Source organism: Maylandia zebra, linkage group LG16, assembly GCF_041146795.1.
Source record: "Maylandia zebra isolate NMK-2024a linkage group LG16, Mzebra_GT3a, whole genome shotgun sequence".
In the NCBI taxonomy this organism is placed as follows: Eukaryota; Metazoa; Chordata; class Actinopteri; order Cichliformes; family Cichlidae; genus Maylandia; species Maylandia zebra.
The window spans coordinates 11,011,391-11,288,721 of NC_135182.1; the positions used below are offsets into that span (position 1 = coordinate 11,011,391).

A 277,331-nucleotide genomic window follows, 5' to 3' on the forward strand; every position below is an offset into this window, starting at 1 on the left:
TTGTTGATCTGCACAGCTGTTGCCACGAATATCGCACTCGCTTAGTCATTGTCATGAGACACTGTCGCAAAAAAAAATCACGGTTTTAGTAACGCAGTAATGCAGCGTGCTTACGGGAAAGTAACAGTAATCTAATTACCTTTTTTGCAATAGTAATCCCTTACTTTTCTCGTTACTTGAAAAAGTAATCGGATTACAGTAACGCGTTACTTGTAACGTTACTTTTAACGCGTTACTGCCCATCTCTGTTCAGCACTGATGGCAGTATTCCAGATGTGCTAATGCAAGATTCAGGATTTTGAACTGGGCGCTGATAAGAAGCCAGATGGTCCCTCTCCTCTTCAGGCCATAGGATACTCTATCCACCTTTTAGAAAAAAAACAAAAACAAATTTTGGCTCTTCAGATCACTGAACAGTTTTTCACTTTGGCTGAGTGCATTTTAGTTTTGGTTGAGAGAAAGCAGCAGTGTTTTTGGGATCAGGAAAACTCTCATTTATGGATGATACGGTGAACAGTGTTCAGAGATTTCTAGATGTTTTGATGAGCCCATGTAGCAATTTGCATAACAGAATGTGTTTAATGCAGTGCCACCTGAGTGAAAATCACAGGCATTAAATATTAATTTTTGTCCCTTGAGTAGAGCAACTTCTCTACCCAAGGGACAATATCATCTATATCATTATGTAGCTGATGACATGTTCAAAGTCTTTACAATTTTATGTTGAGGAACATTATTCTGAAATTGTTCCGGGATTTTTCTTTTTGCAGCTGGTGAACCTCTGTCCAGCTTTTCTTCTGAGAAACCATGTCTCTCTTAGATGATGTTTTTTTTTACCCAGTTATGTTACTGCCCAGTTATCTTAACCACTAACTTTTCCGGCCTTTTGTTGCCCCATCCTAAAAGTCCAACAACTAATCTCCCCAGTTCTCAATTTCAGCTGTGATCAACAACCTCAATGCCATTCACCCATCTTAAGTGAACTTTTGTACACTTGCCACATTCTAGTCAACTAAAACCTTCCTTCAGCTACTTTCCTCAGGCAGAAGAAAACACAAAGAGGTTAATAAAAAAATGTATTATGAGTGCTGTTAGAAACTATACTCATATATACACATGATATCAGGCAGGGGAACCTCCCTGGAGCTCACTAAAAGGCCTTTCATAGCATTCAAAGGCACTCTGCTCTCTCAATCAATGAAAAGTAGCACCAGGCTATGCGAGTGGAGGCCAGAGCTCGGCTTTTATACTCCGTGGTTTGATAAGGCTCTGACTCATCACCACGCAGAGTGCTGCTGGCCATCGAAACAAAGTCTGAGTCTAAAGCTTCACAGATACTATCGGATATATACTTGAATTTGAGAAAAGTTGCAGTTTAACCCATTAACCATATTATAAGTCAGACACTGTAGAAATACAGGCTAGCAGTTCCCTCGTGGTCCTGGCCATTGATGCAGCTTTTTGAGATTAGACTGTGAAGCCCTGTTTATTATGAAATATTATCTCTTTGATTTGTATTTTGCTTTGTTTTTCGTCTTCCTGTGTTCCCTTGGTCACATCCTCTTTTTGGTCTTAGTTCCAGTTTGGATTTGTTTTATTCCCTCAGTGTTCCCCGTCTTGCCTTCTTGTGTCAGTTTTCCTAGGATAAGTCCATTTAGATCTCTGCCTTTCTCCATTAGTTATAATTCTCACATCCTGTTTTATTTTCATAGTCATGTATCTCTTCTCTTTCCTTTCGTTTCTTGTATTTAATTTTAATTCCTCTTGTCTTTACATTGCTTGTTTTTTTCTGGAACTGTCGCATTCCTCTGCTTAGCCCTCAGGGCGTTTGTGTATATTATCAGAATCAGAATCAGAATCAGAATACTTTATTGGTCCCTGGGGGAAATTATTTTTTGTTACAGTGCTCCATTTTAAACCAACATTAAGACAAGACAGACAATACGCTAACTAAGAATAGTACAATATATACATATATATACATACATACATACATAAGTCACTTATAAATAAATATTTGGAAAAGAAACATGTGTAGTTGTAGCAGCAAACAGTGTGTTAAGTGGATGCGTTGTACAGGGAGATGGCCACAGACAGGAATGATTTCCTGTGTCGTTCAGTGGTGCTTTTCGGTAATCTCAGTCTCTCAGTGAACGAGCTCCTGTGACTGACCAGCATGTCATGGAGTGGGTGGGAGGTGTTATCCAACATTGTCTTTATCTTGGACAGCATCCGCCTCTCCGACACCACCTTGAGGGAGTCCAGCTCCATCCCCACAACATTGCTGGCCTTACGGATCAGTTTATTAAGTCTGTTGGCATCTGCGACCCTCAGCCTGCTCCCCCAGCATGCAACAGCATAGAGGATCGCACTGGCCATATTATGGCGTGCTCTTTGTTACCTTCCCTTGTCTGTTCAGTTTTGCCTTGCTTTTTGGACTTTGTAAACAGCCTGAATGAACAGGTTCACATTTTCAAAAATTCAGTCTGCCTCCCAAGTCTACATTTGGGTCAAAAAAATCATAATACTACTACGCTTTGACTATAGTTGAACCCCACAGATTTGGAACTTCATGAATAACAGCAATTGATCCTTTTTTCCTTTTCCTTTTCGTTTTAAAGGACGGTGACTCATCTTCAGAGGAACTTGCCGTGAGGGCTCCCACTGCGTGGTCCAGGAGAAGCCTCACCTCCCTGGTCACTGGTTCTCAGCTCCATATTTAACGGTTAAATATGCAGCAGCTAGCCACCTGCCTGAGCCAGATTCCACCATTTTTCCATCTTCAAAGAGGAAGCATGTTCTTGTTGCAACTGCCACAAACCTGAGCCAAAGTAAATTATGCTTCTTAAAGACCATGCCAGCTCCTCTCCACTCCCAGTGCTGAGAACGAGAAATGCCAGATCCATATCAGGTCTTCTACCTGGGCCAATGGAGACTGGGCACCTGCATGTTCCTCTGTCTCTACCTGGGTCGGCTGAGGTTGGGTCCATGCAAGTCCCTGCTCTAAAGAGGAAGGAGGTCTATATATGTGCTTCAACACCACTGCACCCAATACTTTGGATTGCAATTGGTGATGGTTGATGCAGCTGCTGGAAACCCATTCCAGGACGATCTCTATCCACTGTTCTTGAGCTAAACTGAAGGCCACATGAAGTTTGAAGGTCTGTAGCGATTGACTCTGCACAAAGTTGGCAACCCCTGCGTACAAGCAACTCAGTATCCACTCACCCCGCTCTGTAATTTCATGTGACCTACTACTTTGCGACTGAGTTGCTGTTGTTCCCGATTGCTTCCACTTTAAAGACGATTAACAGTTGACTGTGGAATATTTAGTGGCAAGGTGCACAGGTGGCACCTTATCACAGTACCACAAGATCAATAAAGCCTGGAGTCCACCACACAAGGTAAGATCCAAGGTGTAGGCTGTGCAAAGATGCCCCTGAGACAATCCAGCACATAATGGCAGGGTCCAAAATGATAGCAGGAAGAGCATATGTGGAATATGTGGGATATATGTGGTCTGCATAGTATACAATAATAGCCATGCTGAGCATGGCCTGGAAATCTGAGTCCATCTGACAGACATGAAAAGGTCTGGAGAAGCTGTTGAGAATATTATGCTGGCTGTGATGTAGTTCAGTGTGACTGGTTTGGTAGTGATCAGTGATGATCTAGGGGGAAATCTCCGTAGAGGGATGCAAGGAACTCTACAGGCTAGCCAACAGAAGCCTGACTACCATCAGGTATCTGGATGGATTTCTCGTGGTACAAGACAATGCCTGGCCTTTTGTGGTGAGAGTATGTAGGCAGTTCCAGGAGGATGAAAGAATTGATACCACTTTCCTGAACTAAGTTCAATAGAAAACCTCTGGAAGGAGTTCTACAGGCTGCACCTCAGATAGTCCAGGAGCTCAGTGATGCCCAACTCCAGATTAAGAGTGTGCACCAATGTTGTCAGGGATGCATACAAGCACCTGCGGGCCAGAAACTACTCAATACCATTTTTAAGACTAGCCTGCCGCATAATTTTTCAGTGATTTTCTATATTTATTTTCTATAAAAAGATGTGGCATCCTTCTGTCCATCTGTCCATTTATTTACTTTTGCTTATCTGAGGCCAGGTGGGAGCAGCAGCCTAAGCAGACCACCCTCTCCCCTGCCACCTCCTTCATCTTATTTTGGGGAATACATAGACATTCCCAGGCCAGCCGAGAGATAATATCTCTCCAGCGTGTCCTTGCCTGCTCCAGAGCCCTCATCTCACCTCCCTCATCATATGTATAAGGGAGAAGCCAGTCACCTTTCGCAGAAAGCTCATTTCTGACATTTCTATCACAATCTCATTTGTTTAGTCACTACCCAAAGGGTAGGGATGTAGATTGGCCAGTAAATAGACAGCTTCACTTTTACGCTCAGCTCTCTGTTCACCACAATGGACTGGTACAGCAGTCACATCACTGTAAGTAAGTAAGTAAGTAAAATTGTATTTATATAGCACATCTCTAGATAAAAAAAAATCACAAAATGCTTCACAAGGTATAAAACAAAAACAGACAAAAGTTAACAATGCAATTCTAAAAAGTTGTTATTTAAAAGTGATCACTGAGTCCGCAGATCTTAAGTTCTGAGGAAGAGAGTTCCACAGTCTGGCGGCCACAGTGGCAAAAGCTCTATCTCCCTTGGTTTTCAGCCTTGTATGCTGAACAACAAGTAGGCCCTGATCACAAGACCTCAGGGACCTACTAGGGACATAGGGCTGTAAAAGTTCAATGATGTAGGCTGGTGCTTGTCCTTGAAGAGCTTTAAATGTCAGAACCAGTATCTTAAAATGGACTCTGAATTCAACGGGGAGCCAATGCAGCTGTATAAGCAACGGTGTTACATGAGAGTACCTTGCTGCAGCATTTTGGACAATCTGCAGACGCTCCAGGGAGTTTTTGTTTAGACATGTAAACAGTGAATTACAGTAGTCCAATCGTGATGAAATGAATGCATGAATAACAATCTGTAGTCTGTCAATCTCTCAATCCCTTCTCCCCTCACTTGTGAACAACACCCTGAAGTGCATAAACTCCTTCACTTGGGGCCAGATCTCATCCCTGACCCAGAGTGGACCTGCCACCTTTTTCTGGCTTTTCTGGCTGTGGACACTCAGATTTGGAGGTGCTGATTCTCATTCCTCGCCGCTGTGAATGACTCCAGTGTGATTTGGATGCCACCACCTGATGAACCCTATAGAACCACATCATCTGGAAAAAGCAGAGATGGAAATCTGAGGCCACCAAAGTGGAAAATTTCTGCTACCGGGCTATGCCTAGAAAGTCTGTCTATAAAAATTATGAGCCATAGACCTTCTCAGGGACGCTGAAGAGTGTGATCCCCTGTAGCTGGAGCACACCCTCCAAACCCCCTTCTTAAAGATGGAAACTACCATCCCACACTGCCAATCTAGAGACAGTGTATTTGTAACTTTGAAAAAATGTGTAACACTGTTACGCTCACAGTATGACGGTAAATTAATAGTAATTCTTATATACTGTAGTGCGTTTCCAAATGAACACTCAAAGTGCAACATGCTTCATTTACCCGTTCACACAAGCACTTTTTTCCATTCATAAGTGCTCTCTGCCTAACATTCACAGACATCCAGATTCTGATGGAGCAACTTGGGGTTAGTATCTTTCCCAAGGATATTTGTCATGCAGACTGGAGCAGTCAGCGACTGAACATCCAACCTTACAATTAATCAATGGCCTGCTCTTCCTCCTGACCTACAGCCGTCTAGGACCCCAGGTCCTAGGTTGAGTCAATCAGCCAATGTTAATGTTAATCAGCCAATTGATTCCCTCCCACAGTCCCGAGTCATGGATGTTAGGTTAACTGGTGATTCTCAACTTAAGTGCCGAATGAGAACCTATACATTTTTATTAGCACAAACAGGACAATTGTTTAAACTAGCGATGCGGACACAGGTTAAACTGCAGATTAAATAAACTTCATGCAGACTTGTCTGAATTCTCAAGTTGTACTGTATGTTTTTTGTACACAGGTCTCAATGGACTAAATATTTAACAAATTGAATAACAGATTACCAAAAATGTTCAAAAGCCTTAACCTGAAATATAGCATTGAAAAAAAAAAAAAATGCATGTATAGCTTTGTCTCCTTTTTTCATTGCTCAAAGCACATTTGGATTAAGCAAGTAATCATTTACCAAGAAATGCAGCAGAAAGAGTCAGGAGAGGCATGTGACTCACACATCAGCCAGGTCAAGCAGTGACTGCCAGACCACCACAGCCAGTCAGCTGACTGGCTCATTGCAAGTAGGAGTAGGAGTGGGTGGATGGAAGGAGAAGGGAAAAAAGAAGAAACACACCACAAGTGCAGGCAGTGAAGCATTAAGGACTGTTTATTGTACCCAGTACAGATTATCAGAAAGCCAGCAGTGTAAGAAACACATCGTGAGGGGGGGGGAGCTGAAGCCTGTACAAGTGCAGACAAACCCTGTGCCTGAGTTGCATTACGTGATAGAACACGTGTTCACTTTGGCCTTTGCTGGTACTCTGGCCTTTATACGCATACATTTTACAGGCAAGATAATATCTCAGCCTTTCTCCAACCCAACACAAAAAAAAAAAAAAGAGTAGTTGTAGTCTGCAGTAGTTGCATCACAAGAAAAGATTTTTTTGTTTTGTTTTTGTAAAAAAAAGGTACATTTCTATTAGAGCCAAAACTATACAGCTTATACATTAAAATCAAAACAAACGCAGCCTTATAGCAAAAATATATACTTTATATAAGTTTGTCTTTGCCCCCATTCAGAAACAGATAAACACAAAAAACTGCAGAGAATATCACAAATATCTTCTTTGTCCAATGACAGTAAAGCAATATGTTAGTGGACACAGTCTTGAACAGATTACACCATGCAAAGAGAAACAGGTCTCCTGCTGACAGCTTGTGATTGGCAGAGGTGTCAAATGTCCAAGTTTCACCTCTTTTCTTTCTTTTTTTTTTTTTTTTTTTGCATGCAGCATCCTGATGCTCCTGCCATACTGGTGCATCAGAGGAACTAGTACACTGCCAAGGAAACATTAAGCACCCAGACAGAAATACAAAAAACAATGAGCAATGTGACCATTTATCATACAACTTCTTAGGCTTAAAAAAAGAACAGAAAAAAAGGAGATGGGAGTTCTATGCTAAAGTTTGAGCAATACAGACCCAGCAGTGATGAACGGACATGAGGAGTGTACTGTATAGACCGTAGGCTCTTACTGTGGGGTGCAGTCTTTAAAGGGAAGCGGATACAATCTCTTACACGGGCAGAACAGTTAAAGAACATTTACACGAGAGAGCAGCCCAACCAACTGACTAGCCTGAAATACAGCAACGCCTCAGAAAGGACCTGAGAGTTCTGGGTCTCTGAAGTCTTAACAGAATCATAAAACAGCTGGCACAAAAACAAACAAGGTTGTCCTATCTACAGAAATGTTTTCAACATATGCTGTGTGTTTTGTCAATCAGTTTTAATGCATTTAAAGCCCTTTCACGGATCTCATGGTTCAAATGTGGTGACATGAATAACTTGGGGACCATAAAGGCAACTATTAAGAAGTTTAGAATATCTCATTAGATTCGTCATGTTTATACTGATTGTTTTAAGAAGAGCAGATTGTCACAAAATCAAAAGTGTAACAATTTTTTTTCTCCAATCTCTTACAAAAGGAGGGGTGGGAGATCTATCAGTCCACCTAAAGTTGGCTGCCTGTGGCCACAATTCATTTGGTCTCCACAGCAACAGCAGCCTATCTTGCTGAGTAACCTAGTCCAGTTCACCATCACTGGTTTTACAACCCTCTCTTCTCTTGTTCTCTGATGGTGCAAGTAGGGGAGCCTCGCAGGCCCCCTCCCGCCCTCTCCCTTCATTCTCAGCTGAGGAGCCAACAGAGTTCTATTTTCCAGCGAGCAGGAGAGGGAACCAAGAAGGAGCAGAGTGCCAGGATGTTGATCCAAGTAGCTCTGCAGCTCCAGCTCTGGATTCTAAAGACTGGGCGCCGACAGACTTATTGGGAGTGTTTGCATGTACATGTGTGTTTGTGAGTTGGGGAACCCCCACTGCTCATTTAGTAGCCGTAACCATCTGGAAAGGGCAGGCCTGCCACACACTGCTCCCCGCCGTCCAGCAGGTAGGGAGCAGTTTCGTCATAGTGAGTGAGGGGCACGGTGTCATCGTCGAGCCCCGGCAGGCTGTCTGGGTCAGCCTTAAGACTGGGCCTCTGTTTGTCGGGGAAGGCCATGGAAAACAGAGCCTCGGGGTCACACACAAACTTGTACACGTACCGCTCACCAGCCACCTGAGCAATGAGACAAAACACACTGAGATCAAATAAAGAGCTTTAGATCTACAAACGTGTCATTTTATTTGTACAAAACCTCTGCGCTACTGAGTAACCTGATTTAAAAAACTAATTCAGCATTATTCTGTGTTTTTCAAATTAAAATATAAATGATTTCTGTTCATTTTAATGCACTAATTCAAACTGAGTCAGACAACATCAAACAAACACACACGAGAGCCTATTTACCAGTGGTTAAGATCAGAGGATGGCTCATGGTTGTATTTAAATATCAACGTCACTATATTAGCCTCATTTAGCACGCAGCTGCTGAGGGAAGAAAAAAAAAACTGAACGTGCCTTTACCTTCTGCATGATGCCCTTCTCATAGTAATAACGCAGTGAGCGGCTCAGCTTGTCGTAGTTCATGGCAGGTCTGTTCTTTTGGATGCCCCAGCGACGAGCCACCTACAGACGGCAAGAGACAAATAAAGACTGTAGATTACAAACGTCACAAAGGATGTTAGTAATGCTGCACAAAGGCGAGGACTGACCTCCTCGGGCTCAATGAGCTTGAATTCCATCCCACGACCAGTCCAGGCTATGAAGTGGCCGTTGGCTGGGTCGTCCAGTAAGGTGACCAGGAACTGCCAAAGCTGCAGGGAGCCGCGGCGCTGATAAGGAGGCCCATCACGATAGACTGAAGGCTCCTGTTTTACTTTACCTGTGAGCAGGAGAGGATGGAATTGAAAGAGGCCGAAGGGGAACCAAGCAGGAGGGAAAAAAAGAGAAAGGCTCAATCAGTAATGTTCTCCAGCACAGCCACAGTGTGGTGAGACATTCCTGCCAGATGGTGAAGCGCGCTTGTTTATTAGGCAGCGTGTAGAAAATTCCCACTGCTTTAAGGGCGTATAATACTGCTTTTGTTTTTCTCCTTACCTTCTAATCTTTCAGGAACCACGCATGTATCATCAAAGTACAGCTGAGCATCTCTGTCAAAGGAGAAGCCTGGAACAGAAGAGAAAAGAAGAAATCCAGCAGATGAGAGTGAGTATATTTTTGATCTGATATGAAGGCCAGTGACCATGGTCAGTCCAGACATCCAAGCTTAATGCAAAGCAACAGAACTGAGCTGCTTGTATGGATGTAGCGCACTAAGGCCTTGGTGATATTAGAAATGTACTGTGCATGTGCATCTGGATTGACTGATAGATTCACTTCCCCATGAATGCTGCTGACCGCTCTTTCCACCTCATGCTGCGCTTTCAGTGGCTCAGTAAGTCGTGAGGGTGAGGGTCACAGGAGAAACTTCACATGTGAAACGATTCAAAAGCAGAGAAGAAGCTGAACTTACTGTCATGGTTATTTTGGTAGAAGCTTCCAGCTCTCCCGAACGATGACTGACAGTTAGGCACTTCTGTAGACAAAGAAAATACAAGACTAAATTTAGACCAGAAGCACCCTCGTTCTCACATCAAACATCAAAATCCACCTAACAACTGATGGATATATTCAGGCCACTGTGCACAAAGACACACGGCTTTGATGCTGTACTTCAGCAGAGTTGTGGTTACATTAATTTTGTCCAGGCTAAATTAATGTATTACTGTATTTTCGCTCCACTTCACACATGGCCTATGTTCATCTAGAGGTCCAACAGCTGTGCAGAAAAATGCATAGTCTGCTTACACATTTGAGTGGGCTAAAGCCCAGATCAGAGCACACTGCACCGCACTCAACATCCCCTGCATGTCCTCCAAGCCTTTAAATAGGATTAGCACCATGGTGGCTGTATTAAATCTCAATGACAATCAAGTTACGCCAGTTCCTCCCCCTGAGGGGTCAAAGCCTGCCTTCCGTTTTCAGCATCTCTGCAGAGTGTACTAACCATCCACACCACAACCTCCATTGCTCTGTCTCCTGTCTGCTGATAAGAAAACCAGACATCAATCTTAAACAAGTGTTTCTTAAAGGAGCTCTGCAGCTGCTGTTATTAATAACATACATAATCTTTAAGTAAACTGAAGGTGTGCTTGCAACGTGTGAAAGCTAGCATCAGTCAAAAGTGATGCATGACACCGTCCACCCGTGAGACTCGGGCACATGCAAGTATTAATATAAGTGACCTGGACACGAACCAGCCCCTACCAGATACCTGTACCTGTCGTAGTCAACTAGCATTTCTACTCAAATGCGATTTTCCTGTTCATAACATTAACTCATTCACTGCCAGCCATTGGCAGTGAATGAGTTAAACCCATTGACTCATTCACTGCAATTGACGGCTATAGACGTCAATGGCAGTGAATGAGTTAACAAGCAATGTGACTATAGCCAGCTAGTTGCATAAATCTTGGGATTTATGCAATGGCTAGTACCATTATTATCAGTTGGCTGATAATAATCTGGACATGACCAGCTAAGGTTCCAGATGACTTCAAGAGTTTGGATTAATTAACGGAATTTATCCACTCAAGACAGTAGTTTGCTGTGTGAGAGTCCCAAATGTGGCATATTAAAAGTTACTTATCCCATTGTAGAAAGCCACTAATTTCTACTTGCAAACAGGCAAGCCAGAGTTGGCTAACATTTCTCAGAAGAAAATAGCACTAAGCTCAATTTTGATCCCAAAAACAAAATAACTCCATGCACTGAATGTCCTTTTGCCTTTCTGACCACTGCTTTCCCTCGACATTCATGTGATCAAATTCTTGTTTGGCCTGATGAGCTTCAATACATAAAACTAGCTTTCTCCTGGATAAACATTATGTGCCAAAGGAGACAAACTGCTCAATACCAATGTACCAGCTAGCTAGCTTAGCTCAAAAGCCAGCAAAATACTATCTGACACTATATTCACTTACATATTTATGTATGTTGTTTAGTGGAGGAACACAGCTCATCTGAGGAAAATCTATCCTTGACATAGAAGCGACTCTAAAGCATGTTGAAGGCAATTGAAAGAGTTGGTCTCCTCTCTCGAAAAGACTGGAGTCTTTCTATGGTTTGCAAACGCTCAGAAGAGAATAAATTATATGTAGATATGCCCAACATGAACATGTCCCCTCCATCTAGAGATATGAGGGGACTGTGACGTAGGTATTTAAAGGCTATAAGAACCTAAGAGGATTTGTCATTACATCACAGTCCAGCCAGCCAGTGATGTGCCCGCACACAGAAAAGGAATACAAAGTGAGTGACGGGGTAAAGATAAAAAAAATAAATAAAGAGTTGCCGAATTTCAGGAAACAGGGATGTTAATGCAACAGAGCAGGGATAACAGCTGGCTGTGTGGGCGTGGGGTCGCTCTGGTTTGTTTGAATTAAACCATGTGAGCAAGCAGCCTCTGTGCCCTCACTCATAGCGATACTTTTTTAAAGAGGAGCAGCATCATTTGGCCTCAAGCTGACAATTTCAAAGCCCTTAGAGCCAACTTTGCTGTCCGTTTTGGGCACTGGCCCAGATCCTTTCCAGGTAGGCTCAGTGAAGACAAGGTTCTCTGCACCTGGCTGAGTGACCCACTTATTTCTCTCCCTCCCTTGGAAGCTAATGTTGAGCTAGAAGAGCCACTTTTACTGGCACGACTCTGGCTTTGAGGATAATTGTGTGTTTAAAATGAGCAGCCGTGTCCAGACCTCTGCTGCATACTAAAACTAACAAGCATGTGCTGATGCCCAGAACAAACATGGCCAGGCACATTCCTCGCTCTCAGTTGGCCCTACTTGCAGTCCTGAACAACTGCTTTCACACAGCTTGCAAATGATGCGCAGAGAAAGGTACCCAGAGAACTCGACAAGGAAAGGTGATGAGCGCTTCACATATTTTATAAGTGCTGCCCTTTGACTCACCGGAATCGAAGCAGAAGTCTCTAGGCTCCTGTTTGATAGCCATGGGGTGGAAAGCTGCCTGACGTGGAGGGCCCGGGGGTCCCATGGCGGGGACACCCTGCTCTGTGTATCGTGGGTCAACGAGCTCCTGCTTGAAACCCTGGGGAGGCACAGCCACCAATGGCTCTGACATCTGCCTGTGGTATGGCGGCCGGCCATCGCGTGGCAGGCTGTTGGAGCTGCTGCTGGGGGGCTGAGGCAAGAACTGGGGGCGCCCTTGACTCTCAGATGGGGGGAAAAGTAAACATGGTTCTGACATCTGCCTCTGGAATCTACACACGGAAGAAGAAGTAGAGAGACGATGTAATAAGTAAAGCAAAAAATAAATAAATCAAAATCACAGAATGCAACAGCAAAGTTCATCTGTGGAGGCTCACCTGTGCTCAGGTGTGAAGCTGTTGGCATCCTGGCTGACAGGGGCACAGGGCACGGCAAAGGGTGGGCTGTGGTTGTTGACTGGAAGGCCCTGCGCGTTGGGAGGGGCTGTGCTCGCTGTTATAGACTGCTGGATGTGCACTGGACGAGCGCCTGGGGTTGGGTTAGCTACATGGGAGTGCAGAGGGGGGGTCTGTTCACTCAGTGGGTGGGTTACTGCTGTGCTGGTGGGGCCACAAGGAGAGACTGGTGTGGAGGGGGGAGTTAGTGGCTTGAACCCGGGAGTGGGCTTCCTGTCGCAGGCACTGGGGATCAAGAGAAGGGACGGAGGTCAACATAAAACTGGCTAGAAATCCTTCATTTAGAGAGGGATGTGGAACGTAATGACACAACATACCTGTAGCTATAAAGGCACTTCTCTCCGTAGGGCATGGGACTCCTGTCCTGGTGACAAGGAGAAAGCTCTTTGGAAGGAGTCAGCTCTCGTTTGATCTTGGCTGGTGGCGGGCCATGAAACATCACTAGACAGGAGGAGACACAGAGACAAGGAACACGACTGAGTGCATTAGATAAACTCCAGATATGACCTAATTGAAGCCATAAGCATAAGTGCAGCAGTTCTCTTAACCAGATTTGGAAGTGAGGGATAAATGGATGCATGGACAATGTCTGTATTCCCCCGACTGACAGAGCCACTTAGCAGCTATTTATCATCTGCCCTAATGACGTTTGACTGAAAACAACCATCTATCCACCATCACTAGGTAGCATGATACTAACTGCGCTGTACACACAAAAGCTATCAAACCTCTCGTCTGATTCCCATTACAGCTGTCAATACCCATACTGATGAATCAGTGGAGCTGTAATGTAATGGCTGTGAATGATTTTCATTCTCCTGTGCTGTAACCATTAGACACTAGCTGCAGCTTTCTGCCGATCGGCCGCCGTTTCCGGGGCGCCACATAATAGCCAGGCAGAAACTAGATCCCCAGGCACAGGGGAGCACAAGCCAAATAAATCACTCGGCGTGCTGATGGACCTGTGTGGAGATAACAATGGGCACGTGAGCTCCCCCGAGTGCACTCTGAAACCTAATGGCTCAAGTTAGACTGCTCACACAGAGAAAAGTAACTAATGGGGAGATTATGCATCTTTTCTCATTGCAGACCAAAGCAGAAGTAGGTCAGGCTTGAGCAAGCGAAGGAGCGGCTCACTGTGTGATGTCCTGCCGACTTTGGAAAGGCTGGTTTCGCTGAACTTGTGCGAGAGAACAAGCTGCAGCCTGGCAACAACAACAAGTGCCCCTCTCTCTCTCTCACACACACACACGGCATACTGACAGCACAAGGTCAAAGACTACGTCACAGCGGCATTTTACAGCGCTTACAACACTGGATGGAGCCTTCTATGAAAACTCATCAATGCATCGACCTCCATTTTCTCCACCTCTGCAGGCTGGTGGACCACAGAGGCCAAAACTGAGAAAGGCAGCCCTGACAATGAGACATTAACCACACCCTGTCTACACCTCCCACACGCTGGACCAAAACATAAACTCAGAGATAGGAGAACTGGAGGGGGTACTCCACTTGGACATATATACACTGCCTCAGTCCTCTGCAGCTTTAAAATGACCTATGAAGACAGTTTGAAAGACATGATTTGTGGAGAGCAGGACTGTAACAGGCAGCTCTATCCACTGGAATCTAGCCCACTTCAGCAGCAGGGCCTGAGTGCGGGAAAGTGTGAAATCAGATTAGGAGCTTGGCTCATGTGATGCCCCATGCCAATCGGCTGATTAAACTCAAAATGGAGGAGCGGGAGAGAGGGAGGGAGGAGAGAGCAGCTTTTCCCCAGAGCTGTGTTTTTGAAGACAAAGAGCGATGTTAGTGAAGACGTTCTGACAAAAGACAGAGACATGAACCAGCAAGAGGGGAAAAAAGACAGTAGGAGGAATAAGACAGATCTTTAAGACGCAAACATTGCAGTTTCAGTTGGGTTTTTAAGCCTGAAGTGCCACCGCTGCAGGACTCTGTGCACAGGTTTGCCCAGGCTCACTAGTTAGAGCCAGGACGAATACAAGACTGTCGACAACAGTAGGACTCAGAGATAAACAACAAATATCAGGTACTCACAGTTATCTGACTGGAAATCTGGGACAAACTGTTCGTCATCAGGCACCTGGGCTGTAAAAGCACAGGAAAAATGTAGCATGTTTTAGAAGAATACACACATCACACAGTAAGTGTCCTACTCTCCAACAAACATGAAAAAAAAGCCCCATGAAAAAAGGGTCTGAGTCAGCAGTTTGCACAAGTCGTACTTTGCTCTGAAGGTTAACTCGGAAACAGTTAATCTTTGATGTTATAACTTTACCAATTTCATCCTGTTAACTATTTGGAAACAAAGTGGCACATAACACATGACTCTACTGATGTAACTTCTACCAGAAGAATTGAGGGTTTCTGAGCAAAAACAAATGGAGAACAAACCTTCTGCGATCCAGATCTCCTGGAGCTGACTGAGGTCTTGGAAGAGTTCTTAAAAAAAGAAAAAGAAAAAAGATATTAATCATAAAGTACAGTAGCTTCTATCTCGAAATGCTGATCGACACCAATGCTGTTACCTTCCGTGTCCTGGGCGAGTTCCGTGTCAATAAATTTCCTTTTCCTATCGTTTAGAGGCCTGCTGTGAGCTGCTTCCTCCAAATGGGATTTGTGCTGTTGGAGAGGACAGAGACAAAGAAATGCGAAATGTCACGCAGCACCAGAAGATAGGCGATGGACAATGCAGATGATCTACTATCAGGGCAGGTGCGTGTGGCGGGGGTGGGGTCCAATCATGATGTCGAGATAATGTTTGAAAGTGTGATGAGGCTGTGTGTGTCCACTTACACTGGGTGGGACCATAAATGGGACTTGCTGGTCATAGAATCCGTCCATGTTATCTGCGTCGATTAGGTGGGGGCTCACAAAATTAAGGGGAGGGGGAGGTATTCGCTTTAAAGCGACAGCGTTGAGCGACTTTCTGGGTCACTGGAAAACAAACAGCATGTGTCACAAACCTGCTCGGATAGCCCCGTTCTCAGAAGCACTGACTGTTACGGTCAAATTTTACAATCTGGTACACCTTGTTGTCATTTCTGAGCTCTGACTTCATCTCACAGGAATGTATACGTGTACTTGCACTATATTCTTGTGCCCTTTATCTGAACTACAAAACAGCTCTTTGAACCACAGAGGCCCAATGTAAACACAATCATTAAAGAACACATGTAACATGGTTATATAAGCCACACTCATTGACCATCTGTGGGCACTACTTTCCACTATAATCAGCTTGGAGATCTTGAGTAAAAGACTTGGAGAGATGTCTGTGGCATGCTTTAAATCTCAAAGCTTCCTGAATGAGATAGGAAAATGGGCCAGTCACAGAGCTGATTAGTGTCTTACAGAAGCTTGGAGCTATTGTTGGGTGACAATGGTGGTGTTCCAATTGGCAGAAGCAGAGCTCCTCGCTCCCCTGCGTCCAGTATCATCCCGTTAGTGACACTAGTTCCCTTTAAACAATAACACTGGGCAGGAGCGCTGCCCTCTGTTCTCCCTCGGCACACAGACATGACTCACTCCTCTTATCTCCCGTTAATGGATGACGAATAAAAGGATAGCTGCTGGGCAATAATTACAGGCGCCCAGCACAAATAGTACCTTTAACATTAGAACTCACTGTACAGCATGTCACGTGGGACTTTTGTTCAACTTTAAGCTAAGTTGGCGCATTTGTTTTCTCCATTTTGCCTCCGCATTCACACTGATTTGTTAGACGAAGTGAGAATTTAGTTGTACGCACGAAGCAGGCGTTTCAAATATTTTTATTCAGACAGTATACTTGAATATTTCTTTGTCTTTATAGTAAGCGCGCTGTGTCGAAATTAATACATACAGCGTTTATTACCATCGTTAAGTACAGCGGCATACCGCAGTCGGTTTTGGCACAAGGCTGGTGCTCAGAAACGAAATACGATGTGCGACATAAACATGCCAAAACCAGACAAATTTAAGCAGCTTTAGCAGAACTGAAAAAAAAAACTTAAACTCTCATTCGGCGCATTCCAGACCTTTCCCTAAAAGAAGAAAACATATTTTGGAAAACTTTTTGCACTTCAGCCTTGACCGGGGACTGGGGGGCTACGCTCACCCGACACCCCCCTGCTGCCGCCTCCTACCCGCCCTTCCCCCACCCACCAAGCCCTCCCTTGTTTTTCTCAATGGTGTGAAACTCGATCCGTGTGGAAAAAAAGCGGCCAGTCCATTCATAAAAATCACAAACAGTCGCCTGAGCGTGCTGATAAGCCAAAGCTAACATCCACGCAGATAAACCAGGGGTCAAATCCAACACATGCTGGGTTAAAACAACACGCACAGCGACTCTATTTCATTCGGATATAAGTTGATATAAAATGGTTAAGATGGCGTTGCGCTCGTTCGTAGTCTAAAAAGAGCATTAGAAAAACATGTACCCATACGAGGGATTCGCAAAAGCAAGTTTTTTTTTTTGCCAAAATAAAAATTGTAGCCTACCTTGTTTGTCTATATATATATATACGTCCCCTTTTTCGAAACAGTAAGATAAAATATCCAGAAATAAGAAACAGCGTGTCGAGAATCCTGTATTCGCCTGCGTACAGACAGACTGATGTGTCCCCTTCGACTCGCAAAACTTGACTGAGCTTTTTTTCTTTAATGGCCCGGTCGATTCTCCCCTAGGCTCGAGCAGCACGCAAGAGACGCACTCTGATTGGTGGAATTAATCTGTCCGTTAAGTAAAGAGCCAATGGTTTCTCCGGAGCCATGACTTATACATGAAGCTCGGCTTGGCCAATCACAGCGCAGTGATGGCCTATTTTTATGAATGGCTGGATTTCATTCACATTTTTTCAACCATCAATGCCAAGAGGTGTTTGTTAAAGGGCCAGCTGCAGTGGAAATATACAAAAAATCGAAACCTACACAGAGGGTGCCGGAGCGACGTCAGCGTGACCTTTTCCTGTGCTATATAATGATAGATCATTATGCTGTCAGAACAAATTGGATATTAGCTGTGCTTTTTGAGACACAGAGCATTTAAAGTTAAATTTAACACCGTAGTAATGTAACAGATTAGTTTTTCAGGAGAATGACGCAAATGACAGAGGATTAATATGGATAATGAATAAGAAAATGTTTCGTGGCAGCGAATACATTTTAAAAATGAAATGAAAAGCTGCAACACTGTTGCACCATGGCTGTGTGCACATGACACTGTGTGTATAGTTTGCGTCTGGTGAGCCTACAGAATTATCTCACAAAAAATAGGATCAGCAGCATTATTTACATATTATATATCAATCTCAATAACCATTTGGCAATGCAAATGTGCAGCACCGTCAGAGCGCTGAAGTTAAGTGCAGCTGAAATAGGCAAAACATGCTAGTGTAAAATGTAACTGGTGCAAGAAGCTTTGATGAACACACAGCCTATATAGACAAATGCTTTCTAAGCATTTAGTTTGTAACTCTGTTGCATCTTGTAGATTCTTGTTATTAATATTGTGTATTTATTTTTTACATTGTAAGTATTTTTTGGTTACGAAGCTTTTCTTTCTGAAAAATCTTATCCTATTAGCAACATACAAACATTTACCCCTCACAACCACTCTGTTCCCCGTCATTTCCGTTTCTGTCCTAAAAGGAAAAAGAAAAGTCTTTGCTATTATCATTTATAATTACTAATTACTAATAATTTAAATTAATACATAATAATGTAATTATGTATTATTACATATAAGTTCATTTTTTTCACATTTTTAACCATTTGTTGTCCTTTGGTTTTCTTTCTCGTGAGGCATTTCCTTGAAAGTCGCTCTGTCCTACAGTTTGATAACAGAATAATAATCTCTATGATGTTTATTGCAGTGACTTTAAAGAGAACCAACTATGCTAATTTCTAATACCGTTTGTTTTTTGGTTTTGGACTAGCTTTGCATGTTTCTTGAACACACACTAATCTTATCATTTGAAATTTTGTCCATTTTCTTTTCCCATGACATCCAAAAATATCACAGTATGTAATTGAAAATAAGGACAAGCAGAATGGGGCGACTTTTTTGACACATCAGCAGTGTTGGGGCGTAACGGAATACATGTACCGCCGTTACGTATTTAAAATACAAAATATGAGTAACTGTATTCCGTTACAGTTACCGTTTAAAAAGGTGGTATTCAGAATACAGTTACTTTGTTGAAATAAATGGATTACACGGCAGTACTTCCCTGTTTCATATTGTCGCGGGTCAGGACTGTTTGGGTTTTGTTTGACAGCTACGTTCTGTTGTTCCAGGCGGCAGCGTTACGGTTGCCATGGTTACAGGGTGACGCTCTCTGTCTGCGTGTTTCCTGGGTGAGAGAGCGCCTTTTTGTTGTTGTTGTGCTAAGCTAATAGGCAGAATGCTACAGGTATAGCTCTAAAGAATGTAGCATCATAGGCAAGCAAAGTTGACCCAGACAACAAAGTAAAGCTATTTTTCGGCTACGAGCCCGACACAGAACCCGCCGTATTAGCCAGAGGTCCCTTTACTAGGGTTCGGAGCCGCGGACCTTCAGTAACAGAAATAAATCACAGCAATAGTACATTCACGTAGTTGTAAACAGCATGATAATATATTAAGTAATCCAAAGTATTCAGAATACGTTACTCTCATTGAGTAAGGTAACGGAATACGTTACAGAATACATTTTGGGGCATGTATTCTGTAATCTGTAATGGAATACATTTTAAAAGTAACCTTCCCAACACTGCACATCAGGATTATTCCCTAAGACAATTTTTATTTAGGCTTTTCAAACTGCACCTTCTTATGAGAGGTCTTTAAAGCTTTTAATAAATATAGCCTCATAAATGATTTTGAAATATCTGTATGAAGGACTGGTTATTTAAACCCAGAGGTTGTAAATAAATCACCATTGACACCATCATTTCCTTCACCAAATTAGGAATCCCTCAAATAAACTATCCCAACGTGAACGTCACTCAGTGTTAAAACAAATTTCAGCAGCTGGTATGAAAACTATAATCCCCAGCAAATCCCTGGAGCCATGAAAGAGAGATTAAGAAGCTGCTGCATAAGCAATAATAGTAACAAGACAAACACATGTAGTCGACAGGGCCCTATCTTCACTGGCCAGTCCAGAAGTCCCAAGCCAAAGGCAAAAAGGTTGTCTTTCATCACATGGGTTCATTTTGGAAATGTCACGCTGAATAATGTGGAGGTGAGAGGGTTTAAAAATATCCACTGCCAGACTTAATTGTACATGTGTGCGAAGCATTAAATAGCAGAGGACATATTTCAAAGGCAGTAGCCTGCAGGTCCGCTGTATGGTGCACCTCTTTGCTGGTGAGGATGTGGTGGGTGGTCACTTGGAGGCGTGTGGAGAGCAAGCACATTGTGTTGCTGTTCTTACTCTTTCCTTAAATAAATGTGCCATATGTAAAAGGGTGACACACTGCTTGTGTACATACGTCTCTCTCTGGATGACTGCCAGTGTGGCAGTGGGTGTCATGAAAATGGGGCAAGATTCAGCATCCCTGCTTTCTGTTTCCCATCAGTAACTGTATGTTAGTGGTACACTGGCATAGCAGCCAGGTCAGTGGCTCTGCCTGGGTGCTAATCCTGATCCTCACCACACCAGGTGAAGACTGTCGAGGAACAGTGTCCCCGCAACCTCTGATCATTCATCATCATTCATCCAGCATTTGTTTGTTCTGTTGTCTCTGAATTTGACTTACCAGAATTAGTTTGTCTTTAGTACTTAAATGAATTTTGTCCATTTTGTTGGTTATTTTTATTTAGATTTTCAGCTAAAAACATCTCCACATTTACTCAGTAAGAGCTTCACAGCTATGAAGCCAAAATGAGATTAAATACAATACAATCAGACCAGAGCAAGATCTAAAGAAAATAAAAGTGTACCCAAGCTAATAGACTGTATATAAGAGAGAGACAGAGTTAGTGTGACATATCACATAGTATAGTCAAGAAAATCTTGGTGTTTTGACACCGGATGTGAAAAGCAAGACATGACCTCGCTGAGAAACCAAGAAAAATGTTCAGTAGCTAGTCAGGTAGGAGCAGAGATGGGCAGTAACGCGTTACTTGTAATGCATTACTGATTGTGGGAGAGAGTATGAGCGTGCAGCGTTTAAAGCGTTATTTTGACCTTATTTTGAGTTTGATTCCATAAAAAGTGACAAAAACATTAGCGTCCGTTGTGCGTGGGAAGAAAACTTTTTACAGCGAAAAAAACCCCCTAAACTTCCAAGCAAGCACCGAGTGCGCAACGACGTAATGGGAAATTCACAGAGAAACTCGCGGATTCTTCAACTGACCGCGGCACACCTGCACCAGGGTAAACCTCCGCCTACCGCAGTCCTGCTTTACAGGCGAAAATAGAGCAACAGGACCGCTGAGTCTTTGACTTTATTTATTTTCTGCTGTGTTTTACTTGCATCTATTTGCAAGACTGAGTGTAAACACAAAATTTTTTTTATTTTATGTGCTGGAATGTGCAGAAAATAGGTTTAAATGTTAAACTAATTTATTCAACTCAGAGAATGTTGCATATAATTAAATTTTTGCTTGATGTATAAAGTTAAAAGATTAAAACTGATAAAACAAGTTAAAAAAAAGAGACTTTTCCATTTGATTACATTTTGTATGATGGATTATGCAGAAAAAGTAGAATTGGGCTGAAAGATCTATCGCTTTATCACCTCTTCAGGTTGTAAATCGTGTTTTTAAAAAGTAACTAAGTAACTAAGTAATTAATTACTTTTGAAAATAAGTAATCAGTAAAGTAACGGGATTGCTTTTTTGGGGAAGTAATCGGTAATTAGTTACTGATTACTTTTTTCAAGTAACTTGACCAACACTGGGTAGGAGTGGCTTAAAGCTTAGTTTGCTGTTGGGCATTGTTCTTGGCCGGGGACTGGGAGGCCAGTCCCCCCAGTCCTGATTACTTGTAAGCAAAAAAATAAATAAATAAAAAAGGTATAGTTTGCTGTATTGCCCTTTGAATTATGTGGGAGTACAAAAGGATCATCATGTTCTAATGAAATACAGTCTCATCAGAAAAGTATTTACTGGGTCATCAGTAAACATATCTGATCTATTGCACAAAAAGACAAGAGCACAATGGTAAGGTGCAAACTGTGTCTAGGATAGAAACAACTAGGGCTGGGTATCGTCACTGATTCCTAGAATCGATTTGATTCCGATTCACAAGGTCCCGAATCGATTTGATCCACGATTCGTTTCGATTCAATTCAATTTGAATCTGGGAAATTTTGCCTCAGACAGTCAGAAATATTATAATTCAGATCAGTACATTAACATATTTTTGTATCTATAAAAAGGAAGCTGATACTCGCAAGACTTTATCAAAGGTGTGAGCATCACAGCAGATGCCTTTGTGTCAAAATAGCTGAAGATAAAACACAGAAAAACATAAAGGTGGTTTTCCTGGGATTTTATAAAAATATTCTGCAGTACATCAAAAACGAAAGAAAACCATTAATCAACATATGAACATTACCTCTGACGTTACAGCTGTTTTATTAGAGACACAGCTGAGCGTTTTGCATTTTGCATAATTTTAAAAAGTTGACATTTGTTCAGAAGCCTGTTGAACGGCAGAAATTAGGTTTTCTTTTCAGAAGTAAGAAAAAGGAAAAAAAAACAGCGGCCGACAGCGCAGTAAACAACCATAGACTTGTGCGTAACAAGCAAGCGAATAATGTAGAAAACAGATTTTTAGACGGGAAACTGTTCTTGAAGTATACAGAGAGAGAGAGAGCTGTGCATGAAGTGTGATTTTATCACGGTGGAAGCAAAACAGTAAAAGTCAGAGGGAATTCATGACGGTGTTTATGTGAAGCATAGTTTGGATCTTCTTTTGCTGCTGGTTCAGTCAGTATTGTTTGGAGAGATCAAACTAACAGCTCTAGAATCAGCGTAAAAAGGGCGTAAACACAAAGCGTGGACCTGCCAAAACATCAGAATCAGCGAGCTGTCGGCTTTCAGCCCCGACCGTGTCCGTGCCGTCGGGTGAGAAAGGCGAAATTATTACAAATAAATTATTACAAAATATTAATAAAAACTATATAAATGGAGGCAACTTTGCCTGTGGTAGAATGTAAACCATGTATGAAAAATTTTTTTATTGCAGATACTAATTTTACTAATTTAATAATAATAATAATAATTTTGTGTTGTAAGATTTATGACTTTCATGCATTCATAGTGGTACTTAAGAGAGCTTGACATTTTTATCAGGTGGTACACACTGTAAAAAGTTTGAGAAACACTGATAAGTGTATGTGTGCTTTTGGAAAACATTTAAAGCTGCTGTACAGAATCTTTGAAACAAGCTTAAAACATGTTTAGAATATAACAGAGCGTTCTCACTCCCGAGGCGTAACATGTCGACGTTTTGTCACGTCCCGCGGCGTTCCTGAGGAACGCGAAAGGAGACCTTCGGCGTTCTTATGGTACGCGGCGGGTTATGGCTGGGATCCAGTGCAATGACGCTTCCGCGGTAATAGATGTTCCAGCCCTGTATTCCAGCCCTAAACCTAACCTTATCCCTAGCCCTGACCATAACCTTATTCCTGACCTTAACTAGGACTTTAATGAAGTTAAATAGCGTGTTTCTAAGCGATTTGAATAAAAAGAGCGAACATGTGTAGATTCAGTCCAGACGGTTCTCATATTTCCTCTTTTTTCCGAGGTCGTCATTTAGGAACGTGGTGGGTAGCCGAAAACGTAATATGGTGACGATTTGTCACCTAGCGTAAAATGTTACGCTTTGGGAGTGAGAACGGGTTGAATATAAACAGAGCATCTGCTTCTCTTTACAGCTCCTCACTCCACCAGGGCACGTTTGGCACTTTCTGATAGTGTGCAAATGTGATGTATGTACTGCACCAGTCATACAGACAACTGGACGGTCCAAAAGTTGGCCTACCTATTACTGACTGAGGTTTTAGTAGAGTTGTGGCTGAACCACATAAAAATATATCATTAATTGTAATCTCCCCAATGATAATGTTATGTTGGAATGTTGTTAAAGAGGGTCAAAAATGTTTCAAACCAGTTTGTTTTGCAGATTCTGTATAGCAGCTTTAATATAGGGAGAACACAGCTTCCAGATTATATGAGTTTTTTTCTCTTTGTCAGTTTAACAGTTTGTGTTGTGCCTGTCACTGTTCCCTGTCTGTTTTCTTACCTGGTTCTTCCTGACCGTGCCTTTTCTCCTCACGTTCCCCTCTTTCCTCTCTCCCTCTTCGGACTGACAATCATACACAAATAGATTGTATTCAATTAGATGAAAAATTACATTAATATGAAAAAAATTCTATTAAGATCACTAACAAAAAGTCCTCTCTCAGTCTACTTTCAACCAAAAGGCAAATAACCAAATCACATGAACATCTAATACAAGATATAAACATTGAAACACTGATCCAACATTATTCTTGATTGATGGATCATTTGATTTTACACTTTTACCTGAATGTGGCTCCTTTTTTTGAAAAAATTTCAAAAAGTGTTGAAAAACACGTTTTCAACACTGCATGTTACCTGGGTGTAATGCTTTTCAGCTAAAAAGAAACTTGGCCTGACTCCTACCTAATTATATAAAGAGTAACTGAAGGTTAAATGCAGCTAATATGTCCTGTTTTAAACCAGGCACTTACACCTCCGCTTCGTTGCTCTCAGCCACCATCGCTCTGGCAGCAAGAGCACTAGAGCCAGAGCAGGGGAGAGGCGAGCTGGAACAAACCATTTTGGGAGGGGGGGTTATCTATACTTTTGTTGTTAAAATGTTACGTCTCAAACAAGTACAGTACTGTATGCTTTTTATATTTTTAGTAGTGTGTCACACAAACAGGAAATATTGTCAAAAAAAAAGTAAGAAATCTTTGGGGGTGCTTTGATTCATTTTGGGGGTGCTGAGGCACCCCCAAAAATGGGCTAAAATCGCCCCTGATCTGCACAGACAGCATGCTAGTACAGAGCTAGCCACCAGATGTGATGTTAAAGCTCAGTGAAATGCCAACAGCAGCCCAGCAGCCAGAGCCTATACTTGAACAACAAAGGCAGTCAGGCCTGCAGCCTCTGTTTCTACACCTCGTGTTTCTACAGTAGAATCGCTGTCTTTGAGCTGGATTTCATCTTTAATTTGTGTTGTTTGCTTTGTATACATAAATGCCAAAGAGAAAAAAAACCCATTGTGTGTGTCTGCATTAATATATAAATTTGTGTAGCTGTGTGGGACTGTAAGTATTGTAAAGTATTGTAATGAGTAGTATAATGGATTACTTTATCAGGCAAATAATTAAGTAATGTATTGCATTACTTTTAAGAAAAGTAACACGTAATGTATAATACATTACTTTTTCTGAGTAATCAGGTCAAAACTGTGAAAAACCTTCAAAACCACTACCTTGATCATTGAACCTCTTCATGATAAACAAACCATACATACACCTTAGAGTTCTTTCCCATTGTTGTCTTTATTCTGTTTGTGAACCTGACCTTTATTCCATTTGGAGGTACAATAACAACCATAGTGTTGAAACACAAGTGGCTGAGAGCCTTATAAATGAGAGTCTTATCAGTCTGCCCTGGCTTGCAAATGTCTGTCAAAATGCACATTTCAAAAAGAGTTAAAATGGGAAAGTAGTGCCTCTGGGCGCAGGATGCTCTCTCACTGAGGGACAAGATGTGACTTGCCTGCTATTAATAGCACTTTGGGAGATAATTCCTGACTTGTTATCTCTGCAGCCGTACTCAAGAAGCCTTGCCAAAGGCAGACTCTTCTAAGGCTCTGAGTTGTATAACCATGCTATCTTTTATTGTCTCTCTCTCTCTCAGTCTAAATTCAATGCATACTTCTTCACTCTCTGTCTGCTTTAGCTTGAAGCTACTGGGCCACAACTCAGGGCCAAAAGGGCAACATGACTCAAGCCCTAACAATGATGATTAGCTGCAAACAATGACCTTTGTTCTGTTGTAATTATCTTATTATTGTCTCAGAAATAAGGTCTATTTATGTAACTGCATATACAATCTACATGAATGCTAAAAAATGAAAAGCTAAATGTTCTCAAAGAGTGTTTCTTCTGGATTTTAAGGTGCAAAACATTCCAACACCTGTAGTTCACATAGATTTTTTTCAGTTTAACTGGTGATTCTGAGTTTAAAAGGCTGCACATAAATATTTATATATAAAAATATATTACATTCATTCATGTGTACTCATATACCCAGTTTTGCGCAGTTTCTTTGAAATAAGTCAATTTTATAGTGATTGTTACTATGAATGGTCTCTATAAGCGACAAACCACAAGGTGCAAATTGTACTCCATGTCAGGGAGCATTAACTTAGAGGGTACTGCTCAAGTGACAAACTACTGTAACACTTGAGGTACATTTTAAGAGATTTTTTTTTTGAGAGTGTACCTTGACATGTTACCATCTGTGGCAGTAGTACAATGTTAAATGTATTCAACACTAAACAGAAAGTATTGTTAAAAGTAACAGTTAGTGTCTCAGGTTTTTCATTAAAACAGTGTCCAGCAAATGTATGCATGAAATATAAAGGCATTCAATCTTACATGTTTCTCCATTGTTTACCTAAAAGCCAAAGTCAAACTTACAGTCTGACACTGGTCAGTGACTCACAGCTGTTATTGGATACGTTTCTCTTCAAATCATCCGTGACCATCAAAAACAATCAGCTCCCTGTCTTTGTCAGTCTTCAAGTGTGACTTGAACTCCAATCTCCTGATAGAATGACGTGTATTTTTATTTTAATGTAGACTTTGTTGCTCTTTGTTTATCTGTAGCTGGAGTCATTTTGGTATCTATTTTGTCCGAGTAGCTTAAACCATTAAACCATTAAACTGTTTTTTGAAATTTCTGCCTGAATCCTGTCCAGCTAATTTTATTCCACAACTGCAGGTTCAAAATTAAAATGTCCTTAACTCCATGAATAAGAGACACTGGAGACAATTCATGAGATACAGTCTCTGTTGCCAGGCTACGTATCTGGAAATTCTCCAGGAAAAGGGTGCAAATCTTTGTTTTTACATAATAAAAACTGTGAGTTAGAGAGAAGTAATACAGATGCACTGATGTCATTCTCAGCTATAACTCTTTCAATACTTCCAGAGTGTTACATGAACCATTGTAATTATGTAACTTGATTAAAATGCTAATACTAATCACAGTATTAGCAGGTGGCCACACTCTTACTCTTAAAAATATACAATAAAATTTGTTGAGTATATAGATGTATAACTTAAGGTCCTGTGCAAAAGTCTTATGCAACCCTCATTACCTCCATGAAGGAGGTTAAGTTTTTGTTTGTGTGTGTTTGTACGCCAGGGCTGGACTGGGACAAAAAAATTGGCCCAGGCATTTTGACTAGAGACCGGCCCATGATTTATAGGTTGATGATTAATGATTTATAGGTTGAAAATGGGCAAAAAGTCAAAAAGTCTTATAATTTAGAAACTATAACTCTCACAACTGTGATGTCTATTGTCAGCAAAGTACTGTATAAGGATCTCTGACTTCTCCTTCAAGCTCAATAGATTTATCTGAAGGTTAGTGACAATAATGGTATAGAGACTATACTTTTTGACTGTAGTTGATTCATTTCCTTAGAACTTTGTTATGTACATAACAGGTTTGAAAGAAACAGTAACCTTGGAAATACATCATAATTTGAGTACATGTAGGATGTTCCCGAAGTTTTTGAAAACAAAACTTTTACTTACTGCTTATTTAGTACTTATTATGAAACATTAAAGAAATGTTATTAAACAATGAAATGAGTACTACAATGTAATATATCCACATAAATAAAGAAATTATTATACCCAAACGATGTCAAGTATTTTAAAATAGGTTAGAACAGCACAAATAACAAACGCCTGCACTTGCTTTTACTGTAATAGAAACTTCTTCAAATTTCTTAGAAAGAACAAAGAAGACAAAACAAATATTATTCCATTAAAAATGAATAAACACTTGTCTCTTGGTCTCTTTTTTTTGTTTCTATACAATTTGCTTCCAAGGAGCCAGACCTTCTTGTAACTTTTAAAGTGGTCTTGAGAAAAAGTTTTTCTTCTGGCAGATTTTCACTCGTTTTCTGTCCAGTCCTTGTTCATGGCTATTTTCAAAGGGATGTTTTTTGTTTGTTAAGTCATTTAACATTGACTTATGAATCATTCAAGCATTAAAGAGAAGAGGGAGAAACCAGTATTTTATCTGCACATGACAGACAACTTGGCAAAGAAACCATTTTAAATGGTATCTTTGGGCACTTTATTATGGACAGGCTGTCAAATAAAACCTATCAAATCTTCCAATTTCTTTGGTTGAATTTACTGAAGGAGCCAGCTATAAAACACCAGGGAGGTTCTGTAATGGCTTGGGACTGCATTTCGCCCAATGATGTTCAGGATCTTGTCAAAATTGATGGAATTATGAAAACCACTGCCAGATTTTGATCCACCAACAACACTATCAGTCATGGAGTGGCTTCCCCAAAGCCCAGAACTCAACATTACTGCAGGTTTTAGATGTGTCCTTGATCGGCACAGTTTATTTAAATGGTTAAATGACCTCCTCAACTTGTCTTGAAGTTCTCCAGAGGCCTGGTCATGAACTAATCATTTGATTCAGGTGTGTAGACCCAGGGGGAGATCTTAAACCTGTAGGACACCGGCCCTCGAGTCCTGGGGTTGGCCAAGCCTGACTTAAAGAAATGACGAAAAAGCTTGCTGATGAAGCTTCCGGTTGCTCTGAAGAATAAAGGAAATCATAGCAATTACTGACTTTCAAGCTCAGTGGAATTGTACAAACCATTTTATCTTATATTCTCTGGAGTTTTCCAATTTCCCATCGCACAGTATAAAGAAATCAGGGGTCTCTGAAGAATTTTGCATGGTACTGTACAGTAAATGGCAATAAACACACCGTGTGTCAATTTTGTCCTGAATATTTTCTGTGTAAAACGACTCGGTGTCTTCCTGCCCTCTGCTACCAATTGCTGACGGTAACTAAAAATAATCATAAAAATGCAACAATGCTGATGCTGTAGTCTGGATTGGTGCTGCAAGATCAGCTCTCTGGCAGAAAAGCATGCTTTCAGTTAATGTTTTACTGATAAGTTCCATGTTAGACATGCTAATCAGCAACTTGTTCTAATTGCAATGACAGAAACACAATTCTGTCACAACTGTGTAAAGTGATTGCTGGTGTCACTTAGTCACATACAAATAAAGACAGAGTCAATGCAGCAAAATTAACAAAACACTGTGAGTTAGATTAGTTGAATAAAACACGTCATTGTCTCCACTTGCCTTCAGAACCAGCCTCCACTTTCTCCCCCTTTCGTAAACCAACTGTGTGTGTAACTGTGTGTGTAACTGTTTGTGTGTGAATAAGGTTTCTCTGAAGTTGTGAGGACATATGAGAGGTATGCACTACCAGTTCCAGCTGGATCTGGCTGACACACCTGCTCCACCTCAGTAATCACTCACCTGGAGTACTTAAAGAGAAGTTCATTTATTTTTCCTTTGTCGGGTTTCTACAGTAGTACAAGCAGCAGCATGTTGGGCTCACTGTTTTTGAGCTTACCTTTGGGTGTCCTTGTGTTCTGTATCCCTCCTGTACATCAGCCAAACTTGTCCTTGGAACTCCACTCACCTGAAAACCTGCATCTGTATCCTGGATCTCCAGAAATCAGCTCCTAGGAAAATCTACCTAGCACTGTTGTCTGTGTCATCGTTTCACCCCTTTAACCCCTATTTTTTGTGGCAATAAGCTATAATGCATACAGTACATAAACAAAACAGTCATTTACATGTAACAAAAGATTAGCTACTCATTTCTATATATGATTTGGCCTCCTGCAGATGTTTTTTGAAGATGAACCTCTTGTCCTGGAACACCCTGTATTATAATAACTAGCTTGTAGAATTGCTGAGCTCTATTTCTGTTGCATCAAACTTGGATGCTTCGAAGATATATCAGGTTAAATGACATCATTGTCACTGTCGCTGTGTTTTATTTGTTCTTTAAAGTTTGTAATGTAAAATGTACTAACATTTACTTCCAGTATAGCTTAATGATGCCGCAGTAGTGGACCAGGGGAGTGGTTGTTACCAACAAAGATCTATCCAGTATAAATCAGAATCATATTCACGACCAAGTTACTGTATTATGTCTAAGTCACATACAACCATGTGATTTAACGTAATTTAAGAAAAGGCTTCAAGTAAAATCAACCAAGCCAAACTAAAACTGACTTCATGGTTTAAACAAATTATGCGGTTTTCTTGGTTTGAACTTTGTTGGAAACATATGAGAGAATGCAAGCAGAAGCTATGTTAACAGCTAGCACACAGTGAGGGTGACATAGTGTAAGGATAGACCGGACTCACTGCAGAGACTGGTCATACGGATTCTTCAGCCTCTTTTAATTCAGTCAAGATCCTCAGTCATGACCCCGAGGCAGGAGAGAGGGTTCATATCACAGACAGTTTATTCTGTAATTTGACAGACTCAAATTACTGTTGTTATGTATGTAATAACTGTTGTTATTACATGATAATCTTGTCCTTTGTATAACGTACAACCGATGATGCCAGAAGTTCCCTAGTCTGTGATACTGTCATCATTTTCTTACAGTATGTCTTAGCTGTAACTCTCTAAGCTCTTATCTTAATCAGGGTTAGGTAAATATGGAGTCCACTGTGTTGATGCATGTCTGTTGTAGCCTGTCACATGCAAACACACACAACCTCACATGCCAGCACAGCACAGAAAGGTTTACAGTAAACAGTGAGTGATCATCAAGGTGCTTCACCCAGCTATACTCTGTACTGAGTATTACTTCATGCTGTATGTATATCTGAGTTCTGATGTCTGTTTAGTTTCTGTGAAGTTTTGTATACCCTGTAGAGCACGGTACTGTTCTAGTGGTCATTTTGATTTCTTGGTTTTTATTAAATTTCAGTTTCTATTTTCAGCTCCTTCTTTCTGGTGTGTCTAATTCCCTCAGTGTTTGTGTGGCTTCATCTCCCTCTGTCTCATCTTTCTGCTTATTCCTCTGTTACTGATGTCTAGGATGAGTCTTCTTGTTTCTCTGCATTGGCCTTTTTGTTGCTTTCTGCAAAATTTAAGGCTAATTTTCTTTTTGTGAATGTTCTCACCTATTTTATTCATGTTCACTTGTGTGCTGCTCCCCTCTGTTTCTTGAATTTTTTTTTTTTAAAGTGTTCAGAGAGTGAATATATTTATATATAGCTCAAAAAAAGTTGAAATAAGTTGAAATAATTTTGCCTCCAGTCTTTGGAGCCTTACCTCTATACTCTACAATAAGGGTAAACATGAACTGATACTATTTGCCCAGCATCAGCTGGGCAAGGTTCCAGCCCCTATAACCAACATGACGCTGGTGCAGAACCTGTTTCATCGAGAACCAGCTACAATTCCACATATTTGAGAGGCGATAATAAGTAGAATTACTAGCACAAGCAGCTAAATTCCATGAGGAGCAAGTCACGATGGACAGAATCTGTGAATTCTGTAGTACTGCCTGCTGCTGCATAAAAGTCCAGTAAAAGATAAATGAGAACTATTCTGATCTGTCTGTTGTGCAAAGCTAAGCAGGTAGGATCCAAGGATAGAAATATTTATAAATATGTATAAAATATATTTGACTTTTCTCAAGGTTTTGTATTTTGCAAAAAGTCCAAGTCTAAAAAGTGGGAAAACAGTGATATTAGATTATATATATATATAAACAAATTCCACAAGAAGATCTTTACATTTCCCTTGTATACATGCATTTAAATGTGAGCGTGTGCGAACTGAGAGATAGACAGTACAAAAATATTATTCACTCATAAAACTCACATGGAAAAACAAAACTTTCAAGAGATTACTAACTAAAGGAATCAAATAAACCCATGTGCCCAGATATTTAATGATATCACTAAATTTTTTAAAAATGTAAACGTCAATATTCAGTGAGAACAAACCTGTGCTGACTACGATAACCATGATAGCAACAGCATTTTAGACCTTTTTCAGTCGTTTTGCAGGCATATCTCTAGATATTAATTGCTTCAGGAAAATCAATCAGCAGCTAACATTAGACAGTACTGTATCACATCCCCTGTTTGCCAGTAAAGGTCAGCCGAGTGAAATTACGTTAGACTACAATGTTAACCATGCTCAAAATGAATTTGCTGGATTGTAAAAACGGAATTAGCTGTTGCTGGTTGTTGCTAAAGCAAATTGTCGATTTCAGAACAATATCCTGCTGAAAGAAATATTCATTCTGTATGTGACGCGGTGATTTTCTCCGACTCCTGTGAGGCCGGTGCAAAGCTGTGAGAAAAGAGCGAGTCCATTTATTTGTTAAGGCAATTGATTTCTCCAAAGAACAAGAATAGATATGAGTGGTGACACACACTGAGAAATCACTCAGGCTCTCTATGAGGGCATTCATGTTGTCTGCCCTTTGCTTTGGTGAAAAATCCCAAATGGGTATTTAAGCTTCACGTGGGAATTCGGTTTCTTTCTTTATTTCTAACATAACTAGACTGCCTGGAGAAAAATGAAGACGCACGACAAACAAATCTGTGCTATGCTTTTTTAATGCAGAGAAATAAGTCTGATTAGTCTGATCCACACTCTCCTTTTTGTTCACTCTCAGTTTGTTTCAGCAGGCATGCGGTGATGTAAGTTAACTTCAGATAAAATATTGTAAACAAATATGTACACATGGTAATATAGCTGTCTAAAACCATTCTTTCAATAAATGTAAAGTTACTGTAAACATGCACTCTTTCATCACTGAGCTCTCTCTGCACCCAGGCTCCACTCGCTCCGATTAAAGGATAACGATATGCTGTTGTGACATCTCCACAGTATTGTACTATTTACCAGTTAGGCTAAATGGCTTTATATTTGAATGAAATGATGAACCTGAACTCCACCCAGCGTCCTGAATGATGCTGATCACGTTTGGGTGGGGTTTGGCTGGACATCTTGTGTGTTTTTATGGGGCCTGGGTGCGAGAGGGAAGACTCGGCATGCTTTTAAAGGGAACCAGAGTACAAAGGCATGAATGCCTGACCCTACGGCGGAGCTCAGTTTGCACCATCAGAGCGTCTCTGCAGTCATATCTGTGGGACAGTTTTCCACAAACTCACATCTTGTTTAGTTGTAATACATACACATTTAGACTCTCTGAGAGGTGTACATTACTTGTTTGGGATTACATTTTTAGTCATTTTCTTGAGATTTAGATCAGTATTTTAAACAGAATGATCTCATTTAAGGTCCACATGTCACCTTTATATGCTGGATTTTTGTGGTCGATCCCTATTTTTCAAAAAAAAAAGAAAAGAAAAGAAAAGCACGAAGTAATTGGAATAATTTACACATTCATAAATTTGGTATTAGTCAACACTCAAATGTCTCCAAGAGTATTTGAGCCACTGCCCTTACAATTTCAGTTGACGGTTGCCCACTTTTCTGTCTATTTGCTATGTTATCAGTAACCAGCATGGACACTGCTTTCTAGGCTAAATTTGGTCCGACAGTCAAAGACTTTGAAACAATGTATCTTTAAATTTGGGTGAAAAGTGAAAAGACTTTTGAAGACTACATAAAAATCCTTGTTGGCTGCAACTAGGTCCAGGTTAAAGACCAAAGGTTACTGTGCTTTCCAGATTGTTTATTTTAATTTGGTGTATACCTGTTTCTGTATTGTGAAGCACTTTGTGAAGCACTATATAAATAAACCTTATTTATTTCTTACTAAAAAAAAAAGGAAATTCAATTCAATTTTAGTTCACTTCAGTTTTGTTTATATAGCACCATTTCCCATTAAGAGTCATCTGAGTAAGTGAAGTCCCTAGAATATCAGAGAGAGAACCACAACAATCAGCTTATCGAATAAGAGCAAGCGCCTGGTGACAAGTAGACACAGGCTCAGGGAGAGGCTGGTATCTGCCTCACCTGGTTGGGTGGAGAGAGCAAAGGGAAGAGGGGAAAATGAGTATAGAGAGAGCACTAAAAGCAAACAGGATAAAACACAAACCTCAGAGGGTACACAGAAAGCTAATGACATGCCATGGTTGCATATAAACACACAGAGAAGGACAAGATGGAGAGAAGGAGATGGGAAGTCACCAAGCAGGCTAAGCGTCAAAGGTCTGCATTAAAGACCCAAAGCCATGTGTGATTTCTTTCTCCAATACAATATTCATTTGAGATTTGATTTGATTGTGAAATGATTTTAATCCCACAGGTACACAGACTCTTATTATTCATGAGTCGCAACTTTTTAAATGTAAAATGTTTTTGCCGTTTATAGATGTCTACACGAGAATTATGTTATTGTTGAATTTTGTGTTGCACGGTGAGCTTCTTTCTACCAGCTTTCACACAATCAAAAGTTATTGTTTCCATTGCTAGTCTGACAGCGTGAAAGTTGTGGGTTTGAAGATAATTCGTTTATTTTTTGACCACATTTATTAGCAAGGAGGCTTTTTATATGCTGTTTTCACCTTTCAACCAAATCTCAACATTGTTTAGACTTCTAGCAAAGACTTCTTTTCAGTGTCTTGTTAATGAGTAACTTGCTGGATGATTCTGATTTGGGAATTGCTTATTGACTGGATTCCCATAGAAGTTTTGGTTTCCCATCTAGGGGCCCTTTCTAGGCTGAAAAGAAGTATCTACTCTGTTGTATTTATTTCTGACAACCCTAAAAACTGTTGGCTGTGGCTCAATATGGTTGCTCAGCAGAATTGCTCACAGACCCTGGCTGACAAACCCAGACAGAGCAGCTATCCCTACATTGCTGTTTTGGCACACTGGCAAGTCAAGTCAAAGCTGGTGCAAAATGATTCACTCACTTTTAAGTTGTGTCGATCCTTGACCACAATGGAAACAGACTGGCTGAAAGTACCATTGGTTGGCTGTTCAGGTAAGCATTTGCACCACTTGCTTATTGCTCTGAGCTTCTGCAGCTGATATGTAGCTGCTAGCATGACTACAGACATGTTTGTAGCATAGGCTGTGTATAAAAGATGCTCATGTCAGCCATTAGTTACTAAAGTGAGCTTTTTAATCTTGTGGTTTTGAATCAGGAAGTGAAGGCAAAGGGTGGATCTGAACGAGCAGCCGAGCTGCAATCCAATTTGTTATTCACATGTTCTTTTTTACTCTAATGAGAAACAAATTACAAAATGAACATCATGATGTATTTAAAAAGACTTTTGTCTGTCAACTGTGACCATAACGTCATCAGGAAAAGGTTATCTCTTGTCACAAATCACGGGGACTGAGGGCAGTTTTCTCATAGACTTCTTCCAGAAGTCTTTTTAAGCCAGAGGAGTCGCCCCCTGCTGGACACCATACCAAATTCAGGTTTAAGGCACTTCGGCATTGACTTCACTTGTCAGACCCAGAGGCTACATTCATCTTCTATATACTACAGTTTCTTTTGATTTATTTGCTTCTGTCAATATATCGGCCATAAGCTCACATTATTCATTTAGATTTATTGATCTATAGTATCTTATTGATATCTTATTCCAGTGTTTTTCTCTATTTTTTCTATGTAACTTTGCACTGTCCACTGCTGTAACAAAACAAATTTCCCATGCGTGGGACTAATAAAGGTTATCTTATCTTACTCTGATATGCAATCAGCTTTCATTGCACGGCTGTTGATATAAGATTATTGTAAAAGCTCTGCAAACTAAGTATTTGAACCATGAGATCGTTTTGCCATGAATGGTGCAAAATCGAAATTTTTCCCTGTTCCTTACTCACTGTGTACAAGACCACCTAGGAAGTGAAGGCGACAGGACAGTAGATTCAAATGTAACGGTCTGCATCAGTGTAGAAAACTGTCTTCAGAGAACAACTGCAGCAGCTCTGCATGGTGAAGAACACTGATCTGAGCCCCTCTAAGCTAAAAATTCCACATTATTAACAGTGATATATTAAAAACACATTTGTGTGTATAGTATACATGACCTACACCTACTTTCCAGAAATATACATATAGTTTGTCTGCACATAAATTATAATATACTTTGCCGTATTTGTTGGAACAGTAATATGGTTACATTCTTTAAACAATGAACTCCATCGTCTCAGGCACACGGCCTTCTGTTTTGACAAATGATGAATCGCACCACATGGCACCTTGCAGTAGTGCCCTACTGGCACTGGGATATGCACTCTGACAGCTCACTTGACATTGTGAATTGATGTTTGACATGTTATTAAGGGTAAGGTTTCAGTGAAGGAGAGATAGACACTCCCTGAAATAGAAGGATAAATTTAGTCCTCTTGTCAATGCTCTGGTAAATAAAAACCCCAGGGGCCCTGCTCTTATGCCCTTGAGGGGATTTATCCCAGTCCTCTAGAAGCATGCACAGTGGCTGCTGTTGATTTGATCTTTATCGTAGTGATGGTGTGCAGCCACAGATGACAAATGAGCTCTCTGAGAAAGCAAAGATGAACTAGAGTGTCTCTAAGCTCTACTTTTAGTCTAGTCTCTAGTTGGTTTATATGGAGACAGCCTGAAGTCTACTTCCAGATCGTCTGCACATCTGCGAATACTGTGGGGTTTTTGTTTGTAGGCCAGTCATGCTAAGAGGCTGAGCTCCCTGCATGTTTCCACCTATTCCAGACCACTGTTACGCCTCAATGCGAACAATCCACAAACAAAATAAGTCAATAATGAATGAGGCTTTCCACTCCTCTCCTTTCCTTGGCTGTACTGTGTTGCTAGTCTGTGGGGACATCCTGGAGTGCGAGCTCTTACAAGCAACCGCTGTTTCATTATTCATAACAAAGAGGTGGATCTTACTCTATTTACTCACTGACCTTGTAAACAGCCACAGCTACTGCCATACCATTCTCACTTTAACCCTGTTTTTCACTGTAGTAGTTTTTCTCATCATACCAGCTGGTTCCTTTACACCCTCCATCCCCACACAATTACTTCCTTTATTTCTTTTCTGAGCTGTGCAGAAATCCCAGCAGCCAAAGTTGTGTTTAGGAGGCAGTGCAGTACTGGTATATGGCTGAGTTTGTTGAGCAGGGGGTGGTTTAGACTGAGAGTCTTAGAAATTGTAAAAGTGGCTGAGACTAAACCCATATTTAAAAGTTTGAGACAAGACTTGGAGGATGATTGTTACACAGGAGTAGGTCGGTACTATATACTGAGAGTCCTCTTGTTTTGTTAGCCATCAGTACAGGTTACTTTGGGAATCAATTGTCTGTAGGCATCCCAACATGAGGAATTTTCCACTTGTCCGTATTTTATTCCTGTGTTCAAACTGTGTGCAGTGTACCAGTTGGCCCATTTTGCTGCCTGTACAGTGGGCGTGTGTGTATATATGTACTGTATATGTGTGTGTGTGTCTGTTTTTTTCATTTGTGTAAATGCCTATGTTCTAATCACGGCTCCGGTTGCGTTTCTTGAAGAAGAAGAAAGGCGTCTTTTGAGGTGGGCCCAGTAAAATGGGCACCTGGTTCTTGTGCGTGATCCTGACCTGCAAAAATCACAGAGAAAGAAATTATAATCTATACGGAGGTGAATGTCTTTGATTTGTTTACCAGGATTTATCTGGTTTGACAGACAAATTACTGTGACCTTGCAAATAACTCATATAACACAACAAAGCTCTGTATTTTTCCCTTCTCTGAAGGTCTGCTAAGAAATAAAATGAAAATGTTTGAAATGCTGAGAGAATGAATTGACAGTAATTTACTTCCTCTTGCTGGGATGTTTGATGGCACGACAGTGGTGGAGATTGGGTGTAAGCAGAGGAGGAAGTGGACAGAACTGTTACACGGCAAGTTTACTTTATCAGTTTTAGGGATAAATGCCTGCTCACTGAGATACCAGAGAATCTTTAAAAGACCCTAAACTACATCCAGAGAAACACAGTGAAAGTCAAATCTGGTGTAGTGTTTAGTGTGAACATGATAAAGTCAGTTCAACCAACACATTCTCACCTGGAATTTTGGAATTGCAGTCAGAAGTTCAGAAAGACAGAATTATACACTCAGATAGTTTAATTAGTGGTTCTGCAGTATGTTTTAACTTGATTCTGTTTGGCCACAGCATAAGAAAGATTTGGATTTGACCAATCAATGGGACGATGGGAAACTCCAAGGAACTCAGTGAAGATGGAAGAACTATTGTAGAATTCCACAAGTTAGAAAGCTCTCTTGGAGCCATTTATTACCAACTCCAGATTTGATTAACATCAGATCAAATTGTATTTAAGTACAAGTTATTTAGAATTGTCACCACTTTGATTGAACCGTCACCCTCAGATGATCTAGAGGAACAAGCCAGGAAACACCGAGGCTCAAAAATGCCATGACCTGAAAGCTGCTGGAACACTTGCATCACCGTCCACAGTGAAGCGACTTTTACGTCAGACGAGACAAAGATTTAGCCATTTGGCCACATTGATGAGGTAAATTTGAATAAGTAATGGTGAAGGTGGTTTGGAACGGTTTTGCTGCCAGTGGTACTAGTACATTGCACAAAGTAATGAAGAAGGAGGACTACCTCCAAATTCTTCAAATCCACCTCAGTTCAGCAGCTTGGCAGCTGAAACTTGGACACAACTGGGTGTTTCGACAGAACAATGATTTCAAACACACATTTAAACTGGTTTTATCACCTCACTAGAACGTGGGCTGGTTCACCAACCACACTTGCTCTAACTTCATTCCCACCACAGCAGTTAGGTTATTGTCATGCTTTGTGTCTTTGCGGGTCACCTGACTGGCACGAGGCCCGACCAGAACAGTCACAGATCCACAAAATAACTGCGCTATGCCTGCTGCGCCTGCCAGGTACAAACTCTGTCATTGGGGGCTGGGCTGTGTTTCTCCCTCCAGAAAGCACCAAGGCTCAGGCCTGCCATGAACTGGAAACTGCTGGGACACTAGCATCACTGTCCACAGTGAACCGTGTTTTACATCAGATAAGACAAAGATTTAGCCATATGTGTATTTGGAGAACTAAAGATGAGGCTTTCAAACCTTGGAACACTGTACCAGTTGTCAACCATGGACCCACATATTGAAGGTGGTATGTACTCTATTGCTGTTGTTGTTTGATTTAGTTTGACACATGCACAAGTCTACACAACAGCAAAATAGACCAAAAATAATATTGTCTTTGCTAGATTGTTGTGAAAATTTTGTGAATGGCTGATTTGTTCCTTACCCGTCTCATTGAAGCCTGTGAGGAAATTCTCAGGTGGGCTCATTTACAAATATAGAATATTACTGTACTATTAGCAAATTAGTAATGAAGTGTATAAGAGCAGTCATTTAAACCAGACAGTTGTCTGAACAAATCTGAGCAATGACTTTTCTAAAAAATGAAATTTGACGAAGAATAAAGCAACAGTCTTCCATCAAGGCATCATTCATGCCTATAGTACTTTACGTCATATGGAACGTGGGCCTGAGCAAGTGCAGTTTAAATCTTAATTCTAGTGATTGATTTAAACTGTAGTGCTGGCACACTGTGGTGTAGTGGTGTTCAGTCTCACCGTGCAGGGAGGCTGCATCCAGGGCTCACCATCAATCTGCATTGGTAGCCGTCGGGACGTCCTGTGAAGAGACATCAGAGGGATGAAGAACAAGAAAGAGTGGGCAGAGGGCAGAGACAGTGAGAGTGGAAGACGAGAGGGCAGGGTGGGGTTGGGGGTTATGAGGGTCACACACACCTCTGAGGCCTGTTAACACTGTCCTAGGACAGGGTGAGACACTGCACCCTCTGTTCCCATGAGACCCTTTCCCAGACAAACTCCCACTCTTTAAACTCACACAACTACTGTACACACACACACACACACACACACACACACACACACACACACACACACACACACACACACACACACACACACAGAGTTGGTTTAGGACTTTCAGGCATGCCTCTGTGACTGGAGAAACACAGTGTGGGAGAATGACTGGGATGAATGCCCCTTTAATTCTGGTCTAGGAAAATATTAGTGGTGGTTTATTGAACAAGTGAGAGAACAACTTGTAATGTCACTTCTTTGCTGCAGTAACTGGCACACTAGGCATGTTAAATGGGCCAAGCGACGAGATCATTCTTTGGATAAAATAAAGTGTAAAACCAAAAAGCAATCCACAATACAATTTCAGTAAATGGACTCACATTTATGGCACTTTTACCCTCTCACTGAACACTCACAGCACTGAGTGCTGTGTAGACTACTAAGTGTATTTGAATTTGCACCGAATCATATCCAGTTAATTCTTTACTGCACTGACTTCTAACAGTTATTGAACAGTAAGTTAGGTGCATTTACATCTTTTTTTTGGAATAATTTTTTTAAATGACATATTTTGATATGTAATGATAGGTTAAGGCCTTCACTGATGATGACTTTGACATCAGAGGGTTAATAAGAATGACAAACTGTGTTTTTTGTGCAGCAACAGTGCATCAAAGATTGTTTGCACAAACAAATAATGTTTTTGTTTGCGGGAAAAATCAGCTCGATCATTAATTATAGGCCACACATGACATGAGTCTGCACAGACTCACATGGATATGGGCAGATGGCATTTACATAATTCAGAACCACAATTAACATTCATCAGTCTGAGATAATATCTTCCCCACCATGAGACATCAGCTGAACAGCCTCAAGGTTCTCTATAAATACACAAAGAAGAATAAGGGTTCACTAGTGTAGCATCTTCATTTTTCTGCGTAATTGGAAAACCTGCAAGGAAACCCAAATCTAGCTATGAGAACTCCAAACTACAGCCCATTTGTCAGCCTGCAAGTCAGCCCAGAGCTCCAACAACACTCTTAGCACGACATGCATTTGGAATATATTATTTATTAGCTGCAGGCATGTTATTGTTTGGACACTGCAGGGATTTTAAAATGCACAAAAACACTCGCAAGGAATACATTTTTTATCCTGCATGTATAGGAGATGGATGCAATTGGTGCACCAAGTACAGCTTCCAGTTGGTTGATCAGAAGGAAGATAAAGACAGGCAGGGGTAGTGACACGAGACAAAGGCAGGATGGAGAACGGAGTACAGAAGGTGACAGAAGGGAAGAGGATCGTTCAAAGTGGGCAAGAAGATGTGAGGAACAGCAGGGAGATGGGGGTGCTGACCTGATGGTGACATTGGTGCACTGAGCCAGCCTGCGTCCTGCGCTCTTCAGCCCAGTGTAGATCTGCCCCATCTCTATAGCCCCCTCCAAGCCAACCACCTCCAGCAGTTGGTCACTAAAGTCTGAATGGTCACAGAGAGAGTATTAGAGACATGGAAACTGTGGCATGATTTTGGAATTTACAAAGAAAATACACATTTTTTGCCGCTTTGGAATACAAATGTGTTCCATTTGAGGCCAAGGTCAAATTTCTCAAGTGACTCAAGGTAACTGCTTGGGGTGCCACAGTAGTGAGAAAAAGCAATTGTTCTTCACTGCAAAGACCTGGATTTAATCTCTGGAAATGATGCTTCCTACTTGGTCCCATCAAACACAAATGGTAGTGTCAGATATATTTGTATCTTTTAAAGACTTTTAGCAGGATTTTTTGATTAAATGTGAAATTTTATTTTTTAATCCAATTTTCAATATATTTACTTCTTCAGGACTTTAAGAACGACTTTTTCCACCTACTGTGACTGAATGAAGACCTTCGCTTCCAGCCAATCTTAATGCTACAACTAGGACTCCAGGCAGCATGTATGATATTATAGTTGAAGGTGTCCAATGACTAAACTTTGCTTTACTGTGTTTTTTGACATAACAGTGAGTATCACCTCACAACTGCTTGTTTTCAAGGGAACTAAGGAAGAGAAGACATAGCTATGATTAGCATAATATAAACACATTAACACAGTGAAGCTGGAGGATGAACGCTAACTTTTTTCCACTTGATAACAGTTAATGTGAGGGTTCCCGGTGGTCAGGGACAAATGCAATCGCATAGCAGGACGCTGTAAACAGACCAAACTTCAGTCAGAAGAACAACTGAAATAATCCATCCACAATACGTCATTAATTTACTGCTGCATGGGCTGGGCTGTAGTTACATCGTAAGGTTTTAAAAACTGAGCTTTACAATGAACAGTGGTAATAAAACCAAGAGAGGCCGACGGTGATCACTGCAAGATACAAAGCATTAAAACACGTTAAAAACAAAACAGCCTTAATAAACACAAAATAGTTTGGACCTGGAAGCAGGGTTCATCACGTCATCACTTAAAGACCGGATAGCAACTTTCATACACAGCTATGCTACCACCTAGCATGCTTCCAGCTCACCCTGGCCAGATATAACTGAAGTTATTTGTTCTAATAAAACAGACAGCGCTAGTAAAGTTACATGTACAGTTTCTATGGCAGCAGGGATTTTGCCATTTAATTTATCATGAAATGACTTCAAACTAGAAAAAAAAAACAAAAAAACAAAACGGTCCCCACAACTTTGGGTTGGAAGAATAAGAAACAAAAATTCTTGCCTTACTCAAACCTTAAAGAAGAAGCACTTGGAGCCCAAACCTCAGCTCACTCTCTGGGCAGTATTGACTTTTATGGCAGAGGTATTGTATTTCCTATAGAGTCATCTTGTTTTCTTTGATCTTTTTAAGCACAATTTAAGACATTTGTAGTGCAGTAAGAACCAAAGGGCAGGCTTTTGTTATTTGCCCTGTTGAAATCGATTTGAATATACTGGACATCATTTTGAGAAGAGTTATTTTTTAATTAGATGGAGAAATAAAGACAAAGGCAGTTGTGAAATGGAACAGTGTTACTAGAGATCAAATGCAAACTATAATGTGATATTTAGAATCCTCATACATCGTTCCCTGGCTGGTATTAAGACACATAGTTTTAAATACCTTTGTGTGGCTTTATTATCACTTTGACCAGATTGATCTACAGACCTTAAAGGGGAGTTCAGAGGTCAAATGATATTTTAAATCCTTAGATGGCACTTTTTATATGTTGACAATGTACAAAGCACAGTTGAAAGGATCATAGTTTCTAGGTTATAAGCAAATATATCATTACGTTGACCTTGAAGACCTTTGTTGATGTAAGCCAAATTTTAATGGGTTGTTAACATGAGCACACTCTACACCCCTACAAAGTTTTATCAGAATTCATTCAAATCTTTTCAAGCTATATTTGGTAACATTGGCATGTCTTTTCAAGACAGTAGTCATAGCAGCACTAAGGCTGTTTATGCAGGCTATTTAAACTTCAAAAAACTTCAAAAACGGGCAAGCAGCTGATTAAATTAGAACATTAATGCTGCTGCTGCACAGTTGGTGTGGTTGGTATGTTTTTTTGGGCTGGTGGGAACAAAAAAGCCCCCAGAAAAATAGCCAAGAGTAGTTAGCAGCGTGTGAATCCACTGAAAGGGAAGTTTCCACAGTATCTTTCCTGTAATGCTGCACAGGATACTGCCCGTTTGTTATTATTCATAACAGTAAATTATTCATAACATCCAGTGAAGTTGCAGCCTAGCTAGTGCGATAACCCTTGTAATCATTTATGTCTATAAGCTTTTTATGATACCAGAAAAAAATAAATACACATTAAAGGCATTAGAGGCACCGGGAACTGGTGTCCATCACTGGACTTACATTGCTCCTGATGACGTGGGAGACTCTCAGTGGTAAAATACATCCTGTAAGAGTTGAGTCACATGATGGAAATGCTCTGCACCAGCACTTCTTTGTAGTCTTTTTCTTGTGTATTTATTGTTTTGATATCTAAAGTAAATGGACTGATTCTTATATAGCACTTTTCGTAGTACTCAAAGTGCTCTTTACAACATGCCACATTCACCCAAGCACGTTCTCTATAAATAGTGCTTTCGAAGTACATTCACACTCCAATGGATGCATTGGAGAGCAACTTGGGGTTAGCACCTTGCCCAAGGATACTTGATATGAAGACTGGAGGAGCCAGGGATCAAACCACCAACCTTCAGATCAGTAGATGACCTGCTCTACCTTCTGAGCTACAGTCATGTCAGTTTTAGAAAACAAATGTGTTGTTCCTATCTACTGTGGATTAAAATGAACCTGTATGGCTAATACAGACATGCATTGTGAGTGTAAGTGTTAATGTATATAAAATAAACATAAACATGAGAATCCAGGGATTGACTCAGATTTGGTCTCAAGGGTAGCTCGAGGAACCTCAGTCATCATCTCTGATCAGTTCATCGTTGTTCACAGTTTGACAAAATCGTCACTACAGTAGGGTCAGAGCTGGCACACGCAATTAACAGTCCACACACTCTTATCCTTGCTTACAGTACTCTGTTTATAGTAACCATTGTCCTTAATGTAAATATGTAAGAAAAAAATGGTGTATGTGTCTGTTCTGTGTCCTGTTTGTTTGTATATGTGTCTTTCTGGCTGCTGTTACAACCAAATTTCCCCTTGTGGGACAATTAAAGGATTATTCTATTCCTTTCACTGTGTCTCTCCCAAACATTAGACACGTGACAGCAAAAACAAGCAGACCTGGTTAAATAATGCACTACACAAAGTGCGCCCTGTCACTTCTGAGACTGTGAACGCTTTAGCAGGCCGTGGCTCTTCATCAAACCTTCTGCCGGGCTTTTCCCTTTTCTGTTCTCACTGTGCTCGACAGGTGCGAGGCCTTACAGTCAATATTTACAGACATGATCTTAAAGGTCATTGATGGTCATTGATGATGTCATTTGACATTTCACTTTCACTTCACATAGCTTTTAAAGGATCCACTGGGATTGGGGGAATTATGCATCCGAGTGGCCCGGCAGCAATTTTGCATGTTTTACAAATTGTTGTGAAATGAATGATTTGTGTTCACAGTCAGTGTGATAATTTGTGAGGCGCTACAGCAGAATTTGTGCTGGTGGCAATTTTGTCTGCACTAATAAACTGAGGCGGCTTACAGATCACAGAGGAACAAGAACCAAGCTGAAGAACTTTGACTTTTATTTATTTTGTGTTTATACTTAATAACAATAATAATAATAATGATAATGGAAAGTGGATAGTGTGGTTTGGGCACAAAAAATAGACTCTGCATTGAGTCATATCCCACCTTCTGTAACCTCCGTGGCTAATCATGCAGGCTAGTGTGGTGCGCTCAGAGTTGATTAACTTTATTCAGGCAGGCAGGCAGGTGCCTGAGCACGCTGCAGTCATTGCTCATGCATACAAAAGGCACTGGGTTTCTCCTGAGTGCCTTTATGCTGTTGCACTGACTCAACAGCTTAATGTCAGTCGAAGCCTCCGCTAAATATCTGCAAAGGTTGAATATTCCAAATGTTAATGGTGGGGAAAAGGTACAAAAAATCAAAGTACAAAGAGAGTAGATAAATAATGTTTGATGTGAAGGCTCCAGCAAAGTTTGCTTCTGTGCACGAGTGAAGAACAAATGTCTGCCAACAGCACCCACAGAGCGCGTCGAACCGTTCTCCGAGCATCTCACTCCTGCAGCCAGCCTACAAAGCTGAAACTGTTAGGGCTCTGTCTGTCTGATACGGTCTGAACAATGTTGAATAATTTCCTAATTTCGTCAGACCCTGCTGGTTTTATTTCAAAATACAAACAGGAAGTGCTCGTGTTTCTTCTTTGCTCTGAAGAGGAAATGGGCTTGGCAAAAGGCCACAGGACCCAAAACAAGTCTCATAAAATTTCATGTGTGGAAGATTTTACGAAAGAAGGTGGTGCAGTATGTAACCTGTCTACTGATGACTTCATTTGAATTGTCATGTTGACTGAAGGATTTTGGAGTCACTAGTTCATCATCTAAAACTTAGGTTTCTAGCAGTATTGAAAATAAATCATTTTGTAGAAATAACATAAAAATTGTCTAATGAAATTTTCTTTGTATCATTTTTGATTTTCATTAACCTGTCAGTAATGACATTAGATCATGAATATATCACAGATGAAGGAAAAGACCTGATAAGTCATTAAAAATATTCTAGTAACAAATCTTATGGATCTTATTAATTGCTAATATAGATTTACAGTTTGAGGGTAAAAAGCTCCACTGTGGACTGGAACTGGTTTTGCAACATTTCTCATCTTGCTTTTTGCATCTACTTAAAAAAAAGAATAGTTACCAGTTCTTTGGTGAAATTAGAATACCTGCTGAGTAATGCAAGCACTCCCATGTGTTGGTGCATGTGTGGTATTTGCAAAGTGCTCCAAAGACGACGACGACGACGATGATTATAAGAGTTTATCGGGGAAAACGTCTGTGCTGACTCACTGGTACTCTTTAATATTTAAGAGGACAATTCAAAAGAAAATGTCAGAGCAGAGTAAAGAGTGCACATTTAGAAATCACTCAAAGACTGTATTTCAGTTTTGTGAGTCCCGGTAAGGATTAAAAGCCTGCCTGTAAATGCATTTGTGAAATTCATGTGAGGAAAAGAAGTGAGTCTTTCATTATGTTCATTACGTGCAAATATGTGTGTTAATATAAAAATTTAAAAGATATTTATGTTAAAATTAGGAAATTTCGGCTGCAAAGTGTCTGTGTGTGTCTGTGGAGGGGGGGGGGGGGGGGGGGGGGGAGGAATTTTGTGCTTAATTTGAGGGTTTTATTAGTCTGTTACTGGCACTAATTAGCAAACAAAATGTGTCTGCTTGCTACATCAACATCTTTAAGAACGAAACTAGCTCGCCGGTGCATTAGTGGTTCTCTGTGTCGGGCCCCTTCCAGGGTGTGGAGGGCACTTGGATCTCGTGTCTCAGGGCCGGGGGCTCAGTCCGCTCTGTTGTAGTCGGAAGCCGGAGGATCCTGGGGGCTTGTGGCTGCGGCCCCCTGTGGCTTCTGCACTGTGGCTGCTGGTTGAACCAACCCCCCCACCACCAGGCCCCTGGTGGGCCTCTAGATCTCCTCCATGCCTGCTTCATGTCCTGGAGGGCAGGGCTATGGCTCCCCACACCCACTATTAGACACTTACATGGAGAAACCTTACGAATACAAGTCTGCTCACACACACTGGCGTGTGACAAGACAGAGACAGAACATCAGTCAGTATCAGTCTGCGATTGAATGGAGTCCAGTTGGCAATTACATGCCATCTGAGATAATACGGCGATGGGTTTGAAACAGAAATTCGTAAATTCCTCCATAAATAGTGGAATTGACTGAAAGTCCAGAGGCAGAGAGTGTTGAATGCTAAACTTCTGTGTGAGCAGATGGTTGCCTCAACTACTTGCTGAATATGAAAAAATACTTGTTTTGTTTTGCTTTTTTTTTTTTTTTTTTTTTTTTTTTTACCTCTTTGCATCCGGTTGTTCAGTCTGACGTCACTAGCCGTGTCTGGGTCTAAACTCCGCTGCAGGTCCACATATCAAACGATCACTATGGCATTACTGAGAGTTGAAAAACTGTCTAAAGTCTTTCATCTTTAATAAAATGATCAGCGTTCTGCTCTACCAGGTGTAACAATTGAGTTTAACATCCAGGCATCCATGAAAACGGAATTTATGACATTTAACGGAGTTAGAAGTTAGCAGGAAGTTAGCTCGCTAGCTTCTATCTAAATACAATATAGCATGTCCTGACTGCGGGGTTTTGGAAACAAATTAAAACGTACAGCTCTGCTATCACTTCCAGCATAAATGAAGACAGAAAACTAAACAGCAGTGACGTTTGTAGGGTTACTGAAGTTGGGCTAGCTGGTATATAATGATGTGCTACGTGACCGCTAGCGACACAGCTATGTTAGCATAATATAAACAAGCTAACTTTTTTTCCACTCGATAAAAGTTAACGTGAGTGTTCTCGGTGGTCAGGAACAAATGTAATCGCATGGCAGGATGCTGTAAAAGGACCAAACTTCAGCCAGTAGAACAACTGAGATAATCCATCCACAATACGAGGTTAGTCATTCATATACTGCTGCATGGGCTGGGCTGTAGTTACATCCTAAGGTTTTAAAAACTGAGCTTAAATAAATGATTAGTGGTAATAAAAGCCGAGGGAGGTCAACAGGGATCACTGACTGTTTTAGGAGCTTTTTGAGATCAAATAGAAGAAAATACATAACATTAAACATGTTAACAACACAAAAGCCATATTAAATGCAGACTACTTTAGACCCGGAAGTAGGATTCGTCGCGTCATCACTGAACAACCGGATAGAAGTTACTATCCCATTTTTACTCTGATGTGACTGAACTATCAGAAACCTCCACTCATAGCTGCATCCTTAAACTGTATGGGTACAGTGCACAGACACACATATTGGCTAATTAGTGGAAAATAACACCAAAACAACTGGAGGCAGTGGACCACACAGCAGTCCATGTTATTTGTCAGATAATTACATTAAAATGCTCCAAAAGTTACTGAACTGGTCAAGGGATTCAGTTCAGTGACTGCACTGTTAATGAGGTCTCGCAGATACAGTTGCCTGTTTTGCTATGTTTATTCAAAAAGCAATCTAACAAGAAGTAAACAGATCAGTTTACAAACAAAAAGCATACTGAAAGGGCCAGCCGTCTCATTGACTTCATGAGTCTGAGCGTAGCTGTGGCTTTGGGGGATATTACACAGCTTTGGTGTTGGCTTTGACACATACATGGGTGTAATACCAAGTACATGCAGTGATTGAAAGTGTGGTGATGGCTAACTGTTTTTATTGATGCTAGAGTGCATAGAATAGAAGTTCTGCAGAGTTAGCTAGTACACTAATACAGCTGGAACATCTATGGTGACAAATACAGATTTAGATGCAGAAAAAGAACGAGTAGTAGACACATATAAGCCACGTCAGCTGTCACCACCACACATCTCTCTTTAAACAATATCAATAAATACATGACAAAGTCTCAAATTATCATCTCGAAGTTGTAGCAGAGCAGGCAGGGGTTTATTTCTTTAGCCGCCCAAAGCAGAAAAACTGTATTTGAAGGAAAAATCTGTTCACCTGATACGTTTTGTGTGTTTGCCCTTTACAAACCTTTATGGAAGCTAAGCGGTACTTGGCTACTGAATGTTCCAAGCTGTAAAAAAGTGAGAGATTATCATTGCAATCAACCCTCTTAACATCTCTGAATGTACTTACTTCCTAATAAATACATTGTTAAATTCTAGATATTTCTTAAATATGTCTATAAAATGTCTACAGTTAATGGCAATATTAACTTCTACTACAATCTGCACTGTGTGAAATTGAGTTGTCCTTCTCACTGCTTCATTGCAAATGCAATTATATGATGTTACACAATGTTAAATATAGAAACAGTTGGAAAAATGGACTCCCCTCATGTCTCACAGTGGTTTGGTCTTCAGCCTGTCATTCTTTACTAAGCTCACCTTTTGCAAGCATGTAAAGGTTTTGGTATAACACGTTGGACATATAATACATTCTTCTTTATTTTACCACTTACAAAAAAAATTATTTACAGTTCAAATCCAGTACAAATTTATCTGTCTCACTACAGAACGCTTAGTTCCCAGAAAACATTCTCAGGACAAAATCCCAGTACTCTAAATGACAGCTGTGGCCCCGACCACATGTTCGTGATCCTACATCATCCTGTGACTACATGCTGCTACACAGGCCCAGACACATGCTCGCTGCATACATCGCTCTGCTTCTGCAAAGCTTTCCTGGAAATAATTATAATAGGATTCGACATCCATCGAGAAAAAATGGCACAGTTGGAGACTAGGGGATCAAGAAGCAGGGGCTGGTGAAACAGTGGCCGCACAGCAGATGGGAATTAACTAGAAGTCTGGATGTAAACATGAACATATTGTAGTGTATATTTGGTTTGTGAGGAAAGTTGCAGCCTAGATGTCTCCTGCTAGATTTGAAGAGCTAGAAATTGTCAATGTGACGTGTCCTATTTTTAAAACAGCACTATTTATACATCTCTTTCCTGTTCTAGTATTAAAAATAAAATCCGCTCGCTCGTATGCCCACCTCTACACCTCTACTTCCTCCAAATACCAAAAATGGGCATGCCGTCCTGCCAGTGTCCCAGTGTGAGAGCCTGATGGCAAAATAGCCCACTGTGCTGGTTCTCACCTCACTGATGATTCCCGCCTCATCAGATCTCTATGCGCTTTTGACTCTCAGGCAACCAGCACTGTTACTTTCTCAGTGAGGTAGAGCTAAGAATAGACTAGAACAGCCTCTTACATAACACAGCTACAGTGCATTCTGGGATGGGATGGCATTGCTTTGCCAAGAAACGGGCAGTGAGAATTGTTGCTGCTGTGCTGCACTATTTTCTCTGCTGTGCAGTCAGTACGAAGCCACAGAAAAGTCATTTTAAACAACGACGCATGTGAAATGCTGATTCTGGGGAATTTTTGAGAAAACCTTATTTTTTCTCTAATGACATGAAAACATCTAAACTGAAAAGATGAGAAAAAAGGAGAAAAAAAGGACAACTATCACACATATTACCCGCTTCATATTTGTATTCTTGGAATCTATTAGAGGAGCTTTGCAAAATATATCTTATATTGGGACTTGATGCAGTCCTACAGTTTACTCTCTCTTTGAAAATAGCTGGTTTAGTTCCCTTCCTCCTAACTTTACGATAGCTCTCTTCTGATTTGCTGCTCTCAATAGCAGAAAGGTCTAAACAGCAAGAGGTTGGGGCCTTAGACAGGGCGAGCTATCGCACAGACATACAAGTCCAGAGGAAAGATCTGTCTGATGTGGAGGATTTAGCATTTGGCACTTTTGGCTCACAGGTACAGGTGCCCAGTATAAATTTGCACATGTTTATCAGCATCCACTATTGTAACTCTGTATAAATATATGGAAATGAATATAAAATATCCTGTAATTGAAGCCTAAATTACATTTTAAGTAGAAAGACTGACATGAAAACTAAAATAAATCTAGCTGTAGTCCACATTTTACAAATAAATGTCACTTTGAGCATTTCTGCAAGGATCAGGTCAGGATATGTTCTACAGTTGTCTTTTCTCACATGTAGTAGCAAACAACCAAATTTGGTTACATTCTCACTAGCGAGTGTGGGGATCCTGGCATTGTAAAGAGCGGCTAATGATGCATGAGCAAAGAAAACTTCATACGCTTGTGTGAATTTGGATGCAGCTTTATTGTGATTTGCTTGATTGGGGAGAATTTTTGAGGGAATTTTTTAGTCCCTGCAATTGGCCTGGTGATAAGGACAAGTGGACTTATTGTTCTTCAGAAAGTGTTTTTAACCATGTAGCCTGAAGCTGTTCAGCTGTAGAGCTGTTACTGAAAGAATCTGGGATGTTTTCCAGGTAGGGGTTTGAAAAAATAGCCAAGAGGTTGAGCCATTTAAAAGCGAAAAAAACCGAATTGCCCAAGTATCTTGATTTTTCCAGGAGATTACTGTTTCAAAAGGGCTGCTATTACACTGAACCAGACTTTTACATAATCACAACATTGGATATTTGAATGAGGAGAGTACTGCTGGAAGCTAGAGTTATATTGGCAGTGTCTTTCAGAGTCAATCAGGCCTTAAAATGTTTAAAAAACCCACAAAAACTCCACAAGTGTCTGATGGCTGAGGTCTCTTTTGATACCACGAGTCCACAGCATCTACCAGCATCTTTTCAGCAATCACTTTGGGGGACCAAAAGAAAACTGAGACAATCCTCCTTTGTTATTGTTTTCTTGGTAAAGCAGAGAGGAAAACAGAGCAGTGTGAGATTGCATAACTCCATCAAGAAGTCAAATTCCCTCCACGCACGAGTCGAACCTGATATCTCAACTAGTTTGTGATATGTTCTTAAAAATGTCAAGATGGTGTTTCCCAATCTGTTTATTTTAGCTTGAAACTATTCAAAATACATCCAAAACATCAATGCCGAACCTTACTGGTGGTAAAACCTCACACACAATCATTTCTGAATGGTTTTGCTGACTTTAAGAAGCTCGTCATTTTTGTTCTCATCTGAGTAATGAGCTATTTATACCAAGAGATTATTTACAGTTTCCTTTCTGAAATAGCTGCAGCTTTCGTTTTGCATCAGCTAGAGGTGTGGGACTATAATTATAAGCAAACATATTTGTGTATCCTTCCTCCACCCACTTTCTCTCCTTCTCTCCTTCCTTCAACTGCCGGCCTGTTATTGTCTGAGGGTGGTCGGAGTTATGGCAGATGGTCAAGAGGAACTGCGGCTCACCTCGCCAGACCCAGCAGAGGTAAAGGTACAGGGGAGAGCACTTGGCCGTTTGACAAAGAACACTATGTTACTATGATCCAGTACAAAAATACATACACGCAGCCTGCTACTGAATCCTTGCCTGGACGTGTCAGGACCCAGATGGTAAAATTTCATATTTCGGTCCCAGCATTGTCCAGATACAAACAGCCATGAGAATTTTTCAAGACGGGAGAAAAACAAGCGTGGGAAAGAACACTTTATATTCCTCTTCAATTTTAATAAGCTTATAGAAATGTGTCATGTTTTCCATTCCCAGGAGAACGACAGTGATCGCCTCTTGTACAAGTTGTCATTCATTAACTTTGAGTAAATGTATCACTGAAAGGTCATCCGCTCTCCACCATACACTGAGCAGCTCTCCAACTTCATACAGGAACTATTTCCAGCCACACAGACTGGTGGGGGTGATCAGAGTAATTATACTCTGCTGTTTCTGTTATGTGAGAACACAACAGTATGCAGTGTGGATGCAATTCTCCTAAAAATAGAGTCCTTTGTGGTGTGTCACAGCTGGACTCCTGTTGCGCAGAGTGGGCGGGAGATGTGGCGGTGGAATTGTGGGTCTTGGGAAGCAGGGAAAGAAGAACGAAGAGGTAAGGGGAGGGAGAGAACTCCGATGTGAAGGGTGGATGAGGAGAGGCACAGTGTCGGACAAATGGGGAAAGAAAACAAATGAGTCATGAATGGAGGCCAGCATATACCTGAACTAGCAGCTTTCAGCAGTGACTACATCCTGTCATTGTCAAGCTAATTGTGTGTGTCACTGAATAAGGATTTATATTACATGACTCATACGACGGAGTAGTTTCCAACACTACTACAGCCACAAGCCACATTTTCTGTGACGTGGGGTTTAATCTTGAGCAAACAGTCTATAGTTTTAAGGTAAATAGAGAATGCCAACAGCTACTTTAGCCCCTGTAGCGACTAGGAACACAGACTTTGATTATTTTAATCAATAAGCTGACGGCAGTTTAAGACTACTTTATTAAACCGTTCTCAGTCTCAAGCTCTCAAATGCTGCTCTTTCGTGAGAAGCTGTTGTGGGTGCTGTAGCTTTGATGCACCTGCTATGGCAATACTAGATCAACAAAAGCAAATAGTTGAATTTGAAACACTGACAGAGGTGCAGACATTACAACACTGGCAACTGTTGGAAGTTTACTTTTATGTTGTTAAACCCACTGTTAATTTCCCTTTCCCTTTCTGTTCTGCTAGTTGTAGGCACGGAAATTTCTTTGGTTCAGGGTTAGAGTTATGCTCATAACATAAACTCTGCACCGATATAAAGGTATAACTTCTACATGTACTCTTGAAAAAATGTACCATTAGAAGACTGGAATGAAGACAAGCACTGCTTAGATTACTTATTTACTTGTGTCACCTTATAAAGAATGAGATGGTTCTCTCAGTTTCACCTGACATGCATAGATGTGAAGTTGTGTTTTCATCTGAGTTGAAGGGTGTGTACATTGGTGGTCATGTGGTCACGCTCTTTCACGGGTAGCATGGGGAGCAGCATTTTTTAATTGTGTTTTTGGTACTGAAATTTTGTAATCCATCAGAGCCAAATACTTCAAAGTCCACTAAATACTCCACTTCAAACACTTTTTTTTCCTATTCATGGCTCTTATTTATAGTCAATTTCGTTAATTTGATCATCTCAGACACACAGAGAAATCTGCCTGCATGTGCCAGTCAGTCAGGAAAAAGGCACAGAAATATGCATTATCAGAATACATGTAAATGTGCCACAGGTGGAATGCTGCTAAACATACTCAAACCTGTGATTTCATTTTGGATTGTGGCATCAATTATACATGTTGGTCACTGATGAATCATAGCTCATGTGCGATCTGTGCGACGCTACAGAAAAGATGAAATCTGGAACTGACAGAAACAAAATAAAAACAGTCGGTCTGTTCAACTGACTGGCTTAAAAAACACAAAAGACTAGAACCATTTGAGGGTCACAGCACAGTGTTTACATCTGCACTCCAGTTGGCCTCATGTGATGCAAGAAAAAGTTTTAAAAACGTCGGGCGATCCAATATCATGTGTGCATTTCACACGGGCTTCGTGCCACCAAACAGTCATTAAGGTTTGCTCCCGTACTTTCCGACTTTCCTGCACGTCACATCTTTCTGTTCCTTATTTCCTGTCTGCCTGTATTATTCCGCTCTACTATAATAAAAGGATTTTTTATCTTTTTACTGGATGTCACGAGTGTCACAGTTACACTATTAGTTGATCACACAGTATGTATTTGGCTGTTCCACTGTTCTCTAAACAGAGCAAATTAATCAGTAAAATAAAGTATTTTAGTTGTTTGTTTGTTTGTTTTTTCATCAAGCATCCGTCCACCTTCCAGCAAGCAAACAAGCCGATATTCTCCAAGGACTGTTTTATCTAACTGGATTTACTAGTAATGGTAAAATAATTGCATTAACGTGCTGCTACTGATTAATGTTGCCCATTACCCAGCACATTCAGTGTTCATAGTTTCAGTTCCTTTCACGAGAAGCTTGCGTGTCATATGCACATTGTGTTTATGCATCCTTTCCAGTGCAATTGGCAGCAGGAAGCTAAGGAAACTTGATCCAGGAGCATAAAGGAAATAAACAGGGGAGGGGGAAGATGGTGCGGAGATAAAAGTGGAGGAGGAGCGTGGTGATGTCCTTCCTACATGAATCCTGTTTCTGTCAGCAGCTCCAGCCCTCACTGTCTTCTCTCACTCAGCTGAATTTATCTCTCCACCTCACACAAAACTTGAATGCTTTATGTCCTCTTTAAATCAGTGAAATTTACACATTCATGTCAGAACAGCAGCCAGACGAGGTAAGGACAGAAGGAGGCACGTTACAAGATTACCGCTGTAATCCCCTAATTACACTTGGTCCTTATTTTATTTGGGTTAGTCGTGTTGCACGAGGGTGGTGCTACAGTTCTTCCAAAAGTGTAAACTAACTCAACCTGATTTTGTCAATGGGTACCTCACCTGGGGCTGAATTTTTGAGGTGTATCTGAGTGTGAAGTGCTTTATTAGACAGTAAGAGCAGAGAGGTTGTCAGAAGCAAAGGGAGAAAGAGGCTGGCACTGGCATGCAATAAAGGTCTCAGCTGGATGTGAGGTAGGGGCCGCATGCCTCACAGTCGATGCCTTAACCATAAACACATTTTTAACAGTTCTCAGAGCTGCAGGAAAAGTCACTACAGAAGTGTGAAATCTGTGCTGGGCAGTCAGAAACAAAAAGCCATATTCTAATCTATCTCAAGCAAAATGTTTGCTTCTTAAGGCTTCATCATTCCCGTTCATGAGCTAAAAGGAGAAGGCTATCACAGACATAAGCTAGTTACAACTTATGTCTGTTTCGAACAAGTGGTACAAGAACTGGAGAAATATCGATCACGCACTCCAAGAGTTACATTTTTGCAAACAGAATAATGTTTTCATTTTAATCATTAATAGCAGAACTGTTCAGTATTAACAGAGTATGTCCCCTTTAGGTAATGCTTAAAGAGGACCTACTCTTCCTGCATTTTTCCTCTTGCACTCTGCAAGGGCTTTGAATGATTCATGGTTCAGGTTGTCATCTCTTATACTGGGCCTCCGTGCAGGTATTCAGTTCATCCACCCTGTGAATGCCTTTTCCCTCCATTTACACTTACAACATTTAAACAGTAGATGGATTAGCAGAAATGACTTTCTTAGTGTTTAGTGTTTTGGCTTGTGGGGATGACTTATACACACACTAAATATGTTTCTTTGTTATTTTGTTTTTTGTTATAATATCTTGTTATTCTTGAAAGCAGTGTTTTTGTGGCCAAATTTACAGGTTTAAATACAACACTATGGAGTTAGCAGGAGGCTAGTCTGCCACATGTGTGGTGAATATTCACAGAGATGTGAGAGCAGAAAAAGTGTCTTGAACAGCAACTTGTAACCTGATCTGTTGGCTCGCAGAGAATATTAAAACACTGACCGTGTATAATATGAACAAGGACATCCACCGTTGTAACATAATATATATGACAGAGAATAAAGAAAAGTATGGGTCCCCTTTCAATTAAACAACTCAAGTGACTATTATTTATTATTGTTGTATTATTTAGTATGAAATCATAGAACGTAGACCAGAGTAGCAAAGGTGGTGAATCACAGGACTGAAGTTTCATCACTGGGGTTACAAGCACCCACCCTCTCTCTGGGTGACCCTGGCTGATTGCATTATCTACAGCAAATTGATTTAAAAGCTTTAGTTTATTGTGCCACAGAAGGCAACTGCCATAAACAGTTAATAGTATGATAAACAAGCAGCATAGACAGCGACAGAGGTCACACACACACACACACACACACACACACACACACACACACACACACACACACACACACACACACACACACACACACACACACACACACACACACACACTCACAGAGAAAGAGAAAATGCAGAGCCAGCACACAGTTTCTCTCTGGAGCTCAAGCACTCCTGTTTCTAAACCGCATTAGCAAGAGAGTGTAATTCAATAAAGGTTAAATCCCCAGAGACTGCTCTGGAGAACAGAGATTCCATCAGAAAGGTGCCAGCATGCACAATGTGAATGAAGTCACAAAGAAATAAACATATTCTGCTATAAACTACAATGGTGGGTGAAGCTAGTTAAAGGTACACACTTTTTTCCCACTGAACACCTGGAATAGAAACACATGGACGTATGTGCATGTTTATCTAACCTAAATAAAAGCACAACCCATGTCCATGTTTGTACATTGCAATGCAGTCAAAAAGAACCCTAAAAGGTTATGTTATTTATGATCTTGATGAACATGACAGATTTACATATTGTTAACTCTTCTCTGTCAGAGAAGTGCTGACTCAGCTCTTATTACATTTTTAGCTTTTTTATTTTGGTTAAACTGGATCATCCAGTCTACAACAACAGAGAATGGCACCAAAATCCCATGTTGGAAAGGATTAAAGTTAGCAATCACTGATTCTTCTATTATTAATCCTTTATAAATAGTAATCTTGATTTCACATCATACATCGCTTCTCACTCCAGCAACAACTAAAAGGAGCAGGCTTTGTTTCTGGTCAGTCTGTGTAATGAGATAAGGAAAATCACTTCAAGCGAGGACAGCTACCTCTTTGGTAAGAGGCCGGTGTTGTGGATTTGGGTCAGGAGTTCAAACCCTGGGTGAAGATTAACAACATAAGCTGAGTGCTCTTGCATTTACAGCGGTCTAAATAGTTATAGAGAGTAAAAGTCTAATATTTGGACATGTGGACTGAGCAGTGCCCTGCAGCCCCAACGTTTGGGCTAAAGACTGCAAACTCAGCAAACAATCTTAGCATCTTACACCGTACTGGACTTAAAATGCAGACGAGAGTGAAGACTGCAATAACAAACTCTGAATGCATAAAAGTGACTATTCATCATTTCTTCCTCCTTCAGTTTCTAGCTTTTCTCCTGTATTTTTGAACTCTCTGCTTCAGTGTAGCACTGAGATCTCCATGGAAACAAGGTTTAGTTCAGTCAGCAGAGATGTGCAGACTTATGTGAAAGAAACGAAAGTGGGATGGATGCAGAAAACCTTGGTGAAAGCACAGAGTGGGTTATTTTCTATTGTTTGTGGCCACTGAGGGGAGGCTCTGACTGCAGTCTTCGTGCAGACTGACCACATGCAAAGTTATACTGAAAGAACAGAACAGTAAAAAGAAACCAATCTCACACAGATTGTCACATTTAAAGCGTAACTTTATGTACTGGCCATTAAGCTTGAGGCACTTTTTTCCCTACCCGAACATTATCATCAAATTCAGTCAGTAACAGCTCCACAGCTGTGAGTGGGTGTACACATCCCTAATGACATGATGTGAATATTAATGTGGTCTGAACATTATGAGTGAAACACTTGTTGGGTGTTATGCAGTCTGTGATTGCCTATTAAGGAAAAAATAGTGAAGATTATGTTGGGTAGTTGCTTAGTAGCTACTGTACACAGTTCACTTTACATGAGGGAACATAAATGGTGAGTTACGGTTAGGTAATCATGAAGTCACGAGGGGTTATTGAGTAACTTCTCTGTGTGAGGAGTTGCTACATGATGATGCATAAAAAAGTGTAACTAATTATGAATGCCTCAGTAATGAAGGACCAGAGTTAACCAGAAATACTTATGAACAACTTAGGATGTTTCATGGATTTAATAATTACATTTTCAAACTAACAATAATGCCAGTATCACTGGAACAGTATTTCCCAGTCAGTTCTCTATAACTAATCATTATCTGCTCGGGTTAAGATGTATTTAGGAATTATATTTACAACTAAATTTGATTATTCTAACTCCAAATTATAATGCAAGATATTTAAGGCCACTTTAGATACTAAGTGCCCCAAGAGTATTTTAAAAAATACTCCACTAATATTAAGATTGTAACGCTGCTGCTGTATTTTAGTGACTCTACTGTGAATCTGAAAAATAAAACTCATTCAGATGTGAATTAGTCTTTTATTGTGGCACAAGGTTTCATTACAACACTTGTGTTTTCTTTCAGCAGCATTTGCAGGAGCTTTTAGTTCCCAGTAAGGATCACACCGTCACATTTCATAAGCTGGTTTGCATTAAACAAATGCATAAAGATGTTACTGGTCTTAGCCATATTGCAGCAGCCCTGGAGCCACTGGCAGTTAGAAGTGTAATGCTGGTAGTCAGTCACCGTCACACATTTCAAAAGCTGCCATGTCGTTACAGTCAAGATAACTGTCACATCTAATGTGTGTAACATAGCAACAGCCCTAAAACATGTAATTACAACAGTCAAATCCATTGTAACAAAAACTTACCCATCTTTTTAACCTCCCCAAACTGGGCACTTGCAAAGATGATACTGTATATAGTTCTTACAAAGGGATCAACCTTCTGTAGATTTCAAAACCTTCTTTTTTTGTTCCAGGCCAAAAAAAGCTGGGTGTTAAAATTGACGTCTATAGGGCGTGTTCAGTTGGCTTCACTCTGTTAGCTGCAGAGGTTACTGCTTGTAAATCTTACACACTTATTTCATAACAATTTAAATAGAAATATATTTCAATAAATTATAGAACAGGTAAAGGTCCTCCAGACCCAAATAAGTTATTATGATGTTTTTAAATCTTCAAAGGCTTCGATGTGGTGCAGCAGAAAAAAAAAACCTCTTCTCAGGAAACACTCAATGCAAGCTGAAGTGTCATTATCCAGACGGTCTAATAGCCACAGCTTCAACTATGAAAGCATTACTGAATAAACTGTTCTTTCTTAGGAAGAAGATGATGTGTAGTTACATGGACAGCAGTGTCAAATAAAAGAAAGAAAAAAAACAAACACTATCCAAAATTCCAGCTCAGGTACTTTCATACATCCTTGTTTTGCTCTTAATATAACTGTAACTTGCTGATTTAACAAAACAAAACAAAAATAGTAAGAACTCTTAATTATATCCAAAAGTTGCAACTTAGTCAGATTAATATTACTGTTTGGTGTTTAGAGAAGATTACACTTTAAATCACTTGAAATGCCAACACACAGTTTTTTTTAAGCCACTAAAGGGGGGTAATCACACACACTGTTACGCCCACTCACATCCATTAAGGAGCTCAGTCGGTCACAGTCACAGTGAGGTTACAAAAGCTTCTGGTGAACACAATTACCCCAACCACACACACATGCACAGGAAGGCAAAATGAAGGCAATGTGGAAGAGTGCTTCTGTCATGGCTGTGTGAAGGCAGACAGGGATGGTGGACCCAAGAGCAGGACTCACGGAGGCAGACGTAAACTCAAAACACTCAGCTTTATTGCTGCATTGCATCGGAACAGAAAACTAACTGAACTGAGAATGCAAAACAAAGTGAACAGGCAGGCGAGCTAGCAAACGGAACACACAGTGTAAGATGAGGGACGACGCGATGACGAGCAGGGGAAGAGGTGAACAGGACTAAGGGGAAACAGCTGGGAGACGCGGCTGACACTGATTACACAGATGAGACAGAGGACCACACAAAACTGAAAACACTGACATAAGACACAGACCTTCAAAGTAAAGCAGGGAGCTCAACGCACACGCAGAGACACAGACTCGAAACTGACAGAACAGGAATAGAGGGAGTAACGAACCGAAAACTAACAAATGGCAAATCTTAACAAAAGACCAGAATAAACAAGAACATAAGATAATGTTAACAAACACAAAACACTGAGTCATTAGACTCAGGACCGTGACAGCTTCTATTTTAAACAATCACATTCTAGTTTTTCAATAGTCTACTATAAAACCAGCAGATAGTTTTATAATCTCTATGCTCACCTTTTGTCAGTTGCTTTATCATTTTGGACAAGCCAGAAGGAGAGGACATCATTTTCTCAATAAATCTAAAAACCAAGTAAATTGTGAGCCAGTGGTTTGATGTGTTGTTATTTTGATGACTAATCTACAGAGAACACTGTACTTGTTTTTATTCAGCTTCATTAATTAAGAAGAACTTTGTTCCTAAAATGAATCATTCAGATAGTGACCACTCACCACCTGGACGTATCAATGTCAGAAAACTTGTGTTAATTGCATCACTGTCTCAGATCCAACAGTCACCATCCAAAGCACCCAGAGGCTGAAAGGTAACATGGATCTGAGGACACAGTCTGAAAAAATGTGTCTGCATGTATCGTCTCTCTTATATAATTCTCTTTATTTATTTACTCAGCTTTCTCTGACGTATTGTTGGGGTCATTCTGAAGCAGTCATCTATAACAGATGTTTGATGGTTGTCACTGTCCTTAAATGCCAGCACTTCCTGACTCCAGGAGCCACTAAATAAATAGAATGAATCTATTTTACATTTACTGTCCTGAGAAATACTTTACAGCATCTTTATTTCCTGGCAACTACACAGTGCCTCCATCTGTCTGACTAGCCTAGTGACAGTATTGTTACAGTAGCATAGTTTGCAAAGCACATTGAGAGATTATGCGTCAGTATCTATACAGAACCTATACACAGCACATCTATTTCTAAGTATTTTCTGTCTTAATAAAGACAGAAAACATAAGGGGATGACGGTGAGCAATTGTGCTGATGCTATTTGGAGATTTTCAGTTAAACTAGCTGATTCATTATAGAAACTATTCAGTCCTTTCTCTCTACAGGCGAATGCATTAGTAAAGGTGCTACATAGATGATGTGCCTATAAAATAAAAAGCTTATGCCTGTAATAACGACAGATGGCTAGGAAGCTGTGCTTCAAGAACAATGAAAGGTTACACTCAATCCTTCTTATTAAAAGCAGAACATTCTTAAATTTTCTATTGAGAACCTGTTATATTTCCTCTTTGAAAAAAGGTTTTGGATCTAAAGTACTCGAGCTCTGAACAGACAGTGTGTTGTTGGGTGATACAGAGGTGTAAGAACCACACAAGCATTTAAGAAAGACCTTCTAAAGGCAAATCTCAAAATTTGGTAGCCATCTTGGAACGAATCTGGGCAAATATTTGGAGGTAACACATTTAATACCAATGTGCCAGCAGCACATAAAAACTGTATCTGATGAAAAGAGAAAAATGCTTTACAGTTTCATAAGTTTGCCCAAAACAGTTGTAAAAAGTATTTCCTACAAGTTATAATTCTACTATGTAAAGTTTTAAGACCTTTTTCCTAAAAGGCTCAGTCCACTGTATGAAGCCTATGCTAACTCAAACTCTGATTCAGTAACCCAAGAAGACACTGTACTCTGGGGTTGAGCAGATGACCATATGCTACATGGTCACTATAGCAGCATGGGTTTGAGTCTGGCCCAAGGCCCTTTACAGTGTTTTTCTTCCTCTGTGCTCTGTCTCCTATTTGCTGCTGTCCAATGATGGTGAAAAGAACCTTAAAAAGCTGTGCTCTTATTTTGGTTGCTGTGTAGTTTAGTAGAAAGGAAAATAGTTCAGATCGGCTGATCTGTATGGCAGCCCACATCAACTATTGCCTTGGCTGATATTCTTTGTGTCAAAAAGGAAACTCATTATAGGTTGTGCTGCTCAAGCTGCTTTAACCTACAAGTCCTTCAAATCTGCAAGCCGCTTTGCAACCCAGCTCCAGCCCAGCTCCTCATTTCTTGCTGTTTGCGACTTAATCAGTGTCACACCTGTTGTCTTTGATGCCTGCTCTGATCTGCCTGCTGATTTCCTCTCTCCGGTTTCAAATATATCAATGTCACTGTCAAATAAATATACATATAAAATATATATATATAAATTATATTATATATAATTTATATAAATTATATATAATTAAGTCACACATGTGTTTTGGAGTGCTTTTCCCATTTAAGCCCCCACTTATCTTTAAATTTGCACACGGAAAATAAATCCAAAATTAAGTCCACAGCACCTCCACAACTGTGAGCCCAAAAGTAACAACTTTAAGATACTCAAGAGATCTTTTGAAGTACAGCAAATCGTGTCCTAATTAGTTAGTTAAAAACCCACTGACTCTTTTTTACTATTCATGTAAAAACAGTAAAAAACAAAAAAACCCATAAACAACAGCCTTAACTGTGAGTTGGTGGCATCATTGAATCTGTTTGAAAAACACTTAATGCAAACAAAATGTATACACCAGAATGGAAGCACAACAACTACTCCATCCACTTCACTCATAGTAGTGTCAGCCTTGGAGCAAATGGTTGTGGTGATGTTAGTGAGGGAATCTGAAGATGTTTTGCAGGTGAATCATACACAGTTGCACACATTTCAATCTCAGGGCCAGCTCGAAGAAGCTGGCTAAACATTTTGCCATAGCGTTTTTGTCCTTGTTCTTTGATGCTGCCTGCTTCTATGTTGAAGTTTCTGAAATCTGAATCTTTTAAATTATTTATCTTGAGCGTAGAAAGCATATCACCACTTGCTTTCAACAGCTTCTGGCTTCTTGCATCCTCCTTCACCTTTGACTCACCTTGCATGCAAAACTTGAGCTCTTTGGCATCTGTGACTGTGCTGGCCGGCATCCTGTCAGGAACCTTCTTGCTCATGCGGTTATAGTTCCTCCTCTTCTTGGTCTCCCCCCACAGGTTGGAGCCGCCATGCATACTGGGAATGTTGAGCACAGCGATGCCTTCTAAGGACGTGTTGCTGAGGTCTAAAATGATCCCATCACACTGAGGAGGCAACAAAGGACGTAATCGGTTTAAAAACAGATGAAAAGATTTCATGGCATGCTTATGACAGACACGTAAGGACACAAAAGTCTAACTATTCAGCTTTGTTCTTCTGTATTTCATTTAAGCTGTAGAATGACTAACACCAGGGTATTTATTAATATGCAATGCAGCCTTATCCCAACAGCCATCCATAATGCATGGAGTTCATCTGTGCAGAGATATAGTAATGATGCTACAACTGGAAATATGCATTTGAAATGTTTTCAGTGTGTTTTACTGTCAAAAGGCCTTCTCCATACCTTTTCAATGTGCACAGTAATTATCAGGACATAGTCAGGCCCCTCCATATCCTAAAGACCTTATAGTACCTTATTACCCCAACAGAGCACTTGGCTCCCAGACTGCAGGCTGATTCATGGTTCCTAGACTGCCTCAAAGTAGAATGAGAGGCGGAGCCTTCAGCTTCTGCTGAGTTCCCTCTCCTGTGGATCTAGTTCCAAGTTTGGATTCAGGAAACAGACAACATCTCTACTTTTAAGATCAGACTTAAAACATTCCTTTTTAAAAAGCTTATAGTAAGAGTTGGATCAGGCAACTGCTGTTTCCTTCAGGCAATATGCCTTCAGCTTATTCAGCTCTGGCTCTCTTTCACAGTATTCCACAGTTTCTTCCTTTTAAAAGGGAGGTTTTTCTTCCCACTGTCATCAAGTGCTTGGTCATAGGGACTTGTCTGAATTTTGGGGTTTCTGTACTGTGATATTTGAGATGACTGTTATTGTGAATTGCTACTATACATATGTATACTGATATATATATATGTACTGAATAAATCAATAACGTGTTTTATTTGAAACTTGTTAACATGTTAAGCTGATCTACACTGAGTTAAAAGGTCACAGATGCTTTAAATTGCCAGCCTCAGCGTGTAAAAGAATAAGAGAGTGATAAATAGAGTGGGTTGTTATGACTACGAGATTTATTCTGTCCTGATTCATCACGTGGACAGCGGCCAAGTGTACTGTTGTGTGATGTAACAATAAAACACAATAAGTTGGCCTACTGTCTATACATATTGAGAGGAATTAACTGATAGAAAGCCATTCCATTTGGCACTCCTGAGCCTCACTCTAATTTATGTATCTAACATCATCTAGATTCAGCAAATAATTCACCCTATGTCAACAACACATTGCTGTGACTCAGCAAGCACGGCTGAGCAGTGCTGAGTCAAAGCAGCCACACATGTTGGACTTCACTGTGTGCCTAAGGCATGCAAAGACAACACAGACGTGCTATCACCTAGCGTGTGAGTGTAAAACTGTGGAGCACATGTGGAACCTGATACAAGTGTACATACACACTGATGAGTGCAGAAACAACATAGCTGACTGCAAAACTCTTCACTCCTCTCATTATGAGTAACATTCACATCTTAAAAAGTTATAATCACCCTAAATGGCTTTACCAGTGAGTATGAGTGCATCTCTTTAAAGGTGACCTACTCTGTTCATCTCCAGCTCTATATTTTTATTCCTGGACTCTACTAAAGTAGCTATGCATGACTCACAGTTCAATTAACTATATTGATTGAAGTACTCCATTTAGTAATCATTTATGTATTTCTGTTGTAGGATACATAATATTCTACTACTTGTCTTTTACACTTTTGAATCAGTGGCAATGACATTGACCAAACAACCCAGCAAGTTTTATCCCAGTCTTTGGCTGTTTCCAAAATATGTCATCATAGACAGCTGTAGATCTGCAATTCAGTTCAATTCAATGTAATTTTATAGCGCCAAAATACAGCAACAGTTGCCTCAAAGTGCTTTATATTGTAAGGTAAAGATGCTACAATAATACAGGGAAAACAGAGAAAACCAACTGTGAGCAAGCGTTTTGGTGACAGCAGGATGGAAAAACTCCCTTTTAACATGATGAAACTTCTGGCTTAACCCTTTTCCGATTGAGGACCATGGCCACAGAGTTGGACATGCTGATTCTCGTTCCTGCTGCTTCACACTCAGCTATGAACTGTTCCAGTGTGAGCTGGAGGGCACCACCTAATGAAGCCATCAGAACCACATCATCTACATGAGCCAAGATTCTGAGACCGCTCAAGTGGAAGCCTTACATCATTAGGCAATGCCTAGAATTACTGTTGCTAGAAATTCTGAACAGAATCAGTGATAAAGGGCAGCATTGGTAGAGTCCAACACCCACCAGGAATAAGCCTGACTTATTGCTGCCTATACAGACCAAGCTTTTGCAATGGTTGTATAAGGATCGAATGGATTGTAGCAACGGACCATAGCGCGGCTGAACTGCTCCGCTATACAGCCGCTCCCGTCGCCGGCGGAGCTCCACTACCACCCAGGCATCACTTTCCAGCCTCGCCGGAGATACATCCATCGCGGGTCCCGCAGGATTTTCCAGACCAGAAACTAAATCGTTCTGGTCTGCTGCTCGCTGCCCTCGCAGGAACCCTGATCGGGCTGTCAACCATCGATCTCTAGCCCACCTGCCCAGGGCGCCCACCGCGATTAGCAAAAAAGAAGATACTCCACTCAACTTCGGTCTTCTAAACATTCGTTCATTGACAAGTAAGGGACCTCTCATCCAAGACCTCCTATCTGACCGTAAGTTTGACTTTTTCTGCTTAACTGAAACCTGGCAACAACCTGATGACTTTTCTCAGCTAAACGAATCTGCTCCTCTGGGGTTTGTTTACTTTTCTAAACCCCGCTGCTCAGGTCGTGGGGGTGGTCTCGCGATCCTTTTTTGCCAGCACTTGAAAGTCCTGCCAGTTAAGGTTGATACCTTTAGTTCTCTAGAGGTCCTTGCATGTGAGCTGACTGGACCCATTCCCACCATCATAGCTACTGTATACCGCCCTCCCAAACCTAACCCTGTCTTCCTCAGTGACTTTGCTAATCTACTAACCCATCTTTCATCTCTCTCCCCAAATGTGATCTTGGTGGGAGATTTCAACATTCACATGGACAATAACGACCTTCTGCTCACCAGAGACTTTTCCTCCTGTCTCGAAGGCTCTGAATTTAAACAATTTATCGACTTTCCTACTCACTCTAAAGGACACACCCTGGACTTGGTCTGCTGTTCTGGTCTTACTCCCTCGAATCTTTCTGCTACTGAAATCCCCATAACTGACCACTTCCTCCTTTCATTTAATCTCACTCTCTGCTGCTCTTCTACCAAGCCAACCCGTCTCATCTCGTTCCGCAACATCAAGAACATTGATATGGACATTCTCACTACCAGTTTACGGACAATGTTCAGATTCCGGACTTCTATTCTACTCCTGATGATTTGTTGTTATATTATAATAATTGTCTATGCACTGTCTTTAATTCTCTGGCTCCTGTAAAAACCCACTCTGTTTCCTTCGCTCGCTCTGCTCCCTGGTTTACCTCTGACCTCCGAGCTCTGAAGGCCAAAGCTCGGCAGCTAGAGCGTAAATATAAGAAATCTGGTTTAACTATTGATTCAGAAATCTATAAATACCACCTACTTCAGTATAAAGACTCCATTAACAAGGCCAAACAAAGCTTCTACTCTGGTATTATCAGTTCTTATGAGAGTAATGCAAGGACTCTGTTTTCAGTTCTCAACAAACTAATTCAACCCCCCAATGCTTTACCACCGCACTTCTATTCCTCTGAAACCTGCAACTCCTTGATGCTGTTCTGGACTACAAAAATCAATAACATCCACCAGCAACTCAGATCAAATGCTGTGTCTACGCCCTCTCCAGAACCTTTTCTCCTTTTTGAGCCATTTTCCACTTTTCATCTTCCTGATTTATCTGATATTTCCGAGTTCATATGTAAATCAAAGCCTGCCACATGTCATCTTGACCCCATGCCCACGGGGCTTGTGAAATCCTGCCTCTCTTCTTTACTCCCACTCATTTCTGCTATCATTCACTCTTCTCTCACCACCGGTATCGTTCCTTCCTTATTGAAGACTGCTCTAGTCACTCCTATACTGAAAAAACCTTCTTTAGATCCTAACAACTTTAACAACCTCCGTCCGATTTCCAATCTACCCTTCATTTCTAAGATACTCGAAAAAGTGGTTGCAGCTCAACTTCATTTACACCTGGTTAATAATAACATCTACGAGAGATTTCAATCTGGTTTTCGCTCATGTCACAGTACCGAAACTGCTCTACTTAAAGTCACTAACGATCTTCTAATCGGAGCTGACTCTGGTCTTCTCACCATTCTCGTCCTTTTAGATCTGAGCTCAGCCTTTGACACCATTTCTCACTCTGTACTTCTAAGCAGACTTTCTTCTCTCAGCATCTCTGACACACCCCTCGCCTGGTTTCAATCATATCTCCTCGACCGTTCCCAGTTTATTCAACTAAGATCATTCCGCTCTTGTCTATTCCCTGTCACCTCTGGTGTACCCCAAGGCTCGGTTTTAGGCCCTCTTCTCTTTATAATATACATCCTCCCTCTAGGTACCATCTTCCGCAAATTTCAAATTCAAATTCAAATTCAAATTTTATTTGTCACGTACACAGTCATACACAGTACGATATGTAGTGAAATGCTTGGACAACTGCTCGTGACCTAAAGAAAACAAAAAAGGAAAAGGCTATGAATAAGATAGGAAATAAATATGAAAAATTAAAAAGGGTAAATTTAACTAGGAAGGAATAAAATATAAATTAAGGTTAAAAATGAAATAACTGTACAACACAAATTAGAATGAAGGGTAAATTTAACTGGGAAAGAATAAGATAAAATATATAAATTAAAGTTGAAAATAAAATAACTGTACAACAAAATACACAATATAGAACTATATAAGAATGTATGAAGAAATATAAATAAATATATACACAATAACAGCAGCGTGATTTAAGTAATGAAGTGAAACAATGTCCAGAATGTCCAGTGTGTGTAAGAACTGTATGTGTGGGTCAGTACTGTGTGGTGGTGTGATTGAGAGACCGTATCGCCTGCGGGAAGAAGCTCCTCCTCAGTCTCTCTGTGTTGGTCTTCAGAGAGCGGAATCGCTTTCCTGACCTCAACAGAGAGAACAGTCTGTTGTTGGGATGGCTGAGGTCCTTCACGATCTTCCTGGCCTTGGTCCAGCACCGCCTGCTGTAGATTGAGTGCAGGTCAGGGAGCTCGGAGCGGATGGTGCGCTCAGCTGACCGCACAACCCTCTGTAGAGCTCGTCTGTCCTGCATGGTGCTGTTCCCGAACCAGGTTAAGATGTTTCCTGTCAGTATGCTCTCTATGGTGCAGGAGTAAAAGTTCCTGAGCACCTTGGAGGGCAGTTGGAAGTCTCTCAGGCGTCTGAGGTGGTAGAGACGCTGACGGGCCTTTTTCACCACGGTGTTGATGTGACAGGACCATGACAGGTCCTGCGTGATGTGAACTCCGAGGTATTTGAAGCTGTCCACTCTCTCCACTGGGCACTCGTTGATGACAGGGGTCTGGTAGTTCCTCTCCTGCTTAGTGCTGAAGTCCACTATCAGCTCCTTTGTCTTACTGACGTTTAGAAGGAGGTTGTTCCTCTGATCTTCAGTTTCACTGTTTTGCTGATGACACCCAGTTATATCTCTCTTGCAACCCTGATTCCTCCCTCCCACCTTCTTCCCTTACAGAATGTCTATCCGAGTTAAAATCCTGGTTTACCTCAAATTTTCTAAAGCTCAATGAGGATAAAACTGAGATCCTCCTTATTGGCACCAAATCCAACCTTTTGAAGGCAAACCATTTCTCACTCACCATCGATAACTCCACAGTTTTCCCCTCTCCTCAGGTTAAGAGCCTTGGTGTCATCCTAGACAGTTCACTGTCCTATAAATCTCACATCAATAATCTCACCCGTTCTGCCTACTTCCATCTACGTAACATGAACAGATTGCTTCCTTCTCTTTCCACCCAGTCTACGTCCATTCTTGTCCACAGTCTTGTTACCTCCCGTATTGACTACTGCAATTCTCTTTTGCATGGTCTCCCCCAAAAATCCCCCCATAAGCTTCAACTGGTTCAGAACTCTGCTGATCGCATTATCACCAGAACCCCCTCCTACCAGCACATCACCCCTGTTCTTCAGGAACTTCCTTGGCTCCCTGTGAAATTCCAGATAATTTTCAAACTTCTTCTGCTCACCTTCAAGGCCATTCATAACCTCGCTCCTCCTTACCTTTCTGACCTGTTAACCACCACCTGTTCTGCCCGTTCACTTCGTTCTTCTTCTTCTACCCAGCTTACTGTACCTTCCTTCCGCCTCACCACCATGGGAAGCAGAGCTTTCAGCTGCTCTGCTCCCAGGCTGTGGAGTGGAACTCTCTGCCCCCAGAAATAAGAAACATTGGTTCTCTCCCCCAGTTTAAATCCCAACTCAAAACTCATCTGTTCAAATCTGCATATTCACTGTGAATCCACTGTTTGTTAATTTTATCTTGTGCTTTTATTTTATTGTTCTTATTCTGCCATTGTTGTACTAAGTGTTTTATCATATTGTAAAGTGTCCTTGGGTGACTTGAAAGGCGCTCATAAATAAAATTTATTATTATTATTATTATTACCTCCTACAGAGCAGCCCGCGGGACACGGTCAAATGCGTTCGTCAAGTTCACATAACGCTGGTTGGGTAAACTCCCATGCACCCTTTAGTATCTTTGAGAGGACGAAGAGCTGGTCCAGGGTTCTACGACCGGGACGATAACCGCATTGTTCCTCCTGTATCTGAGGTTTGATTAACGAACAGCATCCTGACATAGACATTCCCGGGGAGGCTGAGGAGCGTGATGCCCCTATAGTTTGAGCACATCCTCCGGTACCCCTTCTAAAAGATGGGAACCACCACCTCAGTCTGCCAATCCAGAGGTACCATCCATGATCTCCAATCAAAATTATAGAGACTTGTCAACCAAGAAACCCTGCAACATCCAGAGCCTTCAGGAACTCAGGGTGAACTTCATCTACCCCAGGGGCCCTACCACCAAGTTTTAACTACTTCAGTGACCTCGCCAAAGGTGATCGGCGAGTTGTCCCCCTCATCCCCAGACTCTGCATCCTCTATGGAAGATGTACTACTGGGATTAAGAAAGTCCTCGAAGTTTTCCTTCCATCGCCTGACATCTTCAGTCAAAGTGAGCAGCGCTCCACCCACACTATACACAGTTCAGGTAGAGCACCGCTTTCCCCTCCTGAGTTCTAACAGTTTTCCAGAATCTCTTCAAGGGAGTCCGAAAGTCTTTTTCCATGGCCTCCCCGAATTCCTCCCACACCTGTGTTTTTGCTTCAGCCACTGTCTGAGCCATTTTTCACTTTGTGGACGGGTGGCTCTGCCAGTTGTCCCCAGCGCACTTTCACTATACATTTACGTGCCCCAGGTTAATCCAGCATCCTCCCCTGCCACCTCATCCAATTTACCATCAGTTGGTCATCAGTTGAAAGCTCAGCACCTCTATTCACATGTGTGTCTAGAACAGTAGTTCCCAAACTACCGTACGCGTACCCTCGGGGGTACGCAAGTGGCTGTAGGGGGTACGCGTGGGTTGGGGTTGGAGTGGGGATCAAAAGTTTTAAAAGCCGAAATTTGCGCTAATGCAGTTTTTTTTGCCTGTCAAATACATGACTATATACCACCCTCTGGTGTTCAGCAAAAAAATAGCTCTGACAAAATACATGGGCGTGATTTGCCCAAATGACTGACACCTAACAGTTGAAGTTGCCTCCAAGCATTCAGTGCAGCGCGAAAATGGACAAGTGGTTAACAAGAAAAAAAGGCCCTACCACAGAGACACCGGCCACAACAACCAATAAGCTCATATCTGAAGATGCATTTTCCAGTGACCGCACAGGTGATTGTTCAACAACAATGTGTTCGTCAGATTTGGATGCTAGCAGTGCTAGCAGGGATGTATCTGTGGTTACTAGCCAAGTGGCTAGCATAGCTGGAGCCAGCCATGTGGAAAGTGATGAAGTGTCTGATGCGGAGCGTCAAAGTGGGAGAAAGCATGACAGCACGGACTGTAACACAACCTCATCAAAGAAGCGCAAATATGATGACAATTATATTTCGCTGGGGTTTACGTGTATAAATATTGGTGGATTTCCCCGGCCACAGTGTGTTATTTGTGCAAAAGTATTGTCTCAGAACTCAATGAAACCTTCACTTTTGCGCAGACATTTAGAGACAAATCATCCCCATTTGAAAAATAAACCAAGGGAATATTTTGAGCGACAGCTAAAATCACTTTCAACAAGTAAAACCTGCATTCAGGTGCCAGATCTTATGAATAAAAACAGACTACAAGCATCTTACATGGTCAGTTACAGAGTGGCTAAAAACAACAAACCCCACACTATTGTGGAGGACCTCATTCTCCCTGCTGCTTTAGATATGGTAGGGACAATGTTGGGGGAAAAGGCAAAAAAGACGATACAGTCCATTCCATCATCAAACAATACTGTCTTACGGCGCATCAATGCAATGTCAGAAAATGTTTTACAGCAGCTACTTCTGCGCATACGCCACAGTGAATGTTATGCAATACAGCTAGATGAGTCCACGGATGTGGCTGGCCTGGCGCATCTTCTCGTATATGTGCGCTACATTCATGAAGGAACCATCAAGGAGGACATGCTGTTCTGTAAACCGCTGGAACAAAGGACAACTGCCGCAGATATTTTTCAAAAGCTGGACACATTCATGAACACACATGGACTCGTGTGGGACAGATGTGTTGGCATCTGTACTGATGGCGCACGGGCCATGACTGGGAGACACGGAGGTGTGGTTTCGCGTGTGCAAGCAGTCGCGCCAGATGCCTCCTGGGTACACTGCAGCATCCACCGAGAGGCTCTTGCTGCAAAGGGAATACCTGTCCGTTTGAAACATGTTTTGGACACGAGTGTAAAAATGGTTAACTTTGTGAAAGCCAGGCCGCTGAACTCCCGCTTATTTGCTGCGTTGTGCAATGAGATGGGCAGCGAGCATGAGACATTATTACTCCACACAGAGGTTCGCTGGCTATCTAGAGGGAAAGTGCTGACCCGTTTCTTTGAGTTGAGGGATGAACTTAAAGTTTTCTTCAGTAACCATCCCTATGAGCTGTCTGAACATTTGCATGATGAAGAGTACCTTACCTGCCTGGCTTATCTGTGTGATATATTTTCTCGTCTGAACGAGCTCAATCTCGGATTACAAGGCGTTTCTGCAACTATATTCAATGTTCAAGATAAAGTTGAGGCCATGATAAAGAAGTTAAACCTTTGGAAGAACTGCTTGGATACAAACAACACTGAAGTCTTTCCTGTGCTGCATGATTTTCTGTGCTCTAATGATCTCACACTATCTAAAAGTGTAAAGCGCGAATGTAACGTGCACCTTGAGGAGCTGGCGGTGCAGTTACGCCGATACTTCCCAGAGACGGACGGCTCAAATGATTGGATACGTCACCCGTTCACCGCCGTGCCTACTTCGTTATCACCGTCTGACCAGGAGAGCCTAATTGAAATCGCCACAGATGGATCTCTAAAAGTTGAACACGCTCAAAAGAACCTGGCGGATTTCTGGATAGGGCTGCGCACTGAACAGCCCGCGCTGGCTAAGCGCGCTGTCAAGACTCTGATGCCTTTCGCCACCACATACTTATGCGAAAAGGGATTTTCTGCTTTAACAAACATGAAAACAAAATACAGAGCAAGACTTTGTGTGGAAAACGATTTAAGACTCAGCCTTTCCCAAATTGAGCCAAACATTGAAGAGCTGTGTGCCTCTGCTCAAGCACATCCATCACATTAAATAAAGTTCTGTTTAATGAAAGTTCATGGCCTTTATGCTCTCGACAAAAAAGTGAATTCTAATAAATCCTTTGATACACTGCTAGTATTAAGTAGTAAAGTTTGTTATTAAAACTCTGTCATTACTAAAAAATATTGATAAATTCATTTGGTGGTGAGAAATAATCGACTGTGCAGTATTTATCTTTATGCATGCGATATTGCAATTTATTTATAGACACTAATTAAGAGTCGTTCGTAGTAGGGGGTATGCGGCTGAGGGTGACATGTCTCAAGGGGTACGTGGCTGGAAAAAGTTTGGGAAGCACTGGTCTAGAAGATATAGCTGCAGAGGTGAATACATGATCACTAAACTGATCATCGACTTGTGGCCTAGGGTGTCCTGGTTCCACATGCACACCTGTGAAATGTGGCTTTATCTGTCCATTCTTGCCTTTGACTCTCCCTGCCTGTACATGTGTCTGCTGTTTACTCTACCCTGAGGGAATGCTCACATGTGAGAAGCTTCTACTGTGTGTTTACATGAAAGGCCTGCTTTGTAACTTGCACAGACAATCTCAGGAAGCACTTTGAGCGCTGGCTGCTGAAGGCTAAGGAGAAGAATATATTATGTGATCATTTCTGAGAGGCTACGGTACAAGAACAAGCTTTGAATGTGTTAAACAAATCTATTGTTTGGGTTTTTTCATCAAACTATCCACAGACTTGATGATTATGTTTTGAAGTCCTCGATGTGCAACTGTGCTGAATAATTCTGCTTTTAAACAGGAGCAGGGGGTATATAAAAAGTCATATTAAGCTTACATGAAAAAGGTCACGAGATCTACCAGCTCAGGTTTATTTGTTTCTCAGTTGGCTTGAATGTTTGATTAAATAACAGCTTGATATCCAGCTAGGACCACAGCTATAGGAAATTCTAACAAACACTCAGAGAGGAGATATATTTGACTTTTAAAAGAACATGTAGTACTGCAGTTACTGTTACAAGTTACAAGATTTGAGATTCATTTAACTGATTACGTTTTCACTAGAAATGTATTGCCTTGAGGTCAGGGTGACCTGTATCATTTGTTATTGTGTAATAATCTCATCAGGGTACCAGCAGTCTCAACTACTCTCATTTGTTGTTCTACTGGAATGAATTCCTTTAATTATTGCTAAATGTTCCTGAATTTGCCCACCACATCTACCAATTTAAATGTCAAAGGCAAATTCATTGTCATCACATTGGTTGTGTTGCGATCCAACTGTGATATTGCCACAGCCCCGTCACCATTTATACCACTACTAAATCTTTTCAAGTTTTTGCAGCATTTCCTTTTTATAAGCTTTCAATTTCTTAGGTTCTGCAGCAATATATCACTGAAACAGTGGAAAAACCTGGACAACTATCTTTAACCCAGCCGCTGAAAAACTGAGAGGTGCACAATCAGCTGAAACACCAAAGGGCAGCTCATAGCAGTGGATGCTACAATGGCATCAATGACATTTTGTTCCTAAACCTAAACTAAACTGGACACTAGGAAACACAGGCTCAAAACATGACGAGAGAAACACAAGACAAAGATGCGACGACGAGCAGGGGATGACAGAGGACTAAAATACATGACGGGGTAATCAGGAAACAGGAGACAGAAGGGAAACACAGCTGGTACTAATTACACAGACGAGACGGGGAACAGAGGCTGAACACAGAGCAGGACTGTCAAAATAAAACAGGAAGTACATAACAGACCAGAGACCTAGACTAGACACTGAACAGAGGGAACGCTGAGTACAGGGACATGAGCGACATGAGACACGACTGACTGGGGAACAAGAAGGCAAACACGAAGACATAACTAAACCTACACTAAACATGGGGGCACCAGAACGAAACCTAAGAACTGGAATTAAGAGAGCAAAGAAGGACTAGAGCGTTGGAAATACAAAACAGAAACCATGATGAAATCACAGATTAATAATAATAATAAAACAAATCAAAACATTTGGTTACTGACCCAGGACTGTGACAGTGTTTTACAGATAGCTGTAGACACTCGCTAGCTATGTCCCAATTCATAGGCCGCATCCTTCGGAGGCTGCATTTGAAGGCCGATCACGTCACAGCCAGGCGATGAAGGATGTCCCAATTCGAAGGCTGCTTCAAATGCAGCCGACAAATGTGTCCTTCATTTCCCAGAATTTGAAGGATGGGTCGGGTATATCCTTCGTGGACCAACCTATCCCAGAATTCATAGCGCGGCCCAGCCAATTCCAGTTTCCAACAATGGCGGCAGCTAGTTGGTTTTAGTATTACTCTTATTACTCTTTTTGGGTCACAAAATAAACTTTTCACATATTTTCAGGCGAGAATGGTAAACTTTGTGTGTAAACTTCAAATATCTGCTCTATTTATTAAGACATCACATATTTGCAAAAGTGCTTTGATGTCTGTTACCGATAGCTCGATAGCTAACCGGGTGGTCAAGGCTCATTAGAGCCAGCGAGAATAGTGAACTCTCGGCACATCGTTTTCAGACCCCGTGCTGTCTTTCACTACTCAGGTTAAACATGATATATACGTCACTTAGATAACTTAAAAATGTTACTGTTTGGCTTTTTTCAATGTTTTATTTATTCCTAAGTAAATCGGTTTGACTGAGATTAAAGTTATAGTTTTCACACAGCTGAATGAATATCAAACTGAAAACTGATTAAACAGAAGTGTGAGATGGTCGAGAATTTACTCCAGTGTCCTGTTATATTTTAGATAGCAAGGAGCAGACGGCTGAGTTTATTAAACTCCACCGAGACAGTGGCGATGCAAATCTGAAGGCTAGACTGTCCCATTTCACAGCTTCCGGCCTTCTCGGTCTTCAAGGGACCTGACCCATGAAGACTGCGAAGGCCGGGTCCTCCGACGGATTCGGCCTATGAATTGGGACAAAACTACTGTTACAACTCTCCCCTGACTTCCTCCTTACATACTGATGATCTTCACTCCTCAGACTTTTGTTCCTGTTTCACTTCCTTAAGAATGGCTTGGTGATCAGCCAACTTTCCACTGAGACACTTTTCTGATGAAACTTCAGTGAACAGTAGATGGATCACCTGAAGGCCTAGATGCATTTCTCGGGTCGGCTGTCGGGTCTTTCTTTTGGTGTTGCTTAAGGACATAACTTTCATATTTCAGTTCATCTGCTGTAATTTTTTAAGCGTGACATTTCTTTCAGCCTCCACTTGTCCGGTTTCCTCAAATTGTTTAAGGACACAGTACACACTATGTTGAGATAGGCAGAGTTTTCAGCTAATAGCTATTTGGGACTCACCTTCTTGGTGCATAAAAATGAAAACTATTTTATGCCTATTAAACTGTTACCTTTCATATTTTTCAAAGATTGAACTAAAGAATTGGGAACAAATGTGCTAAGTTATTCTTTGAGTTATGTGTCTTTCTATTGTTGAATGATTCTTAGGTCAGTGTTAAAAGGCTTAACAAATCATCAAACAAACAAAAAAATCAGGTACAAGAAAAGAAAATGAGTGACAAAACAGTCAATGTCAAAAGAAACACTTCTGAAAGACCTCTAGAAACCCCACAGAAATTTGAAATTTGCTCAAGACCACTTAAAAAATTACAAGAAAGTCTAGGAAGCAAAATATAAAGAAATGAGGGGTGGCTCAAATGTTTAGCACAATACTCTAGATAGTGGAATGACGTTTGATCTCAATATCTCATAACATGATGTAAACATGAGGTGTTTTTGAGTTGTGGAGGGAGGCAGTGGAATGTGAACCTTGTGGGCTACAGAGCTCGTTTGCATTTCTCGTCAGTGCCTTCTGATAAGGTATGTTTCTCATGTGTTTTCTCAGAGTCTTGCTGTGCTTTAAGCACCCAGGTGACAGATTATTCAGCGCTGTATGACAGAATGAGGCAATCAGTGACTTTATGGAGCATTAATCTGATGATGTGCTATGAATAGCCTGCCTCATTAATACGAGCAAACTACTTTGTTGTAAACTTCTGACACACTTTTTTTCTTTTTTGGAAAAACATTAAGTATCAGCTCTATAAAGAGTTCCACAGAAAGCCAAAGTTGTTGGTATCTATTGTAACAGGATGTTTCATATTTATCTTTTTTGATGCATCAAATATAGCATGTCTTCAGTATTTAAAAACAATATTCCAGTGTTTTTGTCATCTAACCAGCCAGTCACTTTCAGCCATTACTCATCAATTCTGCATCAGAGATAGCAGCTTTGATAAGACTGTGACTCACCTCCACTTCTATGCATTCGTTTAGTTTCTTGCAGGTGGCTGAAATGGTCTCAGTGGTGCCAAACTCAAAGTACCACAGCTTGTTCTTCATTCTGAGGAGTCAGAGGGGACACAGAGGACAGACATTTTCTTTTGGCAAACATATCAGATAATACTCCCACTTCACAAGTACTGTGTTTTGAGCCTACAGCACGATTTGTTCGGGTGCAGTGGACACATATTGAAGCTGTCTGCTGCCTTGAGTCATCTCACATTTTCTGACAGTTCAGGACAGCTTGTGGTCATGTGACCTTAGAGTTCAAAACTCCATCAATGCACCCTGAAGCTAGAATGGGGACAGTAGCATTGCCAGCATTTAATGCACAGAAAGTTGACCCCGCCATCTGTCAAACAGGCGTTCTGCTGTTCTCATCGAAACCATCCTGTGAGCTGCAACGTGAGCGTTGCCTCCGGAGGGGACATGGGGTGAAACATTGCTGGTGGTGGCTATAGTATCAGGGCAACCATTACTGTGATTCACAACATTCAAAGCAAACCTGACTGGGCCTGACTGAGCAAAGGTTCATTTCTGCCCTGCAGACGGATTTGTCAGAGGTGACCTGATGGATTTATTTATGTTCATATCTTCGTGTCATTCATTGCTGTTCTGTGACTGCATAGTGGCTGAATGATACGGTTTTCAGTCAAGGTGAAATATCTGCTTGATCAGTCTGGAAAGATGACCTCAAGTGCCCTTCACTGGTCCACAGGCAAAAACATCCTAATTTCATTCATTATTTCCTCTGGGGGTTTAATATGATCTGGTTACAAGGTGTGCTGTACAGGCGAGTCTGGTTCACCTTGCATAACATACCGTGAAATTAAAGGTAGCAAGAAGTTAGTTGCCTTCGTGATCACTGGGCAGTGTGGATCTTCTTCATACATGCTGTAGACGATCCACAGTATTACGGCACTAAATAGTCTGAAGAACTTTCAACCCTGTGAGTTCTAACAGTGTATTTATACTACTGAGTTAAATCTACAACATAGGTCTGTGCTAAACCCCAACCCCCCTGAAACCCTATACTGTTACCTAACATGTACTTCCCTAGAAATGTAACTACACATTGTGTCGACACAGCCCACAACTATTACGATTGGCCTGTTTAGTACTGTTGATTACTCCTGTACATTTGTAGATACTTTGTCTCTGCAGTTTTTCAATGGATTAGTGACAGAAGAATATATAATATAAGGATTCACAGATGTCAGCAAATTTCTGCAGGGAGATTGTCAAAACTATTGGAGTTGACCTGAGGGACTTTGCAAAGAGATGGAACAACTATGGTTGCCTCTGAAATAAAAATAAAGAAATTAACAGCAACAAACAGTAGAGACCCGAGAAGGGAAAAGTCTCAGCATTTTATTTGTTTCTATCATGGCTGGTACTGTATATAAAACATATACACCGGGATACCACCACAAGCATAAATGCTGGCAACAGCATCAAACACACACACAAGTTATATTTTAGCTCAGCTGAGATTCATGGCAGGAGTCTAAATCAGCAACCAGTCATCTGTGTTGACACTAAACCTACGCCATTAGAATACGTCATTTTGTTCTTTTTAAATTGTTCTTCATACTCAGGTGACCAACAAAAAATAATAATTCTGACAAACACAATCCCCCCCGCCAAAAAAAAGTGGGGATACTGTTAAGGATTGGGGCCTATCACTGGTCATGACTTGTCACGATCACTACGCGTGAAGTACTAAACAAGGGGTTCCTAGAGCTTCTAGCTTTAACATAGATGGAAGATAAAGGATGACCCTGCATATTTATGCAATCACTAAAAGTGGTGCATGTTTAATGAAATCACAGTAGGTACACTGGTATGTGGAAATATTGCTTATACTAATAACATAGTTATTGACGCAACAGCGTTGTATAATGGAGGTATGACAGCACCAAGGTTAGGTGCAATCCTAGCCCAACAAAATAGGACATTTCAAGCAGAAGCTCTTTAGAAAAGTCTCAAAATTTAACAGAGCAAAATAAGAGACAGAACAATACTGAACAGACTTCAGACACAGCATTAAAATCTGTAATTACTCTTCATGTTCTTTAAAAGGTAGCACGATTGTCTTCAGCTGATACACTTGTTCACATGTTTTTCTTGCTGCTAATTGTCTTTCTGTGTCTCGCTCTTTCTCTTTCACCTTAATTCCTCCCCAGAAACCTCTGCTGCTGTCAAATCAGGGGATTATGAGCATATTTGAGATCACAATTAGGAACAGTTGTGATTCTCAACGAGGCGAGCTGCCTAACCTCATTAAGCTGCTTCCACTTGAGACAGCCTGTAAAAAAATGCAATTAACTCATGTCCCCCTCCCCCCTTATGGACAGCGAGTGCAACAGGGAGGCAGACTACTTCCTTAAGCCTTTCCACCATTATTCCCATGTTTCTGCACTAAACCTAATGCAAAACTACAACAAAGGGGATCGTAAATAGTCTAAAAAATCTAACACTTTAATCTCTCATTATTAGTCTCCAGTTCAGCGTGTGCTGAGCCCTCAGTTGGCTTTCACAGCGTACTTGCAAAAAAGAGAAGTACTTATTAATTCTATTCAACTTTAACAAGTACTGTCTGGTTTTTAAGATGACACATCTCCTTCAGAGAAACCAAAAGATTCAAAGAGAGTGTGGCGAACAGAGATTGGTGGTGTAGTAAGGTACAAGGTGAAACTGTGCTGTTATGAAAACACAGTTCAGGTGCTTCACTACTTCAGTACTGCTCGGGGGCTCCAAAACCCTCACCAGTATACTGTGCCTTGGAGTTTCTTGCCCTTCCTGTCAGATAAACATCTCTTTAAATCACTAATATGAAAAATGACTTTATGACCCCACCACGTCTTTTCAATCCCTCCTCCTCTCTCATACCGGTTGTGAAATCAGAAGGATACGAGGTCAGGGAGTAAAACTAATTAGCAGAGAATGTGTCCTGACTTTGAAAATCAGTGCAGACAAAGCCCAGTGCAGTCAGTGGTATACAGACATATAGATACTCCAATTTCTATATAAAATGGAGTATCTATATACTAAATTGGTTTTCTGCAAGCAGAAATTAAACCCTGTTGGTCTTAAACAGTGTGAAAAATAGAATAGAATAGGCCTTTATTATCATTGTATATGTCTGAACAGAGAAAATGCAAAACAATGGAAAGACAATACTCGAGCTTGATAAAGTAAAGAACTGGGGCCTGTTCTTCGTACCTCGCTAAGTAAGTTAGCTGGATTAGATTGTTGACGATTTCGCGTGATCTTTGATCGTTCGGTTCCCCGAAGCTCATCCGGGACTTGCTGTCATAGCAACAGAGCCGTAAGCGTAAACCTGCTCGGGAGCAGGTTTACTTTATGTAAACAGGATTAGATCGCGGCCACGCAGGTATGTCCGCTTCATTTATACAAAAGCAACAGCGATATTTTACCACTGTTTCACCATAAATAAATAACATCAATGTAACTAAAGATAATGCAGCACTTGATCCTTTTATTGATGTCACACAGATACATACAGGTCATTTCCTAAAAAAGGGAAATGAACTATTAACATTCTATTACATGTATGTGATTATTACAGATGTAATTCATATTTCAGAGTAGTAATTGTAAATTACTTCGTGTAATCAAGATGAGAGACCACGGCTATAAAAGCGAAGGTGGATTTGGGAAGCCTGTCGCAGCCATGTCCTGTCCGTATACGCGAGCCACCCTTTGCGGAAGGTGCAAGATTGATAAGGAGAGTCCTCAGAATTCAGCGTATATTGCGGGACAGACAGGATCCTTTAGCTCAGCGCGACAGTGTGCTCATAGAGAGATATCGATATTCCCGTGAGGGTATTATTTACTTAACCAACTTGTTGACGAGGGGGTGCAGGACCACCACCTGTCTTTTTTTCCTCTGCCCTTTTCTTGGTTGCTGTTATGAACAAACTAACAGAGTATTACAGGCCAGTATTACCTTGCCAAGAGACGCAAAGCAATCTAAGAGATAAATATTACCATTCTGTAGAATACTCCTGTATTCCACTTTTACTTGTTCCCATGTTCTTGTGGGTCCTGTTGTGGCTCTAATGTGAAAGGGGATATAATATAACATATTATAATATAATATAATGCCATATGATATTGGACAATATAGTGTCATATGATAGATCTACCCTACCGCCTACTGGTGTTGGCCAGAGGGGCCGATGGCGCGATATGGCAGCCTGGCTACAACCGTAGCTGCCTCCACCAGTGTGTGAATGTGGGAGTGAATGAATAGTGGTATCGTAAAGCGCTTTGGGTGCCTTGGAAAGCGCTATATAAATCCAATCCATTATTATTATTATTATTAAATTACCTACGAGTTTGATTTGTCAGCAACTTTCTGCCAGCCCTCTCTCCTTGCTTTTGCAGCCTTTGCAGTGTTCTCTTGCGTTTTAATTAAACTCTGAAACTCCTGAAATCCCTCACTCAAGAGTTCTTGCTCTGCTGCCGGAAAATACCGAGCACGCCCCTTCGACATTTTCGCCGACCAATCAGCGGGTTGCCGATCAATGTTTCTACTATCGATGCGTAGCCCCTTTTACGACACCCAGTGATGTCACATTCCTGCGTCCAGCTGTACTAATCGTCAACAGCAGGTGTGTTCGGGGAACCGGATTAGCGAGCTCACAGTTAGCGCGATGGTTTGGTCTTGGATGTGTCATTTGATCTTGGATGTAGTAAGCGACGTACGAAGAACAGGCCCCTGAAGGCTAACACAATGCTGGCTGCAGTGTTTTTAGACAGCTGGTAAGAAGTTGCTGATATCTGATCTCTGATAATCCAATCAGGCGATCGGTGACCTAAAGCTTCATTGACCCATTCTTTTAGCTCGACAAAGCAGCTTATGAAGAGAGCTAATTATAGCTACATATACAAGCATATCAGGTGAGAAAATAGGTATATTTTTGGTGAGATATACACTTACACTCATCATGGACATGAATGTCAAGTCAAGTGGCTTTTATTGTCATTTCAACCATGTACAGTGTGAAACGAGACACCGTTCCTCTGAGACCCTGGTGCTACATATGACATATAACAGACAAACACAGGACTACATAAAGTGCAATGTGCAAAGAATGCAAAAAACCCCAAAACAAGACAAGACAGTGCAACACTAGACAGAACAGGACGATACAGACACAAGACAGTGCAATGGAAATGTGCAAAATACTGAGTATTATGCAAAAAGTAACTTGTCATGTTTCTCATCATTTCTTTGAACCTTTCTTTTTCAACAGTGCATTGATTTTACAATACACATTTTTAATAACCTTAGAAATGTATTTCTTTTCATCAGAGAGTGACAGTTTGCATCTTCTTCCAGACCGTGGTCAGGTGATGACACATTCGAATAACTTGTACTTACATACAATTAATGATGAACTTATACTGTTGGAATCTGCAACTGTTTAGAAATGTCTCCAACTTGTGTTCTCCTTCTTAGATTTTCACTTGGACTTTCCGGTTGTTCAGACTGTTGCTCAATCTAAGTGGTGCTCTCAAACAGAAACTGAAACTACCAGTTGGAGCCAATCATGATCACTAACAAGAGGTTAACAGGTCTTGGCCTCATCAAATTAAAAGACACTGAGAACCCTCAGCATCACTTATTAAATGATTTAAGTGAGTGTATCTATCTGTTTGAGTCTACATACTTTTAAACCTATGTGGATTAGAGAAAGTCAAAAATAAATTCAAACTAGTGCACTCAATAAAAACGTATTCTGTACAGTCATTCCAACCTCAAAAAAAATCATTAAAATCCAGATATTACAACAAGTGCATGTAAACTACTCACCATAATATAGCAACAGTATTATTTAGACTTAGAAGAATGTCTTGTGTTGTATTATAAAACACACCGTTACTAAAAGGACTCTTACTATCACTGAAGTTAATTTAATATAGTGAAAAGAGAAGGTGGAAAAAGATCATATCAGTGAACATTTGTATCGATGTGGTTTTTAAAAAGAGAAAAACTTCCCCAGTGTGTTGTGAACCTTTGCTTGCGTACATGTATATCCTTGTCTGCACAACAGGAAGAGAGTGGATTTTCCCTCTGAACCAGGGAAAAAAAGAGGGGAGAGTGTAATAATAACTCAAAATAATTCAAAATTCACAAGTGGCGCATAAAAGGTTGGTAATTTGGAAGAAACAGGACAGATGGGAGCTTATTAGAGATGATAATATCATTCTGAATTGAAAGGATAAATCAAAGTGTTGCTCAGCAGCTGAAAGGGATCCTTTCTGCTTTTCCTTATTTCCCATCGTATATTTTGAACTGTGAATCATGCAAAGCTACTCCAGTGCGGTCCAAAAATAAATACATGAAGCTGAAAATGAGGAGAATTGGTGAAGTAGTATGCTTTTTTTGACTAAAGTGCAGCTAATAATGAGACTCTTTCTAAAATACATCAGAAACATATGCAAGCTTTCCCTAGTCCAGTTTCTGTATATTAATGTGCACGTTTGCACATTAAATATATTCATAATTTACTGGTGGTCATAATGCTTAACATGGTTATAATAATGTATATAATTTAGATACTATTGTTTCATCTCAAACTGTGAGGTAATTCTGAGGCTTTTTTCCCAATAAGAATAAAACATAACATTAACTGCTGAGCTGGTATTATTCAAAGAGGCCATAATGACAGTCAGCTAATACCAACTATACAGTGGTTTTGAAAGAAAGATGATTTATACTAATCCCTGAGATTTCCTTTCTGGATCTACACTGGCCAGATGTTCAAACTGGTAAAGCGCACAACCTTTGTGATCTTCTCATCATCAGAGGCGGGGGGGAGGGGGGGGGGGATTTCTGTATGAGATTCTCCGTCTCATGCAGACTTTCACTTCAAAAAGCCCTCAGCCCCCCAGGGCTAATGCCTCACATAATAAAGCCTGAACCATGACATAACTCTTAATACTAATACTTTTTGTTAAAGGAATGTTAATTGAACTTTATGACATTAACTATGTCACATCAAATCAGTGATTTTTTCCCCCTTTTTAAAGGTGTCACTGGAGCAAAACATTCCCAAAATTTACTGATGCCAGCTGTGCACCTGCGTAAATGAATGCCAAGCCAGGCAAAAACAGTTTCTGCAGTTCTATCGGGCTTGCGAGTCAATATCTAGAAGGACCACATTTATTCTTTGACTTAGCCTGAAATCTTGTTGGCAAGCTTTCTTGTAATTCACTAAATAGTACACAGAAATAGTTCTCCAGGCTGCTTGAAGGATATTCTACAGTTCTTATTTTTCTTCACTGTCAAGAAGAATCTGCGCTATTTCAGAAACGTTGACGTCTGGGCTCTGGGCAGAGTAATCCATCACTGATAGTGTTCCATTTGTGTTTTTCTATTCAGGTATGACTGCGACTGAGAGTTTCTTATCATGCTGAAAGTCTTTTCCATTCAGATATATTTCAAGATGTCTGTACTTGTCTGCATTCATAATTCCATCAGTTTGACAGGATCTCCAACACAGCTGACTGCAGCCCTAAACCATGACATGATGACAGAGCCTTCACCATGCTTTACAGGCTGCAGACATTCACTGTTGTACCTCTCTGCCGGCCTCATCTGTGCACACTGACAACAGTTTAAACCGAAAATGTGAAATTTCTGCCATGCCTATAATAATTTGGCATGCTTCAGCCTTTTCTCCCTGTTTCAGCCACCCTTCCACTGACACCGTTTCTGATCAGGCAACTGAATCAGCTTTAGCTTTTCTCTGTTATAATCAGTGTTGGTCAAGTTACTTGAAAAAAGTAATCAGTAACTAATTACTGATTACTTCCCCAAAAAAGTAATCCCGTTACTTTACTGATTACTTATTTTCAAAAGTAATTAATTACTTAGTTACTTAGTTACTTTTTAAAAACACGATTTACAACCTGAAGAGGTGATAAAGTGATAGATCTTTCAGCCCAATTCTACTTTTTCTACATAATCCATCATACAAAATGTAATCAAATGGAGAAGTCCCTTTTTAAAACTTGTTTTATTAGTTTTAATCTTTTAACTTTATGCATCAAGCAAAAATTTTATTATATGCAACATTCACTGACTGGAAGAAATTTGTTTAATATTTAAACCTATTTTCTGCACATTCCAGCACATAAATTTTTTTTTTTTGTGTTTACACTCAGTCTTTCAAATAGATGCAAGTAAAACACAGCAGAACATAAATAAAGTCAAAGACTCAGCGGTCCTGTTGCTCTATTTTCACCTGTAAAGCAGGAGCAGGGTAGGCGGAGGTTTACCCTGGTGCAGGTGTGCCGCAGCGGTCAGTGGAAGGATACGGCAGTTTCTCTGTGAATTTCCCATTACGTGGTAGCGCACTCGGTGCTTGCTTGGAAGTTTAGGGGGTTTTTTTTCACTGTAAAAAGAAGTTTTCTTCCCACGCACAATGGACACTAATGTTTTTGTCACTTTTTATGGAATCAAACTTAAAGTAAGGTCAGTACTTCCACGCTTTAAACTCTGCATGCTCATACTCTCTCCAGTACTCGATATATGATCCACTGTTGATCTGCACACAGCTGTTGTCACAAACGTCGCACTTGCTTACGTCACTGTCATGAGACATTCTCGCAAAAAAAATCACGGTTTTAGTAACGCAGTAACGCAGCGTTCCTACGGGAAAGTAAAGGTAATCTAATTAACGTTTTTGCAATAGTAATCCCTTACTTTACTCGTTACTCGAAAAAAGTAATCGGATTACAGTAACGCGTTACTGCCCATCTCTGGTTATAATCTTACAATATTTTGTCGAGCAAAATTTTAAACATTTGGATTATGACTAGAACTAAATGACAATTTATTCAAAAGACAATGACTAAAACTCTAGATTTGCTGCAAATTTACCACTGCTTTTTATGGAACCAGTTCAAAATCAGCTCTGAACAAGTCTGCCTTAGTCACAAAAGGGGAGCACACATATAACTGATCTGAGGGGTCCACACGAATAAATATGAAAACGGCGTATACGTCTGAAAACGCTCCGCGTCCACACTATCGTTTTCATTCGTTTTCACAGACTCGTTCATTTACATTGAACGCTTACGTTCCAGTACTGCGAATGCGTGAAACGCAAGACGATTCGACCTGCCTCATTTTCGTCTGCCGTTTATTCACTTTCCGACTCTTTGAAACATCGCGACAAAATGTTGAGGAAAACTTTTTTTAAATGGACTAACAATGAGTTGGAGTTGTTGCTGCGAGTAACACAAAAGTACAAAGTTGCAAAAGCGAGTGAGAAATAAAGAATTTGAAGAAAAGCTATCTGGAGCATGTACACACTGATATTAATCGTTAATAGGGCTGTCAGAACTGAGAGCAAACAAAACAACTGCTGTATAATGCCCTCCACTCTCTTAGTTTAATTGGTCACATGACTGAATCCCATGATAAAATGTTTCATTGTTTTCGAAAATGCTCCGGGTTCGCTGTCCACACTGCGACGCGAAAACGTCGCTTTCAAATGTATCCGCTTTGGAGAGTGTTTTCACAATGCTCCGTGTTCCTTGAGCGAACACGCCGTCTCAGTGTGGACGGGAGGCCAAAACGGAGACAAAAGGATGCGTTTTCAAATGAAAATGTAACAGTGTGGACATGGCCTGAGTAAGAGCAGTTAGGATAGATGATTTATACTGCTTAAGTATTTTAAAAAAAATTCTTAACATATTATTTCCTCTCCTCCCTGAAAATGTTCCAGAATGGATAACACACATTTTTGCACACACGCAAAGACTGCATTGTCCACAGCATGAGAAATGATTCGCACCTGGGCTTCAGGCTCCTGGAGGTCTGGCTACTGTGACCATCAGATGCTGAGATGTCAGGAATCACACATCCCCCTTGTCCCAGTAGGCCTGAGATAGTGGGGGATGGTTTGTGGTGCAAGTGTGTGAGAGAAACACATGCAGACAATGTGGGATTGTGACTGACAGGAAGTACAATAAAGCACTGAGCTAAGTGCTACATGTGGCTATGGGCCTCTCTCGCCAGGTCAAAGGTGATTTTATCATGCGCTTACCCACAGAGAAAGAAATAGCTGGGTCTCAACATTGACTCCTTTCAGTTTTAACTGCTGTAAACATGGAGGGGTGTTTACCCTGCCAAAACTTCAGTCACGCAACAATAGAACAGTTGCAGCTGTCCATCAACTGTCTTGTGCTCTGCTGCAGTACTGAAAAAGAAAATTCAAAGAAGAACAATAACCTCCAGCACCAGGCTTACTGTAAATATTGTACAGTAAGCTGCCGGAGCGTCACGGCACTCTCGCTTGGAGCTACAGTTTGATCTTTGCCACAAGAGGCTCTCAGAGCAATGGAGACAGTCAAAAGCAACATCCAAGAAGATTTTGTAGAAAAGCAAAGAGCTTTAAAGGTTACTGTGTTTAACCTCTGGGTTTATGTGGGCTAAATATGTCCCGCTGTCCACATAAATGCTTTACATCTTCTAAGTCTGCCTAATGGATCAAAGAGAGGGTCCGCTGAGAACGGCGGTATCTTTCTTTTATGATGCTGGAAACAGATATGGGACCAAGGATGGAAACTTCAGCATTAATTATTGAATTTCAAAGAGTAAACAAGCCATCTCTCTAGTACCCCTTCATACTCTCTCCGCTCCTCTATTTTTTTTCATTTTCCACAGTATGTCAGCTAATTAGCTGTGGAGTGAACCAGTGGAATACATGTTGTTGCCATCATGCAAACAACATGAAACACAGCCTGGTTCCCAAGTGACTGAGAGGCATTCAAAACAAGCTCCTACACTGAACTGAGTATTCAAAGTACAACTGCACATTGCGACGAAGGACGGCCGCTTTTACTCTCTAATTAACTTGTGATTTCAAACCTTCAGAGCAGCGCGTTCAGGGATTGTGCTTTTCGGCGCACTTTAGCACAATCACACATGGTCAACAGTAAACAAAGAACGGCTTTTAAGCAAACAATAGGTGCAGATCTTCATGCAGCCACACTGGGGACATTTTGCATAATTTGCTTTGAGAAACTTGAGAACGTTCTCACATTCATACACATCAGGCTACAGTAAAGACAACAAGCAAAGCAGGATTTCATCAACAGTCATTCCCCTCAGGGCAGCAGTTTATGTCTACAGAGGCTGATGCAGTCTGCTGCTGTTTGACTGTTCTTCTGAACGATTGCTTCACAAGTGTAGTAAAGGGTGCTGGACTGAAAAGGAAGCAGCTTTTTAAACATTTTGTTGCTTTTCGTGGGTCCATGAACACTTACTCTTTTGTGTGTGTAATTTCAATTGCCACGGATATAAAAATTAAATGCAAAATGTTCCTAAAGTGGCATTCGGTTTATGTTTAATTCCATGATATCACAATGAGTCCAATCAACCTCCAGGGCTAAAAAATGAAGCCAGTGCGAGGTACCAAAAACTAGAGTTCCTCTAATGGCCACACGGGCCTGGCTATAAAAGCAAGTCAGTCCCCACAGCTTTAAAAAAGATCAACTTCATAGCATCAAAAATTTATTACATTTATAACCTGATGCAATGAAATGTAATCTAGCTGACAGCAACCATCAGAAGATTGGTCGTAAAGGGATAGACGACAACATCAGTAAGATAAAGTCAGTCAGGGTGTGGAGTTTAAACAATGCTCACTTGCTACTAAAGTTTCCAAAGTGTGCAGAGAAGATATCTCACATACTATTACACCACCAACTGCAGCCTGGACCATTGATACGAAGCAGGATAGATCCATGCTTTTAAGTCGTTTACGTGGATCCTGAATGTTGCATTAGAAATGGAGACCAGGCAACCAATCTTCTGTCCAGTGTTAGTGACCACATGCTGCCCAAGTTTTCATTCTTAGTTTACAGGAGCAGCTTTCAGGTGTGATTTTCTCCTGCTGTCTTCCTCAAGGTTTGATGTTTCCTGCCAGGTAAATGACGCTCCGCAACGTGGTGACGTCATTCGGGGCGACTGGAATCGATAAGGGAATCGTTTGCAAAAATGGCAAACAATTCCAAGGAATTGAAACAGTGGGAACCGGTTCTCAACAAGAACCGGTTTTCGATACCCATCCCTACCAGCGACTGTAAATGTGTCCACAGAGTTTATGTATACAGCTTGTGAATCAAGATTTCAAGTGTTCGCTGATAAATTAGCACTGTGGCCCCCAAAAACAAGGATGGCAGCAGCAATGACACAACTGAGACTTCAAAATGCAGAGTTGATGTTATGGGGGCTATGTCCATCTTTTATATACAGTCTATGTTTAAAAAGAGATAGATCAAATTTGTGAGTAGCCTGTAGTTTGAGGCAGAGGGTATTTTACAAGGGAATAACTTCATTTTTCTAATTGTCTACTGTTTGTCTTCTTTATTCTGTGTTTGACCAGATGAAACTTTACAATGGGTCACAAAGGCCACTAACACAAACATTTTCTTTATCTCAACAGAAATTGTTCTAAGATAGAGAAGTCAGACAATCCAGTGGCACTCTGGTTTTAAATGTGCTATACAAATAAAGTTGCATTGTATTGTATGTAATGCTATTTAATTGTCTGATGGTGGATGCTGGTGTAGTGTTGATACTACAAAATTCCAAACAGAGCCTGTCAGAAGGCCTTTTGCATCGCTACACTTATGTTAAGAAAACAGTAGTTTTTTTGAGATGGTCACACAGTCTGTGTGGTTGAGACCTGTGATATTTACACAGTGCCTTATTGTTATGGAAAACAGAAAAGTGCGCCCCACAATAATTTCACACATGGGGCTAAGGTTAAGAATTTTTTTCTCAACATGCATAAAAGTTTGATATATAAATTCTGATGACGTCCTCAAGCTGCTCTCAGACTCCAATCCTGACTTTGTCTCATTTACATGTCTTCCTGGTGTGGTGAGATTGAATTCATCCATCTGAACCAGGCGATGGTATTTCATCAACTCTGGATCATCGTGACTCTCTCTTCTGACGTCTCCCTCTCTCTCATCAGGCTGAGGCGGCCACCCAGATGATGTAACTATTAATTAGGCAGCTGAGCTTTTGTTGTCCTGGCCTGCCATTTTAAAGGTGTCTTCTCTACCATGAGAATGATTCAACTCCCATTTACGTCATCACAGTCTCCCTCACTCATTTCTCCTGCTGGATGTCTAGATCATTTCATAATTAGTTGTGTGCTCGAACGAGTAAACATTAGAAAATAAAATGAAGAAATTAAAAGGATAGATCCTGGAGTACTCTACGCAGAGTTTATGCAACTCTTCTAGCTCAGTCCCTTTTAACTCAAATAAGGCCAACACCGCCAATATATCGACCCCTCTCTGCAGCAGGTTTTGGTCTGTTATCGATCGGTGACAATTATGGAGTACGAAACTGGGTTTCCAGATTAAAGTGCTAGGTCACTCGTTATTTATGAGGGTTTTTTATCAATTCATGGTATGAGGTTGGGTGCAGGTAAACTAATTTTTGCAGTAGCAAAATATTATGCTAAATCCCACTAAATATCTCACTAACCTGCTGTTAAACTTCTCAGGGTGCTTCTCACGCATCAGATGAAAGCGATGGGCGATTGAGGCATCCTGGAGGAGAAAACAGAAAAGACATTGTGAATTTAACCTCACGTGTTATTACAGCTGGATAAAGGTCAAATGCAAACTTAGCTTTGTGCCAGCATAAAAAAAGGTGTCATACATCAGTCATTGTTTGTTTTTAGAATAGGCATGAGAACAGAAATGCTACTGGTTCAGTCAGTAAAAACTGAGACGGAGAGTGTACCGCTACACTCATCAGCCAATTACTGTACTCACTCCACTCTGTTCTACCAAATATACAACCATGTCATAAAAGGATTTCATAACTTAACCTTCATTGTAGTTGCATATTTACTGCTTTACCTATACATGTCAATTACCTGCACCTGACAAAAAAACTGCATGTTTGATTTGGCCTTTTTACCCCAGATACCCTCCATGATGCAACTCCAAAGGGGGATTTCCAGCTGGAATTAATCCAGCAACCGTTACCAAGCAAATGTGTTAACCACTACATCACCGAGCCACAACACTGATACAAAATACAGCTTTTAAATGATTTCATTTATGAAGGGGAAAGGATCTAAACCTACCTGGTCCTTCATATAGCTCTAGAGAAATTTTATCCCACCTCTCTTTGAAGAATTTTGAAAATTCAGTTTTGTTTTTTCTTTTGTTATTGTTGTTGTTGTTGTTGTTTTTTAGCATTAACAGTCTGTTTGAGGTCATGCCAGGTCTGTTTAAATTTGTTGTTTCAGAGCAGAATTTGCTGGTTTGTTTCAGTTCAGTTTCAGTTCTGCTGAATAAGCCAGAAAAACACAAACCGATATTCTCGGATATTCTCGTTCAGCATTTTCTGATAGAGAGCAGACTTCATGGTTGCATCAGTCATGGAAAGTCATCCAGATCCTGAAGCAGGAAAGCAGCCCCAGACGAACACCATACCATCACCATGTTTGTTTCCGCCAGACACGACGAGACTCCAGACTGCTCCAGAAATGTCAACTTTTGTAACTCCACAGAATATTTTCCCCAAAGTCTTGGGGATCGTCAAGATGTTTTTGTGGCAAAGGTGAGATGAATGTTTGTATTCTTTGTGGTCAGCAGCCGTTTTTGCCTTTAAACTCTCCCATAGGTGCCATTTGTGCCCAGTCTCCTTCTTATTGCTGAATCATGAATACCTAACCTGAGACATCTGAGATCTGCAGTCTAGATGTTGCTCTTTGTTCTTTTGTGCCGTTGTGGATGAGTCATCAATGCATTCTTGGAGTCATTTTGCTAGGCCAATGTTAGAGCCGTATTCAACAGAAAACTAGCTAGTTTAATCAAAAGTTTCCAAGCAAGCTAAACTTCTTCTCTTTACTTTTTTCATTTCATTTTCTATATTTTAAATAGGAAGCAATTAATTGACTGAAAGAGGAAAATAAGTGGCAAAGTAATTAGTAATAGAAATAATAGTTATTTACATCTATTTACATACCAATTTCTCCCCACTTGAAATTGCTGTGCATGAAGACAGTGTTTTGATCAAACAATAATTTGATCCAACCTACCACAATAACCCTTCCTATTTCCTGCTGTAATTCAGTCTACAGAGCACAAAGACACTGAGGAGTATAAAGCTAAGGCTAATGACACATTACAGCACTGATCTGAGGGTCACAAGTTTACTGAAGCTGGTCTTAGACCGGACCCCACCTTCCTGCCCCGTGTATTTAACCCCTCACCTCTGGGCCAAACCCCTGATCAGTCACAAGAGCAGCCTCAGTATGACCCCTTTAAATAGGCAAACAAACAACAGCAGCCGCCAGCAGAGACATAATTGATGTTTGCCATGTGAAACTAAGAAGAAATGATATTGTCCTCTGCTCATTTTGATTCATTTTTCACAGCCTGACAGTCACAAGAGCCCCTGATAGTGCTTTATGTTAAAGTACACAGTTTTGTTTCTTTTTACCTCTTAAAACAACTCAAATACGTCCATCATATTAACTCTACAAGCCAGATAAATAACAACAATGGCAAGTTCAATTAGCACTAAGACTGCAGACGCTCAAAAATACCATAAACATGCATGGAGACCCGCAGCACGCACAGAACACGCACAGATTTGATTGCATGAGATCTGTGACACAGAGCAGTCCTGATCTGAACTTTGAGCTTGACCAGAGCTTCTTCTGCTCCACTAAAGCCTGAGGATCGTCTTATTTTATTAACAAAACCTTATATGGGACTGTTTGGATAGCAGGATGTGTCGCCTTTACAGATGTTAAAGTAATACATACGATGTTTAATAATTGACTATCTTTCGATTGACATAGCATTTAGCCTTGAGGATGCTACACTGATGTTAAAAAGAAGAAAAAGAACAACACGCTGGTTTGATATATACCGTTGGAGTTACAGTAAGAGCAAGATAAAAATAATCTGCAGTATTTACTCAGACACAATGTTCATCCTCTAGTTCACATGTAAATATAATCCCTTTACAGCTTATTTGCATGTTATTTTCATGCTGCCAGGCTTCTCATTTAAAGCAGTCTTTCCACTTAAATATTGTAAATAACAGTTCAGCACAACACACATGTAAATGAAAAGTTAATACTCTCAATGCCCTGCAGCTAGAGAAGATGCAAATGAGGGGAAAAAAGTCCCTGACAGAAGTAATGACCAGTTTTACCGACCAAAACGTGGCAGTAATGATGCACTGCTACATTAAACATGTTACCTTTACCAAAGGACAGAGAGAGAGCGAGAACAGATCAAGAACAAAAACAACGCAAATTCTTTTACAACAGATACGGTGACGCTCAGTGAGTAAATATACCAAAACGATGCATCTACATGGGTTTGCATGAAGGAGTGTGTGCGTGCCTGCAGGGGTCCTTTGCTTGCTGCCTTTCTCTGAGTATAGTTGTAGTACATTTCTACATGGTCTGAGTTTGTGCCTTTGATTATGTGAAGATGGTGTGCAGTGGAAGACCTAAACTGCTCACCCAATTAGAAGTTAGAAACAGTCGTACTGCTGCTTTTCCACAGGCTCAACAAAATTAATGATTTGTCTTTACCTTTGATTGGGCCATGACCACTACTGTTAACAACTAGAACTAACCCAAACCCTCCAATTATTCATCACTCACTAATAATAATAATGATAAAGTTTTTGGACATTTCATGCAATATTGTAGGCTACCGCACAGAATCATAACCTCATCTTCTAAGGGTGTCATTTACTCATTTTTATCTTATCCACTAACATCACTTAGATAAGCTGTGAGAATAATTGTGAGCATGCATCTTATAATTTAGCAAAAATGTAGGTTTTGGAAGGTCAAGCTGTACTTTCCACGGTACACCTTTACACGAAAAGTGAAAAACAGGAAACTGGATATTTGTAAATTCTTGTCTAATAAACTCAACTCATTTTAGATGCTTGGTAATAAGGAAGGACAACCCAATATCACAACAGAGTGTGTAATAGACACGGCGGTCCACCGTCTTCCCAAAACGTTGCGGTAATCTGCAGTAACAGAAAAGCGAGGTATTTTGTTTCAAACCAACATGCAAATAATCACATGAAAGCCTTTAAACAGACTATTTTTAACACATTTACATCTATATACATATAATCATCCAAGCTTAATAGAATCTGGTGATTAAGGACCCTGGAATGTACTTAACACATTTTTTGCTCACTAGCGACTTTGTGGGTTTAAATATATCATCGCCCCCTGCTGGTCATGCAATTTGTGCATGGAGTTAGGCAACTTCTGCATGCATGCCCATTTCACGTGGTTAGAGAGGCAAAGTGGGAAATGGACACGGTGGACTGGCCTGTCTATCCGGTTGTTCAGTCTGACGTCACTAGCCATGTCTGGACCTAAACTCCGCTGCAGGTCCATATATCAAACGATCACTATGGCATTACTGAGAGTTGAAAAACTGTCTAAAGTCTTTCATCTTTAATAAAATGATCAGCGTTCTGCTCTACCAGGTGTAACAATTGAGTTTAACATCCAGGCATCCATGAAAACGGAATTTATGACATTTAACGGAGTTAGAAGTTAGCAGGGAGTTAGCTCGCTAGCTTCTATCTAAATACAATATAGCATGTCCTGACTGCGGGGTTTTGGAAACAAATTAAAACGTACAGCTCTGCTATCACTTCCAGCATAAATGAAGACAGAAAACTAAACAGCAGTGACGTTTGTAGGGTTACTGAAGTTTGGCTAGCTGGTATATAATGATGTGCTACGTGACCGCTAGCGACACAGCTATGTTAGCATAATATCCGGTTGTTCAGTGATGACGCGACGAATCCTACTTCCGGGTCTAAAGTAGTCTGCGTTTAATATGGCTTTTGTGTTGTTAACATGTTTAATGTTATGTATTTTCTTATATTTAATCTCAAAAAGCTCCTAAAACAGTCAGTGATCACTGTTGACCTCCCTCGGCTTTTATTACCGCTAATCATTTATTTAAGCTCAGTTTTTAAAACCTTAGGATGTAACTACAGCCCAGCCCATGCAGCAGTATATGAATGACTAACCTCGTATTGTGGCTGCATTATCTCAGTTGTTCTCCTGGCTGAAGTTTGGTCCTTTTACAGCATCCTGCCATGCGATTACATTTGTTCCTGACCACCGAAAACACTCATGTTAACTTTTATCGAGTGGAAAAAAAGTTAGCTTGTTCATATATGCTAACATAGCTGTGTCGCTAGCGGTCACGTAGCACATCATTATATACCAGCTAGCCAAACTTCAGTGACCCTACAAACGTCACTGCTGTTTCGTTTTCTGTCTTCATTTATGTTGGAAGTGATAACAGAGCTGTACGTTTTAATTTGTTTCCAAAACCCGCAGTCAGGACATGCTATATTGTATTTAGATAGAAGCTAGCAAGCTAACTTCCTGCTAACTTCTAACTCCGTTAAATGTCATAAATGTCCATTTTCATGGATGCCTGGATGTTAAACTCAATTGTTACACCTGGTAGAGCAGAACGCTGATCATTTTATTAAAGATGAAAGACTTTAGACAGTTTTTCAACTCTCAGTAATGCCATAGTGATCGTTTGATATATGGACCTGCAGCGGAGTTTAGACCCAGACACGGCTAGTGACGTCAGACTGAACAACCGGATAAACAAGCTAACTTTTTTTGCACTCGATAAAAGTTAACGTGAGTGTTCTCGGTGGTCAGGAACAAATGTAATCGCATGGCAGGATGCTGTAAAAGGACCAAACTTCAGCCAGGAGAACAACTGAGATAATCCATCCACAATACGAGGTTAGTCATTCATATACTGCTGCATGGGCTGTGCTGTAGTTACATCCTAAGGTTTTAAAAACTGAGCTTAAATAAATGATTAGCGGTAATAAAAGCCGAGGGAGGTCAACAGTGATCACTGACTGTTTTAGGAGCTTTTTGAGATTAAATAGAAGAAAATACAAAACATTAAACATGTTAACAACACAAAAGCCATATTAAACGCAGACTACTTTAGGCCTGGAAGTAGGATTCGTCACATCATCACTTAACAATCGGATTACATGTTTTGCCATCACACTGGGTTGGGGAGGAATATATTTAGATCAAAGTGCATCCCATAATTTTGACAGGTGAAAGCACCTGTGATGATAGGCTGGCATCCTGCCTGCCTGTCCAGGTGTTTCAGTTTGGTGCAACAAGGACAATGGAAGGCTGTGACGAAGCAAGCGGACAGGTGCGATTACAAGCTTCCTCACTTGTCACCCTGAAAATCATGAATGGACGCTACCGCACTTACTCAATCAGACACTAGGGCAATGTTCTGAGATCTCCATGCATCAGCAAATCTCACATCTTAAAATAGAGCTGCATCTGCTGCTTTTAGAGCACGAGAATCTGATACTGGAACCATAACTTAAAAACATTCCTATTCTGATTTAATGGCAAGGTTACTCATAGCAACAAAAACACATAAACATGTGAGAATTCAATGAGGGCAAAGTGGTTGTTTTTCTTTAAATTTGTGCCCAAGGAGTTGTTTGTCACATGTGTACAAATGGTGGAGTTTTGTTTTTGTATTGATTTTGGTTTATTACGAGCAAAGTCTGTAGGACAGCATACGGATCAGGGTCAGACAACAACACAAAGTAGCTGCAGAGCTTTTTAAAACATGACAGGCTGTTCCATGTCACCAAATCTGGCCTGAATCCACCGCTACAGGCGATCACTGACCAGCACAACTTTTACGCATTCTGTCCTCCTGATAAATCTGGCAGTAACAATATGTGACATTTGCCATTGCCTGTAGTTGCCTATGTGATCAAGGTTGTTTTGATCTTGCCGTTTGAAGTTTTGCTCATGGTGTGTGTGGGGAAAAGAGGAGCTTCTAGGGGATGGGTGAGGTGAACAGGAGGAAAGGAACAGAGAGTGACAAACAACAACAAAACTGGTGGATGGAAAATGTCACATCAGTGGGGCCCACAGTACCCGGCAGAGGAATACATTGTCAGTGTGCCCCTATTATGTTTTGAGTCCCTATATTTGTTAACTTAATAGCAAAGAGAAATGCCATGATACTCTTGTACTGGAATGCTCAGTTTAGCATGTTTGATTCAGAGAAAGCTAAACATTTCTATATCACTTATGAATTGATAGACTATAGTAATAACTATAGTAATTAGTCATGTGGCGCCCAACCTCACAGTACCGTATCACCCCAATAGAGCACATTGCTGTCAGACTGCACACTTACTTGTTGTCCCTGCAGTATTTAAAAGTGGAATGGGAGACAGTGGGCTATTGTTAGCTAATTTGTGCATCACTGAGCCACACTAATGTCATAACATTATGACCTGATATTCAGCACAAACCATCATGGAAGACTGTTCTTTGGAACGAGTGAAAATCTACTGTTTTATTAGTCCTTTAAGGAGGACTAATTAGTCGATGACTATGCCTTGCACCTGGCAACTGCTATAATTGTGTTATGAAGACATATTTAAGACTTTAAAAATTGTCTAGATGTGTCTTTTTGAGTCCACATGTTAGACCATCCCTGAGCACTATTCCTCCTGTCTTTAAGACCAGCCAGGTGTCACTCAGCACGGTCATTCATTACTGTGGTAACCTGGCCTGAACCTGGCAGACGCTGACTTCCTGTGACTGATACTTCCCCTGACCTTCAGTCTGTGCCAGAATAACTCCATGTCCCCCCCTCTCTCTCTTGCTCTTTCTCTATCTATCCCTCTCTCTGTCTTTCTCACACACACACACACACGAACACAAATTTATATGCACCACTGGCCAGGTAAGTTTTCTCAACTGATGCCGTTTTCAGTCTCTGAATTCATGAAAACATGGCATACCATTTATACCAATTATTCTGTTCTTTTTCCTTTCTGTCATATATATATATATATATATATATATATATATATATATATATATATATATATATATTAGGGGTGCAACGATACTCATATCGATATTGAACCGTTCGATACAGTGCTTTCGGTTCGGTACGCATATGTATCGAACAATACAAAGTTTTTAATTTATTTTATCAACTTTCCTTCTGACGATGCTGTCTGTGTTGAGCGCTCAGTGGATCTGCACTCGACAGTGCAGCCTAGGCGGAGCAGTCGAGTGCAGATTCACTGAGCGCAGGGCAAGCTACCGAGACAGAAGTTAAGCTCTCCTTGCAACATGGCAAATTGAACCTCCCCCATCCTCATTCAGATCTGGCGTTTGGAGCTATTTTGGTTTTCATGTGACGTATGACCCTGAAGGTAAGCGCGTCATGGACTAAAGTAAAACAGTATGTCGGATGTGCCACGCAATGGTCAATTACATGGATGGGAGCTAGTGTGTTAGCGCAGTTAGCTCGTGAACGTGTTGGCCGTCCAGCCCCACGCTCAGGGCGATCCACGGTAGCTCGTTAACGGAGATTTGCCGTATTGTGGCGTTAACGTCATTTCAACGAGATTTATGCTGACAGCACTAGTGGGAACACAACGAATATGACTGCACATTTACTCCGAAATCATCCTAGTGCAAAGACAAGTGGAAGCCGACAAAAACAACAAGCACATGCTACAAACTTTACCAGAGTCATTTAGACAGCCGTTAGCACACGATTCTCCTTATGGGGAGCTGTTATGTTTAATATGCTGCTGAGAATATAGCCCAGAAGAAGCGTATAGTATAGCTTTTATTTTGTAAAGAGCCATTTCTCTGTAATAAACTCTCTTTTCCAAAGATAAGTGATTCCTCAATCAGATACAGGGCTCGCAAAATTTTTCCAGTCGGGCTACCAAAATCTCTCTCTGCCCTGCCCGTCGGGCTATCGCAGGAAGGAAAAATATATGTCAATGCTTTTGCATTCTTTCGGAAATGTAGCTGGGTAATTATGTCATTGGCATCGGTGAGCCACTGTCAATATGTGACATATTTATATCGCGTTTGAATTTGCGCTTGTTTTTTGCTTTTACTTTGCAATCGCGCAAACTGTGTATAGAGAGCGACAGCACTGATTGGTGAGTGATGATAATTTGCGCACCAATTCCTCTGACATCGTCTTATCAATCGTTAGCTTACTATGCAAACATGACAAGTGAAATCTCCCGCAGCTTAAACATGTGAGAGGTTGATCGCGCAGAGAATCGCTGAGCGTTGTGTGTGTGTGTGTGTGTGTGTGTGTGTGTGTGTGTGTGTGTGTGTGTGTGTGTGTAAAAGCAGCAGGATATATATTTTAGTTCTGCTGAGCCAAATAAGACAGGTCAGGGTGAAGAAGTGACAGCCAAAGAAAAGCTTACCACAAAACGGAGAAGTTATGACAAATCAGACTATAAGGCAAAAAGAAAGTGCAGCTTTATGGTTTCATGGACAAAAGAATTTCTGTGGCTGCAATATGACGAGCTAAATAACCAGGGCTGCACATAAGTGGTCCGCAGGTGCGCATTCGCTGTCAAAATAAAAAATGCGAAAAAGATAAGAAGTTGCAACGCGTGTTTGCGTACATAAGATTTTCAGGAGGACAGACATTTGTTTAGAACTCTTAAAGATGTCGAAGAAGCTCCTTTAAGCAATTACTGTGATGTTCCTCCACCTCCAAAGAAATGTCAGAAGGAGTCCGAACCACAAAAGAAGCGCGTATTCTCGGAAAAGTGGTTGCAGGAGGTGAGCTGGCTTCAAACAAATGATGAACGCACAGAGATGTGGTGCGGAATGTGCCGTGAAAATTTAATAAATGACAAATTAAAAAGGCATGAACATTTTTCTTTGTATCGAAAAAATATCGAACCGTGACAGCAAAGTATCGAACCGAACTGTGAATTTTGTGTATCGTTGCACCCCTAATATATATATATATATAAAAAATAAAAAAAAAAACACCCAGCACGCCCCTGCGGGCGGTTTATCCTTCAAGCTCGGGTCCTCTACCAGAGGCCTGGGAGCTTGAGGGTCCTGCGCAGTATCTTAGCTGTTCCCAGGACTGCGCTCTTCTGGACAGAGATCGCCGATGTTATTCCCGGGATCTGCTGGAGCCACTCGCCTCGAAGCAGCTGGATAGCGTAGTGGTTAGACTACACGCCTTTCGAACAGATATATATATAAAAACACCCAGCACGCCCCTGCAGGCGGTTTATCCTTCAAGCTCGGGTCCTCTACCAGAGGCCTGGGAGCTTGAGGGTCCTGCGCAGTATCTTAGCTGTTCCCAGGACTGCGCTCTTCTGGACAGAGGTCTCCGATGTTATTCCTGGGATCTGCTGGAGCCACTCGCCTAGCTTGGGAGTCACCGCACCTAGTACTCCGATTACCACGGGGACCACCGTTACCTTCACCCTCCACATCCTCTCGAGCTCTTCTCTGAGCCCTTGGTATTTCTCCAGCTTCTCGTGTTCCTTCTTCCTGATATTGCTGTCATTCGGAACCGCTACATCGATCACTACGGCCGTCTTCTTCTGTTTGTCTACCACCACTATGTCCGGTTGGTTAGCCACCACCATTTTGTCCGTCTGTATCTGGAAGTCCCACAGGATCTTAGCTCGGTCATTCTCCACCACCCTTGGGGGCATCTCCCATTTTGACCTCGGGACTTCCAGGTTATACTCGGCACAGATGTTCCTGTACACTATGCCGGCCACTTGGTTATGGCGTTCCATGTATGCCTTGCCTGCTAGCATCTTACACCCTGCTGTTATGTGCTGGATTGTCTCTGGGGCATCTTTACACAGCCTGCACCTGGGGTCTTGCCTGGTGTGATAGACCCCAGCCTCTATGGATCTTGTGCTCAGAGCTTGTTCTTGTGCTGCCATGATTAGTGCCTCTGTGCTGTCTTTCAGTCCAGCTTTGTCCAGCCACTGGTAGGATTTCTGGATATCAGCCACCTCCTCTATCTGCCGGTGGTACATACCGTGCAGGGGCCTGTCCTTCCATGATGGTTCCTCGTCTCCCTCCTCTTTCTTGGGTTTCTGCTGCCTGAGGTATTCACTGAGCACTCGGTCAGTTGGGGCCATCTTCGTGATGTATTCATGGATGTTCGTTGTCTCATCCTGGACTGTGGTGCTGACACTCACCAGTCCCCGGCCCCCTTCCTTCCGCTTAGCGTACAGCCTCAGGGTGCTGGACTTGGGGTGAAACCCTCCATGCATGGTAAGGAGCTTTCTTGTCTTTATGTCAGTGGCTTCTATCTCCTCCTTTGGCCAGCCTATTACCCCAGCAGGGTACCTGATCACGGGCAGGGCGTACGTGTTGATGGCCCGGATCTTGTTCTTACCATTCAGCTGACTCCTCAGGACTTGCCTGACCCTCTGCAGGTACTTGGTGGTTGCAGCTTTTCTAGCGGCCTCTTCATGGTTCCCATTCGCCTGCGGGATCCCCAGGTACTTGTAACTGTCCTCTATGTCTGCAATGTTGCCTTCTGGTAGTTTAATCCCCTCAGTTCTGACTACCTTCCCTCTCTTTGTTACCATCCGACTACACTTCTCCAGTCCGAATGACATTCCAATGTCATTGCTGTATAGCCTGGTAGTGTGGATCAATGAATCGATGTCTCGTTCACTCTTGGCATACAGCTTGATGTCATCCATGTACAGGAGGTGGCTGACAACTGCTTCGTTCCGTAGTCGGTATCCGTAGCCAGTCTTGTTAATGATCTCACTGAGGGGGTTCAGGCCTATGCAGAACAGCAGTGGGGACAGAGCATCTCCTTGGTAGATCCCGCACTTGATGGTGACTTGTGCTATGGGCTTGGTCCCATTGATCTTGTACAATTCTAAGCATTCCAGTATCCAGCTGTGGGGCATTGAGTCATAGGCCTTCTTGTAATCAATCCAGGCAGTGCACAGGTTGGTCAGTCTGGTCTTGCAGTCTCGGCTGACTGTTCTGTCTACCAGTAGCTGGTGTTTTGCGCCTCTGGTATTCTTGCCAATCCCTTTCTGTGTCCCGCTCATGTATTGACCCATGTGCCTGTTCATCTTAGCCGATATGATGCCTGACAGGAGCTTCCATGTAGTACTGAGGCAGGTTATTGGTCGGTAGTTGGAGGGGACCGGTCCCTTCTTGGGGTCCTTGGGGATCAGGACCGTCTGACCTTCGGTTAGCCATTCCGGGTGTCTCTCGTTAACTAGCAGCTGGTTCATTAGTGCTGCCAGACGCCCGTGGAGTGCAGTCAGCTTCTTTAGCCAGTAGGCGTGAACCATGTCGGGCCCTGGTGCTGTCCAACTCTTCATACTGGAGACCCTTTCTTGGATATCTGCCACTGTGATGGTTACTGGACCCTGTTCAGGGAGGTCGCTGTGGTCTGCCCTCTGATCCACTAGCCACTGAGCATTGCCGTTATGGGTTGCGTCCTTCTCACATATGCTCTTCCAGTATTGCTCCGTCTCCAGCCTTGGTGGTGCTGTTCTCTTATTGTTCCCTTGCCACTGAGAGTACACCTTTGCTGGTTCTGTGGAGAACAGCTGGTTTATTCTCCTGCCTTCTATCTCTCTGGTGTACCTGCTCAAGCGGCTGGCCAAGGCTATGAGTCTTTGCTTGGCAGTTTCCAAGGCCTCAGGTATGGACAGCTTGCTGTATTTCTTATGCACCTTCTTTGTCGCACCTTTCTGCAACTCCGTTAGTTGGCTAACCTCCCTCCGTGCTACTTTGATCTTGCCCTCTAGCCTCCTTCTCCATGGAGGGTACTGCCCCTTGTGGCTGTTCAACTTGTAGCCAAGCATCTCACTGATCACTGCTGCCGTATTGTAGATCAGCTTGTTAGTGTCGGTAATCGTGGTTGTAGGTATCGTCCGTAGTGCTGCATTAACATCATCTAGCAGACCTTCTGAGGGTACTTCACGTAATCTTGGTAACAGACTACAGGGGATACAGGTTTCAAGCTTGGCCATGATCCTATGTTCATATTACATCATTAAAGTTTTTAAAAATTAGGTCAGTTTATGTATCAGCTGTCATCCTCTTAAGTTTTAAACCATAGGTTTATGTTTTAAATTCTAGTTAAAGTTATTGTTTAAGCCCTCTATTTGGTTATGGTCCTGTCCTTTTTGTTTATTTCTGTTTTGTTTGTGTGTGTGTGTGTGTGTGTGTGTGTGTGTGTGTGTGTGTGTGTGTGTGTGTGTGTGTGTGTGTGTGTGTGTGTGCATGTGTATGTGTGTGTGTGTGATTTTGAGGGTTGTTTTTTTAGCTGTTTTTATTAGAATAATTTATATTAGTCATCCTGTTTTTGAGACATTCCAGCATGCAGTATTTTGGGTAGTGTCATGGAGAGATGGCTAGGTAAAGGTGAGTATCATCTGCATATATAATGTATACTGTGCCTTTTAATAATACTGGGAAACACATGTTATGCAAAGAGAAAAGGTCCTCACATAGAACCCTGCAGAACTCTTCTGATATGATTGATATGATTCATACTACTGCAGTGCAGCACCTTTAATACCTACGGCGTGTTCTAATCTCTGTAGTAAAATATTGTGGTCAATGGTATTGAACGCTGCACTGATGTCTAACAGGACAATTATAGAAATGAGGCGACTATCAGAGGCCATAAGAAGAGAATTTGTTACCTTTATTAGTGTTGTGGTTGGTCAGTGATGGCTTTTCAAGCAATAGTTTAATTACTGTCACCTGAAAGGCGAAAGGTACTTCAAAGCCCATTAACAGAGATGCACTGATCATATTTAAGATCAAAGCAGTAATCATTGGTAGGACGTCTTTGAGCAGTCTTGCAGGAATGGGGTTTAACAGACAAGATGATAATTTGGAAAATCTGAGTAGTGGTCTATTTTGTTTTATTTAACATACTCACTATTCAGCTCAAGGAGGTTGTCCAAGAGTCAGCTGTTTCCAAGCTCAAGCATGAACTTTCTGTCAAAAAGTTTTATAAATTCTCAGAAAATGTAGTTTGAATATCAATAACTGGAAAAATGTTATCTAAAGGCAACAAGATTTGGTGATATGACTGAGCAATTCTGTAGTGAAAAAGCTTTTTCTGGATCAAGATGGCAAGATGATATGCATGAGGATTCAAGACAGCAACAGTGGTGTCTATAGTGAACAACATATTATTTGCCCCAATGTAGTTCCTCACTGTCCTGGTTAAAAAGCAGCCAGCGACTTATATTTCCATCTGAAGAGGCTCGTGATATTCTACGCCCCCACAGTCAGGGACTGTGGTACGCAATAGGAACTGGCCAGTAACACTGTTATTGGAATCAGCTTGCACTGCACACCACTCAGCTATGTGCATTCAAGTGCAGACACATAAATACACATCTACACCCGTTCACCTATCTAAAGCAGCTTCCACACAGGGGCACACACTGCAGAGGGATCAGCTTCCTCATTGAAACATGAGGCGGCATCTTTAATGGCTGCTGACATGGTGTGATTTCCTTCTCTCAAATTCTTTTCACAAAATTCTTTCCAGGCTGCAGGTCAAGTGAAGGGACTTTAGCAAGTTGTACAATGCAGGCTCTGTACAGAGATGGTTAAGTCCTCTGTTTTTATTCATGATTTTTTTTATGACCAGTGAGAATCGTTATGAAGATGTAAACCTGGCTTAAAATTGAAAGGTGAAATGTCATCTTTTCAGGCTATTAGAAAAACTTCAATTCAATCTAATTTTAACCATCTACCAATTAATGTTTACATATGGAAGAATTCTAATGTAAATCTGTTAAACTGACTATTTTTTTTGGTTATGAAATTGTTACGATTAAACAGTCACACAACAACCACTCATATATATATATATATATATATATATATATATATATATATATATATATATATATATATATATATATATAAACACCCAGCACGCCCCTGCAGGCGGTTTATCCTTCAATCTCGGGTCCTCTACCAGAGGCCTGGGAGCTTGAGGGTCCTGCGCAGTATCTTAGCTGTTCCCAGGACTGCGCTCTTCTGGACAGAGATCTCCGATGTTGCTCCCGGGATCTGCTGGAGCCACTCGCCTAGCTTGGGAGTCACCGCACCTAGTACTCCGATTACCACGGGGACCACCGTTACCTTCACCCTCCACATCCTCTCGAGCTCTTTTCTGAGCCCTTGGTATTTCTCCAGCTTCTCGTGTTCCTTCTTCCTGATATTGCTGTCATTCGGAACCGCTACATCGATCACTACGGCCGTCTTCTTCTGTTTGTCTACCACCACTATGTCCGGTTGGTTAGCCACCACCATTTTGTCCGTGTATATATATATATATATATATATATATATATTTTTTTTTTTTTTTTTTTTTTTACCTGTGATCACAATGTAATTATTTATAGTTTCCGTTATTAAACCTTATTTATTTATCGTCCTTTGTTTTTTTCTTTCCCTTTTCTGTGCGTCTTGTGTTCCCTCCATCTTTATTTCCCTGTTTTGTTTTGTTTTATTTGTGTGAGTTCATTCTTGGTGTCCCAGTCAGTTTACTTCCTGTTTTATTTTAAACATACTTTCTCAACTGCTTTTCTCTGTTTTTATTTCCCTTCTTTGTTCTTTTTTGTATTGTGCCTGTTTTGTTTTTTGCTTTTTAATTACTGGCAGAGTGCAGTCCCACAAAGTCAGCTAAGGGGTCACCACAAGAACTTCTACACAGAACGACACTGTCATGCTGTGATGGTCCAGTGGTACGCAAGGACACCACACGGCGTGAATGGTGTGGGTGCAAATCTGAGAAGGTTGGAAAAGGAAGTGTATTTTTTCAATCAATTATACAACAACTTCTTTCTCTGCATGTCCTTTCAGGAGAGATGGAAGAAGATTTTTCCTTTCTCACTTTGACCAAGTTTTAGCATTGTTTTGGCAAAGTTGTAAATATGCTTTCAAGTTTAGTTCAATTTCAGCCAAGTGGACAAATGTATGACCAGTTGCATTATATATTATTTCAATAACTGCCAATTAATTCCGTTCACTGATTAAGTCCAGATTTTAAAATGTACACAGAAACAGAGGTGCTGTAAGTGATGGAGCTGTAAAATGCAACAGTGCAGAGATATACGGAGCTGCTATTGTTCTTACTGATGTTCTTACTGTGATCCTCTCTGCCTAATGTAATACTGTCAGCCCCCACAATGAGCTCACTGCTCAATGCGGCAACAGCAAGGTGCTGCTGTCAAAGCTGCAGTGTTTGAATTGATTCAATCCTTATGATACACACAGCTTTGTGGTTTTTTTCTCAATTATAAAACTATTTCCTGTGGAACTATGCAACTTGAAAAATTTCCTACCAGTACAAAATAAAGTGTTATGTCATTTAAAATCACAAAATCATCTTATACCTTCTGCTCAACAGCTCCAAGTGCCTTGACCGAGCCAGCCACATGCTCCACACTATGTCATCCACAATTAAGTCAGCGAGATAAAGGACAGATGACTGTGAAAGCTTTCAGATTCGGCCTTGCCAGCCTCCCATCTCCATGGCAACCCAACCCTGAGTAGAAAGGTCTGCAATAAGATGGCAGGAAATGCAAACCTTGTATGGTTGTTAAAGCAGATTTAAGGTCTTACTAATGGCTGCATCATTGGTGTGAGTCAGATTTGGTTTGCTCAGGTGTCGTGTGCACACAGATACGCAGCCATCTGTCACTATGGCTCCTGGAGGCACAGCGATCTGTTGCTTTATTTTAATGGCTGTGCTATGCTGGTGCGTTGTCAGAGACTCGCACAGATAACCTTTCCTTTAGAGCATAACCATGGAGTTATTCTGTAGCTTTATTACTGTCAACAAATCCCATGAGAGGTTAAGAGTTGTTATTTTTCACTCACCATTTCGCTCCCAGCCCTAATGTAATCAGTCCCATTTACAGCTTTAGACATTGGTCACAAATGTATAGCTCAATGTGGAATTTATTTATGTTTTTTTAAGAGATTAGAAATTAAAATAAAAACAAAACAAAAAACAAGTGTCAGAGGCAAAAAGTAAGTCAATAATTAAAAGTCACAAACTGCAGTTCCTCAAGTTGACACTTGAGGGTGTCCCTAAAAGCAGGTCAACCCCATAGACTCTCATGTTAAAATGTCCAACTTAATAAAAAATAATCTTTATAGTCCATTATTTCTTGATGAACTCCCTTTCATAACAGCTATAAATTTTATAACTCATCCATTTGGATACTGATGAGACTTAAAGTTAGGCGCATAGCCACTCTGACTACTAGATGTGCTGACACAGGCAGCTGTCTGCTAGACCTCAGTTCGAGTTATCGAACTGAACCCACTGCTTTGACTTGCCTGCGTTTGCAGATCTAGTATTTTTTACAGCATCGTAATTAAATGATCGGACAAGATATATGGCCCATTGTTGTGAAACATAGTTCATCCAAGAAGCTTATCTTTTGGTTTTGGTGACTTTTGAAACTGTAACGTTTGATTAATTGGATACCGGATATTTTATATACAGTCTATACTGTTAATGAGTGCAAAGGTGAAGAGACTGACTGAAAAACTGTACTGTAACAATGTTGCTGTGCTCTCTCACACACATTGCCACTAAAGGACACCTTGGAAGTAACTGAGACACACAAGCAGTTTTGAAAAATCAGCATTTTTTTCCACCTCTGGAATGAGAACGCTCTGACCTATGACGAGACAGTCAGAAGTGTCGGCATTGCACCTGCCACAGCCAGCAGTAACTACTGTCCACGATGGCTTAAACAATGGGAGATCAGGTCAAAAGAAATATAAGCTGCAGCTTGATGCAGCGCTTCAATGTAACATGCAGGTTGAAATATTCTTCATGAATGAACGTAAAAACTCTGTGAAACAGAGATGCACAAATTACTGAATGTGAAAATGTGAGAGACAAAATTTGCCAAAAAGCGTCAGTCACCACACCAAGACAGGCCTGTCAAATACTATTGTCTCTCCCTGTGTGAGACACTCGTGGTGTCACTCAGGCCACAAAGGAAACGGCTCTATCCTGTCACTGCCTCTTCTCCCATTTTTGAATAAAACGAGTTGTTACTTGTAGATTTGTCAAAGTGCAGTTTTACAAACTCTAACCACAGAAGTATAGATGTGTGTGCCACTTTCACTGTGCAGTATTACACTCACACATCCATATTGATAAATATGTAGCTAGCAGTAGGATTTCAGTTGTATAACATCACTGTGGTGTATCTGCTCCCTGTCAGTGCTCCTCCTCAAATGTCTACATATGCCCTCTGTACACTTATCTCACTTGGGTTTATTTATAGTCGTATACACTGCACTGCTAATCTCATGACTATTAGCTGATAGGAATGGAGTTAATGATTACACCCTAGCCTCATATTATTATTTTTTAATAGTAACTAGTAAGATTAGAATGAGTGAAAATGGTTGCTTTAGGTTTTCTTTATAACATCACGACGGCTATGGAGATATACAGAGTTGTGGTGGTGACACATCAATTATTTTAATACACTGAGGCTAAATGAGTGGTGCTGCCCTGTGATTACTTAATGAAGGTCTTGTTTGTCACCTCTGTATAAATGTCCCAGAGGCCCGCATATTATCTCCATGAGGACAAGATAAAAAAGTTGCTAAGCAACTGGTACCTGGCAACGTGTTTCTTGCCCAGAGGATGCAGAAATTCACTGATGAATCTCCTAATTGCTCATGTCCTCATAGATCAAATAATCTCTTTCATCATGTTTTTACTGTAATAACTACTCGAAAAATTGAAGGACTTTATTTCACAATACAAAGAACTGGAATTCAAAATTCCAAACAAATGAAATATTGTCTTATATGGAATTAGATCACGGAATATGAACTGTCATGGTCATTTGACCCAGCGTTGTGAGTATTATGATCTATGTATAAGTTCTCCTTGCTAGTCTTAAGTTTATTTCCATAGTGCCAGGTTATCCTGTTTTGAGTTTCTTATGGGCCCCGTTTAGTTCCTTGATCATTTAGTAATTTCCCCTTGTGTCTTTGCCCTCTGTGCGTCTGTGTTTATGTGTTTGTATGAGTTCTTGTGCCTTGTTTCCCCTCCTTGTGGTTTATTCCATGTTTATCCATGTTTCTCTCTCTCTCCCTTGTGCTCCTTCGCATTCCCTCGCTCCCTCTGGTCTGCCTCTCCTCCACTCCTGTGCAATGGCGTGTCCAGCGGGGTGGCCTGGGGGGGGGGGGGCACAGGCCACCCCCCAAACCAGACTGGCCACCCCAGGTGCCACCCCAAAGGCAAAACAATAAAATTCAATCAAATATCAAATGTCCGATTATGTTTTCACGGTGACGCTCAGATATCCGAGTGTAAGTGAATGCAGCATCGCTTCTGCGCTATGCGCATCACGTTAGCAAAGGTAGGAGAGCCAAGCGCGAAAGACGGCACTGCAGGAAACAATTTTTCGGTGAAAGAAAATGAGGACAGAATAAATGTCCCGGTAAGTAATATCAAGTTTGTTGAGTTTAGTAAACTTCGGTGAAATTAGAATACCAAGGAAAAAATTACACTTAAAGAATTATTGCAGCTGTGGAATATTTCTGACAGTTTGCTGCTGTGGGGAGCTAACATAAGAGTTATGAGTTATAAGATATAATCTAAGTCGTAACATTGCTGTATGGAGCTGCAGATTTGGTTGCAGGTTAACATAGCTGGACTGGCCATCGGGCATATCCCCAGTGACTTATTTTTTTTTTTTTTTGTAATGGCATGAACAATGAGAGGTGGTGGATTGGCCAGATGCAGGTCGATGTGTAGAAATAACTCCGTTGTTTGGTGGTGGCTATGACGGGGCTTCCACAGAGGCAACAGGTGGATGAGGGAAGGGGAGGCAGGAGGAGAGCCCCGAAGCAGCCGCCAGTCCGAGTGTCAGGTGAACTGAACTTCAGGTAAGAAGTTATGACCTGCAGTCTATCTGGGTCAGATATAAACCAAGTTTAGGTGGAGTTTATTTTCATGTTGCTGACTTTTTACTGTCAGTTGCAATAACTCATACTGCGTTCTAGCCAGTTTGACGGAGTTTTTATACAGCTGGGTGGGTGCTATGATGTTACTGATAGTGAACTTTATTTTATTCATAAGGTTAGTTAGTAGAGTTGCCAACGGCTCCTTAAAAAAAATGGAATGGTCCCTCATTCAGAGAAAATATTACGCGTTTCATATTGAGCTGAGAAGAGACGCAGTTTGTCCCGGACTTTAGCTAGAATGGAAAAAAGACACAAAGCTGGATTTATTCTGTCCTTATGCTGCACAGCTGCCTCTTCTTCTCTCATTCTCTCCCCCTGCCTCTCCTGTTGCTACTTCAATCATGAAACTGATCAATGATCAGCTGATCGGCTTTTCTCTCGCGTTTGTTTATCGCCCACTTTGCGCCAGAAAGAGGAAACCAGCGGATATTGCGCTAAACAACAGCAGCACATTTAAGCTTGATCAGCTGTTGTTAGAATTTATTTAATATTAATTTCTAGTATCAGCTGATGTTTGCTGGAGCCAAAGCTGTAAAGCTGCTGGTCATGATGTAGGTTTGGTTATCTGGTGAGAGGGAAACATGAAGATGAAACCAGGAGATGTCCTTACTGAATCATCAGAGCTGAACAGGTGATGGAGAAACAGATTTACCTTTTAGGTGACATGAATGAGTTGAAGGGAAGTTATGAACTGTTTCTGAGAGACAAATAACACCAGGATCCTTTTTTATGTAGCTGACAGCTGGTAACTGTGCAGGGGCGGGTCTAGCAAAGTTTTGCCAGGGGGCCAGGTAGGGCATTAACAGGGAAAGGTGGGCACAAAGAAATACTTTTCTTTCTTATTCTCATTTAAAATACCTAGTTTTTATTAAATAATTATCTAAATCTTACAACCAAAGTTTTTATCTGACGTAAAATGTATAGATGTCATACATATACCAACAAGACTGTACATCACTGTCACAACAGCATTTGTTTTCATTCAAAGGCTTTATGGCTTTACTACCTGGTGGGCCGGTCTGTAGTAAAAATGCCCAATTTTTTTGTCCCAGTCCAGCCCTGCAGGTTAATACTGGCAGTGTCACCATGCCAGCTGACTGTATTTTATCATCAGCCAGTGTTGTTCTTTATCAATATTACCAAAGTTTACCATAAGGCAGCATAGAAAGTATTTACTTGCTTTCAGGTTTTATTCAAATGTTAGTCTTTTCATTTGTTTCCCCACTTTTTTCCTGTTTCAAAATCAAACACCAGTTTGTGAGAAGATTATCTTCTTTTTTTAACAGGCAGATAAAGTTTTGCATTGGCATTGGCTAATTTGTCAATTGTTTGTTACAAATGTTCGTATTTTAATTTTCAAAAATGTTTTTGCCCAAAACATATGTGCACTATATGTCAGTAAAAATACTATGCAAATATTGATGTCCTTGAATGCTGAGTAAGCACTGACAAAGCACTGATTGTATCTCTTGTACTTTATCAACGCAGTATCTACAAACTTTGCACCGTAGTGGTTAAAATCTCATTCTAATAAGAGTTAAAAGTGCATTTGGTTATTAGGTTTATAGGATTATTGAATTATGGTTAAGGGTTGGTAGAAATTTTTTTTTAAACATTATCTGCCAATTAAATCTGCCACCCTTCTCCAAATCTGTGCCCCTACCTGGCCCCCCCAACAAAAATTTTCTAGACACGCCACTGCTCCTGTGTCATGTTCCCCAGTTTCCTGTTTTATTGTGAAGGTCTTGTGTTTCCGTGTTCCACGTATCTTGTTTTGCTTCCCCTGTGGCGTCATGTTAATTTGTGTCAGCTGTATTCCTCACTTCCCTCGTTATCCTTCTGCGTATTTATGTCAGCGTCTCCCTCATAGTTGTGTGCATTTCTCCATGTATTTAGTGCTTCCAGTATAGTTCGTGTCCTTTTCCCAGTTTTGGTTTTGCTTTTTCCGTCCTCAGCAATAAAGCTGTATTTTGTGCATACAATAAAGTAACATTTTTTTAAATCTGAAATGTATTTATCTTAAACTGTTTCTTTATTCCTTTATTTCTGTATAAAATAAGCCTGTTTTTGCTCATGTCATTTTAGAAACAAGACACAACTGGCTAAAAAATGAATCCAAACTGGATTTTCTAAAACTGCAGTTCCAAAAGCAAAAAGATTTCCATGTAGAAATGCTCAACTTCACAACATTGAAAAACATGTTTACAGGAGTCTGTCTTTCAGTTCTGTTGCTTTACCAAACTATCTACTGTTAGATGATTAGCTCTTCACTATTTTGTCCAAATATGCAAATGTGGTTTTTCTGGTCACTCCAAAACCCAGCATGCATCAGCTGTACCTCAGGCAAATGAAAGAAAGAAAACAAAATGTAACTCTGAAATCTGAGCTTTTGGCTCACACAGATTAAGTTCATCTTATTTTTTAAAACGTTGGCAACTGCCTGACATAGTAGAATGACATATGACAGAAACAGGAAGAAAGTATAATGTGGCTCTTTAAAACATGCAATGTTATCTTTCTCTCAGTTTACTTACCACTCCAATAGAGAAGTAGTTGTTGACGATGCTGTAGGGAACAGGATCTCCCTTCTCCTCCTTGTCGTCAGGGATGATGTCTATATTCCAGCGGTCCAACACCACCTCAGTGCTATGCTCAATGTCCCGAAGGACCTTCACCAAGCTACCACCCTCATAACCTGCCGAGAACAACCAGAGAATTCAATTTACTTCAATTCAGTGTTATTTATATCAAATCACAACAACAGTTGGCTGGAGGTGCTTTATTATATGTTAAAGTAGAGACCTACAATATTAGAAAGAAACCCCAATAATGACACAACCACCTATGAGCAAGCACTTAGCAGCGGGGAGGAAAAAACGCTTTTTAACAGGAAGAGGCCTGGTTCTTATATCGAGCTTTTCTACTCTACTGGAGCATTCAAAGCACTTTATACAACATGCCATATTTACCATTTTACTCCAGCACTTTTTTCTATGCTTTTCTTAAATAAGTGCTTTCTATCTTACATTCAGATGCATTTATACTCCAATGGATGCATCAGAGAGCAACTTGGGGATATTTATAGTGCAGACTGGAGCAACCAGGGTTCAAATCATCAACCTTCTGATTAGCAGATAACCAGCTCTACCTCCTGAGCTGCAGCCACTTTTATCCCGCTAAACAGTATAAAGCTAGAAACTTGGAATCAATCAGGAATCACATGAAAAAAAATCAATCAATCAGTCAAGCATAGCGTGAGCAAAATCTGGCAGAGAAAAGTCGTTCTCTATATTTCATCATTTTTAATCATAATCTCCACATGTAACAGGCAAATTACACTATACGAGCTCAAATATGGAACACAATAAAACTGATTAAGCTGCCTTTCCAAAGAAACTACCCTCCTTGCTTCAAACCCAGAATGAAGCCCAGACCTGACAGCCCCCCGGGAAGCCCTCTGGATTTGCTCCATAGCTGACAGCCTGCTTTAACAGCCAGGCATAGTAATAAGAAGCAGATGTTTGTTCCAAAGGTGTCACAAGGGCATGAGGCTTTAATGAGTGCCATCACACTGGGAGAATCATGTGTGTGAAATATGAGAGTATTTTGCATATGCATATGTTCTCACATTTGTACTCTTGAGAAATAAAAGAAAATTCACGGGGAACAGTTGTCTTTTTACATGAACAATTAGCTACTTTTTAGCTGTATTTATTTATTCATTTTGTGGTGTTTGCACAGGTACACACACAAATACACACATCGTCTGCACAAATTGATACATGTTTTTGTCATTATGCCATCTGTGCACAACCTTAGAAGACTGCAAGCCTGTACTTGACTGTTAGCATATATGAATACTTGGAAATTAACCTTAAGCACAAAGTGCAACCAAGATTGATGCAATAGTTTTGCTGGTATTTATTAAAATCAGGCTGTATTGGATAAAAGGATTTTTTTCCCCTGATAATGGCATAAGGGAAGTTATTACAGTCTATCCTGAAGGTTGAACGAAAGCGTTACAAAGAGTAACTCATGAAACCATCCAGAGACACTAATGGTATGTCAGTGCTGAGTTACCTGACATAATGAAAGACAATCACGTACAATACATCCTGATATTTGTGTAAATGATTACAAAAATCCACTGACACCAATAGAGGAAATTAAGTGTTCATGTGTTCACTGCATTATGTGTTATTTTTAAAGTAAAATTTGCTTTATCTTTCACCAATGTCCTCCATTTTCGCCCTGTGTTTCATCTTCACTGCAATTCACGTAAGTTCCTTTCACATTATCATTATTATTAGCACTAACTTTCACAAATACAACCAGTGTAAGAATTAATGCATAATGTGTTTCTATTCCAGTACTTGCCAAATGGTAAATGATCAAGTCAGTCATGTCTCATGGGTTAAGAGAAAAGCTTTGCTCGGCAAATATCTCTACCAACTTTTATGACAATCCTTCAAATTATTGTCAAGATATTCCACAAAAACCCAGTAATTAAACTAAAATTCAACAAGGCCTAAATCTTTGGGATTCATGCTCTAGAGATCATGAATTAGATTGAGTGGTGATACATCTGAAAGCTGTTCGATAGATTTTTTTTTGTTAGTTGATGAACATCTGACTAAAACAGACTGCAGAGCCATGAATCAAAACTGGCTGCTCACCTTCACATACAAATCAGACTAGATTCATTTTCCCTCTCAGGTAAATGATCATCAAGCTAATTGGCTGCAGCTAATATTTCAGAGTTTATCTCTGATGATCAGTTCAACAGCCCAAAGCAACCCAGACCTGGCAGCTTATTGACAAAATATCTTTCAAGTGCTCTGCTGGTCCTCGCAGCAACAATCGAGCAGTTATAACCAGCCAGTGTAATTACTGGTCCCAAGTACTACGAGAAATCAATGGTTGGCAAAGGACTTACAGCGTGTGCAAGTGATTTGCAAATTAAGTTTTTAATTTGACACATAAAAGTCCCCTGTTTCTCTTCCCATCTTTCATTTCCCAGAAATGTGCAGAGACACATGGCTACCTTTTGTATTTGAGAAGTGAGTCATTCTTTAAACGTGCTCTATTATGTTCAATTCAAAAATGAGTATCTAAATACAGAAGACAGGAGGCATGTAAGGCAGACAGAGGTGAAAAATGAAGCTGATATGAGAAGAACAAAAGAGAGCAGGCGGGAATGTCCAGGAGAAAGTAATTCAGCAACCAGAGGGAGACAACAGTGATTGGTATAAACACGCAGAGTTTTAGGAAAGAACACTGAAAAGCAAACAGGCAATCAGGCTGAAGCGTAGCTATAGAAAGTGACAGCGGACTTGGTAATGTGAAACTAATCGGGACAGAACAGAGACTCACAAAGGCAGAAAAAAAGTGAAAGCTGTCCTCTGTGGCTCCCTCTTTATAGCCAATTTCTCCTTACTGCTTAGCTGTACAGCTCCAATATTGATGCTTTTTCCCAGTGATATCAGAAGTCTTTTTTGACTGTGGAAGGCAGCTTTAGTAAGCAGAAACACAGATATTCCTCTGAAGAGTTGGTGAACACCAAAAAAACTGAATTAAAGAGGACTTAAACTCATCAGGTGACCACAAACACAAATGATTATGAATAAGTATGGTGCTACATTAACTCCATTAACTAACAGGCTCACAAAATCTTATCAGTGTTTTCAGCTTGTTTCTCTTTGCCACAAAGTTTCCAAAAAGATCAGCTATGGCATCAGTTCTTGCAGGCTTTATAGATGCCTATGCAGCTATGTAAAGAAAATACAGAAAGATGCTGGAATGAGCTCCTCACCTCCTCCCCAGCGTAAGCAGCGAGCCAGGTCATTCCCTGTGCCCAAAGGAAGAATGGCCACCGGAGGGTGCCTGGCAAAGTTGGCCTTATCTGCAAGGGCACAGACAAGCAGCTCGATCTCGTGCTATGGATGTGAAAATGTTCTTGAAACAGATTTTTATGACAATATATGAACTAGAATTCTGACTGAATTTATTACTGATAAATTACTGCTAAACCTACATTTGTACTCAGCTAGAATAAAGTAGAGAGTAATAATTCCTCACAGTGGAAAAAACTATGCATGATTGCAGGAACTGTGGAACTTCAGAGCTGGTCTTTAAACAGATGTTTACAATTCATTTTTCAGCTAAAATATTTAATGTTCACCTTTATTTTTCTGCTCTTTCAGCCACATTTCATCTTTACTTTTATTAATAACAGAAAATATATGTGGACTGGTGCTCTACAATATGTTTCATCCACCAAATCACATTCACACGGTGCTTTTATCTATGCTAAAGCACATTCTAACATTCACATACACTCAGGGTTCAGTATATTGGTCAAAGATGCTTCGACATGTGTTCTGACCTACAGCTGCCTTTAAAACAATAAAATCTGGTTAAGAATGCAGATAAACTCCTATCAAAGCAAAGTATTAGTTAGATTCTAACTTTTTCATAAGTTAGAATCTAATTACCTATACAGTCGAGGATCCAGCCCACTGTGCCATCACCTCCACAAGCAAGAACCCGGAAATCAGGGACATCATGGAAAAAGTTGAGCCTAGAAAGACAATAGATCCAGGAATCATCACACATGATCTTCTGACATTTTAGTGCTGCTATCCATTCTCACATACAGCAGAAAATAATCAATTTCAGAAGTGTCTGCAGCACTAGAAATGGTATGTGTTTAAGACGGGAGAGCTGCCTGGGTAGAGAGTTCACGGGGCAGCACACAAGACAACCACAAGCCAGCGGGCATGGACCACTGACTGCACTGTTCACATCTTAAAGCAATCAGACATCCCAGTGACTTTGTGTTCTGACCTGTACCTCTGTCAGGGACGTTACAGAAACATTTAAGGGTTCAGCACATGTGTGAAAACATCTTCACATATACAGAAAACAGGTGTTTTGTTTGTAGAACACTTTTATACACAGAGTCCCTGAATCCTAATGTCAGTGTGTACTAAGAATTCTGTGACGCCAAATTTATTAGTTGCATTTTGCAGCAGCTGACAGGGATTTCTAAGCTTGTGATGGTTTAATGAACAGGGGCGCTCCTGGGCAGAGAGGACACAGAGGAAGGTAGAGAGAGAAAGAGTAATCAGTGTGCGCCCTCTCCAGCTGTGCTTACTTCACTCCTTTCCCTGGAAACCACAGTCACGCAGTGGTCGCAGAGTGCATGCCCTTCAAAGGGACCTTTAATGTGTGTTGGAACAAAGGTGTCGACAAAAGCTTTCATCTCTCTCTATCATGAGACAGCTGCCCGGTGACCACCTGGTCCTGCACAGTGATCTCCCATAGACCCTTTAAACCAGTTCTACATTTTCACTTGAACATAATACAAGCAGGTGATAACTTAAAAGAAAAATCGACATATAGTGTCTCAGTAAGGTCTTGGGCCACCACATGATTTTTCAAGTCTCCCAAACTCTGCTGGAGGAGTGAACGCTATTTTTCCAAAACATATGAACTATTTTGGTGTTTCACTGATTATGGTGGAAGGGCTGTCCGTCCAAAATGTCAAGTTAACCTGAGATCAAAATATTAGGGAAGCCATAACATATGAGTGATATCACTTTTGTCCTTATTCAGGTCCTTATCAGGATCAAAATTCTTCATAATAAGATGCATTAATATGTGAACTCCAGATGCCCCGACCAGTTTGTCAAAGATACAACGATACATGTTTTGCAAATAGTATAGAAAACTCTCCAGCTGTGCAGTGTTACAGAAGAAACACCTGACTATTTACAGGCAGTATTGACAATGAAATGCTTACCCCACAGTATTGTCACGTTCTTTATTTTATTGCCAAAGAATCCCGTGAAAAGTTCTGTTCATTTATTTTGTGCCAAATCACAACAACGGTTGTCTCAAGGTGCTTTATATTGTAAGGTAAAAACCATACAGACAAAGAAAACTGAGAAAGCCCTAACAATCTTATCACCCCTTGTAAGCAAGTGCTTTGGTGACAGTCGGAGGGAAAAACTCCCTTTTAACGGGAAGAAACCCATTTTCTGCTACTGGTTTTAAGCCTAATCTTAAAAGTAGAGATCGTGTCTGTCTGCTGAATCCAAACTGGGAGCTGGTTCCACAGAAGAGGGGCATGGAAGCTAAAAAGCTCTGCCTCCCATTCTACTTTTAAATACTCTAGGAACAACAAGTAAGCCTGCAGTGTGAGAGTGAAGTGCTCTAACGGAGTGATATGATACTATAAGGTCATTAAGATAAGATGGGGACTGATTATTTAAGACCTTGTATTTAATGAGAAGAACTTTAAATTCAATTCTGGATTTAACAGAAGAACAATAAAGAGAAGCCAATACAGGAGAAATCTGCTCTCTCTTTCTAGTCCCTGTCAGTACTCTTGCAGCAGCATTTTGGATTAACTGAAGGCTTTTCAGGAAATTTTAGGACATCCTAATAACAATGAATTACAGTAGCCCAGCCTAGAAGTAATGAATGCATGAACTCTTTTTTTCAGCCTCGCTCTGAGACAGGATGTTTCTAATTTTAGAGATATTGTGCAAATGGAAGAAAGCAGTTTTACATATTTGTTTAATATGTGCGTTGAAGGACATATCCTGGTCAAAAATGACTCCAAGGTTCCTCACAGTGTTACTGGAGGCCAAGGTAATGCCATCCAATAACCTTAGTTTGATCTGAATTTAGAAGCAGAAAGTTAGCGGCCATCCAGGTCTTTATGTCTTTAAGACATTCCTGCAGTTTAACTAATTGTTGTGTGTTATCTGGCTTCATGGACAGATAGAGCTGGGTGTCATCTGCATAGCAGTGAAAATGTATGCTATGTCTTCTAATGATGCTGCCAAAGGGAAGCATGTATAATGTAAACAGAATTGGTCCTAGCACTGAACCCTGTGGAACTCCATAATTAACCTCAGTGTGTGAAGAGGACTCTCCATTTACATGAACAAATTGGAGTCTATTAGATAGATATGATACAAACCACTGCAGCGCAGTACCTGTAATACCTACAGCATGTTCTAATCGCTCTACTAGGATATTATGGTCGACAGTATCGAACGCTGCACTGAGGTCTAGCAGGACAAGCACAGAGATGAGTCCACTGTCAAAGGCCATAAGAAGATCATTTGTAACCTTCATTAATGCTGTTTCTGTGCTGTGATGAGCTCTGAAACCTGACTGAAATAAGCCATTCCTCTGCAGATGATCAGTTAGCTGTTTTACCACTACTTTTATATGGTTGTATAAAGGGAAGTAAGATAAAAGGATTAGCTATGACAGCTGGGTCAGTATATCAAATCCACAATATAACTACACTCTGCTGTTTTTAAAAACACCTACAAACAACAATTTACTAAAAAGAAGCCTGGTTGTATAGTAATATATAGACAAATGGCCCTGTTTTCCCTTCATCTATTTCCAACCATCCATCTACACCACTTGTCCAATTCATATTTTTGAGGGGGACTGAAGCCTATTCCGGCTGGCATCCAAGTGACATAGTTTCAGGTCTTGTAGTCAATATATTTACTTCGCAACTTATAATCAACTAATCTCAAGCCTTCACAACAGGACTCCATTAACTGTGATGTCACAGTGGCTCTGTGCATTTTTCCCATAGAGCTTATTTTTTTATTTCATTATTTCAGTAGAAACAAACAGGTTTGGGGCTGAATCCCAATGAGAGGCTAGGGAAATTGGTTTTGACTTTTGGTCTATGTGGAAAATGAAAAAGCTCCTGCATTCTCAAGAATGGAAGGAGCCTGCCAACACAACAGGGGTACCAACAGCCAATAACATAGAGAGAACCTCGGAATATATAAGCTGTTGTGCCCTGTTGTGTTTTGGCACCTGGCAACTCTTCCTACTAATGGATCTATAATCCAGCTGTTCCTTCTGGATTAGATTTCATGCCTCTCTGGTACCTGAAACAACCAACCAACCTGCCTGCCTTACCCTTATGTTACTGCCTCCCCAGAATCAAAGTAGGTGGTATGTTTATTTCTAGACCTTATAACAAGGCACAGAAGCCACAAGGCAAACAGCACCCCCTAAGGGCTATATAGAGAAACAACACCAATATGCATTCACATCTAACCAAAACCTATTTAAAATCTTCCGTTTGATTTATGCATGATGTCTTAAAGGAAGCTGGTGCATCAACAAATAATACATGGAGGTTGACATATTATGTGCAATGACATGAAATGTAAGTACAGCAAGCTAATCGCGTTCCCTAAACACATCACTCAGAGAAATCTACCCCCTCATTTCAATGCCTGCTGTGAGTGTTGCTAAGGAGCCCATGGTAACAGTTGTGGAGTTCAGCTGGCAGTGAGTTAACCCTCTATGTGACAACAGACCCTGTGTGTTTATTTTCAATGTAGGGCCTCTCAAGTCAGTTTGCAGATAGAAACTCAATACAGGGGCCCTGAAAGGGCAAAATGTCTATTGCCATGTGTGTCTGTGCTTAATACTTATACAGTTTATGAATGCAGCTTGCTAAGCATGCGACCACTGATTAGTTAGTAATCAACCCTTTAGTCTGAATATGGTCACTTCAGGCTCCGTATAACCAACATGCTGGTGGCCAAAACACTGATGCTTAGGCTTCAAAATGAGTCTAAAACAATGGATAATGTGATGCCAAATCCATCTTTTATATACAGTATAAAATACACTGCTGTTAAAAGGCTAAATTTAACAACATAAAGGCATGTTTACAGTCTGGTAAAAAGAAATACAGATAATTTATACATATAGCTAATTTCACTCTCCATAGCTATGTTGGAACATTTGACAAGGCGCCTGTTTAAATATTATTAATTCTGCTGACACGGGCAGCAGCAGAAGCAGCAGATATTTGTCTCTTCACCACCAATTTGAGACGCTGAACTGGTGCCACTTGAGGCTGGCTCCAAAGTTAAAACACCAAATTTTACAGAGGCCACACACACACACATAAAACATATTAAGGATTGTACATTAACATAAAACTGTTGTTGGAGCCATACTGAATTTTACAAGGGAAACACACACACACACACACACACACACACACACACACACACACACACACACACATATGAAGAGAGAGAGAGTATGCATAGTATGCAAATGGCCATCATAGTACGTCATACAATGAGAACAGGACACATATTAATATTAAAATCTGTAGCATAATGTATTGTTTGGAGTTTAGTCCGTTACTGTTACTATTTTTAACATTTCTTCTTAGAGCAACTGTAACCCACATAATTTCCTTAGGGATAAATAAAGTATTCTGATTCTGATTGTTTCAGGATGACCTGCCATTATCCAATGACATCTGCTTACCTGTATCTTTTGCTCGTTTCTCCTCCTCTTCTTTTATAATTTTTCTAAACTGAGCACCTGATGGCTTCGAATTTTTCTTGACCATCTTCCATCGGTTTTAATTTTGCACTTCAGTATGAACATAAGTCCCCCAACTCGAGGATCACCACAACATGATCTAACACACCTACACCTCAGTTCACAGATTCACTTTGTCAAAGGTGCATTTCTGGGATTTTGCACAACCCAGGATTCAAATCATGAACACATAATGGGCTTGGATTTACAACACTGTGAATGAAATGTGCTCTATTTGGAAGCAGCCGGCCCCCCTCCCCTTTCGACGGCTTGTGTGTGAGACTTTAAATCATCAAACTGTAAATTTCAAATTTCAAATTGTTATTGATCCCTTTACCCCGAGTCCTAAAGTGTATGTTTATTTTCTTACTGTTCTTATATTTATTGTTTGTTTTCTTGCACTGCTGTAACTGGAGCCTCGTCGTCTCGTCTCTCTATATACTGGACTGTATGTAGCGGAGATGACAATAAAGTTTACTTTGACTTTGGCAGCAAGCAGGCGCACCGAGGGCTCTCGCGCTCACTTTTCGCGTATAGAATTTCGAAAAAACACCGGTGCAAATTATAAGTCTGTATCATAACGTCTGGTGTTTTTGTGTTTGTTGTTTTGTTTTTATTTTATTTTATTTTGCGAGCTCCAGCCAATCAGAGAATCCCCCCGCCCCGCCCTCTCCTCCCTGTGCAACAAGCAGCAGGCGCACCTCACAAACGAAGGGCGCCCTTACGCCCAGCAAATGGGCGATAGAAAGCCGATCGGTGCCTATGCTGTTCCCAATATGTGCTGGCTGGTGTCGGGGCAGCATGAGTACGAGCAATTTTTTTTTTTTTTTTTTTTTTTTGCTGATGCACGTGATGCCGCCCCCCACCACTATGCCGCCCCGGGCAACCGCCCGTGTCGCCCGTATCAAAAACCGCTACTCTGTGTGCTGTACCTTCAGAGTTTGTGGATGCACCTTACCAACTAGCTTTGCTAGCATTGGCTAATAACCTAGCAGCCCAGTTATTTCCAAATATGGTCACTTCCTTTTTTTCCTTCAAAAAAACATGAAACCCCCCCCCCCCCCCCCCCCAGCATTGCCATGGCTGTGCAGACAGACACTGGGGCTTCCTTTTTTTGTTTGTGTCTAGTGTAGCAATTATATGTCTTGTCCATATCTTATTTGGAAAATGCAGTGGCAAACAAAACTGATGTAATGCCTTTGAATCAACCATTTGAAGATACTTTTATTCAATAAAATCTCTGATTAGTTCAGAACGTTGCAGTACTAAACTGTAAGCTACAGTGTATACTGACAGTACAGATACTACAAAACAAGATCAGCGTTTTGATATCTTTTCTAGAGTCCAGCATCACATCAGTGTATCACAGTGTCTGTGTTTGATGCAGCGTGTACCATCTACAGCATTCTCCCCAAAGACCCGTGTGCGTCATCGGGTCTCTTTTCTTACAGTGGGCTCTCGAGGGCAGCAACTTTGCTTGTCGTGACTGAGAGAGAGGCAGAGACAGTAACAGAAAAGGGAGCAGAGAGCCTCATACAAATGGATGTGAAAGGATGGTGAAGTCACTTCACCTTCAAGGTAAAGCATTCATGGCCCTTGTGCTGCTGTATAAGGGCATTTTTTTCTTCTTCCAATGAACAAGGGGGCCCAACAGAATTCATTTCAAAGTACATGTTGTGCTCAGCTCTGACGTATGCAGGAACGCATGTGAGTGTCAAGAGGTCAAATGCACAGCGCGGCAGTAACGCAGTGTCCCCATTCCCCTTCACTGACCTCCAGCAGGTTAGTCTAACATGACAGGAGGAGGTGGTCTCCCAGCACAGCGCTCTGACTGAACAATTTATGTTTCTATTTCATATTCATGATGCTCTTTTTATCCTGAAATATAAACTCCTGACTCAGCCCAAAAACAGAGGATACTACTAGCTTTAGTTCAAACTATCATATCGGCTGAAAAAATAGGAGTTTAATTGTTTCTCTTTTGTTGGTATGCTCTAATGGGCTGGTGCTGGTTTTAGGCACTAAAGCATATCCTTTCTGACATGGGGCATAATGTTGAGAGCCCATCACAGGGCTAACACTGTGAGACAGACAGCCTCACATTCTCACATAGCTTAGAATCCCCAATTAAGCTGACTTGCTTGTCATGCACAAAATCCACACAAAGCACAAGGGGAACATGTTAATTCCAAATAGTATAGCCCCAGGAAACTACGAAATTCATGAATAAAACAAAAACAAAAAACTTTCTGGTTAAAATGAATGATATTCTGTTTGGGACAAGAAAAAAAAACTGTAATCCAGTATCAGCACCTTATTCCATCTGTGAAACACGGTGGTGGTAGCATCATGGTTTGTGTTTGCTGCCACCTGTGCCAGGACAGCTTGTCATCATGTGCAGAACAATTAATTCCAAATTGTACCAGAGGAAAATGTCTATCTATGAAAAGAATCTCAATAGAAAAGGGGTCACCCAAAGGTTCACATGGTTTTTCCCTCACACACATGTAATACAGCATACTTCTCCTCAATAAATTAACATCCCACGTAGTGTCTTTGTTTTATTTAATTGGGTAGTCTTTATCTTAGAACTTGAGTCAGCTAATTTTTTAAGTCATTAAGGGTTCACAATTTACTGCAACTTCACCTAGCCACTACCACTGCAAAGGAAAGAGAGATGAACACAGCAGACTTACCCTACCATCGGCCCTCCTTGATCCAGACTGTACACCTGCCTCGGGTTTAGCAGGTACCTGAACTTCCTAAGTACCCTGAAGAGGAAAGAAGGAGGACAGTTTATAGTGTTAATATGGTAATTACACACCAGGGTTATATGAGTGCTCAAATTACACAGATTATGAAATACAAGAATTTTGCAGGTCTGCGGTGTGCCACGTGCTGCTGCATTGGTCTATAAATTCGTGGATGCAATCTGTCAGGGATACCAGATTTTGAACAGCAAAACAAACACAAAGACTACCTAAAGACATTTTATCAGCTTGGTTCTTTCATAAATTCTCATGCCCTACGAATTAATTGAAAACCATCAATGATCAGGCCCATAAGCCCGATTACCACATTTAGAAATTGCACACATGGTCTGGCGTGTGAAACCAATCGGGCCATTGGTCTTAAGATTTTTTTTACTGGCTTTCGTCTTCTCATTCCCCATGTGTTTATATGCACTGCTACATGTCATTAACGTCTGTCTCGTCTTTCCTGTAGTTTGTATTTTGTCATGTTTGTTGTAGGTGGTCTTCTATGGTCTTCTTATTTAAAATAATGTTATTCCTTCCCACTGTTGCCATGTGCTCACTCACTGTGGTTGTTCTAAATAAATAAAAATGTAAATGAACTGCATGATGTTGCCACAAAATCACCACGTTTCCCTAATGAGTGTAAACTTTTTGCCTTAGTGTAGCTTAGTCGAGTATAACTCTGCTGGGACAGCTGCATTCATATATATCTATATATATATTTACTGTTTTTCATAAGAATCTTTCATAGGTTTTTAGAGTTACAAAATGCATGCACATCATTCGTTTGTCAACAAATGTGTATGATATGAAGATCTCAAGTTTTCACTTTTATGTAATGGTATACAATCGAGGTGATATAAAAGTCATGACAACATGTATTTAACTTAGAATGTTATATGACTTCTGCAACCTCCACACACATCTGATTGCTCTGAATCGGTGTCCCATGTTCTGCAGGAAAGGTACAGGGTTTTTTTTGCATGCCCTTCATTTGGACAGTCATCTTTTTGTGTTCACAAGCGTTTTCAGTGAGCTGCTCATTGACAAGGCAGCTTCATGCAACCTCGTGGATATTACGTAAAGTGTTCATTAAAGCCTTCGCCAACATGTTCATGTGTGCCGTAAAACCAGTTTTACAGGCTTCTAATATCCTTCTACTATCAGCTAGTGAATAAGTGCCTAAGCTCTCTATCCTATCTGTTGACACGTCTCTGGGTAGAAGAGAAGCTTTTACAACTCGTGCAGCGCTTGCAGTCATCACTCATAATAAAGATGAAACTGAACTCAGACATAAATAGCAGCCTCTGTCTCTGGTTTCCTGCTTAAACTGTTTATTTGTTCTATTAATAGATAATAATTTCCTTTCTAATTGTAACAAAAGAGTGCGTTGCTATGGTAATGTATCAAACTGGGGGAGAGCCACAGGCTTTTGTGAGTTAGGTGGGGTACAATGAGACAATGGAGACATGAATTTAAAGCTTGTATCTCTTCCTCTTTAAATGACAGCATTCAGAGCGTTGGCAGGGAGGTGAAGAAATGTTGGCGCCCTCTTTGGCATAAGTAAAAATACTGTCATTTTCTCATAATGGCTCCAAAAAAGCTTGAATCAAAGCTGATTTTAGTCTCAGCATCCTGCTAATGTAAATTAGCTTTCATTTCATTGGATGTGGGACATAGAAAGGATGTATAGAATCACCTGTCAAATCACATTCGTCTTAACTGCTTATCTAATTCAGGGTCACTGTAGGCTGGGGCTTATCTCGGCCAGTTCCAATTGAAAGAAAAAAAAAGAGGAATGCTGAAGAGGTTAGCTGACTTTGCCCCAAAGTAAAGTTTTAAAAAGCCTTTTTTCCTCCTAGAAGTTCTTTTTTTTTTTTTTTTTTTTTACCATTTTGCTCTTGAGGAATCATTCTATGGATTTCAACTCGGGAGTCTTTGAGTGTAACTAATTTGTCCATGCATATGAGGCCACCAGATCCATGTTGTATTTAGTATGCAAATAAAGGGGTCCTTCCTGTCCTTCTTCTTGTCATCTTTTCCAGATTAGATAATGCTAGAGTAGTTCCTTTTCTCCCCCGAAGGTTCTGTCTGTTTGATAGCAGCCTGCTGTCCACAGTTTTCAAAATATAATTTTCAAACTTTGCCTGGCAGTAGTTACCAAAAACACCTCAAGCTAATCATATCTAGGTGAAAATGGGGCCAAGGTCAGTCAAGGTTGATCGTCTTCAAACTTCGAAACAATACATTAGGCCTTTAGGGACATGAGAATTTGGGTTGGTTCACCTTGAAAGAAAGATTCCAAGAAACTATATCAAATAATATATCATAAGGACAGAGTTGTAAATCACATTATTTATTTTCTCAGTCTAACACCCTACAACATCACAATTATGCCTTAACAGCCGGACGTCATCATGTTGTAATAGAAACATCATAAAACATCAAAGTTTTAGGGGGAGACCCCATGATTCATGTAGTGTCTGAAACAAGCTGTTTTAGCTTCTTTGAGACAACTGTCCCCTTATTCTTTCATTATGTGAAACTCTGGACATGTTTAATGCGAACATGAAACACTACAATATAACATATGACAGCAGAATAAACCTCCCAACCAGAAGTGTATGGATAAGAACCTAAAATTACTGTCCTATTAGAAATTATCCACTACACGTTGATGATTTACATTTTGTGCATTGTTTTGTATTTACTTCTTTGTGTCTCAGTTCAGTATAGCTCCTGTAATATAATGGAATTCCCAGGTTGCTAGAAGAACAGTGAGAATAGACCTGAGAATAGCAGGATTATTAGTGGGAGGTGCTTAGGTAACAAACGTCCATGCACCAGGTGTGGTACACTTTTGTCTTGTTCAATGATGGGGTTGATTTAACAGAGCCCTCTAAGCTATGAGCAGTAAATGCACTGTGGGTAAGTTCTACACTTGCTGTAGTGGGTGCTTGTGTGTTATAGGAAAGCCAAGTTAGTCACTATAGCTGATAACTCGTGGGCCAGATGTTTTCTTTAGAGGTATGTCATAAACTTAGTTTAAAGAAAAACAAAGAAAACTGGTGTTAATGAAGTAACTTTTCACTCGTCTCATTTTATTTATACAGATCATTGTTAAAGCATTTCCTCGGGAATTTTAACCTCCAGCTTCCTCGAGTGTTGGCATTTATGTGTTTGGCAATTACTGAGCATGTTTGTTGCATTAATGTAATTGAATTCATGTATATGCCTGTTTATGCCTCTGCCGTCTTTTGAGCTTTTCCTTCAGTTTTACTTCCACCTGTCTCATCATTTTGATTGATTTCTTGATTTCTGCTTCAGTCTCCCTTCAGTCCTAGAGTGTCTGCGTTTGTTACTTTGTGTGCTTAAAATTTTTTGAAATTTACTTTGCTTTGTCTGCGAGTCTTGCATTTGGGTCCTCTTTGCCACAGCAGGGGACAGATTCATTTCTGTTTAGTGTTTAGTTTTTAAATGGAATAACTGACTATTACATACCTCAGATTTTACTCCATTTAATAAAAGAATAATGATAATGAATTTATGTTTGATTAATGAAATATTAACTATTTATCTCAAATGTCAAATGAGATTTATAACCTCTGTCTATTAAATCGAAGAGGTAAGCGAGAGTCGACCTGTGGGTGAGAGTAACTTACCGCTCCCCCTGTCTCCCTCCACTCTTGAGATTGACCAAAACCAGGAGTGGGTGAGTGCCTGGAAGCGGGGTTATCTGGATAGAGGAAGGACAGATTCAGGTAGCTGCTAACCAGCTTTATTTGCACCATGCAGAAATGACAGGTGCAGAGTGAGCGGCCAGCATACCTGGAGTGCTTGTCCATCTCCAGGGGAGAATTTAAAAGTCTGATTGGTGTCATCAGGGCTGGTGCTGGGAGGTGATTCCCCCTCCCCTCGCTTCACCCCAGAATGACGGTCCTGAGAATGAAGGTGAAGTGATTGACTGTGTACAGGTCACATTCATTAAATTAAATTAAATTTTAGTTGTAAAATGACAAATGTACCTAACCTAGTCTGTACGACCTGTCTCTAAAAAAACTAAAAACAAAATACAAATTAAATGTCCAAGTCCATGAAAAAGCAGCTGGATAGCGCAGTGGCAACATTAGTGTCTTTGGAATAATAGCACAGGATTCTGATTCCAATTACGGCATGCCATTCACCGAACAGTCATCAGATACCATACTGGAATAATAAACTGTCCACAGGAGACAGATGCTCCTTATGTCGAGATGCAACAACTCCTCAGAATGTACAGGTCTCCAGCTGAAGTCCAGCACCCTGAGGCTCTATGAGCAACAGACAGTAGGAGGGCGAAGATTATTGAGTGTCAGTCACAACTCAGCAGCAAAAAATAAGCACCTATGAATACAGCAGGATGATAGCCCCCAAAGATGAGCTGCTCCAAGAGTGCCTCAGACAGCAAAAGACAGATGGTGATAAGGAAAAGGAAGAAAGAACTATGATGGAAGACCAAGCCTCTGCATGGGATGTACCATCAACAGACAGAGGAAAAAGCTGACATCAAGAAATTCTACCAGTGGCACGAAAAGAACCGAAGTAAAGGAAAGAACAGAGGCTCTGATCATGGCAGAATATATTCAGAGCCTCTGTTCTTTCCTGTTCTTATAAGAACTGGCCCTCAGCACCAGATTCACAGATGCAGGAGTCTATCATACAGTCAGGGCACAAACTGCAGATGCTCTCGAGGACCTAAGATTCAAGCTGGGGTAGTGTACACTGAAAGGTGCGACCAAGCGGCTGAGATAGTGTGCGTGAATATCTGTGCCACATGGGGACTAGAAGTCCCCAACTCCTGATAGGAGACACCACCAAAGGTAGTTGGGAACATCAGGGCTAAGGTGCTGTAGGACTTTGAGCTCCAGACAAGCAGTTGCTGGACAAACAAGTGGTGGCTGACAGGAGCAGATGTTTACAGATGTGATAGATGTGGTGATCATTAGAAGCTTTAACCCTGAAACTGGAAGAGTGGCTTCAGCAGATTCCAGAAAGTGCTCTGGCACTCAAGCTTGATATGTATCAGTTTGTCACTTATGGATTTGTGTGAGAAATTAAAAAGTGAGGAGCATAAAAATACTCCAATAATTGTTTTCACCACTAAAACAATCACTGCTTTTAATAATATTTGCTGATTGTGAAAAAGACGAACGTGTTTGGAGGTTGTAACTCGGCCATGCGGTGACAAAAGGAAGTTTTATAAATAACGATTTGTCACGTTTAACACTGACTTCCTTTGATTAACCTTCCAGAACCTCCACAGGGAGGTTTTTAGGAAACATTCAGTCATTTCACACAGAACATGAAATAGTTGCATAGCCATACATAGCAAATGTATAATGGCCGTGCATTATATCAGCATTAACTCATTATTCCTGTCACACTTGCCTCCTGTCTGGTGTCGGGATACCAGTGGATGTGCAGTAACCTTTCAAAACTAGAACGGGGAATGTCACAATGGGTGACATCACTGTGGTGACATTACATCTAACTACTTGTATTTAGAGAGAGTTTATGTCTGTAAATGGGTGATTACATAAAGGTAAATCTTTAAGAGCGAGAGACACAATATCAACAGAAAAATAAATACCTAAAAGTTATGAATTGATAAACTGATACCTGACCAAATGAGGTAAATGAATGCATCACAGAGTTTTCCTTAAATGTACTCTGTAGCTGCACGTCAAATGCACTGATTCTTATATAGCGCTTTTCTACTCTCCTGGAGCACTCAAAGTGCTGTATACAACACCCAATCACACCCATTCTCACAAGTGCTGACTCTAAACTGAGCTTTTCTAATGACATTCACACTCCGATGGATGCATCGGAGAGAAACTTGGGGTTAGTATCTTGCCCAAGGATACTTGGCATACAGACTGGAGGTGCCAAGGATCGAACCACAAACCTTCCGATCAGTAAGTGACCTGCTCTACCTCCTGAGCAACAGCCACCCGCAAATGCTTGATCAAATGCGTTGATCCGCATCTTCCGGGCAAGGACAGAGAGACTCAAGAGGAGCTTCTATCCCCAAGCCATCCGTGCCCTAAACACACACACCCGCCCTCTCACATCATCTATAATTGACTGAGACAGGACTCTTCCAGACACTAAACCAAGGAACAATGCACATTTCAATTCCTTTAATTTTAAATATGTTTATATTGTCTATCCTGTAAAATAGTCAGATGTCTATTCATATTAATGTACAGAATTCACCTGCTTGCTGCTACTACTGCACATTCACCCAGTGTATATACTATATGTGTATATATATATATATATATATATGATGTTCTTCCTCTACACCCCCCCCCCCCCCCAATTTTTGCACATGTCGAGGAGCGTGTCAGGCTACATTTCACTGTGTGTTATACTTGTATAACTATGCATGTGACAAATAATAAAGAACCTTGAACCTTGAAATGCTTGATCTCACCCTTATGGAGTAGGTCTGTTTTTACCTACAGAACTGCAGCAACTTCTCCAAACTTCTAAACTCTGACCACATATTTTTTGTTAAATTGATTTTTAAAGAGTCCAATAAATGTTAAACTGGTGAATTAAAACTATTTGAGTTTTTGCTGTATGCACGCTCTCGTACACAGGAATGCATTCTTACCAAGACGACAGGGCAGATGTACGAGGGCAACAGAGTGTGGTCCCTCAAGGCTCCTCCATCACACTCTGGCTTCACATTAGATGCACACTTATTATGGAGCTACAACAGAGAGGAAAGCCAGAAACATAAGAACTGTGGGCGTCATCCATCTGTGAGACTGAGTCTGTTAAACACTACCAGTACGAAAAGCTATTCTTCTGAGGGCATTCTCACTAATGGGCTGTATTGACTGTTTGACAGGTCATATAGGACCAATCAATAAGCTATCACTTTGTATTTCTGAGCAAGATGTCTTTAATACTGATACAAGAGATTTGTGAGAGCTTTGGCTGTGGGTTTTTGATAGTCATGAAAATTCAAAGTCAGCATTGACACCTAGAGGATCTGAAGTGCAATGACAAGTAAAATATATATGAAGGTCTGTGTATTCATGTATCACATTATGGAGACATTACAGTTTCAGTTATGTTGTGGTTTGTCTGATAGTAGTTTGCAGAAGGATTAGGTATATACTAAGAGAAGTAATGTACATGGGGTTACTCAGTACAAGCTGTACTTCAGATACTTTAATTAGTTTCACTGCTAAAATAATTACTGCTTTTAATAACACTATACTAATATTTAGCTTTATGTTATTATGGATAAAACTCCCATCAGTATATAGATACCTGTATACACATGCATCTCCAGTTACACTATTAGAGTGACTGATCAATCAATAATTATCATCTGGTAATAAAATATATATGATTATGATTATTAAGTACACCAAGTGAAGGTAAAAATAGCCTTAAATACCACCTTTCTCTTGCTAGCTTTTTGCAAGTCAGACAATAAATTTGCACAAACACGTAAAAAATGAGTAAAAAACTGTTTTATAAAGGAACAGGGAATAGAGGACAACAGTAACACAAACACTTAAAACTATCTAACCTGGCTTAAAATATCTATTTAGGCTGTGCAAACGTTTCTTTAATTGAATTATGTTCTTCAGATTTTTTTCTATTTAAGGAACTGTCATCCATGTTCTTAAGGCTTTAGAGCTTACTTTGCTTTCACTTTAGCTAAGCAGCCTTTCCCTCGTCTTCATCTTTGTCTATATCTACTGCTGTCTTCCTCTGTATGGCAGTGTTGACACTGCTGTGTACTTCTAGAGATTAATGTTTCCTGTTAATCGTTCATCTGAGTTTATATAAGGCAGCGACTCACAGTGATCTGACACCAGACGCAGTGCAGGCCAGTGAGGCCCTGGTAACATTTGATGCTTCTGTGACAGCGGTCGCACTTGGTAGGAGAGTTACCCTCCATCCATACATGCTGCATAGCCTAGAGAAACAACAGGAGAACGGGACATTTTTTATTCAAGTATTTAATGCTTTTCAATTTTGTATTCAATGGTGCATGCTGTTAGTTCAAATTCATTCATATTTTATTTCACAAATATTGCTGAACACCTTTTAAAAATATTGCAGAACTGGTTTCAAAATCTAGTAAATGTAAAGCAGCTATGAAATGCTGGTACTCCCCAGCACTGCTTATCTAAAGAGAAAACATGCATGAATAGAGCAACAGTAATAACACTAACAGATGAGGCACATTTTCTAAGCTAAAAGGCAAAAGCATCTCTGCTAGCCTCAAGAATTTTGCTGAAACCTTGTTGCACATATTACAAACTTGTTTTGTTACCTCAGCAAAGCTCTGATAACAGCGGTTTTACAGTTGCCACTAATAGTCACGTTTGCTATTCAGTATCTATCTGTAGATTTTTTTTCAAAGCACTTCAGTCAATTATACTTCCCATTCATGTGCTTATTGCTGTTCTATTAGTCATCTCTGCTGTAGAGATATGAGGAAATGAGTTGCACAAAATTATACAGTCACTGAAGTCCTATAAGGTGAGTATGATATGAAGTAAGATATTTTTTTTAATCTTGTAAAAGCTATTATCAATTTTTGCAAATTTCATTTTATTTATTTCATTTCATTATTTCTATTCACCACAGAGCACTGACAACATATCAAATGTTTAAACCCAGAAAATGTACAATTTAAAGAAAAAGTTCATTCATTTAATTAAAAATAAAAATTCATGCCATTAAAAACTCAATTTGAACAACAATGTTTCTCAAGAGAACTCTCATTGGGTCGAAGAAAATTAGAATCAGAATACTTTAATAATCTCTAAGGAAATTGCGTAAATTAGAAAAAGCTGGATTAGTAGGTTGCACTAAAAAGAAACAACTGGAGGAACAGTATGCAGTGAATTAGGTTAACTGGCAACAGGTCAGTAACACAAAGAGGTAGAAAAAGAACATCTTAGAGAGGCAGAGTTTCGTAGAAGCAATGGTCAGCAGAGGTTTGCCAAACAATTTCAGAGATGTCAGATCTGAAAAGTCCTTTCCAGTTCAAAAGTTTTGAAATGGAGAAAACAAAATACGCGCTCACAGTGGAAATAAAAAACAGATTACCAAAACAGTTCATCGGTAATCCAATATATTAAGTTAATAATTAGAGAGAGACTTTGCTCGAGGCTACAATGAAGCTCTAATAAGTCCAAAAGGAAGGAAATGTGCTCTACAAAGCATAATCAACATGTGACCCGAGTCAGTGTAATCATTCTCAACTGCTTCAGCGTGTCAGTGCTAAAACACAGAGAACCTTACATGACCTCAAAGGCAATCCCATGATCCTCGCTGCTCTTTTAAAAGAGACCACGAGCCAGCAGGAATCTGCTCAACAGGCTGCTCGGTATTCCCGTCTCATTACCCAGCAGCAACACTGTGTGCAGAATGAACCCTTTGATTGTACTTACGTTGGTGTGTCTGCGTGACTTGGCGTAGGTGCTGATGCAGGCAGCGATGTCTTTGGACACACAGCGTTCATGTACTGTGTATTTGCATACTAAAAAAAAAACAAGGGTAAAATTACTTTATATCATAAACAAGCTGCAGAATTGTTAAACAATCTTTCTTAAACCTATTTGTCTTGTCCAGTAACTCCAACTGAAAACATGACTGGCAGGGAATTTAATAAGAAGTTAATTACACTGAAGATCATTTCAATCTATAAGTGCTTGCAATCAACAGTGACAATAACATCAGCCCTTCAGAAGCGGTTCCTACATGGGAGAATTCAGTAATGAAATTACACATAATGGCATCATTAATGCGTTTTTAATGCTGCCTGTGAGGACTTTTAATCGAAAACAACACTGACTCAGACACACTCAGGCACGATAAACGGCCTAAATTTCAGTCTGACATAGTGACAGTGACGCTGAGAGGAGGAAGTCAGAGCAGGAGAATAATGGACACCAGGAGACGCAAAAGCAGAAAGACCAACAAGGAGACGTTGGAAGGTGCAGAGACTCACAGGAGCAGCAGAGGCCCTGTTTGCGCACTCCGAGCAGCATGGTATGGCAGTAGTTACAGTAGGCTGGTTTGTTGAAGTGCTTGAGACGCCAAACATGCTGCCCATCTTCCTGCACATTCTAGGACAACACAACAAGAGTGAAAATTTAAATAGGACACGATTCATTCTCCTAACAGGACCATCCCAACTAAACTCGAGCAACACTTAATTTCAGTGATATACAGCATGTTTTCTCTCCTGAATAACTGATTTAGCATCTATACATACTCCTGTAAGAAAAACCAGGAAAGAAAAAGGCCATGTCTGAAAAATGAAGCCAGTGTGGAAGTAGCAAAAACTGCAAATCTTCTAAAGACCTCTTCAGGCTGGCTCCAAAAGAGAGCCAGTCTCTGTGTAATCCCTATATAAAAATGCCCAACGTGCATCTTAAAAAAACACGTTAACAGCCTGGAGCAAAAAATTTTTGTTGTTCTTTATGGAAAATGCATCCTTTCAGAATAACTTTTATGGTGGTTACATTTATCTGATCTTAACAAAGGCAGCGATTAGCAGTCAGGCTTGTAGCACTGTAGTCTCCATTTCCACCTGTAGAGAATCACTGTGGTGATCTCTTTGGACTGCTTTTCATCTTTGCTTTGATTCATCTTTGATTGTGTGTCCTCATTACGATCGGTATTTTTGTTTATGTGTGGAACTGTAGCTATGGTAACGTTTCATAACTCGAAAGTAATGAAACGAATAAGAGTAGTGTAATGATATTGACAAAGGACATACAATGTGTTTTCTTTATTTTGATATATTAGATTTCAGAAAGCAACACTGTTACACAATCTGCAACTCAGGTGCACACAATAAAGAGAAAAGTCTAAAACAGGGGTCGGCAAACCTGGGAAGGGTTAACTGATGACTGGCCAGAGGGCATTTGCCTGTTGGGACTATGGTGATTTTTCATTTTTATGGGCCTATGATTTTATTTTTTTTATTTTTTAGTAACGGTATAAACAATGAAAGATGGTGGATTGGCCAGATGCTGGCAGATGTGTAAAAATAACTTGGTTGTTTGGTGGTGGCTATGGCGGAGCTTCCACAGAGGCCAGCAGGTGGATGAGGGAAAGTGGAGGTAGGAGGAGGAGAGACCTGAGGCAACAGGTGAACTGAACTTCAGGTAAGAAGTTATGACCTGCAGTCTATCTGGGTCAGATATAAACCAAGTTTAGGTGGAGTTTTCGTTGTGCTGACTTTTTACAGTCAGTTACAATAACTCGTACTGCGTGCTAGCTAGCATGACGGAGTTTCTATACAGCTGGGTGGGTGCTATGATGTTTCTGATAGTGAACTTCATAAGGTTAGTTAGTAGAGTTGCCAACCGTCCCGTAAAAAATGGAATCGTCCCGTATTCAGAGAAAATAATACGAGTTTCGTATTGAGCTGAAAAGAAACAGTTTGTCCCGTACTTCAGCTAGAATGAAAGAAAAGAAGCTGGAGTTATTCTGTCTTCACGCTGCAGCTGACTCTTCTTCTCTCATTCTCTCCCCCTCTCTCTCCTGTTGCTACTTCAATCATGAAACTGATCAATGATCAGCTGATCGGCTTTTCTCTCTTGTTTATTTATCGCCCACTTTGCGCCAGAAAGAGGAAACCAGCGGATATTGCGCTAAACAACAGCAGCACGTTTAAGCTTGATCAGCTGTTGTTAGAATTTGTTTAATATTAATTTCTAGTATCAGCTGATGTTTGCTGGAGCCACAGCTGTAAACCTGCTGGTCATGATGTCGGTTTGGATATGTGGTGAGAGGGAAACATGAAGATGAAACCAGGAGATGTCCTTACTGAATCATCAGAGCTGAACAGGTGATGGAGAAACAGGTTTACCTTTTAGGTGACATGAATGAGTTGAAGGGAAGTTATGAACTGTTTCTGAGAGACAAATAACACCAGGATCCTTTTCTAAGTAGCTGACAGCTGGTAACTGTGCAGGGGCGGGTCTAGCAAAGTTTTGTCAGGGGGCAGGTAGGGCATTAACAGGGAAAGGGGGGCATAAAGAAATACTTTTCTTTGTTCTTCTCATTTAAAATGTCTGGCTGTTATTAAATAATTATCTGAAGCTTACAACCAAAGTTTTTATCTGATGTAAAATGTATAGAAATCATACATATACCAACAAGATTTTACATCACTGTCACAACAGCATTTGTTTTCATTCCAAGGCTTTATAACTTTAATACCTGGTGGGCCGGTCTCTAGTCAAAATGCCCGGGCTGATTTTTTGTCCCAGTCCAGCCCTGGGCACGACACGCAGTGAATTAATCTGAGAAGGTGCATTAAAAAACAAATGGCCGGGCCAGCGGTGCACATTGCAAATTAGCTTGCATAGACAGATTAGTTGTGCCGCTTCTTAATGACGGTATCTTAGCTAACAACTCCAACTACCAGATTCAACTTGTAATTGGCTAAAAATTAGGGACGTTGCTAGCTGGCAGTTTTTTCAAGCGATGTTGAAATTTCCACATTTCGACACTTCAAATGCTTCAGCGCAGCATCAGCATTCGTAGACTCGAGACTGATCAAACCAGAAAGCTTTAATGAGCAGCTGGATTTGTCTCGCAGTAACTGGCTGAGTTAATGCGACATTGAAATGCAGCTGATTGAAATAAAAACCTTGACTCTGTGGGGGTCAAAGTTTGCAGAAATACAAACGCAGCTGGAATCCATATCTGTGCGTGTTCATGGAGCTTGCATTTTCACCTGCTGGACATCACTACCTGACAAGTTTAACTGTCTTCAGAACATTGCAGAGGCCTTATTGACAGTATTTGGCTCTACATATCTGTGTGAGCAGATTTTCTCTCACATGAGTGTCCTCAGGCAGCCGTCTGAATGCTGGACACTCGGAGACCTGTGTCTCTGAGTGGGAGACCAGAGATCACATTAACATGTGTGTCTCTGTATTAACAGACATGCCATATTGGCCCAGTTTATTTTTCTTATCATTGTTGTGAGGAGACCATAAATAGCGTTTGCATTTTCTGTTGTACAGTTCATTTGCTGTTATGGATAAAAAGTGTCTTTGTTTTGTTTCAAAATAGCTGATAACTATTCGCTGATAGTTGCCAACATCTGCAAACAAATATAATTCTATTAAGTTGTTCTATATAGTGTGTAACTGTTAATATAGAGCGTTATTAAATGTATTGCTAATGCAATCATATGGCACATTGACTTCTGAGGAAAGTTTAGATGGCACTCATCATCAGAAAGGTTGCCGACCCCTGGTCTAAAATCTAAAACCTTAACAGTTCGTGTAGGTGAGTAAGAACCCTACAGTTCAATACAAAAACACCAGAATAGTATAGAAATGCTTTCAAACACTGCAAGAACAAAGTAAACATACACTTTTCCAAGCACATACCGTATCCATGCCCAGCAGGACAAGTAAAGGGATGGTGGTGAGGCCTCCTCTGATCCACTCATCTAAGGTGACCGTCCCATCTCGGTCGTAGTCGATCTCTTCCATCATCTCTTTCAATATCTAAAGATACACAGGTACACTTCAGCCCATAAGTATTTGACTATGATACATATGTCTGTAATTTTGCACATCACGGTGGATTTTAGATCAGGCAAATATGACGCAACTGAAATGCAGAGTTAGTGTAATTCCCTCTAAATGTCAGAAAACCTCAGAATAAAGTGGGATAAAGTGGTTTTTATACATTGTGTACAAAATTAGATATATGTTCTCACTGGGTCTTAACTTTACTTTACTTTTTGGAATTAAAATCCACTTTATGGGTGTCAGCTTAGGTTTTGGGAGACATCAAGGATGCATAGACATTCGCATAGAGGCCTCAATAGATGTTTCTCTTTCTGTTCACCATCAGACTTTATTGCAACTGGGAGTGTGTTTGCTCACCGGTCGTAGTTCTGTTGAATCCCACTCCAGATACTCTGCCACATGCACCATCTGATTAATGATGCGATCCAGCTCCTATGTAAAGACAAAGCATAACTTACAGGACAGAGAAACTATCATTTTAGCTTTTAGAATAGCTTCTCATTTCAAGCACGGAGCAAATACCAGTCTTTTCCTGAACATGTTTTTTAGCCATTGTTATCGGAATTGTTCCGAACATGAAATGCAAAGTAAAACAAAGTCTGAATGTTTTATGTATTTCCCTCTTTGTATAACCTGTATCTGTCTGTTTATGTGATCTCTGTGACACGTGGCTAATATTAAACTTAAGAGATCCATTACAGATGATCTTATGTAAACACAAGGCTGTCACTGAATGTCGAGGTTACTATTCTTGGAGCTGCTGTGTACAAAGTGAAAAGAGAAGGAACAAAACACAGAGACGGAAAGACAGGGAGAGGCTGAGAGAGACGGAGAGGAAACATGAGGGAGATGCAAAAGCAAATGGAGTCCACTTACCGAGCTGTCCAGGACCCCATTGCCGTCTGTGTCGTACAGCCGGAACATGACTAGAGGGAAAGGAGAGAACAGAGATCCCATGATGACTCAGATAATTAGTAGCTCTCGGAAGCTGAAACATTCATTCCTGGACTCCATCCAGATGGCCACTGGGTTAAAGAAGTGCTTCTTCTGTACCGCAGCAAAGGAACTAATTAGAAGATTAGCCTTGATAGTCAGTGCCAATATAGCCACAGACAGTAAAGAAGTCAATTGGGCACAGCGGGGCTTAAGCATGTCACTGACCTGCCCTTTGAGGGAGCTGTTAGTGGTGTATCTAAGGCACTGTTGACACAGCCAGATGGAGGGAATAGCCTTATTACTTACTTTCTGTCAACCTGAGCTAGCAGGCTAGCTTTAGAGGCCACACACACTGCACATGTCAGCTGCTCCCACCTCTATCATACTCCCCACACACCCACACACACTTCCATCACTGTCACTTACACTCCAACTTGTCTTCAGGCGTCCCCCTCTCCAGCAGGGAAAGGTAGCAGACAATGTCCTTGAGAAAGACCACCTGGGGTGATGGCAGTGGGGAGGCTCGCTGAGGTGATGGGCTCCTCCGCAGTGACAAATGCTTCTCAGAGTGGGTCCTCTCTGTTGATGTACAACATAAACTTTCAGAGCTACTCATAGCACCCATCACTCTTTCTACTCCGCTGAGTTTCCTCATTAAGCATACACAGTAAAAGCACCAGTAAATTATACATTTAAGCATTCGTATGACACTTTGGAGAACCCCAATCACTGTGCATGTCCCTGAGACAGTGGAGAACCGGTGGACAAAACACCTCGCTGTACAGCTGCAACAGAAGCCATGTGAGGGGATGTAATTGGATTACCAGCACCTAGATGAAACAATTCAAGTTAAATCAATTCCACATTGCAGCACACACTAAACACATGGCTTATTCTGTTACTTCAACATTGAAAGCGTTCACCGAACTGCATTCTGAGTCTGCGGTTGAGTCCTGCCTGCTCAAGCTCAAGCCATAAACAGACTCAGCGGACTCAACTCTGTTCTTGTCACTGGCTCGTTCAGCAGGAAGCTCAGCTGGCGAGACACAAAGCTTCTCCCTGCGTCAAGGTAAGCAGAGTATGGATGATTTTTCAGTGGACTTTTGGATATTGGCTGAAGAGGCTGCCTCTGTCGATGAAATGATAGACTGACTTCGTTTATCAGGGTGGACAATTGAATGCGGGAACTTCATCCGAGGAAGGACTACGAATCCCGGGGACCTGCACACAAGAAAACGTCCAGTCTCGGCACCATTTCCTCAGAGCAACGAGCAGACTTGGAAGGAGAAACAGAGTGTGGAGAACAGCCCATGTAGCTGGGTTGTATTCATCTATCTCCTGTCAAACATCTCAAGCGCATCCAGGCTGGTGAGTGCTTGTACACTAGCAAAAAAAGGCATTTTCATTGATGTCTGTTCTCACCGGTTAAAACAGTGGTTCCCAAACTTCTTTTGCTGGGCCCCCCTTTGTTTTACAAGAAAAATGTGCACGCGCGCACACATCCTCCAACCACACACACCCATATTTTGCTCCATTGCGGTTTATTTCACACCTCAAACATTTAGTAAACAATTAAGCAAATAGACGTAATCTGCAATAAATTACAGGTAGTAATAAAATAAACTACTAACTCTTTTATGCTACGTCCGCACCTACGCGGGTATTTTTGAAAACGCAGCTGTTTCGTCCACACAAACGGTGTTTCGAATCACCGAAAACTGAGATTTTTTTTTTAAAACTCCTTTTTTGTGTTTATGTGTGGACGAGGAATACAGAGTTCGTCACACGACGTCAAAGGTATGTGCCTTTTTTCACGTCACGCTGTGCGCACGTCATTGTTTACATGAGATGAATTGCAGAATGGCAGATAGAGACGAAATACTGTTAATCTGACTATCTTCAGGTTTTACACGCTTACATACACACGCAGTTACTGTCCCTCCATTTAAAAAGGCAGAGGCGTCACGGTGTAATTATTTTGCGTGTAGTTGTTTTTTTCCTGTGTAATAATATTCAACATTGCTATCAATACATTTTTCAAAAAATGCCTCTCTGTGCAAAATGGGTTTAAAAACATAAACAGCTGTTGGATGCTGTTTGTCCGTGATTTGAACCGGGGAACAAATTGTGGCAGGATCAGCCTGATATTATTTGTATCCCACTGTAACTTTACTGTATAAAGAGCTAACATCTCCAAAATATCAGGAGTAGTTAGTCATTACAACAAGTGTTTGTGAACTAAAAATCAGGAATGTGGGATACTGTTTGTCCGTGATTTGAAGAGCCCAGCACGTGCTCCCGACGAAGGGAAAATTAATCCTGCAGGGGAGACCTACCTCGGCACTTGTGCAGGTGAAGCCAAAGGGAAGATATGCTTCATTATATTTTCTAGTCTTTGGCTTAGAAAGAAGTTGGTTTGGAAACACATTCAGCTATGCTTCATCTCCTGCTTTGCGTTTCTGTAGGCGCCCGTGCTAGCAGTGTCCAAGCGTTTTGTTTTTTTCCCCCCTTTTCATCCCGCGCGCCCCCTGCCATGGCTCTGCGCCCCCACTAGGGGGCGGGCCCCACATTGTGGGAAGGTCTGGGTTTAAAAGATGGAGCCTGGCAGTAAAGGTGGGGATACTGGCGGGGCCTTTTCTTTGCACACTTCTACTTTGTCATTACTTATAGCCCCATCTCCTGGAATGACAAACCCGAAGTCCTGTCCCATCAGTTCTTACCCTCGGATGCCTCGGCAGAGGAGACTACGATTCTGCCACCCTCCTGTATTGTTGGAACTCTGATGTTGGAGATTGACTCCCTGATCCATAATGTTCAACAGGAGGAACCAGACCAGAGTAACAGACCACCTATAATTTGTTTTTACCATCCTCTGGCTCACATCATCCACTGGGGGCATACAGCCAGGTTCATTTGCTATCTCTGCACTGACCACATGATAACCTTCCTCTGTCTTTTCTGGTGGCCCTCTCTCAAGAAAGATGGCTGGGAATATATGTCTACTTGCCAGGTTTGTCCCAAAAACAAGGCTTCTTGCTCTATACATTTGACCTGTTCCTATGCTCAGGTGACCTTGGTCCCACATACCCCTGGACTTCAGCACCGGCCTTTCCCCCTCAGCATGTAACACAGTCATCCTTACTGTTGTTGACTGGTTTTCTAAAGCAGCCCACTTCATCACCTTACCCAACTGCAATCCACACTGGAGACAGCCTAGCTAATGACCAATCATGTCTTCCAGCTGCATCGGATTCCTTTGGGATATCATGTCGGATGGTGGCCCTCAGTTTACCTGCTGGGTGTGAAAAGATTTTTTTTCTTTGGGTTTCACTCCTCCTGGTACTCCTGCCAGTTTTTCTCTCTCTCCACCTTGGTTCTCTGTCTCCTCTCTCTGCCTATCTGTTTGTGTGCTTTTGTGTGGTTACCGCACCTTTCAAACGCGGGATCCTCTTGGTCCCCACCTTCTGGCCTAGCACATCTGTGGCAATCGACTGACCTGCCCCTCATCTGGATATCAAAAGGCTCCCTTTGTTTTCCTCAAGGAGGATTTGTGAGTGTAAGTTGGAGAGAAAAGTCTGTTTCGTTATCGAGTCTAAAGACTGCTTGGACTGTCGGCTTGGATACTGTGCATAGAGACTGTAGATGTTTTTGTCTTTTTTGAAAGACTGTAAATAAACTCACTGACCTGCATTCTGAGTCTGAGTATGACACACTTTAATACAAAAACTGTGATAAATCATATTATTGAGAGGACATATTGTTGTCAATTAAATCTGATTAGTTAGTTTAGTTTTAGTTCATTTTATTTGCTTATATTAGGTAGCTTTATTAGCTCTAATTATTATTATTATTATTATTATTATTAAGGAGAACTATTTTTTGTGTTTTGCACTGTGGCCATGATGTGAGATGCATACTTTAACCCTGTTGCGATTTACATATCGAAATATATGTGCTGAATTCATTTTTTAGTCATTAGTTTTACTAACTGATTCGAATCTATATCCTGATTTTTTTTTCTGGTTTCAGACAACAAGCTTTGTCCTGATTTGTCACCTCACCTGTTTGCGAGCTAAGCCATGGATGATCAAATAAATTAAAAAATTATTTCTTATAAAAGATGCAAAGGACAGCTCATGAGGAAATGTGCTGCTAACAGTATCTGCACTACACTAAGCTACACGTTCCACACTACATTACAGTAAAATACAGTCAGTGCTGTTATTTTACAGTGCACATAGACTAATCTATAACTATGTGGTTTCACACCATAAAAGGTTAAAGCACTGTGCTGTACAGAAGGGGTTAAAGTGGAGGAACAGCGTTCCAGTACATGAGTAATTAAATCTGACAGGTCAATACAGGATCCTGTCAAGTGAGTTCATTTTTTCTCTGCTGCATCTCATTCTTGTGTGGTGTTCCTTCCAGCTGATGGAGTAACTGAGAAAACAATGATATAACAATGATACACCCTCAATGCACTGCTTTTTTCTCCTCACCCCTCTGATACATTCATGGTGGTCAAAGTTGGTTTTGTGGTACTTTATCATCTAGTTAGAGTGAGAATGTTTCTCACACAGCATATGATTTCCTTGTCTTTTCATACAGCTCAACAAATATCAACAAACACAAACCCATTTCCAGTGCAGTTTATAACACTTTGTATCTTGGTAGCTTATTCCAGGGAGACAATAGACATTAATGTAAGAAGGACAGGACAGGAAAGTGAAAGCCAAGGACTGAGCTGAAAGTGACGTTCAATAACCTGGAATTAATGTCTGAAATCATCTTTAAATAGTTTTGGATTTTTAAAAAAAAAAAAATTGGGTATTGGATGTACACATGATACATTGCTTTTTTCTTTCTTAATTTTTTTTATTAGGCCTCTTGTAAATCAAAATGTATGATCATTTTGTATTAGTTTACGCCAAGAGCCATCAAGCAAAGATCAAAGTATATTTAAGGTATCGATGCTGATTAGATTCACTCACCAAGCCTTTTATACTAGCATTATGCTGCATAGAGCTTTTAAAGCCATGACAGCGTATGAAATATTTGCTTGTATCTTGTTGAACTCAACTGGCTAAAGCCACAAAGTGCAGAAAATCAGCAGCACAGGTCAGCTGACCACAGCCTGTACACAAAGTAAAAACTACTGGAGTTTACAATACAAGCTTTTACATTACTTATTTGTAAGTGAATCTTTTCCTCATGCTGCACCACCACAGTGTTCCCCCCTCTGCTAAATTCCACTTTAACCCCTGTGTATGAAATACAGGATTTACGGTATAACAGCGCGAGCTGCTTGCCATTGCACTTTTATTGAGCCCAGTGTAATCAGTAACAGACTCTAAAGAAACAGTCTTTACTAAAATCTAACCACATGTTGTCACATTCAAGCGCTTAAAAGGATGCTAAAGTTGACGTAAATATCCTAACACTATTTAACTTATCATTTAAACTGAAACATTTACATCTGCATGTCTCTCTGCACTAGTCAGAAGTAATTCTTTTATTATACTGTAAAAATGTATGCTGTTTAGGTTTTTTTTTGTTTTTTTTAAATACTGTTTAGTTTGAGATTTTCTCATAATTTTTTGAAATCACACTTTTACATTACAAACTATATTATTTGTATGTTTTAAAAACAGATGGCTACATGATTTTTTTTTTGTACTCTTGATATGGTTGTGAGGAGCTGTGGCGCAGTATTATCACTTTTCCTTTCATAAACCACCAAAGAAATGAAAAAAGTCCTCCCTGTGGCATTCAGAGAGTATGATGTCTTATTATCACTGGTATTTAAGAGACTCCTGGGTGATTTGGCTGAAACACCCCCTAAACAAAAATCCATATTTGACCACAACCCTGAAGATTTAACTAAAATGTGTTTTGTTCTTTAACTAAGCAAGTTTCTTGTTAAACTGCTATTTGGAGTTTAAAACTGGAAGACTAAGGGACACAGATTTTTAAATATTTGTATCATACCCCTGAAGCAGATGTGTTCACTTCCTGATAAGTTTTAGTTTCCTGCCAAGACACACTTGTACGCCTCATGATTACCACTCATACCAGTATGATCTGTTGTGCTGTAATCATGCTGGTGAGAGGCAACTTTATAAGCCCAACAAAAAGAAGTAAAACAGTATTGTGGCTGATCTTACCTGGTGAAAGCTTAGGGGAGACTGGTGACTTGGCAGGACCAGGGTTAGGGGTCAGGGCATTGCTGCTGCCTTCTAAGGTTTTGACTCGGGTGCAGGGTGATAGGTGTGGCCCCCCAGGCGTGTGAGCCCCTGTCCCTGAACGCTGTGAAGAGGAACGAGATGAACAAGGGGAGGTGGTCGCTCCTGAACCCGCTGTGCTCATCACACTGGAGTGCTCTGGTGTGTGTCGGCTTATTGCAGACAGGATGCTTTTCCCATTCATCCCTGTACAGATTCACAACAGGGCAAAGGGGGATGGAACAGAAAAGAGAGATTTGAAAAGGGCATTTAGCAGAATAACAACAGTGCTGGATGAGGATGGTGGTTAATTGCAATGAGTAACATGAGCACAGCTGATAACTTCACAACAATAATCCAAATACAAATATCTCAAGTGCCTTATAGGTAAAGGAAGCCGGTAAGATGCTGCATTAAAACCAAATACACTCACAAAGCACCACTGTCATTCACCGAGCTACAGCCAAAAGACCATGAACTCACATCAACACAACATAAAGAAGCAACCACCAAGGGAACGGGAGGCTACAGCCCGCAGGACTCTTGACCCATTATGATAACATCAATGCAATGATACAAGCTTGTTGTGGTACCTGTAATGGGAGCACAGGCCACTTCGGTCTGAATAGAGATGCCTGCATCGATGGAACGGGCTTCTATGGTCCATCATTGATTTGAGGGGAAAAAGACAGTGGTAGACGCAGCAACAGTGAGTGAACATCAGTGTTGATGGAGACCTCCTGATGCATATACTGTTCAGTATTTAAGAACAAAATCGATTCCCAGAAACCTTATCAAAATAAGAGCCTCATTTTTGGATCTTTAATGAGCACAGAAGTTTAACTGCACAATCAGTGGGTGCAATTAAGAATTCTGTTATATGTTCAGGTAGATATTGTTTCAAATGAGAATGCAACACAGCATCAGAATGCAACATATCACATGCAGTGAAACAGTCTTTATAAAGTTGTCCAAGGAGCATAGACTTGGGCAAATATGACTTTTCTTCTGACACAAATGATGAAGATGAAACGTACCGAAAAAAAACATGCATAACAATATGAGGCCATACCTGAAATCTAACCAGTACAGTAAGGTTATACCAGTCTACCACCAGGTGGTAGTGCAGGCTCTAACAACTGTGGGACTCTAAACACTGAAGCTGCCACAGACTGTACTCGCCAACCACTAAACTCGGTGATCAACCTCACACAGGTTAGGTTAATGTTATTCATTCATTTTTGCAAATATGATGAAGATAAAGTGAAGTTATTATGCTCAGTTACTGTCACTTGTATGCAGGCTTCCTAAGATGAACTCATGATGCATTTGCTCATGTACACACTGCTTGTTCAGGCCTTTGTACTTTGTACCCCCCAAAGAGGATAAACATGAATATACAAAGGTAAAGAGTAATTCCTTCACCCACACAAGAATACCTACTTTGAGAATCCTAAATGACAAACAATGTGTACCATGTTCTGCATGTCCTTCATTTTTTTTCCTAATTTTATAGTATTTTACCTATTTATTTGACCTTTTTATGTCTGTGTATGTCATGAATTTTTCAGTTAGTTTGTTTTATTTTAAGGTTATTTCTCATGTAGTCTATTGCTTTTGAGTTTCCTACCTTTGTTGTTTTCCCATCCTAATTTCTGATTTCGTGTCTGATTTTTTTTCTCTCCTTTTATTAAAGTATTAACTCTTTTTGCCTTTATAAGTTTATCAACTTGGTATCTTCTTGTCTCCTGATGTTTGGTTTATCAATCATCTTTTAGGACTTTCATTGTTGTTGATAGTCTGATTTCACTACCACCCTTCTGTGAAGCTAAGATACACGACACACACGTAATATGAGATTTTATTCTAAAGTAAATGGTAATGATCTTTTAATTTTCCTATCAAATGTGAAAATATGCTGCCTTTGACAGCTGAAAATTAGGATGGACATTTCCCAAAGTATTTTACGGGTAGATAAAAACTAGCTGTCCTGACTGTATCTCATGGGCATGCTACTTGTAAGACTCATCGTTCAGGCTGCACACAGCGAAACAGCCAAACTCCCACTGTTACCTGGAAGCAAGTATACCAGAGGCTTTAGGGTCCATGTGGAAAACAAATAAGACTGATAGCAACATTTGCTGTACTGCCATCTCTGCATTTTCAGACCATTACAAAAGACTAAAAGGATGACACAAAGACAGGCAGATGACAGGCAACCTCGGCCTGTGGACTGAGTCACAGCGCTGGGACTCACAGCTCCAATGCCACTACCCAAAGTGACATTCTCTCACTCACATTTTGCCTCTCTGCACTTGTTGCCTCTTACTTTTACAAGCTTTATAGCACATAAATAGACTCCTAATTCAGCAGTCCATCTGTCTCTTCAGCTGCTCTGCAGTCAGACGGGCAGATCTTGGTGCCTAGGCCCACGCAGCACTTACATGGCGGCAACGAGGCAGAAAGTGTTTACATACTGCGCAGAGGACAGAGTAAGTGACCCGGTGTGTCCCATAGATGTCTGTGCTCGTGTGTGCTTTTCCCCTTATCAGTGTGAAGTTAGTTTTGCGTCAGTGTTCATCTGTGCATTTTTGTTAACTGAGAACTTTTAAATATAGCCTAATTTGCAGATCGACAATGTGACTGGAGAGCCTCTCTGTCTGACCTTGTAATATTTCTTTTGTCGCTGACGTCTTTAGTGTTAATTGAGCAACTGTTGTGATGTTTGTCAGATGGCATACCGTTATAAAGAGTACTACATCCCTATCTTCTCCTTTTCTCACTGGATATTTACCCAACAAGAGATTCTCAAATGACTGAATGATCAAATGCTTTGAACTCTGACATAATTGAACAACTACAGCTGATGACCATCTGACCACTGGTCAAATTTCAGCAAACATGGCTACTTCGAAAGCTCTCTTCACTTGCTTGATGTTAACTCTATACAGTAATCTTGGCTGTAAACCTAAAAAAGGAAACTAAACAACCTGGTCTGACTTTCATATCATTGTCAATCTCTCTGTGGAGTCTATATTGTCATAGTATTGGTGTTAAACATGTTTGATAAAAGTTACAGCTAGGACTTAAAAATCTCTTTAAAAAGCGCTGTGAGCCATAGGCTTAAAAAAATCTTATACAAAATCAGCTTAACACGACAGAACAGTCAGTCAGAAAGTGAACATCTGCTGACTGCCCTCACAGCTGATTCAATAACAATAACCTAACTAACCTGTGCGAGGTTGATCATGGAGTTTAGTGGCTGGCGAGTACAGAAGTCAGGTTTGTGCATTGTGTTTCCACAGGAGTGCTTTTTGATGCAAGGGATCATGATACTTTCTAGTAATGGATACAGAATGGGTGTGCCACTAGAATCCATCACAAGAGATGACTGATATGTGTTCTCCCTGTCCTACAGCCTCCCATTAACATGCAGGCATCTAGCTACTGGCTGGACAAGGACAGTCTCATGGGCTGTCGCTTCCCATATTTTAAATTGGACCAACATGGCGGCTCAGCTTTCTCTTATACTGTGAAACTTGTTCACTGAATTAAATGAAAACATGAAAGGTATTTTTTTTAAAAAGGTATGGAAGTAGCGAATCTCTCTTTACTTTAAACTGAAAGTGGCTAGCTTAAAGGTTTTGGGGTTTTTACACAGGATGGTCAATCATGATGTAACCCCTGATAAAGTTGCCTTGATGTACAGTTGTAGTTGTCTTGAGCACACAAAGAGTCACAAAGTGCCCAAACCACAGACTGAATATGAAGATGTACAATAGGAAAGCTCCCATACAGTAAGGCCAAAATATCTTGATTGTACCCTGGTTTCAGTTTGTATCAGAGGTCATATGCTCTGCCCTTTCTGTTAGTGAGCAGGGCATGAATCAAACTACAACATATTTAGTAAACACATACACATGAAAAATAGTTAAAGTATTGTTTTCATTTGTATATAAGAATGATAAAAGAATGTTTCTCTACCCAAGCTTGTCATTTATTGTCATCAGTTTCAAACTATAACTGTCCTAACTGAGGTAAATATGAACCCGTGCAGGGGTTTTAACAATGTATTCCATGGTGATGGTGACCTCATAGGCGAGTGCTGCGAAAGTACCTTCAAAAACAAGATATGAAGGATCACATCAGTGTTTTAACATGTGAGAAGATGGTTCCCTTCACCAATAAAGAGAAAAAAGAAAACACAATCAATATCTCATTTAAAAGCGGTGTCTTGAGATATGACCTCAAGACACCTCTCCTGAACTGAATCAGGGATCTGATACAAGAAAACGTGGATAAATATGGCGATTTATTATAGCTATTGTCAGAGTTAGTTATTGTCTGCAGAGTAGACATGCAAACCTGAATGGAACAGCTGACAATGAGCAATAGTTGGTTATAAGCTAACATTATGGTGGCTAATGTTAGGCTTGAGTATCCTAAAATTTGCCATTTCCCTCTGATAAACAGTTTGTTTACATTCTCACCCAGTTAGCCAGCCTGTGTCTGTCCAACCAATCAGGGAGCTCCTTACAGAAAGCCGCGTGGCTAATTTGCATTGCTTCGGTATTTCAGAAATGAGAAAGCTAATCCAATAGCTAATATAATAGCTAATCCGTGAGCTAACAGGAAAGGTAAATGGGGAGTGAGGAGTGGAATCGCCATTTTAAATGTCAGAAATAAATGTTTGATTTTTAATCCATTTACTTATGTCTCTTTTTTAAATTGTGTTTTAAAAACAATTTTGAAAATCAGTTTTTTAATTGGAATTCGAAAATGGTTTTTGAAAGGAGGTTTTTATTTAGAGTTTAATTCTTTTTTTGTGAAATTCTTTTTTGATTTGAAGTTTTTTTTAAAATGGATTAATCATTCATTTTGAAATATAGATAGTGTTTTTATTTTAAAGCGTTTTGTCAGCGTTTATCTCGTTAAAATGACGTTAACATCATAACCGCATTAACGTGGCAAATAACAGTTAGTGAGTTAAGATAAGATAAGATAAGATAAGATAAGATAACCTTTATTAGTCCCACACGTGGGAAATTTGTTTTGTCACAGCAGGAAGTGGACAGTGCAAAAGTTATGAGGCAAAAATTAGAATACAATAAGAATAAATACAGTACACAACTGTACAGAATAGAATAAAATAAAATACTATATACAGTAGAATAAAATAAAATAAATATACAATAAGATAAAAATAGAATACAAATACAAATACTATATAAGTAGTTAGTGCAGATCGCCCCGTGCGTGGGGCTGCACGCCGTCAACGCGTTAGCGCAGTTAGCTCGTTAATGCGTTTGCATCGTGCAGCCCCACGCACGGGGCGATCCGCGTTAACCTGCTAACGGAGATTTGCCACGTTAATTCAGTTATGGCGTTAACGTCATTTTAACGAGATTAATGCTGACAGCACTATTTTAAATTAAATTTTTAAATAATAAATTACTTTATTTTATTCATTCAAACATTACTAATTTAAATATGACTTCGTAAATGAATTTAAAAATGCATAATTTGTTCTACAATTCAATATTCAAGCATAAAATTCTTTATTTCGATGTGTGTGGCTCTTGTGGTCCTCCATACCCGATATCCTGAGCTCCACCGACTCATCACAACTTTTACAGTGTCCTCTACAGTAACTACACATGGAGACCCGGCATATTGATAACTGAGGTAAATACTGGATTTAAAGCCTACACTCAGTGGCCAGAGTTCCTTGTCCGGTCTATAAGTCTGACGTCATTCGCCATTTCCAGGTCAAAACTCCGCTTCAGGCACAATTAATACTTAATAATAATAAACAATTAATAAGTCAAATTAATACTGTTGCATCACAGTTACAAACTGTGTAAATTCTTTTATCTTTAATAAAATGATGAGTGTGCCTGCTCTACCAGGTGTAAAAATTAAGTTTAACATCCACGAAAACAGAATTTATTAAGTTTAATGGAGTTCGAAGTCAGCAGAGAGTTAGCTTGCTAGTTTCAATCTAAACATGATGTACCATGTTCTGACCGAGGGACTTCCGAAAAATTAAAACGTACAGCTCTGCTATCACTTCCAACAGAAATGAAGACAGAAAAGTAAACAGCAGTGACCTTTGTACGGTTACTGAAGTTGGCCTAGCTGGTATATAATGATGCGCTACGTGGTGGCTAGCTGCACAGCTATGTTAGCATAATATGAACACAGTGAAGCTGGAGGATGAACGCTAACTTCTTTCCACTCGATAAAAGTTAACGTGAGGGTTCCCGATGGTTAGGGACAAATGCAATTGCACAGCAGGATGCTGTAAACGGACCAAACTTCAGTCAGGAGAACAACTTAGATAATCCATCCACAATACGAGGTTAGTCATTAATTTACTGCTGCAGGGACTGGGCTGTAGTTACATCGTATGGTTTCAAAAACTGAGCTTTAAAATGTGTTTGCCGATGAATAGTGGAAATAACAACCAAGAGAGAAAGTGATCAGAAAGTGATCACCGATTAACTCTAACAAGATGCAAAGCATTACAACATGTTAAAAACACAACAGCCTCAATAAACACAGAGTAGTTTGGACCCAAAAGCAGGGTTCATACATCATCACTTAACAACCGGATGTTGTCCACTGCAGCTAGAATTATAAACTTGAATTAGACAGGGTAAGAAAACATAACTCTGTTCACAGCAATCTGCAATCTACTGACAAATAGTGGTGAGATTTTACAAACTAATGCTAATGTTAAAGCTAGACAGCCAAAAGCACAACCAGTTTAGGAAGTAGAAAGGTAACTAATTCGTAGCTATGAAGGAAGCTAGCTAATGAACTACACATCATTAGAATGGTGTGTCCTCCAACCTGAAGCAGTGCATATATGTATATATTATTTGCTCTATTTGGTTAGGTTTAGGGATATGGCAGCTTTATTATGTTTGGAAACAGGTCAAGGTTTTGATTCAAATAATAACATATATGGGATCATGGTCACAATTATATAATTATCCTCAGCCTTGACCTCCTATGGTTGATCTGATATCCTCGTGTTGGTGTTGTTCCCAGATCATCATACTAAATGTTGTTCCAGGATCAACATTGCAAGTGACCAATCAGAATGTTGTGACGTCATACTTTTGCGACTTCGGGAAAAACCGGCGTAAAACGAAAAACTGTACTTAAGCTGCGTAAAACCGCCTCTGTCCGCCGATCAATGGACCCTGACCCTGACCCTTTAACATTTTCATGATGGTCTGGGAACAACACCAACACGAGGATATCAGATCATCCGACCTCCTATATCTGCACAGTTTGTTACCCTGTGTTACCTCTAATAATGTAACAGTATTACCCAACTTCCCACATCCATTCCCACTAGATGCGTGGGGTGAATATTACTGGGATGAGTATTATTTAAGACAACAACACAAGCAGCCTACCCAATAAGCTCGTTCCTGCCCGAGACTGGTCTGGAGAACAGCCTCCCGTCTTGCTCTTGAAGGAAGTAAAGAGATGTTGACAAAGCTCTTCTGGTATGTCATTCTCCAAATAAGTCACCATGAAGAGCTGGAAGCCCTCATAGTCAATAGGCTGCATGAGAAAGGAAAGGGCAAAGATGTTAACAGACTTACTGATGGACATGTATACACCAATACCACCATGTGATGGGGTTTCCAGCTTTAGTTGATCTGACCTGAAATGAGAGTCCACAGTCGTGATTTGGAGTGCCATGCCAGTATTTTCTTAAACAGTTCAATGTAAATGTGGTATCAACTGACCATCACATCTTTAAGCTTAGTAATGACTGAATGGATGTACTAGAAGCTGCATCCAGAAAAAAAACCCATTTGAGCTTGGAGGCCCAATGGCTTTAAAAAGAATGTAAAGAAAGATATATATACACAAAAAATATACACAGTAAAACATGTAATAGTCACATTGCTGAATACAGAAATGTTATGTTGTGTCATGTTAATGTACACACACACACACCCACAGCTTCCCCTGATACAGCAATATGATGGGTACATACTAGCACTGAACTCAACAGCCCCATGGCCTTTCCCCTGGCTGTGTAACAGATCATCTGCAGCGGTAAGAGCGTGGTCATGTTATGTTAGTGGACAGAATGTGCATGCAGTCTGCTGACACAGACACCACACAGCATGCAGAGCCCACCGGGCTGAGGCTTACTTGGTTGAGAACGTCTTGCTTCTGTTTAACATTTGGAACAATAAAGAGGAAATGGGGAGGGAGGAAGGGGGAAGAGTGAGGGAGGAGTGGGTAAAAGAAGAAAAGGAATTAGCTTGTTCGTGTGAATCTTCAGTGGCGATGGTAGTGATGCTTTCTGACTAGGACAACTTTGGCAACATTGGTGTACCATCAAGCAGGAAGTCAGGCTGAAAAAATGACAAAAGGAGGTACGGTCTACTGGAAAAGGTCACGGCAACCATGGGCAGAGTTTGTGCGAGTGACAATGGCATTTTTTAGAAAAAAATGGTTGTAAAAATAACTATATAATCAGCTTTTGTACTACTCATCAAATGAAAACATTACATTTTTAAGTTTGCATTAACAAGCTTCTTAACAGGTAGTCTCATTGAGGTCAAGATCTGTTTTTAAGAGAGACATGTATACAGAAAAAAGACACCCAGCTATGTAATAAAACCAATCATACATGATCACAAATAAAGAAAAAGTCTTTCAACTCTTTAAAAATTTTCAGTGAAATCAGATAGTCAAGTTTCATAGTTTTTGCAACTTTTAACTAACTAAGTAACAGCAAAGGATTTAAATCAAGATTTTCCAAGTTCAGTGTGAGTGTGAGGTACAGCTCATGTTAAGGGGTCCTGTGATCTGATATTTTAAGTACTATGTTTAAATTCAGTCAAGGAACAGAGGTATGCAGGCAATCTTTGCAGTTGAGCCTTGTAAATAAACATCATGCAATGCTCCTTGATTCACTAGGGCAGCCATTCCCAGGGATGGGAATTTCCATACCAGAAAATCCCATGGGGCACACTGAGCCTTCAATCTTCATTCTTATCAAAATACAGGAGAAAATGATGTATTTCCTTAAAAAAACACATAAACCAAACATTAGCCAATAGTGGCTAAGATAAGATAAAGTGACAGCCATCAGTGGCCACACTGTTGGCTATCGGTTGCAAATGTTACCCACTCGTATGCAACGCGTTAAAGCCAATTTACGACCCACCTGCAGCTGGGACACAAACAATACAAGGGCTGTACAGTTAAGCCAGACTAATGATTAACATCGCAAACTATCACCTCCTGTTGCTATTTTTAAATCAATTTTATATAAATACATTTATATAAACATGTATGTGTACATACTTCTCAGTACTTTTAAATTCAGGTATGTTATTACTGTGGCCCACCTGCAGTACCTTCATGGCCCCAGCCTACACTTTGTAATCACTCCAGTAGCACGTACTAGCCCACCTTTCCATGTAAGGTGTAATGGTGACTAGGAAAAGAATTGCCTATTTATGCAGACAAAATTGTATAGTGATTTATGTTTATATAAAAATCCAATCTTTGGGTGTAATTTTCTTGTTTCTATAGATTTGCCAAATCAGTGGCATATAAAATAGTGTCTGCATAAAAATGTACATTACAGTTTTGGGTAACACTGATAACATTGTTTGCGTACACGGTGAAAAGAAGAAGTCAAAAAAGATCTACCTGTGTGTTTTTTCTCATAAAATGCCACAATCTACTGAATCGAATGTTTTTGATGGATCTATCAAAAGTGCAGCACAATACTGATGATCAAGCATTTCCATACTATTGTTACGTACACACACACTGCAGGCATTGTTCTGCGACATGATCTAAAACCTGTCTGCTTTCACTGTAAAATTTTATACACTTTAATTGCCCATTATCTAGGGCTTTAGGACTAAACAGTTTTAAATAGGGTGGTAATTAGTTAATAATAATAATAATAATGGATTGCATTTATATAGCGCTTTTCGGGGCCCTCAAAGCGCTTTACAATTCCACTATTCATTCACTCTCACATTCATACACTGGTGGAGGCAGCTACGGTTGTAGCCACAGCTGCCCTGGGGCAGACTGACAGAAGCGAGGCTGCCATATCGCGCCATCGGCCCCTCTGGCCCTCTTCCATAGTTAAGTGACTAGGGTCATTACTTTTATCGAGTAGTAAGACCTGTGCAGCTTTCCATATTTAAAAAAAATTGGCTGTAGAAAGTGTTAAATTACAAATAAGAGTTATAAGTCTAGCGATCAGATCAGCACTGAGGTGGAGGAGGGATGGATCACCAAGTTTACTGTAGGCGTCCCTATGATTTATCAAGTCAAAAGAGAATTTGTTTTCAGTTTTGTATATCTGGTGGACAACATATAGAATTAAAGATGCTTTTGTACACAACCAGTGCTTATAAAACTAATTCCAAGTCAAGCTGAATTGATGATTTAAATCTATATGACTTCTAGTTGTAAAACTGATTTTCAAAACAGTTTTTTTGAAGCAGGTGAATCAAGTGGACAACGTTGCAAAGATATGAAGGAGATGTTACAAAGATGTTTCAAAGATATAATATATATAATATATATAAACTAGATTTTGGCTTACAATAGTCTAATACAGTAACATATGTGTAAGATTTGGACAATAACATGACAGATGGTTTTTGGCAGCTTTATGAGATGACTGAGAACTAAGGGTTGAAATGTTATTTTATCAAAAAAAAAAAAGAAGTAGAAGGGGTTTATCAAGGATATTGTTAAAAATTGGGCAGAAAAGATAAAATAGAATTTGGGCAAGGCATCTGAGGAAATCATCTGTTCATAATAGTTATTTTACTCATATATACTGTACTGCTGAAAAACCCTATATAAGACGGAAAAACTAGCGTATTTCTTGGAGAGTTGTCAACTGCTTCTATTAGTTAAAACAATGTTGTTCAGTGATGACGAGTGTCCGTACTTGAAAGGTTGATCATTCTGTCGACCAAGCTTGGTGTCACAGGCTGGGTCTCTGGGTATTATTTTGTAATTTTGAAGTTCTCATTTTAGTTTGGTGATTATAAGTTTGTGTGTTATTCTTATTTCGGGTTTAGTGGAGGTTTAGGTTAACGATTACTTATCAGCTGTCTCCTTGGTTTCTGTGTGTCGTTCCTTGTCTAGACTGTCATGTGTTTTAGGTCTGTTAAGCTTGTGTTGTCATGTGTAAGTCTCCATGTTTCCTATTTTATTTTGAAAAGGGTCTTGTGTTCTGTGTTCATGTGGTTAGTTTTACTCCCCCCTGTTTCATTCGAGTCAGCTGTGTCCTCATGTGTCTCCACTTCCCCTGATCACCTCATGTGTGTATTAAAGTCCTCAGTCTTCGTGTGCTCAGCATTGTGTTGTATGTGGATCTTACCCTTGTTGTAGAAATCCTAGTCCAGTTCATAGTGTCTTAGTTGAATCATAGTTTCACAGTCTAGTTTGTTTTCTCGCTTTGATTTATGTTTCATGTATATCAGCCGAAATAAAGGCTCGCCATTTGTTAGTATTAATTCTGTTCCTTCGCCTGTGTCCGCACCTGGGTCCTCCATACACACTCCACCGTGACACTTGGCTCTAATCCAGCATAGGTGCTATCAGAAAACAGCAATTGAGACTGCAAATTAAGGAGTCTGCACCTCAGAATGGAGAGAAAAAAGGTTTTATGACAATTGTTTAGTTGGGACAGGGTCGGGATCTTGTGCTTTGCAATTTCGCAATGGTCCTCAAACTTGTGCAGAGAGCAGACATTATGTTGTTTCAAACTGACATAAAATTTTGTGTGAAGGATCATTACTAATGATGAGTTGGTTCTCCAGTGAAGCCTCGGCAGTTTTCCACAGTTTTCAGATGAGTCGATAGTTTCCAGGCCTGGATGCAGAATTTCAGGTAATGAACGAGGCCGGAAGCAAGCCTGTGTTTTTTGGTTTGTTTTTGATTTGTCTTCAGGCAACTTTATTCCCAAAACTGGAAATCAAAATGAAGGATCGCCATTTTGACACACACGAGGAGATCCAGCACTCCTCACAGAGGCACAAGTACACAGGGTCCATAACAGGACTTCTGCATTGGGATCTAAAAATAGCAGCTGGACTCAAAACGTTTTGATAACCTCTTATAAGGGCTCCCATCACTACCAAAGCTGTCTGTCATATTCTTCTTAGTGGGTTGTTTAAGAGTTCTGTTTCAATAATAATAATAATAATAATAATAATAATATTAATAATAATAATAATAATAATAATAATAATAATAATAATAAACAAAAAAGTAAATACAAGTAAAACTAGCAAATATATTAAGGTTGTACAGAATTTAGTATGTTCTAAAATAGTAGAAAGTACAATTGATTCTTTTCACTTTGAAGACAGACACACTTTTAAAATGCTTCTGTTCTGCAGGTTTGGAGCTGCTGTAACTGATGCCCATCGGAGAAGAGCACACAGTGGTAAGGATCCGCCCTCAGCTCAACACTGCTAACCTAACCCTGAGAGCTCCCAAATCCTGCCAGGCATTATTCATATCACTCGCTTCTCCTTATTTGGCCAAAAACACTGCAAGGCTTTAATCCGGTGTCCATCGTGTAGCACAGCAGATTCAGTCAAATATGCTCATGTGTACACATACCACAGAACGTACTTTATATGAAATCAGGACATACAAAAAGCTGCTTTTCATAGGTTGATACAGTGCTTTGAATCGAAGTACCTCCAGATGCATTTGCAAAAATTCTCATCCCTCTGGGAAACACTTTTTCCCGAGAGCAAATACAGGCTGTTCTCTGTGTGAGCGAGCTCAAGGCTGCTGAACTGTAAATATCTCCCAAATGACACTTTTACATGCTCCATTTAATCTTCTTCTTCTTTTTCTTCTTTTAGCCCGTCTGTCAAATGCTTTGATTGACTTTGCTTATGCATCACTGTTCCATCCACAGCTATCATTTTTGATCAGCTCTAAGCACCTGAGCAGAGAACTGCTGGGCCAGGCATGAATGAAGAACCTGCCCCAGAACTACTAGCGCGTGCTAAACAAGCAAATTCTAAGGTGTGCTTTTATAAGTTAACTACTAGAAGTTGCAAGAACAGCTAAAAAATCTTCATAAAGTAAAAAGTGAGCTGGGTTTGAGCCTGCCCCAGATCGTTTCCTGCGTGTCATTCCATCACACTCTCTCGAACAGCTTTCCTGTCTACTCTCTCCACTGTGCCGTCAAATAAAGGCTTAAAATGCCAAAAATAGAATCTAAAAAAAGAATAGCGAGTGGTTCTTTGATTGGATACAGTTGCTAGACCCTGATACTGCTGCTTAAAGCAGTCACTTAAACAGAGGAAAAAAGAGCACCACAAAAGCAGGATTTGTTCATATCTACTTATAACAAATAAAAGACTGCCTGCAATAAAAGTTTACCACCTCTGTGAAGTGGGGAAAAGCCCCAGCTAGCTTCCTCATGGAAGAAAAAAAACTGACTTTACAGCAGCCACAAATCCATCCATTCCTTTCTATTTCCTTTACCAGATTCAGGGTCTCAGGAGCCAAAGTCCACCATGGACAGGTAGCCAGTTTGACACAGAGTTGACAGAGAGAGAGATACAGCAGGCAAAATAAGTACTGAACACATCACCAGTTTTTTAAGTAAATATATTTCCTTTTTTCTTTTTTTTTTTTTTTCTTTTTTTTTTTTGCCTGTCCCGTTTGGCTCTTTTGCCATCAGAATTGTTGTCTAAAGGCAAAGAAAGATGCCCAACGGATTTACTTTACCAAATTGACCATCCCAGCCTTGCCGTAATGGTCCATTTGATTCACCTTTTATTGTTTATTTTATTTTCACTTACTGAATATGGGACAGACTTGACTGGGGGAAAGAAAGAGGGAAAGAGAAACAGCTGAGAAGAGGGACGGGGGAGAAGGGCAAAAAACAAAAACCAACAGAATGAGCAGAAAAAAGAAAAAAAAGAAGAAGAAAAAAAGAAAAAAAATGCATATATCAATCACCTGGGTCACCTGCTGAGAAAGAAAAAAGAAAACAAGTAAATATATTTCCAAAGGTGCTATTGACATGAAATTCTCACCAGATGTCAGTAACAACCTATCCAATCCACACATGCAAAGAAATCAAACCATATATTCATTCATTAGTAGTTTAAATTCTTCTGTAACCAATCTCATTATTATGTTTGCAACATTAAAGTTGCAAAGGTCTCGAGAGAGCTCATTGGTTGTACCCATCGTGAGAGGTTTCTTGTGTGATACGTTGGTAATGAGACACCTTTTTATAGGCCATCAGTTGGGACTAAGCCAGCTGATATTAATTAGCACTGCAAGATTTTTTTCTAATTAATTTCTAATTGATAGTGTATGGTGTCTTGATTTCCATGCTTTTTTCACGTATTCAATACTTTTTCCCTGTGTCATTTCTGATTATTGCACATAAGTTATGGACATCTATGGTTTGATTTCTTTGCATGAGTGGTTTGGATGGGTTGTTACCAAAATCTGGTGAGATGTCAAGGAGCTTTAGAAATATATTTCCTTAGAAAATTGGTGCCATGTTCAATACTCAGTACTTATTTTACTGGCTGTAGAACAGCGGTCCTCAACCTTGGCGCCATGGACCAGTTTAATGTCAGACAACATTTTCACGGACCGGCCTTTTAATACAACAAAATAAAATGATACGACCAAGACAAAAACTGTGGTATTTTGTTAATATAATAATAAACATGAATTCGCTGTGTAATTGTGTAACTTTATTAGCAGCGTCCTCCAGAAATGCGCCAACAACACTGAGAGTAACATCCTCCTCTCTGCCCCTTAATGCACTCTGGTCGCTATGGTAACGTGTAAATATTACTTTCAAAATAAAACACTCCTACAACACGGGAAAAGACCCAGGGAAACCGAGTTAATGATGAAAACCCTCAAAACCATAAATTTCACACCCGAGCCTCAACTCTCGCGGCCCGGTAGCAAACGAATCAAGGACCGGTACCGGTCCGTGGCCCGGGGGTTGGGGACTGCTGCTGTAGAAGAACATTCACACCTACAGCCAATTTAGAGTCACCTATGAACACACACAGAGACACAGGGAAAACATCCTGTGAACACTCTGTAAATCACAAATATTAGATATATTTTTCAAAAACATAGTGAGAACAGGCAACAATGACTGGTTCCTAAAAATAAAGATAACACTTTCTACAAGCTGTCAACACCAACTAAGCCCAGCTGGAAGTGACCCAGTCTGTCTGGTTTTGATCAGCCAGCACATCCAAATCACATCAACCTGACAATCATGAAGTGCACACCCAACTTAAACATTTTAAGCACATAAATAATTCGCATGTCTCAAAAACAGCTCTCCAAACATTTGCACTGTTTCATTGAAACCTTGGCCAACAAACAAAGTGCATAGAGCAAAGGCAAAAGGCATCACTCCCACACTGTCATGACAGATGCTTATAGAGACTGCGCCTGTTGTTAAAAGAAATCTGTGGGTGTGATGTTCAGTCTTTGTTTCTCAGTCACTCATCAGTCACTGAGAATGATAGGGCGATATTTATTTGTTTGCTAAATTGGAGAAAACCCAACAACACCGACAGCTCCATGTGTCAGTCATTTTTCATTATTATTATTATCAGTGTAAAAATTCCGGACCACACTTTGGCTAAAAATAAAAGCTCAATAAAAACAATGAGTGAGTGGGAAGAAAGAAAGGTCTACTTCCTGAGTGGATTCCACAACAGCTAGCTTGATGCAGCGATGACTCATTGGGGGTTATGCGCACACGCACAGACACACATGCACAAGCGCACACACACTGATGGATGGCAGATGCAGGGCTAGAGTCGTCACGGTGGCGCCAGGTGACAACGGGGTCTCAGAAAGCCCACGTGAACATTAAGTCTGGTTCTGTGGCGCCAAATGTCCAGCCAGGCTGTTAGTTGTGTCATCGCAAATACTGAGGACAATCGTACAGCCAAGTGGAGGTGATAATGAACAGAGTAAGAAAGAAAAATGAGGCTCTCATATGAGAATATAAAGGTGGCAGGGAGAGGCTGAACATCACATGAGAACATAGATTTAATGAACATCAGTTGATTACCTTCACCAGTCCTCCACTCCGACGTATAAAATTAGCCCTAAGCCATATGAAATGTTAAACCATGACTCTAACCTAAATAGCTGTCTGATGCATAAGAATAGGAGATCACGAACAACAATAACAACTAACCCTTTAATATTATGACATAGCTTTTGTTAAGATTTAGTTCAGAATACAGGCACAAAAATAATTCTTTAACTAAATACACTGGAGCTCTAATTGTGCTTTTTTACGATTAGAGGCTTTTTGTAAAAACAAAAGACCAAAAAAGACCATCGTACAAAAATAAATAAACAGAATGTCAGTGACGTAGTGACTCATTGTCAGGGTCCCCGAGCAGTTATGGACTTACGTTATATTATATGTATTTTTGGTGTTGCTGCCCCTCTTCTCCATGCTTGCACATATGTGTGTGTGTGTACGGATGCAGGTGTTTCTGTGAACACCGGTTTACAGGCGCCTTCAGGCCTGGTGGGTGTGGCCCTGCTAGGGGACTGGCCACACCCGAAGCTCCTGCCACACACCTGCTGCTGATCAGGGCTCGTCGGGGGAGCTACTTAGGAGAGTCTTGGAGCTCCCACCGACGCGGAATCATTGCGTGAGACTCCACGTTAGTCATCCAGTTTAGGTTTAGTCTTTGAGTGCATGGCTGCTATAGTTAAGTGTCCTAACAGCTGCCGCTATCGTTTCCTGCAGGAGGAGCGTGGGAAGCCTAAAGAGCAGCGAGCACCGGGAGTGCAGACACACGGGAGCAGAGAGCACAAGGAGGACACGACACGGGAGTCTGGGGAAAGCACGGGGATTTATTGTTGTTTGGTTCCATACACTGTAAATAAACGCACTGCTTATACACAGAGCTCCGCGCCTGGGTCCTCCTTCCCTCACCTTCCCCACGGTTGGCCATCGTCAACCGTGACACTCATCCTGTTCACAGTTTATCTCAACGCAAAAACGACAAATGTGAAATTGAGTACAATTTGGGTGAAGACTCGTTTAGGTGAACATTGTGCACAAATCCCAAAAGTTTGATTCTGTTGGGAGAGACGTTTCGTCACTCATTCAGTTTCTCCCACTGAAAATACTACATCCGGGGGAACAGAATCAACCTGTTGGGATTTACTTAACTGGGTGATTCAGCATGGATCAAGACGTTGTGCACAAATGATTAAATTCTGACCAGCATGAGCTTACTGGTCATGTGTCTGAAGCAAACACAAAGTGTTTTGTCAGCTCATCCATCCACCCCGGCATCCTCCCGTTTCTGAATATGTGACTTTAAAACTACTCAACTACTCCTGTCTCAATTGCTTTGAACATGAGAAGGCATTGTGACTTTTCAGAGTGGCTTAAGAAATGAACTACTGGTTCTCATAAGTTGTCTCATGTGCAATTTTTATAAAGGAACAAATAGCATACCACATAAAACATATGCCATGTGTTGTGTAAACCCATTTAAAGGTTTTAATGTGCCATTTTAAAACTTTAAATGACACTTCAAATGTTATTTCTACAATATGCCAATTTTCTGACATTAGTCTGAAGTCTGTAAGGTTTTAATAGTTCGCCTAAAAAAATCTAACTGTTATAACCACGTATGTAAAAGTACATTTATTCTTAACACGCTTTTTGTGTATGAGACGTGTTGTGACATGCAGAGGGTTGGTGTGACAGGACATACAGAGGCCACAGGTTTGTATGACAGAAGAGGATGCTGGGGATAAGGTGAGATGGAGGCACATGATCTGCTGTGGTGGCTCCTAAAGGGAGCAGCCAAAGGAAGATTTGATACTTTGTATGTGTACAAATTCTGATGTAAGTGGAAGTACTATCTCCAAATATATACAGATCGGCTGATTATGACATTATAGCATTGATAAATTAAAGCCTAAATGTTATTCCTTTGTATAGTTACAGTTTATTATTCAAGACAGCTCATGGCCCGGTGATGTGCAGCTGAAATACAACAACCTGTAATCTGTTATCGTCTTCTGTGCATATCAGGTAAATGAGTTATAAAACCTGTATTCTGGGTTCTTTAGTACCTATAAACATGTTCTTATGGAGCTGCCCTCTGCTGTTCATCGGTTGAACCATCAGTCTATGTGCTTCCATCACTTATGATTACAGTACAGCATCATTAAAGTACAAGTCATGATTCAGTAGCCTGTAGAACACCTTTGCCATGACTGTTCTTGTATAACTTTATCAGTCCAGAATGGGAATTCTGGCCCGTTCTGCCACAGCACTTAAGTCAGATTGAGGTCCGGACTTTGGCTGTTTGTTTTAAAGCTTCAATTCTTTTCCTTTTCAATCGTTCTGCTGTTGATTTCTGGTGTGTTTGCATAACCCAGTTTCAGCCAAGCTTTAGTTTTGGGACAGATGGCTTTACATTAGACTTTAGAATACGTTGGTACACACAGGATTCATCATTAACTTAATAACTGCAAAGTGACCAGGTTCTGTGGCTGCAAAACAAACCCAAATCATCACCTCTCCATCACCGTGATTGACAGCTGGTGTGAGGTGTTTACACTGTGCTTGGTTTTTGCCAAACATGGTGCTGTGCGTTCTCATATAAACTGTTCCAGAAGTCTTGTGCTTCTGCTTAGATGCTGTTCCTTTTAGAGAGAATTCACTAAAAAGAACATGCCCATCTAAACAAGCCGTCTGTTCCTGCTCTGCAACTTTAATGTTTAACACTTAACTTTACCCGTCAGAGTATGGATTCGCAGAACACCCGTACATGCATTCCGTTACGCCCCAACACTGATGCTGGGCAATAACTCAGTGAACAAAGAAATGTGACTTAATCCTAAGAACAGTGGCGTGTGCAGCGGGGTGGCCTGCCCCTCCCCCCGCCCCCACCAGACTGGCCACCCCAGGTGCCACCCCGAAGCTAAAACAATAAAATTCAATCAAATATCAAATGTACGATTATGTTTCCACAGTAAAGCCTAGATATCCGAGTGTACGTGAATGCAGCATTGGCTTCTGCACTATGAGGATCACATTAGCAAAGGTAGGAGAGCCAAGCAGGAAAGACGCACTGCAGAAAACAATTTTTCGGCGAAAGAAAATGAGGAGAGAATAAATGTCCCGGTAAGTAATATTAAGTTTGTTGAGTTTAGTAAACTTATTAGAAATTAGAATACCAAGGAAAAAATAACACTTAAAGAATTATTGCAACCCTCGAATATTTCAGACAGTACTGGGGGAGCTAGCATAAGAGTTATGAGTTATAAGATATAATCCAAGTTGTAACATTTGGTTGCAGGTTAACATAGCTGGACTGGCCATCGGGCATACCGGTGGGCTGATGACTTTTTTTTTTTGTAAAGGCATGAACAGTGAGAGGTGGTGGATTGGCCAGATGCTGGCCGATGTGTAAAAAATAACTCAGTTGTTTGGTGGTGGCTATGGCGGGGCTTCCACAGAGGCCAGCAGGTGGATGAGGGAAGGGGAGGCAGGAGGAGCAGAGACCCGAGGCGGCCACCGGTCCGAGTGTCAGGTGAACTGAACGTCAGGTAAGAAGTTATGACCTGCAGTCTATCTGGGTCAGATATGAACCAAGTTTGGGTGGAGTTTATTTTTGTTGTGCTGACTTTTTACAGTCAGTTACAATAACTCGTACTGCGTGCTAGCTAGCATGATGGAGTTTCTATACAGCTGGGTGGGTGCTATGATGTTTCTGATAGTGAACTTTATTTTATTCATAAGGTTAGTTAGTAGAGTTGCCAACGGCTCCTTAAAAAATGGAATGGTCCCTCATTCAGAGAAAATATTACACGTTTCGTGTTGAGCTGAGAAGAGACGCAGTTTGTCCCGGACTTTAGCTATAATGAAAAAAAGACACAAAGCTGGATTTATTCTGTCATTACGCTGCACAGCTGCCTCTTCTTCTCTCATTCTCTCCCCCTCCCTCTCCTGTTCCTACTTCAATCATGAAACTGATCAATGATCAGCTGATCGGCTTTTCTCTCGCGTTTGTTTATCGCCCACTTTGCGCCAGAAAGAGGAACCCAGCAGATGTCGTGCTAAACAACAGCAGCACGTTTAAGCTTGATCAGCTGTTGTTAGAATGTATTTAATATTAATTTCTAGTATCAGCTGATGTTTGCTGGAGCCACAGCTGTAAAGCTGCTGGTCATGATGTCTGTTTAGATATGTGGTGAGAGGGAAACATAAAGATGAAACCAGGAGATGTCCTTACTGAATCATCAGAGCTGAACAGGTGATGGAGAAACAGGTTTACCTTTTAGGTGACATGAATGAGTTGAAGGGAAGTTATGAACTGTTTCTGAGAGATAAATAACACCAGGATCCTTTTTTATGTAGCTGACAGCTGGTAACTGTGCAGGGGCGGGTCTAGCAAAGTTTTGCCAGGGGGCCAGGTAGGGCATTAACAGGGAAAGGTGGGCACAAAGAAATACTTTTCTTTCTTATTCTCATTTAAAATATCTAGCTTTTATTAAATAATTATCTGAATCTTACGAACAAAGTTTTTATCTGACGTAAAATGTATAGAAATCATACATATACCAAAAAGACTGTGCATCACTGTCACAACAGCATTTCTTTTCATTCAAAGGCTTTATAGCTTTAATACCTGGTGGGCTGGTCTGTAGTGAAAATGCCCGATTTTTTTGTCCCAGTCCAGCCCTGCAGGTTAATACTGGCAGTGTCACCATGCCAGCTGACTGTATTTATCATCAGCTAGTGTTGTTCTTTATACATCAATATTACCATAGTTTACCATGAGGCAGCATAGAAAGTATTTACTTGCTTTCAGGTTTTATTCAAATGTTAGTCTTTTCATTTGTTTCCCCACTTTTTCCCTGTTTCAAAATCAAACACCAGTTTGTGAGAAGATTGTCTTCTTTTTTTTAATAGGCAGATAAAGTTTTGCATTGGCATTGGCTAATTGTTAAAAATGTTATAAAAATTTTAATATTCAAAAATGTTTTTGCCCAAAACATATGTGCACTATATGTCAGTAAAAATACTATGCAAATATTGCTGTCCTTGAATGCTGAATAAACACTGACAAAGCACTGATTGTATCTCTTGTACTTTATCAACGCAGTATCTAAAAACTTTACAACCTAACGGTTGGTAGGATTTTTTTTTAACATTATCTGCCAATTACATCTGTCACCCTTCTCCAAATCTGTGCCGCTACCTGGCCCCCCCAACAAAAATTTTCTAGACACGCCACTGCCTAAGAAATATAGTAGTGCTGTTCAAAGCCCAGACGATGATATAAACATTTTTCCACCAAAAGCCGCAGACACAGGAGTCTACAATACAGCTGGGAGCTGATCTGCTGACATCAGGTGGCAGGTAGTGATGAATTTCGGGCTGTGTTTAAACACAGATAATCATCCTAAATTTGGGGCTGACTAAGCATTTCGAAGACTCATAGAACCCTGAGTTAGAGGAACTTAACAAGCACCTGAATAATGAGGCTGATTCTGTTTTTGTTAGTGTGCAGGAAAGAGTCAGAATATCAAGCAGAAAGGGACAAAAAGATCAAAGTGCAAGAAGAATAATGGAGCAGGGAATTGTGCTGCAGACACACCTGCTCTGGATTGTATTTGGAAAGGACTCCTCCACCATGAAACTCCTCCAGCACATCCTTCAGCTTCTTTGTGGAGTCTGAAGAGGCAAGAGAAAAACTGAGTAAACACAGAGCAATGTATTTTACTTTGACTCACATACATCTTAGCCAAAATGAGGATACAAAAAATAAATAAACATGATACAACTCATAAATAAATTCCCAGATAAACACTCTCATCTGTAAGAAGGCGCTCTGGATCAGTTAAGCTGGTGAGTCAGCCTTGTTAAAAGGGGAAAGGGACATTGCGTAGTTCTCACTTTTTGATGCAAATCCTTTATACGCACACACTAAATGCCTTTGTGCAGAATACTGACCTCATCCCACAGCCATCTATCTAATAATTAGAAAGACCAAATATACATGTGTGCATGAAAACCACAGGACCACCATCACCGCAACACATACACAACAGGGTGGCTGTAGCTCAGGAGGTAGAGCAGGTCACCTACTGATCGGAAGGTTGGTGGTTCGATCCCTGGCTCCTCCAGTCTGCATGTCAAGTGTCCTTGGGCAAGATATTAACCCGAATTTGCTCTCCGATGCGTCCATCAGAGTATGAATGCGTATGAATGTCGATAGAAAGCACTATGTATAGATAAAGTGGGTGTGATTGGGTGAATTAGGCATGTTTTATACAGCGCTTTAAGTACTCCGTGAGTACGGTGGCCCCTAGAGACAAAGCACGTACAATCTCCAAAACACTTGCAAATTCCAAAACACTTGCAAACTAAAGAACACATGCAAACTCCAAAACACATGCAAAATCCAAAACACTTGCAAACTAAAAAACACATGCAAACTCCAAAACACGTACAAACTCCAAAACACGTACAAACTCCAAAACACTTGCAAAATCCAAAACACGTACAAACTCCAAAACACTTGCAAAATCCAAAACACGTACAAACTAAAAAACACGTACAAACTCCAAAACACGTACAAACTCCAAAACACTTGCAAAATCCAAAACACTTGCAAACTCAAAAACACATGCAAATTCCAAAACACAACGGAAGTGCTCCAGGACGCTAGGGGCAGTGTTGAGCTTTTGTTACCTAGTAACTACACAAGCCAGGAAGTACCAATGACCGGATTTGGGGTCTGCAGCCTTAAAGGCCGCATTTTAAGGCCGATTACGTCACAGCGACAAGAGAAGGCTTTCCCAATTCAAAGGCTGCTCGAAATGCGGCCCTGAAATGCGTCCATAATTTCCCTGAATTTTAAGGATGGGTCGGTGTAGCCTTCATGGCCCAACATATCCCAGACTTCATAGTGTGGTGGTGGTGTGGATAATTTTGCCGAAAAAAAACGGTGGAAGCGGAGCGGAGGAAGAGTAAACTTTCAGAAGTAAGTACTGAATATTATGTCACTTATTTATGCGCAAATATTTTTTTAATGAAGAACATTAAACCATTATTGTTGGCCACATGTCGGGAAAGTTATGTGACATTAGTGATGTCTGTACTTTCAGAATTAACTTGGTTTTAAAGCCTTTACTTTAAAAAATATATATATAGTCGACCTTAATCTTACAGAGAATGTGATGATTTTATGGATAATTAAAGTCAGTCATATATCCACAAACACAACAAGCTGAAAGTCAGTGATGCTGCTCGGTTTGCAGTCCTGAATATCACAGCACAAGGAGGATTCACTGCACTGTTAATGTTAGCTATGTTATATTGCTGCCTCTGTTCGGTGGTGTCGAGCCAAACGGACTTTAACGTGTGTTTGAACAGCTGACGGTTCATTCGTTAAGCTGAAAGAAAGATGCTTTAATCGCAGGAGTCACACATGTGTCCACTGTACCATCTGGGAACTCCTCTTGTTTCGTAATAACACAAACACTAAATCCTCCTTCTTTTGTGCTGTTTTGTAGCAGTGTATACACCTGAGACTGTCACCTGTCTGTCTGTCCTGCACTCGCTCTCTGTTTCTTTTTCTCTGATTGTGGAATAAAAGTATGAACATGTGTTTATAAGTCACACTTGTGTTTGAATCCTGCAGCTTATCACACATTTGATTTCCATGTGTGACAACTGCAAGTGTCCAGAGTGAGGACAGACTGAGGGACCCACTGCTGCACATCATCTGTGAGGCTTTGCACCCCTGATGATCCACCAGGACAAACTCAGCAGTGTGTGAGGAAGAGGAGGAGGAAGAGCCAGCAGCAGCTGACAGATGGAGAGAATAGACAGACCGTTCCCTGTTTGTGAAGGACTGCTAGAAAAGTTTAAAATAACTAATTGTCTGTCCTGAATCAGTCTTATTAGGTAATGTTCAAATAATTTTATCATTCCAGTGTTTTCAGTGTGGGAGAAAGTACTCAGGGCCTTCAAGTTACACACTATGAAAGGCAGCAACAAGTGTAATATTCAGAAACCTAAAGTATGTATCAGCAGCAGAATGGAGCTAAAAACAAATGTTTGTTTCAGTTCTATGAAGCTTTGAGTGTTTTGGATCAGTAGCACTGCTGTGTTTGTTGCATCATATTGCTGTAATTGTTTATATGCTTTATATATTCTGAGGTAAGTTGATCTATAGTGTTACATCATATTCTATAAGGATGTTATGTGTTTGTATACTTTCTGCCCAGTTTGACCCATTTAGTAGAAGCCAGCCTGTTTAAGGCTCTGATATCTATTCTGTATGACTGAAAGCAGTTATGACATGGTCTGATTTTCTCACCCAATAAAGGAATATTTCATATATCAGTCTACTCTTCATTTTATCAGAAACAGTTATCACAGCTTGTACATTTTCTTTTTATAAATATATGTAAGCAATGAGCCAAATTTAGTAATGCCAGCATACTGAAGGAACAACATTTGTCTCTTATATATATGATACACCTATATATGCACTGTCAAAGATACTTGTCTTTGAGTGAAGATTTAAGGTGATAAGACATATAAATAACTGAATCTGTACTGAAGCTCAGTATTTGAGAGTAGAAAAGTGCTATATAAGAATCAGTCCATTTACCATCTGCTCCAGGCCTAGTTTCACTGGTAATCTCAGCGTTATGGAAGTAAATCTGTTGGGCATCTTTCTTTGCCTTTAGACAATAATTCTGATGGCAAAAGAGCCAAACGGGACAGGCAAAAAAAAGAAAGAAAAAAGTGTTATGGAAGTATGGAAGTGTTTCCTATATCTGCTGTGATTAGAGTGACACAAGGAGACAAATGCAGAGAATGAGGATACAGTCTCAGGTAATGTGAGACGTGGGTTAAAATACCCGATCTAGTGAGGAGACACAAATCCCTTTGCAGCTGTATCACAAAAGGCACAGGGGGTAAATTCTTGCCAAATTAAAGTATCTGGAGCTTTTGATAACAAGAGAGCAGCCAAAAATATTTTTGATACACTATATTGTCAAAAATGTTCACTCACCCATTCAAATTATTGTATTCCTCGCTACATTTTTTCTCTAAGGCAGCCAAGGTCAAAAACCCTGCTGGAGCACAGACGCAGCAAGAAAAAAGGAGGGCTTGGAGGGTGGGTTTTTGTGTGTGTGTGTGTGTGTGTGTAGGTGGCTTCATTAATCCACTGTGCTTCTTCCACATGTTAAGTGTAAGAAAGTGCATTGTTTCTAAAAACATGCAAGTTCCTCCTCTGTAATGTGTCATTAAGTTTCTTCCATGGGAATAACTCTTCCTGCCTTAAAGAGTTTATTTTCTAAATGAGTATGCATGGATATATATGCAAATCCCTCCACTGCGTCTCCAACTCCATACATATTCACCATATCTCTGCCAAACACTAACTGTGTGCTACAGTAGGGTAAGTTGCACTGTGTGAGTAATTCACTAGACATGTCATAAACGGTTTCTAACAAAAGAATGGTGAATTTTGCAGGTTAACCAGTAAAACTCATTACCTCCCATCATGACATTTACAGGGAGTGCAGAATTATTAGGCAAGTTGTATTTTTGAGGAATAATTTTATTATTGAACAACAACCATGTTCTCAATGAACCCAAAAAACTCATTAATATCAAAGCTGAATGTTTCTGGAAATAGTTTTTAGTTTGTTTTTAGTTTTAACTATTTTAGGGGGATATCTGTGTGTGCAGGTGACTATTACTGTGCATAATTATTAGGCAACTTAACAAAAAACAAATATATACCCATTTCAATTATTTATTTTTACCAGTGAAACCAATATAACATCTCCACATTCACAAATATACATTTCTGACATTCAAAAACAAAACAAAAACAAATCAGCGACCAATATAGCCACCTTTCTTTGCAAGGACACTCAAAAGCCTGCCATCCATGGATTCTGTCAGTGTTTTGATCTGTTCACCATCAACATTGCGTGCAGCAGCAACCACAGCCTCCCAGACACTGTTCAGAGAGGTGTACTGTTTTCCCTCCTTGTAAATCTCACATTTGATGATGGACCACAGGTTCTCAATGGGGTTCAGATCAGGTGAACGAGGTGGCCATGTCATTAGTTTTTCTTCTTTTATACCCTTTCTTGCCAGCCACGCTGTGGAGTACTTGGACGCGTGTGATGGAGCATTGTGCTGCATGAAAATCATGTTTTTCTTGAAGGATGCAGACTTCTTCCTGTACCACTGCTTGAAGAAGGTGTCTTCCAGAAACTGGCAGTAGGACTGGGAGTTGAGCTTGACTCCATCCTCAACCCGAAAAGGCCCCACAAGCTCATCTTTGATGATACCAGCCCAAACCAGTACTCCACCTCCACCTTGCTGGCGTCTGAGTCGGACTGGAGCTCTCTGCCCTTTACCAATCCAGCCACGGGCCCATCCATCTGGCCCATCAAGACTCACTCTCATTTCATCAGTCCATAAAACCTTAGAAAAATCAGTCTTGAGATATTTCTTGGCCCAGTCTTGACGTTTCAGCTTGTGTGTCTTGTTCAGTGGTGGTCGTCTTTCAGCCTTTCTTACCTTGGCCATGTCTCTGAGTATTGCACACCTTGTGCTTTTGGGCACTCCAGTGATGTTGCAGCTCTGAAATATGGCCAAACTGGTGGCAAGTGGCATCTTGGCAGCTGCACGCTTGACTTTTCTCAGTTCATGGGCAGTTATTTTGCGCCTTGCTTTTTCCACACGCTTCTTGCGACCCTGTTGACTATTTTGAATGAAACGCTTGATTGTTCGATGATCACGCTTCAGAAGCTTTGCAATGTTGAGACTGCTGCATCCCTCTGCAAGATATCTCACTATTTTTGACTTTTCTGAGCCTGTCAAGTCCTTCTTTTGACCCATTTTGCCAAAGGAAAGGACGTTGCCTAATAATTATGCACACCTGATATAGGGTGTTGATGTCATTAGACCACACCCCTTTTCATTACAGAGATGCACATCACCTAATATGCTTAATTGGTAGTAGGCTTTCGAGCCTATACAGCTTGGAGTAAGACAACATGCATGAAGAGGATGATGTGGACAAAATACTCATTTGCCTAATAATTCTGCACTCCCTGTATTTAGTTAAAAAGCAGCAATAATGAGTTCAAGGATTTCAGCCATATACCAGGGTGGCATTGCCTGTGCTGTAGAGATCTTTGCATTCCTCCATGGATATGCCTCCGCAGGCCATCATGTTACCAGCAGCATAACCTCCTCCACGGCTTCTCCAAAAACTTTCATGTCTGTCATACGTGCTCAGAATGAATCATCAGTGAAAAGCACATGGCATCAGTGGTGGACATGCCAATTCAGTATTCTGTGGCGAATGCGACACAAGGCAGTGAGCACAGGGCCCACAAGAGGACATTAGGCCCTCATGAAGTCAGTTTCTGATTTTTTGGTCTAAGATATTCACACCAGTGGCCTGCTGGAGGTAATTTTGTTGCTCTGAAAGTGCTCATCCTATTCCTCTTTGCACAAAAGAGCAGATATCAGTAACGTGATAGATGAGGACCTTCTACAGCTCAGCTACTCTAGCCCTCCTAGAGTAACCGCCTCTCCTAGAATCTCCTCCATGCTTTTGAGGCTGTGCTGGGAGACACAGCCAACTTTCTGCCAATGAAAGATAGTGATGTGTCATCTAGGAGAGGTTGGACTACCAACCTGGGTGGTGTCCAGGTACCGCCTCATGCTACCAGTAGTGACACTGACCCTAGGTACAGTAAATGCAAAACTAGTGGGGGAAAAAACAGCCAAAAATGATAGGGAGTGAAAAATGTCAGTGGGCTCCACCTGTAAAACCATTTATGTTTTGGGGGTTGTCTCCTTGTTGCCCCTCTAGTGCACCTGTTGAAACTGAAAAACGCCACTTTGTGCATCACTGTTTTAGGTACAGCTGTATATTAAATTAATAATACAGTATTTGGAGAGATAGAGATTCAAACAGTCCTAATACCACTCCAATGAGAACATCAGTGACAGCTTTAAATCAGAGCATACACAGTAAAATAGTCCTATGCATGACTTTTCTATCATCTTTAGGGGAACACCTACTATTATCACCATGAAAAGATTGGGGTTAATGGCTCTGCAATCAGCCGGTGAATCTTACATGTTGCATGCTGTTCGTGTGGGTCTATAAGACAATGACTTATGCATGATTGTGTAATTCCTCGGTGGAATAGCTTCCGTGAGAGAATCACACTCTGTTCATCACTCACAATGACACGCACAATCCAGCAGGAGCAAGAAGACAGATGCTCCTTTGACTAACAAATGCAGCTGACAGTGAGGGAAGAGATAGCCACAAGGCTTATTCAGCAGGCTAATAAGTGGCAAACAGTCATGCAATACAAATCAAGCAGGTTGAAGGGCCAGTGTTTGGATCCCTCCGATTGCTTTATGTATAAATATGACATATATATGTCTATAAAATACTGATCCCAATGTCAGCTGCTTCCTTGCCACGAGGGGTCACCACAGCAGGCTGGTCTACATGTTTTATGTGGCAGATTTTTACAACAGATGCTCTTCTTGACATGGCCCCAAAGTGGCTTTGCAATTCTAGCTAAAACAGAACCAGTACCCCTTTTCTCACCACTGGAGGCAGTATTTAAACGCATGCATGGATACATCACTTAACTGTAAATATACATAATTTGAAATGTTGTGCACATTATCATAAATAAACATCTAATTATCTAATTAAAAATAGGCTTAGGCTGCTGGAGGACTGCATGATTTGGACTGGCAAACAAAGCTTTTGAGTAACATCTAATGCATACATGAATGTGCTATACACAAATGGAGACACATACAGACAAACCTCATTATATGTACCTAAATCTGCCATGCAAACAAATCTCCGGACAAAGTCACATGGGTACTCACATTCACTGTACTGCTGCAGCTGGCTAAACTCAGCCGGGCTCAGACACACCCAGCTACTGTCTCCCATGCTGCCTGAAGCCAGGGGCTGAGCTCTTGGTGTCAGTCCACGAGTGCTGCAGTGGGAACTGATGGCTATCCTTCGGTCACGTTGTGTAAAAAGACTGAGAAGAAGAGGTTTTGGGATGTCATCGCTCCTACTTTACGAGAACCATAGGAGGGCAAGCTGAAAAAACTGAGGCCACATGAACAGTGGGGGAGGGAAGACGATGTTTATATTTCCCTCCCTGGATATTTAATTTGTCCCTTTGAATCACAAAATAAAATAGCATAGGATTTTAGTCTACTCGATCCAGTTCAGCCACTGAAGCAATGAGACCAATGGGAAGTCTGTCCACAAAGGCTGCTAACTGATCCTGATCACCGGAAGATGGCACAAGTTTTCTCAGCATGCCCACATCAAAAATCCCTTTTTTGTCCTGGAGAAAGAGAGAGGGAGAGGAAAAAGAGAGAAAAGAGAAACAAATTTATTGAGTTGATCATCAAGCTTCTCTGATTCGATATGAAATATGTAGATAGCCTCATGTTAGCAGGCACAACGGAGAAATGAATGGGAGGAGGAAAAGAAGCAACAAGTATGAACAAAAAACGATTTATAAAAGTGAGGGGCGGACAGCTGAGGGAAATGCTGCAAAATTAAACCACCAGTCTGCCTTTAAAGTTTCCTATTTGTGACAAATGTATTACTTTTCTACAGCTGACCTGGGAAATTTGAAACGATGCAGATACATTTTTGGAGCCTTTTGTCTTCTGAACATTTCCCGTGGGAAATACATTGTAAGTGCACGACAAGAAAAGTCCCTGTAGACTCAAGCAGCTCATTTTTTAATGCTGGAATCATATTGTTAACATTATGTTTGCAAAGCTCTGCCCAACCTGAGCTTTGTTGTTTTGTCGCATTACAGTTGTTATTATATACTAGTATAGCCATTTAATACAGAATTATTTGCTCTGTGATTTTCAGCATGATGACAATTAAACTACTAAAATGGATATATGTGACGTGATAGTGCAATTTGTGTACAACTGAACAACACCATGGTCTTATTTAAATGGTTCACTTGCTGATAATCAACTAGTTCCACTTCTTAGTGTTCACTACTTCAGCACTGGACCTGCTATAAACGTGGTTTTCATCCCCTATGACCTGCAGCATGTTTGTAACAGGGTTTTGGTCACTTTAGACCTAACCCCAGATTTTGAAGCTATTTTCATAGCAATTTTATTGTTCCATAAGTCTAAAAATTATGATTGGTACTTGTGTAAAACTGCATGTGCTCCAAGGTAGTGATTTAAAACATTTTTAACATTAAAAGAGCTGGCATATGAGCCCTTCTTAAAGTAAATGGTAAATGGAAAGGTTCTTAGATAGCGCTTTTCTACTCTCACTGAGCACTTAAAGCACTCAATACAACTCATGCATTCACCCATTCACACAAGCACTTTATCGAAGGTTTTTTTGAGTAGGTGACCCGCTCTACTACCTGAGCTACAGCCACCCCAAAAGCTTTCTATTTCTTCTAGTGGCCACAGATAGTATAGCAAAAAAAAAAACAAAAAAAAAAAACAGTTCTATTTGTTTACTCCTTTTTTAGCATCTTGTTTTTATTTCATGTGTATTTTATTAATGTTAATAGTAACATTAGAAAGCACAGGTGTGTTCTGTAACATCAACGATGGCTGCATTCCACTTAGTCCACTAGAATGGCGTACAGCCACCTCTGCTTTCTATCATACTTTCATAAAGTCTGCTGAGAAAAAGTCTTTTCACTGATGGAACCATCTGAAACTTTACCAGAAGCTCAAAGCACGAGGTAAAACTTGGAGGTTTCCAGTGTAAAAGTGTAAAAAACAAAAGGAGATATTATCCATCTTGGCTCCTGGAAGAATCTGTGCTTGTGCTTTTTGTGTAAATTAGAAATGAGAGGATTTATTTGACTGATGTTGGAGTACACGTAGTTCCAAAAGAGAAGAGATAAAAGCACGGGTGACTAACTCTAATTTACCGAGGGAATAACAAGAGCTTATTTTTAGAAATGATTCTCAACTGAATGAAATATGGCTAGAAAACGGTTGTTATTTGTAACCCTTCAAAGCTCTGATTAGCATAAAAGCACTTGGGATTCTAGCCATTGCTTCACATCTGAGCCAGTTGGAGACACCGTGAACTACTGAGAGAGAATGCACTCGGAATTACTATAGTATTTGGACTTTAGGGTGCTAAACATTTACTACACGGGTAATGCTCAAGTCAAACAACAGAGGTAAAAATGTATAGTTAAATAACATAAAAATACAGCTCAGCACAGCTGTGTTTTGATGTTATTCACTTGTTTATATCAAAACAATAGTTACACTGTAAATATGTCACTGATGTGATTTGTATGCTGTATGCTCTCACACAATTCTTGTGTGTGTGTAATGTCACTAAAAACCTCCCTGTTATTGCTTTGGTTTCTAGCAGATTGCTTCGGTCACCACTAGTTTGCATGAAAAATGCTGTCAAATACTGGTGTGAGATGGTATAGGTGGGCTGACAAGTATGAAAATGGTTGGTGACCCTGAAAGGCAAAAGTCAGGTCTGAGTTGCCATCAAAGCCAGGACTGAGGAAACATGCGTAAGCTAAACACATATATATATATGATTTATGCATGTTTACTTAGCTAAATTGGGGCGACCGTGGCTCAGGGGGTTGGGAATCACATCTGTAACCGGAAGGTCGCCGGTTCGATCCCTGGGCTCTCTGTCCTGGTCATTGTGTCCTTGGGCAAGACACTTTACCCTACTTGCCTACTGGTGTTGGCCAGAGGGGCCGATGGCGCGATATGGCAGCCTCGCTTCTGTCAGTCTGCCCCAGGGCAGCTGTGGCTACAACCGTAGCTTGCCTCCAGCAGTGTGTGAATGTGAGAGTGAATGAATAGTGGTATTGTAAAGTGCTTTGGGTGCCTTGAAAAGCGCTATATAAATCCAATCCATTATTATTCATTATTAAATGTAGTTTTTATCTTATCTAAATTTATAGCGAGCATAATTACCAAATCATAGATGAAAACATAAATGTAATGTAGGATTGCAACACATAGGCTACTGGTTTTGGAATTTAGCTGTTTCATGTCTGTATTTGCATTTTTGTGAATGAGTCAGTGCTAAAAGACTGATTTGATTAGTAACCCAGTGACTCTAAATAGCAGAGCTTTTACAGTTTAAACCCAGCTTCTTTGTAGATAATGTAATAGTCATGCATCATTAAACTGCATACATGGCACGCCTAATGAATTTCAGAAAACTTGACCTCAAATCTTGATCTTGATCTTGAGGTCACCAGGCTTTGAATTAGTCCTGGAAAATTACATTTCACCTCTTTCTCAAGTTATCGTGTTCACAAGATTTTCAGAAAACATGACTTTGGACCTTGATCTTGAGGTCAAGATCACTGAGATTTGAACTTACCAAAGATTTTCAGTAGATGCACCTGTGGTATCGATTTAAAACTCCAATGTGGTCTTGTGTTCGCAAACATAAAAATGCAAATGTTCATCATGTATTCCCTGCTGTTGCAACCAAGTGAAATATCACTGAAACATAATAGTTTTTGTCAATAATCACCTTATAGCAATACTGTGAGTCAGTACTCTATTTTCTTTATATATTTTATACATTCCTTTATCTAAATATTTAAACATTAAATTACAGGGTAAAAATACAAAATAAATAGCTAAACACCAGAAATGATATAACCAGAAATTATTATAAACACACCACAAAATAAAAATGTGACATGCACTGTATGTATGTATATTATAATATTCAGGATATTTAAAAGTTTGCACTGAAAATCAAACAGTCAAACATTTATTCGTATGAATATTTGCTTTGCTGCCCTTTATATTACCTTATCTTAGTTCTGTGTTTCAGTCAGAAATACCTTCTGCCAAAAAGCCCTAAAGGAATACTTCCCAGCAAAAATCCAGTGGGCATAACCTGCACCCCCAGCAGTACATAGTGTATACTTTAAACACCTCTGCTGCTTTTAGGAGGTTTTGTTTGCAGAAGCAACACAAGGCCTTTTTAATTTCGCTCGGGTTTTACAGAAAGGACTCTTCAGTCCAAACATTATCACAGGGAAACTGTGTCATGCTTTATTCCTTAATATTCTCCCTTCGTCCTCTATCAGGTGCTCGCCTCACTCCCGGACTACATGCGAAAACAGCCAGCAGCATGCTGTAACAGGCTGTGCATGTTTACTGATGTTACTAATGGGAAGGGAACAAAGGGGAGGTCTATATGTACATGCTGTGAATCCATGACTGAAAGACAGAGCACGTGCAGATCAAGGGTAGTGGGCCTCCCCCTCTGAGCAGAGAGGGATTCTGTTTTGCTCATGAGGTTGCCTGGCAACTGTGACGTAACAGGAGTACATGACAAAGAGAGGCAAAGAGGGAAACAGGAATCACTATGGCTGCTATGACCAGATGTAACTACATGCCATGGATCGATACTGCACATGAACATATAAACCATGCAGATTGTTTACTGAACCACAAAATATCTTCAAGGATTGGTTTAACTAGTGCCTAGTCAGTCTAACTGCTAGGTGCTGATAAATACTAGTAGACAATAATTACTACTGTGTCTGTAATATAATATTAAGCAATTGTAAGATTGACCTATATTTTAAGGGTATATGCCTAAATTAGGCATAAACTGAGGTTGCTCCCTCTGCACTGCTGCTACGAAAACAAAAGCGCCAACCGTCCAAAAATATTTTCATCTCTCCTTCTTTCTTTGGCTTGTACATTTTCTCCGGTCTTGTTTGTGTTTCTTAGTTATTCCATTAACTTTTCCCTTTCTTGTTCCAACTACTTTTAGTGCTTTTAGTTTTCTGCTTTCCTGCCTTACATAAATTAGTTAACTCTACCTGGAAATACCAGCGTAATTCTGCTTTTTATTAGGTTACTGTGAATGTTTTTAGTGATTTTGAACATTAACGTGAAGCAATCAAATAACAACAAAAGAAACAATGAAGTGAGTTCACCAGTGGGAAGACGCGGTGCACTAGATGGTGGAAAATCGATTGAAAAGTAAAAGGAAAGTGACATGTCCAGCGGACTACTTGAAGGATACCAGTCTGTGTATTATGCAGAATAAAGAACATCAGAGTGCTTGTTTATTAAAGTTAGCTTGATAATGGTAATTAATTGCTCCACAGTTGGATTTTGAATGGATAAAATTCTGCTGGACTGAAGTGTCTTTGGGCTTGTTTTGGCAGTTAAAACTAGCTTTCATAACTACTGTTACCACTGTATACCCTGAAAACATATTTTATTCCATTTAAAAGTAAAAACTTAAAAAAAAATGAATGTGTTTTCTGTTTTACAGAAGTTGACAGAGTGAATGCAGTTTGGGCCACCAGGTGTTTACAACTGGTAAACCATATGCAAATAATGAGCAGAGGCAACTTTACATGAAGCTTGTTGTTGCCATACTGGCTGGTTAAATGACCATTATATCTCAGCAAAGACTTTCAATACTGTTTGTGGGTGCAAATTAAAAATTAAAAAAAGAAATTAATGAATTTTACAAACTTTTGTTTGTAAAAAATTATTTTTAACAAATTAACAAAATGCAATGAAATTTAATGATTCAACATCAGCTGGACTTTTAAGAAAAAAATCCATAAGACAAGGACACAAAAAGCTAATGTTGCATAAGTATCAATAAAAAAGCCAGTCAAACCTCGGTGGAGTTATGGGATTTAGATCTTCATAGCAACAATTGGTCTTTTCACTCAGAGGTTTTTAATTCACAAAGTGACCTAACATACCTAGTGTAAAATCAGGAAATATACTAGGATGTGAGAGTAACGTCAGTCTTTGTATATGCCTCTCTCTCAGAGAGTGATATATATATTTTTATGAAATAAAGCAAGTATTCCTGAGTCCCTCCAGTCTTTAATTCATTCTCAATAAGCCAGTCAAAACAGAGCTGAGCTGTATGAGCCTCCGCATTAAAACTGTTGCCTGTGGTTTTAAAATGCGACGGTGACTCATAGAGCTTTGCAAAGAAAAATAGAAGGGTTATTTACACCTCCATGCACATTATGTTCATTCTGCATGCCGGAAAAAGCAATAGCACCTTTACCAGATACATAGTTTTTTAAGTTGCATTTAGGTGGCAGACAACAAAAAGGCATTGTAGTGAAACAGGTCATCTTACACGTGGTCACCAGAGTAGGCCCATAAAGTACCATCGAAAGATGGCAGGGAAGACATACGAATGAGACATCACCACCATGGAGGTTCAGCAGGTTATCTAAGGTCACCAGAGCAGCTGTAGAGCCCCTGGAGGGACACCCTGCATGGGTTTTGGGTCTGACAAATGCACACATCCACAGACGTCTCTTTCCTTTCCTCCAGTAATTTTTGGCTAGTAAGGATCAAGCTTTGTTACACTGGCTTTGTTTTCCTGATTTTCCGTATCGCCTTGTTGTTTTCTATGTGGTTTGAGACTTGTTTATTGTTCGTATGCTACATGTTAGCTACTGTAGAATAGCAGCCTTTGACACTGTTGCCAGGTTGGTGGCACTTTAATTTGGAAGAGGCAAATATGCATGTAAACATTTAATGCTTTTAGAGTTGCATATAATTACTGTATGTCACTGCTCTGTTTATTTACACTTACAGCAGCTCTTCTGTCACTGTGGTGCTACAAAAGGTCCACCAAAACTTATGGATGTGTTTTAAAGAATAGCACAGCACTTCAGAATGTTTGGACATATGTGTGTAAGCTACATTATCATAAAATGAAAGGAACCACCCTTTAAAGCCGCATGAGGATCGCAAACTCTGCACAAACCACAATGCGTGGGTGGTGAGACTGAACCAAAACAGTGAAGTTGTGGGCTGGACAGCTTAACAGTGAGCGGAAACTCACTATAAAGCTCAGTGAAACCAAAAGCAGCAGATATAAGAGATGATTCATTGTAAATTCAGCACTACAAGCAACATCTTCCATAATAGACTTATTTTGGTATTAGTAAAGAAATTTTCCCTATATCAAACAAATTTGTCAGCCTGCTGCACTGCATTTTTCAACTGACAGTCTGTGGTTGACAACAGTTATCTTTAGAACAGACCAGCTAGAGAGCAACATCTCCACACTGTTCTGACGTAAAGAGGTTTTAAGAGTTGAGACAAATCCACTTACTCATTGGCATGGAGACAGTCAATAATAGCTGGTTTGAAGTTATTGATCGCAATATTTTACATAATGAAAACAAAGACTATAACATGTCCTCTTTAGGTCAAAATATGGTTAATTATCAAACTTAGAGATCCGTCCACAGTTGAACGTCAGACTGGCTGTCTGACGTTAAACTGTCCCTTACAACTTTGTTTGTTTTGGTGCCTTTTGGAACATTTTTGAAGGAATTGTGTAACAAATAATGTGACTTACTCCGTGGTGCAACCCATCCAAGCAGTTTGTGAGTGCGAGTGAGTGAAATTCTAGTATTTTATTAGTCTGTTACTTATCATGTTTGCTAGCGTTGGGAACCTCTATGGTTTAAACATATAATAGTTTCATTTATTTCTTTGAATGACAAAATAAAGACAAGAAATACAGTCATCCAAATTTCCTCGACTAAAACTATGATAGCAGAAAGTTGAATATGTGCCATTTTATTACCGTTCAATCTGAACCTACGTACCACTCCGGTCTGATGTCTCAGCATTCACTAGCAGGACATGTTGCAAGATATTAAGCATGTGGAGAGAGAAGCACTGCCAAATTAGGATAGTGATGATGAGTTCAGTGATACGACAGAAGAAGGAAGGGAGTGTAAACAGGGACATGATTATGTGCAGAGAGGACTAAATGGAGATGAGTCTGCAGGATAAAAGCAGAAGGTTGATTCATAGTCCAGTCATCAGAATTCCAACTAAGAAATTGTGAGGCAATGCACTTCAGTGTAAAACTGGAAGCCAAATGCCATGCAGCATGCTTCTGACGTCCCCACTGTAGAGGGCTAAACAGGATACTGTGGACTGGGAAGGCCCCTTCTACAGGAAGAGTGTTTTGATAGCTGAAGCTATGTTCTGAGACAAAGTATTTTTCCCTGTCCGCTGCAGGAAGCCATAGGACTGTGTGACCATATGATTAAATGGATAGAGACAGCAGCTTTTTTCTGTGTCAAACATCAGTCACTTACAGCACTGAGATAATCTTCATGATCCAAGCACTTCTAAATATAGACATCCTGTCATAACTGGGTCGGTAGATTACCAAAACACTTTAGAAACCTCACATTCTAGCTCCAGTTCACACCTGCATTATGTAGTAGCTCATACTGCAATGCTGCATTGTCTGCCTATGTTTTAATGAAACAAAGGCAGACAAAGCCTATGTTTCACTGAACTGAGGATTGAGTGTTTTTGGTGCAATTCATTTCTTTTACTCTAAAACTGTATTTTTCCTCAGATCTACTCTGACACAAGAGCTCAGCTTATATATCAGTAGACACACTTGAATTCAACTTGTTTGTGAATGTTTATAATGGGGAAACGTTTATCATTTCCACCCACAACAGAAAGCCCTACCATTTGACAGCCTTTAAACCCCACCCAGTGAGTGAGAAAGTGAGAAAGATAAGGTGATCTCGAAGACTGAACCACGTGAAATTTAAATGAATTTATGTGTAAGTTCAATACGGAAGATGTGTAATCACTCTTCTGCCTGCTTTTCTAAGTGTCCAGCTGCTTTTCTGCTCTTTACAGGACTATTGCCTTCTCACTCTGTCAGTCTCAATACTGGCATCATTACTCTAGTCCAGTCATCTTCCAATATAACCCACCTCATCCCCAGCTCCACCTCAGTCACCTCAGCCAGAGCTCTAGTCAAGCCTCAGTCCTCATCTTCACCACCACCAGCATCTAGACTGCAGGGGGTCCTGTTCTAAATCGCATCAGTCCTGGGATTCCCGATCTGCCATGATGTGTGATCAGAGTCTAATTGCCACATTTATTTCTCAATCTCAATAAATAATGCTAAATTCTTCCAAGTGATCTCTCCTTATTGGACTAATTTCCACATGGAAATTACCAAGCCTGGCTCACACAGATGAAACCCACACTCCAAGTGCTCAAAGGTTACAAACGCAACCCCTGTGGGTGTTACAGAAAGACCAAATTACTGCAACAGGAGGGCTGTCATCATTAGCAAGCACGTTTTTATTTATACAGTCAGCTGAACTTTTTACCCATAAGCATCATGTGTGTCCTGTACATATTCATTCACCTATCCAAATCATCATGCTCCAATCACTTCCATGCCACAGGTGTGTCAGCATGCAGACTGCTTCTAAAAACCTTTTGCAAAAGAATGAATTGCTCTTAGGAGCCACTGAATTCTAGTTTGGTACTGTGATAGGGTGCCGAATGTTTAACAAATTCATTAAAGAAATTTCCTTGTTACTAAATATTCCACAGTCAACTGTTATCGGTATTATAACAAACTGGAACTGATTGGGAATGACAGCAAGTCAGCCACAAAGTGGTAGGCCGTGTAACATTACAGAGAAGGGTCAGCAGATGTGTGGAGTTTGCATGTTCTCCCCGTGTTTGCGTGGGTTCCCTCCGGGTACTCCGGCTTCCTCCCACCGTCCAAAGACATGCAGCTTGTGGGGATAGGTTAATTGGATAATCCAAATTGTCACTGAGTGCGAATGGTTGTCTGTCCCTGTGTGTTAGCCCTGCGACAGACTGGCGACCTGTCCAGGGTGTACCCTGCCTCTCGCCCTGACAGCTGGGATAGGCTCCAGCGCCCCCCGCGACCCTGAAAAGGACAAGCGGAAGCGAATGGATGGATGGATGGATGGATGGTCAGCAGATGCTGAGGTGCATAGTGCATCTTTCATGTAGTGCATCTATGCCACCTGAGCACTCAAACCACTTTATATTTTTTGTAGAAGCAATCACTACAGACCTCCAAACCTCATGTGGTCTTCACATTAGCTCAAGAACAGAGCTAAAGAGCTTCATGGTTTTGGCTCCGATGGCCGAGCAGCTGCATCTAAGTTTTACATCAACGGGCACAATTGAAACCGTCAGATTCAGTGTAAAGCATGCTGCTACTGGACTCTAGCTGGTAATATGATAGATGAGTCTGGGTTTGACAGTGGCCAGCAGAACGTGACTTGTCTGACTGCATTGTGCAGTGTAAAGTTAAGTGAAGGGGGGTTATGGTGTGGGGCTGTTTTTTAGGAGTCTCGTTCCATTTTGGACAACTTCATGCTCTCAACTTTGTGGAGATGGCCCCTTCCTGTTTCAACATGACTGCGCACCAGTGCACAAAACATGTTCCATAAAGACATGGAGGAGCGAGTTTGGTGTGGAAGAACTTGACTGGCGTGCACAGACTCCTGACCTCAACACAACAGAACACCTTTGGAATGAATTAGAGCAGAAATTGCAAGCCAGGCCTTCTCATCCAAAATCAGTGTCTGACCTCACAAATGTGCTTCCGGAAGAATGGTCAAAAATTTCCATAAACATTTTCCTAAATCTTATGGAAAGCCTTCCCAGAAGGGTTGAAACTGTTACAGCTACAAAGAGTGGGCCGACATATTAAACCCCATGGATAAAGACTGGGATGGTACTCTTATTTTAATCAGTGTTTCAAACTTAAATATGATCAATCTATCTCTATTAATGGGCTACGTACCACAAGTTGGCAGTAATTGAAATCCTAAATAATAATTTGATACTGATGACCATAATTTTTTATTACTAGACCGTGCTTGTAGGTATTAAAGGTACAGTACTGCAGTGCTTTGAATCATATCTATCTAGTAGTCTCCAATTTGTTCATGGAAATGGAGATTCCATTTTACACAGTCAGGTTCCCCAAGTTCTGTGCTACGATCTATTCTGATTGTGATTGAATTATACATCCACCTTCCAATGACACTGCCTAAAAAAAGAAATTAAAAAAAAATTACATAAAGCCTTTAGCATGCATTTTCTCCACGATGCAGATGATACCCAACTTTCTAACCATGAAGCCAGATCAGTAAGTTAAACTATGTCTTAAAGACTTAAAGACCTGGATGACCTCTAATTTCCTGCTTCTAAGTTCAAATAAAAATGAAGTGATTGTACTCAGCCTTAAAAATATAGTGTCTTATTTTTGTGTTTATATTCTATTTACCCTTTATTTGTACAGGTGGTACCATTGAGTGTGTAACTCTGGATGGTTAGACAGGAAGGAATCTTGGAGTCATTTTTGAACAGGATATGTCCTTCAATGCGCGTATTAAACATATATGTTTAATATTTGTAATAGCCTTAAAATGAGAAACATCCTGTCTCAGAGTGATACTGAAAAACTATTCATGCATTTATAACTTCTAGCTGGACTTAATCCTTAATTATGAGGATGTTCTAAAACCTCTGAAAAGCCTTCAGTTGATCCAAAATGCTGCAGTAACAGTACTGACAGGGACTAGAAAAAGAGACCATATTTCACCTATACCAGCTTCTCTTTACTGGCTCCCTGTCAAATCCAAAATCAAATTTAAAATCCTTCTCATCACATGCAAGGTCTTGAATAATCAGGCCCCAGACCTCATAGTACTGTATCACCCCGAGAGAGCACTTTGCTTTCAGACTGCTGGTTTAATTGTGGTCTCTGGTATGTAAAGGTAAACTGGGAGGCAGAGCCTTCAGCTTTAAGGTCCCTCTTCTGTGGAGCCATCTTACAGTTTGGATTCAGCAGACAGACACCCTCTCTACTTTTAAGAATAGGCTTAATCCTATCCTCTTTGACAAAGCATGTACGAAGAAAGTTTTTCCTTCCCACAGTCGTCAAAGCACTTACTAATAGGGGGTCATCTGATTGTTGGGGGTTTCTCTGTTTTCTCTGTATTATTATACAATCTTTACCTTATAATATAAAGTCTTTTGGAGGCAACGATTGTTGGGATCTGGTGATATATGAATAGAAATGAACTGAATTGAAATTTTGGCAATATAGTACATACAATTTCTAGATTTGAAGTTTTACTGCCAGTCAAATAAGCCTTTAAAATCTTTAAAGAAAACACCTTGTCTTCAGTCACTAAATAACATAACTGAGAAACATGTCATTTAACTTGTCATAAGCAACCAGTCACAGGTCACAATAGGTAAGTTGACAGGTGTTACATTTTAAATGAAGTCTACACTACACTCATTTAATGGTTGTTCTTTATTTTCATGACTATACTATAATGAACACATATGGAATTATGTTGTAAAGTGTAAAATAACTCAAAACATGTTGTATATTCTTTAAAATAGCCAACCTTTGCTTGATGACTGCTCTGGTGACTACTATTGGTAGTCACCTAAAATGGTTTTCCACAGTCTTGAAGGAGTTCCCAGAGATGCTGAGCACTTGTTGGCCATATTGCCTTTACGCTGTGGTCCATCTCATCCCAAACCATCTCCACTGGGTTGAGTTCAGGTGACTAAGCCATTTGGCGCAGCACTCCATCACTCTCCTTCTTGGTCAAATAGCCCTTACACAACCTGGAGGTGTGTTTGGGGTCATTGTACTGTTGGAAAATGAATGATGGTCCAACTAAACGCAAATTGGATGGCATGGCATGACGCTGTAGTATGCTGTGGTAGCCATGCTGGTTTAGTGTGCCTTCAATTTTGAGGCAAGACACCATCACACCTCCTCCTTGCATGTAGAGACCATCCATTCACTTTTTCTGTGTCGCACAAAGACATCAAAGGAATGTATGTGTGCAACATTTGACAAAGAATGATACATTATGTAAATGTGCGTGTGAATGAGGCTTGCCGTAGAGTAGAAAAGCACTATATAAGTATCACTTCATTTACCATTTAATTACTAAAACACATAAACAAAATTAGCCTGATATCATGATTAAACTAGTTACATCTTGACTCACATCTAGAGCCAGCCTGCATGTGCTCTGACTCAGCAGGGACCATATAAAATGCAATAAATTGAGAATAATTAATTGAAAGCAACTCACAACCTCCGAAAGCCTGACTACATTATATTAATAAAATATATTTTAAAAGAACATCTGGTGCCGGATTTTTGTGTTTTCCTCTAAATAAAAGACAATTACACAAATTGGTGACTAAAAATTCACCATAATAGAGAAAATTAAGTCCTTGGACCCCACTTTGTGTGCCCCCCGACAATGCTCGATTGAAACCCGTGCCCAGTCCTGCAGCATGACAGTGAGGAACCAAGCAGTCACATTCATGCTACAGGACTGGGCACAGGTTTCAGTCGAGCACTGCACACCTGCAGCAGCTCATATCTGCTGTTCAATTTGCATTTTCCTGTGTGGGTGTGTTTGTGTGTGTCTCAAATGCACATCATCAGCGCTGTCTGCACATTCAGAGCTTTCACTAAAAGAAGGAACTCTAACAGCAAGTGCACGTGGGCTGAGGTTTAATTCTTTCACCCTTGAGATGAAGTGGGGCCAGTTCTTCAGCATTAGTCACCAAAGCACTTGAATCACTTCAGTCACCTGAATCCTATGGCAGGTTTCCTCTGCTTTGATCAGACAAATTAGTGTCTCTAATGGCTCATTAGGCTTCTTGAAGTGGTCTAAGATGTTAGGGAAGATGCTTAAAGTACTTGAACACTAGAGAAGGGGCTTCAAGAGGACTGACTGATAAATGCAAATGACATTAAAGTGTTTTTTAGATAGAAGAGCACTCGGGAAGAATACCGTTAACTCCCTATTAAAATGGCCTGTATTTGTATAGCGCTTTACTAGTCCCTAAAGACCCCAAAGCGCTTTACACATTCAGTCGTCCACCCATCCACACACAGGTGCCCTGGGGCACACTGACAGAGGCGAGGCTGCCGGACACTGGCGCCACCAGGCCCTCTGACCACCACCAGTAGGCAACGGGTGAAGTGTCTTGCCCAAGGACACAACGACCGAGACTGTCCAAGCTGGGGCTCGAACTGGCAACCTTCCGATTACAAGGCGAACTCCCAACTCTTGAGCCACGATCTCTTCTCTTCTTTTAAACTATGTAATAGTTTAAAAGAAAGTTATCCAAGATTCCCCCAAATTTAAATTCTTAAATGGATTAAATGGATAGAGACAGCAACCTTTGTGTCAAACATCAGTCACTTATAGCAAACTTTTTTAACAATTATATTTATATTTACAGAAACATGGTAATCAGAATATTTTCTGTTAGGCCAAGTCCTCATAGTGCTACAGTGTAGCTGTGGAACTATTATTATTATACTATTATTAATATTATTTTATTACAAAAATGTTTTTATAAATATCTTTACCCTTATTGTTGATAGGATAGTAGAGATACTAATAGATAAAGATAGTAGCAAAGGCAGAGAGAATGACATGCAGGAAGCACAATGCTGCCTGTGTCACCCACTCAACCAGGTGAGCTATAACAGGGCTAGAATCCCCCCCCCCCCCCCTTTTTTTTTTTTTTAGCAAAAGCGCTATTATATCTTGCTACAAGCCCATATACAGTGCAGTATATCGTATAGTCTCAATTTCTTAGTTCGCATATTTGTCGCACTTAAACTTTTAGGACCGTCAAATAAATTTTAATATTAGACTAAGACAACCCAAATAAATACTAAATGCTGCTTTTAAATCATTATTTCATTTTTTATGGGAAAAGAACTATCCAAGGTCCTGTGTAAAAAGTACTTGTCCCTAAAATTGAATTCAAAATCCTGCTCCTCACATAAGAGGTCTTAAATAATCAGGCCCCATCTTATTTTAATGACCTTATAGTACCATATCACTCCATTAGAGCAGCGGTCCCCAACCCCCGGGCCTCGGACCGGTATCGGCCCGTGAGTCGTTTGGCCGCTAGAGTTGAGGCTCAGGTGTGAAATGTATGGTTTTCAGGGTTTTTATCGGTTTTCAGCGTTATTTTGTTATCGTTTTTATTGTTAACTTGGTTTTCCTGGGTCTTTTCACATGTGTTATGAATAAATCTTCATTTTTTCAGTACCGGTACTAGTTTTATTTTGTTGTATTTATCCGCGACACCTTAAAGGCCGGTCCATGAAAATATTGTCGGACATAAACCGGTCCGTGGCGCAAAAAAGTTTGGGGACCGCTGCATTAGAGCACTTCAATCTCACACTGCAATCACAAATCTTGTTGTTCCTACAGTATTTAAAAGTAGAATGGGAGGGAGAGCCTTCAATTTTCAGGCCCCTCTTCTATGGAACCACCTTCCAGTTTGGATTTGGGAGACAAACATTATCTCTAATTTTTAGATTAGGCTTAAAACTTTCCTTTTTGCTAAAGCATATAGTTAGGGCTGGATCAGGTGACCCTGAATCCTCCCTTAGGTATGATGCAGTAGGTGTAGGCTGCTGGGGGATTCCCATGATGCATTGAGTGTTTCTTCTCCAGTCACCTTTCTTACTCACTATGTGTTAATAGACCTCTCTGCCCTGAATCATTCTTGTTATTAATCTCTGTCTCTCGTCCACAGCATGTCTTTATCCTGTCTTCCTTCTCTCTCCCCAACCGGTCGCAGCAGATGGCCCCGCCCCTCCCTGAGCCTCGTTCTGCAGGAGGTTTCTTCCTGTTAAAAGGGAGTTTTTCCTTCCCACTGTCACCAAAGTGCTTTTTCATAGTGGGTCATATGATTGTTGGGTTTTTCTCTGTATCTATTATTGTAGGGTCTACCTTACAATATGAAGCGCCTTAAGTAAGTAAGTAAGTAAGTAAAACTTTATTTATATAGCACATTTCTAGATAAAAAAAAAAATCACAAAGTGCTTCACAAGGTATAAAACAAAAACAGACAAAAGTTAACAAAATGCAATTCTAAAAAGATGTGTTTTCTTTTTCTTGCTGCCACCCTTGGCAGCAAGAAATGTAAACAACTGTTGAAAGTGATGTGGAGGAATTATGTCCCATTCATTTTTACAGAATTGTTTTAATTCAACCATAACGGAGTATTTTGAACTTGAATCGGCTTTTACTTTCAAGATGGAACCAGAAGGCTAAAGTACCTTTTGTTTTAAGATTACATCATTATCATTTATTATTACTTTTCTGATAGTTATGTGGTTTACTGTCTACTATAACATTTTTATTTCAAATCCTGGTCTTAAAACAAACCACTCCTTAGTCAGTGGAAAACCTTTCTGCTCTGACAGAGACTCCTTTTCTGTGAGATTGTTAATGTGATTATTAATGTTTCAAAAAAGAAACTTAATGGAGCCATGGGTAACCTTATGGACTACACGTGTTTCATCTTTACCCTTAAAAGGACTGCTGCTGATTGATGTCAAAACGTGACAGGGCACACACATCATGTTCACAAAATCACACATATGCTATTCCTGCTTCTTGTCCCGGACTATCTTTAATTCTCGCCCAACTCATCGCCCGTTAAATCCTAATCTAGAAGATTGATATTCTCTATGATAGTTCTATCAATCTCAAGAGAATGAATCACAATAGCTTTCACCTATGCTTTCATAGGTCTGTATGATGAGCATTGTTAGTCATCTGCTAAACTTCTACCACACTGTTATTTGCCTACAGCAAGTGTACACTGTGAAGGTTACAAGGATAATGAAAAGACAATATGTATGTGTGTTCTGTGATCTACTGTGGCGAACACCCACAGCACATGGAGCAAAATCTCAGCTTGGAAATGGCACTGTAGGTGACAAACTATCTGGGAGCAGATTGATCTGCGATTAGCACTGCTGCAGGCAAGGCTCACATAGGGCTTTCTGTTCTCTAACCTACTGGGGATGTAGCCTCACAAATACCACGAGTATTTATGGAAGGCCTTGGTGTCATGGCAACTGGGGGATTGTGTGTAAAACGCAGAGGGAAATGGAAAGGCCAAGCTATACACAAGTACTGATTGCACTGTACTTAAAGAGGAATGGCAGTCGGTTTGAAATAAGAGGTTTCCATGCTGCTTGTCCACCCTGTCATGGTTGAGTTTTGTGTATATGAAACATGATTATGTATGAAATACCGCTTTCCCAGAGTTAAATGCACTGACCAAAAAACATTGTAAACACTCTTTAAAGGCAAAAACACCACTGATGCTTCGAATGGCACCTTTAACTTAAAAATACAGTGTATTGACATGTGACCTGTTGTAATTTACCACATTTTAATCGTGTATATACGACTATATAATAAAACTTTTTTTCTACTATTGGATCTCTGTGATGTCATAAAGAGTGGTTGTCCTTCATATGGTCAACTCAGGTACAAAGCTGGTTGTGAGCACAGAAACCACCTAACTGCTGTTTAAACGCTTTGTTTCCAAGGGACAGCCAATCAGATGAAAACTGGCTTAACCCTCTGAGGTCCAGATCATCATCAGTGAAAACCTGAATCCTTTGCAATCACAATATATACATTTTGTTTATGAGAAAAAAAAATGTTCGCCCAAACTTTGGCAATTAAGGGACAAAGAAAATAATTCTAATATGTTTTGGGCTTTATTGGACAGGTGCAAAGAAGAGGAAGAAGGAGGAGGAGACATGTGGCAAAAGGGCCGCAGGTCAGATTCAAACTTGTGTCGGCTGCTCTCAGCCATGCAGCATATGGCTTATCTAACTGAGCTACACTGGCACTGAATATAACTTTTCTTTGTCCCTTAATTGCAAAGAAACATTTGCCATTTACATTTACATAAAAAAAATACTTTTTTACTTGACTCCAAAAAATAAGGTAGGATTTCAGTTTGGAAAGGGTTAGGGTCATCACCAGGAATACCACTTTTTGATATTTTAATTCTTGGCAACTGGAATATTAATTGGCTTAATAGGAGTTGTTCATAAAGAAAAAGAAAAAGGGATTTAAGTCTTAAGTCAGACTTCTGTAACCTTTTTCAAATTGTGACACAGCCAACAAGGTTTCCCTTAAATAACCACAGAGTCACAATAGACCATAATAGAATTTCTACATACACATATGATATATTTACAAATGTTAAAAGATTATGTTCACAGGCTGTATTGGTGGGGGGTGGGTTCAACTAATCATAACTTGATAAATGTCACCTGAAATACAAAATTGGAAAACCTGGAAGAGGAATTGTATTCCATGGATCAGATAAAAAATTTTTTTAATATGGATCTATTTCTGAATAACATGAAAAAAAGAAACTTGTCAGATGCATGATGTTAAAACAAGTTGTTTATGGATAATTTAATGAATCTGTCTAACAAACATGCTCCAATCGGGAAGCAAACAGCGAAGGGTTGTCAGATGATGAGTTAAGATCAACAATGCTGCAGAGAGATAAGGGAAAAAGAGACTGCTCAGGAATTGGGTTGTATTTATGACAGAAGTCATATTGTAGATAAAGAATTAAGATGACTAAATCACAACAATAAGAGACAACACTGTAAATAATAGTAAGAAATCATGGAAAGTGATAAATATGTGATGAATTAATAAAATTTCATAGATATGTAGAATTCGGAGGCATATAGGTATTGCTAATTTTATTTTAAAGATTTTTTTGTCAGTAAAGTATACAATTTACTATTTTTTTTTTCAGTTCAACAGATCTTGAAAAATATAATGAAAGATGAAATGTATCATTTTGCATTAAATCAGATTACTGAAGAGTCTAGAGTTGTAAGACCTTTAACCTTATAATATTTTCGGAATTTACCTCCAGATCTGGATAGAAGCCAAAGTATTGCCTTTGCATAAATTTCCTTGACAAGTCTTGATTTTATTGGTTCTGACTGGAAGTGAATGTTTGAAAAGATAATATCGAAACAAATGTTTGATGACTTTTGTCAAAATGGCAAACAGTTTTGCAACATGCATATACCTCAATATTCCACCAGTACTGTATAAGAGACAAACAAAGGGATACTAACAATAGTAAGTTTGTTAAACTTTATCACTGTTTTTAAATAACACTTGATGGTTTTGATCATGACATTCTTATGGGAAAGCTTAACACTATGGTTTCGCACCTTCAGTGTTGACTTTAATGAAGAGAAAATAATTGAGGTAAAAAAAAACAAACAGGACTTTACTCTTGTGTTCCACAAGGCAGCCATCTGGGCCCTCTTTTATTTTTAATTTTTATGATTTAGTTTGTTAAAATTCTGACAAAGTAATATGTACATTTGCAATACATACATTATTTACAACTTCTTCATTAGCGCCTGCAGGCAGAGCTTACAGGCTGTAAATCAATCAGTGAAAATTATCAAATTAGCAGTAAATATTGTCAAAACTAAATCTGTTGTGTTTGGTTCTAGGAAACCTCTTTCTAAGTCTCATTTGTTGAATTGTGATGTTGATAGGATATCCATTGAACAGGTTAAGAAGATTAAATTAAAAAATGTAAAATTAAATAACTCTTTTTTGTTGGTCTAAACAGGTGAACTATGTAATTTCAACAATGGCTGCTGATAGCTGATAGCTGTTGCTAGAAAGTGCCATGCACCACAACACCTTTGTATATAATTAGCCTATACTGGAACTAATCATAATTATGAAACCTGTCAGTGAAGTCAACTGATGTTAGATCTAGTAAATCCAGTATGAACAAAACAGTTCTTTAATGCTTATTTTTTAATATGCAATATACTTTTTGGTTATAAAGTTTGTGTTTTCTAATTTGGTTTTTGTAAGTTTGAAGATTTTTTTCCCCCCTTGGTGGGCACCAGGAAGAGTAGCAATCACATGGTGGAAGCTAATAAATAAATAAAATTGTATATTACTTCTGTAAGTGCTGCTGAAATTGATAATTTTATTTCTTTTACTTCCTGCTGATTTATGGTTCTGATTATGTTCAAGGAGCACATCTGTTTACAGCAGCAAATAATTCGATTTCACTAGCAAATTTAGGCTACTAAAGTCAAGCATTTAGTTATACATCTTTTGCTTCCCTTCTGATAAGATATACACCACAAATTAGGAGGGTTTACAGCATATAGCTAATTCCAGCTCTGCTTAAAATAGAGATATTCAAAAGGATTCAGCGAGTTAATTTGCTTCTTTCACAGAAAGAATCAGAGTAGAGGGACTGTCTGTTTTCTAAACTTAAATATAAATTTGACTATCAACGCTATTAAAAAGTCTAAATGATTAAAATCTTATACCACTTATGACTCATCTGCAAGGGGCTATTTATAGTTTTTTTTGTACTTTAACTTTACGTTGTTATTTCAATAATAATATGTTGTTGTTACATTTATGAAATTGTAGAATAAAAGTCATAAAAATTGTTTAATTAACACAATTTGGGCAAGTGTGGAGTCAAATCTATTAAAATGTACAGTCCTATTTTAACTGGTGTTGCTCTTAAACTATATGGGGCACTCTGAACATTAAAAGTTTTGTTTTGTTTTGTTTTGAACTTAAGATCATGCATTACTATACATGTATAATTGGAATATGTCATAATATACATGTCATATGATTTCCACGTTTATATTCATGTGTTCATATTCATCTATATTTTTGCCAAAGCCGCAGGGAATTACTGGAGACAGGCACAAAGAGCCACAGGGAACACTGGAGCTGCAGGTCTGCAGACCACACATGGCATACCCAAACTGTAATAACTTCACAGGCCATAATACAGATCTATAAAGACTTGATTTCAAAAGAAACATCTTATAGGTTCTGAAACGCAGCATATTTGTGGCTTAAATACGTCCTAATTCTAATCCTACTACTAGGCAGTTCTCCAGTAATGTGGTGGATGGTCGGTGTAGATTTACTACAATATCAAAACACTGTAGGTTTTGCACATCCACTCCTGAGTTACTTTTAACTGTACAAATGTGTGATATAGATGACTGGCGAAGAGACAGTGGTATGCAGCCTTGTGGATACTCAGGACACATTTACCTCTGGATCACTGGAGCGTTAGACCAATCCTTGTTTTGGCCCCTCATGCTTTGTATTGCATCATTTCTCAACCCAACCTCTTCACTAGAAAACCATACAAGGATGTTTTAGTGAAATGGTTGTAGTCTCTTGTAGTTTTGGTCAGCAATACACTGTTAAAAACCTACTGCATGAAAAAGGGTCTAATTAATACTGTGCAAGATTTCACACATATGCAGCAAATATATTATATAGTCTCCATTTAATAAAGCCTGACTTCATAAATGCGACTTCAGTAGGATGAAATGCTTCTGGAGGCCTGTTACCTCTGCTTTAGCTCTGTGGAGAATCTAGGTCTGCCTGGACACTGCTGAAAGCCCTTTATTAGGATATCTTTTTAGTCTTAATAGAGGCTGTACTACAGGTTATTATTTGTCACCCTAAAACATTTCGGGTTGATCATGTTAGCTACATGTTTTGCTGACACTTGTCTGATAGAACTAGCACTGTTATAAAATTATTTTTACTTCACTAAAAGAGAAATAAAAATACAAACAGCTGTCCTCTTTCAATAATCACAAAACTGCTTTTAACAGCTTGAGAGCAGAGGGTGTGACGAACATCAAAAACAAACTCAAAGTTGCATTAGTCATGTTACAACATGGCCTCATTTAAAAATGTGTAATTTAGTTATTTTTTGCTAAAGTAGCTATAATCAATACTACTACTACTTGCGTGGCAGCAAACAGCTACAGGCCCAGAGTGAAACTCATCAGTAGTGGAAATATGTAGTGGAGAATTTTGCAGCTGAAGGGACAAATATTTCCCGTAGGAAGTGGTGGAGATCAAAATCAGAGCAAAAAGATGGTGGATACACTTCTAATCAGATGTTTACCTGACAGTGTCCATTACAACCCAAAGTGGAATCTTTTTTCCAACAAAAAAGAAGTCATTTTGTTCTCCAAACCTTAATGAAACCAGTAAAAACAAAACAGATGATTAAAATGAAAGTCCGAAATAAGTCTTGAGCTGAAGTTGGCTGGTGGATTGCATGCAATTTGTACAGGCTTGTTCTGTGGGCTTTTGTTGCCTTTCATTGCCGTTTAAGAGTAGAAATATTCTACCCATTTTTCCTGTTCAGCAATGTGACATGACCATCGTTTAAAATAATTGTTGAAGAAACCTGATTATTGGTTAATTGTATGGGAATGACAGGTGCTGACAGTTGTTACATTTTACTGGCTATAAATTAATGATACTGTTGCAAGTTTTCGCAACAAGCTTAAAAGGTCACATCAGAATGTAAGTCTTGTGTTCTGCCATTATGACTTGATTGCACATATTGTACATATAAGAATATTTTTTTTAAAATAAGTCAATGGGGAAGATTATTGAAAAAAAGGTTTGGTTTTGTTTTTTACCATGTGGCTTCTCTGCAACTGAAAGTTGCTAGTCTATGACCTTGCAGTGTCATTGTTTGCTCAGTCAGACTCACAGCTCACTCAGTTCTGTCTTAAAATGATAAGTTAAAGGCCTCAGCAGTCACCTATGTACAGAACATCATCTTTGAGTCTATAAGCTTTTAAAACTGTGTATCATGACTGAGCAAACAACACAGAATGCGATGCTGAGCCACTAATTCATTTAGCGCCAGTGATGACTCATTTTACTCTCACTGTTTGGGTCTAAAACTTCAAGTAGTGAAGACTTGTGTAAAATAATTAGAAGAATTTACACTAATTTTTCTTAAATGTTGCTTTCATGTGACTGAACAAATATGTATTTCGATCAAGAAACAGATGTTTCAAAATGTGTGGGATCACCTCTTCAGGTCACTGTGTAAATGAAAGAAATAGGCACTTATTCACCTCTTAATAGTGAATTACTCTCTGATGACAGACAGCTCCTCATCAGTAGGTTTCACTACTGTTGTCTCAGACCTTGACTGACCCAGCAGCCATCCTCTTTCAACATGACTTACACCGCAACATGGCCATGTACTGTGGTGTACACATGCACTTGTGCTTCTATGCTTTCCTGCTGCTTGAGCAGCATTTCAGGGCTCTGCTAAATGATCCTCTTCTCTTCACCCTCTATCCTCACACTCCCTGCTAGGGACTCAGCCTCTTCTCATGTGTTTCTGCTCCTCTCATTTTCTCTGTTGATCCTCTCCTCCCAATTGGCTCGGCTCTGCCCTTTCAGCTCGCTCGTCGTGTTCATGTAGACGAGGCTGGGGCAGAGAGTCCTTAATGTTTATCAGCATCCAAGTGGATGCTGTCAAGGAATAAATAACCATCACATTCGGTGATTGCTTGATGAGATGTAATTAGGCGTGCCGATTTGAGATTAATCACGAGGAGTCGGTCGCTTCGTTCTAAAGCATCGCTCTCAAGGAGGCATCCTGGGATTACAAGGGAGTGACTTGAAGATGTGCAACATATACCCATAAATGGGTGTTTTTTTAATGAAAAATACAAATATAATAGCCTCAGAATTAGAACTGAAGACAGACCACACACATTTAGTTCAAACTTACACCCTGGTTCAAAACAGCTGATGTTTGGGGAAATGCTTTTACTTGATTTTTCTCTTGCCTTGCAACTCCTTCACAAAGGTCACTGTATTAGGCTTGCTGCATATTTTACTGTAAAGACATTTTTAAAATGAACAGTAACCTGACCTGGAACATGATGTCTGACTCTGTTGCCTAATACCGCCCGGTCAGACTACACTATTGATCCTATATTTTGCTGAACTGTTTTGTAGCCAGCTGTTTCTTAAGGAACAATGAGTCTGAGGCATTTTGGTTTTTAATCCATCTCCACCCAAACACACGTCACAAACCTCCTGAACTGCAAAATGATAGTCTTTTATCACAAAACCTAAATGAGAGTTTTGTTTACAATAAAAACCCAAAACAAAACAAAAACCCCCAGAAAAGTTGGAAAATATCATTAGCCAGAGAGACAGAAATTTTTCAAGAAACAAAACGGGAGATATAAATATTTAAGTGTAGTTAAAGGTTAAATAGAAACGAGAGAGAAGAGAGTGCTCACAGAAACAGAAAAATGGAAGCAACAGCAGCAGACAGACATGAGAGAAGCGGGAGCATGAGGAGTAGTCACAAGAAAGTCTGTCCTACCTCTGGCCATTGCTGCTCTCACTACAGTCCAAGTAACATCCTTGTTTAGTCGTTTAGTAGAGACCAAGCTAGTCCAGTCCAAAAGACTGCCAGTCAGTCAGCAGGCTCAAGGATGTGGAGTCGTGGCTAGACTGGACTGGTGTCTGGTTCCCAATGAGGCAGGCAAAGAGAGGCAGGCAGCAGCCGCCGAGTCGTCTTCTCTGCTCACACAAACACTCGGCTACATGCAGCACGACAGCAGAGGCACTGACTGGAGCCTCAGCAGGCACAGAAGCAACATCCCTCCCATCCAGCCTGAATTAATTAAGCCTTTTTTTCTCTCTCTCTCTCTCGCTGCTGTTTTTTCTCTCTCCCTCTCTCTCTCCCTCTCTTCCCGAATGTGTGTGTGTGTGTGTGTTTCTGCTTCCCCATGTTCAGCTTCCTCTCTTGCTCTCTTCTCTTCCTTTTCTGTCTCACTGATCAACAGCTGCGCTTGCTTCTTCTCTTCCCCTTTGATTCAACTGTCCTCACTACGGTCATATCTGTTTTATTCTTTTTGAATTTTCAAAAACAATAAATCTTTTTTTTATTTAAAACAATATTTCCTACAAAAGGCAGAATGCCCAATCACATTTATGTTTCAGAGAATGGAAATAGACTCAAGAGTGTCACATCTATTCAAATTGTCATACGTCTTCATTGGTGGCAGGTTCTATTATAATAATAAATAGTTCCAGTTAAATTGTTTGTGTTTAATCTGATGTAAGGCTTCCAGAATGGAAACAGTTAAATTATGAACCTCTATTGGCTTTGGTTAACTCTGGGAGATCTTAGGGCACCTACAGTTGGTTTATTCTAGTCCAAATTGGTTGATAAGTTTGTATAGTCCTAGCTTTTCCCGTGGTTTGGTTTCTTTAGAAACAGAGAAAACCCCAAGCAAATCAAATTTGTCAAGCCATCCCAATAAGAACATTCAACATTGCAACAGTTTGTAATGGATAACAGTTTGTATCCATTGCACATCTTCAGTACTCTGTGCTTCTATGCTACTCATCCCAGAATGCAAGTACACGACTATGTGGAAGCATTTAGCTCAAACATTCAATGTACACCTGATAGTTGTGTCTGATCACATTCTCACCATAAATAACTCATGGCCACCTCTGCCAGTGGAGTATTGACAATCAGGGACAAATTAAATTATCATTCTGATTTGCACTGAAAACTGTTTTGTTTTCTTATATATTTTTTTTTAAATAAATAACTCCTTGGCCTTTTACCAAAACATAACAACAGGGATTTAACAACAAGGTTTGGAGCCAGCGCTGGGGTCATCACTGATGATGACTTACAGTGGGGCAAAAAAGTATTTAGTCAGCCACCGATTGTGCAAGTTCCCCCACTTAAAATGATGACAGAGGTCAGTAATTTGCACCAGAGGTACACTTCAACTGTGAGAGACAGAATGTGAAAAAAAAATCCATGAATCCACATGGTAGGATTTGTAAAGAATTTATTCGTAAATTAGGGTGGAAAATAAGTATTTGGTCACCTCAAACAAGGAAAATCTCTGGCTCTCACAGACCTGTAACGTCTTCTGTAAGAAGCTTTTCTGTCCCCCACTCGTTACCTGTATGAATGGCACCTGTTTGAACTCATCATCTGTATAAAAGACACCTGTCCACAGCCTCAAACAGTCAGACTCCAAACTCCGCCATGGCCAAGACCAAAGAGCTTTCGAAGGACACCAGGAAAAGTATTGTAGACCTGCACCAGACTGGGAAGAGTGAATCTACAATAGGCAAGCAGCTTGGTGTGAAAAAATCAACTGTGGGAGCAATCATCAGAAAATGGAAGACATACAAGACCACTGATAATCTCCCTCGATCTGGGGCTCCACGCAGGATCTCATCCCGTGGGGTCAAAATGATCATGAGAACGGTGAGCAAAGATCCCAGAACCACACGGGGGGACCTGGTGAATGACCTGCAGAGAGCTGGGACCAAAGTAACAAAGGTCACCATCAGTAACACACTACAACGGCAGGGAATCAAATCCCGCAGTGCCAGACGTGTCCCGCTGCTGAAGCCAGTGCATGTCCAGGCCCGTCTGAAGTTTGCCAGAGAGCACATGGATGATACAGCAGAGGATTGGGAGAATGTCATGTGGTCAGATGAAACCAAAGTAGAACTTTTTGGTATAAACTCAACTCGTCGTGTTTGGAGGAAGAAGAATACTGAGTTGCATCCCAAGAACACCATACCTACTGTGAAGCATGGGGGTGGAAACATCATGCTATGGGGCTGTTTTTCTGCCAAGGGGACAGGACGACTGATCCGTGTTAAGGACAGAATGAATGGGGCCATGTATCGTGAGATTTTGAGCCAAAACCTCCTTCCATCAGTGAGAACTTTGAAGATGAAACGAGGCTGGGTCTTCCAACATGACAATGATCCAAAACACACCGCCCGGGCAACAAAGGAGTGGCTCCGTAAGAAGCATTTGAAAGTCCTGGAGTGGCCTAGCCAGTCTCCAGACCTCAACCCCATAGAAAATCTGTGGCGGGAGTTGAAAGTCCGTGTTGCTCGGCGACAGCCCCAAAACATCACTGCTCTCGAGAAGATCTGCATGGAGGAATGGGCCAAAATACCAGCTACTGTGTGTGCAAACCTGGTAAAGACCTATAGTAAACGTTTGACCTCTGTTATTGCCAACAAAGGTTATGTTACAAAGTATTGAGTTGTATTTTTGTTATTGACCAAATACTTATTTTCCACCCTGATTTACGAATAAATTCTTTACAAATCCTACCATGTGGATTCATGGATTTTTTTTTCACATTCTGTCTCTCACAGTTGAAGTGTACCTCTGGTGCAAATTACTGACCTCTGTCATCATTTTAGGTGGGGGAACTTGCACAATCGGTGGCTGACTAAATACTTTTTTGCCCCACTGTATGTCTCAGAAATTTTTATATGATTCAGAATATAATGAGATAAACTAGGAAACAGTTTCAAAGGAATAACACAAAAATGTCGATTAAAATTAACCTCGAAAAGCAACATTTACTTTAAATGGGAAATGCTAGGGAAACCTAGTTCCCCGAAAACTGCCTCTTGTTTATATTTTCTTCTACAGTTCTCACCATGACCATTATGTGATCTTCCTGTGTATCATACACCCACACAGTGAACATCCTGCACAGGTTGTCATATAAATCTAAAGGTGTCACAGTAAATGTGTCAGGCTGTTGTTCCACTGCTTGGTATTTGGAGGAATAACGGCAGCTGTGTCTATTCATTTATTCCCCCTTATATCCCGTCGCTTAACTGATTGTATTTTACACACACACACACACACACACACACACACACACACACACACACACACACACACACACACAATTTGGTGTGTTGCCTCATCTCACACAATGCTGCATGGTTTCCTGCCGTTGTAGATGTGAGCTAAAAGAGGCTGGTCCCCAGAGAAAGAAGAGAAGCATTCACTATTTTTTCCTCTTTGTGTCTCCTCTCCCTCTAGTCCTTCTCATATTTCCATCTTCCTGTTGCCTGGAAGTTACACCAAGTTATTTGATAACTGTTGGTTGTTTTTAACTTCATATGATAAAAGAGCTGGACTTTAAAAAAGCCAGTAGGGAGACTGTAGAAAAAAGATGCAGAAACCATAGATGGGGGCAATCCTGTTGATGGGAACTCTGTGAAAAGGCCAGCAAAATAATCTACAGGCCACAACATAATCTTAAAAGGGAAACTGGCTCTCCAGCTGCCTTAGTGTTTTAAGTAGCTCAGAGGAATGTGATTGTGTTAGGGCAGAAAAACAAAACTTGCTCTGAGTTTCTACCACTTCCCAAAGAATGTCTGACATCCACTGATAATGTCATGGTCCTGGGCCATGTTGGCCCAGTATTCTTAGTTTTCTTGTATGTTTGTATTTTGTTCCCTATTTAGGCCATGTTTCCTGAGTTGCCCTGTTGTGTTGCTCCCTAAGTGTTTTCCCTTCGTGGCTTTTACCCCCTGTGTGCCCCTCTGTGTATCTGTGAGCCCTCGTCTCTCCTTATGTTTTATTCCATGTTTCCCCAGCCCGTTATGTCTGTGTTTTCCCCGTGCTCTCTCTCCTCCTGTCTGAACCTCTGTACTTCCTGTTTGACTCTGCCCGTCTCCCGTCAGTGTTATGTTCACCCCGCCCTGTCTCGTTATGGTTATCTGTGTCAGCTGTGTTCCCCGTGTGTTCCCACTTTCCTCGTTAACCCTCTGTGTATTTCTGTCTGCGTCTCCCTCTGTTCGGCGTCGCGTTCTCCCTCATGCTGTGTGTGGTTCTCCCCGTGTCTTCTGGTATATGTTACAATTAGCATTTCCCAGTGTAGTTTAGTTTTGTATTGCTTTGGTATCACTGCTTTCGTTTGTCACCTGTCAGCAATAAAGCTGCATTTTGAGTTTATCCCCTGAGTCCGTGAGTTTGCATTTTGGGTCCTCATCCTGCCTGCCACACAGCGACCATGACAGAAGAACGCGACCACGAACTGGACCCAGCAGCTCACAACCCCTCCGCGGACCTCCAGGAAGACTTGGTCTACACGGTGGAATACCACTGTGAGGAATGGGCGACGCTGCCTAGAGGCGAATACCGGGAGACCGTAGCCGTTCGTCTTCAGTGGATGGTGTCCGGGCTCCCGTGGCTATTCGGCGCGCTGCGCCCCCACATCCGGGACTTTCTTGTGTCCGCCGTGGGCATCCGCCCGGGGCAGCTGTCCCAGAAAGAACCGGAAACGGTCAGGATTGGGACCATGGGGCTCACCACCGTTACGCCGCCTGTTCGCTTCTCATCGGCTTCTACATCTTCGCCACCGCCTGTCTACACTACGTGGCGCACGGAGATGCCAGAGGCCAGCGACTTCGGTGAAGAGGAGCGGCAGCAGGTGTTACGGGCATATCGGGAGGACGAGCTCCGTTGGAAGCCCTGGCTTATCACCGAGGAGGAGCTCTCGTCAGCTGTCCCACCACAGATCGACCACCCACCCTCGCCGCCGCGATCGGGCTACTCGTCTCCTGCTTCCTGCCTGGCACGGATGTGGTCTGAGGGCGAGGAGCCGGTCGCCACGGAAGGCCAGGCTGAGCCCACGGCCGCCCCTAAGAGGAAACGGCGTTCCCGCCGCTGTCGCGCACCGCCACGGCCCGTTCTGCCCTCCACTGAGCAACACGAGGTGGCTGTGGGGGGCGCGGATTCCGACCTCGAGGAGCGGCAGCGCGCCGCATGCGCGCAACTGGAGGAAGAGCTACGGGAGGAGCCATGGCTCGCTCCTCACTACGGTGAGATTTTCCGCGGGACACGCCTAGCCCTTGGGGGCCCCCGAAGTTGCCTGGAGCTCCCGCCTGCCGCCCCGCCAACACTCGCCTCCTCAGCCTCTGTGACGCCACAGGAGGCTCCACCTTCCACGTTAACGGGGCCCACGGCCAAAAGGAAACGGCGTTCGCGTCGCCATCGCATCGCCCGACGCTCGGAGGTGAGTGAAACTGTCCAGTCACTCCAAGTTACCTCTGAGCAGAAGGCATGTGAGGTGGCTACAGACTTAGCCGGTGATATGGCTAGCAATGAGCTGTTCACCAAGCCGCAGGCTAGAGACAGTTCTTCTCAGTCATTCACGACTAATTCACTCACTCCTGCAGGGACCTTAGAATCCACACATAGACTGAGAAAGACTTCCACTGCTTCTCATGTTGATAGTGGGAGGGAGGTGTTTCCTTTTGTGTCCCTTTCCGTGTCTGCAGTTCCAACCAAGTCTGAGTTGCCGGTGGCTAATGTCTTCCCTCCTGACCCGGCCCTGCTCCTCCACCAGTCTCTGAATGAAGGTAACGGAAGCATAACTAGTGCTCCGGTTTGCCCAGCTACACTTGTTTCTCACAAACGGAAAACTGTGAACACTGATCATGAACCCATGTTAAGTCATCATGAGGCAAACATAACTGCAGATCATGGTGACCTGGACTCTGTAATGTCACAACATGACTTCTGTCTTCCTGAAGGTAATAAACAGGGTGATTTTGAACTGTTTTGCTCCAGCACCATTACCTCCACTCAGGAGATGGAGGCTGAGATCAGGGTTAATGTGACACCATTTTCTCCTGCCTCTGTGAACTCATCACTAGATAGGATTTTGGCCTCGAACAATGGTGTAACCACTCACTCTCAGCCTGAAGTGTCACCCGCTTCAGTTAATGGTTTACGTACCGTTTTACCTGTATCTGTCTCTCCACTCAATATAGTCATCACTCTGAAGCCACAGATCACTGCGGGTGCGGGTTCCAACAAACACATCCATCCAACACACCACAGTCATGCTACCACGGTGCCATTGGTTAGGTCCATACCTGTGTGTTTACTGTTTTTCCAGGAGTTAGCTCCTGATGATCTAAGCCTTGTTTTTGTGGATCGAGTGGCAATTCTTGTTTTCCGTATGGTTGAACCAGCTCCTCTGAGTCGCACACTACCACCGGTTGAGTCCAACCAGCTTATGTTGACCTCTCCTAGGACTACACAGACTGGGCTAGTAACCTCTGAGCCACTTTGGACTGATGCAGACTTTGGGAACCTAGTGATTGCTGGCTCAGAACTGGTGGTCCCTACCACTGTCCACTTCATGGTTTCTTGTGTTAAGATGTTAAGCCCTATAGACTGTTTTTTACCTGCTCTCTCTCTCTCTGGGTTTGTGCCTCAGCAGCCTGTGTTTCCTCAGCTCCTAGTCCAGCCAGGGGCCTTCATAACAGTTTATCCTGCCTCTGCTGTTGGACTCCCAGGTGTGCCTATCCGGCACCCTGCGGCGACGCCACCGCTTCGCGTCATGTCAGCTGGAGGGCCCGAGGGGCCCGTTCAGCCTCCTGTCTCCGCTGGAGGGTCCGAGGGGCCCGTTCAGCCTCCTGTCTCCGCTGGAGGGTCCGAGGGGCCCGTTCAGCCTCCTGTCTCCGCTGGAGGGCCCGAGGAGCCCATCCAGTCTCACGCCTCGTCAGCTGGAGGGCCCGAGGAGCCCGTCCAGCAACCTTCCTCGTCAGCTGGGGGTTCAGGAGAACCGCACCAGCCTCATGCCACGTCTGCTGGGGGGCCCGAGCCGCCCGTCCAGCACCATGCCACATCAGCTGGAGGGCCCGAGGAGCCCATCCAGCCACCTTCCGCCTCTGCCTCGCCTGGTCCGGCTTCATCCGAGTCTTCATCCTCGTCTGGTCCAGCCTCCGCCTCTGCCTCGCCTGGTCCGGCTTCATCCAAGTCTTCATCCTCGTCTGGTCCAGCCTCCGTCTCTGCCACGCCTGGTCGAGCTCCAGCCTGTGCGTCATCGCCTGGTCCGGCCCCGTCATCGCCTTCAACGTCGCCCGGTCCGGCGTCGGCCTCTGCTTCTGCTCCGCCTAGTCCGGCTTCGGCCTCTGCTTCGCCCAGTCCGGCCTCAGCCTCAGCTCCTGCTTCGCCGTCGCCTGGTCCTGCCTCAGCCTCTGCAGCGACGCCTGGTCCGGCCCCCGCATCGCCACCGTCTGGTCCTGCCTCGTCTGGTCCTGCCTCGACTGGTCCTGTGCCCACCGGGCCTCGGCCAGTACGCCTGACACTGGAGAGCCGCCGCTGCCTTCCGCGCGGCCGGCCCCCTGAACTGCTCAGTCGTCTCCTCCGCCGCCGCCGCTGCCTTCCGCGCGGCCGGCCTCCTGAACTGCTCAGTCGTCCCCTTCGCCGCCGCCGTTGCCTTCCGCGCGGCCGGCCTCCGGACCAGCTCTGTCACCTGTGCCACCCGCCCGGTCGGCCCCCCGACCGTGTGACCCGTGAACTTTTGTGCCGGTGGGCTCTGGGTCGGCCCCCTGAACTTTATTTGAACTATGGTCTTGTGCTCCTGTGTTTTCTGTTGCTCGTTTTTGTTTTCTGTTCCGAGCCCTCCGTCCTGGGCCCCCGCCGCCCGCCCTGGGTCGTTTTCTGTTTGGTTTTTGTTTTCCTGTGTTTGGGCTGTCTGGAGCCAGCCCTTATGGGGGGCCATGTTGGCCCAGTATTCTTAGTTTTCTTGTATGTTTGTATTTTGTTCCCTATTTAGGCCATGTTTCCTGAGTTGCCCTGTTGTGTTGTTCCCTAAGTGTTTTCCCTTCGTGGCTTTTACCCCCTGTGTGCCCCTCTGTGTATCTGTGAGCCCTCGTCTCTCCTTATGTTTTATTCCATGTTTCCCCAGCCCGTTATGTCTGTGTTTTCCCCGTGCTCTCTCTCCTCCTGTCTGAACCTCTGTACTTCCTGTTTGACTCTGCCCGTCTCCCGTCAGTGTTATGTTCACCCCGCCCTGTCTCGTTATGGTTATCTGTGTCAGCTGTGTTCCCCGTGTGTTCCCACTTTCCTCGTTAACCCTCTGTGTATTTCTGTCTGCGTCTCCCTCTGTTCGGCGTCGCGTTCTCCCTCATGCTGTGTGTGGTTCTCCCCGTGTCTTCTGGTATATGTTACAATTAGCATTTCCCAGTGTAGTTTAGTTTTGTATTGCTTTGGTATCACTGCTTTCGTTTGTCACCTGTCAGCAATAAAGCTGCATTTTGAGTTTATCCCCTGAGTCCGTGAGTTTGCATTTTGGGTCCTCATCCTGCCTGCCACACAGCGACCATGACAGATAACTTTCAAGAGCTCGATGCTGGATGTTAGGGAGGGATGAAGGGCCCGTTGAATGTCAGCCATGATGATGTAACTGTGCAGCCAAAGGTCACGTGGCATGGGCAAAGTCATATTCATCTAATTGCAAGCTGAATATCAGCCACTACCAATAAGCAAAGATGGGTCTTAAACTCCAGCATCAAAAACAAATGGCTTTCAGCTTAATCTGAGGAGCAGGTAAATAAAAAATAGCACACTGTGAGATTGTGTTTGTCTTTCTAATTATTCATTGAGATCTCTATTACAATGCGGTCTGGAATAGCTCTTAAAAAGATCTTGTGAATGATTTTTAAGTGTCTCCTGCACATTAGGTTTACCGCATACAGCGAATGTTCATGTTCATGTGCATGGATATTTTTCACCGGCAACCTTACCCAAGTACCAAGCATAAGTGCAGTTGCTTTGTGGGCTGCTGTTCTGAAATCTCAGGCAGTTTGGTCTTGATCATCTTGGAGGTATCGATGAATGCTAGTGCTCTCTGTCATTGTTAGCAAGGAGCATGTGTAATTCGGTGTCTTGTTAAATAAAGTGCTAATTTTGCATAGCGAGATACGTACAAACCTTAACTATGCATTCAGTGAAAGAATGCAGTATTTCTGCACTGGCTTCATTTTCAAACCCAACAGCAGAGAAGCCCAGACCTTTCTCTCCCCAGCCACCTCCTCCTGCTTGGCCTGGGAACACCAAGGCGTTCCCAGGCCAGCCGAGAGATATAATCTCTTCAGCGTGTCCTGGGTCTGCCCAGGGGTCTCCTCCTGGTGGGACATGCCCAGAACACCTCACCCAGGAGGCGCCCAGGAGACATCCTTATCAGATTCCTGAACCACTGCAACTGGCTCCCTTTTATATTTATGTTTTTTTATATTTTTTTAATTTATATTTTTTATTCTATTGTATATAGTATTTTATTTATTTTATTCTATTGTGTACAATATCTAATTATTTGTCTTATCCTATTCCAGTGTTTTTCAAATTTTTTGCTATGTAACTTTGCACTGTCCACTTTCTGCTGTAACAAAACAAATTCATCGATATTACATCCTTTTGCTAAATTAAGCTAAATAAAAGGGAATGGACAAAATGATAAATACCTAAATTTCAGGTAGGTGATGGAGACCTGTGGCAGATTTCACAGAGCTGATAAATCCAACTGTACAACTTTCTGAAACAATACCAGCTTACAGTAAGAAAGTTTGCATTCTTTGTAAAATGCTGGGTCACATATGTTTTGTCTGAAATAATGTGTCATCATATGGGGAATATTACATTTGGGCTTTTCTGCACCTTCATACTGCTCAATAAAGTATTTTAAACTTTGTTATAATACGGCAGCTTTCACAAGTTAGCATTAGGCCTGCCTTATTTTGAGCCTTAGCAAGCAGCAGTTTTTAGAAGAGAACGACTGTAAACCATCTGCTAATCATCAGACAAAAAGATCTATTGAAAAGAACTCGTGAAAAAAGTAAAAGCACAAATGTTAGCAAGTTAAGGACTTCCTTTTTAATAAGTTTGCATGACTCTTTTAGAAAGATTGGAATTGTGGTTTAAAGGAGAAAGAAATCCAGAAGAAGCCCAGGTTGAAGGTTTTCCTGTGTGGGTGCCTGATGCCAAAAAGCTGAGTCAAAGTGCTGTCAAAGCCGTAACATCCTCCATGAACTTGGTATGGAAAAGATGTGGGCGTGTCCTCATCTCCCAGATGAGGACACGCCCACATTATTTGTTAAGTTGTTATTAACAAACAAACCTAGACACATAAAAATCTACGGAGCCCCACAAGGGACACTGGAGAATTTTTTTTTGGCGAGATCTCGCAAAAGTTCATCTTTATCTTTTTTTTTCTCCAATGTCCCTTGCGGAGCACCGTAAAAATAAATTGAAAATGTAAACATCAGCAAAAATATCAGCATGTATTTAATAACTTTATGACCTCTGTAAAAATGATTACTACAAAACTTACTGCACAGATCTCCATATTCAGCATCTTTATAGGCACAGACACTGCAGAGCATACAGAGAAAATTAGTAAACTGAATGAACCGCATCTTTATTTTTCATTACATATACTGGAGTAATAGCTCAATTTGGTTATATGTATCTTTACAACACATTTGACTAGGTGTAGCTCCTGCAGGTGAAGTGAATAGTTAAATGATACTCATTGCAATATGGTGGACATTCAGCGCTAAGATTCAAGATCTTAGCGCTGGTTGTGCCTGGTTCTGCCGGAGGTTTCTTCCTGTTAAAAGGGAGTTTTTCCTTCCCACTGTCACCAAAGTGCTTGCTCATAGGGGGTCAGATGACTGTTGGGTTTTTCTCTGTATCTATGAAGCGCCTTGAGGCGACTTTTGTTGTGATTTGGCGCTATATAAATAAAATTGAATTGAATTGAATTGAATTGAAGATCTTGTGTTAGAGGCTGGGATTTGGTGAACTTGGTCCTTGAAGATCATTTATGTCCATTTGAGAAGGAATGTGACCACACACCTGGAGCGGGACTCACAAGTTTGATTCCCACCTGGGGGCGATATCCAGTAAGGTTCCTGGCTAGACTCCCCATGCTAAAATCCAAGCCCTGAGATGGCGTGGCCACGTCTGCAGCCTGTCCGCTCAAATACAAGCATTTCACTGCATGTTGTACTCTGTATGATTGTGTATGTGACGAACAGTGTTGGTCAAGTTACTTGAAAAAAGTAATCAGTAACTAATTACTGATTACTTCCCCAAAAAAGTAATCCCGTTACTTTACTGATTACTTATTTTCAAAAGTAATTAATTACTTAGTTACTTAGTTACTGTTTAAAAACACGATTTACAACCTGAATAGGTGATAAAGTGATAGATCTTTCAGCCCAATTCTACTTTTTCTGCATAATCCATCATACAAAATGTAATCAAATGGAGAGGTCTCTTTTTTTAACTTGTTTTATCAGTTTTAATCTTTTAACTTTATGCATCAAGCAAAAATTTAATTATATGCAACATTCTCTGACTTGAATAAATTAGTTTAACATTTAAACCTATTTTCTGCACATTCCAGCACATAAAATAAAATATTTTTTGTGTTTACACTCACTCTTTCAAATAGATGCAAGTAAAACACAGCAGAAAATAAATAAAGTCAAAGACTCAGCGGTCCTGTTGCTCTATTTTCACCTGTAAAGCAGGACTGCGGTAGGCGGAGGTTTACCCTGGTGCAGGTGTGCCGCGGTCAGTTGAAGAATCCGCGAGTTTCTCTGTGAATTTCCCATCACGTCATAGCGCACTCGGTGCTTGCTTGGAAGTTTAGGGGTTTTTTTCGCTGTAAAAAGTTTTCTTCCCACGCACGATGGACGCTAATGTTTTTGTCACTTTTTAAGGAATCAAACTCAAAGTAAGGTCAGTACTTCCACGCTTTAAACGCTGCACGCTCATACTCTCTCCCACAATCGATATGTGATCCACTGTTGATCTGCACACAGCTGTTGTCACTAATGGCGCACTTGCTTACGTCACTGTCATGAGACATTCTCGCAAAAAATCACGGTTTTAGTAACGCAGGAACGCAGCGTTCCTACGGGAAAGTAACGGTAATCTAATTACCGTTTTTGCAATAGTAATCCCTTACTTTACTCGTTACCTGAAAAAAGTAATCAGATTACAGTAACGCGTTACTGCCCATCTCTGGTGACGAATGAATTTAGGTGGTCAGGCTGGGTCCACAGGCGCACACTGTGAGGTTCAGCACTTCATTTCCCTGCAGTGTCCCTTCATATTCTTCACATATCTGGACAGAACCTGAAAAGCGAGTCTAAATGAGAGTCCCAGATTTTTAAGCCCCATTGGGAGTGTCCCTAGGAGGGTCGTGGATGTGACATGTGAGTGTGAGCCACTCAAGAGTGACCATTAAGGCGGCTGGGAAGGGATCTCAAAACTGGATTATAGATGGCACACAGTTGGCATCGTAAGCCATCGCCTCTGCTCAAATATGGTCGCTCACAGTGGACATAAGCGACCTTTTGTTGTTGTCTTGTTCTGTTGAGGTAGGTCTTCTATGTTGTGCCGTTTGTGAAGTGGCTGTTTGGTCTCTCCAATGTACAGGTCTGTGCATTGTACAGCATACACTACAACCCTCTTAGGGAAACTCCCAATAGGGTTTAAAAATCGCGGACTCTCCACAATTTTCTCTTAGACCTGAAGAAGCTTCTCATTTGAGAGGTGAAACATCTTCAAGAAACTTAAAGACGTCCAGACGCTTTTCTTTCCAAGCTTCTTAGACTACGATGACCTGGATGACTGACAACCTTCACAGACACTTGGTATATTTTATTTGATGGCTAACTTTCGATTTTAGCAAGCACTGTTTGCCTTGATTGCCACTGGATAATATATAACTGAAATCACACATTACAGTGTGACTGTTTCTGCTGCCACAAGTGGTCAAACAAAATCAATTGAGAAGCAATCTTTGGAGCTGGAATATGAAGCCAAAGTGGAAAAACTGCAGTCTTGCAGTGCACTGAATTGCTAGTTGAGGCTTGCTCGATAATTTTCTTTTGCTAGCCAAAATTAGTACTTTATTTAACAAAACACTGACTTTCAAATGCTCTCTGCTCCTTTTTTTAATGGATTAATAATTAATTTTGAAATGTTGATTTTAAAATATGGTATTTTAATAAATGGTAACTAATTTATAAAGCATTTTTTATTGCAAAATTCATTATTGAAGCGCATAATTCTTTAGTTTGATGTACGTGACTCTTCTGGTCCTCCATAGAAGCAGTCCCTAACCCCCAGGCCACGGACTGGTACCCGTCCGTGAGTCGTTTGGTACCGGGCCGCAAGACTTGAGGCTTAGGTGTGAAATCTATGGTTTTCAGGGTTTTTATCTTTTCTCGTGTTGTAATTGTGAGTCTTATTTTGAAAGAAATATTTACATGTTACCATAGTGACCAGAAAACATTAAGGGGCAGAGAGGAGGATGTTACTTTCAATGTTGTTGGCGCATTTCAGGAGGATGTTGCTAATAAAGTTACACAATCACACAGTGAATTTGCGTTTATAATTATATTTACAAAATACCACAGTTTTTGTCTTGGTCGTATCGTTTATTTTGTTGTATTTATCCGCGACGCCTTAAAAGCTGGTCTGTGAAATTATTGTCTGACATTAAACCTGTCCATGGGAAAGTACCACCATCTTGCGGCTGCAGTTGGCTTTGGAAACTAGCATGACTTTGAGCCACTGGAATATGGTTTGTGTCATTTACATGGGCATTTAGTGTCATGTTTCGCTGTGTGGCAGGCAGGAAATAGGACCCAGACGCAGGACTCATACACGGGGAGGAATGCAACTCAAAACGACAGCTTTATTGCTGGGAACATACTAATACCAAAACTAAACACAAGCAACTACAAACATGAAACTCAAACCAAACAACCGAAGACACTAGGGAGCTAAACTGGGCACAAGGAACTAGGAAGCATGGAGGAAAACACACAGTGTGAGGGGATGACGCAACAACGAATGGAGGTGAGCACAGACAATAAATACACAAGGAGAACAGGGCAAACAGGGAACAGCTGGGAGACACGGCTGAGGGCAATTACACACAAAACGGGGAGGACACAGAGACAGACTGGAGGGGGAGGCAGAGAGAACACGGAGGGGCACGAGAGAGAGCACAGACATGACGGGATGAGGGAGACACGGAACATAAGGAGTGGACACAAGGCACAAGAACTCACATAAACTTAGTCACACAGAGGGAGACACAGGGGTCAGCTATACAGAGGGAAATTACTAAACAATTAGGGAACTAAACCAGGATCACGAGAAACTAGACCCTCTAGAAGTAAACTAGAGACTAACAAAGAGAACTTAATACATAATTCATAATACAAAACAACAAGAACACAGGAACTCAAAACACTGGGTCAGAAAAACCCAGAACCCTGACATTTTGATGTCACAATGAGAAATACTGGACCCTGTTAGGTTAGGCTGAGAGGCCAGCAGCTTTTTCTGGTTGTATGCACAAATGTATTGTGGATAAACTTCTGGTCTTTGATGGGAGACTAACAGTAGACCAGACGAGCCACCCCTGACTGCTTTCACTGCCAGCGTACTAGTGCCAGTCCCAAGCTCCGATAGAGTGAGATCCAATCAAAAGCTGGATGTCGGTTAAAAGAGAATAAGAAATTCTGTTGGTACTGAGGAAGTAGCAGAGAGCGTTCCCAGGAGAGAATGCTGTTTGGACTTCAATAACAATGCAAATGAAGGAGTCAGAGATTATGTTAAGGTGTTGTGTGGGTATGGTGTTAAGAATGCGGAAGGACAATTGGAAAAAGAATGTAGTGGACACAAGGGTGGAGGAAAGTGCACACAGGTGGACTATGCAGAAAACACAATCTGAAAGCGACGGGAAACTGCAAGGTGCTGTCACTCGACTTGATCATTGATCATTTGTGTAGCCAACACATAACTAGAACAAATTTTAAAACTACACAGTCAGGGAAAAGAAAAGAAATGTGTTGCCAGTGAACGTTTTACGAACAACATTTTGTCACTGATCACAAATTTCTACAGGATACGTTTCTGCTGCAAATTAGAAATACATAATATCTAGCAGACAGTTATCTATGTAGATATATATTTATCATGAAAGTCCTCAACTAATTTCTCCTATGTACACTGAGCCATTATTTATAGAAGAACCTAATGAATGTTTAGTGAAATAAGGGAAATGAAACTAAATCAAAACGAGAAACCTCCTCTACAGTTTCCCCATCAAACAGTTTGTTTTCCATTTATCAAAACTGAAGTGTGTGGGCTGGAACACATGTGGCTGCTAACCGTCCTGGTGATGAGATGAGAGGCTATCAGGCTAGTTTCATCACAGGGAGAGACAGCAGTGGCAACATCAAAAGTTTCATACAGTTCATGGTTTTTGAGGAGCAATGTCATACTCAAACTGAAGGTTTGAAGGTCACAAGTCAGACAGTTTCATGTGTACACCTGCTACAAAGCAGAAGAAAGATGAGGCGCTGGCTGCTACAAGCTACAGTTCTTTGCTTCACCCCAGGACTTCCTGGTGGTTAAAACTGAAAGGGCTCCACACTGGGCTCCACCACAGTCTCTTGTTTCACTTCCTCTAACTGCTTCCTTATCAATATCACAGATACCAGGACATCTTTAGCATCAGTATTTTTACAGTTCGAAATGTGGAAACGTATGTGGAAACGTATATTTGCACACAAACTCACCACCCACACAAGCATAGTTCCATGGATAATCAATATAACAGATGCAAAACAGGAAGTAGGTATAATAAATGGATCAGAGCCAGACGACTTTAAAAGGGCCAATAATAAAGCAACAACACCTTTCTTTTGTATTCGGCTGTTTCAGCTCTCTACCACATTGAGATATTTTTCATCCAGTAACACGACTGACTATTTTTCATGGAAAACAATAGCAGCAGTAGTCATTCACCTCCCTGTCTGCCCAGGCCACTCATTTGAGTTCCATTCGTCTGCATCAACACCTCCCCCACAGTGTATGAATCAAAGGACCCAGAAAGAAATTGGTCAGGGACGCTCTTCAGTGCCATTGGTAACATTTGCACACATTTTATAATACAGCATACTCAAGGCTGGTAAGTGGCTGACGACTCGTTTACTGAAAAGAGTGGGATGTGTTTTTTATCGTTTTTTGTGGCCTTGGCATCAAGCAGTCATTCCTTCATCAGCTGCCTTCTGAAAAGACATACAAAGAGAGGATAACAGAAAATGTGAGGTCATCTGAAGTATCCATATCTTCCGTATCCATACATCTTGGACACTCAGGTTATAAAAGGAACAGAGCTGTCAGCTGTCATCTGGTGAGTTTGTGAGTTGGATCAGATGGCAGGGAAGGATGCCGGACAGGCCTGGAAAAGCCAAACAAGTAGTGAACATCCGACAGAGACCCTGTCCATAGAGCGGTGGTTGTAAGGTCAATGGCACCTTTTGTGGTAGCAACCTGAGACCCTATTGGTGGACATAAGTGCTGAGGGAGGCTGTCAGTATAAAGAAATCTTTCCATGGTTGTTTGGCCCTGTAAGACTCCTGGAGCAACAAACCGGTATTAGAGGGTGCAGCTTTAGCAGTTGCAGAATCAATTCCTGAGCTTGGATGTAGTAGCCTCAAAGAAGTTCTGGTAAGAAAGCTCGTGAAACAGAAAGGGAAAGAAGGGCTCGGTTTAGCCCATGTTTGGTTGGAAAGAAAAACTGCTGAGCCGCACTAGATATATCGTTGGGTAGTTGAACGAACATTGATATATTGTTCAATGTTCATTGCTCTTTTAAAAAAATGAAATCTTGGGGTAATGTCTGACCTGTTTCACTATCACCATAAAACATAAGAACACAGACAGCAAATTTTTTTGGGTGTAACTGAGCCATGCACGTGACTTTGTCAGTGTGTACCCAAGAAAGACCTGAGGCTGATAGAAAATGTGTTTCTTAAAGGTTCATAAAAAATAATCTTTAACAGTACATATTATTTTTTCCACAGATAAAAAACACATTTTAAGCCTCTACAGTCGACAGTGCATGTAGAGTTTTGAGGTGAAAATAAATGTAATCTATTAATAATTTATCTATTTCATCTAATAAATAAGGTAATAATTTGAAAATCATTTAATACAGTTTGAAAACTTTTCAGAATCACTAAATGAGGAATGGCAATGAGATTTTAAATTAGGAATTTACTGAATATTTCAGATTCTTGTAGTTCACCAGTAAAACTATTATACAGAGAGGTAAATATCACTCCATGGTCTGTCTCTTCACTGGGTCACGGGAAACCAAAACTTCCAGCTCTTCTGTGGAGATACTCAGATATTCCCAGGCTGGAAAAGAGAACTGGAGCTTCGTGTAGTTGGAAAGCACCTCACCTAGAAGACATTCTAGCAGGATGTTTGAACTAACTAAGCTGTCTCTTTTTAATACAAGGGATTAGAAACTCTAGCCTGAACTTTAAATGACTCACCCAGCAACTAAAGGGAAAGCACAGACACCCACCAGAAGAAGCTCATTTCTGCCACTTGTTTCTGTGATATCATCCAACCCACAGCTCATGACCAAAGATGAGAGGAAAATAAGACCGAGATTGACCATTATACTGACAGCTTTGCTTTCATGGTGAACATTTGCTTTAATTACTGAATAAAAATAGCTATGGCTGAGAATAAAAGCTAGCCCCTATAACTGGGTTTAAAAAACTTATTTAAAACGTTGTTGTTGTTGTTTTTTGCAGGATATAAAAAAAACAAAACAAGATTTCTGAGAGCATTCAATTGATCAGACACCCAGTCTTCAGCTGGAGGGGCCAATAACTGTAGAAGAGATCCTGCAAGCTGTCAACAAATTACAGTGTTCTAAGAGTCGCAGACAGGACGGGTTTCCCATTGAGTTCTATCGTAAATTTATGCCTCAACTGGCCCCGCTCATGGTAAATATGTATAAGTATCCACCATCTCTACTGCAGGCATCTATATCCTTGATCTTAAAAAAGGATAAGGAGCCATTACAATGTGGCTCATACCGTCCCATTTCTTTGCTAAATGTGGACTATAAAATCCTTGCTAAAATTTTAAGGATGCGTGTGGAAGCAGTCTTGCCTTCTGTAATTAGCCCAGATCAAACAGAATTTATTAAAGGGAGATATGCCTTCTCTAACCTTAGACGTTTATTTAATGTTCTTTACAATCCTTCGGACTCCAACAGCCCTGAGTTTGTGATCAGTTTAGATGCTGAGAAGGCTTTTCACGTCGAGTGGGGATACCTTATACCTTTTTATGTTTTGGATAAATTTGGCTTTGGTAAAATAATCATCTCCTGGTTGAAGCTTCTTTATACTTCCCCGCTTGCTGCTATCAAAACAAATGGCACATATTCTGACTTTTTTCCTCTTTACAGAGGGACTAGGCAGGGCTGTCCCATGTTGCCATTGCTTTTTGCATTTGCCATTGAGCCCTTGGCCATATCGCTGAGATCAAACCCAGGTATCACCGGGGTTACTAGAAATGGTATGGAACAGAGGGTCTCCTTATATGCAGATGATTTGCTTCTTTATATCTCAAAACCAGCATCTTGAATTCCTACGGTGCTCTCAATGCTTCAACAGTTTAGCCTTATTTCTGGCTATAAGCTGAATCTCGGCAAGAGTGAACTGTTCCCTCTGAATGCTGCTGCACAGAAATATCAGTGTACACTCTCTACTCCATCTGTCTGTGGCAGGGCGTATACGATTAAAATGAACATCCTTTCAAATTCTTTTTCAGTGTGTCCCTGCATTTGTCCCAGTTTCTTTTTCTTTTCTTTTTTTTGTTTAATCAGACAAGATTCTCTCTGGGTTCATTTGGAACAAAAAAAACCCTACAATACGCAAGACATATCTTCAAAGACTGAAAAAGATGGGGAGGATGGCCTACCAAACTTTATGTTCTATTATTGGGCATATAATATCCTCAGGTACTGGCTACAGGGGGAAGAGATGAATAATGCCATTGCATGGCTGAGCTTGGAGACCTCTTCCTGTGTCTCATCCTCCTTACCAGCCCTGATTTATGCCCAAAAGCAGCTTCCAAGCGCAGGTTTTTATAATAATACTACTGTGAAAGTTACCTTGAAAATATGGTATCAATTTCATCGTTATTTTAAGCTGAACTTTTTTCCCTTCAGTCACCCATTTTGAAAAATCCCTCTTTTCAGCCTTCTTCAGTAGATGGCGCTTTTTATTTGTGGGCCTCCTTGGGTATCAAGTCATTCTCTGATCTGCATATTCAGAATACATTTGCCTCTTTTGAACAGCTCTCATTTAAATTTGGCCTTCCAAAAAGTCATTTCTTTTGTTATTTACAAATCCAGAGTTTTGTTAAGGAGAAATCCTCCCAGTTCCCATGTAGATCTCTGCGTCATGACTTTGACCTTTTGTCACCTCCCCCTTCATCACAGGGCCTGATCTCCTGTCTGTATGAGAGAATATGTTCCTTTGGTAACTCCTCATCTTTGGCTATTAAAATGGCATGGGAGCGGGATCTAGGATGTGTGATTCAGGATGACTTTTGGGATGAAATTCTTTACCGGGTCCATGGCTCCTCATTATGTGCCAAACACGGGTTAATTCAATGTAAGGTTTTACACCGTGTACACTGGACTAAAGCCAGACTAGCTCAAATATACCTCAACCTTAGCCCTGATTGCGACCGGTCATTAAACACCTGCCTTCTTAATACATATGTTCTGGTAATGTCCATCCCTCAAACAATATTGGATTAATATTTTTCTGACTCTATCAAAGATCATCCAGCTGCCCCTCCAACCTGTGCCCTCAACTGCGTTGTTTCTTCCTGAGCAGTTGTCTTACCTGACGCCCCAGGCGGATTTGGTAGCATTTCTCACCTTATTAGCAAGACGCAGAATATTGTTTTGTTGGAAGTCCCCTTCTCCCCCATCGTGGGAAATCTGGATCAGAGATGCTCTGCATTTTAGCAAACTCGAAAAGATTAAATTCACCCTGCGCGGGTCTATGGCCAAATTTTTTAAGATCTGGCAACCCTTTTTTGATCGCTTTCTGTTACAGTTCTGGGTCATTTTGACCCAGCATTTTCAGTTTCTTATGTTTTGGTTTATTTTTGCATTATGGATTATTTTCTGATTCTCTTGTGCTTTGTTGATTATTATTATAAATCTATGTTTCAGTTTATTCATGTTTAGGGATTAGTTCTTAGGTTTTGTGTCTCATGTTTAGTGTAGGTTTACTTCTGTGTCTAATCTGCGTCTTTGTGTAGTGGTTTCTTGTTTCCTGTTTTATTGTGAAGGTCTGTGTCGTATGTGAGTGTATACAGTTTCCCTCCCTTGTCTCGTCTCATAAATTACTTCCAGCTGTGTTCCCCACCTGTGTGTAATCTCCCTGTGTTCTTCTGTGTCGTGTCTTCTTATGTTGTAGTCGCTGGTCCATCTGTTAATCTCCTGTTAACCGCCTGTGTTTCAACTGTGTATCTACTGTGTGTTTTCCCTGCTGTCAACCATCATCTACCTTCATCTACTTTCCTTCATTTTCAGGTTTGCTGTTTTGTAGTTTTGTTTTGTTTTCCCAGTATAGTTGAGCTTTAGTTCTGTTTGCCGTTTTCTACTTGTCTTTTATTTTTACAATAACCCTCCTTCGCACCTCCACGAGTGCCTGCACTTGGATCCTCCTTTATTTTTCTCCACACGCAAAGTCTGACATGTTCAGACTTTGCGGTTCTGCAATACTCCCATTTAGCCAGTTCAGAATTTATTTTATTTTATGTTTAATTATACAAACTCTATTGTGCCTGCTAAGCTGACTAAGCTGACCACTCATTTTAAATCTTAGACTGGTTTGTTTGTTTGTTTGTGTAGGGGTGTGGGTTTTGAAACTTTGCACATCTCTTTTGTCCACTTAGGAACTGTTATTTGTATTCCAGGGTTTATTATTTTATTATTAGCTTGGATCTTTCTCTTTTTTTTTTCTTTTTTTTTTCATCTACTGGCACTGTTGTAATTATGAGGTGGGAATATATGTCTCATATTGTTTTACATTCTTCAAAAAGAAAACGGCGTATTGTTCAATTTGTCTTTTGTAAAATTGATGCATAAAATTCAATAAAAATATCTGGGGGAAAAAACATTTCTGAGAGCATGAGTGTTGTGCATCTGTTTTTCTGTGACGAGTTCTGTTCTGCATTTTCAGTCTCTGGTGGATGATCCTGTTTAATGTATGCAGCTTATCCAGATACATCACAGGAAGTCAATAATGGGATTCATATTTGGAATATTGAATAGCCTGGACTTCCTCTGGGGAGAAGAGGCATTAGGATGTGTTAATGCTGAGCAATCACTCTGAGCTCTCACAGTTTCTACATTACATTATCTAGCTTTTGATATACAGAGAAAGAAATTGAGTTTCTAGATTAATGAAAAGCCAGTGAAAAAATAGCTCTATATTTTTTACAGAAATTGCACCAATATCTACCATAAACACACCACAGCCTCCAGGGCATCGTGAAATGGAGTCAGGATTAGCAGATGCAAGTAGATATCCACATTTAAAATGAGGTAAAGGGTACAGTTATATTCCATTAATTAACTAACACATCCTCTCACCACAGATTACTGCTGCAGGAACAGCCATTTTCTTCATGCAAAGACCTGACACTCATGGCCAAATGCAGAGATTGTGACTTACTTACAATCAATCTTCATCGTATGTAGAATTTGACATGTTCTTCTTATGGGGAGATACACATTTCATGCAAATCCCTGGCTCCCATAACTGTGTATGTGTACTCGAGCAAGCAGATAATACTCAACTCCGTATGTAGGTCATCTTGCAGATAACAGCTTATATGTCATTCAGAATTTTTTGCAGTGTACTTGGTGCAAAGGAATTATGGCTAATAGAAACAACAGCAAAAAAGACCCTGAAAAACAAATCACAGTGATTTGGTTTTTACTAGTTACTAGTCTTGTCTAGTAACTGCTGACAACCAGATAATAGTGTTAGCTGGTTAATTTTCTACATGAGCATTGGAACCAAAGAGATACTATGTACTGAAAAAACAAACAAAACCCACAGAACTGGGCAAGAGTTCTTCAGGAGCCTCTACCACAGTGAATTAAGCTGTTGTTGTTAACTTGTTATTTTCTGTTTTATCGCGAGAGTACGGTTGCCCGCGAAGTGTTGTTGTTGTGGTCCGTATGTAAAATGGCGGAACGAATAAAAGCGCTGTGAATGAGAGTACAACGTCGTGTCTTTTGAGTTAACATTGGTAGCAGAGGATGGTTTCCAATTACAAAGTACCACCAAAGCTTGATGAAGCCAGGCCATACGAATGCTGGAAGAATGAAGTCAATATCTGGAGACGGGTTACGGAGCTGGATAAAAAGAAACAGGCACTCGCGGTGGCGCTGGGCCTCGAGGGAAGAGCCAGAGAAACGGCCATGGAGATACCCGCGGAAGATTTAGACAAAGATGACGGTATGGAAATACTACTTGCAAAACTTGACGCGGTGTTTCAGAGAGAAGAGAAAGACCGCGCTTATGAAGCCTACTCGTGTTTTGACTCCATTGCAAAGAACCACAGCGTGTCCATGGCAGACTACATTATAGACTTTGAACAGCGTTATAACCGGATGAAAAAGTACAACATGACGCTGCCTGACGCTGTGCTAGCATTTAAGCTTCTAGATACAGCTTGTCTTGATGAGAAAAGTCGACAGCTTGCACTGACAGCGTGCACGGACTTAACGTTTGCGTCTATGAAGTCTGCACTGAAACGGATTTTCGGAGGGAAAGTAACTGGAGTTTTCAGCGGAATTCAACTGAACCAAGAAGCAGTTTTCCTTACGGAACAAAAAGGTCCCAAATACAAACGAAACAACGGTACTTCGTCGCGGAGTGGACAGCGACAACCACTACAAGGTACCAACCCACTTGACAAGTTTGGCAATAGGGCTGAACGATATATCGCATTTGCGATAATATCGCGACATGATCAAGTGCAATTTTCTAACCGCAAAGGCTGCGATTATACTCTGGACATGTCCAAATTCATGGGCTGCATCCTCCTGAGGCCGCATTTGTAGACCGATTACGTCACAGCGACGCGCCGAAGGCTGTCCAAATTACTACCATATCCCAGAATTCATAGCGCGGCCCAGCCAAACTCCAGTTTCCAACAATGGCGGCCGCTACTAAGTTTTAAAATTACTCATACTAATCTTTCTGGGTCACAAAATAAACTTTTAAAATATTTTCAGGCGAGAAAGTAGTTGTGTAAACATCAAATATCTGCTCGGTTTATCAAGATATCCCATATTTGCAAAAGTGCTTCGACGTTTTCAGAGGCGTCTGCTACCCACCAGCTCGACAGCTAGCCGGGAGCTCGAGGGTTACTGATGCGGCCGAGAACGGCACAACTCCCGGCACATCATTTTCAGATCACCGCGGACTTTCGCTGCTCGGGTTAAACGTAATATATAAGTCACTTAGACAACCTAAAAATGTTATTGTTGGGCTTTTTTCAGTGTTTTGTTTGTTCGTGAGTAAATCGGTTTGGCTGAGATTAAAGTTATTAGATTAGATAAAATAAAACTTTATTAATCCCCCGGGTGGGTTCCTCCTTGGTTTTCACACAGCTGACTAAACGTCAAACAGAAAACTTATTAAACAGAAGTATGAGACAGTCGAGAATTTACACTAGTGTCTGGTTATATTTTAGATAGCAAGAAGCAGACGGCCGAGTTTATTAAACTCCACCGAGACAGCGGTGACGCTAATCAGAACTAGCCTTCTGATTCAGAAGGCTAGACCGTCCAATTTCACGCCTTTAAACTTTAAAGGCGTGTTTGTGTGTGTGTTTATACAATTGCTATTATGTTTGCACTTTATGTGTAATGTTACTGACTGCAGAGATCAGTAAGATGTGTGTATTTTTTATTTATTTAATATTATTTTTTAATTGAATGACTGTCTAGTAGTTCACAGATGTCGAAAAACTGAGTGTGGTAAAGCCACTGATTTTTTTTATGTATATTTCTGCAATCTGCACATTGTACTGACTTTCATTTTAATGTTTACACCAGGGTTCCTTGCCAGCACTTTATGCTCAGATGTTTGTAAGCTAAAAATAAACTATTGTGTATGTTCAAATATACTGTTGTGATTGAAGAAGTTAAATAAAAATGTCAGTCATCAATTCATGCATCACCTCATGTCATCATAACAGAGGTCTGTCTTCCAGGAAAGAACAGTTTAAAATTAATGTAATAGTATTGGCCATACTATATGATGTATTGCTTGTCTTTGTTTAATAATACAGAAGACAAAGACCTTAAAAAATAATCGCATATCGCATCGCAATCGCAATATTGGGGCAAAAAATCGCAATTAGATTATTTTCCATAATCGTTCAGCCCTATTTGGCAAGCGAACAAGATGTGCTATTTGTCAGAGCACTTACCACTGGGCGAAAGACTGTCCTCATCGTAATGGTGACCAAGTAAAGCTAACTGAAGATGGGAAAGTGGAGGAGTGTAACATTACTTTGTACACTAAAGCCTCAATGACAGACTCTGAAATCTTCCTGACTGAGGCACTGGGGTCAGCCATTATTGATACTGCATGTACACGTACAGTTTGTGGTCAGAAGTGGCTAGATAGTTACATGCGTGACCTCAGCCAAGGCCAAGTAAACAAGCTGTTGCAATCAGAAACCCCCAGCTCCAGACCATTTCGCTTTGGGGATGGTATTGTAGTGTATTCCAGCAGAAAAGTGAAACTTCCAGCAAAAATTGGACAAACAAAATGTGACATTGAAAGTGAAGTAGTTCCTGTTGACATTCCACTACTACTGAGCAAAACGTCTCTCAAGAAAGCAAGGACTGTTCTAGACATGGAGAATGACAGTGTTGTCATGTTCAAGCAGCCTGTTCCCCTAGAGCTCACTAGTTCGGGACACTATTGTGTGGACATTAGAGATGAAAATACTACAGAAAGCTGCAATGAAAATGAAGTTCTCATGGTAACTGCTGAAATGTCTACAAAAGAGAAACAGAAAGTCCTTGTGAAACTTCATAAGCAGTTTGGTCATGCATCTGCAGAGAGGATATTGAGGCTCATCCAAAGCTCTGGCAATACAGATAAACAATGTGCAGTTATTCTACAAGAGATAGTTCGTGACTGTGACATTTGTCAGAAATATTGCAAAACCAAGCCGAGACCTGCTGTTGGTCTACCCCTGGCTTCTGAGTATAATGAGACAGTAGCGATGGATCTACATGAGCTGGAGCCCAATGTGTGGTACCTTCACATCATCGACCACTTCACACGCTTCAGTGCTGGCAGCATCGTAAAGACAAAGAAAGCTGCAGAGATCGTCAACTCCTTCATTCACACCTGGATAAGCATTCACGGTGCCCCCAGACGGCTCTACACAGACAACGGCGGAGAGTTCAACAACACAGACATTCGGGACATGGCTGAAAACTTCAACATTGAGGTAAAAACAACGGCGGGGTATAGTCCCTGGAGCAACGGACTACTGGAGAGACATAACATGACACTTACAGAAATCCTCCTGAAGGTAAAAAAGGAACGAGGATGTGACTGGCACACTGCGCTAGACTGGGCCCTTATGGCCAAAAACAGTATGCTTAATGTACATGGTTATAGTCCACATCAACTTGTGTTTGGCCAAAACCCCAACCTTCCTTCTGTGTTGATGGATAAGCCACCTGCCTTAGAGGGCACAACTGTAAGTGCAAGAGTAGCTGAACATATCTCAGCATTACATGCTTCCAGAAAAGCATTTACTGAGGCAGAGTGTTCAGAAAGGATCAGGAGAGCACTACGCAAACAACTTAGGCCTACAGATGACAAATACAGTGGGGCAAAAAAGTATTTAGTCAGCCACCGATTGTGCAAGTTCCCGCACTTAAAATGATGACAGAGGTCAGTAATTTGCACCAGAGGTACACTTCAACTGTGAGAGACAGAATGTGAAAAAAAAATCCATGAATTCACATGGTAGGATTTGTAAAGAATTTATTCGTAAATCAGGGTGGAAAATAAGTATTTGGTCACCTCAAACAAGGAAAATCTCTGGCTCTCACAGACCTGTAACGTCTTCTGTAAGAAGCTTTTCTGTCCCCCACTCGTTACCTGTATGAATGGCACCTGTTTGAACTCATCATCTGTATAAAAGACACCTGTCCACAGCCTCAAACAGTCAGACTCCAAACTCCGCCATGGCCAAGACCAAAGAGCTGTGGAAGGACACCAGGAAAAGTATTGTAGACCTGCACCAGACTGGGAAGAGTGAATCTACAATAGGCAAGCAGCTTGGTGTGAAAAAATCAACTGTGGGAGCAATCATCAGAAAATGGAAGACATACAAGACCACTGATAATCTCCCTCGATCTGGGGCTCCACGCAAGATCTCATCCCGTGGGGTCAAAATGATCATGAGAACGGTGAGCAAAGATCCCAGAACCACACGGGGGGACCTGGTGAATGACCTGCAGAGAGCTGGGACCAAAGTAACAAAGGTCACCATCAGTAACACACTACAACGGCAGGGAATCAAATCCCGCAGTGCCAGACGTGTTCCGCTGCTGAAGCCAGTGCATGTCCAGGCCCGTCTGAAGTTTGCCAGAGAGCACATGGATGATATAGCAGAGGATTGGGAGAATGTCATGTGGTCAGATGAAACCAAAGTAGAACTTTTTGGTATAAACTCAACTCGTCGTGTTTGGAGGAAGAAGAATACTGAGTTGCATCCCAAGAACACCATACCTACTGTGAAGCATGGGGGTGGAAACATCATGCTATGGGGCTGTTTTTCTGCCAAGGGGACAGGACGACTGATCCGTGTTAAGGACAGAATGAATGGGGCCATGTATCGTGAGATTTTGAGCCAAAACCTCCTTCCATCAGTGAGAACTTTGAAGATGAAACGAGGCTGGGTCTTCCAACATGACAATGATCCAAAACACACCGCCCGGGCAACAAAGGAGTGGCTCCGTAAGAAGCATTTGAAAGTCCTGGAGTGGCCTAGCCAGTCTCCAGACCTCAACCCCATAGAAAATCTGTGGCGGGAGTTGAAAGTCCGTGTTGCTCGGCGACAGCCCCAAAACATCACTGCTCTCGAGAAGATCTGCATGGAGGAATGGGCCAAAATACCAGCTACTGTGTGTGCAAACCTGGTAAAGACCTATAGTAAACGTTTGACCTCTGTTATTGCCAACAAAGGTTATGTTACAAAGTATTGAGTTGTATTTTTGCTATTGACCAAATACTTATTTTCCACCCTGATTTACGAATAAATTCTTTACAAATCCTACCATGTGGATTCATGGATTTTTTTTTCACATTCTGTCTCTCACAGTTGAAGTGTACCTCTGGTGCAAATTACTGACCTCTGTCATCATTTTAGGTGGGGGAACTTGCACAATCGGTGGCTGACTAAATACTTTTTTGCCCCACTGTATGAGGCAGGAGATAAAGTATACTACAAACGAGTCGACTGTACAGAGTGGAAGGGTCCAGGTGTAGTTATTGGGCAGGATGGAACTGTTGTATTTGTAAGACATGGGGGGACTCTTGTAAGAGTACACCAGTCAAGATTGACTAAAGTGGATTCACGGACTGGAGATAAACAAATATCACACAGTACTACTGATGATGACAACAAAGACGCAGTTGAAAATGATGACACTGACACACCCGATGGGGAACAGAGTATTAGTGAGGAAGAAGACATCACTATTGACAGAGAAACTAACACTACAGAAAACATGTCTGTCACACACACTACAGAAAACATGTCTGTCACACAAACTGCAAATGAGCCCTCTACACCCACTGATCATGTCTCTGCAAATGTAAAGTTAAGATCAGGACAGCTGATTGCTTTTACCAACAGAGACAACGGTGTTCAACACACAGCCAGAGTGCTAGGCAGAGCGGGAAAAGCAAAAGGGCAATACAAAAACTGGTACAATGTGCAATATCTTGAGCATGATGGTAGTGAAGGTGAAAAGAAAGCTGTAGACATGTCACTTGTTGATGGTCTTTGCACTGAAGCTGAAAACAGAGATGCAGATGTACTCATAACAAAAGATATTTCCTTTGATTCTGCTAAGCAGCAGGAGATTGAGAGCTGGCAAAGTAATGGTGTGTTTGATGAAGTGAAAGACCTGGGTCAAAAATGTGTGTCTACTAGATGGGTCTGTACACTCAAAGAAACTACTAATGGTGTTGTCCCAAAGGCTCGACTTGTGGCACGGGGGTTTGAAGAGGTAAATACTAAAGAACTACAGAAAGACTCTCCAACATGTGCGTCTGAGTCCCTCAGACTGGTGCTAGCTGTGATATGTCAAAACAAGTGGAGAGTAAATTCAATGGACATTAAATCTGCCTTCTTGCAGGGAATGCAACTGTCAAGAGACATCTATCTTCGTCCCCCACCTGAAGCTGGCAAGGACAATGTTCTATGGAAACTGAAAAAGTGTGTTTATGGACTTGCAGATGCTTCACTTTATTGGTACAATAAGGTCAAAGACATTATGCTCAAAACTGGTGGTAAAATATCACAGGTTGATCCTGCAGTGTTCTATTGGCAGAATGAACAATCTGAGGTTACAGGAGTGCTTGCATGTCACGTTGATGATTTCCTTTGGGCTGGTTCAAGTCACTTTGCAACTCATATCATTCCTGTACTGAAATCTACCTTCCTTGTGGGCCGTGAAGAACATGACAGCTTTTCTTATGTTGGTATGGACATTTGTACAGTTAATGATGTAATAGAGGTGCATCAACAACTTTACATTGACAACCTACAACCGGTTCAGCTACAAGCAGCACGGGCTGTACAGAGGGAGGCTCCCTTAAGTGAAACAGAACGTGAGCAACTCAGGTCAAAAATAGGACAGATTTTGTGGGTTGCCAAACAAACAAGGCCTGATGTTATGTTTGACACATGTAGCCTTGGATCTAATATCAAAGATGCAACTGTACAGTCTATTCATGAAGTGAACAAAGTTATCCGTAAACTTAAGGCAGAGAAAGTGATTCTTAAGTTTCAGCACTTGGGTAACAGTGAGGATCTGGCATTGGTTGTTTTCAGTGATGCTTCATTTGGCAACCTTCCTGATGGCGGTACTCAAGGAGGGGCATTAATCGTCCTTATGGGTAAAGGAGGAAAGTTTTGTCCTCTCTTCTGGCAGTCTAAAAAAATCAGGCGCGTGGTCAGAAGTACACTGGCAGGAGAAACTCTTGCCATGTCAGATGGAATAGACAGTGCTGTCTTCCTGGCAACACTTTTTTCTGAGCTTACAACTGGTAACACTGGTCTAAACGCTCTTCCTTTGATCTGTGTAACTGATAATCATTCCTTGTTTGATGCACTCAAGTCTACTAAGCAGGTTACAGAGAAGAGACTGAGGCTAGAAATGAGCAGCATTAAAGAGCTCATACAAGCCAAGAAAATCAGACAGGTTTGTTGGTCAGATTCAAAATCTCAACTTGCTGATTGTCTGACGAAAAAGGGAGTTTCACCTTTAACCCTTCTAAAGGCGCTAGATGAAGGACTCTGGATACTGTAATCCTTTGTCTACAAAGTTGTCTTTGCATTCAAATGTACCATTGTTTATTGTGTGCAATGATAGTATGCTTTAAGTAAAGCAAAGCACTTTTGAAATGGTTTTTTTGTTTATATAAATATATACATATATGTATACAAATGTTTACAGGGGTGTGTATACAAATGTTTACTGGGGTGTGTTTATACTCTTATTTTATTTTTTTAAGAAAGAGGGAGATTGTTAACTTGTTATTTTCTGTTTTATCGCGAGAGTACGGTTGCCCGCGAAGTGTTGTTGTTGTGGTCCGTATGTAAAATGGCGGAACGAATAAAAGCGCTGTGAATGAGAGTACGACGTCGTGTCTTTTGAGTTAACAGTTGTCTCGTACAAAGCAAACACTGAATACACAGAGGGAGATCTAGAAATAAACATGATAAACAAAACATGGTAAGAAGATAAACGTAGAGTGACTTAGTTTTCTATTTTATGTTATTTATATGCAAATGTCAAATAAATGTTTACAAGTCACTACTTTATTATGTGCATCCTGCTAGTAAGTAGGGTTGGACTGTCTTTTGCCTTGGACCTGCCTTAATTCTTTGTGGCACATATTTTGTGTAGCTTATCTTTATACACTGTTTAATTAAAGACATTAGATAATGACTTATATCATAGTTTACTCTTCATGTGCTTTATCGAAAAAACAATCTGTTGAATCACCTGGTAATTATATTCACAATAATCATTTATATTATCTCTAGGGATTTGCTAGCTTAGCTTAGCTCATAGCTCAGTGTGTCAGACATTTAGCTACTCCCAATAGAATGAATTGGAAACCTGGCTCGGCACCCTGGAAAATCCTTTAGTGAGCCAACCCTGTCATTGATGAAAGTGAAGGCAGCTTAGCCACTGTTAGCTCTCCCCCAGCAAATTTTCTTGAGCAGCCGGGAAACCAGGCTGGCTGACTGATGGTGAGAAAGAAGCATAGTTCTAAACAGAAGCCCCCGGTATTTCACCGACACATCCACATTTCAAATCAAAATTTCAAATTTACCACACTCCCTCCACTTTCCTCAAACTCACTTAAAAAGTTAAAAATAAAAAACTTTCTTTTATCTCTTAGCTAATTATGAGATAATGTCCAACTTTCCTTTTATCTCAAAAATTCTTGAAAGAGTAGATGTAAAACAGGTAACTGATTATCTGCAGAGGAAACAGAAACTGCAGAAACAGCTTTAGTGAAAGTTAATCTTCTTATGGCCTCTGACAGTGGACTCTGTCCTGCTAGAACTCAGTAGAGCATTCAGTGCTGTTGACCATAATATTTTATTACAGAGATTAGAGAATGCGAGATATTAAGGATACTGTGCTGCAATGGTTTGATTCATACCTATAGAATCTATCTTGTTCATGTAAATGGAGCATCTTCTTCACATAGTAGGTTAATTCCACATAGTTAACCTAGAGTTCCACAGGGTTCTGTTCCATTATCATTCGAAATTACAGAATAAATTTCAATTGCAGATGATATCTAGTTTTATTTATCCGTGATGCGAGATGTGACACACAAAGTAGGTACTATAAACCGCGTAAATGGCATAAAGCCATGAGCTCAAGCTTCCTGCTTCTAAATTCAGAAGAAAACTAGGGTTATTGTAATCAGCCATAAATAGATATTGAATAAGATATTCAAAGATATTGAAACCTCTTTTATGAGCGTGACGCTGAGTGGTAAATCCTGTGAGTATAAGCCGGTGTCTGAGTGGTGAGCCTAGCTGAGGACTGGAGCAACAGGCTGGAGAGTACCGGCTCAACCTGGGATAAACTGAAAATGAAATGAATCCTTAGAGATGTAGGGAGTTTGACAGCAGATGGTGAGCGGATGATGTTGACACGGACCACCAACTGTAAAGTATTCATTAAACTCAATGGAACAAGCCAAAGTGCTGGTCATCAGAAACATGGAGGAGCTGGACAAATACTGAGGTTCAACTTACATTGGAGGTATGAATACACATGTGACGTGACACACAACATAACACATGGCACAGTCTAAAAGAACTTCATCTGCATCCGGCAACAATATCAATATAACTCATTGGAATTCTGTTTATGATGATCTGGAACTGAGAACATTTCAATACACAGACTGTAATGTTCTAGACTTAGAAAAGGATATAGACCCTGAAAATAATTTCTTCTACAACATTAGCAGTAACTGCTGCTACTTCACTGATGAACAGTTTAAGCACACCATCAACACGGAAAACTAATTATCAATAATCCATTTTAATAGCAGAAGTCTGTATGCCAACTTCAACAATAAAAAGGAATATCTAAATGAGTTGACAAATCCATTTGGAATTATTGCCATTTCTGAAACATGGATCAATGCTGAGAAAGGACTGGACTTTGGACTGGAGGGATATGATGTGAATTGTGTAAATAGAAGGAACAAAAGTGGAGGGGGAGTAGCTGTGTATGTGGATAAAACCCTAAATTACAAGGTGGTGGAAAGTATGACAACTGCGATTGATAATTTATTAGAATGTATAATATCCATGCATCCATCCATTCGCTTCCGCTTCTCCTTTTTCAGGGTCGCTGGAGCCTATCCCAGCTGTCATAGGGCGAGAGGCGGGGTACACCCTGGACAGGTCGCCAGTCTGTCGCAGGGCTAACACACAGGGACAGACAACCATTCACACTCACATTCACTCGCACATGCACACCTAATGGCAATTTGGATTTTCCAATTAACCTATCCCCACAAGCTGCATGTCTTTGGACGGTGGGAGGAAGCCGGAGTACCCGGAGGGAACCCACACAAACACGGGGAGAACATGCAAACTCCACACAGAAAGACCCCGGCCTGATGTTGGAATTGAACTCAGGACCTTCTTGCTGTGCGGCAACAGTGCTAACCACCGTGCTGCGAATGTATAACAATTGAAATTTATAAGGAAAATGAGAAAAACGTAATAATTAGCTGTATATATAGAACACCTGGCTCTAGTATTCAAGTATTTAATGACTTCATAGAAGAAATATTCTCTAAAACAAATCAAAAAGTTATGTTTATCTGTGGTGATTTTAATATTGACCTGTGGAATCCGAAAAAGCATAACATGACTGAATGTCTAAACTCTATGTACAGTTTGAGTTTACATCCTAAAATAACCAGAATTACAGCTCACCTTACTTGACAATATTTTCACTAACAATATGGAAAACAACATTGCGAGCAGATTATTAATTAAAGACATCAGTGATCACCTACCAGTTTTTGCAATTTATGACACTAATTACAAGCAAAATCAGCATGAGGAACAACTGAGATACAGACGTGTAAGGACAGAAGAAACTATGAATGCACTTAAGAACAATCTATTAAATCAGGACTGGAACAATGTTTACAAAGAAACTGATATTGATATTGCTTATGGCATACTTTTAAGAATATTCATGGAATATTCATGTACGATAAAAACTGTCCAACAATAAAATACAACAGAAAGCACAAATGATCAAGGAAAGTTGCTGTTTAATTTAATCACTGACTTAACCCTGTGGGGTCCAGGGTATAATTGGCCATTTTTGACTACTTTTAATTTGACCTCTATATTTCACCTTTAAAAACTATTAAGCTCACCTTGTTTAGTATCATTCTTTTCAGCACAACTTCACATGTCTGAATTTACAGTTATTTTTTTCAGTTTGAAATACGCTAATAATACAATAAACCTAAATTCAGGTCTAAATTTTTACTGTAACAACCACTAACATGCCTAATGATTCATTTTCAAATCTTGAAATGGAAATAGAATTTGTAAATTATAAAAACCTTTGCACAAGTTTTGCAAACAATGTTATATGTGTAGCGCGCGAAAGCCACCGAGTAACCGCTAAGGGCCTCTATACTACTTGTGCAAACTTTCAGGCCCAAAGCTCTCACAGGAACGAGCCCAGAATAAACAGGACAAGAGGGTCAATATCAGTCAGATATGTTAAAATTTATTATTTTAAAAGAACACAAAGGGTTTGCAAAAGGCCTAAAACATCAAAATGGTAAAAAGGTCACTAACGACCACAAGATAGTGTTATTGGTGCAACCTGCCAGCAATGCAACTATCACCTGAGGGCTTGCTCTCCCTTGGCGGTCCCAGATGCTCGTTGCTTTAAAAGAAACAAATCCACCCCAAATAAATACGAGCCCAACAGAACACTTATCGCATGCACTAAGTGCTAGTTCAGGCAATAATCGGTGGCACGAAAAATCACTCTTAATAAAAACTTATTCACTGCAAATCCACACAGAGCACCTCTAAAGATCCTAATTCCCCTAAGGTAAGAGTCCCACTCAGGGATTGCACATTGCCCGACTAATATTGCACCAGCCCAGTAGAAATAAAAACAAACCCGGCATAAAAAACAGTTTTAAAAGGTGACCCTACCAAAACCAAAAACACAACAACAAGGAGAAGGAGGGAAAAAAACAGTGACAAATTCACATGTGCAGCCTGCCCTGCAGGAGGCAATACAATATAAATTAGATTATAGTGCATCAATATACTTTTTTTTAATGTCAAATATATTAAGTTAACATACCTCCAGCAGACAACTGTGTTTGCTGCACACCTGGCTTATCTTGGCTTGTCTTGTAAAAATCACTACTAAAACATAAAATACAATAAACATCAAATACATTTCAACAAATTTAAAAAAAACACTAAAAGAAAAACAGCCTGTACCTCGAACCTCTGCTGTAGAGGTTTAAAACAACTGTTTGTGTAGCAGACAATTAAAACTTCTCAGGCTCTTCACCTACTCACACAACCATTGTTCACAGCCGCTCGTCAGTGGAAATGAAGAGCACCTGCTGCTACTTCCTCTTTTATACCCTCCATTGGGTCCCCTGGGTCCTAAAGACTTCCCCATTACAATTGCCCCCGTTTTAAAAGGTCACCGTCCCGGTGACCACTTACTGCCAGGGCCTAAATAAATTTTGGGGCAAATCATTATGGACAAGAGAGCTCTGTGAATCGCTAGTGAGAACAGCAGTAGTCTGATTTACTGACCGTGGGAGATTAAAGGGGTTAGAATGCTTTCCTGCTGTACTTCTTTTAGGCCGCCCCTGAACTCTTCCCGAGTCCTGCTCTAAAACATTCTCCCTATTATCAATCCCACTTTCCTCTGGCTGTTCTGGAACTATGGATACAGGGTTCAAGTTGCTCGAGCCTATGCTACTAGTTTCACTAACAAGCTCGGGAACACATACCGAGGGTGGCTGATCTTTGGGTGGGTTTGGAACAAGGGCGAGTACAACTCCACCAGCCTCACTGTCATCATCTGGTGTATCTGATGTTGACTGCCGGGGTGACTCAACTACCAGCCCTGGGTCAGAGAGAGGATATTCGTCTGGAGCAGGTGCTACAATACCTGAGGGTATTACTCTCAACTCTGCCCGATTTAAGTTCTTGTCTGGACCTGAACGATCTCTAGGGCGTATTTTGTAAACCCTGCCTTCTTTGTCCATACTCTGCACAACAACATACACCATAGGATCCCAGGCATCGTGGATCTTATGGCGGCCTAAAGGATGACTTTTCCGATAAACCAGAGTACCTGGGGAGAGAAGGGAAGTAACTGTGGGCTGAAAATGTTTATTTCTCCTCTCTGCAGCTTGTTGGAGTTGTTCTTTCGCATGCACATAAACTGAACTTAGACGTTGTTTATGCTCCTCTACCCACTCCTGCGCAGATCTAGACATTGGTTCCGACTGGGAAGCCCCCAGTAAGAAGTCAACGGGCAACTGGGGCTTCTGACCAAACATAAGCTCATAAGGTGAAAAACCGGTGGACTGATGTTCTGTGGTATTGTAAGCATACAATACCTGTGGCAAGTATTGCGGCCACTTTCTTTTCTTATCAGGAGGGAGCGTACGCAACAGATCATGGAGTGTTCTGTTAAATCTCTCGCATTGTCCATTGCCCTCAGGATGATATGGTGTGGTCCTGCTTTTTTCTATGCCGTACAGGTGACACAGACGTTTCAGCAAGTCTCCCTCAAAGCTCTTTCCCTGATCACTATGGATACGCTTAGGGACCCCATAGATATAAAACCATTTTTCAGTTAATACCCGTGCCACTGTACTTGCCCGTTGATCTACTGTAGGGTATGCTTGAGAGAACTTTGAAAACACGTCAGTGACCACAAGTACATTCTCACGCCCATCACTAGACTTGTCCAAAACACTGAAATCAATGGCAATGACTTCCAAGGGTTTAGAAGCCACCAAACCCCCCCTGAATGTACGAACTTTTGGTTTTACAGCCTTTGCCAAGACACAACGATCGCACTCCTGACAATATTTCTCAATGTCACGTGCCATAAAGGGCCAAAAACACCTTTCTCTCACCAGGCTGGTAGTGCGTCCAATGCCTTGATGCCCATGATCATCATGTAAACTTCTCAGGACCTCTGTTTGCAAGCACTGGGGTAGCAACAGTTGAAACAAAACTTGGCCATTACCAGGTGTCTGAACTTGACGATACAAGACACCTTCCTTCAACTTGATTCTGGGCCACTGTTGCACCAACTTTTTCACTCCCTTACTTACATTACCCATTTCCTGCTTGGTAGGCAGCCTCCCTCTTTCCCAATACTGTGAAAAAGGGCCAATTACCGGGTCAGCAGCTTGAAGGGATATTAGATCAGCTTTAGGTCGGGATGGAAATGCACCTATGGCTCTACACGTAGCGGCAACAGCATTTCCCAGTTGACCTACATCTGTCTGATCTTGCACTTCCTGTGGAACCTTCAACCCTGGAAGCAGGCCAGATGGACTCTGTGGATGCAGTTGCCGTGACAATGCATCAGCGTTGCGATTGCTGGGACCTGGCCTATATTTAATCTCAAAGTTGAACACAGCTAGTTCTGAGGCCCATCGCTGCTCTACGGCTCCCAATTTAGCAGTTTGCAAATAGCTAAGGGGATTGTTATCTGTGAACACGACAAACTTATTTCCCAACAAATATTCACGGAATTTTTGAGTGACAGCCCATTTTAGTGCCAAGAATTCCAACTTTCTAGAGCTATAATTGGACATATTCCTTTCACTAGGTCGCAGGCCCCGGCTAGCAAAAGCAACTGGCCGCCTCTTTCCTTCTTGCTCCTGAGATAAAACTGCCCCTAACCCTGCCTGACTAGCATCTATCTCAAGGACAAAAGGTTTAGCAAAATCTGCATATGCCAATACTGGGGCACTAACCAGCAGCCTTTTTAGTGTTTGGAATGCATTCTCACATTCCTCACTCCAAAGGTGACACATTGCCCCACTGGCACCACTTCTACGTTTCTTCTTGGTACCTCCCAGCTCGCCCACCAGCCGGTGGAGCGGGGCAGCATACTTGGCAAAACCTTCAACAAAACGCCGATAATATGAGGCAAATCCCAAAAATGACTGTAGCTCTGTACAAGTAGTCGGTCGTGCCCACTCAGCCACTGCACTAATCTTAGAAGGGTCGGTCGCCACCCCAGAAGCCGATATCACATGCCCGAGGTATTGAACCTCTGGCTGGAAAAAGTGACACTTCTCCAGCTTCAACTTTAGATTGTGTTCTTTGAGCCGCGTTAAGACCAAGTCAAGACGCTCCAGATGCTGCTCAAAGGAGGATGAAAACACAACAATATCATCCAGGTACAATAAAAGGGACTGGAAACTTTGATCCCCAAAAATCCGCTCCATTAGCCTCTGAAAGGTGCTAGGGGCATTACAAAGCCCAAATGGCATTCGATTGAATTCGAACAGACCAAAAGGGGTACAGAAAGCAGTCTTGGCTTTGTCCTTCTCGGCCACTGGTACTTGATTATACCCACTTGCAAGGTCCAATGTAGAGAACCACTGTGCTCCCGTCAGGGCATCTAATGACTCCTCAATACGGGGTAATGGATAAGCATCTTTCCGTGTCTTGGCATTAAGCAAACGGTAATCAACACACAGCCTAATCTCTCCATTTTTCTTGAAAACCACCACAATTGGGGAAGAATAAGGGCTACTGCTTAGACGCACTACCCCCCGATCCAACAAATCTTTAATATGGGCTTTCACTTGTTCATACTGAGAGGGTGGGAGCCTGCGATACCGCTGTCGCACTGGGGCATCATCCATTAAAGGGATCTCATGTTCCACCAATGTGGTACATCCTAAATCTCCCTCCCCATAGCTGAAAACTGAACAATACTTCTGCAAAAGTGACACTCCTTGTTGTGACTGTTCATTGGACAAGTTAGGCCATGAGAGCTCGGAAAAATCAAGGTGCGGATGCGCCTGTACAGTCACTTCGTGCATCGTTATCTGCAACGTGGGATCATCAGACTCTGCAGTAATGCCAGAGTCCCCAGATGATGGAGGGTCAACCAGATGCAATTCACCTAGTTGTGTACAGGGCGGTAACCAAACATCCTCAATTCCCACATTAACCACCGGAATGTCAACAACACCCTGTTCAACAGAAAGGAGGGCCGGAGAAACCAAGATGCCCCCTGGCAGGGGATTACCTGTCGCTATGGGCTCCAGGAGCACTGATGGAAGGTTAATGTTAGCAGCAGAGGGGCAGCTAGTACGTATCCATTTCAACGAACCAGCAGGGACACAAACAGCTCGACCGTGGACTTTTGCTTTACCTAAATACCCGGATGTATTCAAAGCCTCAATGCGCTGACACTTGTGAAGTGTCTCTCTCCACGTCTTACTGGCATTTTCAAGGGCAGGAGATTCAAACAGACGAGGGCCAAACTGCTCAAAGAGTAGGTGGTAACAACGGCTAATGATATTCATCCCCAAGAGGCCAGGCACACTCTGTGGCTGCTGAACGCTCCCATCTAGAGGGTCCTCCACCACCAACACGCCCATTTTTGTCAGGGTGCCACCAAAAACAGTCACATCAAGCTCCATGTAGCCTATATAGGGGATTTTCAACCCATTAGCTGCCCTGAGGCGTAACCATTGGCATTTCTTTAAGTGCCCCACCCCCTGCGACCTGAAGTGCTTCTCAAAGAAACTCTCTCGAATAGTGGTGACCATGGACCCAGTATCCAAAAGACAGGGAACTATAACACCCCCCATTTCTATTTCCACCACTGGACAATTCCCAATTAGTCGAGAGGGATCTTCCATAACAACTTCAGCCGAGCCTATAAACCCTGTTCCTGATGCCTGGCTCTCTGCACCAGAGGGACCTAGTTTCCCGATGGCTGAGACTCAGGGCCTTGTTCCACAACCTGACTTTGTACATGTGCATCAGCATGAGACCCACCACTATTCTTTATAGCTGGATGTTTTACCCTACAGAACCTGGCAATATGACCAGCCCTACCACACCGATGGCAAATTGGCTTTCCATCTGCCTGGAAACGAAAAGGCCTAGTTGTGGGAGGGGTCAGGGGTAGTTCAGTCTGAGACGGCTGTGAAAATTGGACAGACATTTGCTTCATGAGCGTATCCAATTGAACCTGTTGTTTACGAAGGCACTCTTTTATCTGTAGAATGTCATCATTAGGCCCAAGGGTGACTGCATGCATCTCTGCATTAACTCCCTCTACTACCTGACAGTTCGTATCACAAGAATAGGCTCGGGACCTAGTTTTCCCTCCCTGCCTACCTACATCAGCCCACTTAAGGGCGATACTGCGTAGGGCAAGAAAGGACATGTCTGGTGTTTGAAGGACCCGCTGTTTCAGCTCTCTGCGCAGCATATCATCATGGACATGTTCAGTAAACTGGTCCCTTAGCAATATATCAGAATTTGGAATACCACCTGGTGTCTTACAGATTACAGTGTCCATTAAAGATTTAAGGGCATGAGAGTAATCTCGCAGAGATTCCCCTTCTCGCTGGGTGCGCTGGAAGAACTGTAGCTGGGCAGCTACATATGACTGAGTGCAGCTATAGTGCTCGACCAAAATATCAAAGATCTTGTCAGGAGTGTCTCTGCTGATACTCGAATGAAAACAGACCTCAGATTTAGCACTGCCATCAAGATGGTCCATCACAAACATCACTTGTGCTGCTCTTGACATAGGACGAATCTCCAGGCATCTACGTACTTCTTCAACCCACTGGTCAACAGTTAACAAGTCCACTGACAATTTACCAGTAAACCTTGGGCATTTACGCTCCTGAGGTGCATAAACGTAACACACATTTGTAGCTTCATTTATTGGGTTGATATTTGATGGCACAGTAGATGGACCTGGCACTGGATCTGGCACTGGACCAGTCCCAGGAGAACGTTCCTGTAATTGGTCTCTCAACTGTTCATTTGCTGCTTTTAGCTGTTGCAGCTGCTCCAAGAGGGCCTGTACGTCGTCCATAGGGTCGGCGAAGGAGGTTTATTATCCCCGCAGCAGCCCAAGCGTTGGCTTCCCCTCCGTAGAAGATGTCACCGTTTTTCCTCCTCTCCTCTAACACTCTTACTAAAATAAACAGGGCCACACTAAAATAAAAACCAAACACCGTAACTGATATGACCTGGATCCTGTCGACAACGCCAATTAATGTAGCGCGCGAAAGCCACCGAGTAACCGCTAAGGGCCTCTATACTACTTGTGCAAACTTTCAGGCCCAAAGCTCTCACAGGAACGAGCCCAGAATAAACAGGACAAGAGGGTCAATATCAGTCAGATATGTTAAAATTTATTATTTTAAAAGAACACAAAGGGTTTGCAAAAGGCCTAAAACATCAAAATGGTAAAAAGGTCACTAACGACCACAAGATAGTGTTATTGGTGCAACCTGCCAGCAATGCAACTATCACCTGAGGGCTTGCTCTCCCTTGGCGGTCCCAGATGCTCGTTGCTTTAAAAGAAACAAATCCACCCCAAATAAATACGAGCCCAACAGAACACTTATCGCATGCACTAAGTGCTAGTTCAGGCAATAATCGGTGGCACGAAAAATCACTCTTAATAAAAACTTATTCACTGCAAATCCACACAGAGCACCTCTAAAGATCCTAATTCCCCTAAGGTAAGAGTCCCACTCAGGGATTGCACATTGCCCGACTAATATTGCACCAGCCCAGTAGAAATAAAAACAAACCCGGCATAAAAAACAGTTTTAAAAGGTGACCCTACCAAAACCAAAAACACAACAACAAGGAGAAGGAGGGAAAAAAACAGTGACAAATTCACATGTGCAGCCTGCCCTGCAGGAGGCAATACAATATAAATTAGATTATAGTGCATCAATATACTTTTTTTTAATGTCAAATATATTAAGTTAACATACCTCCAGCAGACAACTGTGTTTGCTGCACACCTGGCTTATCTTGGCTTGTCTTGTAAAAATCACTACTAAAACATAAAATACAATAAACATCAAATACATTTCAACAAATTTAAAAAAAACACTAAAAGAAAAACAGCCTGTACCTCGAACCTCTGCTGTAGAGGTTTAAAACAACTGTTTGTGTAGCAGACAATTAAAACTTCTCAGGCTCTTCACCTACTCACACAACCATTGTTCACAGCCGCTCGTCAGTGGAAATGAAGAGCACCTGCTGCTACTTCCTCTTTTATACCCTCCATTGGGTCCCCTGGGTCCTAAAGACTTCCCCATTACATATGCAACTATTTATCTAAAAATGTAGCATGTATCTATCTAGAACAATCAGGTGCTCTGCATCAAATAAGATACCACACACATTATTTGTGCCACTCCCAAAAAATTGTTTCTGTTCACTGTAATGCAGAGGAGAACCACAGGGAAAAACCCTGCAGGCCTGATGGCAGGGCCCACTACACTACACACTGCAAACACGCCAAACGTCAAAAATCTCTTAACAACTCAAAACTTGCTCGCTCTCTTTCTTTCGCTCACTTGCCGGGATCACTCTTAAAAATTTCCCCTCTTCCTAAACAACCAAATGCCGCATGTTACCATATAATTTTTTAATTGGTCGACATGGTACGCTTTAACACTAATAGGGAAGGGGTGTTTTTCTTTTTTTCACACGCAAGCAGAGTGCATGCTAGCGCTGTCGTATTTCTGCTCAGGCTCACATTTGCCAAAATCTGCGTTTTGTCTGGACACAAGACGTAGCACACCTTCATCATGCAGCTCTTCAGAGTGGTACCGGGCTGATTTGGCTATCTCCTCTGCTACAATAAAACTTGCTTTCACAACAGCTTCACTTTGTGATTTTGCTCTGGTGAAAAAAGTCTGCTGAAATGTCAGATTCTTCTTTAGCTCTTCTACTTTCTGTAGTTTCTGCTCTGCATTTAGGTTTTTCAACTTATCCTGACGTTTTGTCTCGTAGTGCTGTCTTAAATTAAATTCCTTAATTACAGCCACATTAGCTCCACTAATAAGACACACGGGTTTACCAGCAATGTCTGTAAACATATATTCAGTTACCCACTGGCGCTGAAAGGCTCTGCTTTCACAATCAACTTTTCTCTCCACCATTGTGAGCGGCTAGCTTCGCAATAACAGAAGTTTGACTTGATTGACGCGGGAATGTTCCCAGTTAGCCTAGCATTAGGCAAGGAGGCTGCAGCGCTGCATTATGGGATCTGTAGTTTGTATATTATTAGCACCTCATATCGCCGGGCCATGCATGATAACAATAATAGTACATCTATATAAAAGGATCTCGCGGGCCGGATATAAATGTACGCCGGGCCGGATGTGGCCCGCGGGCCTTGACTTTGACACATGTGGTTTAGATAGACTGTACAAATTGTGGAGATGAAACCATCAGCTCATGTTGTTCTGGAGGTTGGTGGCTGCTGGCAGGAATGACCACGTTTCTTTCTGGCTTGCAGCATACTTGAAGAAGTCTCTCAATAAACAGTTTTTTGATTGCTCACAGAATGTGAATAAGCTCCAGGAACTCCAGAGCCAGGCTGTATTTTTACCAGTGTGATTGGTGACGCACTGATTTATCTGATGGCGCTATTTTTGATTTACATGAAAATCATTGGCGCCCGCCTGGCACACACTTCAAGAAGTGGAATCTGTTTACTCCTTGGTAGATGTAGCCATTGTTACATTTTACTATTTTGTTTTGTGTTCATTATGAGGTGCTGCACCATGCAAAAAACTGGTTAACCACTTGCCTGTTCTAAGCTCTGTGCCGATCACTGAGACAGCCCACAACACCAGTTATCATTGTAACTATGTAGACGTCTTTTAAACATTTGTCTTCAATTCAGATAGTATAAGGTAAAATATTTCACATTAATTTAATTTTTGAGTGCCTACTTGGTAAATCCTTTTGTAAATAGCTTTTCTGTTTCCATGAATACTCTTGGTCTTCAAAGAGTTCAATATAGGAGGTCAAACAACTTGAACAGCACAACCTCCAAAACAACTCCAGTACTATCGCAAATCTGATTTTGTTTGTGAAAATGCACTAATTTTTTTTTTTTTTTTATTTCTTTCAGGACCAATGGATTGGTGAATGAGTGAGAAGCTGTGATTTGCTGCATTTGTTTTTCCTTTAAATTGTATGACATTTATTTGTTTTTTTTTGTATAATGTGGACATTTTTGTCAACATGTTCTCCAAATAAAAAAATGTATTATATGAAAAAGCACACTGTTTTAAAATTTCATAGTAATCAGTATTAATAAAAAAGATAAACTGGCTTTGTTGTACAGGTGATTTAAATTATAGCTTAATTTCATTATCCAAAATTCCATCTGGAATGGTGGCCCTAAGGGCCATCATGGAAACTGAGGACAAAAGCTGGGTCCCAGGTTGGTAACCCAAGTGGGCCCCAAGTATCAGACCCGCTTCTATCCATCTGGGCCCCACACTCATTTGTTGGCTGGGCCTGATTTGGGACCCATCATTATTAACCCATCTGGGAAAACACATTTGAGGCCACCATGGAAACTGAGGACAAAATTAGCTGGGTCCCATGTGGGTAACCCAAGTTGGCCCCAAATATCAGATCTGCTTCTACCCATCTGGGCCCCACATCTTTTTTTCGACTGGCCTGATTTGGGGCTTTTCTGGGACCCAGCATAAACCCATCTAGGGAAACACATTTGGGGCCATCATGGAAACTGAGGAGAAAATTAGCTGGACCCCAGTTGGGTTTCCCAAGTGGGCCCCAAATATTAGCCTTGCTGCTCCCTATTTGGGCCCCATACATGTGTTGACTGGGGTGTTTTGTTGTCCTGCTGTCATGTGACTCAGTGTCGCTGAACAGACACATTTGGCTGCAGTGAGTGAGAAAGACGGGCATTCCATTGATATATAAAAAAAACACTGCAAACTGCAATGCACACCACAAATTCATCCAAACAGAGAGGTGGGAAGTAACAAAGTACAAATACTTTGTTAATCATGACGTACAAATGAAGTACAAATACTATAAATACTAATATAAATACAAAGTACTAATGAATACTTTACTTGAGTAGTTATTTTTTCTGACGTCTTTTTACTTTTACTGAGTAAACAAATATCTGTACTTTCTACTCTGAACATTTTCAAAACAGGCTTGTTACTTTTGGTGAATTTGGGGGGAGGCACATCAAACCCATTTGAGCCTAAACAGTAAAGCATGAAATGCAGGTCATATTGATCAACAGGAGATGTTGTATAAAAAGATATGAAAGAGGCAAAACTGTGTGCCATATTCAGTTTTTATTTTATTTATTTATTTATTTATTTATTTGGCACAACAAAACAACTGCAGGTGTCCATAAGTTACGGTTAGGTTACTTCAGAATCTAGTTAGCTGTACAGAAGACAAGCAAGCATAAAGGAACATGTTGTTCCAGGTAATCTCAAATACAACATTTCTATCAGTTCAACAAACAACAGAAAGCAGAGCTATTTTATTTTTATTTTCCTTCTTTTTCTCTGATGATGTTCTACTGATTCAAGCCGAGTACAATTATCAGAATTAAAATTTAGAGTAAAATACATTTTGTATCCCCATCTACTTATTATTTTTATCATTACATTAATATACCACATGGTACAGTTAGCTTTGCACAAAAATACCTTCCGCCTGGAGGTAAGTAATTGAATTGAAAAATCGAAACATACAACAAAAAAGGAATAAATAAAACAAAAACTAAAATAAAATTAAAATATTTTAATAGAATTAAAAGATTAAAAAAGAATAAACACTGTAGGAGCAAATGAACAATTACATGTCTACAGACTGAAGCCATTATACATTTATTTTTTATCACAAATTTGGGACAAATCAACAGTGTGATGGCAGATAACTTGTCTCATGTTGCTGTTCAGTATCCATCCACCCATCCAGTTTCTGCCACTTATATTACGCCAGGTTGTGGAGGCAGCAGCCTGAGCAGAGACGCCCAGACCTCCCAGTTCCCAGCCACCACCTCCGGCTAATCCCAGGGAACACCGTGTTCTACCTCTGGGCTTCCTCATGGTAAGACATGCCCAAAACACCTCACCCAGGAAGTGCCCAGGAGGCATGCTAATTAGCAGAGGTGTGGACTCGAGTCACATGACTTGGACTCGAGTCAGACTCGAGTCATTAATTTTATGACTTTAGACTTGACTTGAAAAAATGTTCTAAGACTTGTGACTTGACTTGGACTTTTACACCAATGACTTGGGACTTGAATTGGACTTGAACCGGTTTACTTGAAAAGACTTGATATTTTACCCCAAATATAAAATTTAACATGCATATTATATAGAGATTGAAAATGTGACGTCATTCACGGGTAGAACCGCAAAGGATTCTGGGAACTCGTGGCAAGCGGTACTAGCGCACGCAGGCTTTCAATTAAAATCAGTTATACAGCGATAAAAAGAAACACAAAAATGTCAAGAAGCTGTTGTATTATTAACTGCAATAGCCGGTCGCATGACAGCCACGGGAAGCCGACGGGTAAAGAGATCGGTTGTTATCGGATTACGTCGTTGAAGAGAAATTGTTCAAGCCATGTTTCCGAAGTAACAAAGAGGCGACTGGATTGCAGCCATTCAAAGACCAAATATAACGTCCCAGAACCCTCCCGCTCACAGGTTAGTCTGCTCCAAGCATTTCCACAAAGGTCAGTCTGCTGTTGTAGTTAATACGTCATTTTTCTTAGTGATATAGGTTACAAGCAAGTCTGGCGCTGAACAGAAATTGTCGCGCTATGCTCCTTTATTTATTGTGTTTATTGTGCATAAATAGTAAATTGTCCTGACACAATATTGCGTTTCGCTTCTGTTATTATGGTACATTGACAAAAACATATACTTTTATTCACAGGATAAAACAGGTTTTTTGTATCACTAATTGCCCAGTACAATTACAGCATACAATATTATTGTCACTGCTACATTTCTGTGATGCTACCAGAAATTATTTCCACTACTAATTAATTACCATTGAGCTCAAAGGTCCTATTAATAAACGGTTAATGAATGTGTATTTATGACGACGATTTGTGAGACTGGTAAACTTATGATATGTACGATGGTCTTTACTTTCTACACAGTGCATTTCAAGGTCCTGCACCCATCCGTCGGTAAACTGTACCTGGGCTTGTTGCAGTGACCGGAAGTTACTAAACTTCATGAGTGTATGCACTCACTCCAAGAAGCGTATAATTATAAATATGCATATAAATATGCTACGATGAGATAGCTGACTTCATCTAACTAGCAAATGTTGTCCAGGCTACGTTGGTGATGCAGTTTTTTTTTTAACGTGTATGATATTTTTGTCATGCGATTTTAAAGCCAGTCCTACAACCGCATCCAAGAATAACATGCAGCTTATCTCAGAACTGTCGGTGAAAATTATTCTTGGAGCTAGGTTTAATTGAGCTGCATTTTATAGAGGTGCAATTTCACAATTTGTGTATATTTTCTAAGTTCACTATTTTGTATGTGTTGAGAAAAACACAGATTTAAAAACTACATGGTCTAATATTTACATTTAGCATATAACTGCAACATGCTTTTTTTCGGGGGGGGGTTTAAAGACTCGAAAGGACTTGAAATTCAAAATTTCAGACTTGTGACTTTACTTGGACTTTTACACCAGTGACTTGAGACTCGACTCTGACTTGCCTGACATTACTTGAGACTTGACTTGAGACTTGAGGATAAAGACTTGAGACTTACTTGAGACTTGCAAAACAATGACTTGGTCCCACCTCTGCTAATTAGAAGCCCAAACCACCTTTGGCTCCTTTAATGTGCAAGTGGAGTGGCTCTACTCTGAATTCCCCCTGAATGACTGAACTCCTCACCCTATAGCTCTAAGGGACACAAGGATTGAGGTTACATCTACAATATCAGTCTGTAGTGGTGAATAGAGAGCTGAGTGTAAACACAAAGCTGACAGTTTACTTGTGGAACTATGGCTACGTTCACACTGCAGGCGAAAGCGCATCAAATCCGATTTTTTTGACCCTATGCGACCCATATCCGATCATGCTATGACAGTGTGAACGGCGCAAATCCGATATTTTCAAATCCGATCTGGGTCACTTTCGTATGTGGTACTGAATCCGATACATATCCGATGTTTTAGAAAGCGACTGCTGTTTGAACGGTCAAGTCGCATTAAATCCGCCTTTTACGTCACCGACACAAGACTGAAGCCAATTATCAGCGCCAGAGAAGCGCCCGAGAAGACATCGCGAACGCTTCCTGGCCATCCAGTGTGGATGTCAGTGAAACTGTTGGGAAGACAACGTAAACATTTTATTTGTACTGTATAATCTGCAGATTCTGACAGAAATCTACAGCTATCCTTTGAAGCACCGCTCCTCTCTTAAACGGCAATAAGGATCATTATTAGGTTATTTACATTATTATGTAAATAACAAAATAACTTAAAGCAAAAATTGGGAAACGTGAAGACCGAAGTCTTTATATTAAGGGCCATCAGTCAAACAATACTGTTGCTCTGGGTCTAAACAGAGCGCGTTGTGTGTGACATCTTCTTTTGCGCATGCGGGCCGCTTTGAGCGTTCACACTAGAGAGCGTTTGCTGTCGCATTTTATTTGTAGTGTGAACGAGCAGACAAAAAAATCGGATTTGATCAAAAAATCGAAATTGAGCATTAAGACCTGCAGTGTGAACGTAGCCTATGTCTCTACCCTCATTTATGGTCACAAACTCTTTGTAGTGACCATTAGAATGAGATTGTGGATACGAGCAGCAGTAGGTGGTTGCAAAGTGAGTGTATGCATTGCTTAAAAGTTTTCCTTTTTCTTATCTGTTTAAACTGAATGTAATGGTCTTTTTTTGAGGAGTTATTTTCAAGCACAGGGAAATGTGATTGTGTTTTTTGCACAATTTGTCAAAAAAGAGACCAAAAACATGGCTGAAGGACACTAAAAATTTGAGTTAGACGCTCTCTATTTCTTTTTGTTATATTTTTTTCTATTTATATATTTACTCCCCAGCAACAGGTATGTGATTCGTCAGTGTTAAAATACACAACAAACAAGTGGGAAATTGAATCCTAGGTGTTTGTAGGAGGTCCACCATGTGTGTTTAAACAGCATATCTAAAATTTCCACTAAAACTGTTATTATTTGAGATCTGTGGCTTTACCCTGCTGCAGCTTTCTGAGCAGCCTCTGAATCATATGAAGTCTGACTTCAATGATTTAATCTTTAATTCAGTGCATGGATTGGAGTGAAAGGAGTGAGGATTAAAAAGTCTAGAAGACAAATGTAAAAAATTATCAGTTCTAACATTTTTTATTATTATTTCTATTTTCATTTACTATCTGCAGTCGTTCTTGTGATTTTTAGCAACTTTAAAACTTACTCTTGTTTCTCTGTTTGTCGTTTCTTCCCGTCTGGTTTGTAGTTTTAATAAGAATCACTGTAGACATGAGCTAGCATTACACTCTGTGGTCACTAAGCTAGTAATGCTACTGCAAAAGTGAGAAGTGTCACCTGAAGTACAGTTTCCACATCTTTATTCAAATTCCAGTAAGAGTAACTATGTAAATTAGAATGTTGTTTTTTGCAGTCTCTTTCTTTGTGAAAACAAAGTGAAATGTGCACATGCAAGCAGTAGCCAGCAGCAGTCTAAGCTTTATCCATGACAATAGCAGTGGACATCTGGACAGACTGTCTGATGGCAGTCACGGCTCCAAAATGGAAATGTCATAAAGACCTTTGTGCCCACAGCAATTTGACATTCAAATGAGTGATTGCCATTTTTCCAAAGAACAATCCCCAGTGTACTGACTCAAACATACTGCAGAATTAAAACCCATTCAGCTGCTGAGCAGGATTCAAAAGCTAAATGTTTGTGTATCAGGGCTCAAGCACTGAACATGAATGCACTACTCATTTTCTTCTTATTACTTGTATAATTTGTGAAAATAAATCTCTTTTTTAAGAGCTAAACATGCCTGAAAACTTGTGAAGCTTTGCATGTGTGTCAGAAAAGGTGAACATTTAGATATTTAATGGGACATATCTGTGTTGTATGGAGATGTCTAGGAGAGAGGGCAGTGGACACAAGCTTGGAGAAGGTAAAATGGAAAGGTGATGTTTAGCAACTACAGAGGGAGCTACCACAAAGCTAACAGTGATAAGGTATAGGGTAGGAGTGACAGATGGGTCTCTCATTTACACACGTAGTCCTCTTCTCTCTAGAGCACACCTCCACTTCTCCAGGCTCTCTTCCACCTGCTCCCTACTCTCCCTACAGATCACAATCAAATTTATGAACGTTAGTCCACAGAGACTCCTGCCTCACCTCATCAGTCAACCTGTCCATCACTACTGCAAACAAGAACAGACTCGGAGTAGGTGTAAACCCATCTGATACCGCCCTCATGCCTCATCACTGTCTCACTGTCCTGCACCACCCTGACCTCCTCAGTACCACAGTGTCTCGCTTGGCATGTTTTTTTCTAGATTTACAAAGACACAGTCCAGTTCCTTCTGACCTTCTCTGTAGTTTTCATTAACACTATTCAAAAAAACATGTATAGTGCTCGTCCATGAATCCATACTGTTGCACACTGAATATGGGATTATGAGACTGACACTACATTCTGATTTTATTTACATTTTACAAAATCTCAATGTAACGTTGGACCCGATAAACATACGCTGGAGCGAATATGATGACAGCAGAACTTTTTATTTGACACTGTGGTTTTTGTATTGTTCACTGGGACACAGACACTCCCGCTCTCTCTGCTGTCACGTCCGCTCTCCCTCCCCTCCGACTGTCACTGCCAACATATAAAGAGACACAATCACTGTCAGATCCCAGCACACCTGTCACCCCTCCTCTGCAGCTGGCCAGAGACCACACTCACACCACACTCAACTTTTTGGGAATTGGACTTGTAAGTTATATTTCTAGGCATAATACTATTATGAACTAAAATTAAACAAATGCCTGACATAAGTAGAAACTGTGCCACTAAAATTATATGGAGATTTAGTCTGCATTAAAATACATATTTTACCCTATCCAGTGGTTTATAAAGTGCTTTTTCTATGCAAACATAGCATTTGTTCTAATCAAGCTAAGTAGCTTTTAAAAGACAACAACATTGGAATAAGTCTGAAACTGATGGCAACCCAAACATTAATAAAACAGCCTATTCTCATATCAGACACGCACAGGCTGTGCTGCGAGAGGAGGAAAAGAATGACTGAATGAGTAATTAGCAAATTACAGCAGAGAATCCTGAATGGTCATCTGATTAGTTTGGCCCTTAAGCCTTATGTGATCATTCTGGATCATTTTCTTTCATTTCCGCTGCTGGTCATGGATGTATCCCATCTGCTGGGAGTAAACACTGATGCACTGTGCTGTTGTCCATTGCTCCAACGCCATCCTCATAATGTGATTACTGTGCTTCAGCATCCAGCCGCACTGTGGAAGTCTAGATAACAAAAAAGCAAAAGCAAGCATAGCCCGGAAATAAGCAGAAAGAGAACCTTGATACCCTTTCATGTCTCATACTATGTTTTACTCAGTTGTGTTTGCTGAGAAGTGCTGAGAGAGGACAGACCATGCTTAGTCTGCCATTTATGTTGAAATAGTGCTGGTTTTTTTTTTTTTTTTTTTACTTTCCTTTACAGAAAAACTGTTTATTTCCCTAAAATGTCTTCCTGAAACCTACATAGTAGTAGTAGGAAGTAAAATACTTGGCATGCATCTTGTCCATTATATAGAGAAATTATGCAAGGGTCGGCTGAAGACGGACGTTTATCTAGTTACTGTTGCTGTGAAGTGCAACCCTGACACTCTCCCAAGCTTCACGCCACACAGTTCACTTCATTATGTTATCAGCAACCCCTAAAACTGTACTGGACAAAATCAGAAGTCCTACAAAAGTTTATCAGTATTTTGTGTCAAGATGAGTAACAAACCTCAGTCTGCCTGGAACAGGTGGGCCATAGCTGCTTGTCATTGCTCTGACATATACCTGATTTTCATTACATATTGATATTGATATTGATACATCTCTGCGTATTATGCCTTAAGTTGTCAAAGAGTCATCATGGCTCAACTTTGATTGATGACAGTGACACTGAGCTCAGTTGTTGAGGATATCTTTAAGGGCTGGTGTTTCTGCCCCTGTTAACTGGTAAATGGACTGGTTCTTATATTGCACTTTTCTGCTCTAACTGACCACTCAAAGCACTTTACACAACTTACCTCATTCACACATTCACATAAGCTCTTTCTATCTAACATTCACACTCACTGATACTCCGATGGATGGATCGGACAGCAACTTGGGGTTAGTAAGGATCTTTGGCATGGAGACTGGAGCAGACGAGGATCAAACCATGAACCTTCCAGTTAGTAGACCTGCTCTACCAGCTGAGCTACAGCAAATTTAATTAACAGCAGACTGTTAGCTGCTATCAATTAAATTTTCTTGAAGTGGCTCTAAATTTGTCAGACTCGCACTTAAAAATAAACTCTCATGTGATATGAAAGTGTAATTGTAACTGCTCATCACAGAAAAAGTACTAGTGGTAGAGTTTTAGGACTCTAAAGTCAAACATTAGCTGCCATAGCATTAGCTTATAAAATGATGTTGTTGTTTACCTAGAGGGTCCATGTCTGGTCTGCTCGTGATAAACAATTGCGAAAATATCAAGAATAAAGAAACATGTTCCTGTAGTGGGGTTTTTTTATGAGGTGTGGGCTTTGGCTCTGCTGCTGGGGAGGGGTGGTGCAGCAGGCTCGAGGGGCAGCACCAGGGAGGCGGGCAGGGCAGCTGTGGGGGAGTGCTGTGGTGACAGCTGGAAAGCTGTCAAAGCCAAGATGATAGAGCACAAATTTGACTCTGTTACTGATAACAAAAGCTGGGGTGGGGTTTACAAATCCTAACTTCAGCTCAAAAGTGAGGCTTCGGGTGAGGAGGAAGAGGATGACAAAAATGAGAAAGAAAAACTAGAATGAGAAAATGAAAATAGAAATATGTTAAAAAATATTATTTAAATTAATTAGTTATAGCATATTAAGCTTTTAAAAATTGTTTCAGAACATTTTTATTTGTTTGGCCATTCTTGTTTAAACCATCATCAAACATGTTAATTATGTGTTAATAAACTAATTAATTAATAATTGTTAATAAAATATTCTCACAAACATGTAACTACTACTACTTGATGCTAGTATCGTGTATGTTGAATCTGGCATTAAACAGGGTGAAAGTCTTTCAGCAAGGAAAAACTGAATCACAACCAATTACTAACTATTTATGGCACAAAGCTTTTGCAAGGGTAATCATTGGTGGTGTTGTTGTTCATAACCTGAATATGTTGTCATCATTCACATTACTAACTCAGAGGGAAGCACCAGCAGGAGATGATTGTCGTCAGTCCTGCAGTTATATAAGGAAAAGAAAAACTGAAACAGACTCACAGGAGCAGCGGACAGGAAGGAAGCTTGTGGAAATTTTGGTTTCCCTGTAGAGGTAATAATTGGGTTCCCATTATTGTTTTGTTTTTTTTCTCAACTGAATTAGACGCACCATAGTAATCCACTGCCTACACTCCATAGGAACAGGAAGACTTGTCAGTGGCTGCCAAGATTGTCTCAGCACTTTTTAATTAAAATGCTCCATTTGTGCCACCTATCCTAGTTGCCTGGGAGAGAAAATACAAGAGAATAAATTACTGCATCCATTCCTGCTGGCTATACTCTGCTGCTTCGCAGCATTTTATTAGAACTGATATGGCACTTTTTAAACATCTGGGGGCTTGTTTACTCTTGCTGTCTTGATGAAATGATAAAATGAGAAGATTAAGACCATGTTTTCTAAATATAGCAAAGGCACTAATTTTTTATTACAGTACGTGGAAGTTAAATTAAGAAGCCTAATGTAAGACATGGATAAAAAACAACAACAACATTTTATTTCCCTGTTATATTCAAAAGCATGAATCCACTCGCACTGCACACACACCTTCTGGTGTCTAACGGTCATAACCCCAGTGTGGCTTGTGCTCACATGCAGACTGACAGGAAGTGTTATCATTTGATCAAGTGAATGCTCTGTGTTACAACCATCTGGCTCACTCCAGAGAAGCGACTGTGTTATTTTTAGACATATAGTAAATCTTCCACTGTGGCTCGATTCATCACATTGTTGAGCAATATTGGTGCAGTCATGAAGTTTGAAATTATTTCTGTTGGATCAAAACTTGATAAACAATTTATTAATGTTTTACAGATCAGAAATAATAAAAACGTTTCGGTTACCTGTTGGTGGGAAATTCTTCATGATGACACTCTTGAGTTCTTTCTTGATTGGCAAATTACACTCCTCCAAAATATGACCTGATTGCTTAACTTCTGGAAAGGGTCTTTAATAGGGATGGGTATCGTTTAGGTTTTATCCGATACCGGTGCCAAATCGGTACTTTTGAAACGGTGCCGGTGCTTAAACGGTGCTCAAACCGGTGCTTAAAGAATGGAGAACAAACTTTGTCCAAAAACCTCTCATGTTCAGCTGTTTTTTTTGTAAAAAGATAACAATGTTAGCCTTTTCTGCAGCTATGTGGCATATATGGCATCACTCTTGGCTGGAAGCAGTGCTTAAACAATGGAAAAAACACAAACTTAAACCCTCTCATGTTTAACTGTTTCCCACTTTTTCTTTGGTCATTTTTGTTACGGCCGGGACCGTTTCAGACGAGTGACAGGACTCAAACGCAAGACGCCGAACAGCTCGAAAATATATTTTAAGAATAATGTTTAATGTGCACACAAAATATTCATAAACAAAAGGTGAGCGTAGACGTTAACTAAATAATGATCTGGTCCGGGTCCGGGGATTGGACTGGAAAGCAAGTCACAAAAGGTCCAGGAAAAGGTCGGGGTCACTGTAACAGAATGCAAATGTTCAAAACATAGATAAGGAGGCATATGAATATGTTGTTTGGCTCAAAATCCTCCTTCGTACTGTGTACTTGCCAACGGAGGTCGGAGATGACATAGAGGGGGAGTAATCCGGGTGTGTAAATCCAAAAACTCCTGGCGTGGAGGCAGAGAGGCAGGTAGGTAGTTTTGGTGGTAGCCTGAGGGACTGCCAGAAGGTCCAGCATCCAAGTAGAAGCTCTTCGCCAGGGGTTTAACAGTTAGGTGTAGTGATGTTTAGCAGAGAATCTGGCGAAGAGAGATTGAGAACGCTGGCCTTATGAGTCCCCCGGCTAATTACCCACAGATGTCAACGATCAGCAAAAACACTGAGGCCCCTCCCAGGGGTGGAGACGCCGGCTCGGAGGGAGACACACTGGCACACACCCGGACCATGACAGTACCCCCCCCTCAAGGGACGCCACCCGGCGGCCGACCAGCACCCGCCCCACGACGTGACCTAAGAAAATCAGAAACCATCACAGAGTCAAGCATCAAAGAACGAGGAACCCAAGAACGCTCCTCCGGCCCATAACCCTCCCAGTCCACCAAAAACTGCAGCCCCCTACCCCGCCGCCGCACATCCAGAATGCGCCGGACAGAAAACGCAGGATGCCCATCAATGAGCCGGGCGGGAGGCGGGGGCACCGGAGGCGGGCACAGATGACTAGACACCACCGGCTTCACCTGAGAAACGTGAAAGACCGGGTGAACCCTCAAGGCAGCAGGCAAACGGAGCTTGACAGCCGAAGGGCTGAGGACCCTGTCCACAGAATAGGGGCCGATGTAACGAGGAGACAACTTGCGGGAGGATGCCCTGAGAGGGACGTCTTTCGCAGCGAGCCACACCTTCTGTCCAGGTGAGTAAACAGGCGCAGGAGACCGGCGACGGTCGGCACAGCTACGTTGGCGAGCCACAGCTCGCAACAGCGCCTCCCGCGTACGAGACCAGACCCGACGGCAGCGCTGTAGATGATGCTGGACCGAGGGGACAGCAAGATCAGCCTCCTCCACCGGAAACAGGGGCGGCTGATAACCCAAAGAGGCCTCAAACGGTGACAACCCAGTAGCAGACGAAACCAAGGAGTTGTGGGCATATTCCACCCACGGCAGATACGAGGCCCAAGTCGCAGGGTTATGACAGGTCACACAGCGGAGCGCGGCCTCCAGCTCCTGATTTAAACGTTCCGTCTGGCCGTTCGTCTGAGGATGGTAACCAGAGCTCAGACAAGGCCTGGCCCCCAAAGCAGCGCAAAAAGAACCCCAAACCTGGGACGAGAACTGCGGACCCCTGTCCGAAACTATTTCCACAGGAATGCCATGAAGCCGAAAAACATGGTCCTACAACAACGTAGACGTCTCAGCCGCAGTGGGCAACTTCTCCAAAGCGACGAAATGAGCAGCCTTAGAAAACCGATCCACGACCGAGAGAATAGTGGTCTTCCCAGCCGAAACCGGGAGTCCCGTAACAAAATCCAGGGCGATGTGGGACCAAGGGCGATGAGGCGTAGACAACGGCTGCAACAGCCCAGCAGGACGGTGAGTACGCGACTTACACCTGGCACACACAGGGCACGCAGCCACATACTCCCGAACATCTTTATCCAGAGTGGCCCACCAAAAATGTCTCTTAACCATAGAAGTCGTCCTGCCCCTGCCCGGGTGACACGCAAACCTCGAAGCGTGCACCCATTCCAGTACCTTGGAGCGAGCAGCCGCGGGAACAAAACGCCGGTTAGGCGGTCCCGTGCCCGGATCCGGTTCCGTCCGGAGGCCCCGGTCGATGGCGTCCTCCACCTCCCAGGTAATAGCTCCCACCGTACAGCCGGCCGGAAGAATGGTGGAAAACTCCGCCGGACCCGTGTCAGAGTCAAACTGCCGAGAGAGGGCATCCGGTTTGGTGTTTCTGGAACCCGGGCGATAGGAAATGGAAAAGTTAAAACGTGCGAAAAACAGCGACCAACGAGCTTGACGTGCATTCAACCTCTTCGCACCGCGTAGGTACGTCAAGTTCTTATGATCCGTCCACACCAGGAACGGTAGCGCCGCGCCTTCCAGATGATGACGCCACTCCTCCAACGCCAACTTAACGGCAAGCAGCTCCCGGTCCCCCACATCATAGTTCCGTTCTGCTGGTGAAAGCCGCCGAGAGAAAAAGGCGCACGGCCGCAGCTTAGAGGAGGGGCCGGCACGTTGTGAAAGCACAGCCCCCACCCCCACATCAGAAGCATCCACCTCCACAATAAAAGCCTTAGACGGATCGGGTTGAGCGAGGATGGGCGCAGTAGAAAACAGATGTTTCAGCTCCGTGAATGCGCTGTCAGCTTCGGCGGACCAGCCGAACGGAAGCTTCGTAGAGGTAAGGCGTGTAAGCGGAGCCGCCACTAGACTGTAGTTCCTTATAAACCGACGATAGAAATTCGCAAATCCCAAAAACCCCTGGAGTTGCTTGCGAGTAGAAGGCACAGGCCAGTCAGTGACCGCCTTCACCTTAGCCGGATCCGTCTTCACCTGCCCCCCTGCCAAGATGTATCCCAGGAAAGAGACCGATGTCAAATGAAACTCACATTTCTCAGCCTTGGCATACAGTCTGTTTTCCAAGAGGCGTTGAAGGACAGCACGGACATGTGAATGATGCTCAGCCAAAGACTTAGAAAAAATAAGAATGTCATCTAAATAGACGAACACAAAACGGTCGAGGAAATCCCGCAGGACGTCATTTATTAGGGCCTGAAACACCGCTGGAGCGTTCGTTAAACCGAAAGGCATAACGAGATACTCGAAATGACCCAGGGGGGTGTTAAACGCGGTCTTCCACTCGTCTCCCTGACGGACTCGCACCAAATGATAAGCATTGCGAAGATCTAACTTAGTGAACACCGTGGCACCCTGTAGCGATTCAACAGCGGAGCTAATGAGTGGCAAGGGATACTTATTTTTAACAGTGACGTCATTCAAGCCCCTGAAATCAATACACGGCCGAAGAGACCCATCCTTCTTGTCTACAAAAAAAAACCCCGCCGCCACGGGGGACGAAGACGGACGGATTAACCCAGCCGCTAATGAATCCCTAATATACTCCTCCATCGCAGCACGTTCAGGCCTAGAGATACTATATAACCGGCTCTTGGGCAGGGACGCTCCGGGGAGCAAATCAATCGCACAGTCATAAGGGCGATGGGGCGGTAGGGACTGCGCTTTGATTTTACTGAATACCTCCCGCAAATCATGATACTCAGGCGGCACCCCTGAGAGATCGGGGACATATTCGTCAGTCCCCGTAACCTCCCCCGGGCCGGGAAAACGGGCGGAAGTCAGACAATTGGAGTGGCAAAAAGGGCTCCAGCTGACAACCCTTTGCCCCTCCCAATCCAAGTGCGGATTGTGTAAGCACAGCCAGGGATAACCCAAAGTGAGCGGAGTATCAGGTGAATCGAGGACAAAAAAGGTGAGTTTTTCCCTATGATTCCCCGAAGTGCACAGTGACACTGGACCAGTGCGAAAAGAAATTCTAGTGAAAACCTGGTTATTAATCGCTCTAACTGGAATGGGCGGCTCAAGGCGCACGAGCGGAACGCCTAATCGTTCAGCGAGATCGAGACTGATTAAATTCTGTTCAGAACCAGAATCTAATAAGGCTGTGCACGAATGAGTACTCTGTAGCATCTCCAAGGTGACAGGGAGTTGTAAACGGGGTTTCTGACCAGAATTCGAACCGCCCACCCGTATCCCCGATTCTACCGGCGGGCGACACCTTTTCCCTCCTTCGGGCATGCAGCAATCAAGTGTTCCAGCGAGCCACAGTAAAAACAGGCATGAGCCCGACGCCGCCGCTCCCTCTCCTCCGGTGTCAACCGTAACCGGCCAATCTGCATAGGCTCCGGCTCGGGATCAGTGACGTAAGCCGAGGCGACAAACTCATGCGAGTCCACAGTCGGAGGCGGCGACGGTGACGTACCAGGAAACGAGCGCGGTAAACGGCGCTGGGATTTGTAGTTCCTGTCCCTCTCCCTGTCACGCAACCTGTTGTCAATGCGAAGGGAGAGGGACGCCAGTTCCTCAAAAGATTTTGGCTCATCACGGGAGGCAAGCTGGTCTTTCATACCCTCGTTCAATGCCCGGAAAAACACCCCACGCAGAGCGTCGTCAGGCCAACCGGTTTCGGCGGCAGCAGTACGAAAATCAATCAAAAAATCAGCAACCCTCTGACGGCCCTGGCGAAGATCCAGCAGCCTCTGCGCAGAACTACCCTCAGAAATGGGGTGCGCAAACGTTTTCTGGAATTCCCCCAAAAACACCTCATAAGAACAGGTTAACAAAGGATTCTTCGATAGATACGCCTCCGCCCATTTAAGTGCACGATTACGCAGTTTACCCACCAAATAAGATATCTTATTAGAATCCGCAACAAATGTGCGCGGAGAACGACCGAAAACAAGGTCAACCTGAAGCAAAAACCCGCTACAACTCCCTGGATCCCCTGAGAATGGTTCGGGCTCCGGGGACGTAGCATCACGGAAAGCTGATGTAGGTGGAGATGCAACGGCAACAGGTTGAGGCAGAGGAGCTGGTGTACCGGAGTCTTGGCCCGCGGGGCCCGAGGCGGAACCAGCAGCAGTAGAAATATCAGTTTGTAGAGCCTGGAGGGTCTCAAGTATTTTAGTTTGACCATCTCTAAGAGTCTGCTGCTGGGCTAACAGGAACTGAATAGATTGTTCATGACTTCCTAATATCGCCCCCTGCCTCTGAATGGCTGACCGTTCCGCGTCTGCTGAGTCCATAACTGCTGGCCAGATTCTACTGTTACGGCCGGGACCGTTTCAGACGAGTGACAGGACTCAAACGCAAGACGCCGAACAGCTCGAAAATATATTTTAAGAATAATGTTTAATGTGCACACAAAATATTCATAAACAAAAGGTGAGCGTAGACGTTAACTAAATAATGATCTGGTCCGGGTCCGGGGATTGGACTGGAAAGCAAGTCACAAAAGGTCCAGGAAAAGGTCGGGGTCACTGTAACAGAATGCAAATGTTCAAAACATAGATAAGGAGGCATATGAATATGTTGTTTGGCTCAAAATCCTCCTTCGTACTGTGTACTTGCCAACGGAGGTCGGAGATGACATAGAGGGGGAGTAATCCGGGTGTGTAAATCCAAAAACTCCTGGCGTGGAGGCAGAGAGGCAGGTAGGTAGTTTTGGTGGTAGCCTGAGGGACTGCCAGAAGGTCCAGCATCCAAGTAGAAGCTCTTCGCCAGGGGTTTAACAGTTAGGTGTAGTGATGTTTAGCAGAGAATCTGGCGAAGAGAGATTGAGAACGCTGGCCTTATGAGTCCCCCGGCTAATTACCCACAGATGTCAACGATCAGCAAAAACACTGAGGCCCCTCCCAGGGGTGGAGACGCCGGCTCGGAGGGAGACGCACTGGCACACACCCGGACCATGACAATTTTAGCCTTTTTGGCCAGGGTGAAGGGAGTATCTGCCATCAAACAAGAGGACAGCCGCATGTAGCTATGATGATGTTTGCTAGTTCACCTTACATGCATTAATGTAATAACGTGGTTAGCCTACTCAACGTAAATTACACACGAACAACATGAAGCTACTCACGCAGAGAAGAACGGCTGCTGCTGCATCATCATCCTCATCATTTCTGCTACACTGGCAGGGCTGGGGGCCAGGACTCTATTCTTCGGGTTTTTGGGGGATTTTGCTCCGGGTCCGATAACTGGCAACCCACCCGAAGTGCACGGTGTGAGGTCTCGCAGCAAGCTATCAAATACGGCGCATTTCTCGGCTTTTAAAAAAAACGCTATGCGTCGCCAGCTGTTTAATCGGATTCGAGGTGTTACCTCCTTTGACAGTATCACAGTATCAGCTTAAAGCACTTGTTGCAGGCTGCGGAGTTTGCATATTTTGCTGTGAAGTACAGCCAGACTTTTGACCGCTTCGCCTTGGGCATTTTTAATCTGTAGCGCTGCTCTAAAAGAACGTACGTACCTGGCCCCGCCTACTATCCTCGGAAACGTAAAATGATTGGCTAGAAGTGTATCACAGCTCAGGAAAAAAAAGCACCGAAATAAAGCACCGAAATGTGTGCTGCTTTTCGGTCTGGTTACTACCGTTTATGTCAGAACCGGTGCTATCATGGCACCGGACACCGGTACCCATCCCTAGTCTTTAATATATGTAGACCAAAAACATTTATTAAATTTTATTAAATATTTACAAGTGCAGGTCATGTGTTGTATAACTTTTATTAACGTGTGTGTCTGTGTTTCTATGTGTCTTGGTGTACGGCTGCTCGATTATGGCAAAAATGATAATCACGATTATTTTCACTGAAATTGAGATCACGATTATTTGACGATATTTATTTAACCCTTTAAGACCTACTATAGAACCAAGTCCACCAGAGCTTATATTATTTTTTTTACATGCTGTAGTGCCATTTGTAGGAGCATTTCAAGTTGCTATACATCAATACAACTGTTATAGCCCATATTTTAATAATATGTATGCATTAAGTCCATAGTAATTACATAAATTGCAAAAAAGTGCAATAAACTACAAAAAAAATTGAAAATCGCTTTTGTTTTGTTTACATATATTTCTACTTGGAGAAATTTAAGAGGCTTATCCCTCAAAACTTTAAATACAATAAAGTTGCAAAAAATAGTTTACAACAACAGGAAATTTATTTTGAGTGTCTTCATAGTTTTATTTTGGAGATACAGCAATTTTTATATACTGCAGGAAAAACAAAAAACAATCCTATGATGCAAATTTGCAAAGAAAACAGCATGTGCATCATTTCACTGTGGGAAGTGTTACGAACAGCTGATAGGAACGGCAAAGCGTGTTTCTGGAATATTATGTTTTTGTTCCTGCAAGCGCTTTTTATGCAATTTTTGCAAAGCTATATGTGGAACGAAACCGTGACCGAGGACAAGCTGATGGCATCAGATGTAAGTACAACTCCTCCGGTTTCATATGCAAAACAAATTATTGCGCTAGCTTACACGGTTCAGGTTCTACAGGGATTTAAAAATAGTTACGCAAAACTGAGCGTGCTGCTCTGACCGGCTTTAAAGGGTTAACAATGACTTTAAAAAATAATATAAAATAGTGTGCAACACCACTGAAGTTTTTTTTTTTAAACTCTCTTTTCAACCAACGGCAGTCACTCTCCAAATAACTTCTGCTTAGCTTTCCGAGCTTCCCTCGGGTCCTCTTAATCAGCGGTCTCCAACCTTTTTTGCGCCACGGACCGGTTTATGCCCGACAATATTTTCACGGACCGGCCTTTAAGGTGTCGCGGATAAATGAGGGAGGGGCTAATAATCGGCTCAGTCATTTTTAATGATCATTGAAAGCCCAGATCGTAATCGTGATTAAAATTCGATTAATTGAGCAGCCCTATCTTGGTGTGACTCATGCCAAGGTCCCACCTTCTGGTTTCTGGACACCTGCTGGTCATCACACACTTGTACCCGAGTCCTCATCAAAGTCACTACTTGAGGGAGTGGCTAAGCTTTAGTCTTCACTGGATTGTTGAACTACTCACACTTAGTGTAACCCTGACTTCCTTGCTTGTTGACTTGCTTTGTAACCTGGTTGGAACACTAACCCTTATATTCTGTATGCAGATACCTGTGGAGAAATTCCTCCATGAGAGTGGTGAGCAAACTGAGCCCGAGAGTTTTTGTGGAGAGACTTAGTGAGGAGAATCACAAGTACTAGTGAGGGGGGGGGGGGGGGGGGGTCATCACTACTGTGGACTGTGTGTTGGACTTTAGTTGTGCAAATTACTTGATCTATTATTACTGAAGAGAGTCCATCCCTGAGTCCTACTTCTGCCGTTCTGCTTCATGACAAATAAAACCCAGGTGGCTGCTAGCTATGTATATACATTAGCAGATGGCTCGAGTTATACACAAACTACACTGCAAATAAATCCAAACACACACTTGTCATATTTATCAAATATATATATATATATATATATCAAATTCACAAAAATGCGTATCTTTTGAGTAGATTTCTGTTGCTGTAAAAAGGATTGAGGGTGCCAAATTGATAGCTATCCTGAGTAAATAAGTCATAGAGGCCTTCCAAGCTCTGTCTGAGATTCAAGTACCTGAAAGAATTCTTGTTATCATGGTCCTGGGTCATATTGACCCAGTGTTCTTAGTTTTCTTGTGTTTTTGTATTTTGTTCCTAGGTTGTTCAGTTTAGTTTATTAGAATTCCCCTCATGTCTTTACCCCGTGTCCTCCTCCACGTATCTGAGTTCCCATGCCTCGTTTCTCCTCCTTGTGTTTTATTACATGTTTTCCCCAGCCCGTTATGTCTGTGCTCACCCCGTGTTCTCTCCTCCCCTCCTGTCTGCGCCTCTGTGTACTTCCTGTTTTACTTTGACAGTCTCCCATCAGTATGCGTCATGTTGTGTTTGCTCCTGCCCTGTCTCCGTGTGCTCCCACTTCCCTTGTTAACCCTCAGTGTATTTATGTCCGCGTCTCCCTCAGTTCTGTGTCACGTTCTCCCTCATAGCTGTGTGTGATTCTCCCTGTGTCTCCTGGTGCACATTATAATAAGTTTTTCCCAGTTTAGTTTTGTAGTCGGTGGAGTATCTTTGCCAAGAATGGGTAGTGCTGCTGTTCTCGGAGTACCAGGAGGTGTTAGCTACCCGTTTACAGAGGATGGTTTCCGGACTCCCCTGACTATTCGGCGCGCTACACCCCCTCATCCAGGACTTCCTCGTTCCCACTGTACACGTCCACCCAGAGCTGCCTCTCCAGTATGAAGAGCCAGAGGATGTTCAGCCCAGTCCGCTGGAGGATTCGCGGCCTGGCTCGTCTCCTCCCCCTTCCCAGAGAAAACGGCATTCACGCCACCGGCGATCCAAAGCAAGCGGAGCAGCTTTCTTCCTTTGGTGAGAGTGATTGTGTTTCTCACGTTCCGCTCAAGCATTCAGCTCCCAGGCTTCCTGACATTACATCCTCTGTGAGTAAGACTGAGCTTCCCTCTGTAGACTTTGTTAAGCCTGAATCCGTAGATTGTGACTCTGCAGATTTAAAGTTTCAGGATTTTGAAGCAGTTAACTCAGTAGCATCTGTTTCTGTACCTGTTGTTCCTCTGAGTAAATCCAGTGTTAATAAGCAAGCAAGTGATTCTTCTATTCTGCCTAAACCTGGTAATATAAAGACAATTAGCCATGCAGCTACTCATTGTGACTGTCTTACCTGCTCACCTGCTCTGTCACCAGAAATCTATGACAGTAACCAAATAAGTTTTGTGTTCCACGGTCTGACCATTTGAACTCTGTGTACCAGGCATTTAGCTCAGTCTCTGCAAAGACTGTTCAGGAAGCTCCTCATGAAATTACTTTTTGTGTTGTTTCCTATAGGACTGTCACTCAAACCTTGGACTGTGCTGCGCCTCAGCTGGTAAATGTAAATGGCAACAGAGTGCCACCTGCCATAGTTAAAATAGCTAAAATGTTTGGACTTAGTGGCCCAGCACTAATGGATCAGGTTGAGTTTTGTGTTTCACAGCCATTTATACGTAAACCAGCTCGCCATGTTTGTGTGTCAGTCCCTGTTAACACTGAGGTTACACCTCAAGAGACTGTTGTTGGTATTGTTACACCCTGGACTGTGCAGCCCACCAGCCACTTTATTCTGAGACGGCATGTCAAAATACACCTGCTTCTGTAGTCGCTCCTCCTGAGCTGAGAGTTAAAGACCCAGACTTTTTCAAAGACTGCTAATTCTAACGTGGACAGCTTAATAACAGCAGAGTTGCTAAAACCAGCCTGCCATAAGTCTCTGTTTGCTGGAACTGTGTTTGGCACCATTAACCTAGTTTACCCAGTGACTGTTACTGCTCCTGAGCTCCGCTCTCCACCTCCTGTTCCTGTTCCCAGGGCAGCTTGGGCCCAGCTTTCCCTTGTACCCGTATCAGTTCCTTGGGTGAGGGTGGCTGACGTCCAGCTGGTCCCTGCTTCAGTTCCCAGGTTAATTGAGGCTCCATTTGTCCCTGCACCCGTACCTGCTCCTCAGGTGGGGATGGCAGACGCCCAGTCATTGCCTGTGCCTGTTCCGGTTCCCCAGATGAGGGCGACTGTGACCCTGTCGACTCCTGCACTCATCTCAGTTCCTCGGGCGGGAGCAGGCCCAGCTCGTCCCTGCACCCGTATCTGTTCCTCGGGTGGGGATGGCTGGTGTTTGGCCAGGCCCAGTACCCGTTCTTGTTCTCCGGAGGAGAGCAGCCAAGAGTCAGTCACCTGCTCAGTCACAAGTTCAGCTACCTGATGATCCACCATCACTACAACCATCATCACAACCACCACTACAACTTGTACTTTTGTCCATAGCGCAGTTATTAGCTCAGTTTCCTGTTTTGTCACCAGCTCAGTCTCTAGCTCAGTTGTCAGCTCTATTACCTGCTCAGTCATCCATTCTGTTACCACCTCAGTTTCTTGCTCCATTGCCTGTTCAGTTATCAGCTCAGTCCTTAACTCTGTCACCCTAAGAGCCTTCATCAGGAACTCAATGGGGATGTGGCGTACAACACTAGAGGCCAACTTCAAGCCCATAGCACAAATAACCATCAAGTGCGGAATCTACCATGGAGATGCTCTGTCCCCACTGCTGTTCTGCATAGGCCTGAACCCCCTCAGTGAAATCATTGACAAGACTGCCTACAGATACCGACTACGGAATGGAGCAGTTGTGAGCCACCTCCTGTACATGGATGACATCAAGCTGTATGCCAAGAGTGAATGAGACATCGATTCACTGATCCACACCACCAGGATTTACAGCAATGACATCGGTATGTCATTCGGACTGGATGAATGTAGTCGGATGGTAACAAAGAGAGCGAAGGTAGTCAGAACGGAGGGGATCGAACTAGCAGAAGGCAACATTGCAGACATAGAGGACAGTTACAAGTACCTGGGGATCCCACAGGCAAATGGGAACCATGAAGAGGTTGCTGGAAAAGCTGCAACCACCAAGTACCTGCAGAGGGTCAGGCAAGTTCTGAGGAGTCAGCTGAATGGTAAGAACAAGATCCGGGCTATCAACACCTACGCCCTGCCCGTGATCAGGTACCCTGCTGGGATAATAAGTTGGCCAAAGGAGGAGATAGAAGCCACTGACATAAAGACAAGAAAGCTCCTGACCATGCATGGAGGGTTTCACCCCAAGTCCAGCACCCTGAGGCTGTATGCTAAGCGGAAGGAAGGAGGCCGGGGACTGGTGAGTGTCAGCACCACAGTCCAGGATTAGACAACAAACATCCGCAAATGCATCAGTAAGATGGCCCCAACTGACCGCGTGCTCAGTGAATACCTCAGGCAGCGGAAACCCAAGAATGAGGAGGAAGAGGTGATACCATCATGGAATGACAGGCCCCTGCACGGTATGTACCACCGGCAGATAGCAGAGGTGACTGATATCCAGAAATCCTACCAGTGGCTGGACAAAGCCGGACTGAAAGCCAGCACAGAGGCACGAATCATGGCAGCACAAGAACAAGCTCTGAGCACAAGATCCATAGAGGCTGGGTTCTATCACACCAGGCAAGACCCCAGGTACAGGTTGTGTAAAGTTGCCCCTGAGACAATCCAGCACATAACAGCAGGGTGTAAGATGCTAGCAGGCAGGGCATACATGGAACGCCATAGTCAAGTGGCCAGCTTAGTATACAGGAACATCTGTGCATTTGAACAAGGGTGGTGGAAAATGACCGAGCTAAGATCCTGTGGGACTTCCAGATACAGACAGACAAAATGGTGGTGGCTAACCAACCGGACATAGTGGTGGTAGACAAACAGAAGAAGACGGCCGTAGTGATCGATGTAGCAGTTTGCAATGACAGCAACATCAGGAAGAAGGAACACGAGAAGCTCGAGAAATACCAAGGGCTCAGAGAAGAGCTCAAGAAAATGTGGAGGGGGAAGGTAACAGTGGTCCCAGTGGTAATCGGAGCACTAGGTGCGGTGACTCCCAAACTAGGCAAGTGGCTCCAGCAGATCCCAGGAACAACATCGGAGATCTCTGTCCAGAAGAGCGCAGTCCTAGGAACAGCTAAGATACTGCGCAGGACCCTCAAGCTCCCAGGCTCCTGGTAGAGGACCCAAGCTTGAAGGATGAAGACCACCAGGGGCGTGAGGGGAATTATATATATATATAAAACATTAGTGCTGTCAGCGTTAATCTCATTAAAATGATGTTAACACCATAACCGCATTAGCTCTTTAATGCAGCCCCCGTGAGAGGGGCTGCGTTAACGAGCTAACTGCGCTGATGCGTTAAAGCTATGCAGCCCTTGCACGGGGCAATCCATGTTAACTCGCTAACGGAGATTTGCCGCGTTAATGCGTTTATGGCGTTAATGTCATTTTAACAAGATTAACGCTGATAGCACTAATATATGTATATATACATACATATATTTGCATACAGACATAAATGTGTGTGAGTAGGGGAAAGGCGAGCAGGCTGTTGATTACTGCAAGCAGCAGGTTAGAGTGGTCCGTGGAATTGACTGAAGATTATGCGTTTTACAACTACATGAATGTACTATTGCTGTGTGATTTATTACTACTACTGAAAGATACCAATAGCAATTAGATTTTTAAATCTTAATAAAAAATGAGTAACAGTAGGGTGGACATTAGATAAGGCTGCACTTTTTGCAGCGACCTCGTATAGAAAACTGTTTCACGCGTATATAAAACAGGTCCGCGGCTCCTAATACGTCGGTTCCGTGTTGGGCTCGTAGCTGAAAACTAGCTTTACTTTGTTGTCTGGGTCAACTTTGCTAGCAAGAGACAGAGAGAGACTTTGAAAGGCTGCTCCAACGGAATTTATTGTTTCGGAGAAAAACACGAACACAGTGTACAGTCGAGTCTTAATAGCTTACTTAAAACTGGACTACACTGCCCATGAGGCTACATTCTTTAGGGCGATGCCTGTAACACTCTGCCTATTGCCTTCATATTAATTTTTTTTTTTTTTGAGGTTTCATAAGCTTCAGTCATTTTAATGATTATAGGATTTTTTTTGTTTTGTTTTAATACAATGAAGCTAGCGTTGACTGTACAGCCACCAAGATGTTTTCGCCTCAGTTGAGGACTAATAAAAAAAAATTTAAAAAAAAATCATCATGTACAAAACTCTACTTCAGACACTGACGTCTAAATGCAAGAAAAAGCACTTGTTGTAGCCTGCATGTTAATGTTTAAACACCCCAAATGGCAAATCCTACACAATGTGTGGTAGCTTGATTAGTTTAAAACTCTAAATAAAGCCAAAGACTTGAACACATCTCACGCACAATGACTAAACTGTACACATGTGCATGGTTTTAAATGTAGCAATCTGGGAAAGAGTAATATTTATATGCTGTGCTTAAAGGCTACCCTGAAATAATCTGAATTTAGAGTTGGTTTTTTAATGTCACTATATAAATTTTGCCAATGCCGACCAACTATAACTGAAAAAAACAAAACAACAACAAAAAACACCAGAGGTGTGGAGTAAGAGTGTTCTACAAACTTTTGTTCTCTGTCCCTATAAAAGCCCCATCTCTGGCTTATGAAAGCATCTCGACCGGCCATTCATTGGGCTGTCAAAAGTACCAATAAACCAAAAAAAACAAAAAAAAAAAACAAAAACAGCTGATCTATGAGCAGTTTAGACCCACTCCATCATTCCAGTCGTTTAATTCCACAGTAATATCAAAAACGCTACTTAAATGAGCTTTTCTGTGAGACCGATTAATCATGATGTTCAAAACATTCACATTACTCCTTTATCCATATGCGTGTGCACCCTTGGGTAGATGATTACACAATGAATTTCCTTTCAGATTCAAACTGAAGATGAGGTTTCATTTCATCCCAAGATGCATGATTTTCCTGTAAGGTCCCGGTCCGCCCCACAGCCCCCTAAGAAGCCCATGCCAATAGAGGTGAGGCATCACATCTGCTTTCATGTGGTACATTAATTGCCTCTCCTTGGCTTGGTTGAAGGGGAACGTTTCCAGCGGTTGTCCGTTGTAGTCGAACTCTGCCAGGATTACTGTGTTGTAGCTTGTGACCAAGGGACATGTGAAGTATACCCATCATACTTCTTATCTGGTTTTTCTTTTTTCAATATTTTGCTGATAGTTCGACTCAAGACGGCAGACTGTGCCGTGACAGCTGCTCCGGTTTTGGATGTGGGAAGGTTGGTGCAGTCTCCGATCCCAAACACGTTTGGATACTTGGTATGTTGGAGAGTTTCTTTGTTCAGATCCAACCAGCCGATCTCGTTGGCCAGCGGACTGCCTTTAATCACCGAGCTGGGTCCCATTGGCGGTGTAACATGAAGCATTTCATACTCGATAACTTTGGTTTCCCCTGGTTTGCCAAGATTTTCAAACACAGCTTCTTGCTTATCTGCGCGCACTTCAATCAGGTTGTGCCTCAGGTTAATCTGTAGGTCACGCTTTTTCACAATCTCCCACAGTGAGTCAGCGTATTTCTTTACCCCAAAGATCACAGGCAATGATGTGTTATAGATCACATTGGCTTTTGCTCTTTTGCCCGTCTTCCTGAGGTAGGCGTCTGACAGGTACATGATCTTTTGTGGCGCTCCAGCACATTTCACAGGAGTATTTGGGAAATTGAACACAGCATTGCCCTCTTTGAAATCCTGCAATGCTTTCCACGTCTTCTCCACAGTTTGGACAGAGTAGTTAGAGCCAATTTTTGGGTGCTCAAACCCCTCTGGGAGTCCTTTGATCTTCTCATAATGGAGCTCTAAACCAAGCGCCACAATCAAATATTCATATGAGATTTCAGTCCCGTCATCTGTGCGTACAGTATTTGTCTCTGGGTTAATTTCCTCAACCTTAGATTTCACCCATTTCACTCCAGATGGCATAAGACTCGCAGTGGGACGGCTTGAGGACGCTACAGTCTTTGCACCAGCACCAACCAGGGTCCATATTGGCTGATAGTAGTGGATCTCGCTGGGCTCCACCACAGCTACATTCTCTGCTCCCACCAGCCTCTTCATCCGGGAGCTCATTACGATACCGCCAGTTCGTCCTCCCAGCACAAGCAATTTGTAATGCTGTTTGGCAGAGGCAGGGCTGCTTGTGTGAAACTGAGAGATAGCAATGCCCCTCGGGTGGCACTGCTTGAGATGACGCAGTGCATCCATCCTGTGTCTCAGCAGGAGTGCTGTCAACCTCGCGTGTTAATGTCCGTTTAGGCGGAATGCTCTTAGCCTTCATATTAATTAATTTTTGAACAATAATTTAAAAAAAATATTTCGTCACGTCATTATGCGGGCTGCAAGTAGAGGTGACATGGACCATGAGATTGAGGCACAGGCATTAGAGCCTCTTAATGCGCGTTTTGTTTGGATTTCCACCAGCGTGGAATTACCAAAAAAAGATGGGACAGCCTAGCATATGAAACAGGAAAAGACCGCCGTGTAATCCCTTTATTTCAACAAAGTAACTGCATTCTAAATACCACCTTTTTAAACGGTAACTGTAACGGAATACAATTACTGATATTTTGTATTTTAAATATGTTACGCCGGTACATGTATTCCGTTATTCCCCAACACTGGTAACAATACAAAAAACGATTCCAAAACATGAGAGAGCCTAGAACTGATTCTGGATAGCAGACGATCTAGCGAGGAGGAGGAGTCAGCACTGGTATAAATATCGACTCAGTCCAGATCGGTAACAGCATATCCAACACCACCACACTGAGCACTGGAGCTCCTCAGGGCTGTGTGCTCAGCCTCTGTTGACTCGTGACTGTGCAGCAATGCACAGTTCAAACCATATCATCAAGTTTGCCGATAACATGATTGCAAAAGCGATGAGTTAGCGTACAGAGACGAGGTGCAACAGCTAACAGACTGCTGTAGAGTCAACAAGGTGTCTCTGAAAGTGGACAAAACAAAAGAGATGATTGTCGAATTCAGGAGAGCATGGAGAGATCACTGTCCATTTAACATTGATGGAGCCTCTGTGGAGGTTGTCAAGAGCACCAAATTCCTTGGTGTTCACCTGGCAGAGAACCTCTCCTGGTTCCTCAACACCAGCTCCATAACCAAGAAGGCCCAGCAGCGCTTCTACTTCCTGCGGAAGCTGAGGAAAACCCATCTCCCACCATCCATTCTCACCACCTTATACAGGTGGACTATCGAGAGTGTCCTGAGCAGCTGCATCACTGTCTGGTATGGTAACTGCACCATATCGGATTGCGATACCCTGCAACGGATAGTAAGAACTGCCTATTGTGCCCACCTATCGTACCCGCTGCATCTGCAAAGCCACCAGCATTGTGGAGGATCCCATGCACCTCTCACACAAACTTTTTACCATGCTGCCTTCTGACAAGAGGTACCGAAGCATTCGGCACTGCAAGACTGCACAACAGTTTCTTATCCCAAGATGTCAGACTCCTGAACACTCAAGACTGAAGAAGTTTATTGTCATTTCGTATGGTGTTATCCAGCCTGAAACGAAATACTGTTTCTCACCGGCCTCTACAGTGCAATAAACAATACAGTCTAAAAAGAATAAGTTTAAAAAGAGCAGTAAAAAGGCAGTAATGAATTGCAACAATAGTTATGGATAAATAACATAAAATCTAAGTTCTAAAACAAACTCAAGTCACATTCATTCGGGTAGACAGCAGCAGTCCTTTCACAGAAGGGGATGGTTAAATTAGGTAGTGTATGCATCTGGGGAGTGTATTGTATGTGTGTGTGTGTGTGTAGGTAGGGGGCATTACAGTCCGTTTGTGGACCTCACAGTGTAGCTGTGTGAATAGCTGTGTGGGTGGGGATGGGTCACAGTCTGTTTATCAGTCTCACGGCTTGTGCAAAGAACCCTTCCAGCATCCTGGTGGTTCTGCAGCTGATGCTCCTGTACCTCTTGCCAGATGGCAGAAGGGAGAACAGGTCATGCGAGCGGTGGTGGGGGTCTCTGATGATGTAGATAGCTCTGCATATGCAGCGCTGTGTGTAGAGAGATGCGATGGGGGGGGCAATCTTCTTAACAATCCTACTGAGTTGACGCTTCTCATAGGACTTGCAGCTGCCAAACCAAGATGTAAAACTTTGTGTCAGGATATTTTCGATGATGCCTCTGTAAAAAGTTGTGAGGTGAAGTGTGGAGAGTGCTGCTTTTCTGAGTCTCCTTAGGGAGTGGAGACTTTTGTGCTTTTTGACAACTGGTGTGGTGTTAATGGAGAAGGACAGGTCATCAGCAAAGTGTACACTCAGGAACTTAACACTGCTGACCCTCTCCACAGCAGTACCATCTATGGTGAGGTCAGTGTGGTGATCTCTGCCAGCCTTCCTGAAATCGATCACCATCTCTTTTGTTTTGTCCACATTGATGGAGAGATTGTGGGGTCTACACCACACTTCAAGCTGCTCCACTTCCATTCTATAGGCAGACTCGTCGTTGTCAGTGATGAGACCAACCACAGTTGTGTCAGGACACACCCCTGAGGAGAGCCTCTGCTCTCTAAGATGGTCTTTGATGTGTGGCTGCCCACCTTGACTGTCTATTGCCGCTTTGTCAGGAAGCTGAAAACCCAGTTGCAGGTTGCCGGGTTCACGCCGAATACCATCAGCTTGTCCACCAACTGCTGTGGAATGATCGTGTTAAAAGCTGAGCTAAAGTTGATGAAAAGGACTCTGGCTGGACTGACACACACACACCTTCATACATCAAGTTACCTTTTGCACAATGGTCAGTGTTTTTGCACAACCAGCTGTCACTGTTGCACTTTTCTATTGCATTGTTGTATCTGCACTGTCTTGTGTCTGTATCATTCTGTTCTGTCTGGTGTTGCACTGTTTTTGTTTTGTTGTTTCTGCAGTTTTATGCAATTTTGCATGCTTTGTTTTGTTTTTTTACAGCACATTGTGTTCTGCGTCGTGATCGGCTGTAGACCATTGTCAATCAATCTCTTCCGTGCCGTGTCTCCTGTACAGTGGAGAATGTGTTGAGCTTGTCAAATTTATCTTGATCTTCGATCACTACAGTGTGACTCTGAAGTGTACTGTATGTTTGTAAGTTTTCTCCCCAACAAAGACAACAATGTCGACAAAGCATTTTGCACCGTTAAAGGCACCTGCTGTAGCACCCAAAAGGCAGAGGAAGATGCTAACCATAGCCCACAAAGTTGGACTTCTGGACATGCTAACGGAAGGTAGAAGTTACTGTATTTTTCAGATTATAAGGTACATTAAGCGAAACAAAACAGTCAGATAAGTCAGACTTTACTCAACTCATTCTTCTTGCTTCCTCCACTTCTGTACCATTGATTCATTAATGTTGAATTCTCTGGCAGCTGCTCTATTCCCATGTTGTGGACCTGAAAACAGGGTTTCATCTTTGGTTTCATTCCATAATACTGGACTTATTTTTCTACGAAGGTTTGAATTTTGAGAGTGTTTAACAAGAGAGAAAAGTGTGAAAATGTTCGTGCCTGTCTGAGAAAAGTCTATAAAGTGTGTAGTGAGGGGTTTTACAGCCTTAAAGCATCTATAATAATTGTAAAAAATAAAGTTGGCTACTTCGCGGATTTCACTTATCGCGGGTTAGTTTTAGAACATAACTCACGATAACTACAGTCCGGCTTAATAAGACACAGTCAAGACCCCCAACTGTTGAGTAGATAGACACTTGTATCAGACAAGATTGGGATAGCATTCCTTCTATTATTATACAGGTTGAAGGGCCACTGCACACTGACCATACAAACACCAACAGAAGCCCATTTGTTCGTTTTCATTATCAACACTGGATTGTCCAATCAAATCTCCTAACGCAACCGGGCCCTCCCCTACCTTCCCTCTGGACTCAAGTGGTTGGCAATATGGACAAATAAAAGCACAAAGGTGCAGCAAAAAGCTAAAAGGAAAGAAAGAACCTAGAAATGATGCAGCAAAATGTGTCAAATTAATTGACATGCTAGCTGCCTTGGCTGCTTCACAGTCAACAGTAGTACCAGCAGCAACTTGTAAGTTCGGGCAGTTACAGAAGGCTCCTGTTAGTAGCATTAGCTTTGAAAAACTGCAGGAGGAGGGACAACAGCCCCCAAAACAGAGTGGCTAGGCAGAAATGGAGGAAATTGTAATTTATATGGTAAGAAGATAGATGGAGGAAAATAATTTGAAATAATTAGAAATTAAACCAAAAATGCCAAAAATGCCAGGGCCAATTTTTTTTTAAGACATGTTTCTGCCATTACATTCAGAATAAGCTAATATTTCTCTTAAAATTGTATTTTTGGGGGGCGTTCACTTCAAATATTTGGTGTGTTTTCAGTGTTCTATTAATCTCCTAGGACCTGGCGTCCACATATGTGGACATCACTTTTTGGGTTGTCTAGACCAAAATACTAAATTTTGCTCTACAAGGGCCTGATATCCACTTACGAGGACAGTATACTGCCACTGCTCTATCGAAATTTAAACCGAATGTGCTCATATGTGGATCTCATTTTTCTCAGAAACAAAAATCAGGTAAAAAATAAAAATCAGGCAATTCTTTGTTGTTACATTCATCAGGTCCCAATCAGCCCAAATAGCAAAGAGAAATATAAATGCACGCCATGAAAGAGTTCATGTCTTAGGAGGTTACGTTTTGGAAATCATTACATTCTTTTTTTTTCTTTTTAATGTACAGTACATTTGACATAAATAGACTTCCTGGCCGCTCCCTTAGATATAGGGTGAGAAGTTCAGCCATCCAGGAGGGGCTCAGAGTAGAGCCACTGCTCCTCCACATTAAAAGGAGCCAGCTGAGGTGGTTCGGGCATCTGACAAGGATAAGATAAGATAAGATAAGATAAGATAAGATAAGATAAGATAACCTTTATTAGTCCCACACGTGGGAAATTTGTTTTGTCACAGCAGGAAGTGGACAGTGCAAAAGTTATGAGGCAAAAATTAGAATACAATAAGAATAAATACAGTACACAACTGTACAGAATAGAATAAAATAAAAATACTATATACAGTAGAATAAAATAAAATAAATATACAATAAGATAAAAATAGAATACAAATACAAATACTATATACAACTGAGTAAAAATACAACGATGACAGAAAGGATTATTGCACTTAGTATTATTGCATATGTATGGATGTGTGTGCTTGATCAGTTAAAGTCTTTATTATGGAGTCTGACAGCAGTGGGGAGGAAAGACCTGCGAAATCTCTCCGTCCCACACCGTGGGTGCCGCAGTCTCCCACTGAAGGAGCTGCTCAGTGCTGTCACAGTCTGCTGCATGGGGTGGGAGATGTTGTCCATCAGGGATGACAGCTTAGCCGCCGTTCTCCTGTCACTCACCACCTCCACTGGGTCCAGAGGGCATCCTAGAACAGAGCTGGCCCTTCGGCTCACCCTGTTCAGTCTCTTCCTGTCCCCAGCAGAGATGCTGCCGCCCCAGCAGACCACGCCATAAAAGATAGCAGAAGCCACAACAGAGTCATAGAATTTCTTCAGGAGTGGGCCCTCCACTCCAAACGACCTGAGTCTCCGCAGCAGGTACAGCCTGCTCTGCCCTTTCCTGTAGAGGGCGTCTGAGTTATGAGTCCAGTCCAGTCTATTGTTCAGATGATGCTTCCTGGGTGCCTCCTGGGTGAGGTGTTCTGGGTATGTCCCACCGGCAGACCCAGGACACACTGAAGAGATTATATCTCTCGGCTGGCCTGGGAATGCCTTGGTGTTCCCCAGGACAAGCTGGAGGAGGTGGCTGGGAGAGGGAGGTCTGGGCTTCTCTGCATAGGCTGCTCCCCCCGTGACCCGGCCCTGGATAAGCGGAAGAAGATGGATGGATGGATGGATGGATGGACGGATTTGACATAGCCCAACAGGGTTCCAACTTTTTGTAAGTGCAGTCATAAATCTGTCCCCATGAGTTTAAGGACACAGGATGTCATGTGCTGTAAACCTTGTGAACCAAATGTGTAAGTTGCTATATTGGGCTATATAAATAAAACTGACAAATGTGGAATGCTTGAGTAAATTTCCTCAGCTACATTACACCAGTAAAAGAAATCATTGATCATTAACGCGACATGTTTTTAAGTCTGATTTCCAGAGGAAGCAAGGTCAGTTATATTTCATTTAAATAGGCTGACTGTGTAGCTACAAATCTAAAAGCAGAGACACCTTAATGGCAAATAGGAAACTATAAAAAAGCGCTATAATGTTCTATTAGTAAAAGACATATTTGCTGAGCCCACAGTCATCAAGAGAGACCGGAGCATGAAAAAGGAACCTTGAATTTCTCTGGAAAATCTTACGTTTCTATCAAAGACACAGTGCTAGTTTTCACTTTTGACTGCACACCCAGGGTCTGTCATTTATCAGCCTCTTGTAGTGCTTCATCAGCTCAAAATGCTCTCACTAGGATCTCAATTACTGTGACGCAACTGTGCTCTATAAACAAACCATTGTGTGCTGCTTAGGAGCAAAATACAGTTTATATTGCCACAAATAGATTCAGTAACTACCGTGCAATCTGAATCTGATGATGTTTAAGAGAAGCGCAGAGCTCTGCAGTTATGTAAAAACATGAGGCAAGCAGGGGTCTGAGATGAAAGGTTGAGGAAAGGAAAACATAGCGCTAGATTTGGGATGAACTAGTGTTCATCCCAGATATGTCAGTTTTCCACTCGGAGTGAGCTATCAATAGACCTCGCTTTGGGAAACTCTGATTCCATTATAAGCTTGTTTTTCTGTTTTGTCTCCATGACAATTGGCCTTCAAAGAGAAAGCTGAAGAACACTAATTTCCAAAAATATACACAGCAAGCCTCATTTCCTGAAGACTGTCCCTCATCTCAGTCTCAGGATCTTCCTTTTGTAAAGAACCATCACCAAGATTTCAGAAACACTGAACCTCCCCACTGATATCAACCACCAAGCATTTTTACTCTAATTAGATTTCATATACTAAAGTAAGAATATATTTTTACTTATTAAATGAAGTTTACCACCAATTGTTCTGTTATTTATTGTCTAAATTAATCAGCTGCCACCTGTGTCTTAAAATAAAGCTATAACCTTAAACCAGAACAATGAAGCTGTGGCTCAATAGTGACCCAAGACTCACTTTGATAACTGATTCATTTTACTGTGAAATCAAACATGTTTTTTATGTCTCCATATTATTGTGAATGTGGTGCAGTGCAAAGGCATTACATCAAAGTTGGTGGTTTTCCATCTTCATTCAACTTTTACCAAGTTTTCCTGTCTATTGTGGCTGCTTTTAACACAGCATTGCAACTAGTATTTGTATTTGTATTTCTGAATTACTTTAACTACTAGAAGACTTTGGTTTTAGAACTGAGCCAGGTAACATGAAGCCTATGTGGTAGTACAAAATGGAATGACTTCCAAAGTTGCCCTTTGGACTGTAAAAGTGAGTTAGGTGTAATCACACCTAAATCACCAACTTGTATTATCAGCAGGTGGAGATATATATTTAATATATTTAAAGCCACAAAGTCAGTAGTGAGCAAAAAACGTATGAAGCACATTTCAGGGCCTGTAATTGGTGGAAAAGATAAAACTAGGCGGCTAATATTTAAATACATTAAAATTTGTTTATAATGTTTTTTTAAATGTCATTTTTTTATTTTGGCTTGAAATCTCCAGAGATGTTCAGTCAGGTTCATGTATGGGTTCTGGCTGGGCCATTCAGGAACATTCACAGAGTGGTCCCAAAGCCACTCCTGTGTTCTCTTGCCTGTGTGTTTAGGGCAGAGGTTGAAAACCTGCAGCTCAATAGCCGCATACATATACTATATGTATTAATTTATGCTCCCCTAGTTACATCTATCATCTGCCCATCTGTCCCCCATTACCCCCTGCTGCTCTTTTTGGTTTGGTAGGAGGAGCTAAAATTGTTCTTTTGATAGTGAAGGCTGCCTGGCTTGGGTTCATTGTCCTGTTGGAAGATAAACCTTCACCCCAGTCAGAGGTCCAGAGCACTCTGGAGCAGGTTATCATGAAGGATGTCTCTGTACATTTTGGCATTCATATTTTTCTTGATGCTGAGTAGTCTCCAAGTTTCTATTGCTGAAAAGTCCCTACAGCATGATGCTGCCACCACCGTGCTTCACTGTAGGGATGGTATTGGACAGGTGATGAGCAGTGCCTGAGTTTCCTCCAGACTTGACGTTTGGTATTCAGGCCAGAGACCTCAAACTGGCCACTCTACCATACAGGCCTCATTGGTTGAGTTCTGAAGAAATAGTTGTGCTCCTGAAAGGACAGTGCCATGTCGGAGTGACCATCAGATTCTTGGTCATTTCCCTGACTAAGGCCCTTCTACTACTCTGGGAAGAGTCCTGGTGGTTCCAAACTTCTTCCATTTATGATGATAGAGGACACTGTTCATTAATAATAATAATAATAATGGATACTTTATTGATCCCCATGGGGAAATTACTTGTTTTTCTCTGCATTTGACCCATTCACTCAGTGAAGCAGTGGGCAGCCCACTAAGCAGGCGCCCGGGGAGCAGTGTGTAGGGACGGTACCTTGCTCAGGGGTACCTCAGGGTAGCCGTTAAGTGGATTCGAACCGCCGACCTTCCGATCATGGGGCGACCACTTTACCTACTGAGCTATCCCTGCCCATTAGGAACTTCAATGGGTTTTTTTTTTTTAACTTTGTCATTATTTGTTAATTATGTGTTAATTTAATCTATTTTGGCATATGACTGTAACATGTGAAGTCCTGTGAATACTTTCCAGATGTACTATATTCAACATCTAATGATCAAGTACAGCGGTCCCCAACCGCCGGGCCAGAGTTGAGGCCTGGGTGTGAAATTTATGGTTTTCAGGGTTTTTATAGGATTTTATCGTTATTTTTTTAAAATCATTTTTATCATTCACTTGGTTTCCCTGGGTATTTTCCCGTGTGTTATGAATAAATTTTCTTTCTTTTTTTTTGGTACCGGTACTGTTTTTATTTTGTTGTATTTATCCGCGACACCTTAAAGGCCAGTCCGTGAAAATATTGTCGGACATAAACCGGTCCGTGGCGCAAAAAAGGTTGGGGACTGGTGGTTTAAAATACATAAATAACCAAAAACAAATGCATAATGTTGATGTCCTTAACAGTAACTAGAATCTTAGAGTTGCAGAACTACTGCTCTATGTTACACAATGTTCCCACTGAGGTACCTCATTGTTACAGTGGCATTTTCAGTTATTTCATGTGTTTGTTTCATTCATATCACATTGTAAATGGTGAGAGCAGGAGTATGTGAGGGGTGTCAGGCTTGTACAATATAGAAATTGAAGGGGTGAGTCTGTTGTGGCAGCCCAGGGAGGAAACAATGGCCGGCTTCATGAGTTCAGAGTACAGCTGGTTAACATTCCCAACTAGCGTTACTACACTGCAGATTGAGGCTCCAAATGTGTGCTACAGCTTGGCACATTTAGCATGGCTGCTTTGCTAATAAATAATGCAAGCAAAATAATACTGGATAAATGTAAAAGGAGTGATGAATAAATGCTATCACAGTAAATTTATTAGTGATTATCGTGATTTATTGGGGATTCGAAATCGATGCTAGTTTGTCGTAGCCCTTTCTCTGCGTGTGTGAAGCAAAAACACTGTGTTATACTGCCATCCGCTCATCTCTTCATTAGAATGCAGCACCAGTCTGCAGCTGCACACAGCAGAGAGAGAAGAATGATGAAACCAGAGCTAAAAATAGCTGCCTCCCAGGATCCCCCTCTTATGGCACTGTAAACACTCAGAGAGCCAGCGACAGGCAGTGACTGGCAGCATGTGTGTGTGCGTGCATGTGTGTGTACATG

The 277,331-nt window shown here is 41.3% G+C and overlaps 2 protein-coding genes, 4 long non-coding RNA genes and 1 pseudogene across 10 annotated transcripts; 2 read left to right on the forward strand and 5 right to left on the reverse strand.

Moving 5' to 3' along the window:
* Nucleotides 1-6,393: 6,393 nt before the first annotated feature.
* On the reverse strand, nucleotides 6,394-17,338 carry etv5a (ETS variant transcription factor 5a). 2 transcript variants are annotated; one of them, XM_004569807.3, is made up of 13 exons: nucleotides 17,185-17,338; nucleotides 15,499-15,639; nucleotides 15,231-15,324; nucleotides 15,097-15,144; nucleotides 14,740-14,790; nucleotides 12,999-13,122; nucleotides 12,604-12,906; nucleotides 12,188-12,498; nucleotides 9,694-9,756; nucleotides 9,279-9,347; nucleotides 8,894-9,063; nucleotides 8,706-8,807; nucleotides 6,394-8,357 (listed from the first exon to the last, which is right to left on the reverse strand). In XM_004569807.3, the coding sequence occupies exons 2-13, from the start codon at nucleotides 15,544-15,546 to the stop codon at nucleotides 8,127-8,129; spliced, it is 1,614 nt and encodes a 537-aa protein (XP_004569864.2). In that variant the 5' UTR covers nucleotides 15,547-15,639; nucleotides 17,185-17,338; the 3' UTR covers nucleotides 6,394-8,126. The 2 variants fall into 2 exon arrangements, with proteins under 2 accessions (XP_004569864.2, XP_004569863.2); XM_004569806.3 differs by having other exon boundaries at nucleotides 8,700-8,807.
* Nucleotides 17,339-32,364: 15,026 nt separating this feature from the next.
* Nucleotides 32,365-198,619, reverse strand: dgkg (diacylglycerol kinase, gamma). Of its 3 annotated transcripts, XM_014410487.4 has the most exons (27): nucleotides 198,272-198,619; nucleotides 174,188-174,663; nucleotides 166,869-166,945; nucleotides 153,349-153,369; nucleotides 152,595-152,745; nucleotides 145,758-145,820; nucleotides 145,108-145,371; nucleotides 139,370-139,522; nucleotides 138,884-138,933; nucleotides 138,365-138,439; nucleotides 137,861-137,980; nucleotides 134,452-134,569; nucleotides 133,892-133,980; nucleotides 132,289-132,405; nucleotides 131,080-131,178; nucleotides 128,247-128,357; nucleotides 128,081-128,154; nucleotides 124,359-124,433; nucleotides 116,754-116,839; nucleotides 116,072-116,161; nucleotides 112,794-112,954; nucleotides 90,846-90,910; nucleotides 77,264-77,354; nucleotides 62,994-63,195; nucleotides 40,957-41,077; nucleotides 39,340-39,400; nucleotides 32,365-37,311 (listed from the first exon to the last, which is right to left on the reverse strand). In XM_014410487.4, the coding sequence occupies exons 2-27, from the start codon at nucleotides 174,252-174,254 to the stop codon at nucleotides 37,213-37,215; spliced, it is 2,700 nt and encodes an 899-aa protein (XP_014265973.1). In that variant the 5' UTR covers nucleotides 174,255-174,663; nucleotides 198,272-198,619; the 3' UTR covers nucleotides 32,365-37,212. The 3 variants fall into 3 exon arrangements, with proteins under 3 accessions (XP_014265973.1, XP_014265974.1, XP_014265975.1); XM_014410488.4 differs by lacking the exon at nucleotides 153,349-153,369; XM_014410489.4 differs by lacking the exon at nucleotides 145,758-145,820.
* LOC143412891 (uncharacterized) lies at nucleotides 139,970-163,259 on the forward strand. 2 transcript variants are annotated; one of them, XR_013093404.1, is made up of 6 exons: nucleotides 139,970-140,012; nucleotides 140,109-140,311; nucleotides 157,593-157,639; nucleotides 158,126-158,235; nucleotides 161,721-161,900; nucleotides 161,987-163,259. It is a non-coding gene; the product is annotated as an uncharacterized LOC143412891 (long non-coding RNA). The 2 variants fall into 2 exon arrangements; XR_013093405.1 differs by lacking the exons at nucleotides 139,970-140,012; nucleotides 140,109-140,311 and adding an exon at nucleotides 147,580-147,656.
* Nucleotides 168,125-169,619, forward strand: LOC143412944 (uncharacterized). The gene is made up of 2 exons (XR_013093459.1): nucleotides 168,125-168,257; nucleotides 168,918-169,619. It is a non-coding gene; the product is annotated as an uncharacterized LOC143412944 (long non-coding RNA).
* Nucleotides 198,620-252,249: 53,630 nt separating the features above from the next.
* Nucleotides 252,250-253,006, reverse strand: LOC112436203 (uncharacterized). Its single transcript, XR_013093454.1, has 2 exons — nucleotides 252,488-253,006; nucleotides 252,250-252,396 (listed from the first exon to the last, which is right to left on the reverse strand). It is a non-coding gene; the product is annotated as an uncharacterized LOC112436203 (long non-coding RNA).
* Nucleotides 253,007-257,298: 4,292 nt separating this feature from the next.
* Nucleotides 257,299-257,883, reverse strand: LOC143413041 (uncharacterized). The gene is made up of 2 exons (XR_013093595.1): nucleotides 257,537-257,883; nucleotides 257,299-257,445 (listed from the first exon to the last, which is right to left on the reverse strand). It is a non-coding gene; the product is annotated as an uncharacterized LOC143413041 (long non-coding RNA).
* An 8,249-nt stretch (nucleotides 257,884-266,132) lies between these two features.
* Nucleotides 266,133-267,694, reverse strand: LOC106675570 (sulfide:quinone oxidoreductase, mitochondrial pseudogene; annotated as a pseudogene).
* Nucleotides 267,695-277,331: the final 9,637 nt, after the last annotated feature.

Excerpts from the sequence above, each read along its gene's own strand:
- dgkg (XM_014410487.4), bottom strand. The coding sequence starts at position 174,254 with ATGGGAGACAGTAGCTGGGTGTGTCTGAGCCCGGCTGAGTTTAGCCAG. Across the intron at positions 112,955-116,071 it reads CTGCTTACGCTGGGGAGGAG|GTTATGAGGGTGGTAGCTTG; the intron begins GTGAGGAGCTCA and ends TGTTCTCGGCAG. Across the intron at positions 63,196-77,263 it reads ACGAATGCATAGAAGTGGAG|TGTGATGGGATCATTTTAGA; the intron begins GTGAGTCACAGT and ends TTGCCTCCTCAG.
- etv5a (XM_004569806.3), bottom strand. The coding sequence starts at position 15,546 with ATGGACGGATTCTATGACCAGCAAGTCCCATTTATGGTCCCACCCAGT. Across the intron at positions 13,123-14,739 it reads AGATTTCCAGTCAGATAACT|TGATGTTTCATGGCCCGCCA; the intron begins GTGAGTACCTGA and ends CCTCCTGTCTAG. Across the intron at positions 12,907-12,998 it reads AAGTGCCTTTATAGCTACAG|TGCCTGCGACAGGAAGCCCA; the intron begins GTATGTTGTGTC and ends CTTGATCCCCAG.